The sequence below is a fragment of the Monodon monoceros genome, unplaced genomic scaffold (assembly GCF_005190385.1).
Source record: "Monodon monoceros isolate NGI ecotype Baffin Bay Population unplaced genomic scaffold, NGI_Narwhal_1 Super_Scaffold_11, whole genome shotgun sequence".
NCBI classification, from domain to species: Eukaryota; Metazoa; Chordata; class Mammalia; order Artiodactyla; family Monodontidae; genus Monodon; species Monodon monoceros.
The window spans coordinates 111,976,514-112,264,871 of NW_021703767.1; the positions used below are offsets into that span (position 1 = coordinate 111,976,514).

The 288,358-nt window shown below is 37.4% G+C and overlaps 1 protein-coding gene, 1 non-coding gene and 3 pseudogenes across 2 annotated transcripts; 3 read left to right on the forward strand and 2 right to left on the reverse strand.

Annotated features, from left to right (window-relative positions):
- Positions 1-48,739: 48,739 nt before the first annotated feature.
- Positions 48,740-49,380, reverse strand: LOC114891202 (annotated as a pseudogene).
- Positions 49,381-55,423: 6,043 nt separating this feature from the next.
- Positions 55,424-55,502, forward strand: TRNAD-AUC. Its single transcript is given in 2 exon segments — positions 55,424-55,460; positions 55,466-55,502. It is a non-coding gene; the product is annotated as a tRNA-Asp (tRNA).
- A 17,562-nt stretch (positions 55,503-73,064) lies between these two features.
- SUCNR1 (succinate receptor 1) lies at positions 73,065-192,218 on the reverse strand. Its single transcript, XM_029213744.1, has 3 exons — positions 192,023-192,218; positions 120,441-120,493; positions 73,065-74,018 (listed from the first exon to the last, which is right to left on the reverse strand). Exons 1-3 carry the CDS (start codon positions 192,216-192,218, stop codon positions 73,065-73,067), a joined length of 1,203 nt encoding a protein of 400 aa, XP_029069577.1.
- A 20,578-nt stretch (positions 192,219-212,796) lies between these two features.
- LOC114891049 lies at positions 212,797-213,615 on the forward strand (annotated as a pseudogene).
- Positions 213,616-234,489: 20,874 nt separating this feature from the next.
- LOC114890345 lies at positions 234,490-257,072 on the forward strand (annotated as a pseudogene).
- The last annotated feature ends 31,286 nt before the right edge of the window (positions 257,073-288,358 follow it).

Below are 288,358 nucleotides of genomic sequence, written 5' to 3' on the forward strand. Positions count from 1 at the left end.
CATTTACAGAAGAGCTAACACCCATCCTTCTCAAATTCTTCCAAAGAATTGCAGAGGAAGGAAAACTCCCAAACTCATTCTATGAGGCCACCATCACCCTGATACCAAAACCAGACAAAGATACTACAAAAAAAGAAAATTACAGACCAATATCACTGATGAATATAGATGCAAAAATACTCAACAAATTACTAGCAAACATAATCCAACAGCATATTAAAAGGATCATACACCATGATCAAGTGGGATTTACCCCAGAGATGCAAGAATTCTTCAATATACACATATCAATCAGTGTAATACACCATATTAACAAATTGAAGAATAAAAACCATATGATCATCTCAATAGATGCAGAAAATGCTTCTGACAAAATTCAACACCCATTCTTGATAAAAGCTCTCCAGAAAGTGGGCACAGAGGGAACCTACTTCAACATAAAAAAGGACATATACAACAAACCCACAGCAAACATCATTCTCAATGGTGAAAAACTGAAAGCATTTCCTCTAAGATCAAGAACAAGACAAGGATATCCACCCTCACCACTATTATTCAACATAGTTTTGGAAGTCCTAGCCACAGCAATCAGAGAATAAAAAGAAATAAAAGTAATACAAATTGGAAAAGAAGAAGTAAAACTGTCACTGTTTGCAGATGACATGGTACTATACATAGAAAATCCTAAAGATGCCACCAGAAAACTATGAGAGCTAATCAATGAATTTGGTAAAGTTGCAGGATACAAAATTAATGCACAGAAATCTCTTGCATTCCTAAACACTAATGATGAAAAATCTGAAAGAGAAATTAAGGAAACACTCCCATTTACCATTGCAACAAAAAGAATAAAATACCTAGGAATAAACCTACATAGGGAGACAAAAGACCTGTATGCAGAAAACTGTAAGACACTGATGAAAGAAATTAAAGATGATACAAACAGATGGAGAGATATACCATGTTCTTGGATTGGAAGAATCAATATTGTGAAAATGACTATATTATCCAAAGCAATGTACAGATTCAGTGCAATCCCTATGAAATTACCAATGGCATTTTTTACAGAACTAGAACAAAAAATCTTAAAATTTGTATGGAGACACAAAAGACCCCAAAGAGCCAAAGCAGTCTTGAGGGAAAAAAACGGAGCTAGAGGAATCAGACTACCCAACTTCAGACTATACTACAATGCAACAGTAATCAAGACAGTATGGTACTGGCACAAAAACAGAAATATAGATCAATGGAACAGGATAGAAAGCCCAGAGATAAACCCACACACATATGGTCACCTTATCTTTGATAAAGGAGGCAAGAATATAAAGTGGAAAAAAGACAGCCTCTTCAATAAGTGGTGCTGGGAAAACTGGACAGCGACATGTAAAAGAAAGAAATTAGAACACTCCCTAACAGCATACACAAAAATAAACTCAAAATGGATTAGACAACTAAATGTAAGGCCAGATACCATCAAACTCGTAGAGGAAAGCATAGGCAGAACACTCTATGACATAAATCACAGCAAGATCCTTTTAGACCCACCTACTAGAGAAATGGAAATAAAAACAAAAATAAACAAATAGGACCTAATGAAACTTAAAAGCTTTTGCACAGCAAAGGAAACCATAAACAAGACAAAAAGACAACCGTCAGAAAGGGAGAAAATATTTGCAAATGAAGCAACTGACAAAGGATTAATCTCCAAACATACAAGCAACTCATACAGCTCAATATCGAAAAAACAAACAACCCCATCCAAAGATGGGCAGAAGACCTAAATAGACATTTCTCCAAAAAAGATATACAGATTGCCAACAAACACATAAAAGAATGCTCAACATCATTAATCATTAGGGAAATGCAAATCAAAACTACAATGAGATATCATCTCACACCGGTCAGAATGGCCATCATCAAAAAATCTAGAAACAATAAATGCTGGAGAGGGTGTGGAGAAAAGGGAACCCTCTTGCACTGTTGGTGAGAATGTAAATTAATACAGCCACTATGGAGAACAGTATGGAGGTTCCTTAAAAAACTAAAAATAAAACTACCATATGACCCCGCAATCCCACTACTGGACATATACCCTGAGAAAACCATAATTCAGAAAGAGTCATGTACCAAAATGTTCATTGCAGCTCTATTTACAATAGCCAGGATATGGAAGCAACCTAAGCGTCCATCAACAGATGAATGGATAAAGAAGATGTGGTATATATATATATAATGGAATATTACTCAGCCATAAAAAGGAATGAAATTGAGTCATTTGTAGAGACATGGATGCATATAGACTGTCATACACAGTGAAGTAAATCAGAAAGAGAAAATCAAATATCGTATATTAACATATATATGTGGAATCTAGAAAATGGTACAGGGCTTCCCTGCTGGCGCAGTGGTTGAGAGTCCGTCTGCCGATGCAGGGGACACGGGTTCGTGCCCCGGTCCGGGAAGATCCCACATGCCGCAGCTAGGCTCGTGAGCCATGGCCGCTGAGCCTGTGCTCCGCAGCGGGAGAGGCCACAACAGTGAGAGGCCCACGTACCGAAAAAAAAAAAAAAAGAAAAGAAAATGGTATAGATGAACCAGTTTGCAGAGCAGAAATTGAGACACAGATGTAGAGAAAAAATGTATGGACACCAAAGGGGAAAGTGGGGATATGGGGAGGTTGTGGTGTGATGAATTGGGAGATTGGGATTGACATATATACACTGATGTGTATAAAATGGATGACTTATAAGAAAATTAAATAAAGAAAGAATAAACATTTTTAAAAAGTATGAAAAACCGATCATAAATCAAACTATAAGGTAAAGAATAAATCAGGTCATACATGAATATTAATGCTTAGAGTAAGCAGTGATTTAGAAACCAGAAAGGCATTTAAAAAAAAAAAACTGTGAGGGGAAACAAAGTAAAGAAGTTGGACAAAGTTCTAACAAATATTAAATAATCCATAGAAACAAAAAGAGTAGGGTGAAGCAGCAAATACCGCAAATCTAATGCTCAAATATCAAGATGCCCTTACATTTAATAACAATGTTCTGGCCTCGCTTTTTAAGCTCTTCTAAGACAGAGCCAACTCTGAACATATAGGTGAGTGGGTGCTCTAATTAGAAAGATAAATTTGTTTAAGTGACCTCAAAGTAGCCTTAAATAAGAGCAAAGGAATCATTTCATTTTTAAAATCTTAAGACTTCACATTAAGGTAGTTCAGAAAATTCACAATTGAATAGGTGCCCTCAAACATACACCACATCAAACATGTAGTAAAAATAGATAATAATTATAGGCAGCCAAAATATCACAACTAAGCTATAGATAAAATTAAAACTTTGAGAACTTTAAAAATAGGAAAGAAGTAAGCAGGGATAAAGATGGGCCTGGCTTATCCTAGGAACATAAAACAGGTAATATACCTGGGTCAGAAACTCCTATAGGATAATCGTAACTCAATTCATCATGAGAGATGGCAAAGTGGAGTCAAGGTCAGTGTGAAAGTTAGGAGATGGAAGGTGGTATGGTAGAGATCTCTCACTCATAAAAGGAGAAGGAAAAGAAGGTACATTTGGAGCTCTGTCTTATAAGAGGGCTAAGGACCTGAGGAGGTGAAATCACTCTGACTCACCCTTATGATCAGTAACTGAACAAAGAGTGAGGGATAATTCAGCCAGGGACAGTGCCCTGAGTCATCATTTTAAGAGTTGGCTCTGGATTGAGAAACCTTGGATCTGTGCCACCACAACTCTGCTAGCCAGGAGCAGGTATGCAGAGGGATGGGGATGGAATATAAAAATAAACCCCAAATACTCAAATAACTTTCCACACAAAATGGGCCAAGTGAATATTACAAAACACAACCAGAAATCTAATCATACCATGGCATTCACGCCAATTAAGATGGCTATATTATCCAAAAACAAACCCCAGAAAATAACAGTTGTTAGCAAAGAGAGAATGGTTAGGAGAGAATGGGACACTTGTGCATTGCTGTTGGCAACATAAAATAGTGCAACCACTTTGGAAAACAGTATGGCAGTCCCTCAAAAAATTAAAACTAGAATTACTATATGATCCAGCACTTTCACTTCTGGATATATATACAGAAAATAATTGAAATTAGGGATTCAAACAGATATTTGTACACCCATGTTCATAGCAGTATTATTCACAACACCCAAGAGTGGAAGCAATCCAAGTGCCCATCGACATTTAAATGGATAAACAAAATGTAGTATATATACACAATAGAACTTTATTCAGCTTTCAAAGGGAAAGAAATTCTGACATGTACTACAACATGGATGAAACTTGAGGACATTATGCTAAGTGAAATAAGCCGGTCATAAAAGTACAAATACTGTATAATTACATTTATATGAGGTACTAGGCTAGTAAATTTACAGAGACAGAAAGTAGAATGGTGGTTGCCAGGGGCTGGAGGAAAGGGGGAATAAGGAGTTAGTATTTTATGACTACAGAGTTTTAGTTGGGGAAGAAAAAACCAAGTTCCGAAGATGAACAGTAGTGACAGTTCCACAACAATGTAAATGTACTTAATTCCACTGAACTGTACACTTAAAAATAGTTAAAATGGTAAATATTTTGTACATTTTGCCATGATAAAAAAGAAAAAAATCGCAAACAAAATTAAATAGAATAATACTGTTATTCTAGATAAAATATTTAAGCATCCGATAAAGTCTAAAGTAAGTATAATGAAAATGCTGACGCAAATGTCAGATAGGAATATACCGTATTTGGATATGTAATGATGTTGATAGGACCCAAGGTCTGTAACGTCATGCTTGGTAGATGATAGATAGATAGACAGACAGATAGATTCCCCTCTCATATATACCACCTCATTGCCACAAAATGGCTGCTGCATTTCTAGAATCATTTCCACGTTGAATGCAAGAAGTAGGCAGGAATAGATAACAGCCTTTCCTCATGAGACTTTCCATTTTAACCAGAAAGGGAAAGCCTCCTTAAATATTATCCTGATATACTTCTCTCTCCACAACTAATGCAAATACCCAATTTTACATTATTCAGCAGCCAAAGAGAATGCAATTATCCCAACTGGCTTAAATCAATCATGATTTGTAATCTGAAGATGGAAATGTGCCTAGTGTTCTTCCCTCTGCCTTCTCCTCTCTTCTGGAAAAATCAAGGCTATGTCTGCATTTAAGGAAAGGGGAAATGGCTCTTGGGTATGTAATAAAGAGAGTCTGAAACACTTAACAAGAAGAAAAATGAACCCAGAAGAAAGTTGTGGAATACAGAAAAATAGCAGTCAGCAAAGACATTGATATATTATACTGGTAAACCAAATCTTTTGTTATTAAAAAACTACTTTGTAGTATTTGTTTACAAAAATAAATGAATAGCTGAATTACTTTATAATAGAATAATAAGGGGCTTATTAATTGGTAAGTTAAAATATGATAGGGTCCTTTTCATCTTCAGGAGAAAGACTGAAATATTGAATTAAAAGGTTTGGTTAGAAAAATATGTAGTTAATATGTTGTCTAAGAATTTAAGAATGGAATCTACCAATTCCAAATGAGCAAAGGAAAACCAAACAAGGCTGTCTTTAGAAAACTTTGTCACTCCAAAGAAGCCCTAACTGCAGAAGAAAAACAAGAAACAAGAACAAAAAGGAAAAAACAGGAAGTTTACCTATTAAAAGGCAGAGATTATCAGCTTGGAAAAATTTTTTAATTCACTTATATCATCCATAAGAGAGAAAAAGTTGAAAAGAAAAAAGCCACACTTGTTTTCTACCCTCAATCTGAAAATATTAAATATTGTTGATAGAGTTGAAACCTTTTTATAGAATTTGTTCTAAAAGCATGCTCCTCAAAATCCCACCCTCTCCTTTGTTTATATTTTTGTTCAACTTTTCTTTATATTTTTATGGACTGCTATTTGTACGGATGCATCCCTGAAAAATATATTTATAATTTTTATATTTTAAATTTATTATGAATGGGAATATAACATCTAGTCTTCTGAAACATCTTGCTTCAACATTATATTCGTGAGATTTGTACCTATGGTTTTTTTTCATTGTTGCTGATGAATAGTATTCTACTGTTGAAAAAACAATTTTTCATTTTGGATATTCAGGGGCTTTTCCCCAAGCTTTCGTAATTGCAAACAATGCTGCTATAAATTTTCTTGTACAAATCTCCTTGCTCGCATATGTATAGAAGTCATTTGGGATATATACAAAAGAGTGAAATTGCTGGTTTATGACACATGTTTATACGTTCAGCTTTACTAGATTTCATCAAGTTGTGCTCCAATGTAGATGTCCCAGATTATAGTCCTACCACCAGTAATGAGAATTCCCATTAATCTGCACTCCCATTAATTTGGTATTGCGAGACTCCCTAGTGTTTACTGATCTTATTGGTGTGAAATAGTTTCTAGTTGTGATTTTAATTTGCATTTTCCTGCATTTCAATGGGTTTGAGCATCCTTTACGCTATGTTTATTGGCCAGCAGGTTTTCCTAGTTTATGAATTTCCTTTTCATACCCTTTGTCCATTTTCCCTTTGGTTTGATTCTGAGTGCATTTTCCTGATTAGTAGGAGTTCACTATATATTCTGCATAATAATCTTTGTGGAATATACACATTTTAAATAACTTCTCCCAATTATCTTTTCATTTTCCTTGTGGGGTCTTTTGAGGCGCAAAATTTCTTAGTATTAGCATCATGTAGTTTATCAATCCTTCCTTGAAAAGATATTCCTTTAGAGTCTTAACAAACTTCTTCCTTAGGCCAAGATCATGAAGACAGTTTGCCATATTTTCTTCAAAATGGTTGAAGTTTTGGTGTTTTACATTTAGGTTCTTTGATACAGCTGGAGCAATGGTCAACATGGAATCCTTACTTTGGCAGATTTTATGAGCACAGAAGCAAAGCCTTTGTCAGCAGTTCTTTTGGGGAAAAGGCTTCTCCAGCATCTTACTGATCTGAGTGGAAGGCACTGCAGCTCTTAGCAATCTGCTCTCTCCTGTCTTGTTTTGTTTTTTTAAACATCTTTATTGGAGTATAATTGCTTTACAATGGTGTGTTAGTTTCTGCTTTATAATAAAGTGAATCAGTTATACATATACATATGTTCCCATTTCTCTTCCCTCTTGCGTCTCCCTCCCTCCCACCCTCCCTAACCCATCCCTCTAGGTGGTCACAAACCACCAAACTCATCTCCCTATGCTATGCGGCTGCTTCCCACTAGCTATCTATTTTACATTTGGTAGTGTATATACGTCCATGCCACTCTCTCACTTTGTCACAGCTTACCCTTCCCCCTCCCCATATCCTCAAGTCCATTCTCTAGTAGGTCTGTGTCTTTATTCCCGTCTTACCCCTAGGTTCTTCATGACCTTTTTTTTTTTTTCCTTAGATTCCATATATACGTGTTAGCATACGGTATTTGTTTTTCTCTCTCTGACTTACTTCACTCTGTATGACAGACTCTAGGTCCATCCACCTCACTACAAATATCTCAATTTCGTTTCTTTTTATGGCTGAGTAATATTCCATTGTATATATGTGCCACATCTTCTTTATCCATTCATCCGATGATGGACACTTAGAACACTCCCTAACACCATACACAAAAATAAACTCAAAACGGATTAAAGACCTAAATGTAAGGCCAGACACTATCAAACTCTTAGAGGAAAACATAGGCAGAACACTCTATGACATAAATCACAGCAAGATTCTTTTTGACCCACCTCCTAGAGAAATGGAAATAAAAACAAAAATAAACAAATGGGACCTAATGAAACTTCAAAGCTTTTGCACAGCAAAGGAAAGCATAAACAAGACCAGAAGACAACCCTCAGATGGGAGAAAATATTTGCAAATGAAGCAACTGACAAAGGATTAATCTCCAAAGTTTGCAAGCAGCTCATGCAGCTCAATATCAAAAAAACAAACAACCCAATCCAAAAATGGGCAGAAGACCTAAACAGACATTTCTCCAAAGAAGATATACAGATTGCCAACAAACACATGAAAGGATGCTCAATATCATTAATCATTAGAGAAATGCAAATCAAAACTACAATAAGGTATCACTTCACACCAGTCAGAATGGCCATCATCAAAAAATCTACAACCAACAAATGCTGGAGAGGGTGTGGAGAAAGGGGAACCACCACTCTTGCACTGTTGGTGGGAATGTAAATTGATACAGCACTATGGAGAACAGTATGGAGGCTCCTTAAAAAACTAAAAATAGAACTACCATACGACCCAGCAATCCCACTACTGGGCATATACCCTGAGCAAACCATAATTCAAAAAGAGTCACGTACCAAAATGTTCATTGCAGCTCTATTTATAATAGCCAGGACATGGAAGCAACCTAAGTCTCCTTTCTTATGCAACGCTGTTTCCTAGGGCAAGTGTGCTTCTGGAACTCTTGGTTATTGTTCAAAATTTTGCTCGTTCATAAACCCATATCCCATCTCTCCCTTAGTCTCTGGTAACTGACCAATCTTAAGATGGCACTCTCTTTTCTCAGGGCAACCCAATGTACTAACCTTCTAGGAAAGATTTTACTCAGGGATGTCCAGGTTCTTTTCTCACTCACCAAATTTTTTTTAAAAAGAGGAAAATAAACTCACTAGTTTAAACTCTAGGTTAGAGTAATGTGCTTTACTCTACAACCATGAATGCTTTGGCCAGCCAATAAATACATATTACTTACACTCAGTCAATCCAAACTTTAATGTCTCCTATTTTCTAATTTTATCTACCAAATACATAAATATTAACATAGACAAAAATCCCTGTTAAAATGTTGCGTTCCATCTATATAACTCAATTTGGTTACAGATAGTAAAAAATAAAGCCCATAAATTGAGCTCCCTCAGACTGATGCGTTTTGTTATTCTCTCCTTCTCACCAGTAGTTCAGTACTGGGTTTCCCTCTACTCTCTCACGTAACTTCATCACCATCAGAGGAGTCCCCATATGTCGAGGGCTTCGTGTAATGAACACAGGGGTTGATATGGCTGTGGATGCCCTTTCTTAGACCATGTCTGGCCCTATTATCTCATATAATAAGTTTATATAAAATTATAGTTGTAGAAAGGAGAGCAAGAAAAAGAGAATGAATTCTTCAACTCTTGTCAATGGAAAGTCGTTACCAGAAAAAGGTGGGGAAAAAGAATTCTGAGTAGTGAAAGTGATTCCAAACTGTGCTCAAACAGGAAATCATCTCTGGTGCTTGACAGGGCCTGGAGGTAAAAGACAAGCCTAACATAGACTTTACTGATGTTCCTCCTGCTACAAGTCGAGGTCACTTCGTTCAGGGTCAAACAGGTAACTAGAAATGCTGGGGTTTGAATCTGTGGTTTTACTAAGTTAAGTCAGTTCAGTCTAACTTGTGCCTTTTATAACCAACCAGGTTGTGCACCAGGAGCAGAGTAAAAAGGGACCTGACAAGGACGATGCTGATTTGGAAGTGGAGGCTCCTGTAGGCCATGAGACAAGGCCTAGGGAAAGAGAGTTGAAAAAGTCCTCAACTCTTTTCATTCAAATGAAGAAAATATCAAGTGCTCTAGAGAGGGTGAGGAGTCAAAGATGTGGAACTCTGGGATAAATGCAGCAAGCTTATAAGTCAGAGGGTGAGGAAAATTTGTACAACTTAGGAATATCTGCTAGGAGGAGAAACACATTTTGTGTTCACTTCATATTCTCCCTAACCTTTATATCTTTTACAGTTCAATTTTAGTAATTAAATTCCAGGAAGCAAAAAAGAAACAAAAGTTGGGGGGAGATACTTGGAAGGCAATTCCATAAGGGATTCAGAAGGAATCATGTAGGAAAAAAATACTGCTCCAGAAGAGGCAGGATAGAAACTGAAACTTTTCTTAATTGGCCTGAAGAAATCTCTTAGGACCTAGAGGAACTTCCTAGACGTAGAGATAAAAGACATTTAGTTCCGTTACTGCATCTGTGAGGATAATATTTGATGAGGTGATAATAGTTAAAGGAGATAAAAGGGATGATTTTATGTAAAATAAACAAAAATGAGGCTGAACAGCAAACTAACTCTCAGGATGCAAATGCTTAGTCATATTGAAAACAATTTCTGTTGGAAGAAAATTGATAAAGATCCACCTGTCTGAATCTTCAGAAGATTTTGGATTATAAACTGACGCAGTGAATTAACATCTTGAACAATGAAGGGATCATTTACAATCTCTTGATGGAGCAAAATTTTCAATGAAGAAAAATGAAAACAGGTTAAAAAAAAAAGCTGTTTGGTGATTTGGGCACCATATTACAAATGTATATGATAACTTAAATGGAAAAAAAATAGAAAATGAAGCAGATCAAAAGTGATAAATATAAATGTTACTACCTTATAATTTATAGTTTATAATATTCAGATTATAGTATACAGTTAAGATGTAGCAATTCTCTATAGCTTGAAATTTTAAAAATCTCTCTGCAGTGTACACAATATATGGTATGAATGAAATACACATTTACTTAAATGTTTCTGCTTATGTTAGGTAGAGAGAAGCCCCCTCCCTCGGATAAGAAAAGCTGCTTATACATATGCAGCTGATTCAGACAGTAATTGCAAAACATGTTCTAAGATAGGCAGATGGGATTAATTTACTACTACAGTATTTCACCATGACAAGGGAGACACTTGCAAAGATTATCAAACCCATTTTCTCTTTTTATTGTTTGAAAATCAAAAGATTAAAAACCTATTAGATGAGTCCTTGGTTCAATTTGTGCTTCAACTGTCCCATAAGACATTTTTCAGAGATCAAATTACTGAAAATGGAGAAAATACTGTAAATGAATAACACTTTTTCTATTACCAAAAAAATCTCTCAAACATCTGGTATAATGTTCTGTACTCTCAAAGCAGATACATTGTGCTTTACACTCAAATTAAGTTTGAGTATATAAACTCTACTTTCTGATTTTTACGATAAAAATTAAACATATTACCAAGGGCATATTATCCTAGATGAAATTTGATTCTTTTAACAAAGAAGAAATTTAGAAAGTGTCTAGGCAATTAGATATAAGCTAATTACGACAACACTATGGAAAAGTTTATCACTTCCCATACATTCTCCTCAATCTTTCACAAGCATTTTATTTTTCTTGGCAAAGACTGAATTCACAGTCATTAACTAAAACATAAGTCCTTTCTTTTTTCTTTAATACTTGTATCACTTTTGGAATAAGTGGTGCAGTTAAGTAAAGGAATCATTTTAACACTCATTAGGTCAAACTCTAGTGCTTTTGACCAAAACCCTCTGTGAGTTTAAAGTCACTTTTCATAGTAAGGTCAAAAAAATGACATACATTACTAAATCCCTAAACTCTGAGGTTGTGCTACCTTTTCTTAATTATATATGCTTAAAATGTTAGACTTCTAGGGCTTGTGTCTTATTAGCTTACTCTCAAATTTCCATATTTAGCTTAAAGTAGTTCAGAAATAAGACTGATAGTATTATATAGTAAGAAAAGACAATAATATGTTACAAATAATTGTCATTAATAAACTCAGAATAACCTTACTAGTTATTCAACATTATAATCATAATTCATAACTTGCAATTGTTAATATGGTATAACTTTTATGGTAATAACCTAATATGTGTCACTAAAATTGTAAGTCCTTCTATCACAAAAATGGGACTGAAATCTTAACTTCATTAGCTTTTTCAAACTAAAGTTTCAATAAATTAATCAGCTTTCAACATCCCTTTAGCTTTTAAATCTACTGGTAGTTAAATGTTAATATATTGTTACATTTATAATATGTTAGGGCATAATATTTATATTTAATTATAATTTTAATTGAATAATTTCTATCAAATTATGGTATATTTATGAGATATATAAAATATAATATATATATTATATATTATATACAATACACATATATAATTTGAGAAATGTTGCTACTTTATATTTTATTTTATTATACATATATGTTCAATCAGTACAAATCATGTTTTATAGGATAGCTTACACCTCTAGATTTTTCAGACATTTCCACAGTTAGGTGCCTTCAAGTTATCAAAATTAGGAGATTTTTAATGAGTAATAGAAACAAAATATAAGTGAAAAGGAAGAGTGCCAATATGTTGAAAATTCTAATAAGCTATTCATAAGCATGTCGTATATTAAAACTGATTGGAGTTTTCTGGATATTTTAAGTCAGAAACTCCCTCTTTAGTCTTTCCTAATTACTAAGAAATAATTTTCTATTAATAACCAAGGAATTTAAAATGGAAAGAACATATAATGAAAACTAATAGGTTACAAATAAATCTAAGAAAATAGAGTCTAAAAGAGACATCCTTTTATTTACAACAGCTTTATAGCTGAAATAATAGCTTTACAGAGCTATGAAAAATTAATAATTCCTATTAAGAAGTATCAGGTACTTAGCATAAAATGGAAAACAAGTTTGTTCTGTACTCTTCTGCAATTCTACAAATAATATGAGCTTATAATTTAATCTGAGAAACAATAACTCAGTCTATATAGTCTCTAGCTACTAACTGGAGCATAGGCTATACTTCTTGATGGAATGAATTATTATACAATAAGATAAGCAAGATTTTTTCTTTCAAACTTTGTTCTTGACATCTAACATTAGGTTTAAAGATACTGATATGGTAAATGACTTGTGCTTTCTTATTCAACGATTGGGTGAGGATAGCATCTGACATAGTGTGGTTGTAACAGATTTTTCTGTGTATGTGTTTTTTTTCATTTTTAATAGACTTTATTTTTTAGAGCACTTTTAGGTTCACAGCAAAACTGAGCGGAAGACAGAGTTTTTCCATATACCTCCTGCCCCCACACATTCATAGCCTTGCCCCTTATCGACATCCCCTACAGAGTGGTATGTTTGTTACAACTGGTCAACCTAAACTGACACATCATTATCACCTAAAGTCCATAATTTACATTACGTCTCACTCTTCACGTTTTATATTCTATGGGTTTGGATAAATGCATAATGACATGTACCCACCGTTATAGTATCATACAGAGTCGTTTCACTGCCTTAAAAATATTCTGTGCTCTGCCTATTCATCCTTCCCTCTCACCTAACCCCTGGCAACTATTAAATTTTTTACTGTCTCTATCATTTTGCCTTTTCCAGAATTTCATATAGTTGGAATCATTCAATATGAAGCCTTTTCAGATTGTCTTCTTTCACTTAGTAATATGCAATCAAGGTTCCTCCATATCTTTTCATGACTTGGTAACACATTTCTTTGTAATGCTAAATAATATCCCATTATCTAGATATACCAGTTTATTTATCCATTCATTTACTGAAGGATATCTTGGCTGTTTCCAAGTTTTAACAATTATGAAATAAGCTCCTATAAACAGCCATTTGTGTAGATATAAATTTTCACCTCCCTTGGGTAAATACCAAGGAGTTCGAATGATGGATCATATGGTAAGAGTATGCTTAGTTTTATAAGTTATAGCAGTTTTAAAATAATAGAATTCTAAGTTAGACACTAGGATAACATTTGTGTATTAGGATTAAAAATAAATACAAGGAAAGCAATACTGTCAAAATTGTTTTCCTTGAGTGTAACTAGGCAAGAAAATTTTAAAAAGTAAAAAAAGTTCTTTACCATTTAGATGCACAAATATAACCAACTGAATATTTATTCCAGAAATATGAAACGAGATCACCATTAAAACGAACAAGTAGGGCATCCCTGGTGGCGCAGTGGTTGAGAGTCCGCCTGCCGATGCAGGGGACACGGGTTCGTGCCCCGGTCTGGGAGGATCCCACATGCCGCAGAGCGGCTGGGCCCGTGAGCCATGGCCGCTGAGCCATGGCAGCGGGAGAGGCCACAGCAGTGAGAGGCCCGCGTACCACAAAAAAAAAAAAAAGAGCATGTAGAAAGTTCCATTTCCAATTATATGGTGACTTAGTTCCTCAGATAGACTCAATGAAAACAACCAGAATACCAGATAAATTAAAACAAACATTTTAAAATATGGATATATACTTACAGGAAAGTAAGAAATACTCAACCCAAAATCCATCTGAAGGCAGGAATCTTGAGAGTTAATTACCACAGGCGACTTTTGAAGAAGTGGAAAAACTGAACTTTGCTTTCCATAGCCTCGAGGGCATCAGGGACTGGAAACTAATCTCTGGGCATCTTCATCGAGTGGAGGTGTCTGAAAGGAGACATACCCAACAAACCTCCTTCCCTCAACTTCAAGACAAATGGATTATCTTGAATCTCAGCACTGAAAAAAAGAAAAAAAAAATAGGTCTGCCTCTAAAATATTATAACCACAAGCCTAACCTTGTATCAATTTGGAGTTAGAATTCATATTACTCATATGATTTGAACAAATTCATGTCAAAATTTTAACTTTATGTGACCTCAAATTGGTAATGCACTCAACTTCTAGAAACTAAGAGAAATCCTCTGAGAAAGCATCTACTTTTAACCCAGTTCTCAAAGAATTTCTAACAAATAGAATTCCACAGAATTGAAAAACTTGACAAGTCACAACAGAGAAGCAATAGTAACAATAATAAACAGGGAAAGACTGTATGTATTGGAATTACCAGACACAGAATATGAAATAAAAATGTTTGTGATAATTATAAAATAAATATAACTGTGAGATAATATTTTCAAGGAGTATGAAATTATAAAGAATAAAATGGGGTTCTGCTTCTGTATGAAATGCAATAAGCACATTTCACCTTTTCCCATTGAATGCAACTATGAAACACAGACAGAATGCATGGATCAACTGTGGCAAGTCTCTGAAATTTTTCTGCAGTAGGCAGGTTGGAGAAGAACACCAGAATTTCTAAATAACACTGAATAGGCAGTGAGTTTACCATTTCTTTTCCTCCAGTACTCCTGCCTGAATGCAATGCAGCTGTAAACTCACAAGTGGACCCTGTGGCACAGAGCAAGAGAGAGCTTTTGGATAAGCTCTCTAGTTCTGTCTTGAAGACCAGACACAGAAATTCCTAATGCTGAGAGGAAGCAGAGAAATTCATAATTTTTGTTCTCTTTGCTTGGTTCTATTTTCTTGCCCCAGTCTGCAGGGAATTCTTTTGCAGGGAAAGAGAGAGATCTATGGAAAACTACAAAAGCCAAAACTCTGAGGGAAGGGCACCTTCCTCTCCTTTGGTTGTAGCTATAACTTCAAAAGAATAGGACAAGCCATATTACATTTTATTTCTCTCTGTCCTCATTCCAGTAAGCCCAGAGCATGACATCACAGAGGATGATGAGTGGTTTCACTAGAGATCCCCACCAAAAAATGAAGCCCCTGGGAATCAAAGTACTGGGGAGATCATGGAGAGAGAGGAGCTTATAAAAGTGATACAATAACATCATTTAGGAACTTCAGGGTTTCCCCTTAATCTGTATATGCATAGATCTGATCCTAAGAAGCATCCCAAAGATTTTGAGAACTAAACTAACAAGATAGAGTAGGGCTGAGACTGACCACTGTGGGGCACATATCCAAGAGAGAATAAAGAGCAAAACAAAGGTTTTAAAAACTGAATTAACACTAAAACCATAGCTCACAAGGGGTAGAATATCAATATTCTACATAGAATTTAAACAATACTTAAAGTCTCTTAAAGTAATTCACAGTATGTCTAAAATAACTTGGCATAGAAAGAACCACAAATATTTCAACACACGAGAAAAGGCAATCAACAGACACTGATGTTATGATAACATAAATGTTGGAAATATCTGACAAAGACTTTGAAACAGCTATTATACAAATGCTTCAAGAAGCAATCCCGAACACTCTTGCAATAAGTGTTAAAATAAAAAGTTTCAGCAAAGAAATAGAAGATATAAAGAAGAATCAAATTAAAATTTTAGCATGGGTAAATACAATAGCCACCCCCCCCCCAATCTCATTGAATGGGCTCAGTAGCTGAATGAAAATAACAGAGAGAACAGTCATTCAGTAAGTTTGGAGACTGAGCAATATAAATAATCTAATCTGAACAATGGAGAGAAAAACACTGGGAAAAATAAATAGAATCTCAGGGATCAGTGGGAAAATACCAGAAGGCCTAGCAATATGCCAATAGAGTCTCAGAAAAATAGGAGAAATAGGGTATTGATGAAAAAAAATTAAGTAATGGCTGAAAACTTCCCAAGTTTGGGGAAAAAAACAACCCCATAAACCTAGAGGTTCAAGAAGCTAAGCAAATCCCAAATAGAGTAAACTCAAAGAAATCTATGTCCAGGTACACACAGCATAATCAAACTGCTAAAAACCCAAGATAAAGAAAAAATATTGAAAGCATTCCAAGAAAAATGACATAACTATAAGGGGAATAATGATTCATATAACTGAGGATTTCTTATCAGAAACCACAGAAGGCAAGAAATGGCATGAAGTTCTTAAACTGTTGAAAGAAAAAACTGTCAACCCTGAATTTTATATCTAAATAAAATATCCTTTTAGTAGTGAAGGTAAATTAAAGATATTCTCAGATGAAGGAAAACTAAGAGAATCTGTATCTATCTGCTGTGAAATAATTTCTAAAGGAAGCTAAGGAAGCTTTTCAGAAAGAAGGGAAATGATTCCAGAAAAAAACTTGGGACTTCAGGAATGAAGGAAGAGCAACAGAAAGAGTAAATATAAGGGGAAATGTGACAGTCTTGACATCTTTAACCCAAAGGAGACTGGAAATGGGAACCAGAATAATGTAAAACAAAGGGAAAAACAGAAAACAAAAAATGATAGTTTTAAATCTAAACATATCAATAATTATATTAAATGTAAGCAATCTGAAGATACCAATTAAAAAGCAAAAATGGTCAGAAGAGATTTTAAAAATGAACTATATACTGTCTAAAAATAGCCACTTAAAATATAATGTGATAGGCAAGTTGAAATAATGATGAGAAATGATATACTATGCAAAAACTAATCAAAAGAAAGGTGGACTGACTATGGTAATATCACAAAGCATACTTCAGAGCAAAAAACATTGCCAGGAATAAAGATGGATATTACATAATGAAAAACAGTTTCAATTTACCAAAAGCCATAATAATTCCCAATGTATAGGAACCTAACAACAGATATTCAAAATACACAAAGCAAGAAGCTACAGTGCTAAAAGGAAAAATAGACACATTCAAAATTATAGCTGGAGACTTGAACAGTCCTTTCTCAGTAATAAATAAAAGTAGTTGAAAGAAAGTCAGCACAAATATAGAACAAACTAATACCATCAACTAATTTGATTTACTTGACATTTATAGAACTCCACCCAAGATCAGCAAAATACACATTCTTTCTGGGAGCACAGGGAATATTCACCAAGATGGATGATATTCTGGATTATAATTCACACTGACCAATATATAATAATGGAAATCATACAAAGTATGTTCTTTGACCATAATGGAATTATACTAAAAACAAACGACAGAAAGAAAACAAGAAAGTCCCCGAACACTTGAAAATTAAAGTTCATGATTCAAAATAATCTATGCTTCAATAGACTGTCTTAAGGGAAATTAGAAAGTATTTTAACTGAATGAAAATGAAATGCAACATAACAAACTCTATGGAATTCTGTTAATGCAGTGCACAAAGGGGAATTTATAACAGTAAATGTTTATAAGATAAAAAAGACAAAATTTAAAACTTCTACTCTGAAAGATAATGGCAAGAAAGTGAGAAGATAAACCATAGACTGGGAGAAAACATCTGCAAAAGACACATTTGATAAAGGATTGTATAAAATAATACAAAAAACTCTTAAAACTAAACAAGAAGAAAATAACCTGATTAAAAAATGGGCCAAAGACCTTAAGACATCTCACCAAAGAAGATATACAGATGCACATAAGCATATGAAAAGATGTTTCACACCATAAGACATCAGAAAAATGCAAATTAAAACAAGATACCAGTACACACCTAATAAAATGGCCACTATCTGGAACAGCTACAGCAACAAATGCTGGCGAGGAGGTGAAAATAGGAATTCTCATACATTGCTGGTGGGAATGTGAAGTGGTATAGCTACTCTGGAAGACAGTTTGACAGTTTCTTAGAAAACTAAACATGCTCTTACCATGTGATCCAGCAAATGCATTCTTTGGTATTTACCCAAAGAAGTAGGAAACTTATGTCCACACAAAAACCTGCACATGGATGTCTGTAGCAGCTTTATTCATAATTGCTAAAACTTGCAAATAAGTTTTGCAAGATGTCCTTCTGTAGGTGAATGGATAAATAAACTGAAGTACATCCAGACAATGGAATGCTATTCAGTGCTAAACAGAGATGCACTATCAAGACATGAGAAGGTACAGGGAAACCTTAAATGCATATTACTAAGTGAAAGAAGTCAATCTGAAAAGATCATGTTCTGTATAGTGACATTCTGTAAAAGGTAAAACTATGGAGACAATAAAAAATCAGTGGTTAGCCGGGTTTGGGTGGGGAGAGATATGAATAGAGCACAGAGGATTTTTAGGGCAGTGAAACTACTCTGAATGATACCATAATGATGGATACATGTCATTATACATTTTTTCAAACTCACAGAATGTACAATACTAAGAATGAACCATAATGTAAACGATGGACTTTACGATGTGTCAATGTAGATTCATCAGTTGTAACACATGTACCATTCTGGTGAGCAGTGTTGATAACAGGGAAGGTTATGGATGCATGGGGACAAGGTGACATATGAGAAATCTCTGGCCCTCCACTCAATTTTGCTGTGAAGTTAAAAGTGCTCTAAAATTCTTACTAAAACAAGCAAGCAAGCAAAAAAACTAAACAAAAACCATTTACAATGACATCAAAACAGGAAGTAACTAGGAATGAACCTAACAAAAGATGTGTAAGACCTTTGTGTGCAATATTATTAAATCTTAGTGAAACAACTTAAAGGACATCTAAATAGATATATACCATGTTCAAGGACTAGAAGATAACATATGGCAAAAATGTTAATGCTCCTCAAATTAATGAATAAATTCAAGCAATTCCAATCATACTGCCAAATGTTTCTCTATTGTACTTGACCTGCACGTTAGAAAATTTTATTTGGTAGTCTAAGAGCCAAGAATAGCTAAGAAAATCTTGAAGAAAAAGATAGAATTGAGAAGACTTTCCTAGCAGATACTAAAACGAATTACATCCTGACAGTGTGGTATGTGCATGGGATAAACCAATAGACCAATGCAACCAAATAAAAAGTCCAGAAACAGACCCTGGCATATATGAACTCTTGATATATTACAAGGATAACATATAGTTGTGTGCAGAAAGAAGTGACATTCTAATAAATGGTGCTGGAATGACTATCAGAAAAAGAAAAAAATCAAATTTCTAGCTCACTTTATACATTAAAAATCATCTTCAAATGTACTAAAGAACTAAACATGAAAGGCCAAACTATATATCTTTTAGAAGAAAATTCTTGGATATATCTTAAAGATTTGGGGTTTAAAAGTTATTTTAAATAGATTTGAAAGATGTTTTGAACACAACACAAAATGTCAAGTCCCAAAGGAGAAAGTGATATATCCATCCACATTAAAGTTTAAAACTTACCTTCATCTAGACACCATGAAGGAAGTAAAAAACAAACAAACAAAAAACTAAAGAAGATAGTTTTTACTCTCTATAACAACCAAACACTAGTATCCAGATTATATAAATTTCTCACATAAATCAGTACATTGGTGGTGTGAGGTACAAATTGACCCAAACACTTTCAAAAACAGACTGGCATTCCACAGGAAAGGTGAATGTACACAAAATGTATGATCCCCGAATTTCACTTCTGGAGTAAATACATAAGAATATTAATAAAAATTACAAGAAAACCAAAATGTCCATCAATAGTAGAATGGAAAATAGTCCTAAAATGGAATACTATTCAGCAGGGAAACTGAATGAAGGGCAGCTACACACACCAATGAATCTCCCCTAAACCTCATATTAATTGAATGAAATAAAGTTGACAGAGGAGATGTTATAGTTTATATTCATTAAGTTCAAAGATGGGAGAGATATATTCATAAGCAGTAAAATTATTTAAAATGAAAAGAAAATAGGGTGATTATTATAAAAGTCAGAATGATAAACCTCTGGGTGGAGAGTGAGAAGGTGATGCAACTGGGGAGAGGAACACAGGGGAACTTTTGAAAGAACTGGCAGCAAACACATGGATGCATAATTTAGTAAAACTTTTTAAGCCAAAATATACATCTACACACTCTTCTGTATGATAAACTTTTAATAAAACAAATGGAAAAATGCGTGGTAAATAAATTTTTATGAGATCCCAATACTGAATTACTGTGCTTGTTCAAAAAATGGCAACCTGATATAGAATTTTTTGTTATAATTTTTCTCAGTCTAACATATTCCAGTTTTCAGTTCTTGACTCTCCTTAATGCCAAAATATAACTATAATATGGTATTTTGTTTAAGCATGTGCAATTAAAAGGACAGCATTGTATACACCAGTGCATAATGTTTTCCAACTGCTAGAGGTGGAGAACATAATTCCATTTTGTGTATATATTCCTACTGAGGACTCTCTATTTCATAGATTATATAATATTAGAAAGGTCTCCTTCATGCCACCAAACTCTCTATCTCAAATTATAGATTAGAAGTGAGTTATTGTTTGGTGCACAAGTCAGGAGACTGCTTGCAGAGTACCGCTAATACATTCTACGAAATACTACCCAGGCATAAAAGGGCCACTTTTTGAAGCCAGAATTGCCAGTGCATTATTGCTCTTTTTGTGCAGTTTGGCATAAGTCAAGGACATATTTGGTGCTATGCTGAGAAGAAAGGAAACCCTGTCCAGTCGATTAGAACTGGAGCTTAAGTGGGCAAGTGGAGAAAGTTCATAGGAATCAATTATAATCCCATTTATTTTCTACCACAATGTCTTTTACAGAAGACTCTTTAACCCACTGTTTTCATATCTCAGTATTTCCTTCTTTCTTGTGATCCTTAAGATTATCCTGTCCTTTGAAACTAGAAATATAGGGTTAAGTTTTCCTTTCTATATAAGTAGATAAAATTCATAGAAGCTTCTCTGCAGATAACAGATCAAACAGTCTTTAGAAGATTTGTTTCTCTTGCTATAACCTGTAAAATATTTTTCCTTGCTAATTTATATGTACCTATAAATAGACACATTTTATCTTAAGATATAAATTAATCATTATTTTGCATAATATCGTAGAAAATGAACTTTTACTCTGATACTGGCTAGGGCTAGTGAGTTCTAGCCCCTTTCTGTGCAAGTCATGAATATATTTTAAGACTATTTTGCAGTGAGAATATAAGTAGCAGTATTTGCATCAAATAATACAATAGATACAGTGTTCCCTGAAAAGTCATGCTCTGTACATTTAACTCAACTTGGCAGAAACCACCATTCCTTCTATGGAGGATACTAATACTGTGTATAGAAATTTACATAGAAAATACGCTTGCAGACTTCTTGTAGTTAGAGTTTAAAATATGCAACCTAAATTGGATCAACTTTATGTCAATATTCTATGGGAATTAAAAAAATTTAGATCAGAACTTTGACAATTCTTACATAGACACCTATCCACATAATGAGTATATGAGTGTGTTTATTTATTTATTTATTTGATTTTTCTTCCAAATCATTCACATTGAACAATCAGTTGAGACGAAATCAGCCTGATTCTGAGAGAAATGTAGCTTTCATTAGATACAGGTAATACATGAAGGTAGATCCCCGAAAAACCTGAGTATTAAAATCTCCAAAAATTATTGGCAAACTCTAAGCCATGATAATTCAAATTAAATGACTTTATTATTACAATTTTGTTTGTTTTGAGCAAACTGTACTGAAGTAATTGAAGATACACACACACACGCAGATCACTGGTGTATAGCTTAATAAATTTTCACAAAATAAACACATCTGTGCAACCAGGACTTACATCCAGAGACAGAATATTACCATATCCCAGAAATTTCCCTCAGACCCCCTTTCAGTCACTACCCTGTCCCCAAAGGAAGTCACTATCTGACTTTTAAGACCATAGATAAAATTTGTCCAACTTTGAACTTTATGTAAGTGGAATCACATGACAGGTACTCATTTGTGTCCTTTTTTTTCGCACTCAACATTGTGTTTATAAAATTTATCCATGTTGATTTATATATTTATATTTTGCTCATTCGTATTGCTGTTCAGTATAAAATAATGATTTTAAGGCATCATGTATGACTGTATACAATGTGTTAAAGATATCATATTTAGTAAAATACTACTTTGAGGGTCAGTGGCTTAACCTAGCTGTATAACACGGCATAGAATTTGGGATCAAAGGAGCTGGAGGTAAGTTAGTAGCAGAAGCTCTTATAAACTCTTCCACCCTATATAGGAAAGGCTGACCTTACTCCTCAGTTCATATAGCAAGCCCCTATTATCAGGCTACTGTAGTTTACCTTATTCCTAATTTAGCAGACCCTGATGGTTGGCTCATCCAAGAGCCATGAAAACTATTGTCCTTCCCTCTCTTTCCTCTATAGAGGCTGAAAGAGCCTGGTATACATTTTCCCCAATCCCTCATACTACTAAGGAATGACCATGTGATACAGTCCTGCCAATGACATTTGAGGGAGTTTTTGGAGATTTCTGGGAAAACTTGGATTTTTTTGTTAAAGAGCTAAGTGTGGAGAGGAAAACAACCCAGAATAGCCAATATTGAAGCCAATATTGAAGGAGAAGAACAAAGTTGGAAGACTAACAGTATCCAACTTTAAGATTTATTAAAAAGCTACAGTACTCAAGACAGTGTGGTATTGGTGAAACAACAGACAAATAGATGTAGCAAAATAGAGAATCCAGAAATAGATCCCTGTAAACATAGTCAACTGGATCTTTGACAAAGGAGCAAGGGCAATACAATGGGGCAAAAACAGTCTCTTCAACAAATGGTGCTGGAACAACTGGACATCTACATGCAAATCAAGCAAGCAATCAATCAATCAATCCAGCTACAGACCTTACACACATCACAAAAATTAACACAAAATGGATCACAGATCTAAGTGTGAGACACAAATCTATAAAAATCCTAGAAGATAACATAGGAGAAAACCTAGATGACCTTGGGTATGGTGATGTCTGTTTAGATACAACACCAAAGTCTATCAAAAGAATTAGTTCACAATCTGGACTTCATAAAATTAAAAACTTCTGCTCTGCAAAAGACAGTGGCTTGAGGATGAGAAGACAAGCCATATACTAGGAGAAAATACTTGCAAAAGACACTTCTAATAAAAAACTGAATTTATAACATATTTTTACAAACTCATAAAACTCAACAATAAAAAACAAGTGACCAAATTAAAAAGTGGGACAGAGATCTTAAGAGACACCTTACCAAAGAAGATATAGGCATACCTCACTTTATTGCACTTCACTTTACTGCAGTTTGCAGATGCTGTGTTTTTTTACAAATTGAAGGGTTATGGCAAAGCCATGTCAAGCAAGTCTATTGATGCCATTTTTCCAACAGCATTTCCTCACTTCATGTCTCTAGATCACACTTTGGTAATTCTTGCAATATTTCAAACTTTATTATTATTATTGTATGTTATGGTGATCTGTGGTCAGTGATCTTTGATGTCACTACCATGACTTGCTGAAGGCTCAGATAATGGCTAGCACTTTTTAGCAATAAAGTATTTTTTAATTAAAGTATGTACTTTTTTAAAGACATAATAGACTTAATATCGAACACTTACTCAAAATGGACATAACTGAACACTTAATAGATTGCATTCTGCTGTAAATATAAAGTTTATGTGCATTGGGAGGCCAAAAATTCATGTGACATGCTTTATTGCCATATGCACTCTATTGTGGTGGTCTGGAACTGAAGCTGCAATATCTCTGAGGTATGCCTGTATACAGCTGGCAAATAAGCAAATTAAAACATCGTCAGATACTACTACACATCTATTAGAATAACCAAAATCTGGAACACTGACAATAAATGCTGACAAGGATGTGAAGCAATAGGAACTCTCATACATTGCTGGTGGGAATGCAAAATGGTATAGCCACTTTAGAAGACAGTCTGGTAGTTTCTTAAAAAACAACATACAGCCACCCTCACTATCTGATGGGGGATTAGTTCCAGAACCACCCCCCAAAATCCATGGATGCTCAAGTCCCTCATATAAAATGGCATAGCATTTACATATAACCTATGTGCATCCTCCCATATACTTTAAATCATCTCGAGATTACTTATAATACTTAATACAATGTAAATACCATATAATTAGTTGTAAATACAACATACATGCTATGTAAATACTTGCCGACGCAGGGCAAATTCGAGTTTTGCTTTTTGGAACTTTTCTGGAATTTCTTTTTTCAAATATTTTCGATCCACAGTTGGTTGAATCTACAGATGTGGAACCTGTGAATATGGAGGACTGACTGTGTTCATAGGTTTTACCTGTGTTTCACAGATTGTATTACCATATGACCCAACAAACTCACCCCTTAGTATTTACCCAAAGGAGCTAAAACCTTATGTCCACTCCAACACCTGCACACAGATGTCTATAACAGCTCTATGAATAACTGCCAAAATTCAGAAGCAACCAAGATGCCCTTCAGAAGGTGAATGGCTAAATAAACTGTGGTACATTGAGACAATGGAATACAGGCACACCTCAGAGAAGTTGCAGGTTTGGTTCCACACCATCAAAATAATAAAGCAAGTATTGCAATAAAGTGAGACACACAAATTATAACACACAAAAGCTATTTTTACACTACACTGTGGTCTATTAAGTGTGCAATAGCACTATGTCTGAAAAAACAATGCACACACGTTTATTTAAAATTAATGCTGTTGATTTGCTAGACACAGGGTTGCCACAAACCTTCCATTTGTAAAAAATGCAATATCTGGGAAGTGCAATAAATGAGGTATGTCTGTATTATTTGGTGCTAAGAAGAAATGAACTGTGAAGCCATGAGAAGACATGGGGAAACTCTAAATGAATATTGCTGAGTGAAAGAATCCACTCTGCAAAGGCTACACACTGTGATTCTAACTATTCTGGAAAAGACAAAACTATGGAGACAGTACAAAGGTGGGTAATTACTAGGGGTGGAGTTGGGGGAAGGGATGAATGGGTAGAGCAGAGAGGGTTTTTAAGGCAGTGAAAATATATTTTATACTTTGTATGATACCATGACAATGGGTATATATCATTACACGTTTGTTAAAACCCATAGAATGTACAACACCAGGAGTTATGATATAATGTAGTTCATCAATTGTAACAAATGTACCATTTTGCTGAGTGATGTTGATAACGGGGGAGACTATGCACGTGTGGCGACAGGGTATATGTGGGAAAATCTCTACCATCTGCTCAGTTTTGTTGTGAACCTAAAACTACTCTAAAAAAATGAAGTCTTTAAAAAAATAAATGTAACCAAAAAAAAAGAGATAAACATAAGAGGAGAGGGGATCAATGTCATTATTACCTCATCTTCCTGTCTTGCTTCTGAATATGATTCCTGGAGCTTCAGCAGTCGTTTCGAGATCATGAAATAATGAGCATGAAAATGAAATGGTAACACACTAAAGTGATCAAGCCAAAATGTGAAAATCAGAAACTCTGATAATACCATTGGTGCTGAACCAATTTTTAGACTCATGGTTCAGTAAAATAAATAATTTCTTTATGATTTAACCCCATGTTATTTCAGGTTTCAATTAGTGCAGTTAAAAGTATATCTGATACACCATTTATAGTGATAATCAAGATAGAAACATGAATTGAAGAATGTTGCTTGTAATTATAGTGTATTTTACATTTATTCTTGAAAAGCAACAATATCCTGATTAAAAATATAAAACTGCACATTCATCCAAAAGATGAACCATGCCTAGTTATCAAACACCTGAAATGTTTTCAGATGCTTTGTTTTTTTAAAACAATTATTGTGAATTTCTTGCTACTGTAGTACAACTTGTGCAAACATTCAAATATCTTACTGTTTTGACTCTTCCTGGTCCACTGGGGAATTCTGGTGGTAGACTGCTAGCTAAGCACCTAGCTAAAATCCCCAGAGGTCAGTGGATGTAAACATGATTATTATCCCATCAGTAACAGAAAATATCTTTTTACATCTTCCTTTAAACAAGTAGACTACTATAATCATAGTTCTGAAATCGTTTATTGTCTCATTAAATTAAGTTTCCCACAGACTTTTTTTTTAATCTTTTTATCTTATATTGGAGTATAGTTGATTAACAATGCTGTGTTAGTTTCGGGTGTACAACAAAGTGATTCAGTTATACATATACACGTATCTACTCTTTTTCAAATTCTTTTCCCAATTAGGTTGTTACGGAATATTGAACAGAGTTGTTAGGGAAGGAGCATTTAAAAGTCCTTTGCAAAAAAAAAAATAAAATTAAATTAAAAAAATAAAAATAAAAGTCCTTTGCTCCTCCCACTGAAAACTGAAACCTTTATTTGTACCTATTTATGTTTATTTGTAGCAAACAACACTTTATCTCTCCCTTGCTGACTTTCTATGGCAACATCTAAGTAAGAATAAATTGGACTTAAGCTAAGTTTTCTTTTGACTGAAAGCAAATCTGATATCTCAAAATAAAGATGGATATACACCCCAATGAGTATTTGGAGTCTTTCGTATAACAAGACATCTTACTAACAATTTATATTTCTTATGTTTGTGATGAGACCATAGGCTGTATTGAGTTGGCTTAAACAATGCAGTCGGAAAAGCTGTCCTCAAATTCTACTGTCAGTAATATTTTAGTAGAGAACTTGAGGAATCATAAGAAAAATGTATGTTAATGATCCTGCTTTGCTTCCTTGGAGAAGCACTATTTTTATACAATTAAGGGCCCAGTTAACGAATGTTTACATTCTTATTATATTTTATAGCAGGAAATTCAAAGAGTTTGGGGGTTTAAAGAACAACTGTATGGTGTTTGTGAAGCTGAAAAAACTTCTGCATGCTCAGACCCCCTCCATCTGATCAGTCTAGACTACTTTAATGGACCTCCTTCACTTAAACCAAAAATTACATTGTGTCATGAAAATGATGATAAACTAAAAATTACATTGTGTCATGAAAATGATGACAGATATTTCCCAGAAAAGCCAAAAATGAGTATTTATGAATACTTGTTCTTCTTATAAACCACTGATTGTAAACAGAAGGAATGCATCAAAGAGCTCTGATGAAACCATTTTATGTACATTTTGCATGGTATATTAAAATTTTAGCATTTGATAAATTCAGAAGATAAATAGGAAAATAAAATTCCATACAAAAAGCAGTAGATACAAAAATGCACATTTTCCAAATGATGAATAATAAATAATATAGCTAAGACTCATGGACACCCAGTATTATTTATCAGACTGTATTCAAGCATGGTGCAAGAAGAAAGTACTTATGCAGCATGTAAGCCAGTCTTTGACCAGCTTTGGCACCTAAACAGGAGTCAGATTTTTGGAGCCACAGATGTCTTCTGCACAGATAGGGTTTTATTTAATACCAAGTATGTCTTTTTCTACTTACATTTCCTGGAAAATAAGTATGTATTTTGTAACCAGTCTATGAATAATGAAACCTTCTCATGAATGGCAGACTTCAGAAAATTCAGGATTTCAACCTTGGTAAACAAGTATATATTTGTATGTCTGTCTAGGCTTATGTGTACCTATGCTGCATTCCATAAACCATCTCACAAAAAGGTTTCTGAAGCCCTCTCCTGACTCCCACTTCCCACATTTCATGAAGGAATGTGGGTGTGGAAAGGGGCGACTCTTCACAGAAGGATTCTAGTCAAGTGTTTCTGTCTTGAAACCAACCACAGGCTACTTTAGAAAGCAGAGCAGTTTGGAACATTCTACTGGAATGTTGGGAACATTCTACGGAAGATGGAAGAGAATAAGTGTTCTTAGTTCATCAGAGAGATTCTAGAGGCTTCTCACTAGTGGATAGAGTCAAAGACTTTGATGATGGTGAACCAGCATGAGAAAGAAGACTTCTATGTTTGAACAAAGTAAGAAGTAGAGGTGGAAGCCAGTTGTGTGTGTATGATGTGTGGTGTGTTACCGTAGGGTAAGACTTCTGACCTCCAGATGTCTATGCCTCTTGTTTCATTCAGCATCTAATTTTTTGATTCCTTCAGTTTGTACTTAGTGAAATGTTCAAACCACCCCTCACCACATCTCCCTGCCACGCTCACCCCTCTCCCCACACACATACATAACTCAGATGGATAAAGATCCCTCAGGGTTCCTTTCTTGGAGACAGAAAGTACAGTTGGCCTGCCGATGGCCACTGAGATGACCCTGGCCTCTTTCAATTACAGACTCAATGAGTTCCTTTGGTTTCTCAGAGATTGGATGAGATATAAACTACAAAGATAATCAGAACTAATAACTCAGTTAACATTTAAATTCCATTTTTTGTTTAAGGAAAATTATATAAAAGTAATAATTCATGTGTTGCTTAATATCTAGAAATTTAGATAAATATCTGTAACATTGACTACCCGTTTGATTTTTGATTTGCCAAGCAGATTTTGGGTTTTATTTTTCTCTCAGGTAATTCACTTATAATTTGATATGTCAATAGGTGGCTATGGTGCCTGACTAAGGCATTCTTATCTAAACAGAGGGTAAACCATGCAAATAAAAATCCTAACTCAAAGATAAGAGGATATTTTCTATTCAAATATACAACTGTTCAAAAAGGAAATAGATTTTTTTTCTAAGAACGTGTAATGTGGTGTCTTTTATGTGTGTTTGACTTGTATCACTTTTCATTACTATAAAATAATTTGTATTTATTCATCAATTTTAAAATAATACTAATCTTTATACCCCCAATAATATTTTGAAAATGGTAGTGAATGGTAAATTGTGTTTGTACTAATAGTGGCACCACTGTAGGTGTTAAACAGAAATAACATCTGTGCTTTGCTGAAACAAGTCTTGAATTTTTCAAGTATTTGTGATGCAGGAGTTTCAGAGATACATCCATTGCATAAAATATGACCACCCCATAATTATGTAATTGTTGTGAAATAGTCAATCAAAACATACAAAGAACAAAAAATCATCCATAAGCCTAACACTAAGAAACATAATTATGATCTTTTAAAAAAAAGGTATAACTGCTGAAATAGTTAAGCAAAATTTTAACTTATATTTTTCTTATTATACAAAATTAGAGTCAGGTTAGAAGAAACACTTAACATCAGTTAAGTACCTCAATTACTTAAATACTAATGCTGCATAACTACTGCTTACTTGGTTTATCTCCACCCCCATTTACTACTGTTAGATTTGAAGAGAACGCAACTCCTGCCTGCCTTCAGCCATGCGGTAGCCCTCCTTGGTCCCTTCATTCTTCTAAACACCAAGTTCCCTGACTCTACTTCCAAAATACACTTCAAATTCTCTCACATTCCTTCATCTTTGCTGCCACTGCCCTTGTCTAAGCTTCCATCATCTTGTACCAGACTAATGCCAAAGTCTCCCGACTAGTCTCCTTGCCCCTTTAAAACTGCCCCTCCATTCAACAGTCAAAAATGGCTGTTATCCATGGTTTGTGACCACCTAGAGGGGTGGGATAGGGAGGGTGGGAGGGAGGGAGACGCAAGAGGGAAGAGATATGGGAACATATGTATATGTATAACTGATTCACTTTGTTATACAGCAGAAACTAACACACCATTGTAAAGCAATTATACTCCAATAAAGATGTTTAAAAAATGGCTGATAATAAATGACTGGATTGATTGATTTAATCATTCATAGCTTTGAACCTACTTTGAGGCTGGTACCCTTCTAGGCACTGGGGATAAATCAGTGAACAAAAACGAAGTTCCTTTTCTCATGCCACGACTTATAGGTTCTGGAATTCCTATGCTTTCTCAGGCTCCATGTTCTAGCTCAGGGCACTCATTCTGCCTGGAATGCCTTTTTCCTCACATCCTTGCTTAGTTTACTTGCACCGGTTCTTCAAAAGTCAGCAAAATGGTCACCTCTTTGAGGAAGACTTCTGTGTCCCACACCCCACCACGCTGGGTTAGTGTACCTATTTGAACTTTCAAGGTTTTCTGTGCATTCCTGTCTCTCAGCTCATAGCTGCACTGTATTGTCATAGCTAATTACCTTGCTGCCTCCCTGCATTAGACTGTGAAATGCTCCTAAGAGGGGACTCTGTGTCTCCACTCTTGTTTATTAGATCACACCATGACCCCATGATCTAACTATGTTATTGGAAGACTGTTGAGACAAAAGACCCAGAGAATTTAATTTCAGCATCATACAGATATGAGACAGCAAATAAAAAATCTAGTGAAGGGAGGGCTTCCCTGGTGGTGCAGTGGTTGAGAGTCCGCCTGCTGATGCAGGGGACACGGGTTCGTGCCCCGGTCCGCGAGGATCCCACATGCCGCGGAGCGCCTGGGCCTGTGAGCCATGGACGCTTAGCCTGCGCGTCCGGAGCCTGTGCTCCACAACGGGAGAGGCCACAACAGTGAGAAGCCCGCGTACCGCAAAAAAAAAAAAAAAAAAAAAAAAAAATCTAGTGAAGGGTCTCAAGTTTAGAAGTCCATTCTGGGCGTTTTCTTTTATATCTTCTGCACAAGTTTTAGAATCTGGTTGGTTGGGAACGCCCCTAATTAAGGTAGAGATTGCATAAGCAGAAACGGGTTTGTGGAGTCTGAAAACAAACACAGTCAATATCAAACCCATTTTTAACCTTCCTGCTGGGTGATTCTCTGCAAATTATATGTGTGAGATTCACTTTTCTCATTTACATCCCGATAATATCTAGGTCATGAAATATCTAGCTGGTTATCCTCCAGGCAAATGAAAATGTTGAAGCTAATGGTGAGATATCCACGCAATGTGAGTTTTTATTTATTTCAATCACTGGTAATTTCCTGACTTTTCTCCTTGAAGTTTGGACCTATCTTTTAAGCCTATTTATCTCCATCTCTCTTATTTTCCCAGGCACAGGAATGTGGTAGGGTGTGTTAGACAGTGGTTTACAGTCAAACATAATTGGTCGGCTCTCTCAGAGAGTATGTTTTTCTGAGATTCTGTCTGTGGAAAGAACATTGAATCCACATGTGTTGTTTTCTCTTGTTGCCATTGACATCCAGAAGTCAACATCTGGTCTGTTTTTAGTCTTTTAAAAACTTTTCTTTCTGTTTTAATGTGGCTTTCCTATTTTTCTAAACTTACCCCAGATGCCAAGATTGTTTAAATTCTAACATTTCTCCAGCGCTTTATTTTGTATGGATAATAGATCAGTGAATGATTATTATCACTTTCCTCCATAAGATGAAGGATGATAATCCTTATTTATGTTCTCCTAGGCTTTTCTAAAGATGAATTGGCTGTTTAAAACAAACTGTTTTAAAGTTGAATTGTATGCTTTTCTAATTAAAGGAGTATTTTTAAAATAATTGAAAAAAACTGACTTAATACATCAGAACAAAACTATCTTCTTCTTCTTGGCTCAGGATGAACTGGCTTGATTTTGCAAAGGCCAAAGGACTCATTTTGTTAGTGCTGAATTTATTCACCTTCTTAATCTTAGTTTAGAGTATGTAATATTGTGTGTGGGGGGGTAGAGATTGGAGAACTAAGGGCAATTTCTTTAATAGGAAGGAATAAAGACTCATACTAAGACTTACCTTAGATTTAACAGTGATCACTCTCCAGAATAACATGGCCCTATGTTTAGAGGGAAAAAAATGATGAGAGGCTCTGACCAGCCCAAATTTCAATTCTAAAAGAATAAAAATTCTCCATTTAACCTTAACCCATGTGAATTTCTTGAATCTCAGCCGAGTTAATTTTACAACTGGAAAGTACCACGACCACCCTGAAAAAACAGATGATAATTTTGCCTTAAAAAAATCATTAAATAAATATTGATTCCTCAGGAGAAAAGCTCCAGCCGCAGACATCCACACCCAATAATTAGCTAATCTACTCTAAATGCCAAAGATGAATAGAAAAAAATCTTAAAAGAAACTAAAGCCTTTCTTCATAGTTTAACAGGTGTACGAAATACTATAACCAAGTTTCTGTTGTCTAGAGTTGGACTGCCAAATACTTCTTTGGTTTTAAATATTTAATGGATTTTTGTAATTAAAATGTTTTAATATAAACTGCTGTTTAAATAATTCTCCTAATGCTCTTATTCCCCTTTCCCTATGACTAATGCTTGAGAAATCAGTCATTTTTGCTCAAAAATTATCTGAAGCTATTTAACTTCTTTTCCTCAAATATTAGCATAAATATTGCTGACCAATCACATTTCTTACTTATTGCCTTCCATTAAGATCATTTACCATGAGAAGGTGTAAAAGGGAATATAAGGTGGTCCATAGAGTGTTCATACTTCAAGTTGATGTTATCCTTTCAAATGTTTTAATGTAAATATGTCTATTAGTTATTCTCTGCATGCATTTTCTAATTTGTCACCATATTCCAGGATTTTCTTCTAGAAAGCTGATTTGTATATGCAGTATTATGGAATTGATTATTAATACACTAATGCATGATCTTGGGCACATCATAAGAGTATGTATTGACTGCTCCAATTTGTAAATTTCACATTTGGGGAAAATAGATTCATGGTGAAATATGCTTTGATGATAAGTATGAGAGTTTTTCTCAGAAAATCAAAAGTAGAACACTGTCCAAGGATTGTTTAAAAACACATAATTTTCCAGAAGTCCTCTGGCTTCCTAATAATGAAGGACCCTGAAGTAACTTCGAGGTTGGTGGTCTAAATAAGAACTGAGTGGCAAGGACTGTCACTACAGGTTCTCACATTATTTTACCCACAGAAGTTTCCTTTTAAAGCAAACTCTACTAAGGATTTCAGAATTTGGGCAGAGATGAAATTAGAGGCCAGTCTTCCAATTCACGTTCTTTCTATAAAAATACAGTCACACGATTCTTATACCTGTGTTCTCATGTGAGTCACAGGATTCCTATTGTAAACGATGAAACATGAATAGAGATAAGATTCGAGAAAGATAAAAAGACCCCCTTCAATATTATGTCCTAACCAGGCTTCTGTTATACCTTATTACTCTGAAAGTAAATTCAGGATATTTAATACTTTCTCAAGACATTTTAACTTTGCCTCATTTTCAGAGCTTCTTGAGATTTTTTTTCTTAAAGCTTCGTTGGGCATTAGAAATCAAAGATTGTCAGTTGATGCCAATGATGATCACTGAAAACTACAACACTGAAAATGGTGATACTGATGATGCAGAAATAAATACCGTCCTGCTCTACCAAGTGCTCTTGTATCCTCTTCACTTTACCAGCACAAATTCTCACCAACAAATCTGAATTAGCTACTCCCATTGCCTTTCCAGCATATGATTTCCTGCCTCCTATCTGGTGACAGAAATATTTTACCCCTTGAGAAATTTTTAAAATCATTTCTTTATCTGAATCAGAGCATGAGTGATGAATTTTTTTTAAAAAACAATTAACTTTAGACTTCTGTCTTGTCTGTCTGCACACACCTGCTTTCAACTTCATGATTGTTTCTTCCATTTGAGATCTGGTTTACCAGGTCACAAGACTAAGCCACCCACTCTCTTCTGATACTACCAGGTTTGAGTTAGGGACTGTCACCACAAGAAGAGACCTTAAGGTTATTTTGTTGAACTCTCTCATTCAGAAGATGATGAAACAGAACCAGAGATGCGAAGGGACCTATTCAAGGTCATGCAGCTAAGTAGTGTTAGACTTGGTTTAGATTTTGGAGGTGGGGGGAGGATTCTTTGTTAAACATTCACTGGGTTATGCACCTCCTTTTCTTTATAATTGTAATTGTTTATTGTGTAGATGTTGTTGAAAATGGCCATTTTTTCCCTCTTAACTGAATAATATGCACGTGATTTGCTCTGGATATCTGTGAAGCTGATGTCTTTGGTGGTATTGGTTGCCTGTCATGTGTACGCCTTTCCTTCTTGGGTAAGGAGTGAGGTAAGGAATTACCCGTTACTCTTGATGTCCACAAAAATAAGAAATGGCAGGTGCTTGCTTTTACAGCTTTTGTAGCACCTAGGATAAAGGCATATAACCTTGACATTGTCAGACACTCTCAGCCAATAAATCCACTCTAAGGCAAATGATGTGAAGATACAGGGACAAAGATTTTGTCCTGGTGCAGGTAGCAGAGACAACAGTTCCAGGGTGAGCATTGGCAATGATGTCAGTAGCAGACAATGTCCAAGACTGGCAGGGGCAACATCTGACATCCTGCAGGTATGGCCATCATGTCCATCCTGATGTTTAGCTGTGTTCCTGGTGCTCAGGCTTTCTTGGTTCCTGCCTGTTTTCTGTGCCTAACATTCCAGCTTTTCTGGAAATTTTGTGAGTATCCAATAACCTTTTTATTTATTTATTTATTTATTTATTTGCAGTACGCGGGCCTCTCACTGTTGTGACCTCTCCCGTTGCGGAGCACAGGCTCCGGACACGCAGGCTCAGCGGCCATGGCTCACAGACCTAGCCGCTCCGCGGCATGTGGGATCTTCCCGGACCAGGGCACGAACCCGTGTCCCCTGCATCGGCAGGCGGACTCTCAACCACTGCGCCACCACAGAAGCCCTCCAATAACCTTTTTGAGAAATTCTTTTTGGATTTAGCTCATCTGGAGTTAGTTTTGTTTACTTCCAAGAGGAATTCTGATAGTTACATGGCTTGAATAGAGAAGTTTTGCTTTCTGGATCGATCTCGCAATACCGAAAGAATATGCTTGCTTTGGTATAGATTTGACTAGCAGAGAGATGTATCAAGGGCCAACTTAATTTCTCAACTGTCAATAAGTGGTGGCTGTCCATTCTAGCCTCTCCAGAATATTCAAGTAAAGTATGTTTCTCTCTCTTTTTTTTCACAGGTGGGCTCAGTTATTCCATCTTTATGTAATTTTCCAAAGGCTTTGCTATAAAAACTGTATGCATCATGCACAGATCTAAAGAAATTTACTAAATTTGTGTTATATTCATAAAAGTCTCCCTCCTACTATTGCTCTTTCTAAGTGGTAAGAACACTGGACCAGAAATCTGGAGAATGTAGATCACAGTTCTTGTCCTTTTCCCAACTGATTTCTCACCTTTGTAAGTGACTTCATCTTTCTGGGCATAAATTTCCTCTGTGTAAAATGTGGGAGAGGAAAACCTGAGGAAGGTGGGCTGTATCACTTCTTGTATTAGTTTTTGCTTCACAGACTCTGATTTTACATGAAAATGTGGGAACAGGGGAAAATTTGTCCTGTTCCTTTCTCCCCAACTCCTCCAAATAAGTATCATTATCCATCCTTCAATAAACTACAAGGAGCAATAAAAGCAGAAAAAGGGGAAAAAAAAACACCTTGTTGGGCTTCCCTGGTGGTGCAGTGGTTGAGAGTCCGCCTGCCGATGCAGGGGACACGGGTTCGTGCCCCGGTCCGGGAGGATCCCACGTGCCGCAGAACGGCTGGGCCCGTGAGCCATGGCCGCTGAGCCTGCGCATCCGGAGCCTGTGCTCCGCAATGGGAGAGGCCACAACAGTGAGAGGCCTGCGTACCGCAAAGAAAAAAAAACAAAAAAAACACACCTTGTTTTCTTTTGATAGAAGCTCATGAAATATAGCAAGTCAGTTTCAATTTTCTGGAGCTCTGTACAATAATTAATCTTAATTATTGCCTAGAGTAACCAAACACGCACAATTCCAAGCTTTTAAACAATTCCATTCATTAAAATAAAGGAGCCAGGCATAGGTAGAGTGATATTTTTTATGAAGCACTTGACTTGAAATTTTCCAACATCTGTAGAGAGTTAAAAAAACAATCACTACGATCATTACAGTTACACTGAAGCCAGCAATATATGAGTAATCCTTAGGCACTTTACGGGTCCTACAAAATCATCAAATAGATCTTCAAAAGTGTTTGCAGTAAGAACCACACCTCTTTTTTTCTGGGCACGGAAAAACCATGTAAAATAGACTCTCAATGAAGCCAGCATTGTAAGTAACAGACACAAAGTTTATTTTTAGAGACTGAATTGCTATTAGTATGTAGTTGGACACTTTTTAGTCTGACTTAAACACGCAAGAAACATCTTCCTGATCATTTATAAAGTCTTGTCTCCACCCTACACAGAATATAAAATGTAAAGTTTCCAATAATAGGGACACAGCTAAATGCATTCACGGGTGCTTTCTCTTTCAACACAATTAATTTGCCCTAAGCAGTACCTAGTTCATGAGGCCTTAAATTGTCAGGAATGAATAGGTATGTTCTCTGCCCTAACTTCAACATGAGGCAATGGCAGACACTGCTCTTTCCAGCTTATTTAAGTTGACTTTGGACCCTTTTCCTATATTCAGTGTCCCCTTAGTGAGAATGGTCATGAACTTCGAGCTGTCTGTCTCCTCCCTAAAAGACTGGCTTCGCTGCCACATGAGTCCTCCCCTTATTGGAAGCTGACACTGCACTAATAAAGAACTGCTGGCAAACAACTGTAATTAGGAAATTTAAACTTGGGAGTCTTAGGAAAAGGCAGATTAGTTCTGCATTACCCCTGAGCATTTTTAGAAGGCACAAAGTACTGTTTGCTTCTAATTAAAACCAGAGGAAATACTGAATGAAGGCCAGCTTTACATGTAATGAAGAAGGTGTGTATTTGGACAGGCTTTCTCCCTGCTATCGCTTCACTGAAAACCCAACTTCTCAAATTTCTTTAGCAGGGGAAAGCCACTTTCATTCAATTTTTCAAACTAGGAAGGAAGATGGCCATGTCCCTAAGGAGAGGTTGTACAATGATTCAAATTCATATTAAAGTACACATGGCTGACATTAGAGTATTTTCTGAAGGCTGGTTAGGATAAGAAGAAAAGAACATTAAGACAGTAAGAGTCTTTAAAAACAAAAAGATCTTGGAAATTGGACAGGAAGCATAATTCATCCACAAAGAAACATTGGGCAAGCAGGTATTTAGAAGGAAGTTGTGAGCTAGCTTTGATGCTTACTCACTAGGCTTACTGAGAGGTTGCTAGGTAAGTTCTGTCTTAATGGGGGCTCCTTGGTCAGGTGTGGCTTGATGTCCAAAGAATACATCAAGCAAATGTTGGCAATAGGAATCTTAGTAAAACTTTTTATTTCTTGCCTATCTTCACCTCTGGTATGTGAAATCCTTGGGGTAAGGAGTATTACTGTTTTATTCACCATTAGATCTCCAACACCTGATAAGGACTCAATAAATATTTGATATAGGTAGAAAGAAGGAAAGGAAGGAGGGAAGGAAGGGAGGAAGGAAGGAAGAAAGAATGGAAGGAGCAGAGGCCCACTGAGACCACCTCGTGGCAGGAAATCTGGGGCCTGTGTTTTTCGGTTGTCCAATGAGTGTGTAGCTACCTGTAAGAAGTCTTGTGTATGATGTGTGCGAATAGATTCCCAACAACCCCAAGCAAATGTGGTTATAAGACAGCTGACACAACAGCCTCTTGGCTGAGTTTGTCCCACTGTGTTCATTCTCCCCAGAGTTCCCTCTGGCTTCTGACTTACCTCCCACTACTTAGCTCCTCCCTCTTGGAGCACCTAGATGTGTCTGCATCACCCATCATGCTGCCCTTTGACTTGTATTTGACTGCTGGCCCTCAACTGAGGTCGTACTTTTTCTTGGAATTGACCACAGAGTCTGTGACTGGCTTTCTAGACACAAAGTATGCAGAACCTGTGACTATCCAGGTGTTTTAGATTGAGTAGCAATCTAAAACCGGTCTGGCCACTGCCCAACCTTGTCAAGTCCCATGTTCGCAATGTGGTCTAAATCATAGGGGTGAGATTGAGTCTTCAGAGGAGGGAACTAAAGGGTTTACCTCTGAGGAGCTAGCAACAGCAGAGACTGGGGAAAGGGGAAGAAAGAAGAAAGAAAGGAGTTCCATGGGATCAGGGAGCACAGAAAGGGGGTGGGAATGCAAGAGCTCTATGTACTTTAAAATCTGGCCTGGGATTTGCCCTGTCTCAAATGCTGACTGTACCAGCCCATAAAACGTTTAGAGAGATGCACAACTGTGCAAACAAAGCAAATTGCAAACCAGTTTCAGTAATTTCTCAATGAAGGGATTACCTTGTAATTCTCTGTGAACCTCCTATTTTGCAAGCCCAAAGGGAAAATGGTTTGTTCTAGACACGTCTATTATTGCTTGTCCCCCCTCAGCTGGTTGGAAGGGAAGCTGCCCTTGCCTTCAAGTCTCTGCTGAGCACAGACAACCATGCTCACTGGCCTCATCCATAAAATACGGTCAAAATAGCGTCTGCCTCCCAAGTTGTTATTGGGATTAAATGAATCATGTCTAGAGGGTTTAGGAGGTTGTCTGGCACATAGTAAGTATCCATTAAACGTTAGCAGTGGTATTGACTGTGATGATACAAGATGACAGTGATGATTATGATGATGTTAACATATCATTGGCTGTGACTGATTGGACAAGGCATGTTATTGGTCCAAAGCTACCAATCCAGAAGCTGCACACTGCTTTATGATTTCTGTGGTTGGTTTCAAAAGATGAGCTAGACCAATCAGAGCCCTTTCTCAGAGACCAATGGAGACTGACAAAAGGCCATGGGCTGGGGTGGACACAGTCTGGCAATGTGAAGATTAAGGTTGGGAGGGGAAACTAACTGAAATAAGGGTGGGTGAGTGGGGGAAGAAGAGGAATCGTAAGAAATGCACTCAGAAGCAGGGACACTTTGGGACTTCCCTGGTGGCGCAGTGGTTAAGAATCTGCCTGCCAATGCAGGGGACACGGGTTCAATCCCTTGTCCAGGAAGATCCCACGTGCCGTGGAGCAACGCAGCCCATGCGCCACAACTACTGAGCCTGTGCTCTAGAGCCTGCGAGCCACAACTACTGAGGCCACGTGCCACAATTACTGAAGCTTGCGCTCCCTAAAGCCTGCATGCTGCAACTACTGAGCCCGCACGCTGCAACTACTGAAGCCCGTGCACCTAGAGCCCATGTTCCGCAACAAGAGAAGCCATCGCAATAAGAAGCCAGTGCACTGCAATGAAGAGTAGTCCCCGCTCGCCACTGGAGAAAGCCCACACGCAGCAACGAAGACCCAATGCAGCCAAAAATAGAGTAAAAAACAAACAAATAAATAAATAAATAAAAGAAGCAGGGACACTTTGCAGGAGACTGAGAGAAAGAGAGCCCAGAGTGCTCAGTTCTCAGTCTGCTACTCTCATTACTATTTTCTTAAATATCTCCTACACTCCAACCTTCACTCCTGGCTTTTAGTTTTAAACCCATTGGGGTTTGAGTGTTTACGAGTCCAAAGAATCCTGACTGGATTTTAAAAATACTTTTTATAGTATAATTAATCATACTACAAAAAAATGAGTCAGATATTATCTGGCTACAAGACTTCCTTTCAACTGCAGTTTACAAATTTTAGAGCATACCAATGGTTACAAACGCTGATGGACAGATTCAGCTGCTTATGGGAATTAGAATTTCTATGGCTAGGCTCTTCTGTGTAATTTCATCCTCGTGTCCACTACAAATTTAGAGATTGCTAGATGTCTGTGAACTCACCAACGACTGACATGGCAAAGGAAAGTGTCTGGGGTGCAAACTCCAATGCCTACAGGGGCATTAATGCATAGAATGGATGTAATACAGTAGAGAATGGTAGGAACACTGCCAATCAAAGAGGCATTCCCTCCTGTGCCTTCCAGGCCCCTCCTCAAGAAGGGACTTTCTTCTCATATCAGTCTTCTGTTAATTATGGAAATATGTTCCCAATGTAAAAGCTAAAAATCCAAAATTTTTAAATTTCAGTCTTCTGTCTGTTAAATACTGGGAACTAATTTAATATTTTTTTTAAAAAAGAAATAGCCCAAAGAAATGTGTCTGCAGACCAAACTTTACCTGAGGCTAACAGTTTTCACCCTCTGACATAATATATAGGATGTGAAATATACTCTGGTAAAGAGATGGATGCTTCACAATTTACCACATTTCCTAAATCCCTAGCCAACTATGTGGTTATACTTTAGAAAGACAAGAAAGGGAAGACTTTGCGACCTTCTGCCAGAAGTAAATGGAAAATGTATATCAACACTTGTCTAAACATTTCAAAAAAGTGTTAACATAATTGTCATCAAATTATGGATCCTGGTGATTAATAATGCATACATAATAATGCATTAATGCCCTTCATATTGCAATGAAATCATGTTAAGTCTGCTAGCACCCCTGCACACCTGCATGTCATTTTGCAATTGTTTTCTCCATTATATACATTTCAGCAACATTGCAGTACATGGGTAACTTTCAAACCTTTTCCCCTATTTCTAACAGATCACTATTAAATGCTTAGCTTTAGGAGTTGTATTTAAATGTACTCTTTGGCTATGATTAGAAAGTAGTTTAAGTGATATACACACATTTTTAAATTTTCCTAGAATAATGTGCTCTGGTTTTTAAGTTTTCCAGATTAACCCAATTAATTGGAATAGAATATACATTTTTGTTGAAATGCAAAGCATATAAAAGATGATACAAGGCGTGGCTTTCAGATTATAATTCTGTGATAAGTCTCCTCCTTGTCTGCTTCAACTGTCCTCTTACTTATTTTCAAAAGACAACGTGAAAGACTACTGACTTCTGTGAAATGTAAATCTTTTATATTGTCTTTTCCTCTAAATTCCTCAAATTTAAAGCAAAGTCTTTATAATGGACAGATTAACTTCCTTCCACATCCTCTCTCTTAAAACTTGTGTGTCTAAGGCTACAGACAAAAGATGTAAGAGATTCAGTTATTGCTATGTAAGAAGTCTAGATCTAGTATGAAAAATTACTACTTCCAGTGTTAGCCCTGATAATGTAAAGAGCTTAGAAGTCATTGCTCCTGTCCTTAGAATAAGAGAAAGCTGAACAAATAAGAACAATCAGCAACTATTTTTAGACACATTAGAGAACTGAGGTTGTTGGGGAAACACCCCTGAAATCTGGAGACAAGTGGTGGTAGGTTAAACAATAGCTGCCCAAAGAAGTTCACATCCTAAGCCCTGGAATCTGTGATATGCTACTTTACACAGCAAAGGGAAATTAAGGTTGCAGATGGAATTATGGCTGCTAACCAACTAATAGGTAAATAGATTATAGATTGGGCCCAAAGTAATCACAAGGGGCCCTAAAAGTAGAAGAGGGAGGCAATGTGAAAAGTACTCTGCCCTGTGTTAATGGTTTGCAAGATGGAGGAATGGGTTTATCATCAAGGAATGCAGGTGGGCTGTAGAAGGTGGAAAAAATTAGATGCCCTGGGAGCAGAAACTGCAAGCAACCCCTCCAAGCCTGGGTTTGCAAGGGGCTGGCAGTATCTGAAAGAGCCAAGGAGAATCCAAGCCAGCAACATAGTGGACTGACCAGCCAGTTCTGCACAGACCCAGCACCCAGGGAGGGAGTAGGGAGCTTCCTGTGAGGTAGAAGGGGAAGCAAGCAAACAGTGCTTAGATGTCGAGGTATGACCTCTCTGAACATTTGTATGAAATGAGACTGCTTGCGTGTTTAACTTAGAATATAAAGTTATCCCCAAACCCTTTCCCTACCCAAAACACTAACCAGTTAACTTAGAGCTCATGAAGCAATCATAGACAAATTTTAAAAAAAAGACAAAACCAACTAATTTTGAAAATCTGTATAGAGTGGACATATTTCAACACAATTACATAAAGCTACTTAATCTATTTGATTATTTGGAAAAATATTTGAGCAGTAAAAGTCTTTATTCCAGATATCTTTTGACAAATAGTCTCTAAGATGTGAACGTGATGGAAGCACTCTTGAAACAGAGATGTTGCAATGATAAACTAAAACCACTTGAGGGCAGTAAAAGCACATTTCTTGCCTGTTTGTTGCAGATGACTTAATTACAACTTTAAAATTGAACACTTTACCAAAATGCCCTTCTTTGTATTTCTCCCTTGGTCTAGAGTTATCTCCCACCTCCGTAGTTCAGATTCCTAGAGCATTTCTCTCATGTAGGTGAAACAACAACAAAAAGTATTTTAAATGCACACTTTTTTTTTTTTGATTATCAGCTCTATTTTTGCTGCAGCTTGTAACTGATGTAATTCTGAAACATTTCTCAATTAAGTCACTACTTCAATTTCTTCACCTCGAATAATCTGTTATGTTCATGTAAGTACATCCTAAAGTCCATCTATATATGTGGGCACCCGTGTGTGTGTGTGTGTGCGTTTACCCAGAAAAGTTTGAGTAAATAAATTTAAAAAAACATCTGAAACCATTACAGTGAACCAGCAGAATTCTTTGGGGGCACATTCATAAAGTACCTTTATTCTTTCCCATCACTGTCCTGTAAACCCACTATGTCATATGTCGGCCTCTTTTTCATGACCACCTTGCATAAATCTTGGGCAAGTCTCAGATGTTAAAAAAAAAAGTTGTCAAGTTACTTTTGTTTCCTTCTCAAAATATCTTATTTCAGTAATTAAAATGTCCATCTTCTAAAATACTTAAAATTCTAAACTTCACGTAAAGCTAAGCTTCCCCCTTCGCCATTTTGTCTGCTTCTGCAGAGGGGAGAAGTGGTGAGGTGATGACAAACGTTCAGGCTGATTTCTCTGCCTAGTTTCTACTCATCTTCCTGCTTACTAGGCTGCCTCTTACTCCTGGAGGATCGGAAGAGGAAGAGAGGTAAAGAGGCGTCTTTCATTGGAATCTCTGTAATCCCCACTGATTTTCTCTGGCTGTGGCAGAAGTTTATGCTTAATTTCTGTTGAGTCAGCTTTTGCGAACTTTTGTGAGCTGTGTGATTTCACTACTGTGTCCAGGGCCAGATTCACTGGTGTGAGTCCCGTGTGGATGCTCAGGACCACAAGGTTAGAGGGGCCTCAGGCTTGGTCTAAATGCTCTGTCATCGCCATCTTGAAATTTTTAATAAATTTTGAAAAAGAGAACCCCACGTTTTCCTTTTTTACTGTGTCCCCCATGTTACAAAGCAGGTCCTGACTGAGCCTCTCCAACTTCAGCTCTGTTGCAGGACAGTGCCTCTCCTTCAGCTGTCGATTTATAATCTCCCCCTCAGCTTCTTTCTGGTCAGATTACATCTCTGGCAGAAACCCCCTTGGGCAGTATTCTGTGCATTGAGACCACAAGCCAATACCCTTACTTAGGTTCTTTTGCTCCAAAAAGGCAAGAACTTTGGGGAGTACAGCTATTGGAAAGCTCTATGCTAGTAGTGCCACAAGTCCTCTGGGGAACCAACCTCTCCCCAGAGATTTTTTTCTCAGGCAGGAGTCAGATGATTCTATTCTGTTCCTAAGCAATGGTGGTCCCACTGAAGCTCTCCATGTGCTCCTTGAAGCCCCTCCTCCTCTAGATACTCTCAACAAATCAATCCTTCCTCTAGCTCCCTGACTTCTTCACCTCAGTTCTTTTATACCCTCAAGATGGGTGAGGATCTGAGGGTCAAAACTTCAGTTTTTGGTCCCTGCTATGCAGGGTCTGTGTAGGGGGTTCAGCCTCACTCTGAAAACTGCAAGTTCTTGCCCCGTGCTATTTTGTTCTCAGCCTTTAGGAAACTCAGCAGAAACAGAGAAAGAGTCCCAGTACAGTGCTCAGCCACATCATTTATAACAACAAAATTTTACTTAAAGGTAGGGATTTTGAAATTAAAGTATTTGAGAAACATTTTAAGTAGTCCCAATTCTATAAAGACATTAATAACTTCATCAATAGGAGAGAGAAATTCCATTCAACAAATATTTTGAGCACCTCCTTTGTGTAGCAACCAGTCTTAAGTCCTACTGATACGCAAATTAATAAGACAGCCCCACAGTCTTGGGGAGCTCACAGTCAATTTTCTGAGGTAAGATGGGTGATTAAAATAAAGTTCTGTCATGGGTTTTGTGTTAGTTTCCTGAGCTTGTGGGTGAGAGCGGGGGTTGTGGAGCTTCTTTCCTGAAGCTTCCTGATTGACAGATTGCTTTTAAGAACCTGTTTAATAGAACTACCCCTCATATCTGAGTCTCTGGCTCCACCATACACACAGGATGGAATCCCAACCTATATACTTTTGGACAAGGGGTTCCATTTTACCTGTAAACCTATGTTATGCCCATTCAAAACTAAAATCCATAGCAAAGCTTTGCACAGGGCATCCTGAATTTTTTTCTATCTCATTGCTATGAGGAATCAATATTAGAGCCAATAGACAAAAACCTTTTTTAGCTTCTCCTTCAGTGTGTGAGAAACAGTCCGCAAAGAGAAATGGATGGGCATCAGACTCTGATTTGTCCATTAATGGATACAGAGGGAAGCCAACAGCAGCATTCTTTGTGACACTGGATGTTTTAACTCGGAATTTTGTTCCCCCCTTTTATTTTCCCCCATCGGAGAGTTCCTAGTATGATTAATAAAATCTTATTAAATCTTTTAGGTTATGGATCCCTTCGGCAATGAAAGGGGACATTTATATCTCCACCAAGGAAAAAAATTCCCAGGTTAATTGAGTAAAAAAATACCCCACTTGGTTGGAAAGGAAACAGGGGATGGGGTGGATTTCAGTTTGGAATTTCCTGGACATAGCAATTATAAAGTGATTCACAACTTGGAAAAGTTTGTCCAGATATTGTCTTTCTGGTACTAAAGAAAGCAAGCCAACGCATACTGATTATAGAGTTTTTCTAAATAGGCTGACTTACTGGTGATCTTTTTCTTGGGGGCAGGGAGTCACATTTTGTGTAAATATCCTTTACCATAATGGAGCCAAATTGTGCCTTCTTTCTTATCAGCTCTGGCATGTTTCTCCCCTCGAGCACTGAAGTCATCGTGTATCACGCTCAGCACGGAGGAGCAGTGTTTCTGAAGCAACATGAGTTGCTTCCATAGCCCGTGCCCTAGGCATTAGTACGTCCTATCACATACCACTCAATGATCCTTTCTCCCATTCTCAGAATACGGTTCTCACACTTTTAGGAAAGATGCCAGGAATGCTCATTTCTCACTCCACTCTCATCTGCACTTGCGAATCTTCCCAAAGGATGCTTTCTTCAGTCCTTCCTTCTACCTAGAGAGACACTAGATGTAAAGTTGTGTAATCCTCGGCTGCTATTGGTAAAACCTCTGATGGAAGCACCAGATCATCGGTCATGTCTCTGCCCACCCCAACTTTGAGAGGTCCCGCCAATTTATACCCCAGCGGAGGGTGTCGTTGCTTTGAGGGTAGAAACCGTCTTACAGAGCGTTTGCCTTCTCTGGCTGAACCCTGACCAGTAACAAATGATTAAGCATACTCTTGTGGCTAGCTAACTTTATAGTATTATCCCATTCACTTCAGGACAAGTAAGGACATATTGGGAAGTGAGGGCTGCTGTTACCAGTCTACTCTTGAAAAGACCCTCCAAATATATACCTTAAATTTAACCATGTAGCCTACTTCAGTGCTAAAAAGTCTAGTTTATGAATGGGGGATTGAGCTTTTAGCCATAGACTAGCAAATGCCAGCATTTTCTTTCTCCACATATTTAATTTTTAAAAATATAATACCACTCATAAGACTTATGAGCCAGCACCCATGTATGACATGTAATGCTTACTGAAATTCATAGAACTCAAATGGAGATGTTTTGTTTAAGAGAGAGGTTCCTGGGAGTGACAGCAGCATCATGGTGATGCGAGACACTCTCTGTCTCTCCTCTTCAATCCACCACCAGTAAAACATCTGTAACTCAACAAAAAGTTCCTCTGCCCAACACACCAGGATGTTGGAGATTTCCATACATCTGTATATGGAAAGGTGGGTGAACACACAGAAGAGGCTGAACCAGGGGAACCGCAGAGGTGGTGCCCGAAATCCTGGTCTCCCTGCTACAGCAGCTAAGCCTGAAGCCCAAGAGAACCCAGTAGCAACAAGAGAAGTAGTGCAAGGGACTCCAGCCTCCTGGCTGCAGGAATACACACTACCACAGGGAACTGGCAGCAGCAGCCGTGAGCCCTGTGACCCCATCCTCCCAGCTATGGTGGCACCTGAAACTCTGGCTCGCCCACCTACAGTGGTGGCATCCATGACCCAACAACCCCAAGCATGGGAAAGGCACCCATGACCCCAGCTCCCTGCATACCTTCCCCCTTCCCCTATCATGGTGGCACTCTCAACCCAGGCAATCCTGAACACAGTGGAGGTGCCTGCCATCCTGGTGTCCCCAGCAGCAACACCAGGGACAGCAGTGACACTGACAGCATCGAGGCATCAGCAACCCTGGAGGCACAAGCTGTGACAATAAGAGCACCAGGTGACACCTCTGACAGAAGTGTTGGAGAAGGGAAAGTTCCCATTCTCAAATAACAGCTGGGGCAGCGCAGGTAAGAGAACCAAAAACTTGTGCTATAGCGCCACCTAGTGAAAAAGAAAAGAAAGGCCTTTAATTACCGATCTATAGGATTGTTTGACTCAAATAAAAAAAGCTTTACCTAGAGAAGAAAGGTAGTCACTACTTAAAATGCACCAGCAACAGAACAACTTATCAGACACCATAAAGAACCAGAGTAGCACTGTGCCACTGAGAGAAAATGAAAATTCTTCAGAAACCAAATTTAAAGGCATGGAATATTACGATCTGAGAAAAATTCAACATAGTTGTCATGAAGCTCAATAAGCTACAAGAAAACTCAGAAAGGCAATCCAATGAGTTCATGAATAAAGTTAACAAACAGAAGGAAGGCTTTACCAAAGAGACTGAAACTCTAATAAAGAACCAAAGAGAGAGACCTTCAAGATGGTGGAGGAGTAAAATGTGGAGATCACTTTCCTCCCTACAGATACATCAGAAATACATCTACACGTGGAACAACTCCCACAGAACACCTACTGAACGCTGGCAGAAGACCTCAGACCTCCCAAAAGGCAAGAAACTCCCCACATACCTGGGTAGGGCAAAAGAAAAAAAAGAAAAAACAGAGACCAAAGAATAGGGACGGGGTCTTCCCTGGTGGCGCGGTGGTTGAGAGTCCGCCTGCCGATGCAGGGGACACGGGTTCGTGCCCCGGTCCAGGAAGATCCAACATGCCGTGGAGCGGCTGGGCCCGTGAGCCATGGCCGCTGAGCCTGCGCGTCCGGAGCCTGTGCTCCGCAACGGGAGAGGCCACAACGGTGAGGGGCCCGCGTACCGCAAAAAAAAAAAAAAAGTAGGGATGGGACCTGCACCAGTGGGAGGGAGCCGTGAAGGAGGAAATGTTTCCACACACTAGGAAGACCCTTCACAGGCGGAGACTGAGGGTGGCAGAGAGGGGGAGCTTCGGAGCCACGGAGGAGATCGCAGCCACAGGGGTGCGGAGGGCAAAGCAGAGAGATTTCTGCACAGAGGATCGGTACCGACCGGCACTCACCAGCCCGAGAGGCTTGTCTGCTCACCCGCCGGGGCAGGCGGGGCTGAGAGCTGAGGCTCCGGCTTCGGAGGTCGGATCCCAGGGAGAGGACTGGGGTTGGCAGTCACACATGAAAGGATGCTCAACATCACTAATGATGAGAGAAATGCAAATCAAAACTACAATGAGGTATCACCTCACACCAGTCAGAATGGCCATCATCAAAAAATCTACAAACAACAAATGCTGGAGAGGGTGTGGAAAAAAGGGAACCAACCCTCTTGCACTGCTGGTGGGAATGTAAATTGATACAGCCACTATGGGGAACAGTATGGAGGTTCCTTAAAAAACTAAAAGTAGAACTACTATATGACCCAGCAATCCCACTACTGGGCATATACCCTGAGAAAACCATAATTCAAAAAAAGTCATGTACCACAATGTTCATTGCAGCTCTATTTACAATAGCCAGGACATGGAAGCAACCTAAGTGTCCATCAACAGAGGAATGGATAAAGAAGATGTGGCACATATATACAATGGAATATTACTCAGCCATAAAAAGAAACGAAATTCAGTTATTTGTAATGAGGTGGATGGACCTAGAGTCTTTCATAGAGAGTGAAGTAAGTCAGAAAGAGAAAAAGAAATGCCATATGCTAACACACATATATGGAATCTAAAAAGAAAAAAAAAAGTTCTGAAGAACCTAGGGGCAGGACAGGACGAAGTGAGAGAGTGGCATGGACATGTATACACTACCAAATATAAAATACATAGCTAGTGGGAAGCAGCCACATAGCACAGGGAGATCAGCTCAATGCTTTGTGATCACCCAGAGGGGTGGGATAGGGAGGGTGGGAGGGAGACGCAAGAGGGAGGAGATATGGGGATATATGTATATGTATAGCTGATTTACTTTGTTATAAGGCAGAAACTAACACACCATTGTAAAGCTATTATACTCCAATAAAGATGTTATTTTACAAAAGTGAAAGTAGGCAAACCCCTATGTAAATTAAAAAATGCTATCTGCAAAAAAAAGGAAAAAAAAAAAAAAAGAATCTCCTGTGCCCCGCAACAGGAGAGGTCACAGCAGTGAGAGGCCCCTGTACCGCAAAAAACAAAAACAAAAAACAACAACGAAAAAAAAAAGAATTAGAACCAAGTGGCCCCATAATCATCTGGCAGCCACTCAGTGTTGTACCTATGGCTAGAAATGCACATGATAGGAACTCCAGGGATCTTCCAGATTCTTTGTTTAAGGTCCTGGTCAACTGTGGCCACAATGTAACACTTGTGCTGAGTTACTCTCTGTACTAAGCAGTCAGCTGCGTAGGTCCCGTTGTGTGCGCATGGTGATCGTTCACATCTTGGATCCTTGGCAATCCTTAGAGCCACTCAACACTTCTGCCCCAATTTCTCAATTTCAGCCATTACGTAGTCAGTTATACAAGGGATACACTTGGCATACAGCCAGTCCATCATTGACTGCACTAAGTCCAGTTTGGCTTTAATGGAAAAGTTGATAAGGTTGGTATCGACCAGGATGTGGTAAGGTGGGCCCAGCTGTGTGTTATATTGGAAGAATAAGCAGTAAGGGTGTTGGGGGACTTCTCTTTCCTTGAGTGCACTGGGATCTTTCTTTTCTTTCTTTTTCGGTTTTAATCTATCCTTTTCTTTAAGCTTCTGATCTCTGAGACTAGGCATTCGCTTCGTGGTTGCATACTTCCGTGTTTTCTTTTGCTTCCCTGTGTTCACGCCGCACTGGTGTTTCTCTACCTATGACACATTTTATACAAACCTCACGGTAACCACAAAACATAAATCTAGAGCAGAGACACAAAATATAAAAAAAGAGGAAACTGAGAAAAACGTCATAGAAACTGCCAGACTAAAATGGCAGACATAAACACAAGGAAAAAGAAACAATGGAGATATAAAAGAACCGGAAAACAAAAGACAAAAGAGCAGTACTAAGTCCTCATTTATCAGTAATCCCCCTAAATGTAAATGGGTTGAATTCACCAGTCAAAAGGAATAGAGTGGATGGATTAAAAACAAGACCCAACTATATGCTATATCTAGGCGACTCATCCAGCTCTAAAGACAAACTGAAGCTCCAAGTGAAGGGAGGGAAGATGATACTCCAAACAAATGACAGCCAAAAGAAAGTGGGTATAGCCACACCCATCCAACAAAATAAACTTCAGTCAAAAAAGGTAACAAGAGACAAAGATGGACATTATAGAGTGATAAAGAGAACAATTCATCAAGAAGATATAACAGTTATTAATATATTTGGAGCTAATATAACAGCACCAAAATATTTAAAGCAATTATTAACAGACCCAAAGGGAGAAATTGACAGCAACACAACTACTGTTAGAACTTTTAACACCCCACTTATATCAATGGAGATTCCTCAAAAAATTAAGACTAGAAGTACTAAATGATCCAGCTATTTCATTTCTGGATATTTATACAAACAATACAAAAACACTAATTGGAAAGATATATGCACCCCTATGTTCATTGCAACATTATTTACAATACTCAAGATATGGAAACAATCTAAGTGCCCATAAATGGATGAATGGATAAAGATGTGGCATATATACATACAATGGAATACTACTACTCAGCCATAAAAAGATGAAATCTTGCTATGTGCAACAACATGGATGGACCTTGAGGGCATTAATATGCTAAGTAAAATAAGTCAAGTACCTGTATGATTTCACTCATACGTGGAATGTAAAAAAAGAAAACAAAATAAATGAACAAACCAAACAGAAAATACATAGATACAGAGAACAGATTAGTGGTTATCAGAGGGGAAGGGGGTGGGGGGAGGGTGAAATGGGTAAAGGGAGTCAACCATATGGTAATGAGTGGAAACCAAACTTATAGTGATGGATATGCTGCAGTGTATATAGAAGTCAAAATATAATGTTGTATACAAGAAACACATAATGTTATAAACCAATGTTACCTTAATAAAACCAAACAGTGGTTCTCAACCCTTCCAAAATATTAAATTCACAAGGGGAGATTTTAAAAGGAGAAACAGATTACCTGAATCAGAATTGCTGAATTTTAAAAAATCTCCCCAGGTGGTTCTCATAATCAGACATGGTTCAGAATCACTGGTCTAGAGTTTAGAATACCTGCTCCAGGTTTCCCTGGAGGTGGTAGTGTCAGCCCTTTCTCTCCCACAGCTGCCATGGGCATTAGCTTACAGATGGGAGGGAGCTTGGTGCTAACCAAATGCTCACAAGTCAAATCAGTGAGAGATGCAGGATCCAGGTGGAATCTCTGACTGACAGTCTTAAACACCAGCTGAACTTCCAAAGCACTGTCACTTCTCTACATCAACTGGGAGGAGGGTAGTAGATAAGGACAACATTTCCGCTGATGAGAAACTATGCCTGCTATATAACTAACAGAGTCATGGTCACATCAGAACTAATACTTCTTAGGAAACATTTTCTATTCAGCTTCCTTGAGATAGTACAAAACTCTGAGGATTCAGATTTTTCCTCCCCAAGTCTTTCCAAATACAATTATACTATCTAAATATTCCAACCCCTTCAAATACCATCCCACACCAGTCACTGGTAGGTAAATCATATCTGGAGAAATCTTGATGCACTGTTTCAGACTGTAAAAAAATTTCCTCTGGACAAATAAATCCTAAATTTTTCTCATCTCCTTCACCCTCATAAACAATAGCCATTCTTTAAATCTAACAGTGAGAACCACTGTCTCCACCAGAAATCCTAGGGTGTATTAACATCAAGGTATATCGGTCAGATTTTGTCCATTGGCTTAGTATATGACCATCAATATCTATTTTTAACCTTTCTAGATTTCTGAAGACTCATTTGGATTCCAAAACTCAGTTCTGTAATGGTTACAAGGTCTTTAACATGGTCTGATGGCTTTTTAACCATTTTCCTTAAATGGTAATGTGTCTTATAATAATTATGTTCTATTTTGTACCCCTTTGCAAACAACCCAATCTCACTCTTAGAGAATATTGCATTCCTATCAGGTAGCTTTCCTATTCTCTCCTTCTACTGCATGCATTCTAAGGAGTCACTGAAGTCAAAATTGTCTGAACTCAGGTTTCAGGCTCCTCTCATTTAGAAACACTAGCTGGGACATGTCGGAAATTACTTCTTTGGGTCTTCTGACATCTGTCAGTCTCAAAAATCATGTGGGTAGCTATGGCCATATTCTGTTATTAGAACATATTATCACAATAATAATCACTTTTTAATATTAAAAAGTTTAGACCAATCTAAGTTAACATTTCACTAAAAATTCTAATTCAAAGCCTTTCCTGCCTTATGATTGTACACTCTTCCCTCTTCTGCTTCAGATTCCTCTAAAATCAGATTGTGGAGATATGGGATTAAAAGAAAGAAGCAATAATCTTTCGTGTAACTCATTCTGCTTCAGTCCCTTGTCTTTGATATCCTGCATGGCCACAAGTACAAATTCTTTAGAGGACCTATAGAGTTGTCTGGTGTGGGTCACGTGCTTTCTAGATGATTTTTTCCAATGATTGCACAGATCCAGCTTGCTCCTGGGTTCTTCTTACCTAGATGATAGCCTCTGGATTGGGCACTGGTAAATGGCTCAAACCTAATGTCCCTTGACTGATGGCAAACTTGCATGTCCTTGCCAGGCTAATAAAGGCTACACTGCTGTTGCTTTTTTCAATATCTTTGCCAACATGGACTAATTTAGCAAGCTTTTCATCTTTTGGGTAAGAAACAGCTTAGGTCATTACACTCACATATGCATTTGAACTTCCAGGGACACATGTCTGGTCTCCTAAGAACTCTCTTACTGCACTCTGTCCTGTAGACTGACACTCTCTTCTTTTGCTGATCACATAATAAAAAATTTTGTCATGCGATTATTGTCCTTATTCGGTCTTTACTCCAAGAACTTCCTTTGAGAAAGCAATTGATTGGGTCAGATATTAAACCCCAGTTCTATCTGCTGTGGCCAAGGATATGGGGTTATGGGGGCCTTGCCTGTTTAGAAGTTTCTCTGGGAGCAGACTCTCTAATCACAGGGCTTGAGCAGATTTATTAAGGGTGAGTGGGGTACAGAGGAAAGAAATAATTTCATGTCCACTATTTCTCCAAAGTATCATTCTCTAAGGTATAAATATCAAGGATAGGAGAGAAGAACTCAGAAATCGGGATACCTAGAAGAGAGTAGATCTTTAATAATTATACTTTGGTTTTTGTAAATTCTTTACTGGCCTCACTCACTCTCATCTGACAAGATGAGTAAAATTAGTGGAAGCACCCTGATTAGAGTTTTTAAAGAGACAGGAAAGAAAATGGAAAAATGGAAGTTTCTTACAGTAGTTAACATTTGCATAGCCAGTTACAAAACTTGGCCTGCGACTAAGTGAAAGATTTTATTTCAGATTTTAAAGATCAGTATGAAACAGACAAGTAAACCATGATATTTTGTGGCAATTTTCATGTTGTCTTATAATTACAACTCAAGTCTCAAAGCTAAAGTAAATAGATACATATCATCTCCACAATTTAAAGATCAACACTAGATTTACTCCTGCCTAACTCAGTGAAAGCTGGCAAAACGAGTCTTCTCCCAGTCTTTACAGATAAAGCACTGGACTGGTTTCTCATCGAGTCTGAATGCTCTTCCTCTGGGGTCCATGAAATAACTCTACACCCTTTCAATAAGTTTCTCAATTTTGCCTAAGGTACTTTATATGAATTTCTGTTACTTGCAACCAAATGACCCCAGACTAAAATATGAAGTACTGTGGTCTTAAGTAGCTCGTCAGGCAACCACACCATTTTCCTTTTCTAGTCAATACCTAATGGAAGTAACTAGGGAACACCTGGGGTAACGAGACCAACCTCTGCAAGTTATGGAAGGGCTTCTTAAGGTCAAAATGTGTGTGTGGGGGGACTTCCCTGGTGGCGCAGTGGTTGGGGGTCCGCCTGCCGGTGTGGGGGGCTTGGGTTCGTGCCCGGGTCCGGGAGGATCCCACGTGCCGCGGAGCGGCTGGGCCCGTGAGCCGTGGCCACTGGGCCTGCGCGTCTGGAGCCTGTGCTACGCAACGGGAAGGGCCGCGGCGGTGCCGCGTACCGCAAATAATAATAATAATAATAATAATAATAATAAAAATGTGGGGAAAACAGAAGGTTCAGGTGATAACTCAGTCATCCTGACAGCAAATAAAATAAAAACTGTAAACTCAGCTACACAGGGGAGCAGGCACACTTGAAAGACGTGGGTAATATGAGGGGCATGTCTCACATTTGTTCCTGGCAAAGCCCATTAACAATTCCCAGGAGATAATAATAGAATATGGGTAATAAAATAAAGTCTAACCTTTTTTTTTTCTTTTCCTTTGTGCCTCCTTTGGTTTCACTTGCTCATAGGGTGCTGCGCAGAGGCCTCGCCCCCCGGGACTTCATGCCAGAGTTCCTAGTGCGAAAGGGCTGCACCTGACACTTCAGCTCCTCAGGCCGTCAACCCGCAGGCAGAAGCGCCGCACAGGACGCTCAATTTAAGAGGGTGGCAGCGCGCCGTGGGCAGAGACGCTGCGCCCGGCACTGCAATCTGGAGCGTGAGCTGCGCAGGCGCGCACCCGCCTGGCGCGAGCCCCACCCCTTCCCCCTGCTGACGAGATTCCCGTGAAGCAGCCCCGCGCACAGCTGGGCCGGGAGAGCGTGGACTCTGTAGCTCCAGCTCGCGCCTCTCCGTTCTTTGATCAAAGAATAAAAGCTTTCCTTTGCTTCTGAGCCGAATTTACCTTCGTTCTATTGACGCAGGAGGACCCTTGTTGGGGACGACTCGGAAGGGTTGGTAACAATTCCTATCATGTATTATTGCTATTATATACCTTATAGACCATATGTCATTTTACACGTATTACCTTCCTTATGAGACTATGAAGCTCTGAGGACATAAGTTCCTAATTCATCTTCATATTTTCCCATCAACCAGCATGGGGTCTGTTATTTAGTATATAGTATGTGCTTAATAGGTATTTGTCAAGAGTGAAAATGATGGGGAACTGGGATTAGTCTCATTGGAACTAATGGATAGATATCCCTATCTCAGGGATAGCCTATTTGATGAAAACAAAGGGAATATACCCTAAAAGAAGAGACACTCTGAGATGTTACCTTATAGGTAGAGTAGTGGTTCTCAAGCAGGACTAGTTTGTCCCCCAGGGGATGTTTGGTGATGCCTGGAGACATTTTTGTTTGTTACAACTGGGAGTAAGGTATGCTACTAATATCTAGTGGTCAGAGGCCAGGGATGCTGTTAAACATCCTACAATGCCTAGAACGGCTCCATTCTCCACCCTCCACAATAAGGAATTACCTGCTCCAACATGTCAATAGTACCAAAGTTGAAAAATACTAAACTAGAGTTTCCTCTGATCAAAGAGTTTTTCTTGATGACTGGAGCAGAAACAACACCTTTGGGCTTCAGTTACTAATACCAACATCTGGTGCCAGAGGTACTTTTTGCCCCACTATAGCAATTCTCCCCTTATTTCTTTTGATAATAGAACATCTTGAGTTTTAGCTGGACCCTTGACTACCAACTAGAGACTACAGCTCTCATCCTCTCTTGTAGGCAAGCTTGAGGATGGGAGTAAATTCTTGCCAATGAAAAGGAGTGGAAATGATGTGTGCTTTGTGTCCTCAAAAAGGAAGATTTTTGCACTCTTCATTCTTTCCTTCCTGTAAATTATAACATGGAAGTAGAGGGTATGAAGGATATTTGTCCATGTGGATACAGATAAAATTACAGGAAAGGAATTCCTTGATGGTCCAGTGGTTAGGACTTGGCGCTATCAGTGACACGGCCCATGGCCCAGGTTCAATCCCTGGTCGGGGAACTAAGATCCCACAAGCCCTGCTGGTGTGGCCAAACAAACAAACAAACAAAAAGAACCTTACATGGAATGCAGAGTGATGCAGAGTGATGGGATAAAAGAAACCTGGTCTCGTGGAGCAAAGTCACCTACCTAATTTGTCCTGCTGGCCAGTCACATAAGAAGAAAGCAAACTACTTTTTGCTTCAAACAGCGTTGTGTGAACCCTTTGTAATAGCAACTTAGTTTTTGTCCTACCTAATACAAACCAGATGCAGTTTTTAGTGTCTGGATGATGGCTGGGAGTGAGTAGCACTATAGGAGATAGACAGCCACACGCACAGGTTTAGAATGCTGTAGACAGGACCGGTTAAAACTGATTAATACATGATGTTGGCAGACAGAAGGAAATAGACTACATCTCAAAAGAGACCATATTATTTGCATGCAGTGGTCTTTGTAGCAGTCAGCTAACCCATGGATCATACAAACTGTGAAATGTGGTAGGAGTTGAGGTTACCGTGATTTTTAAGTTGAAGAATTTAGAATATGCATTGGTTTTTTCCCCCCTGCATTGATATTGCTTTTAATTTCTTTGTTTATAAGCTTTAGAGGTGTTATTAGGATATACAGCCATCTAGTAGAAAAAAACTTCCCAGTTTCCTGGAACAATGTTCTATAAGAAGGAGATGGATATTTAACTCTTATTGTAAACATTAGCGATCTTCGGAATAATGCAAATGTCTTATTTAGTAATTTGAGGAAAAGGTGGGGAGTAGATAGAACTAAAGATTAAAACTAACACTTTTTAGCTACCAACTGCCTGATACTCTGCTTTAGTCCTCTTGTTGTGGGATATGATTTAGGGAAAATGATCATTGTTTTTTTCCTCCTACATGTTCTGGTTGCTGCTCTGATTTCTACCTGTCAAATGAGCAGCTTTCACCCTCTCAGGGGAGGATATGTGTAGCTGAGAAGGGGAAAGAGATATGTTAAAACTCCTCTGAGCCAGGCATTTTGAAATCCAAGCCTTTTACGAGCCAAGCTTTTTGAGATCACAAAGGATTTCTGAGCTACAAAAGGCTAAGCCTCTGGAGAATGTTAAACATGGAGTCTTGAGGATAAAGTTGGGGGTGAGGGAGGGGAGCTTGCTAAGAGAAGAGTATTTTCCCAGAGGAAAGGAGATGAAGTTTAACAAGTGAGTGGGAAGAGTGTTATCTGAGGGGAAGGAGCTAGAGTTTGGAATCCGAGGGTGCCTGAGACAGCATGTTGTGCCCTACTCTCGGCCTAACCAAGCTCTGGACGGCGTAAATGCAGACCACAGAGAGATTTGGTAGGAATCTTGGATCAGAGGAGGAGAGTTTTCCATGAAGCCTGAGGGAGTGCAAGCCTCGAAGATAAGTCCTGTTAGTGTACCTGTTCCCAACCAAAGTCATCATCGTCTTACAATAGAAGTGTAGAAGGGTCTGGGTCTGGGTCAGGGTCTGGGCCTGGGTCTGGGTCTGGGTCCGGGTCTGGGCCTGGGTCAGGGTCTGGGCCTGGGTCTGGTCCTGGGTCTGGGTCTGGGCCTGGGTCAGGGTCTGGGCCTGGGTCTGAGTCTGGGTCAGGGTCTGGCCCTGGGTCTGGGTCTGGGCCTGGGCCTGGGTCTGGGTCTGGGTCCGGGACTGGGTCTGGGTCTGGGCCTGAGCCTGGGTCTGGGCCTGCCTCAGGGTCTGGGCCTCGGTCTGGGTCTGGGCCTGGGACTGGATCCGGGTCTGGGCCTGGGTCAGGGTTTTGGCCTGGGTCTTGGTCTGGGTCTGGGTGTGGGCCTGGGCCTGGTCCTGGGTCTGGGTCCAGGTCTGGGTCAGGGTCCGGGCTTGGGTCTGGGTCTGGGCCTGGGACTGGGTCTGGGTCTGGGCCTGGGTCAGGGTCTGGGTCCGGGTCTGGGCCTGGGTCTGGGACTGGGTCTGGGTCTGGAACTGGGTGTGGATCTGGGCCTGGGCCTGGGTCTGGGTCTTGGCCTGGGTCAGGGTCTGGGCCTGGTCTGGGTCTGGGTCTGGGTCTGGGCCTGGGTCAGGGTCTGGGCCTGTGTCTGGGTCTGGGTCTGGGACCAGGTCTGGGTCTGGGTCCAGGTCCGGGCCTGGGTCAGGGTCCTGGACTGGATCTGGTTCTGAGCCTGGGTCTGGGTATGAGTTTGGGTCTGTGTCTAGGTCCCTAAGCCTGGGTCTGGAACTGGTTCTTAGGCTGGACTTGGTGCTGATAGAGGCTGGAACTGGGACTGGGAGCAGTGATGGGGCTGGAACAAGGCCTAACCCTGGGTCTGGGTGTGGGAATGTGCCTCGTTCTGCACTAGATCTGGGCATAGATTTAAGTTGGAGATGGGTCTGGGCCTTGAGCTGGGCTGGCGCTGAAGATAAGTTTCTGTCTATAAGAGGAAGTCAGGGCTGCTGCAGAGCTGCAGAGGCTTTGCTCTTAATTAAGTTAGTAGATATCAGGAGTCGTATCTAGACGTGCTCTGATAAGGTCACTAAACTGTCAGTGACCAAGAATTTCCTACCAGCAAAGCCATTAACCCCTTTCTCACGCAGACTTTCCTTTAAATCCAGAAATCCTGGTATCTGATTTCAAATAAGAGTTCATCAAGAGCAGAGCAAAAGTGAAAATATTGCTTTAGTTATGACAGAGTCTTAACAATTAGTTTGCAGTTAGAGCACATTTACGTTTTTTAGCTCTTTTAAATGTCAAACAATTTTCATTTTTAAAATTTTATGTTTTCATTTCATATTTTATGTTTTAAAGTAATTATTTATATTTTAATCAAACATGTTACCTTTGGTTGTTATTTATATTGGTTTTGGAATTATTATTATAAATATTACTGTAACTTTCATTTCTAAACTTCTGTGGATCTATGATTTTATACAAATGGATTATGGATTATAGTTACCCATGTTGGAGATGATACAGCATGCCTTGAGAATAACTCTTTCAATTCCAACTCTGCCTTTATCTTGACTTTGAACGTGTCGATTACTCTTAGAACCTCACTTTTGACATAACAACCTTGCCTCGTAGGATCGTGAGCGGTCCATCAGCTAGTAAAAACAACATACAGAATAGACAAGCCATACTCCGTAATATCCATTCCCTTCATAGGCATCACCCTCCACCTGGCCTTACTATCAGAATCCTTCTCCTGGGGAACACAAGCTACTTTGGGCAACTCAGTCTTTTGAGTCCCTCAAAAGTGGTTGTGAATAACCTAGATTGTGAAATTCCCACACTAAGTTGCTAAAGTGTAAGTTACTATCCCACTTTGGACTGTTTGCTTCTTCTGTTTTGATCTTAGTAAGAGAAAACAACCATTATGTGTTTCCACGATGTCTGGCACTTAGAACTCATTTACTCACTTAATTTTCACAATGACCTGCAAAGGTGTGTTATTATCCCTATTTAATTTGAGGAATATTAGCCTGAGAAAGACTTAATCACTTGCCCCTAGCTATGTAGGTATACCTGACTGAGTCAGAATTTGAAATAAATACCTTCTGACCCTGCATAGGAAGCCCCAGACCTATTCCTGCTCTCTCGTTGCTGGGGCACTTACAGAGGTGACAGTGCTCCCTGACTCATAGTCAAGTGCCTGCCTTTGGTTTCTGACCTTTTCTAGATTCCTCTGACCCTCAGCTTTCCTTCAGTATTGTGACTTAGCTTCTTCTGTCTTGAATCTGAGCCCCATGTCTATGATTCACTGTTAGGTATCCTCCTGGTGGGGTGCCTAAAGGTAGAGTTTTTGTTTTTTTGTTTTTTTATTTTGTTTTTTTGCGGTACGCGGCCCTCTCACTGTTGTGGCCTCTCCCATTGCAGAGCACAGGCTCCGGACACGCAGGCTCAGCAGCCATGGCTCACGGGCCCAGCCGCTCCGCGGCATGTGGGATCTTCCCGGACCGGGGCATGAACCCGTGTCCCCTGCATTGGCAGGCGGACTCTCAACCACTGCACCACCAGGGAAGCCCAAAGGTAGAGTTTTTAATGTATGTAAAAAACTGATTTGGTTTGGACTTATGTAATGATGTAGAAATTAAGACATATGATATAAAAACTAAGAAAAAGAAATACAGCAACTCTTGATTTTCACAAGAGGGTGTGTGTGTGTGTGTGTGTGTGTGTGTGTACTATTTAAGATAAATTACAAATTCTGGGGCAATTTTTTATCCCCATCTAGTATAATATACTGCTGCCTACACCAGTCTGTTTGTTTTTAAAGAATGCAAATTAATTTTAATATTGGAGTAAGGCATTTTAAAGGAAGGAAAATCTGTTGTTAAAACATCACATAATTCAGATTTCATTTGTATTCCACTTTGAATAGAATTGCCTGTGGCGTTACTTCATCTAGGAACACAGATGGCAGAAATATGTTTATATATTCACATTTTTTATATTCCTTATAAATTTCATTCATAATCTTTGGCACTGTCAACTGACACAGTTTTATTCACTGAGATTCTGAGATATGTGTAGAACTACCTGTTTAATTGCTCTGAATACAAGTCCAGGAAACTCAGCGTCATGAGGAAATCATTAGTCACGACCTTGAAGAGTTAATGTAGCAAAGAAAATCAGGAAGAAAGATTTTGTCGACAACCGATTATTACTCAACATCAGTTTTTGGTAAAAGACAAAAATATTAAAAGCTAAAACAGAAAAGCCTTATCAGCCCTATTCCTTGCTAATGTGCTTAGCAGGGCTGACACAGGGGTGATGGTTTTGTTGGCCACCAGTCTCTGTAAGGACTCATCAGTACCTGAGTCTCTGGAATTACCCTAGGAAAGAAATGAGAACCCTATTTTCTTTTACTGTTTTTCCTGAATTGCAACATCAGGATAGTGGACCTTTAAATTTACTTGACTAACCATTGGCTATTAAAAACAGACTGCTAAAGGTTGATGGAAAGGAAAAATGAGTAGAGAGATTTAACAAATATCATCGTCTTAAGATAGCAGTGAAAAGGAATTCTGTAGTCAGAGCCAGATTTATATATAATAAATTGTCTAAATGCTAACCTGCTATAAATTCTATGGTTTTAGGAAAATATAATAAGAAATTAACTCATGCCTAAAATCTCACACCATCTTTGTTTTCCTTTCAGGTTAGAGTTTTGAACTCTAATTAATGTGAATAACTCTCCCTGAGAGATAATGAATGTCACCCAGTAATTGGTACAAAGTTGCTTAAAAGAGAAGCAGAGGAGGGTGGTGTGAGTGATCCCATGAGGCAGAGTCACTGCTCAAGCTCATACGTGCTGATTTTCTTGGGGGTTGCCAGTTCATTACACCAGCATGAATGAACATCTGAAGCAGGTTTTCCTAGGAGAGAGAAAACAAAGCATAGTTGGACCACACCCAAAGAAAATAATGACATGGGGCAGGTAGACCATAGCTGCCCAAAATTATATGGAGAGCACAGTATTTAAGGTTTTGGAATTATGCATGCCTGGGCTCAAATCCTTCATCCGCCAACCATTTGTGGAGACAAGATACATAACTATGCTGTGAAATAGACTTCTCAGCTGTATCTGCTAGGGTTGTGGATAAGATTAAAGAAGAAAATGAGTATCATGAGCATAGTATAGGATTTAGCTCCATAAACAGAAAATATTTGGCTCTTGGTAGCTAATATTAATTCTTTTATTATCATCATCACCTCCAGTGCATGGCAGGAGTATGGATTCTGGAGTCAGACTATTAAGGTTCAAATCCTTTCTTCATCAGTTACTAACTCAGTAACCCTTGGCAGGATATTTACCCTTGATGTGCCTTAGTGTCCTCATCTGTATAATGAAGATAATAATACCTATCTTATGAGTTTGTTAAGAGGAATCAATGATTTAATACATGTGGACAATTGAACCACTAGATCCTGTAAATAGTAAGCACTCTGTTAGTTTATAGTCCATCTGTATAATTTTAAATGGTGTAGAGGAACTCTGAATAGGAGATCAGTGGCAATTTGAACATAAAATAGGATACTTTTCAGCTTTTTAGGAGAGTGATTTTTTTTTTGTATGACTGTCCAAACTAACCTCAGGTGCCTGAAGGTTAGGATTAATTTTTTTTTCTAGGACTCTGTTATGCTTGGAGCAGTACCTCCAGTCATAGAATCTCCAAGTAGGAGGAAACCCAGTGGTTTTTCTGGCCGATGTAAGACATGCACACTCTTTATAGTACCTCCGACAACACAGGGCATCGCCAGTGAAGGTGAACATATTACTTTTCAAGGCAGCCAATTTTCAGACAGTCATAGGAAAGAAAGTTGGTTCTTTTCTGGAACTGAATCTCAATTCCCTTCTAACCACTGGACAAGTCCAGCCCTAGAAAGCATCACAGACTAAATATAGTTTCTCTTCCTTATGAAAATTATTCAAATATTTGTGAATAGCATCCATGTCTATTCCTTTCCCCTGTGTTAGGCTGAGTTTCCCTTTTCTTGAAGCTAAGTTCCTTCCACTGTTGCTTGTATAAGAACAGCATGGAATCCTTTGGAGTCATATTGGGTGGACATCAAATTTCCATGTGCTTAACCTGGGAAGTTTATTAGATCCCTCTTTAATGCCTCATAGAGATGGAAGTGGTAATACCTAACTTAAAAATTGCATTAGGGATTAAATGTGTGAGTGTATGCATAATACTAGACACAACATAGGTGCTCAATGATAACAATAACTACATTGATAATTATTGTTTTACATAGAATGTTTCTCCTGTTATTCTTGGCCTTCTTTGATGAAAGTGTTCAATGTGTCAACATGTGAAGAAAGAAAAATAATTACTTTCGTTTTTCGTACTGTTCCTAGGTGTGGTTTAATCTTAGATTTTAAGACTAAAATGTCATAGAGACATTTGAAATCACTTCTAATTAATAAATTTTGTGAAAGTTGCAGAGTGCTTATTATGTGTCATTCACTGTGTCAAGTCCATTAGGTGCATCATGCACTGTCTCCTTTACAATAATTCTATGGGGCAAAAGGCATTTATTTATTTATTTATTGGCTGCGTTGAGTCTTCGTTGCTGCACACGGGCTTTCTTTAGCTGTGGTGATCAGGGGCTACTCTTCATTGCAGTGAGCAGGCTTCTCATTGCGGTGGCTTCTCTTGTTGCAGAGCACAGGCTTTAGGCATGGGAGTTTTGATGCTCCGTAGCATGTGGGATCTTCCCAGGCCAGGGATCAAACCCCTGTCCCCTGCATTGTCAGGTGGATTCTTAACCATTGCGTCATCAGGGAAGTGCCCAAAAGACCATTATTTTCCTCATTTTGTAGAAAAGCAAACAGATTTAGTGATACTAAGAAACTTGTGCAAATTCACATAGCTGTTAAGTAGCAAAACTATTATTATCCAAGTCTCTCTGATATAACATATAGCACAAGTGGTCCACAGTCAGGTGTGGGGTTGCTGGCACAATTCATGGTCCTATGAATTTTTTTTTTTAATTAATCAACTGAAGCTGTCTTCTAGGATAAAGTCCTACTCTGATGGGAAACTTCTGGACATCGAATCCAAATTGAGGACAGTGTCAATGGGAATAAAGGAAAGAGAAGATTCCTTATAAAAGGAATGGGTGGGTCGGAGGGCAAAGCCAGGAGATCTCAGGAAGTATATGACAATTTTAAAATTTACTTTACAAAAAAACAGGGAAGAACAGGCTCTAGAGCTGGGGTGCTGGAAGAGCTGGAGAGTCCAAAATGGCTCCATTCACATAATTGCTTGCCATTTGCAGGGGCCTTAGCTGAGACTCTCAGCAGAGGTCTTGACCTTCTCCAGATGGGTCTATCATCAAGACTTCTTGAACCTCCTCAAGCCTTATGGCTGAGTTACAAGAAGAAAGCAGAAAGCAGAAGCTGTCAGTTCTCTTAAGTCTGGGGCTCAGAATTTCCAGGAAATCACCTTTGCTGGTCAAAGCATCACAAGACCAACCCAGATTCAGGGTGTGGGGAAATAAATTCCACCTCTCAAGAGGAGAGTACCACATTTGTCAAGTAAGAAAAGAACTGATGGAGGCCATCTTTGGAGACTATTTACCATATATGCTTATACTAAAATGCAAAGAATGAACCTAAAAGTGTATCCAGTTGTTGATATAACTATGCTGAGAGAAACTATTCCAAAACTGACATTAAAATGTAGTAATAGATTATACATCTTTAGTAGGTATATTTTAAGGACAAAAAATAACAACAAAGTAAAATGTATATCTTAAAATGATTTTAGAAATCATACTATTTGTGGTAGTGTTGATATTGACAATCTGGGACTTGTGTATAAGCTGGAAAAAAAGAAAATTATATGATATTTAAGTTTATCATGTTATTAAGAATCAGGATTCGTGGCATGGGAGAAAGAAGACAGTATAAACTCATGAAGTATTTTATCTTAAACATTTTTTTAATATTTTACCTTAAAAATATTGTCCACTGAAAATTTCTGAAAAAATAAAAAACCTAGAAGAAATACACAATTAGCACTCAGTTGAAATATTATGTCTCACTAAAAATAATGAGAGTTCCTTGGGAAAATGGCTGATTCTAGTGGTATGAAATGTGCAAGATGGGCATACCAAATAGCAAGGAAACTATCAAAGACATAAAAAAAATCATACCAGGACTTCCCTGGTGGTCCAGTGGTTAGGACTTCACCTTCAAATGCAGGGGGTGCGGGTTCGATCCCTGGTTGAGGGGCTAAGATCCCACATGCCTCACGGCCAAAAAATTAAAACAGAAGCAATGTGGTAAAAAATTCAATAAAGACTTCCCAAAACTGGTCCACATCAAAAACAAAAAAGCTTAAAAAAAAAATCATACCAAAAGTACTCAGGAGCCCACTTGAGGAATTTCTCAGTGGTCAAATAAGGGACAATTTAGCCATAAACAAGGATATAACTATAATAAATTTAAACATATCACATAATTTAAATCTATGAGTTCCTAAAAATAGCTTAAAAAAAGCTTATAGCTCAATATTGGAGAATGCTAGGAAACCAGCTTATTATTTTTAAAACTGGTAAATAAAGGAAAAGAACAAGCATTTATCCTTTCTCTTCTATATGTATTTGGCTACTCCTGGGTAACCATATAGTAGATGTGTAATGTGCCTCTTTATAGAAGTGTTGTAGTTAATAAGTAAAGAAAGAATATTAGACTTAGATATCACCATATTTCAATTCTCCAAACGATTAGTGAATGTATTCATTCATGATCAGTGGCCTCTATCATCACAGTATAGAGAGAACCAGACCTCTTGATGAAGGAACAAAACAGCATTTATGAAGTAGTCTTGCAAAAGCATCCAAGTAAAAATGAGCAGCAAACTGATTAAGGCTCCAGATTCGAAATCCAATTTATAAGAAACTCAGTAATCAGAGGAACTCGTTAAATGGCAGTCACAGGATGTAGTCAGCAAGATGCAGACCACGGGAAAATCTACAGAATGAGCAACCTAATTTATTCAACAAATAAATTATAATAAAATAAAAGATACAGATGCCTACAGATTTTAGAGACATTAATCAATTACAATGTGTAATTTTAATTTTAAAAGTAAAAAAGAATTTGTTTTACACACATACACTATATTATATATATACATACGTGTGTATATATGTGTGTATGCACACACATATACACATTATACACTTATTGTGTATATGTATACATTATACACTTTATGATATATATCACATTTTTTGACAGAATTGGAAATTTTAAAACTGGATATTTGATATTCAATGATAGTAAAAAAAATACTGTTAAATAATTTTAGATGCAATAATTACATCTAAATCTCAAATTTCAGCACATATTTCTTTCTCTTTCCCCAATATTTGTGCATTGTCTGGACAGTTCTGCCTCAGCCTATGGGCTTGTGTTCAAATGTGTCCCATGAGTTTCTCAGTCTCCCTAGATCTCATGATTTTTTAGAGACAGATGACAGGAGCACAGAGGTCAGACTTAATCACACAGCACTATGCAGTCTTTGCTGGTGTCATGAGCACTAACATTTCAAGCTATTTTCATGGCCAAGTTCAACATCTACAGGTGAGGACACAAACTCTCCACAGAGGTGGAACTGTAAAGCCACATGGTAAAGGTCATAAATGGGTAATTCTATAATAAAGTAGGAGTGAAAACATGAAATCAGTAACCCATTCTACGATATACTTATAACTTTTAAAAATAAGTTTTTATCTTTTAGAGATAAATATTAACATTTATGGATTAAATGATATGATGCCTGGCATTTACTTCAATATGATAAAGGTGAGGGTACTTATAAAACAGGGTCTTCCATAAGTTGATAAATATTGTAGCTACGTGACAGGAACATTGGGAGTTCATTTTACTATTGTTTTTGTTCCAACATAAAGAGTTAAAAATTTCAGAATAATTAAAAAACAAATCCTCGATGTCTTTTGTCATTATTTGTAGACCATAGAATCATGAACATATATTTGCTAAGCATACTTAGGTATATAAATAGTTTTAAGTACCATCTTAGGAAAGTAGGATTTCTTAAAAATGAAGTAATTCTGAATTGTGAAAGGCCAGATAACAAACCAAGTATGTTTATTCTTTCTGAAAAACTTTTGAGTAATACATGCTAAAAATATAAATGACTGATGTTTCCCAAGAAAATCATTTCAATTCTATAAACAGGATATATCTACAATCACCTATTTAGTGATTATTCAGTGATTCAGCAAAATGAATGATCATTTGTCTTTTCAACATATCACAGTTACTGGATGCAATAAAAAATAAAGTTCTAATCCCCTTTTCTTACCCATACTCTACATAACCAAATTACTGCCAAATTTACAAACTTTTATTCTGTTTCCAAGATTGTCCTAACACTTCACACTTTTGCTTAATGATATGATGTTATTGAGGTTATTTAGCTCTTCACTTTATTTATCTAGATTTCAAGATATTTATTACTTATAATATATTTGAAGGCTACATAGGCCTTTTAGGTATCCTTTTATCAGCTTCATCTTCATTACTCTACAAAAGCTCACTATACCTTCCAATCATGTGAAAAAACAGATGAAAAAAAATTTTTAAGCACTTTTCCTAATTACTAGGCAAACATTTAGAACTGAATAGTGCTTTTCTTAATTAATAGGCAAACATTTAGAACTGATATTTCTTCCCAACTCATTGAGTCTGTATTATAAGTCCTTAAACAACAATAAAAGCAATCATAAAATAGTGCAATGTTCTAACAAATTTAAATATTTACTCAGAAGTATTTTGTGCAGTAGAAATTATTTAAGTAATGCTGATTTGAAAATAAATTAGATTTTTGACTCTTACTTGATTCCATATGTGATTTGAGTATGAAAAGTTTATACTATTGATAACTGAACACAGGTTTGGTGATATTTACAAACTGTAACTGACTAAACAGGAATGTACTGGAACCGAATTTGAAAACAACAGTCAGGGCACTCCACAACTCCTTTTCAAATCACCTAGCAGGGATTGGGAAGAAAAGATTTCAAACAGATGCCTATGATTCATTTTCTCCTGTTCTGGTAAGTGGAGAGCCACCTAGGAAAGAAAAAGGCTAGCGACGACCTGGTCTAATTTTGTAAACATGGTGATTGGGCCTCCTGGAAAATAGACTAATGCTATTCATAAGAGAGTGCTTATCTATGGAATATTTTTTAGCAGAATTCCCATGGTTTAGGATTGACATATTGATGAATAAAGCTAGAATCTGGCTTTATGAAGCATGGCTTCCTGTGAAATGTAACATATGCTATAACTATCTAGGACACACAACATCTATGTATGACAATCTAAAGTGCCTTGCAAACTTTCTTAGATACCTCATCCAATACTTTGGGTCAGAGGGCTTTTCCACTGGGAGAAGGAAGGGCCTGGGGAGGTGCTCTCAATGTTCCAGAGCATTCTCTGCTTTGCTTATGCCCCTTGCCTGCCCACAACCTTGAAAATATTAGTAAACCGTGGTACTGGGTATGGTCTTTTATTAATTCATTTTATTTAATTGATTTATTTGTGTCAGACTGATTTAACAATATTTTAAAACATTTAAACGCTGTCTAAATTAAATCATGGGGTTTCCCAATAACCGTTTTGAACTATGTGACTCAGAAATAGAGTAATGGGTACTAAAGCTCTGGGTAGTTAGTTACAAGACCAAAACAAAATTCCTCCTTTTTGTAAGTAATTATAAACAATAATTAGTAAAAAGATTAGAAACTATTTCTAAGCAATATAAATTTTACTGATAATTGCACCTAGACTGATAAATCAAAAAATGATGTGTGCTGCATACTGAATATTTTATCTGTGATCTCTATAAAGGAAACCATAGTTACAAAATGAGGTTGCTTTCTATAATTGATACTGGGGTAGATATTTCTATACTGTTGTATTAACATTTTGAGGCTGCACACTGGAGGTTCTCTGAGAATGAACAGACATTCAAAGTGATTCCTTTACCTCAGAAGGGGCATGAAATTTTTCACAAATTAAAAAAAATATATTTTGAGAGATTTGCAGGTAATGTTGATCTCAATCCTCTTTTTATGTATCTTGAGAAACATTGCTATAAACAGATAAATTGTGACACTCTATCTCATTGATTTAATTATTTGATGCCATAATTAATATGATACCAATATTTCTAAAATATGTCTCTTTATTGACAGGGTATTTATAAAATCTTGAAATAAGATTTGAAGATAAAATCAAATTTCCCTGTAGAGGTGGCACAGGAATCAATTTAAGCTCAGAGATAAGACATAAATCAATGAAATTTTCTGGAGGGAAAGAGTGAAAAAGAAGAGGGAGCTGAGAAGACCAATATTGAAGAAAGAGGAGGCTGGGGTAAGAGTGACAGAGCTGGCAGAGCAGTGAAAGAAAGAGAGCAGGAAAAAGTATGTCAAATTAATAATTTAACTGTTTAGTAAATTTTATTTTCTGTCTTTGTTTAAGCCTCCCTAAAATAACCCTTTTAGGAAAAGTCCTAGTTGGAGAACTCTTGAATGGTTCCATGTACACTGCATTGCAAGCTGAACAGCTTTGCATACATGTATGGTTTCTCTACTTCCAGAAAGACACTACTGACCGTCTCATCTAAAAATGCACACTTAGACAAGAATTGATCCCTCATGGGGTTTGCCTGCAAATGTCTACCTTCCAGGCATATGCCTTTATGCCTCACCCCTTCTGTTGCCCTCCCCACACCCACCCCCCTCCACATGGCAGCCCTCAGCAGAATTGGTGTCACCTCCAAATCATTCCCCAACCTACTGTGACAGAATGATTCCATGCACTTTTAGCACTTTGGGCACATCTCTATTTTTGCCCTGTACTTACTCCTGTCTGTTTATGTGTCTGTTTTCCTTATAAGACCAGGACCTAATTGAAGGCAAGAAATATTTGTTATTCATAGCTTAACCAACGACAAAATTTCTGGCAAACACTGGAAATATTTGTTGAATAAGTATTTTTTTATACAAGTGGCAAGCTGCCACATGATTCTACCTGTTTACATAATACATAATATGATTTTTATTTTTATTTTAAATGTGTTTAGCATCCAAGGCACATTTCAGTTTAAGTCTCATCAGTCTCCTGGTATAGACAAAGTTTAATGAGAAAATGTCTCATAGGAACTAAGTGATTGCATGATTGATGTCATGAGTTTACTTTCCTGTTACATGTATTAAATATGTATATATTTATCTCTCTATATAGAAAATTTGTATATGTGTGCCAAGACTTTCTCCAGGTCCACCAATTTGGGAGTGCAAATAGAATCATAAAATAATAATGCTTTTTCTTGATTGTACTCTACCTACTCAGTATGTCTAAAATCCTGCCCGGGTATGTATTTTTGTAAGGTCCCTGGAATATGTCTCATTTATACTCATAAATATGCTCATGTTTCCTTCTCCTCTTCTGTTGCAGATCCTTTTTCATGGCATCCTGCTTGGATTGCTGAACCCAAGAGATCTGACTAACCACTGTGCTCTTGATGAGTACTTCCACTTAGATCTGGCATCTGGGAACAGCCACTGTCACCAATGGATATTATATCACTCAAGTTTCAAAATAGCATGATATTCCAAGGTTAAGTGTGTGAAGATCTTTCTTTTTAAACAGCTTGTGGCGTGGGTGCAGGTCCTTGTCAGGCAACGCAGGGTTGTTAAAATCCAGAAAGAAACCTGTTGTGTCTATCTGGCATGAGAAAGCAAAGGACAAGTTCAGGATGAACTCAGCATCTGGAAAGTAAGTGGGGGAAGATCCTACAGATGAGTTTATATACATCCTGTGTATAAACTCTGCTCAAGTCTCTAGCTGACCTCTGAATTATGGATGTGCTGGGTAGATTCTAAACAGCTTAGTTTCTAAGCTGGCTAAAATAACTGAACTGAGATTGCAGAGTTTGGCGTTTGAGTTCAGCCATGAAACAAAATCTCAGTACTTTTCAATGAAACGTAACAGAATCCAGAGTCTCCACAAGGTGTTATTCATAGTGCTCAGAGTATAGTTAAATTTATTAGATGGGAAGAAACAGGAAATTGTCACCCATAATTAAAGAACTTAAAGAGAAGAAGCAATCAATGGAGACCAACTTCAGCATGACCCAGATTTGGAACTAGCAGGCACAGATCTTAAGCATTCATTAAAACTATGCTAAAAACTATAGAGGAAAATATAAGGGACAGGGCAATGGCGGCTGGCACATGTATTTGTGTATAGACACTCTATCCTTCATATAAAATAGCATTCATTATAAAAGTAGTGATGACAGAAAATAGCTTGATATGCACCCTCAAAAGGAGCATTGAATTCAAATTTGTTCTATAAGATCATTTAAAATGTACCTTGTTGGGTGCTATGAAGACAACAAAAATTAAATTAAAAAGTTACATATGGTTTTTCCATTAGCAGACCTAAGAGTTGACTTGAATCTGAACAACTATAATATAAGGCCCAAAATAATGTGTTTTATAAAAACAGTACTCAAAAATAGTGTGAAGCCCTAGAAGTAGGCAGATTTATTTCCAGATTTTGGGAGGAGAAGATCTAAAAGTAAGGCTTTAAGATGACGTGACAGATAAGATGGATCTTAATAAAGGCTTAGATTTTTTTTTATATGTGGGCATGAAAAAACAAGGGTGAGCATCCAGGTGTACCCAGTAAAGAAAGTTCTAAATATAATGAAATGAAGTAGCTATCTTTGGCTGGAGGGTATAATTTGTGACGAAAGCAACGAGAGAGAATGTGCAAAGAATAGGTGGGTCCAGACTGAAAAATGCTGGACCAAGTAGTTTAGACATGATTCCGAAGATACTAGGGAGCCAATAAAAGACAAGATACAAAAATCCAACATTATTTCCTTTGAAAACCACAAATGCAAAAGGATTTCCATTATTTATTGTTTGTGATTGTAATCACCTAGTACAAAAGGCAAACGGAGTGGCTCTTATAATTTCAGTGCAGGTCTCTTTAGTCTGTTAAGGATTAAGTTACCACATGACAGATTTGAGCAAAAAAAGAAAAAGATAAATGTGCTATAAAATTACTTAACATTTTGGTTAAAAGATACATGTAAGAGCTTATAGTTTCACAAACTTTTTCACTGTACTATTAAAAAGAGTCTACCCCTGCCACTTCTTGGCATAGGTGTGAGGCAAATTGAATTTCATCTTTACAAATGAAAACCAATGCATAAAATACAAATTGCAATTAAATTATATGTTGCTAAGCTTATCTGCTAATATTTTCAGGTAAGCAAATATTTCTTTCCTAAGACCCTTTCTGCAGCCTTTTCTGATGAAAAAATTCAGAAGATTAACTATCAGGCAGTTATAAAATTACATTGACATTTTAAAAATATTGATAATAAAGACAAAGCATGAAAAAATATTTTAAAGCCTAATGTTAGGTAGGAAAACAAATCCTTTGTGGGTAATGTGTTTTTACAGTATTTCAATGGGAATATTTTGGGTTTTTGGAATGTCAGAATATAATATTGCCAGAGTATCTCAAAACAGGAAGGACAATGGAATTTTATGTCTTTGCTCTCATAATGCTTATTTTATCCTTCACATTACAGCTAATGGCCTCAAGGAAAAGAGCATACACATGTAGCCATGCACACATTTTATTACATGCAATAAGTGAGTTATTATGTGATACTTTTTGACTTCAGATAGCTAATGCAGCACTCATTTTTTTCCCCTAAATTTGTTTTGTGGCATGGAATGGTGTCTAAGTAGCCCTCCTGAGATAATCTATATTGATATATACATAAATGTTCCATATATTCTGCAAGTTCATATACTGCATTTTGTTTAGAACATTCCCTCCAATGGTCTTAGGTAATGTTCTATGAAAATGTCTCATTGAAGATGTGAGTCACTTTCTCAAGATAAAGTTGTCCTTGTAAATGATCCCATTGCTTACCAAAAAAAAAAAAAAAAAAATGTGTGTGGGGAGGTGGAAAAACCGTGATTTTTTTTCTTCTGAAAGGGAAAATAACCCAACAAATTTTGGTCTTACCATTTCATTTCCTCTTACTTGCTGGTTTTATGTTATTAATATATTTTAAAGTTTACTACTTAATCAAGATCAGGAAGGCTAATGAACTTAATATCTTTCCATGCACTGACAATCAAATTGTGATCATAAAATGCCAGATGGCACACTCATTATAAAAACAGTGCACTCACTTTTGTTTTGTTTTGTTTTGTCTTGGTTTGGGTTTCCTGGTAAGTGCTTTGTTCTATGACTTTGGAATTTTTGCAGTTATCCTTGGTATCTCTCTCTAGCATTCGCATAAAATCATTTATACCCAAGTCTCCTGAGATCCAAGCTCAAATATGTCTCCCTCTTTATTAAACCATCTCATATTGCTCTCTTTATTAAACCATCTCTTTCTATTTTATAGGATTCTTTTCACTAAAAAACCATACAATAAAAAAGGGCTTAAAATTACAACTTGACCCCAATTCATGATCAATATAAAGAAATATAGGCATCCTTGAACTCGTTATATTGCTTTCTGCTCATTGTTACTGTTTGCTCTAAATATGCTCACGAGCACCTCTAGCAACAATATTTAATAGCATATGACCAATCTTCTATTATTTGGTTCTCACACAAAGTTATAGGATTGTATGAATAACATACAGAATGGTGCCAACAAAATTGTTCTTTTTACAATCTGACCAGTGATTAAACACAGACAACTTGCTGCTTCATCCATCTTCTGTTCCTTGTACACTGATTGAGAAGGTCTTATTTTGGACTTACGTGCTCAAACATTAGACGGTGCTAGTCCGACTCCTTTCAGTGCTTAGGTCAAGAAACCAATAAATACTTCCCATTTTCTCCTTTTCACACACCCTGGGTCCAACATGCCTTTAAAACAGGGTCAAATCTGTGACCCTCTCTGATTTACGTCTGTGAGTTAAATCAAACGCTAACTGGCCTACAGCTGCTTGTGTAAAACAATCTGTTACACAAGCACCTCAGTTTTCCCTGAATGAAAATGTGAGTCCGTGAGCTCATCTTCTGAAGGATGTAAGGAACTTGAAGAGGTATCTCAGTTTGTTCATCAGCATCTCCCTGAAATGATCTCCCATAAAGAAATAGAAGACAGGGTTGATGACACTGTTCAGAAAGGCCAACGGCCGAGTCACAATGTACAAGGAGTTGATGGTGGCCTTAGTGCATGGGGTCTGCTTCCAGATCCCCCAGCGTGAAGCAATCCTCACGTTTCGCATGATGTGATAGGGAGTAAAAAGCACGGAGAAGATCACAACTGCCATGATGACTAAGGTGAGAGGCTTCTCAAGGGGCAAAGCAGTAGAGAGCTGCCGGCTCCTGTGCTTCAGGAAGACACCAATCTTGAAATAAAAGAAGCACATCACAAAAAGAGGAATGAGGAACCCCAAGAAGGTTAGACACATGCTGTAAATGAGCACATTACGGGGGTCTCCAGAACTTGCATAATCAGTACAGTTGGTGCCTTTGGAAGCTATAACAGGATTTATAAGAGGAAGTATGGGCAGGAGCTCTAAGGTCACTAATCCCCAAATGGCCGAAGAGATTAAAACAGCAAACTTTTTCTTTTGTAGGAAGTGTTCCCGGAACGGATACTTCATGAGCATGTATCGATCGATGCTGATAAAAGTGAGGAAAAGAATGCTGGTGTAGAGGTTAGCATGAAGTACATATCGGTTGCTTAGGCAGAGCACATCCCCATATGTCCATTTTCCCTGGGCATAATGTCTCATCAGCATGGGGAGGGTACACAAAAAAGCCAAGTCACAGATAGAGAGATTAAAGAGATAGATGTTACTGCTGTTCCAGTTCTTCAGGCAGAAGAGGTAGCCGAAAACAACAGCAGTATTCCCAAGGATTCCCACAATAAACTCAAACCCGTAAAAAATGGAAAGGTAGTACTTTTCCAGAGCAGCCTCCACTGCCTGCCAGTTTTCACAAGTTGCATTCCATGCCTAAAGAAGAGAGAGAGAAAATATAAGGATGAATCACTAGGCTACGACTGAAGATAAAACTGCAGAACCTCAGCAGCATCAACATCATCATCATCAAATAACACTTAAAGGTTGAACTGCAGAGAGTTGGTTACGTTAGTAAGGAGCGCGTATGCATACAAACGTAATCATGTACATATATATCACTAATATATTATTTCCACAAATATTCATTGAGTTCCTTTGAACTATGTGCTAGACACGGGATGACAGCCATGAGTAAAACAAAGCTCCTCATCTCAAATAATTTATACTCTCGGGAAAAATCAGGAACTAATCAAATAAGTGCATATCAGGTAATGATAAAGAGTATCAAACATAAAGAAAAGCACATGCAAAGGCCCAGACCTGGAAACATGCATAGAGGACTTGACAAACACAAGGAGGCCAAGAGAAAGTGCAGTGAAGTAAGTGAAGAGTCGAATTCAATGTGTGTCTTCAGGATTGACTGTGGTCCCTAGCATATCACAGTTGTTCAACAAATCCTCTGAGTTAAATTTAATTGAACCATAACCTAGAAGAGGAAACAGGGATTCTTATAACTCTAGTCTTGCAATATTAATAGCTTTATGTTTTCATATTGACAAAGGATTATGCTTGTTGTTTTAAGTTTATAAAACACAACGCCAGTCTTTAAAAATTTTTTGCAACAAGACAACATATTTATTGACATGTTATATGCCCAGCACATCACAAATATTATCTCTAATTTTCAGAAGAATTCATTTAACTCAATCCCACTTCCATCCTACTAGACATGAGAACAACCTGGGTTGAAGAATTAAATTACTAATCACAGGTCACAAAATGCCAGAGCCAGAATTTGACCTTCAGCCTATTGCACCACACGCAGTGATCTTTCACTACATACTTCAGCATGCTTGTTATGGGATGGATTGTGCTCCCCACAAATTCCTATGGTGAGGCCCCAAAGCCCAGTACCTCAGAATTTAACCATATTTGGAGCTGGACCTTAAAAGAAGTAATTAAGGTTACATGAGATCATAGATATTTGTGTCCATATATGATGAGAAAGAGACGGCAGGGATGCATGCACATAGAGGAAAGGCCATGTGAGGACATAGTCAGAAGACAGCCATCTGCAAGCCAAAGAAAGAGGCCTCAAGAGAAACCAAACCTGCCGACACCTTGATCTCGGATTTCTAGCCTCTAGAACTGTGAGAAAATAAGTTTCTGTTGTTTAAGCCACCCAGTCCAAAACATTTTGTTATGGCAGACCTAGCAACAAATATAGTGCTCAAAATAGTATTCTTAACATTTAATAGAATCTGTACAACTCCAGTGTTAAAACATGATTTTAAAAATTTAAAATATGAAGCTGAAAATATTAGTAATAATAATACCAGTGGCCACTATTTACTGAAAGCTTATAGTGTACTAGGCACTGTGCTCACCACTTTCCGAGGATTATCTCATTTAATACAGTGACATAAGGGACTGGGGATTGTTATTACTTTCACTTTATACACAAAGTCACTGAGTCTTGAAAGGTCATACATTTAGTAATAGACCACAGTCATAGCCCCTTCTGAATAGGGGCCATGAAAATAAGCAATCTGATTCATTCAAACTTCAAAAGTCTTGCTCACCTGCCACTTTCTCTCTTTAAAGAGGCAAGATTATTTGTGGTCGGATAGACTATTTAAAGAATTGGATTTCTTAAAAATGTACTGGATTGCCATTTTGAAATATTAAATCCTACTTATTTCTAGTAAGAAAAAAGCAAGGTTGAAAATAAAATTTCCTATCAAATAGGCCTTGGAGTGTTAGTTGCAATCAAATGATTCTCTTAGTAAAGTATTTTGGTAAATAGAGCAAAATAAGAACAAATGCATCAGAACTGCCTCTTCTGGGAAGCATGCAAACATTGAGCAGAATTTTCTGTAATGAAGGCATCTGGAGAACTTTTATTGATTTTTGTCAAATTCAAATGTTTTATTTCAGTTGAAGATCACTGCTACTTTTTTTTTTTTTTGGCTGTGCCACGAGGCTTCCGGAATCTTAGTTCCTCAACCAGGGATTGATCCGAGCTCCCCTGAGGTGAAAGCACCGAGTCCTAGAGTCCTAACCACTGGACTGCTAGGGAGTTCCCAAGATCGCTGCTACTTTGAGAGTGTTTTATTTACAAAAATAATTCATGGAATTGTAGATATGATAAATGCAATATTTTGATGAGTTATTTTTAATTACTTACTTTAAAACATCCTAAATTCCTCTGAGATTCCTCTAAATTCCTCTCCTCAAGGCTTTCCATGGCAACCTGCCACAAAGTCCAACACTAGAAGAAGCTAGATTGGAACTTCCTCAGGCAGCAGACACATTGAACGATGCTGAAGAACCATGCAAATTGGTTTCACTCTGTGTTTGAGGTTATGTGATTCTACTGCTCTCTCACATTGCCCGCGACTTATTACATTTTTCGTTGTCATACCTTTCCAATTTTTTTAAACCTCTGTCCTACTCATCATGGATGAGTTTTGCCTACAAATCCCTGAGACAGAGCCCATCCACTGGGTGTCCACTCTCTGGTTCCTTCCTCCGTTACTGTCCTCTCCTCCTTCCTTCCTGTGACAGCAGAGAATATCTATTCCTCTGGACTTACTCCAGATCCAACTCATTCCCAAATTCTCAAGATTCCTACACGTTAACCATCTTGTCTCTTTACTGTCTCTTCAGCTTCTCCACCTCAACTGCATCCTTTTGATCAGCATTTAGACACTTTCATCTTGTCAGTCTTAAAAACAAGACATAGGAGACCTTCAAGATGGTGGAAGAGTAAGACGTAGTGATCACGTTCCTCCCCATAAATACATCAGAAATACATCTACACGTGGAACACCTCCTACAGAACACCTACTGAACGCTGGCAGAAGACTTCAGACCTCCCAAAAGGCAAGAAACTCCCCACGTACCTGGGTAGGGCAAAAGAAAAAAGAAAAAACAGAGACAAAAGGATAGGGACGGGACCTGCACCAGTGGGAGGGAGCTGTGAAGGAGGAAAGGTTTCCACACACTAGGAAGCCCCTTCACGGGCAGAGACTGCGGGTGACGGAGGCGGGAAGCTTCGGAGCCGTGGAGGAGATCACAGCAACAGTGGTGCAGAGGGCAAAGCGGAGAGATTCCCACACAGAGGATCGGTGCCAACCAGCACTCACCAGCCGGAGAGCCTTGTCTGCTCACCCACCAGGGTGGGCGGGGCCTGGGAGCTGAGGCTCGGGCTTCGGAGGCCGGATCCCAGGGATAGGACTGGGGTTGGCTGTGTGAACCCAGCCTGAAGGAGGCCAGTGCACCACGGCTAGCTGGGAGGGAGTCCGGGAAAAGGTCTGGAGCTGCCGAAGAGGCAAGAGACCATTGTTTTGGGGTGCGCAAGGAGAGGGGATTCAGAGCACTGCCTAAACAAGTTCCAAAGAAAGATGCGAGCGGCGGCTATCAGCGCAGACCCCAGAGACGGGCATGAGATGCTAAGGCTGCTGCTGCCGCCACCAAAAAGCCTGTGCGCGAGCACAGGCCACTATCCACACCTTCCCTCCGGGGAGCCTGTGCAGCCCGCCACTGCCAGGGTCCCGGGATCCAGGGACAACTTCCGCAGGAGAACGCAAGGTGAGCCTCAGGCTGCTGCAACGTCACGACGGCCTCTGCCGCCACAGGCCCGCCCCGCACTCCGTACCCCTCCCTCCCTACGGCCTGAGTGGGCCAGAGCCCCCGAATCAGCTGCTCCTTTAACCCTGTGAGTGAAGAACAGACGCCTTCAGGCGACCTACACATAGAGGCGGGGCCAAATCCAAAGCTGAACCCTGGGAGCTGTGAGAACAAAGGAGAGAAAGGGAAATCTCTCCCAACAGCTTCAGGAGCAGCAGATTAAATCTCCACAATCAACTTGATATACCTTGCATCTGTGGAATGCCTGAATAGACAACGAATCATCCCAAATTGAGGTGGTGGAATTTGGGAGCAAAGATATATATTTTTTTTTCCTTTTTCTCTTTTGTGAGTATGTATTTTATGGTTCTTTGTGTGATTTTGTCTGTATAGCTTTGCTTTTACCATTTGTCCCAGGGTTCTCTCTGTCTGTTTTTGTTTTTTTAGTATAGTTTTTAGCACCTGTTATCATTGCTGGATTTGTTTTTTGCTTTGGTGCTCTCTTATATCTGTCTTTCGTTTTTTTGTTTTTAATTTTTAATAATTATTTTTTATTTTAAAAACTTTATTTTATTCTTTCTTTCTTTCTTTTGTTCTCCCTTTACTTCTGAGCCATGTGGCTGATAGGGTCTTGGTGCTCCAGCCAGTTGTGATGAATGTGCCTCTGAGGTGGGAGAGCTGAGACATTGGTCCACCAGACACCTCCTGGCTCCACATAATATCAAACGGCGAAAGCTCTCCCAGAGATCTCCATCTCAATGCTGAGACCCAGCTCAACTCAACAACCAGCAAGCTACAGGGCTGGACACCCTATGCCAAACAATTAGCAAGACAGGAACACAACACCACCCAGTAGCAGAGAGGCTGCCTAAAATCATAATAAGGTCACAGACACCCCAAAACACACCACTGGATGTGGTCCTGCCCACCAGAAAGAAAAGGTCCAGACCCACCTACGAAAATACAGGCACCAGTCCCCTCCACCAGGGAGCCTACACAACCCACTGAACCAACCTTAGCCACTGGGGGCAGACACCAAAAACAATGGGAACTACGAACTTGCACACTGCAAAAAGGAGACCCCAAATGCAGTAAATTAAGCAAAATGAGAAGACAGAGAAACACACAGCAGATGAAGGAACAAGGTAAAAACCGACCAGACCAAACAAGGAAGATGAAATAGGCAGTCTACATGAAACAGAATTCAGAGTAATGATAGAAAAGATTATCTAAAATCTTGGAAATAGAATGGAGAAAATACAAGAAACATTTAACAAGGACTTAGAAGAACTAAAGAGCAAACAAACAACAATGGACAACACAACAAATGAAATTAAAAATTCTCTAGAAGGAACCAACAGCAGAAAAACTGCGGCAGAAGAATGGATAAGTGACCTGGAAGATAAAATAGTGGGAATAACTACCACAGAGCAGAATAAAGAAAAAAGAATGACAAGAATTGAGGACACTCCCAGAGACCTCTGGGACAACATTAAATGCACCAACATTCGAATTATAGGGGTCCCAGAAGAAGAGGAGAAAAAGAAAGGGACTGAGAAAATATTTGAAGAGATTGTAGTTGAAAACTTCCCTAGTATGGGAAAGGAAATAAGTCCAGGAAGCACCGAGAGTCTCATACAGGATAAATCCAAGGAGAAATACGCCAAGACACATATTAATCAAACTGTCAAAAATTAAATACAAAGAAAACATATTAAAAGCAGCAAGGGAAAAACAACAAATAACACACAAGGGAATCCCCATAAGGTTAACAGCTGATCTTTCAGCAGAAACTCTGCAAGCCAGAAGGGAGTGGCAGGACATATTTAAAGTGATGAGAGGGAAAAACATACAACCAAAATTACTCTAACTAGCAAGGATCTCATTCAGATTTGATGGAGAAATTAAAACTTTTACAGACAAACAAAAGCTAAGAGAATTCAGAACCACCAAACCAGCTTCACAACAAATGCTAAAGGAACACAAGAGAAGGAAAAGACCTACAATAACAAACCCAAAACAATTAAGAAAATGGTAATTGGAACATACATACTGATAATTACCTAAATGTAAATGGATGAAGCTCTACAACCTAAAGACATAGACTGGCTGAATGGATACAAAACCTAGACCCATATATATGCTGTCTACAAGAGACCCACTTCAGACCTAGGGCCACATACAGACTGAAAGTGAAGGGCTTTTAAAAGATATTCCATGCAAATGGACATCAAAAGAAAGCTGGAGTAGCAATTCTCATATCAGGCTAAATAGACTTTAAAATAAAGACTATTACAAGAGACAGAGAAGGACACTACATAATGATCAAGGAATCAATCCAAGAAGAAGATATAACAATGGTAAATATTTAGGCACTCAATAGGAGCACCTCAATACATAAGGCAAATGCTAACAGCCATAAAAGGGGAAATCGACAGTAACACAATCATAGTAGGTGACTTTAACACCCCACATTCACCAGTGGACAGATCATCCAAAGTGAAAATAAATATGGAAACACAAGCTTTAAATGATACATTAAACAAGGTGGAGTTAATTGATATTTATAGGACATTCCATCCAAAACAACAGAATACACTTTCTTCTCAAGTGTTCATGGACCATTTTCCAGGATAGATCATATCTTGGGTCACAAATCAAGCCTTGGTAAATTTGATAAAATTGAAATCATATCAAGTATCTTTTCCGACCACAACACTATGAGACTAGATTTCAATTACAGGAAAAAATCTGTAAAACATACAAACACATGGAGGCTAAACAATACACTATTTAATAACCAAGAGATCACTGGAGAAATCAAAAAATACCTAGAAACAAATGACAGTGAAAACAGGACAACCTAAAACCTATGGGATGCAGCAAAAGAAGTTCTAAGGGGGAAGTTTATAGCAGTACAATCCCACCTCAAGAAACAAGAAACATCTCAAATAAACAAACTAACTTTACACCTAAAGCAATTAGAGAAAGAAGAACAAAAAACCCCAAAGTTAGCAGAAGGAAAGAAATCATAAAGACCACATCAGAAATAAATGAAAAAGAAATGAAGGAAAAAATAGCAATGATTAATAAAACTAAAAGCTGGTTTTTTGAGAAGATAAACAAAATTGATAAACCATTAGCGAGACTCATCAAGAAAAAAAGGGAGAAGACTCAAATCAATAAAATTAGAAATGAAAAGGAGAAGTAACAACTGACACTGCAGAAATACAAAGGATCATGAGAGATTACTACAAGCAACTATATGCCAATACAATCAACAACCTGGAATAAATGGACAAATTCTTAGAAAAGCACAACCATTTGAGACTGAAGCAGAAAGAAATAGAAAATATAAACAGACCAATCACAAGCACTGAAATTGCGACAGTGACTAAAAATCTTCCAACAAAAAAAAGCTCAGGACCAGATGGCTTCACAGGCAAATTCTATCAAACATTTAGAGATGAGCTAACACCTATACTTCTCAAACTCTTCCAAAATATAGTAGAGGGAGGGACACTCCCAAACTCATTCTACGAGACCACCATCACCCTGATACCAAAACCAGACAAAGATGTCACAAAGAAAGAAAACTACAGGCCAATATCACTGATGAATATAGATGCAAGAATCCTCAATAAAATACTAGCAAACAGAATCCAGCAGCACATTAAAAGGATCATACACCATGATCAAGTGGGGTATATCCCAGCAATGCAAGGATTCTTCAATATAGGCAAATCAATCAGTGTGACACACCATATTAATAAATTGAAAGAGAAAAACCATATGATCGTCTCAATAGATGCAGAAAAATCTTCCAACAAATTTCAACACCATTTATGATTAAAAACCCTCCAGAAAGTAGGCATAGAGGGAACTTACCTCAACATAATAAAGGGCATATATGACAAACCCACAGCCAACATCATTCTCAATGGGAAAAACTGATACCATTTCCACTAAGATCAGGAACAAGACAAGGTTGCAGGACAGGAATAAAGATTCAGACGTAGAGAATGGACTTGAGGACACGGAGAGGAGAAAGGGTAAGCTGGGACGAAGTGAGAGAGTTGCACAGAATTCTATATACTACCAAATGTAAAATAGATAGCTAGTGGGAAGCAGCTGCATAGCACAGGGAGATCAGCTCAGTGCTTTGTGACCACCTCGGGTGGGATAGGGAGGGTGGGAGGGAGACGCAAGAGGGAGGAGATATGGGGATATATGTATATGTATAGCTGATTCTCGTTGTTATATAGCAGAAACTAACACACCATTGTAAAGCAATTATACTCCAATAAAGATATTAATAAATAAATAAATATATAAATAAATAAGAAGACCATAAAAAGTGAAGCCAATTGTTTAGACTTGCTGAGACAGGCAACAGGGAACCACTAGGTGGTGATGAAAGCGGTACTTTAAGATTAGTCTGATAGCAGAATGGATTAGTGGGGAGAGACCTCAGTCAGAGGCCATGTGGTGGCCACAGGGACTTTCTAGAAATGAGCTAGCAAGCCATGAAAAGATCTGGAGGAACCTTAAATGCATATTACCAAGCGAAAGAAGCCAATCTGAAAAGGCTACATTCTGTGATTCCAACTCTTTGACATTCTGGAAAACACAAAACTATAAGGATAATAAAAAGATCAGGGGTTTAGGGGGAGGGAGGGAAGGATGATTAGGTGGAGCACAAAGGATTTTTAGGGCAGTGAAGCTATTTTGTATGATGCTGGAATGGTGGATACTTGTCATTATGCATCATCCAAACCCAGAGAATGTACAACACAAAAAGTGATCTCTAATGTGTATCTCTAATGGATCAGTATTGAACTCCTTCTTTATCTAGGCTCTGCCCGGATGATCTCATCCACTTTCTATCTTTAATGACCATCCACATATTAACCTCTCAATGTTTATCCCAGCACAGATCTGTCTTATAAGCTCTACTGGTTTATACTTATTACCACGGATTGATCTCTCAGAGGTACCTCTACCTCCAGAAATCCTATACAAGCTCTCCAACTTCCTTCTCAGTCTTGCTGTACCTCAACCTAACTCAGTGAATGGCCACACCATTTACCCAGGTGGTCACCTCAGACATCCAAGCAACATCCTTGAAGTCATCTGTTGCTCACCTCCAATAACAACTAAACTATCCATGTCTCATTGACTATAATGTCTGGATATTTCTCCAATTCACCACTATTGCTCCATCTCCTTCATCACCATTCTAATCCAGGCTACTATCATCTTGGACTATACCATATCCTTCCATGGTCTCCTCACATCTTCTCTGGCCCCCTTTTAATCTACCTTCAACATGATAGCTAACAATCTTAAAAAAAAACTACAATCAAAATTCCAATCATATTACTCTACTCAACCAAAACGTTTCAATAATTTTTTACTGTCTAAGGAATAAAGTCCAAAATTTTTAATGAGACTTCAAGGCCTGCATGGTCTGGCTCCTGGACTCCACTTCAGCCTCACCTGGTATTATTCTCCTCCTTTCTCATCTTTCTTCCTGCTCTTTGAATGCACAGACAACTTTCCTAATGTTCAGTTCATTGAAATTTTCTCTGACATTTTCCCCCTATGATCCTTGCTCCATCACATACTCTGTCTTACATCTACAATTCTTTCAGACCTCAGTGTAAGTGTGGGTTTCCCAAGATAGGATCTCTGACTCCCTAGTCTAATTAGCAGCCCCTCGCCCGCCACACTGTATACTTATCTTGCTCTTAGCATTTCTCACAACTTTATCTTACTCACAGTTTACATTTTACACCTGGTACAGTGACTACCAGGTAAGTAGATGGTCTGTAAATGCTTGCTCAGTGGAAAGAGGAATATAAACACTTGACTGTTTACAAAACATCTTTATAAATATTTCCTCCAAGGTCAGATAAGTAGTAAATCCACCAAATTAAGCTCCTTGCTCTATTTCCCTATAAAAGATGATGCTGCATATAGTATGACAAATATTCAAAACTGGCAACTGGAGTAGTGATAGCTGTGATTTAGACATATTGTTGTAGAAGGTAAAATTTGATATACATATCTTCTAAGATCAATTTTTTAATTAAAATTAACAAAAAAATTAGAAATTTACATCTGAAATTAATAAACCTTAGAAAGCTTAGGACATGTACCAAAGTATTAATACTTTTATCCCTAGTGATGAGATTCCAGATAATTTTTATTGTGTCCTTTCTCCTTTTGGTTTATCTGGACTTCCTATTTTTTTCTGCAGATCAGCATGTATAATATTAAAAATTCTTAGGAATACAGCTGAAGGTCAATGGTCTTTTAAAAAATAATAATAGGCTTTAGTTTCTAGCTCACTGGTAATTTTTCAATATTATTTTTTACTCTATTCCCAGCAACTTCCCATTCCACAATTTCTGGAAGTTCTCCCTTCCTTGCCTTCTATGACATGGCAATCTCCTTGTCCTCCTTCCTCTCTCTGTAGACTCTTTTATGGTCTAATCCTTCTTTGCCCAAGTTGTAAATATTGGAGTTTCTCAAGGCTCAGCTCTAGGCAACTCTTGGGAATACTCAAAACTCTGATGCACACACTCAAATGAATATTAAGACAATAGGAAGTCTCATTATGACAAGAAACTTACTTGTTTTATTTTCGTATTTCCTCCTTTTCTAGTCATAATTCTTATCTTTCTGCCTAGTCAGTTCTTAAATGTACTGACTTATGTCAGTAACTTATGTGTAGCCTAAAGCTTTGTCTGCCATAAAAGAAAAATACACCCATGAAGACTTGTATAACTAGAAGCCAGATTACCAATAGCTACCACTCGGGCAGGTAGGGACCATGTTGATGCCACAGAGAATTCTTCTGCTTTTGAGCCATCCACTGAGATTGAGAGATTAAGGGAGGTAGCAGGGATAAAGAACACCACAACTAGAATAAGGGAAGTGAATGACTAACCATTGTCCTGCTTAGAGTGGTTGCTTCGTTCATTTTTTAAAGAATAACTGTTAAAAACACCTGTTATTATGTAACACTCACTCAGAAAAGGCAGATAGGCAAAAAAAAAAAAAAAAAAATCAAAAATTTCTATAACCAACCATTCCTAATATTTGGATACCCTCCTACACTTTGATATATACTTGAATTTATCTTTACAAAAATGATATTATACTCTTTATGATGTTTTATAATCTGCTTTTTTGATATATTTATTTCATTCTTAAAATAATTTTTCTAAGTCCAATATTAGTAATTTGTGGTTTTATAAAGGTAAGGTTGTCTAATATTTGCAAACCAATTTAACCTCACCAGGACCCACAGTTTTTAGATTTCAAATTGGATGATATTTGTAGCTGCATGTGTTTTTAGTGTGGCCATCACAATTCTACAAATTGATGAAGTAAGCTAGTCCTTTAAACAAAATTCCTGTAGAAGAGGAACTTCTTTCGTGAAAAATTAATATTTCTCTCCTGCTTTGTAGTGGTTATATTTTTAATTTTTAGGAAATAGAAATCATAATAAATAGGTTATAGCTGATTTGGATTAATTATTTTTAACAGTTTTTTTTCCTTTAGATATTGGCAATTAAAGTGAATTCTTTAATTATATTTATAAAAATATATCCAAACCTGTTAGAGGTATTAAACTATAAATAATATTCAACTTACTTACATAAGCAGATCAGTAGTTCTCATTTTTAATTTGGGAATAATGTTTCTTTCACTTTAATTGTATTCAGCCTTTTAAAACTGAACATTTTTAAAACTTAAATTTAAAAATATGTTTGATAGTCTGTTAGCTTTTAAACTGCTTTTTCTTACAATCATCACAATTAAACAAAGAACATTTATAAAATTTTAATTCTTAACTACAAGTTTATATAGCAACGAGTAATTTATAAACAAATTAATTTTTCATTGATAAACTGAGTGAAAATATTTACACTAAAAATATACAATCATTTAATATTGATGACTTCATTTTTAATATATTTTTATATATTCCAAAAATTACACCAGAAATCAAGATATTAAAAAGTGATAGTATGGTATCAACTTGTGTGTTAATGAAGTTCTTTAAAAGTACTTCACCAATTATTAAAAGTTCTGAAAGGTGTAATAGCAATAGTTTCTGCAATTTTCTTTTTTTCCTTGGTGAACTATATATATTCTTGAATAATGTAATTTTTACAAACATAAATGCTAAATTTCATTTCTGGAATGCCTTAAAATTTCCTCTAACACATTATTTTCTGAACTTGCAAATATTATAGACTAGATTTTTTCATCTGATTTAGAAACTTTAAATTACATTCTATAAGTAGTTATATGTATTTAAGTAAATCCAATTACTCTTTTTGTTGAAATATCAGTTACCAAGACATTAGTAAATAAAATAAATTTAATAAAATAAATTTAATAAAATTTATAAAATAAATTATAAAATAAATTTAGTACTTAATAAAATAAATTTAGTATTTGGTAATAAAATAAATTTAGTATTAAATTTAATACAATAAATTTAATATTTATTAATAAAATAAAATTAATAAAATAAATTATTTTATTAAAATAATAATAAAATAAATTTAGTATTTGGCAGTTAAAACAAGACAAAATTTGGTAAAAAATAAATGAGGAAACAACTATGACTTCCTTTCTTTTGCTGTTCTACATGTACTTACAAATGACAGTTCAGACAGTTCATTTAAACATTACTTAAAACCTTAATTGTTCACAGGCCACTTTTAAAAGAAACCCTTAACTATTGGGAGGTCTAGCATTACTTTATATACCTGACAACATGAGTTGCATTAGAGCTTACCATTGTGTCAGAAGGCCCTGATCCCTTGACAGAAATTCTTTACCAGCCACTTGACACAGCTTCTGACCCAGTGCTGTGCTGCTGGCCGTAGTTAGTGCAGACTGATTTGCATATCATGCAGCCAACATTAATAATTCAAAAGTCCAGGAGAAATTTCTTCAGTCAAGCCTCCAAGTCAGATGTTCATGTAAGCGAACTTCCTGAGAAGTTCAGACACAAAACAAATGACTCATTTCATAGGAAACACATTTCACATATAGGTTTTAAAACGACTGCTGTTGAAATTATTCCATTCACTAGCAAAACAACAGAGAAGCACTCATTATTTCCATGTTCATTTGCATATTTAAATAATAAGAAAAGGTAAAGCACTGTTTGTGTTGGGTTTACAATTGCTTCTGTTTTTTCTTCATTTTTCAAATTCGCAAATTTTGGCAAATTCTGTATTGGGCATGTAATAACTAAACAGCTGTTTTCAACAAATTTGAGGGAACTATAAAACTGAAATTTTGGAGGCAAAGCTGGATATATGCTGTCAGTGTACTATCAAAAGGGGTACTAGAGCTTCAGGTATTTCCCATTTTATTTTCAGTGATTAAAAACAAGAGACATATAAAAAATACATCAGGTAGCCAGGGATTAGGGAGAGAGGTGGCAGTTAAGTAAGATAACCTCAATAGAAGGCAATTTATGCATCCCAATCAATGCTCTGCATAACACCTGGAAACACATAACCATCATTTCAAACAGGAAACACACCTGGCTTTTTCTGAGGATTATATTAGATTTATACTCAAGTAAACACTCAGTCTGCTTGATTTGAAGCATAGGGATGATGCTGAAAAAGTTCCTAATTGTGCAGGCAGTAGTAATTTAATATGAATGCCATAAAAGTTGAATGTTCAATTGGCAGTGACAGACAGAAGCCCCAAAAGAAATTATTGCAGCCAGTCCTCCTAGCCAAGTATTTCCCTTTCTCTGATATACAAGAACTCAAAACTCAGAAACCTAAAAAATATATTTTATAAGTATACACACATATGTATTTATTTACCTATGTTATATACTTAAAAGTATATATATACATGAAATACAAGTGTACTCATATATGCATATTTATATGAAATAATGTCTCTATAATTTGTTGAATTCTTGTGATGTGCCAGGTATTGCACTAAGCACCTTTATGTATTGAATACTTATAAAGATCCTCTGAGGTTGTTTACTATTTCTAAAATTTTCTCACTTTACAGATTAAAAAACACTGAGGCTCAGAGAGGTTAATTAACTTTCTCAAGATCACAGAATCAGTAAGGAGAGGGACCTGAGCTAAACCTAGGTATTTTGATTCAAACCTGCTCTAATTCTTGATTGCCTCCAATACAGAATGACAATACTTTTGATGTACACCACAGATTGAATCAAAGATCAAAAATTAATGACAACTGGGACTTCCCTGGTGGCACAGTGGTTCAGAATCCACCTGCCAATGCAGGGGACACAGGTTCGGGCCCTGGTCCTGGAAGATCCCACATGCCCGTGGAGCAATTAAGCCCGTGCACCACAACTACTGAGCCTGAGCTCTAGAGCCCTTGAGCCACAACTACTGAGCCCGCGTGCCACAACTACTGAAGCCTGCGCACCTAGAACCCATGCTCTGCAACAAGAGAAGCCACCACAATGAGAAGCTTGTGCACCACAACAAAGGGTAGCCCCTGCTCGCCACAACTAGAAAAAGCCCACACACAGAAACGAAGTCCCGATGCAGCCAAAAATAAATAAATAAATTTATTTTTAAAAAAATTAATGACAACTATTTTTCAGAAATGCAACTCTTTTCTACCTTTAGAAGGAAGACTAAAACCTATTCTTTGTCTACAATTTTAAAAGTGCAAAAAGCAAAGCATTTGAATGACCAGTGCCAGCCTTACCAATTTGAAACAAATTAACATGGACCCCCATCCAAATGACCAAAATAAATGGATATAGTTTACAGGTTTCTGCCACCATTCTGATGGGAGGCAAGGGTGATTCCCTCTTTGTGGGATAGTGGGAGTTCCCCAGAACTTCCTCTTTCTTCTCCCCACATCCGGACCACTATCTCAGTTCTGGACTGCTAAGATGAAATCTGGTCTCTGCTTCTCCTTTCTCACAGCAGATCTGGTAGCCTTGCTTCCCTCCCAAGTCTTACTTCACCAATGTTCCCATTGCTTCAGGGGGCTCTCACTGGAAAAACTAGAGTAATTCTGAGACAGACTCAATAAGAGGTCTCCAGTGCTTCTGTTCCATTACAAGGCCTTATTGGAGCCTACAATAGGATAGATGTGCTGGGCCAAGGCCAGGTACAGGGTTATGGGCCCTGCTTGGGCCCATATCATGGATGTACTACCTTTTAGTCACACAGGGTCTCATGCTCCACAGGACAACATACTTGATTTAATGCTCTACTGTCACATTCTAATTGGAATTCTTAATAACATTTTAAAATAGGGTCCTCTAATTTTATTTTGCACTGGACTCTGCAAATTATGTAGCAGTCTTGCCTGTGAGAGTACAAACCTCCTAGGAAATATTTCTATTCAGCACTCAAAATTTCAATGGGGACAGTGTTTTGGGATTTTCTTTTTTTTTTTTGGTTTTGGTCTTATTTTGTTTTGTTTTAGAAACAATGTGACATGTTGAAATTTACTGGTTGAGGAGAAATGAAACTTTGAAAGCAGTAAGTTTGCAGTATAATTTACTAAGAGGTAATACAGTGTACTGGTTAAGAACACCAGCTCTAGAGACAAACTGTTTCCTTTCAGACCTTGGCTTTACCACTTACTAGCTCTCAGTTTTCTTATCTGTAAATCAGGGACTATAAGAGTGCCAGTCTCATGGAGTTGTTATGTAGATAGTAGAAGCACATAGTTTATACATATGTAGTATGGGGTATATACCAAGTGCTAAATAAATTCTGGCTATTACAGATGTTTGTAATAAATGAGAAGACTTCCTCAGAATGACCATGTCAATCCAATGCCATCAATGTTAGAATATTTGCTGCCCAGGAATATCCATTCCAAATGACCTTATAAAAGGAAGCTTGGTGAAAAAACGTTAGTGAATTCTCACATGGTTTTGCCTTTTACTCACTGTGCACTCTGTGAAAAGATAACAAAACTTGATTTCCTTGTTTCGAAAAGGGGGATAATAATTCCTACCCCATAAAACTCATAATGTCCATAATATCAAATGAGATAATATATGAAAATGCAATGAGCTATGAATGCAAGAGCATATAAATATAATATAAACCAGGGACACCAATCAGGAAATTCAATAAAAAAAGAAAACAGTGGGAAAGACAATCAAAATATTAATTAAATCCAATGTTAATAACTTTCACTAACGTTTTTTGAGCACTCACTCTGTAACAACACTGTGCTTATTAATTCCTTTAATATACAAAAGAATTTAATGCAGGGGGGATTGGATCAAGATGGCAGAGTAGAAGGACGTGTGCTCACTCCCTCTTGAGAGAGCACCAGAATCACAACTAACTGATGAACAATCATCAACAGGAAGACACTGGAACTCACCAAAAAAGATACCCCATAACCAAAGACAAAGGAGAAGCCGCAATGAGACGGTAGGAGGGGTGGAATCACAATAAAATCAAATCCCATAACGACTGGGTGGGTGACTCACAAACTGGAGAACAATTAAACCACAGAAGTCCACCCACTGCAGTGAAGGTTCTGAGCCCCATGTCAGGCTTCCCAAGCTGGGGGTCCAGCAACGGGAGGAGGAATTCCTAGAGAATAGGACTTTGAAGTCTAGCAGGATTAGGTTGCAGGACTTCGACAGGACTGGGGGAAACAGAGACTCCACTCTTGGAGGGCACACACAAAGTAGTGTCCACCTCAGGACCCAGGGGAAGGAGCAGTAACCCCATACGAGACTGAACCAGACCTACCTGCTAGTGTTGGAGGGTCTCCTGCAGAGGCAGGGGTGGCTGTGGCTCACCATGGGGACAAGGACACTGGTAGCAGAAGTTCTGGGAAGTAGTCCTTGGTGTGAGCCCTCCCAGAGTGTGTCATTAGCCCCACCAAAGAGCCAGGTAGGCTCCAGTGCTGGGTTGTCTCAGGCCAAACAACCAACAGGGAGGGAACCCAGCCCCACGCAGCAGCAGACAAGCAGATTAGACTTTTACTGATCTCTGCCCACCAGAGCAAAACTCAGTTCTACCCACCTGCAGTCCCTCCCTTCAGGAAGCTTGCACAAACCTCTTAGATAGACTCATCCCCCAGAGGGCAGAGAATAGAAGCAAAAAGAACTACAGTCCTGCAGCCTGTGGAAGGAAAACCACATTCACAGAAAGATAGACAAAATGAAAAGGCAAAAGACTTTGTACCAGATGAAGGAACAAGATAAAACCCCAGAAAAACAACAAAATGAAGTGGAGATAGGCAACCTTCCAGAAAAAGAATTCAGAATAATGATACTGAAGATAATCCAGGACCTCGGAAAAAGAATGGAGGCAAAGATCCAGAAGATGCAAGAAACGTTTAACAAAGACCTAGAAGAATTAAAGAAAAAACACCTAGAAGATTTAAACAACAAACAAACAGAGATGAACAATACAATAACTGAAATGAAAAATACACTAGAAGGAATCAGTAGCAGAATAACTGAGTCAGAAGAATGGATAAGAGACCTGGAAGACAGAATGGTGGAATTCAATGCCATGGAACAGAATAAAGAAAAAGAATGAAAAGAAATGAAGATAGCTTAAGAGACCTCTGGGACAACATTAAATGCAAGAAAGTTCTCGTTATAGGGGTTCCAGAAGGAAAAGAGAGAGAAAAAGGACCCGAGAAAATATTTGAAGAGATTATAGTCGAAAACTTCCTTAACATGGGAAAGGAAATAGCCACCCAAGTCCAGGAAGAGCATAGAGCCCTAGGCAGGATAAACCCAAGGAGAAACATGCCAAGACACACAGTAATCAAACTGACAAAAAAAGACAAAGAAAAATTATTGAAAGCAGCAAGGGAAAAATGACAAATAACATACAAGGGAATTCCCATAAAGTTAACAGCTGATTTCTCAGAAGAAACTCTACAAGCCAGAAGGGAGTGGCACAATATATTTAGAGTGATGAAAGGGAAGAACCTACAACCAAGATTACACTACCCTGCAAGGATCTCATTCAGATTCAATGGAGAAATCAAAAACTTTACAGAGAAGCAAAAGCTAAGAGAATTCAGCATCACCAAACCAGCTCTACAACAAATGCTAAAGGAACTTCTCTAAGTGGGACACACAATAGAAGAAAAGGACCTAGAAAAACAAACCCATAACAATTAAGAAAATGGTAATAGAAACATACATATCAATAATGACCTTCAACGTGAATGGATTAAATGCTCCAACCAAAAGGCACAGGCTTGTTGAATGGATACAAAAACAAGACCCGTATATATGCTGTCTACAAGAGACCCACTTCAGACCTAGGGACACATACAGACTGAAAGTGAGGGGATGCAAAAAGATATTCCATGCAAATGGAAATCAAAAGAAAGCTGGAGTAGCAATACTCATATCACATAAAATATACTTTTAAATAAAGAATGTTACAAGAGACAAGGAAGGACACTATATAATGAACAAGGGATCAGTCCAAGAAGAAGATATAACAATTATAAATATATATGCACCCAACATAGGAGCACCTCAATACATAAGGCAAATGCTCACAGCTATAAAAGAGGAAATCAACAATAACACAATAATAGTGGGGGACTTTAACATCTCACTTAAAACCGATGGACAGATCATCCAGACAGAGAATTAATAAGGAAACACAAGCTTTAAATGACACAATAGATCAGATACATTTAATTGGTATTTATAGGACATTCCATCCAAAAACAGCAGATTAAACTTTCTTCTCAAGTGTGCATGGAACATTCTCCAGGATAGATTATATCTTGGGTCACAAATCAAGCCTTGGTAAATCTAAGAAAATTAAAATCATAGCAAGCATCTTTTCCAAGCACAATGCTATGAGATTAGAAATCAATTACAGGGAAAATAATGTAAAAAACACAAACACATGGAGTCTAAACAATACGTTACTAAATAACCAAGAGATAACTGAAGAAATCAAAGGGGAAATAAAAAAATACCTAGAGACATATGGCAATGAAAACAAGACAACCCAAAACCTATGGGATGCAGGAAAAGCAGTTCTAAGAGGGAAGTTTATAGCAATACAATCCTACCTCAAGAAACAAGAAACATCTCAAATAAGCAACCTAAACTTACACCTAAAGCAATTAGAGAAAGAAGAAAACAGCAAAAAACAACAACAACAAAAACAAAAACAAAGTGCGCAGAAGAAAAGAAATCCTAAAGATCAGATCAGAAATAAATGAAAAAGAAATGAAGGAAACAATAGCAATGATTAATAAAACTAAAAGCTGTTTCTTTGAGAAGATAAACAAAATTGATAAACCTTTAGTCAGACTCATCAAGAAAAAGAGGGAGAGGACTCAAATCAATAAAATTAGAGATGAAAAAGGAGAAGTTACAACAGACACTGCAGAAATACAAAGCATCATAAGCGACTACTACAAGCAACTCTATGCCAATAAAATGGACAACCTGGAAGAAATGCACAAATTCTTAGAAAGGCATAACCTTCCAAGGCTGAACCAAGTAGAAATAGAAAATATGAACAGACCAATCACAAGCACTGAAATTGAAACTGTGATTAAAAATCTTCTGACAACCAAAAGTCCAGGACCAGATGGCTTCACAGGTGAATTCTAGCAAACATTTAGGGAAGAGCTAACACACATCCTTCTCAAACTCTTCCAAGAAATTGCAGAGGAAGGAACACTCCCAAACTCATTCTATGAGGCTACAATCACCCTGATAGCAAACCAGACAAAGATACTACAAAAAAAGAAAATTACAGACCAATATCACTGATGAATATAGATACAAAAATCCTCAACAAAATACTAGCAAACCAAATCCAACAACACATTGAAAGGATCATATACCATGATCAAGTGAGATTTATCCCAGGGATGCAAGGATTCTTCAGTATATGCAAATCAGTCAATGTGATACACCATATTAACAAATTGAAGTATAAAAACAGTATAGATGCAGAAATAGATGCAGAAAAAGCTTTTGTCAAAATTCAACTCCCATTTATGAGAAAAACTCTCCAGAAAGTGGGCATAGAGGAAACCTACCTCAACATAATAAAGGTTATATACAGCAAACCAACAGCAAAGATCATTCTCAATGGTGAAAAACTGAAAGCATTTCCCCTAAGATGAGGAACAAGACAAGGATGTACACTCTCACCAATATTATTCAACATAGTTTTGGAAGTCCTAGCCACAGCAATCAGAGAAGAAAAAGGAATAAAGGGAATACAAATTGGAAAAGAAGAAGTAAAACTGTCACTGTTTACAGATGATATGATACTATACATAGAGTCCTAAAGATGCCACCAGAAAACTACTAGAGCTAATCAATGAATTTGATAAAGTTGCAGGATACAAAATTAATGCACAGAAATCTCTTGCATTCCTATACACTAACAACAAAAGATCAGAAAGAGAATTTAAGGAAACAATCCCATGCACCATTGCAACAAAAAGAATAAAATACCTAGGGATAAACCTACTTAAGGAGGTAAAAGACCTTTATGCACAAAACTATAAGACACTGATGAAAGAAATCAGAGGTGACACAAACAGATGGAGAGATATACAATGTTCTTGGATTGGAAGAATCAATATTATGAAAATGACTATACTACCCAAAGCAATCTACAGATTCAGTGCAATCCCTATCAAATCACCAGTGGCATTTTTTAGAGAACTAGACCAAAAATCTTAAAATGTGTATGGAGACAAAAAAGACCCCAAATAGCAAAAGCAGTCTTGAGGGAAAAAAATGGAGATGGAGGAATCAGACTCCCTGACTTCATACTATACTACAAAGCTACAGTAATCAAGACAATATGGTACTGGCACAAAAACAAATATAAATCAATGGAACAGTATAGAAAGCCCAGAGATAAACCCACGCACATATGGTCACCTTATTTTTGATAAAGGAGGCAAGAATATACAATGGAGAAAAGACAGCCTCTTCAATAAGTGGTGCTAGGAAAACTGGACAGCTACATGTAAAAGAATGAAATTAGAACACTCCCTAACACCATACACAAAAATAAACTCAAAATGGATTAGAGCCCTAAATGTAAGACCAGGCACTATAAAACTCTTAGAGGAAAACATAGGAAGGACACTCTTTGACATAAATCACAGCAAGATCTTTTTTGATCCACCTCCTAGAGTAATGGAAATAAAAGCAAAAATAAACAAATAGGACCTAATGAAACTTAAAAGCTTTTGCAAAACAAAGGAAACTACAAACAAGACGACAAGACAACCCTCAGAATGGCAGAAAATATTTGCAAACCAACCAATGGACAAAGGATTTATCTCCAAAATATATAAACAGCTCATGCAGATCAATATTAAAAAAAAAAACAGCCCAATCAGAGAATGGGCAGAAGACGTAAACAGACATTTCTCCAAAGAAGACATACAGATGCCCAAGATGCACATGTAAAGCTGCTCAACATCACTAATCATTAGAGAAATGCAAATCAAAACTACAATGCGGTATCACCTCACACCAGTTAGAATGGGCATCATCAGAAAATCTACAAACAAATGCTGGAGAGGGTGTGGAGAAAAGGGAATCCTCTTGCATTGTTGGTGGGAATGTAAATCGATACAGCCACTATGCAGAACAGTGTGGAGGTTCCTTAAAAAACCAAAAATAGAATTACCATATGACCCAGCAACCCCACTACTGGGTATATACCCAGAGAAAACCATAATTCAAAAAGACGCATGCACCCCAATGTTCATTGCAGCACTATTTACAATAGCCAGGACATGGAAGCAACCTAAATGCCCATCGACAGATGAATGGATAAAGAAGATGTGGTACATATATACAATGGAATATTACTCAGCCATAAAAAGAAATGAAATTGGGTCATTTGTAGAGACGTGGATGGATCTAGAGACTGTCGTACAGGGTCGAGTACGTCAGAAAGAGAAAAACAAATATTGTTTATTAACACATATATGTGGAACCCAGGAAAATGGTACAGATGAACTGGTTTGCAAGGCAGAAATAGAGACACCGATAGAGAACTAACGTATGGACATCAAGGGGGGAAAGTGACAGGGGTGGTGGTGGTGTGATGAATTGGGTGATTGGGATTGACATATATACACTAATATATATAAAATAGGTAACTAATAAAAACCTGCTGTATAAAAAATAAATAAAATAAATTTCAAAACTTCAAAGAAAAACAAGAATTTAATGCAGTGCATATGATTATATTCCTAATTTTCTGATGAAGAGACTGAGGCCAAATAAAGGTTAAATAATTGTCCACAATCACACAGCTAGTAAATGACTGGATTATAATTTGAAGGCTTGTCTGATTCCTGAACCCAAGCCTTTGACTCTTATTCTGTCCCTCTCATGGTAAAGGAGAAAATATCAGGTCAAAACATAAAGTGACTGACATTGGGTAATTTTTACTTTATATATGGCAATTTCATGTGTTTAACCTAATAAAAATAAGTTTAAAACTAACACTGTTTAATTACTAATTTTCAGATTTATTGGTTATCAAATTTAAGTTTTTAAATCTGACAACTAAAGAGAATAGGACATTTTACATAAGAAATCAGACAACTAGACACATTTAAAATAAATAAGGTGTTGGGCTTCCCTGGTGGCGCAGTGGTTAAGAATCCGCCTGCCAATGCAGGGGACATGGGTTTGAGCCCTGGTCTGGGAAAATCCCACATGCCGTGGAGTAACTAAGCCCATGCGCCACAACTACTGGGGCTGAGCTCTGGAGCCCGCGTGCCACAACTGCTGAGCCCGCGTACCTAGAGCCCGTGCTGCTCAACAAGAGAAGCCACCGCAATGAGAAGCCCGTGCACCGCAACGAATAGTAGCCCCCACTCGCTGTCCACGGGCAGCAAATAAGATCCAGTGCAGCCAAAAATAAATTAAAATAAATAAATAAATGTATTAATAAAAATTTAAAAAATAAGTAAGGTGTTTATGGGACGATTCTACTAGCAATAGCCCTAGTCATGTTTATAAGACATTTCTTTTAACAGTGTGAACAAATCTGAGTGGAAAACAAGCTTGTCTAAGGGTCACACTGATCATCAAGAAATCACAAGCAGGGAAAGAGGAGGACAATTAATTCAACTCAATTTTTCTACCAAACCTTTATAGGTAATAATAATAACATTATGACCCCAAAGGGGTTGAAATGAATCAAGAAGATTATTGAGGAAGATATTATTTTGGTGTTGCTGTGCTAGATGGATTTACCAAAGGCTATTTCTCTATTCATACAATGGGATTTTTTTTGTTGTTGTTCTGTTTTAATTTTTATTGGAGTATAGTTGATTTACAATGTTGTGTCAGTTTCAGGTGTACAACAGTCAAAGAATGGGTTTGGATAGGAAAAGAGAAATTAAGAGAACAGAAAAACAGAAAACATAATAGAGGGTATATGTAGATTGTCTCTAAACTCTTGCAGATTCTAAAATTCAGACAAACCTTCTATTGACCAAATTTACTTTACGATGGAAAGTAGTCCATCCAGGATGGGCATTCCAGCTGAGGCAAAGCAATTTGTTTCCACTTAATATAAAAATCCTTGTCATGTAAGAGTCACATGAATAATGTGATTTTGTACAACATTGCTGCTTCTTTGTTTTTTATCCCACTGAATAAAATGTGTTGTGTTTATTTCTGAGCATAAATCAAAAGAATTGTTTTCTGCTGAATTAAATATGTTACTTGTTAAAATATCTGGCTATAGCTGAAAAGATTCTAAGTGTTTTGAACTAGTAATAGTCTAGAAACACAAGAAACTCACTTTTTATTTTTCAGTTTATACTCAAATTTCAACAGTCAATTTTTTTTGATATATGGTAAGCATTAATCACCAGTGTCTCCCTACATAAATAATGTTGTCTTGTTTTCCTGATATGAAATTCAAACATTTATGTAAAATCCTGGAGACAATTTTCATTCTTAACTATCACTGACCAAGGCACAGCCTTTTTGATTAAAAAAGGAGAGTTTGCCTGAAATATTGAAATAATTTATTCATCTAATTGGCTATACAACTACTCAGTCTTTTCCAGTCACATTTATTGTATTTTGTACAAATTTGCTTGATTCTTGGAATATTTTGCATTATTTATGAAAACAAAACAAAACAAAAAACAGCTAGTTCATTGTTTTGATGTACCTATAAGCACTTTGAATTGGATGCTAATTAACCACTCCCCATCTTGCACCTCTTGCTTGTTCTAATATATTATTTACCCTTGGAATATAGAACAAGAAATCAGTATGGTTGAATCTCACTGAGCATTTTGTAATTGAATTGAGAGATTTTTAAAATTCCCTGGAGTATGAGAAGTATGTTCATTAAGAGAGCTAAGTGCTCTGATTGTGTTATGAATTAAATTTTTAAAATTACCTGTCTCCACTAATAAAACATTTAGTGATATGATTCTCTTGTATTAGTTTCTTTGTCTCTACGACATACTCACTGATGCAATTATTAATTTTAAAGTGTGTTTTATGCTGGCTTATTACACTGCAAAACTAATAAAATTTGACTTCACTACTAGGTCAATATTTGTAACATAGTAAATGAAAAACTTTCAGATTATAGCAATTTTGACAATTACAATTATATAATGTAAAAGGTTAAGAAACCTTTTACATTACAAATATTGCCTTTTAAAATATCCTTCTACCCTGTATGTATCATTTATGTGTCTATAAGTAGCATTTTTTTTTTTCACGTTAACCTAAATTTTTTTTTTTTTGGCCACTGCGTGTGGCTTGCAGGATCTTAGTTCCCCGACCAGGGATCAAACCTGGCCCCAGCAGTGAAAGTGCTGAGTCCTAACCACTGGACTGCCAGGGAAATTCCCAACCTAACTTTAAAACCCAACATCACGTGTATTATTTAAAAGAATTGTTGCTGGTCAAAACTCCTAGCATAGGCTGTCAGATCTGGAGAAATGCTTAGAAGTCATCGCATAGAGCTCCCTCATCCTAAGCACAAGGACAAAAGGCTCAGAGTGGTTAAGAGGGATGCACATGGATTGGAAGGCTGACTTCAGGGACAATGAGGGATGTTCTGTGCACAGTGGAGATGCCAGGCTCCATGCTGGGGAGGAGAGAGTACTAGGGAATCCTCCCTGAGAGCCATATATGCACATTGTTTCCTGCTGGAAGAGGATAAAACCACTATTTGATCCATCCCTGGACTGGCGCCTAACATTATTTATTTTAATTAACAAAAAAGAAGGAAAGAAAAATAACAACAATCTTGAGAAAGAGGGTCCAGCCATTTGACCCTCCATGATGTCTCCACGGTCAGGGGAGGGATATGACAAATGTGAGCTGGCCAGAAACTTCTCACCTGCCAAAGGACTGCAAAACACAAAAGCTTATGCCAAAAGACCATTCACTCTAAACAAAATTCTGCGTGTCTGTACACTGTGACCATAATGAAATGCACCAGCTGCATCAATTTGTTTTGCCACTGATAGGACCTTAATCCCCAAAGTCCAAGCAAATGTTTTGAATAAAAATGGCCCATTTCCTGTATCCTGCCATTCTTTCTCCTTCACTCAACATCTTTTAAAGGCCTCCATATATATCTATCAGGAACTGGAAATGGTGAAATGTTAATTTGTAGCCGAGATTAGAATATGAAAATGAAATAAATATTTCCAATGACACTAGATTCTTGAATGTTAAATACCAAGCATCGTGACAGGAGGAAAATTAGCAGAGATTAGAAAAGCTCTTCACAAAACAGTACCTGCTATTTCTCTTCTCTCCTGATTTTTTTTCTGTCCTCGTAACTTATACACTAGTATTTCATTACTTCAATAATTAATTCAACAAACATGTATTGATCACCTACTATGTTCAGGGCCATATGGGAAATAAGGGATAAATAAGTATAAGGAAATTGTGACTTTTTTACACACAAATCCGGTTAAAATTTTCAACAAAGTCTCATCCCATATGAAGCTTTCCTTTTTTGTCTTCAGCTAGTCTACAATGTGATACTTGTTATTGTTTGAATTCTTAAACAAGAGAATTTCTATAATACTCTGTTAAATATCTAGATTTTCCATAATCTCCTCTTTTGTTGGTGTGCAAAGTTAAATATTTAATATGTGACCTTGAAAATTTTACATCATTATCTGAGCCTTGATTTTCTCAAAAAAATGAAGCAAATTGGTGGACTGAGTTATGAATGGCAAATAATAAGGGCTACCTGTCCCCATGCTTGAGTCCACGGTAGACATCAGTCACTCTGTTGTTTCTGCTGTGCCCAAACTTAACCTCAGAATATTTCTTAATGGAGTGCTCCAGGACATCCCTACCAATTAAAGATATCACTCTTGGGCTTCCCTGGTGGCGCAGTGGTTGAGAGTCCGCTTGCCGATGCAGGGGACACGGGTTCGTGCCCCGGTCTGGGAAGATCCCACATGCCGCGGAGCGGCTGGGCCCGTGAGCCATGGCCGCTGAGCCTGCGCATCCGGAGCCTGTGCCCCGCAACGGGAGAGGCCACAACAGTGAGAGGCCCGCGTACCGCGAAAAAAAAAAAAAAAATCACTCTTGCTGTGTCTTGTCTTGAATATAGTAGCTCTTATTTAAATATAATTATCTGATTCTATCATATGATAATGTCCTCTTAAAATGTGGTACCAACTGAGAATTTAAAAAATTTTTTTTCTGCCATTTCATATTTCTACATTGTCCTGGGCTCCTAGAAAATTCCTGGTTGTGAGTTTGACTATTGTTTATATATTAGCTAGACTTTTTACTCTAGTTTTAATGGTTTTATTATATCTGGAAATTATTATAAACTGCTTCAAATACTGTCTGCAAAATGTGAGCTTCTAAATAGTAAGTGAATTAATGTTTCAGTGGTTTGTATGGTCTTTATAATCTTATTCAAGACTCATAGGGTATCAATTTCAACTTAAATTAATTCAGAGTATTAGCATGCTGACTGATTTAGAATCCAACATGTAGTGCTTGAAATTTTCACAATTTGTTTTTGTAATATGTAGATTTGTGACTAACGCAAGGGTCTTGTCCATCTTTGGTTACTAGTCAAGTCTCCTTTTAAATAGCAGGAAGAATTGTGCATACAGGACAAAGGGCAAGAACAAGTTTCCACATATTATTCCCTAGAGAAATGAAAACCCAGCCTCTTAGAAAATCTGTGGGGGGGGATGCAAAAAAAATTCTATCCCATAGTACCATGCTTTGTGAACTCAAGAAGAGAATGAAGAAGAAAATAAATCATAGAAATGGGGAGAAAATCCTCTTAGAATTCAAGACATCAAAGAGTGGTACTGACTTGGGGAATGTTTGGAAACACAGATACATGCATGTCCAGGTCAAAGAACAAGAATTAATGAGAAGACCAAGTACTTCACTAATAGCAAGCAATAAATTCACTGCTGATGGTAAAAATTAACAAAATTCAAGAAATCTGTCTTACCTTTCTCTTAATTAGGTCTGTTGCATATTTATTTTAATTAAGACAATCTTCTGCCTCTATTAACCTTATAAATGTTTAGTATACACAGATGGGAAGATTTTGCCAGAAATGATGTTTTTGTTAATTTTAGTTTGCATACTCTATCTTTACAAAATTGGAAATATTTGCAGGTCATAATTTTTAAAGTTTATTTATAGGTATTCTACTAGACAAAGTTCTAAATTTACAGATAAAATTTTATTATTTTTAATTTTAGGTAAATTAAAAAATAATAAAATTATACTTTCTAGGCAGAAAGTCAGTAATGTAACAGCTACTATTAAACTGAGCAGTAAAGGGAAAAGAACAAAGATTTAATTGTGTGGCATGAAAGAGGCAGCAGGAAAATAGTATGTGTGAAGAGAGAAGGTTAATGTGAATCAATAAAAGAGATTCCAGCTCAGTCAGGACACTGAAGCAAGTAATAAGAATACTGCCCACTGGGCCTCCTCTGACCCCATCCCAGCAAGCAGTGGGGGTAGGGGAAGTGCCTTGATACTGTCCCGCGGGGATGAGAGTTCTGGCTCCCTAAAGGAGCGTTTGAGGTGTCTTTACAGCCTGGAAAGGGTGGGAGTCTGGGATCCTCACTCAGCCTTTTCTGGTATGGTGGGAGTGGTCTAGTTTTTTCTGCTCTAGTGTTTGATTCAATTAGAGTGGTTTTAAAAGGTTTGTATCTTGCTAGACTGTCTCTTTCCTGTCCCTTGGGCTAGAAAGAACGGGCTTTTATTGTGGCTCTTTTTTTTTTTTTTTTTTTTTTCTGTCTATGCCTGTTGCCATTTCTAGGTTGTGCTTCTTTAGCTCCAAGTCTGGTCTACCTGAAGCAAATAACAACAAATTAACAAAAAAACAACCAAGGGATATCACCACTGTGTCATTCCTTGGGTACAAAAGTCTTGGCTGGTCTGCCTTCTCTCCCACTTTCAGAATCTTCTCATGTTTTTAGTTGCACTTAACAGAAAGAATAGGAAAAACTATATCTGTTTCATCTTCCCAGAAGCAGGGGTCTCCCAACACAGGAATTTAAATCAAACATTATAAATTAATAATTGTTTCTTTAAAATAAGAGAAATAAATCACACTGTTAATGCATATGTTCTTATATTTCCATATCCTAGTTATGTGTAGTGGCTCCTTCAAAATTAGAAATAAAAGAGTATTGCCTTGTTTTTGCTCAAAGATTAGCAGGAAGGTAAGTTATATTAGAAATGAGTGAAATTACTGGGAGGAGCTTCAATGCTTAGATTAATTTTTAGCTTGACATTATCTTTGTCCCCACATTGTGTTTTAAATCTGTCTAGAAAGTACTTTTAAAAGTTTCAAAGATGTACCAAGTATAATCAGAGAATTATTCTGGAGATGAGAAAGTTCAAGCATATTAAACTGAGGGGTTTTTTTTATGTTTAATTACAAAGTATATCCTTGACAAAAGTCATTTGAAGGAAAAATAGAATTCGAAGGTGAGTTTTTGAAGATAATGCTAAGAAAAAATGAGAATAATAGTTGTAGTTTAAGTAGCAAAACTTCTTGTGTCAGTAAAACAATAATTTCTTTCATAGAATGAAATGACATTAAATTTCTTTCATTGTCCATGTATCACAGGATTTTCAGAACCAAATATGTATGCATGCTGTAAATGTACACCAGTTAAATTTTTAAAAATAATTTATGGGGACTTCCCTGGTGGTCCAGTGGTTAAGACTCCATGCTTCCAATGCAGGGAACTCGGGTTCCATCCCTGGTCAGGGAAGTAAGATCCCACATGCCACAGAGTGTGGCCTAAATTAATTAATTAATTAATTAATTTTAAAAATGGTTAAGGTGATAAATTTAAAAAATAAATAAATAAAAGTAATTTATGCATTGTTGTCTGAAGATTAACTTTGCCCAGCAAGTTGTATCCAACTTCTAAAGAACACTGATAAACTGCTCATTGTTGATACAATTATAATCTGATTTATTATATTGTGACACAGGTCACAGAAAGCCACTGGCTATTTAGAATAGTCATGTCTAGAGTCATGTGAAACAAAGAAGCAATTTCCTCTGATATTCAGAAAACATTTTCACATAAGCAGATACCTTATATTCTACCTACTTACATGTATAAGCAAGTGCATACATATATAGCCAATGGTGTGCTGGATCTCACTCATACCAGCTCATAAGAACCTATTGTTAAATTTTCAGGAATTTTTCAAGCTAGTTGAGGTCAAGGAAATAGTTTGAACTTTGCCATAGTGAGAATATTTACACCCTGGAAATCGGCAAATCCTTTAAATCAGCACCATCTTCCCCCCAACTCTTACTTTTCACAGAGAGATGGTTGTTAAACATTTACAAACACACCACTCCATAAACCCTTGTATTTGTCATCATTACTGTCACTTACATACGTATATTGAATAAGTGTATATATTAAATATATATATTTAATAAATGTATATGGCAAATTGTATAGCAAATATGTATATGGCAAGTATATATACATTTGCTATAGAAATACTTTTTAATTATATATCAGTATATATAGTTTATACACACACACATACACACACACATCTACAGTCCAAGATTACTTTTCCCACCAGTGTGTGTCTTAACACTGCCCTTTGGCAGAACCCATGCTAGGTGTATTAGGGAACACAAGAGTGAGTAAAAGGAGTTCCCTGCCTTTTTTTCATTAGAGTACCTAATTTGAAACAAAAATGAAAACAACATTGTGACATTTTCTCCCTCACCTTTGCCTCATTTTCTCCTTGGAGTCATGAAATAAATATTTCATGGAAATATTTCATGGAAATATTTCATGGAAACAAATATTTACAGAAATGACTGCTTGAAAATCCCTTAGTTCTTTTGGTGAGCACATGCAGGTTTTCTCCCCGCAGGAAGTTACAAACAAGTAGTAGTGATATAAAGCACTACATGGTATGTTCCAAAAATGTGTAGGAATCCTCCCTTTCTTGCAGGTATCCACCCTCCAGCAAAGGATAACGAATCTCTCCTGCTTGAATGCAGCAGGTGGGCAGGTGGACTTGTGTGATTAGGCTGTGGAGATCAAGAAGAATCACCCTAAGGATTCAGGGATCTGAACTCTGCTTCTTTCTCTTCCCTCTAGTATGCCAGCTCAGCACTCCCAATCTTTCTTCATGGCTTCACTTTTTTTTTTTTTTTAACATCTTTATTGGAGTATAATTGCTTTACATTGCTGTGTTAGTTTCTGCTGTATAACAAAGTAAATCAGCTATACCTATACATATATCCCCATATCACCTCCCTCTTGCATCTCCCTCCCACCCTCCCTATCCCACCCCTCTAGGTGGTCACAAAGCACAGAGCTGATCTCCCTGTGCTATGCGGCTGCTTCCCACTAGCTATCTGTTTTACATTTGGTAGCGTATATATGTTCGTGCCACTCTCTCACTTTGTCCAGCTTGCCCTTCCCCCTCCCCGTGTCCTCAAGTCCATTCTCTACGTCTGCGTCTTTATTCCTGTTCAGCCCCTAGGTTCTTCTGAACCTTTTTTTTGTTTTTTTAGATTCCATATATATGTGTTGGCATACGGTAATTATTTTTCTCTTTCTGACTTGCTTCACTCTGTATGACAGGCTCTAGGTCCATCCACCTCACTGCAAATAACTCAATTTCATTTCTTTTTATGGCTGAGTAATATTCCACTGTTATACGTGCCACATCTTCTTTATCCATCCATCTGTCGATGGACACTTAGGTTGCTTCCATGTCCTGGCTATTGTAAATAGGGCTGTCGTGAACATTGTGGTACATGACACTTTTTGAATTATGGTTTTCTCAGGGTATATGCCCAGTAGTGGGATTGCTGGGTCATACGGTAGTTCTATTTTTCTCATGGTTTCACTTTTGAGAGAGAAGGAAATCATGGTGTTTACCTCATTCAGCTCATTAAATAAGAAGACAGCCTTCCTCTCACTCCCGACTACAATCAATTCATTTTTAAATTTCTTAATATGAAAAGATTTAAACTGGTTGTGTAGGCCTGAAGGGAGAGAAAAGCTATAGGAAATAAATGTTGGGTGCCGATTTATTGTATTCCTCATTTTCTTCAGGCACTTATCAGTTAAATATAGAATAATAAAATATCTGTACAATAAAAAAACATGACTCATGATTAGGATCATTAAGTTTGAACTAATAATGATTCTGTTTCAAATGTATTATTATTGTCTTTAAGGAGCTAAATGATAAATGACTTGAAATTGTGGAGCCTGTTTGAATCATGAAATTTAAGCCTGTTATTCATGTCATCAAATAAATAATTGCTGCATAATCCTCAGAGGGAGAAGTTTGTACATCTAGATTTGCACCTGTCTTAGTTCAGTTTAAAGTTACACATTGCTGCTAGATGCAATCATAATAGCAAATAAAATATTCTCTTGATAGTGCTTATTGTATTGACTATCATTTATATGGTTGTGTTCTTAAATTTCTGCCAGTTTAATATATCTCATTTCAGACTGTGCAAGTTTCATAAAGAGAAAGAAATGAAATATGAAATGAGTTGTCTTAACTTTGGCAATAAATGCTTTATAACTTCCACGTAGGACTGACCAAAATAAACTAGAAAAAGGATGTTACACTGCTGTTCTTACAAAATTGACCACCTGAGAAAGAAATGTCCCATAAAAATCCTTTTTGTCCCTGTATATCTAGGAACCTAACCTGGTACGATCTCAGGGAGTCAGAATGATGGGGACCTTATCAGCGCCAAGAGATATGAGTGTTCTGTGTTGAGGAATTGGTACTCTTTGTCTAGAAAGGAGAAATTAAGTCCATGCTTAATTCCAAAAATGTTCCTAGACTAGAGCAATTCCACCTTCCTACATCCTCTGTTGCAGACATTCTTTGATAAGTAAAGGGGATAAATGCTTGGAATTTTCTAATCCCAACGAATGACTCTTCCTACCCCCAAGATGGCTCAGGCTGGTCCTGTGGTGACAGATGTTAAGAACACGAATCACATTCCCACTCCACCTCCCAATGGCCTTTTCCCTTACAAAAATGACATTAGGTCATATTTAGTTGCATAACTGAAGAACTTGCATACAAATAATAAGTCAACAAGATATTTCAAAATAGCTAACTAATATTTCTCTAAAACAATATCTACTCATCCATGCACAGATGTTGTTGCATAGTTCCCATGTACTAGAGGTCAAGTCTTGAGAAAGGAGCCCCATGGGCATAGAGCTTTCCAAATTCTGGATTAGAGGTAATTATACGAAACAGAATGGACTTAATTACAACGTTTCTTTTTGGACCTGTATTTTCCTCTGAGATTTAAAAATCCCTGAGATATGATATTTACAGGCTAAAACTTGCAGCTCTTGAAAATGCATGATAAAGACCCATTGAGGACTATAATTTTGAATGGGCAACATTTTATTGTTACTGGCAGAACATCTATTTTCTTAATACTAGCATTCACATAGTAATATTACTCGTCAATAGTTGAAATTTTGCATGATTGTTTCAAATATCTTTTAGTTACTTGTCTTTTTATGTTCTCTATATTTTTTTCTTCCACAAAGTTTACTTTCTTGTGTTTCATAGTTGCTATGTCCTCATGACCTATGAGAGCTGGTTCCCTGACCTCTTGTATCTTTAAATTCCCATAAGTCACAACTCAATGATATTCTCTTTCCATGGTCATGAACTCTGGGGCTCCCATTACCCTCTTGAATCTGAATTCCATGGAATGGAATGGAATAGCACGTAATGGAATGGCTTGTTTGAATCAGTGAACCAATGATGTATATTGTAGGATACTTGGATTTTGATTGGCAAGTATGATTTAAAAAACAAATTAACTTTTCTATAATAAATTACAGCATATTATCCACAACCTTCCATGAATAGAAAGATGCCACTTTCCATATATATATTTGGTAATAAATAAATTAATGATGTTTAAATTATCCCTGTTATGGCTAAGTACTCTGCCATTTGTCCTGAGGTAGAGATAGATAATAAAATAAAACCCCTGCCTTAAAAACTTACTTAATAATGTATTTGAAACTATCAGTTACCACCCAGGAACCACAGAGGTATGGGCTCAAACCCGTGCCCCCCTGCAGTGGAAGCGCAGAGTCCTAACCCAGGACTCTTAATAGGAAGCTTCACGTCTTCCACCTTTCCTCAAAGACTAATTGACATGTGGAATACTAAATATGGAATGTTGAAAAATGTAAAATTATTATGTGACTCTTGGTTTCTTAGTATACTACATTTTATATCCCTTGATATATTATATATATATATATCTTTATTAAATCTTATATGACATTATGTTAGAAGGGCTTGCAGCAGAGAAGCAAAAATGGCTGCTTAGTGATGCATTTTCTTCGTTTCTGGAAGGAGGATTAGACTAAATGACATATAATTCCATAACCCATGAAATAATCATGGCCCTTCATGTCAGGCCAACTCTGAAATGAGGAGCATATACATTTGAGTTCATAGTGCATGATTGTGATATGAACTTTTCTGCAATATCATCACGCTAAACTTGCTAATATAGGATGTCTGTGATTTTTTACTGACCATGTCCGTAGTTTAATGACTGTTTTAGAGTCCTTTGGGGATTACAGAAAACAGAAAACACTAACTAGGTATATGGTTTCACCCACAGTATCCTAGTCAGTGCATATCTGGTTGCAAAGGAGGCTTATTTTAAGTAGGCTTATTTTAAGTATTCTTATTCACAAAAAAAGGCTTATTTTAAGTATTCTTATTCACAAATAAGAATACAAACATAAGTACAGTTAGGCCTCGTTAAGAACCTGGAAATTTAGAAGTCAGCAATGAATAAATGGAAGCTAATCTGTCTATCTGCTCTTCTCTCTATTTACCTATATCTACCTGTCCATATGTCTGTCTATCTATCATCTATCTATCTATCACCACTATCACCTATTGTCTCTCATTATTTACCCCATCATCTTCTCTTTCTGTATGGCTTCAAACGGTCATCTTAGCCACTAAGGCTGCATATTCCTTCAGCAGAACTTCCTTAACCTAATGACCTCATTCCCAATTCTAACTTTCTAAGTTCACCTTCTTCAGCTGGGTCTATGGGTCATGAGTAAGGAATAGGCAAGGCATGGGGTCAAGTGGTACATGTTGAATGTAGTTTTCTTTAGAAAGGGATATGGATAGAGTAAGTGGTGAAAAGCACCTCTTATAAACAGGCATCTTAATCATAACATGCCTGAAACTAGAATCATCTTTGTCTTCTCCACATCCTTCCTAAGCTATATCCACACCATACTCATCTTCTTTGTATCCCTATCTTCATGAATGGTTCATCTAGTTATCCAATCTAGTTATCCAGTCAAAAAGGATGGAAGACACGATTGATTTTTCTTCCTTATCCCCACATATCCAATCAGCTCTTGAAGGCTGATGATTCACTGATTTTATGACATTAATGCCATTCACTTACTGGAACTTTATATATACTATTTCATTTCAATTTCAAAAAAAAAAGTACAAATTTAAAACAGTACCCATATTTTATAGGTGAGGAAACAAATACTTAGAGCAATTAACTAACTTACTCAAAGTGACCTGCATAGCAACAGGCAGAACGGAGTTTTTAATCCTAGCACTCTGACTCTAGAAATATCGCTGCAGTAAGTAGTCCCTTGCCTAGCCTGACAGGAGACTGGAGTACTTGTAAACAGGAGAGTCAGGAAAACTTGAACTTGTTGCAATTATTTTACTTCTAATGTTAACCTTATATTGGGCAAGTTACTGATTAATTCCTACCTTAATCAACTGCGAGGAAACCAGATGTTCAGTGACAAAATTATGACTACTTGGTGCTCATGTCTGTATCATTTCCTGCCTCCATTTCTTTTTCCGGCCAGAATTCCTTACCATCCTGGTACCCGGAATGCCTGGCTCGGTTCAGTGCTTGGATCTGCACTTTGTGAAGTGTTGAAAGGACAACTTTAAATACGATCTAATCTTACTTAAGCAAACTCATGAGTACTTCTGCCTAAAAATAAAATACGAAGAGAAAGGCACCGTTTATTACTCTTTCCCATCGTTTAAAGAAATTTCAGATTGGGGCAGGGAATTGAATCTATTATATTATTATTTCTATAATATTACTTTTATTATTTCAGTTTGGTTTTTTTCTTTATCCAACTTGGTCCCTATTTCAGATTTGATTAAACATTGCCATCTTTGCCTAAATATTTAGAATAGAACAGTCTTAATTCTTTACAAATAATTGTTTATGATAATTGTGTGCCCCAAGTCTTCATGCATGTTCGTGTAATTGAGTGTGTGGTGGCAAAGAGTGTAAATTGTGTAACTAGAGTAGGGTTCCTGCTAACTTCACTTGAATAATAAGCATCTAATTGTTGCATATTTGTTCCTATGACATTGATAGCCAAAGCTATGATTTACTTGGTGTTAATTCTTAGAGTCATACGGAAATCTATAAGCCATTTTATAATGTTCCGCTTTCTGATTGATTTTACAGCAATATATTTACAGAGACAGTTGGGATTGTATATACAAAATGTTTTCCCTTCAACATTACAGGACCTTGATTTATGATCTGTTATTTATTTTCTAGAGAAAATGTACTTTGCCTTGCTGACCACTATTTTGTACTGTGCTTTTAACTTCCTTCCCTCTAGCCAATTGAAAACTCAGCTTTCCCTTATCATTTTTTAATAACTTTGTTAGGGCATACAACACATTTTGCTGTATAAAGTTACTTTATTATTTCCATTGTTGGAGTTCTAGAGACCTCTCAGAGAACATAATTGTATGCTCTCTCTATCGTCAATAAATATCACCTGAAATAAAAGGAAGCTCTATTAAACTGATTGAATCATGCTTCTTTTGCTGTTTCATATTTATTAAAGTATTTTCCTTTTTTCTCTAAGTTTTAGTATTAAACTCTTGGATATATTCATTAGGAGTTCCAAGGGACATATGTTGATAAGATGAGAAAATATGGTTGATTGAGAATTAACTATTACATTTAGCAGTGTGGAGTCATTGGTGCTGTTTCCAAGAGTATTTTGGTGGATTTATGAGGTAAAACAGAGATTGCAGTGATATAAGAGAGGATAAATGGAGAGGAATTGGAGCCTAGCATTAACACTTTGGAGAATTTCTCTATGTTTTAATCCCTCGTCTAACCACTGACTTTCAAAACACCTTGTGTCTCAAACTCCAAGCTTACCTCATTTTCTATGGCCAGAATCAGCTTGCTTCTCGTGAGATCTGCTACTGAAACCCAGCAGGACCCTGTGGGGCTCCTAGGCGTGGAAGCCTTTCTGTGTCCCCCATTTCTTATTTAGGCTTCAGCGTCTATGACTTTCCCTGAGCTCCAAAGGGCAGGTTCAAACAGCTGTTAATCAGGGAAGGGAGGGGATGCAGAGACAAGGCAGGAGCCTTCAAGAAACAATAGGACAGCCTTGGGGCAGGGTTCTGGTTCCACCTCAAGGTATACACATAACAGTATCTCTGAGCACTTCTACAGAAGTAAAAAGCCCCACCAAAAGGAAGGTGTTAACTACTTGATAAAGCGTTCTTCATCCCAGAGACAGTCACAGTTTGATAACTTCGAGAACCACCTGAGGCCAGATTAAAGGAGTACAGGCCTTGCATACACCCTGATCCTTATCAGCAATCCCACCCTTGAACCATTGCTATAAAACTTCTCACCAAATCCCCCTGGGTTGGGACACATAGTTTTGAGGCCATTAGCTCACTGTGTCCCCCTTTGCCTGGCAAAGCAATAAAGCTATTCTTTTCTACTTTACCCAAAACCCTGTCTCCGAGATTCAATTTGGCACCAGTGTACAGAGGTCAAGTTTTTGGCATCACTACTTTAGCTTTTTCTTTTCTTTTTGGCTGCACTGTGCAGCCTGCAGGATCCTAGTTTCCCAACCAGGGATCAAACCCGTGCCCTCAGCAGTGAAAGACCAGAGTCCTAACCCCTGGGCTGCCAGGGAATTCCCTACTTCAGCTTTTTCAACTCTTTTTATCTTCCAAAAATTTATAGAGCTCTGTTTTCTCCATTTCATTGATCTTTTTCTTATGAATTTACATGATGCAATTCCCTCTTCTCATTTTAGTGGTGTTTCATGAGCAGGCAGAGGAATTGTATTTGTTCAATACTCTGTTTAAGGAGAAACAACACAGATTCTTAGGGAAAGTTTGTCACCTCATCCAAATCCTGTATTGAATGAAAATCAGTTTACTAAATTTACTTTTAGGATAAATTTAGCATTTATTTTCACTCTAATTTTTAGTTTTCTGGACCTAAATAAATAAAAAATTTTAAATTGAAATTATATTCTCATTCACTGCATTTAGAATTTCTCTTTAATACCATATTTGGTCTATAATCTGAAGAAGGAATCATTCAGTTTCAGAAAGGTAACATTAAAGATCATAAAGCCTACCTCAAAGCCAAACTTTCAGAAAAATAAAGAATAATACAAATTGTGAATTGATTACTTATAAAATATTTGAATAAAGTTCATTTAAAAACTCTTAAAGATACACACCAGAAACCAAAGGATACACACATATCATTTAATAAGCTTAAATGTCTGTGGTTACAGAAAAACTCAGTATAGTAATTTAATTTATGAGAACTGATAAGGAATAGACTGAATGATACAGTGGGGTTTATGATACACAGGAGCCAAATTTCCCATGCTAAAATATGCCTCTCTGGCATATTAATTGTTTTAAGTTGTTTTTTCTACTTTCTTTTCTGAGAAACAGCAGACAAGGGAATGACTCTGAAAAACCAAATGGGAGTTGCTATTTTGTAAGAAAAATTTACATTTGTAAAGGAAATCTCCATTTGTAAGGGTGTCTCCCTCTCTGTATCTGGAAGAGAAAGATGACAAAGTCTAGAAATTCTTATCAACGGAGAAGGCAAGGACGTCAACCTGCATGAGAATCCCCCGTTTACTGTGCTTTTCTTGGTAACCGCCCATAACTGACGCTCTCCACCCTCAACATCCTCTTTTGTCTGTAGCTGAGGATAATATTTAAGGTGAGGGCTTTGGACAGTTGGGCTAATGACTCAGTGTTTCTGGGTCTCTCCCATGAATACGTGTTATTAAACTTTTGTTTGATTTTCACCTGTTAATCCGTCTCGTGTCAATTTAATTCATAGACCAGCCAGAAGAACCAATAAGTGTAGAGGAAAATTTCTTTTCTCCCGGTATGATCAGGCCACTCACGATTGCTGTTCGCTTGCTCTCAGTACATCGCCTTGCTCGATCAGTCCCTGCTTCACCTACACCCTACTCAGCCTGACTGACCTTCCCTCTTCATCATGGAGTCTAACCAGTCAACGCCTGCATACCTACATACTTGCTTCCAGCCCCAACTAGTAATTGTTCTAATCCTTAGCTCAGAACATCTCCACCATGATAGCTTATCAAAGGGGCAGTGATGGTTGTGCTCCTCTGCTGGCTTCCCTGGTAGCCGATGAGCCAACCTGACGTCAATTCCCCCTAGAACCAGTAACCTCCCCTCCCCTTGCCCCCGTAGTGAAGACTGCTGCCACATCCTGCCCACCTGTCCACCTGCCACACAAAGCAGGGTGTCACTCCATGGACCTTGCTTCAGACATGTAAGATCCCACTATCTACTAAACCATTGATGCCTCTGCCACTGACTCCAGGCTCTTTCTTCCATCTCAGGGCTGGCTAAGTACAGGGCTTGCAGGCCTGTGGGGTGCAGCCCAAACCCCCCCAACATAAAAATGGTGAAAATGGTAAAATTATAACTTTACGACTTGATACTATAGTTTTGTTTAAACACCATAGAAATCAAGTATACAATGAGATAACTAAAAGACAGGAAAATAGAAATATAATAGTTTGTTTAGCATTCCACTTCCAGAATACTGAAGGTCATGTAAACAATAGATCAAAATATTACTCTGATCAGTTAATAAATTGAATGGACCGACACAGGAAAACAGCTTGATGCTAGTAAAGCACAATCATTTTCTTTTCATTCATTAAAATCATTACTAAACATTATTCATATTCTAGCAAGAAACGTTTCCTTTTGTATACTCTTAATAGGCAGAATTCTAAATGCTACAGAGCTTCTATGAAATTTGGAAACAAATGCAAAGATACATTAAAAATTATTGATATCGCATTGCAGTGTTCAGTGACATCACATGGTACATTCAATGTGTTGTTATTATTAGCAATACAGAGTTCAAGGTGCTCTGCAAAATTATAGTGAACACAAAGCATTTCCCTAAACCATACAGGTGCATCTGTGATGTGCTACCTCATATGATGTGTCTCCCATTTTCACCGAATAAAACTTCATTTTTAGCATATTCCAGAGACAAAGTAAGTAGTTTCATTCTGTTTAAAACAATTAAACATTATCTATGTTTCCAGACTTTATGGCCAATCTGTGTATTCTCATTCCACAGTACAATGAAATCAGAACAACCACACATTATGATGGGAAAAAGCATTGGCTCTGGACTTTGTAAATCTGGGACTGAGTCTTTACTGCACTAAAGTGGGTTTTTCACCTCTAACAGCCTAAGATTCTTAATCTGTAAAATAAGGTTGCTAGAGTGTCAAATCAGATGTCATAGTATAGTTGAAATACTTTTAGACAATAAGATACTATAACATTCTTCTTGTAACTGAATTTTTTTTTTTTTTTTGTGTGTGTGTGTGTGTGTGTGTTACGCGGGCCTCTCACTGCTGTGGCCTCTCCCGCTGCAGAGCACGGGCTCCGGACGCGCAGGCCCAGCAGCCATGGCCCACAGGCCCAGCCGCTCCGCGGCATGCGGGATCCTCCCGGACTGGGGCATGAACCTGTGTCCCCTGCATCGGCGGGAGGACTCCCAACCACTGCGCCACCAGGGAAGCCCATACCTGAAATTTTTTAGCATCTTATCAAATAATGTTTTGATTGATAAAAGTAAAGCATGTTAGAAGATTTCTTATAACCACAAGTACAAGTCTACTGTGGAAAAAAAATCATAACGAAGTTTACGTCTGTGGCTATGGGCTAGGAATCACTGAAGAAGGAGCATAAGGAAACTTTCTGAGGGGTGCTAGCAATGCTCTCTATCCTGTTAGCATAAGATTTGTCTAGATATACACATTTGTCAGGACTCAGTGGATGATATGTTTAAGATTTGTGCATTTCATTTTATATATATATATATATATATATATCTCAAAGAAAGCAAAAACAAAAATAACTACTGTACTCTGGTTAGTGAAATGTATGCTAAAATGTTTAGGGGTGGAATGTACTAACGTCTGCAACTTTCACATGCATTAAAAAAAATTGGATTGATGGAGTTGATAGAGAATGGATAGATGAATAGGGAGATAATGAAGCAGATGTAATGAGATATTTATTGTCAAATCTAGGGGGTAGGTATATAATTATTCACTATAAAAGTTTTTCACCTTTTCTGTACATGTGAAAATTTTTACATTAAACGTTGTAAAAGAAAGGACAAAAAGCTAAAAATAAAAACATACCATTTCACAGAAGGTATGCCTTGTCTCCAGCTCTTCCTTAAGGGGTAATGTATTGACCTAAATGTCTATATTTGTAAAGCATATACAATGTAACTACTACCACTCAGTCTCCCACTAAAGAAACCCAGAAAGAGGAAGTATATTAAAAGAGCAAAACTAGACAAAATTGAAAGCAAAGGAAATCAAGTTATTTGAATTTTCAAATAGACAAGGTATAGCCTAATTAATGAAAGACAAGATATGATTTGTCATTAATAGAGAAGGGTTGCTTATACATTCTCAGCTGAAATAATATATTATATTTCAATAATACAAATTTTTAAAATTTCCAATTGGAAATACAAAACTTTTATACTTAAAAATACAAAATGGCAAAAATGATAATATAAAATATCTCTTTGATAATATCAAATAGAGACTATGATAGGAACAATAAAAGAGGAATTAATGAGGAAAAAAGGAAATAACTTCAAAACTAAGCTACATGGAATTTTTCAAAATTTTCTAGTGATGAATAATTTTTATGCTACTGATATTTCTTCAAATATAAAAAGCATGGTTTATTGTCTTGTTTCTTATATCAAGAACTTAAAAATATGGTTTTTCTTCCCAGCTTTGACAAGAGCAAAACTGAAAGGAAAATATTAGCACTAGTGTATTATGAAGATAGATAGAGCTGAAATTAAATCTTAGGGAACAGTTTGAAATTAAAAAATAATAAAGTACTGAAAAATATCTTAGAAAATAGAATTTAGTTTATAACCTGTTAAAAATTTCACTTGGAAAGTGACTTAGGAAAAAATATATTAAGTCAACATATTATCTGAAAAAAAGAAAAAAAGTAGTAAGTAAAATTAGGTTCTACCTCTGAACATGCAAAGAAGGCTTTGGATAATGTGCTATCTACCTCAACAAAATTGTCAACTTTTGGAGGGCAATGTGTGAAAAAGCCCACTCACACACTTAAGAAATTCTGCTCACCTCCAGGCCCTGCTGAGCAAGTAAGTCCTTATTCTGAAGTTTCGTTAAGGAGCAGCTGTTCGTGGTTTGACCTTTGGTTTAAATGGCCTGGTTTCAAAAGTAAGCACAACAGTCAGAAAATGAGGCAGCCTCAAGAGCAGAAGCCAACACATATATCAAGATTTTCTATGAAGTTAAGGCCGTTGCTGTGTTATTTATTCAATTTTAAATCAGTCCAGAACAAGAAGAGGACCCCTCTCTGGGAGAGAGAGACTGTGTCCCCGGTTGCTGTTACCTTCATATTTCCATGATTTCTTGCTCTGTACATTTCTTGCCCTTGGCTTTCTATGAGACATTCTTTGTACTTTCTCTCCCCCATTTCTTCTCCACTTACTGCTCTATTATTTAGCAGGCTTGAGTGTGTTTCTTTTACTTTAAACCAAAGGAGCCCCAACTAAACAGAATGTATAAGAATTAGGGAATTCCTGGTGGTCCAGTGGTTAGGACTCCACGCTTCCACTGCAGGGGCACGGGTTCGATCCCTGGTAGGGGAAGTAAGATCCTGCAAGCCACGTGCACCTCAGATTGGGACTTGAACCCACATGCCGGGACTCAAACCGGGCCAAAACCCACAATCTTCCAACTGAGATCACACACCTGCTTTCAGGACTTAATGAAGCTCAGGTTCTTGATGTCTCATTGCAGAAAGAATTCAGTGAGACACAAAGTGATAGGCAAGAAGTGGATTTATTTAGAGAGAAACACACTCCACAGAGTGTGGGCCATCTCAGAAAGTGAGAAAGCACCAGGGTATGGGATTGTCAGTTTATATAGGAGTGGGTAATTTCACAGGCTAATGAGTGGGGGGAGTATTCCAGTTATTTTGGGAAGGGGCGGGGATTTCCAAGAATTGGGCCACTGCCTACTTCCCCCCCCCCGCCCCCTCCCCGCCCCCTCCCCGCCCCCCGGTATGCGGGCCTCTCAGTGTTGTGGCCTCTCCCGTTGCGGAGCACAGGCTCCGGACGCGCAAGCTCAGCGGCTATGGCTCACGGGCCCAGCCGCTCCGCGGCACGTGGGATCCTCCCGGACCAGAGCACGAACCCGTGTCCCCTGCATCAGCAGGCGGACTCTCAACCACTGCGCCACCAGGGAAGCCCAAATAGGTGCGTTTTTGTTTTTGTTTTTGTTTTTGCGGTACACGGGCCTCTCACTGTTGTGGCCTCTCCCGTTGCGGAGCACAGGCTCTGGACGCGCAGGCTCAGTGGCCATGGCTCACGGGCCCAGCCGCTCCGCGGCATGTGGGATCTTCCCCGACCGGGGCACGAACCTGTGTCCCCTGCATCGGCAGGCGGCCTCTTAACCACTGAGCCACCAGGGAAACCCCACCACCTACTTTTTGATGCTTATGGTCCGTCTTGGAACTGTCATGGCGCCTGTGGGTGTGTCATTTAGCTTGATGATGTGTTACAGTAAGCGTATACTGAGGCTCAAGGTCTAGTGGAAGTCGACTTGTTCGCCATCTTGGACCCATTTGGTTCCAATCAGTTTATGTCATGTCCTTGGGCTATGTCATTCTTTCAAAGGTTGTGCCCTGCCTCCTTCCCTCCTGTTTCAGCATGGCCAAAAAGAAAGAATGAAAGAAAGAAAGAGTACAATTCAATGGTTCAAAAAAAAAGAATGAACAAAATTTAATTAATTATTATATACTTGAAGTGCCTGACACATAAGAGCAGATTAAATATTTGCTGAGTAAATAAATAAATTATAAGATAGAACATCTGTAATTGATTAAAATTCCAATGATGAAATAATCCACCATTTCAGACATGTTTTTAAAATGATAAAGATATGGAGAATGATTAACTTTGATTTATATTTTATTCAGTAATAAGTTATAGCTAGGCCCAAATAAATAAATATTTTTTTAAAAGTTTGTTAATTCTGCTTTTATGAAACAACTCTAAAAGTTTTAGACTCTACATCTGAATACAAGCTGCAATTATATGACATAGTTATGGCAGTTTCAATTTATAAAAAATAAAATATTTGGTGAAATAAATTATCTGAGGGCAGATATATACTCTATTAAATGAAATAAGGATAAAATTATGACTTTTTCCATTCTTAACAGTAGGGGGAGAACCTTTGTATACACAACTCTGTACCTATATAAAAATTCTGTACATTAGATTTTAAAATACAAAGTTAACCTCCTAAATATCATATTTTCAGAGCTCATTTTTATTACAGATTTAGTATATTGTTATGCAAAAAACAATGGATATTCTCCTCATAAAAATCGACATGTTGGGCTTCCCTGGTGGCGCAGTGGTTGAGAGTCCGCCTGCCGATGCAGGGGACACGGGTTCGTGCCCCGGTCCGGGAAGATCCCACACACCGCGGAGTGGTTGGGCCCGTGAGCCATGGCCGCTGGGCCTAAGTGTCCAGAGCCTGTGCTCCACAACGGGAGAGGCCACAACAGTGAGAGGCCCGCGTACCGCAAAAAAAAAAAAAAAAATCGACATATTATTTGTGAAGACTGTAATATAGACTTGTTTGAATATAATCACTTCATATTTTCTCATTCCATGAACTGATTCAGGAAGTATTTATTTAGTTTTTAAGTACAAAACCCTGTGATGGCACCAGAGAGGAATACAGAAATGAAAACTGGGTGAACTACTACTAAGGAAAAGGAGGATGAAATTGTCACTGCAAATAAGTAAGTAAAGTTCTTATTGGAGAATTAAAGGAAGAGGATACAATTTTGAATTGAGCCTTGGAAAATGAAATGGATTACGTTCAGCCAAGTGGTGTTAATTGACCAAAGATTTTGGGCATAACTTACTTTATCAAGTTTTATCATTTGTTTCTGGAAATGGAATTATATATTGATCAGCGGTAGACTTTGGAGGCAAACAAAAAATGGATCTTGAACACTCAATGATTGATAAAACTGAAGATAAAACAAGCAAACTAAACACGGCTCTGACTTCAGGCTATTACTGTTAGATTTTAGTAAACTTGGAAACAACAGGAAATTCCAAACTGCACATTTTTGCCAAATCTTATTGTGTTTAACTTATATCCGTAAGTTGCTCTGAGTCTTATATAATAGCTTCTGTACATTAACAGCCAATTGACTTGGAGCGAACATGGTGAGACAACAGTATATCAGGAAAAAGGAATGATAAGGACAGGTGCAGAGCACAGAGTCTTTGGAGAATCAGATCTGTTGTGCCTCATGCAGTAAGTACTGAATACACTCCACTCTAATCTTGGGAGGCCTAATGGTCTAGGCTGAGTCATCTCGGAGCTTGATATGAAATTCACATTTTTCTGTATGAAGGGTCTGAACTATCACCATTCTTGGCCTTATACTCAGTTCTCATCCTTTGTTTCCCAAGTATGGTCCTCTTACTGATGGCAAGACACCACATGATTGTAGGGGTTACCGTGACATCTGCTCACATACGAGAAAGATTCAGTCCCTTTTCAACCTTTGGGAATACATCAAGAAGAAAGCCTGATTTTGATATTTTAAAGAATATTAAGTTTTTTAACAATTCTTTAACACTATTGCCCTTTTTACAGGGGGGGGCTATGAGGTGTCAGGCTCAGAGCATTGACAGGCAAGAGTATTCAGATAGTATTTATTGGTATTCTATGTTCATTACATTCATGAAAGGTGATATTGGTTTACTAGTTATGATGTAATATGAAGTTTACTTTTTAAAAAAATTAATTTATTTATCTGTTTTTGGCTGCGTTGGGTCTTCGTTGCTGCACGCGGGCTTTCTCTAGTTGCGGTGAGCAGGGGCTACGCTTTGTTGTAGTGCACGGGCTTCTCATTGCGGTGGCTTCTCTTGTTGCAGAGCACAGGCTCTAGGTACACGGGCTTCAGTAGTTGCAGCATGCAGGCACAGTAGTTGTGGCTCGCAGGCTTAGTTACTCTGCAGCATGTGGGTTCTTCCCAGACCAGGGCTCAAACCCATGTCCCCTGCATCGGCAGGTGGATTCTTAACCACTGCACCACCCGGGAAGTCCCGAAGTTTACTTTTTAAAAATAAATTTATTTATTTATTTAACTGTTGGCTTCCTTGGGTCTTCGTTGCTGCACACGGGCTTTCTCTAGTTGCGGTGAGTGGGGGCTACTCTTTGTTGCGTTGCACGGGCTTCTCATTGTGGTGGCTTCTCTTGTGAAGCACAAGCTCTAGGCACACAGGCTTAAGTAGTTGTGGCACATGGGCTCAATAGTTGTGGCTCACGGGCTCTAGAGTGCAGGCTCAGTAGTCGTGGCGCACGGGCTTAGTTGCTCTGCGGCATGTAGGGATCTTCCCGGACCAGGAATCGAACCCATGTCCTCTACATTGGCAGGTGGATTCTTAACCACTGCGCCACCAGGGAAGTCCCTGAAGTTTACTTTTTAAAAATCAATGTAATTTAATTTACAAACAGTTAATTATTAAGAAACATTAAGAAAATTAACAGTATAGTTTTCACCTAGATATGGCAAAATTGCGAGGATTTTACACAAATTAATGACGTGTTGAGCCATTGTTCTGAGCTGAGGGAGAAGCTGTGAGAGGGTGTGCTGTCAGCTAGAAGTCCCAGAACAGAAATTAGAGGCCCCTTCTCTCCATGTACCTTTGTCGGGGAGGAAGAATTCTCCTCTACCCTTCCAGGTTCTTCTGTCTGGTCTAAAAATTAAATTGACATGAGACTGATTAACAGGAGAAAATCAAACAAATTTTAATAACGTGTATATATGGGAGAGACCCAGAAGAACTGAGTAAGTCACCAAAATGGCTAAAAGCCTCACCTTAAATATCATCTTCAGCTAAAGACAAAAGAGGGTGTTGGTCATTGTAATTTGGGACTTCAAAGGGGAGAATGGCAATTCACATGGAGATGGAAAAGCAAATGTTTGGTAAATAAATGTTTGCTGGGCCCTGCAGAGACAGTGGGACAGTGAGTGGACTCTAATCACTAGGCCCAGCTGAGTTTCCCTCACCCCATCTAACCCCATATTCTTTGCAGAGATCTCTGGTGATAGCTCTGTCCCAGGAACAGGCCCTCTATCTAAATTGTTTCAAGGCAGTTAGGGGGAAAGTCACAGTTTCTTCCTAACTCTTTTGGGCCTTGATTGTTTTCAGCCTGAAATTATTGGCATGTGAGACACATTTTGGGGTGGCAAGTTGGCACGTTTTGTTTGTCTACACCTTCAACTCAGTTTATGAAATAGCGATCTCTCTAAGTTGATGTTCGGCAATCGTGTTCGTGATAGATGGCTTCAGGAAGCCAGCTGTTGCTTTTAATCCTGTGTACTATGAAAGCAGGGACAGAGATGTTTGCTTTCTCTTCTATTTGTGTTAGCGCCATAATAAAATATGACCTTTTCTGCTGTTTGTCTTTGACCTTGAGGTCACGTGCATCTTTTCTACAAAGTTGCTCAAGCTGGTTATTTTTCCATTATTGGTAAGAGAAAAGAGGCAGATCCAATTTAGATGTGCAGTTTTTGTTTTTATCTGAATTTTTGTTTTTATTTTAACTGTATTTGATAAGGAATGAATATATAGGGCTATAAAGATTCTTTTTTTAGGACTAAAAAAATTCTCTTTATGAAAAAAAATGCATCGCTTTTAAAATTTAAATGATGAATTATAAGGTTTGTGTTTATTATTTCCTTTATTCACTTAATTTAATAATCCACTCATTCATTAAAACATGGAAAGCTAAAAACCAATTTCTCCACCAAAAAAGAAAACAAAACAAAAACAAATCCCCTAAGTCACAGAAGGACTGTGTGTAATGTAAAAGATAAAATGAAAGATATGGAATAAGTAATAAAAAAATGAAATCAAGTGTAATATTAATAATATTGTAGTTTAGATATTACCTCTTTAAATATTCAAAATTTAAGAACTTATAATACAACATCGACCTATTAGTTACCAAAATATGCCAGGAGATAGTTATCACTGGATACCTTTTAAAATCTACAAAACATTGGCATTTAAAGTTTAGGCAAACCAAGGAAAGATGACAGAATCAGCAATAAAATCCTCATCTGGTTTGCCATGTCTCCACCAGAGCAATTTCTAAGGACAACCAGCTACAATACTATTGAATGTGCCTGATCCTCTCTCAGACAATAAAAACCCAATTTATTTTGTAAGGAAGTGATAAATGCTTTCAAAATTTATTGACGTGTTGACTTAAAAAGAATATATGCACAACGTGAGAGTTGTGAGTTAAGTTTTATTTGGGGCAAAATGAAGACTGCAGCCGGGAGACAGCGTTTCAGATAACTCTGAGAAACTGCTCCCAGGAGGCGAAGCGGGGAGCCAGGATATATAGGAGTTTTGCAACAAAGAGGAGGTAATTGGGAACGTCAAAAGATTATTGTTAAATAAAGAGAACCAGATATCTCAAGTTAAGGAATTTCGAGCTTTTCTATATATGGGAAGATGTAAGAGTCTGGGCTCACTGAAGTCATTCCTTTGATATACACCTTAGCTATCTGGGGCCTGTATTTTCACATGCTGGGTTTCCTCAGGGCTCACCGCAGGGAGTGGCTGCAGTCTGATGGCTGCTAGATGGCAGATACTCTTTTTTTCAACCCTGAGTTTCCTCAGGGCTCACCAGCTCACGTTGGAGGGCTGCAATCTTTGGTGACTGTGACGTCCTTTGTTTATTAATATGGCAGGAAATATTCCATTTATAAATATTCCATTCCATTTATAAATATTCCATTTATCACACGGGACAGTGAATGAGCACAAAAAGAGCCCTCAGCCAAATTGTTTCATATAGTATTTTTTGACAATTGCTTCAAAGATCCAATTTCTATAGTTTGTAAAAATAAAAATCTTAAAATTATTGATTATATATAGTTTATATACTATTTTCATTCTTAAAAATAATATTAAGAATAAAGGAAATATCTTCAATTTATTCAAAGATGTAGGTTTTGAGGCATGTATTTCTTTTTTTTTTAAATAAATGTATTTATTTTATTTATCTATTCTTGGCTGCATTGGGTCTTCGTGGCTGAGCGTGGGCTTTCTCTAGTTGCGGCGAGCGGGGGCTACTCTTCGTTGTGGTGCGCCGGCTTCTCACTGCGGTGGTGTCTCTTGATGCGGAGCACGGGCTCTAGGCGCGCGGGCTTCAGTAGTTGTGGCACGTGGGCTCAGTAGCTGTGGCTGGCGGGCTCTAGAGCGCAGGCTCAGTAGTTGTGGCTCACGGGCTTAGTCGCTCCGCGGCATGTGGGATCTTCCCGGACCAGGGCTCGAACCCATGTCCCCTGCATTGGCAGGCGGATTCTTAACCACTGAGCCGCCAGGGAAGCCCCGAGGCATGTATTTCTAATTTTAAATATTGTTTTGTATGCTAAACTAAAGCAGGATGAGACATTTTTCTAAACCACTTTAAGGGATATTAAAACTTGATCTTATTGGATATATATAATAAGACTTTTATAACTTTGCCATTTTAACTTGTGCTGGGTAACAGCTTTCTGGAGACCACTAGGGGGCAGACTAAGAACAAATGAAAGAAAATAATCACTCTGTAGCCTCTTTTTCTGGTTAAAAGTTACTTTCAGGCTGAACAGATCTGGTTTTAATTTCTTTTTACTGAATTTTATATTGTTGTCTTCTGACCGTGAAAACAATTTCACAGTCTCTTTGCAAATATTGAAAAACTGATTGAGCACTAAAAATCTCAATTCATTTGATTGACCATACCCAGTTTATCTCTTATTTTCTTCTAAGAGATAGATAGAAGAACTGTGTTGAAGTCACAAATTATGCTGGAGGAATAAATTTTCATTCCATTATTTTCCACTAATTAATTTTCTTTTTGATATTTTATTTTAAAATATGGAAAAATGTTCATAACTAATGTCTTATTTGTTTTTATACCAATTATACAGATTAATATTTTTAAAAGAAATGGCTTGGGTACTCTTGTATTCATTTTATTCTTATTTCGACTTCATAGGTTGACTGAAACTTTTATTTATTTATTTATTTTGGCCATGCTGCACAGCTTAGTGGTATCTTAGCTCCCCCTCCAGGGACTGAGCCCTGGGCAACAGCAATGAAAGCACCAGGTCCTAATCACTGGACCATGAGGGAAGTCCCTTGATTGAAACTTTTAACCACCCTTCTATATTTACTTGAAGTTAATTTGATTAGTTGGGAAAAATATTTTCTAACAGAATCAATTTTTTTTTTCAGGGAAGTATATTTGTGTGCTCGTCTATCTAAAAATGATAACTACTGTGTAACAATTATAAGGCTAACATATTGAAAACCATTCTTTGGCGCAAGAAGGAAAAGTTCATGTCTGCATTAATCTTGAATAATTAACTGAATGTTCATGAAGAATGAATGCATGGTTAGAATGAAGAAAAGATCTTCACTGCAGTCAATGTTTTGATCCATTATAAATAAGTGAGATTTAGCTAATATGTTCAGCTACATTACTTCTAAATTCAGCTAGATTTAAACATGGAAGTTATCCAACAGCCTACATACTTAAATATATCCAAGTGAAGTATTTCATTTAAATTATTATAGATAAAATATGAAGTTTCCTATTCACTTAGCCCCAGTCTCTAATTCCAAATTACTGCCTGAGATCTAGCCCGGGTGTAATGCGTCCTACACTCCAAATAGTCACAATTTACTCTCACTGCCTATTCTTTTGTTTGAGATTTTAAAAATACACACGTTTAAATTTGGTATTTAATTCATAGAATAAAGATTTTAAAAGTTGAAAAATAGTGGTTAGATCTCTAAACAGACACCATGCATCTCAGCCTAAGGATAAAGAGAATGAAAGAGCAACTGAAATTAGAACTGTTCATAGCTGAAAAGCCAGCCCACATATCAACCCCTGCTGAACTGATCCCCATTCCTCATAAGCATTTGAAAATGAGGAAATATGTATTCTAAACTTCAGGCCTTTTACCGGCATAGAATTTTAAAGCCCACGACAAAAGTTGATCAAGATCATTGCATAGACTCAGCCACTTTTTAGGGAGGAGATTTCATTTCCAGACAGCATAATTTGCTAGGATCAGAAGGACAGAGCTTTTAGCTTTAGTAACACTAAGTTTTTGGATGTCATGATCTCAACTCGTATGCCTGGCTTATCCTGACAGTAGTGAGAACATGTCTCTCCAAGACTGCAGGCTTGCTGGGTTATACCACAGGCATAATACTGGGGCTCCCTCCGGAGTGAGTCAGCTCCTGAGAACTTATGGGAGTCGAGGCCTTTTGATAATCTGAGACCTCAGCTTGAAAAAGAAGAGTGACATCATATCGCTAGGAGATAAAATGGAGTGTATGCTTCTCTGACAGTCATTTAGGGTTTTTCTTGCAAGAGAGATCTCTCACTCAGATACACCCTCTGAATGGTGTCAACAGATGTTCTCTGAGGGAAAACAGCTCCACAATGAAACATTCATTCTTCTTATGCAGGCACCTCATCTTCTTCAGAGCCTCAAATGTACTAAAAAATAAAACAAAACAAAAAAACACTACTGTTTTCTAGAAACTGACAAATGAGATGCTTCCCTAACCCACCCTCAGCCTCCTGTCAGAATTCTACAATCTTTTATAAGAGATTTAAGTTTTAAGGGCTCTTAGGCTTTCCAAAAAGAGTTATGATTTTATTTTATAATGATACCCTAGCCTAGAGCCTAGGGAAAAGGGAGAGCTGAGAATTTTTTAAATACAATTAGAAATAATTGTATCAAGAGAATGAAGTGAATACCAGTCCTGGGAGAACATTCCTATCTAGAGTAATGCCTACCAAGATTAGACTCCACTTTAAAAAATGATATTAAAAAAGAAACTTGAAAGAGGCATGCCAAAATATGTAAAGTTTTAAAGACTAGAAGGGTAGTTATAAATTATATGGCACAATCAATAATATTGGGTGATTTCCTAGCATTTGGAAACAAAGATTTGCCATGTTTGAGCTAAAATGTTCTAAATCCACCAACCACAGCAGCTTGGCTTTTCCCCCACTGCTTCCTTTTGATAGGTTGCTGGGCAGATTCTCCTCAAGTCCAGGTTAAAATGCTCGGAGCACAGAGGAAATCTAAGTCCTTTTTTTCTGGTTCCTGGCTCCTGTGTCTCATGCCCCCTCTGGAGTCTGATGAGTATCTAAATACCTGGGTATTTGTGCAGCTCAAACACTCTTCTCCTCCTCCCCCGAGCACATCCACTTGGGACAAGAACCAACCTGAGCCCGGTCCGCTAGGAAGAATACATGTTATTATTTGTAGTGATTATTTTGCAGAGTGTTAAATGTTGTTTGCACTATTGAGGTACATCAGAAATATGTGCTGAATGAAGGTGTTGATGGGTTTATATGGTAAACAACTATGCATAATTAATTCTTGGTGATTTACATGATACACTATCCCCAGTGGAGCTGTGGAGCTTTGGGGCAGACCCAGGAACCTTGAGACTTGCCTAAGGTGACCTAGGTGACCTAGGTAGTTAACAGTTTTATACTTATCCCTCCTCTCCCAACCATCCTCCCTAAGGAAGGGAAGAGTAGCCTCCAATATCATTAAGTAAATGATAGGACAGGCTTTGAAGCTGGGCTGTCTGGGGTTGATTTCTAGCCTTGCCACTTACTAGCCATGTGATCTTGGGATTTCTGTCTCCTAAAGCAAGATCTGACGTATTTAAAATGATACCCATTATCACTGAGAAATGAAATCATTTACTTTTAGGTCTTCCTTTCTGCCTGAATAACATACACACGTATACATTTTTTTTTTTCTTGACTCTGATCAGCGTAGCCTAGCCTTCACTTTCTGTCACCTACTCAGTCTTATCTAAGAAACATTTATTTTTGGCATAATCACGCATCAGCCCATAAAGCCGAGAGAATCTTGGTATGTAAAGCAACTGGTCAGAAAACAAGTCCACACAGCTCTTGGTTGGTTGATATGACATTAGCATCAAGTCTGTCTGCTGTCCATCTTGACAGCTGGTCATAATTTTGTGAGGCTGAAATGAAAGGAATAGAAGCAGGATATTAGTGAGAATGAACAAATGAAGAGAAGGGTGTTTCCTTCACAAAAATCCTACTGTACGTTTTTTTTTTAAAATATACATACTTTTATTTTATTTTTGGCTGAGTTGGGTCTTCACTGCTGTGCACGGGTTTTCTCCAGTTGTGGCGAGCAGCGTTGTGGTGGGCGGGCTTCTCACTGCGGGGGCTTCTCTTGTTGCAGAGCACGGGCTCTAGGTGTGCGGGCTTCAGTAGTTGTGGCACGCAGGCTCCAGAGCGCAGGCTCAGTAGTTGTGGCGCCGGGGCTTAAGTTGCTCCGCGGCACGTGGGATCTTCCCAGACCAGGAATCGAAACCATGTCCCCTGCATTGGCAGGCAGATTCTTAACCACTGCACCACCAGGGAAGTCCCTGCACTTACTTTATATTCTGGTGGTTCTCCATCTATTCCACACTGAAATACTAGGGAGAAAAATTTAATCCTGGACTTACCTGTAAGAAAGAACTCTTCCAAATTCAGTAGAACTGGAGTTTCTCAGCAAACTTCCTAATTGCTCTGTCTCTTTTATCTTTGGTCCTGCATTGGTCATAGGCTGTTCTAAACCAGCCTCATTCTCCAAAAGACTATCCCAACTCCCTTATAGGAAGAGATATTGATTTGGCTCTGTGTTAGGTGATGGATATTTAAACATGAAAACACAAGTCACTGAATTGACCAATCTCCTGTTAGGCATGTAAGCCAAGGAAATATAAGCAGAATTGTGGTAATATAGAAGGACCACCTAAATCTGCATGGACAATAGCAAAATGTCTGAAAGTAAGTGGGATAGAACTACGTTCCCTTAAAACACAAAGCTGGAATGCCCTCATTTACTGCTTACATATCTAGCTAAGCCTTGACTTTGCTTCTTTTTCTCTTGTCTAGGAGGAAGCCTCAGTGCTCTCTGTAAGCACTTCTAGTCCTTTTATCCGCATGTAACACTTTTGCCAATGCTCTGAATCTTCTTCCCTCTTATTTCCTCTGGGATGTTCCTCCATTGGTCAACTCTTACAGTCCATCTATTTCTCTAACATACTGCTATTAATTAACTTTATTTTTTTCAGTTTATGAAGTTTGTCAGGTCTCTTGATCTCACTTTACTCTCCCTTCAGTCTATCATCCTCTTGCTTGTCCCTTTCACAACTAAATCCCTTTAAGGCCAATGTTTAAAAAGTAATTAATTGCAGGACTCAAAGAAAAAATAATGAAGGACTTTGTAAATTGTAGAGCAAAAAGCAAATATGAGAAAAAACATGTTCTGCTTCTTGAAACTCTTTGGTAGCTCTGCATTGCACATAGAATGAAAGCAAAACTTGCTGCCATTGCCTACAGACCACTGTTAATCTAACATCTTCGAACTAAATTACAGCTTCCCCATCAATCCCAGATGTCTCATATGCTTTCTTGGACTTGTTGATATTTTGCAGCAGGGAATTTTGCTCTTGTTACTGGCTCTGCTGGAAAACTTTTTCCTCAACACTCAGGGCGGCTATTTCCTTTTCATTATTTTGGTCTCTAAGCAGATGTTTCCTCTTCAGAGAGCCTCTCTGTGACCATACAGCCCTGCCCCTGCCATCTGCCCAAATCACTCTCTTTTCCTCCTGTTTATCTCCCTCAAAGCACTTCTCATGTTCTTAAATTATTCATTTATTCATTAGTTTGATACTAATTTGTTATTTTACTCCACCACTAGAATGTAAGCTCTGTGGGGGCAGACTCCTTATTTGCCGGTAGAATTTAACAAAAAGTTCAATTATCGAATCAAAGAGAGATAATAGATCATCTCTAGAAAGAGTTTTTTTTAATGAAGGAATAAAATAATCAAAGAAGTAATAGGAAAACATCCCCAAGGAGCCAGACAGAGCCACACCTTTTTTGCAGGCCAGCATCAGAGCTGCTTTGGCAGGCAGTCAGTTGCCATGATATCCTAAGGTCCTCCCCTCCTTCCATTTCTGAATATCATGTCTCTCATGGTTAACCCTGGGTACATGCCAACCAGCCTGCTTATAGAGCATTTCCTTGAGACCTTCCTTACATGTCCTTGGTCTGTACTCTGGATCCCCAAATGATGGCATAACAGTCTATAACTAACTCAGAGTCATATGATCTCTGATTTGTTGATGAAGTTAAATACCAGACAACGTCTAGGATAAGAATTTCAAACAGCTGCCACTCTCTTGACATTAATGCTACCTAAACAAAGCATTTTTTAGTAAAACCTGCTCAAATGCCTCCTTGCTTGTTTTTCTTGAGTTTTAAAAACATGATTCTGATATATAAACTAGGAAGCAAACAAACAAGGAAAAATTTCTAAACATTATATAGACAAAAGATGCAGCACTTAGTTTTAAAAAGTGAATCAATCAATCAATCCATCAAACAAACAAAAGAGCTGAACCCTGGAACTTACTTCTCCAGATCAAATGGTTGCATACACACATCTGAATTCATAAAATTCTAAACTTACCACATGTGCTATAGTTTCCACCTGCGTTCACATTATTCTCTATGGCTCCTCAAAATTATCTGGGAGAGGTATATAAACATAATATGCTAAAAGGTTCGAAGATAACAATGATTTTCTCCTCATGATGTAGTTTCTATGCTCCTCTGTCACTACCTTTTCCCTTTTGTTCACCTGGTCCTAGGAATGCTAGTTGCTTCACGTAGTTACAAATCTCTGGGATTCGTTGTTTTTGTTTTTTTAAACTTCTGATGCCTGTATAATCAACTATCCAAGTCAAATTCTTTCTGTTTGGTATACTTAGCATCATTTCAATTTCCTATCTGGACCCTGATAATACAAGCATTTGTATGCCCATTTGTCAAAATTATATCAGCCTTTTTTCCACACATTCCTCTTTTTAAATTTTTATTTTGTGTTAGAGTACAGTTGATTAAAAATGTTGTGTTACTTTCAGGTGTACAGCAAAGTGATTCAGTTATACATATACATGTATCTATTCTTTTTCAAATTCTTTTCCCATTTAGGTTATTACAGAATATTGAGCAGAGCTCCCTGTGCTATATGGTAGGTCCTTGCTGGTTATCTATTTTAAATATAGCAGTGTGCACATGTCAGTCCTAAACTCCCAGTCTACCCCTCCCACCCACCCTTCCCTTTAATCGATTCTTTTAAAGCAGAACAAAAGGAGAAGCCAAAAAACGTGAACGTCATAATGTTGCTTTTGCAAAATTTACTCAAAAAATCTGCTGATGTAATATGAAGTACAAATTCTCCAGATAACCATTGGTCTCCAAGTAAGTCAGAAGCAATTGGTCAGAGACAGATTTTGCTGCCCCTTGGTCTATAGCTACAATGAATCTAAATGTTAGATTTTTTTTTCTCCAGGGCATTTCAGTGAAGAGCAAGGCTTTAGTTAAGGGAATATAAAAACATAACTGTAGGGTTTATTACTGTAAATTTTCCATTCTATGGAAATATAAAAACATTATTGTAGGGTTTCTGCTCAAGAAAATAACCATCAATTTATTTGTTAATTTTAACTAGTATACTAATTTTCTTTTCGGTTTTTTATAGTCATAATCTATGGAAACAGATGTCTGTTAGACTTGCTGGATTCTGTTGTCATGCCAGCCAAGTAAGAGCTCTATGTCAGTTTCATTTTAAGCTAAAGGCCTTATATATAATAATACTCTTAGTTTCCATGGTGATTAGTTATGGTTATAACTCTAGTTATAAATCTGTGGTTCTAATGAAGTTATGTGTAATAGAGGATAGAGAAAGCATGTTAGGGTCTTTTCAGTACAGAGTTAGAGAGAAAAGCTGATATAGTGATGTACATGGAAACCAATGCAGAGCGCCAATGTGTTTTAATAAAATTAAAATATGACAGCCCAAGGACACAAAGGCTACCACTGGATTTCTAGTCAGTCATGAATTATCAGAGTGAATAAGAAAAGGGTTCCAGAGATGTAAGATAAGGTTTAAGTCCTGTCTTTAAGGTTAATTGACTTTGTGTAAGTTAAATAGTATTTCTCTACCTTGTTTCTTCATCTGTGTACTGGGATCACTATAAAAATTTTTACATCATAGGATTTTTTTGAGGAGGAAGTGATAAAATATATTTAAAATTCATCGTAGTTTATGTCATTTAGTACTCCCTCAAAAGAAAAAAGCAATTAGTCACCTAATTACACATGAGACTCAAACAAAATCTGTTCTCGAGGACACTGCTGACTTTTCATCAAAAACAATGGAGCCTAGGGAATTCCCTGGCAGTCCAGTGGTTAGGCATGAGTTAGGCACGTGGTTAGGCATGAGTTCAATCCCTGGTGGGGGAACTAAGATCTTGCAAGCTGCATGGCGTGGCCAAAAAAATGAAAACAATGGAGTCCAGAGGGCATGAGAAGGACATACAAAGTGCTGGGGGCGGGGGCTGGGGAAATATACTGTCAGGCAAGGATTCTATATCCAGAAAAACTATCCTTCAATGTTAAGTGAAAGTATCAATAAAGTCATCACTAGATAAATGGAAACTGACAGACTTTGTTGCTTGCAAAACCTTGCCCTTCAAATAATACTAAAGGAAATCCATCATGTTGAATGGAAATGATACAACATGATCACATACATCCACAAGAAGGAATGAAGAGCGCTGGAAATTGTAAACATATTGGTAAATATAAAAGACTCTGTGTGGATATCTATGTCTCTAACAATGTTTGTTTTAAAGTTCATTTTGTCTGATATTATTAGATCCACTCAGTATGTTTATGGTTATAGTTTTCATGGTTTATCTTTTTCCATCCTTTTACTTTCAACTTATTTGTGTGTGCGTACTTATATATTTCTCTTCTAGCTTCTGTTTATTACATATACAGATATAAAATATATAACACTGACAGCTAGAAAGAAGAGAAAAAAATTGAGCTATATTGCAGCAAAGGCAGTAAAGTTGCCATATTTTACTGTAATTTAGTCAGTATTAAACAGAGTAGGTTGTGATAAAATAAGGGTGCATATTCATAGAGCAACCACCACGAAAAGAACACAAGCATATTTAAATCATCAGTAAAGGATTTAACTGGTACATAAAGATTCATAAAAATAAGGCATTCAAAAGTAATTGAAGAAAAAATTACTCAAGCCGTATAGAAAACAAATAGCAAAATGGCAATGATATCAAACAGCAAAATTCCAATGACATCAATAACTCCACTGAATGTGAATAGACCAAGTCTCCAATAAAAAACAGATGTTGTCAGACCAGATGAAAAAGCAGGAACTAATGATATGGTATCTCCAGGGAGAAATATCTTAGATTCACAGACACAATAGCACTTCAGTGTGGCAGCCAACTGAGGCTACTGCTTCCTTTCATCCCCAAACCATATGAAAGGTGCTGTACACCTAATTTTCTATCCTTTATCCATTTATATAGAGATACATAGATACATAAATACATAGATAGATACATAGCAGAAAAACTGCTATTTTTCTTACAGAACTATGATGGATACAGAAATGCCTATTTGGGAGATTAAATCACAGTGACAATGAAATATTTTGGTGAAAATAAGGAGTTTAAGTAAGGATTGCAATGGAAAATTTAAAGAAAGAAAACAATATAAATTTAAGCCATTAGATATCCAGCTCATGGCACCATTAGAAATTCAGAAATTCTGTCTGCCCTGACAGAACAACATCTCTTACAGGTGTAGGCCCAATGTATTTAAAATTAAACCCAAACTTTGCCAGTTAAATTCACTGTCCTTCCAGGCCTTCTATGTGCAACTAAGAACTTGAGAAAGAAGAGTGAGATCAGAGTATTGTGTTGATAACATTGGTATGGATTCTCTGATTCCTTAAATAATACTTAAACGTCAAAGGTCCACAAAACCTGCCTTGCCTGCAGCAGTCACCCTTCTCCTTCATCCTCTGGCTGAAGAATTTATCTTCCAATTCTTGAAGATCATGTAATAACCTCACTTAAGTCAGTTTTCTTCCAAGATTCACTCCCATCACCTTGTTTGGCTTCACAACCAGATAAAATTCACAGATAAAGATTCACAACCAGAATAAAATCCTGGTGACCTAGAATGATGAATACAGTGTCTGAGCCTGGAAGATATGTAAATTGACTGAAAAAAATAAGGCCCCTCAGGCCTTATTACCAAGCAGATCCAATGATGCTCAAAGTCTGAGGCATAAGTTTATGAATAAAATGTGTGGAAGATGGAGAGTCCTCAAAAAATTAAAAATAAAACTACCATAGGACCCAGCTATTCTATTTCTGAGTATTTATCTGAAAAATACAAAAACATTAATTCAAAAAGATATATGCACCCTTATCTTCATTGTGGCATTATTTAGAATAGCCAAGATATGGAAACAATCTAAGTGTATATCAGTGGATGAATGGATAAAGAATATGTGGTAAATATACACATATACCACTCAGCCATAAAAATAAAGCCACAAAAAAAGAATGAGATCCTGCCATTTGTGACAACATGGATGGATCTGGAAGGTATTATGTTAACTGAGATGACTCAGATAGAGAAAGACAAATACCATATGATTCCAATCCTATGTTGAATCCAAAAAACAAAATAAACGAACAAGCAGTGAGATACTCTGTGTTGAGAGATTGGTTCAAGATGGCATAGTAGAAGGACATGAGCTCACTCCCTCTTGCAAGAACACCAGAATCACAACTAACTGCTGAAAAATCATTGAAAGGAAGACACTAGAACTAACCAAAAAAGATACCCCACATCCAAAGACAAAGGAGAAGCCACAATGAGACGGTAGTAGGGGCACAATCACAGTAAAATCAAATCCCATAACTGCTGGGTGGGTGACTCACAGACTGGAGAGCACTTATACCACAGAAATCCACCCACTGGAGTGAAGGTTCTGAGCCCCACGTCAGGCTTCCCAACCTGGGGGTCCAGCAACAGGAGGAGGAATTCCCAGAGAATCAGACTTTGAAGGGTAGCAGGATTTGATTGTAAGACTTTGACAGGACTGGGGGAAAGAGAGGCTCCACTCTTGGAGGGCACACACAAAGTAGTGTGCACATCAGGACCCGGGGGAAGGAGCAATGACCCCATAGGAGACTGAACCAGACCTACCTGCTAGTGTTGGAGGGTCTCCTGCAGAGGGGGGGCCGATGTGGCTCACTGTGGGGACAAGGACACTGGCAACAGAAGTTCTGGGAAGTACACCTTGGTGTGAGCTTCCCTAGAGTCCTCCATTAGCCCCACCAAAGAGCCCATAGGCTCCAGTGCTGGGTCACCTCAGCATTTCCTCTAAGATCAGGAACAAGACAAGGATGTCCACTCTTGCCACTATTATCCAACATAGTTTTGGAAGTTCTAACCATGGCGATCAGAGAAGAGAAAGAAATAAAAGGAATCCAAATTGGAAAAGAAGAAGTAAAACTGTCACCATTTGCAGATGACATGATACTGTACATAGAAAATCCTAAAGATGCCACCAGAAAACTACTAGAGCTAGTCAATGAATTTGGTAAAGTTGCAGGATACAAAATTAATGCACAGAAATCTCTTGCATTCCTATACACTAATGATGAAAAATCCGAAATAGAAATTAAGGAAACACTCCCATTTACCATTGCAACAAAAAGAATAAAATACCTAGGAATAAACCTACCTAAGGAGACAAAGGACCTCTACACAGAAAACTATAAGACACTGATGAAAGAAATTAAAGATGATACAAACAGATGGAGAGATATACCATGTTCTTGGATTGGAAGAATCAACATTGTGAAAATGACTCTACTACCCAAAGCAATCCATGGATTCAATGCAAACCCTATCAATCTACCAATAGCATTTTTCACAGAACTAGAACAAAAAATTTCACAATTTGTATGGAAACACAAAAGACCCCGAAGAGCCAAAGCAGTCTTGAGAAAGAAAAATGGAGCTGGAGGAATCAGGTTCCCTGACTTCAGACTATACTACAAAGCTACAGTAATCAAGACAGTATGGTACTGGCACAAAAACAGAAATATAGATCAATGGAACAGGATAGAAAGCCCAGAGATAAACCCACGCACGTATGGTCACCTTATTTTTGATAAAGGAGGCAAGAATATACAATGGAGAAAAGACAGCCTCTTCAATAAGTGGTGCTAGGAAAACTGGACAGCTACATGTAAAAGAATGAAATTACAACACTCCATAACACCATATACAAAAATAAACTCAAAATGGATTAAAGACCTAAATGTAAGGCCAGACACTATCAAACTCTTAGAGGAAAACATAGGCAGAACACTCTATGACATACATTACAGCAAGATCCTTTTTGACCCACCTCCTAGAGAAATGGAAATAAAAACAAAAATAAAGAAATGGGACCTAATGAAACTTAAAAGCTTTTGCACAACAAAAGAAAACATAAACAAGACGAAAAGACAACTCTCAGAATGGGAGAAAATATTTGCAAATGAAGCAACTGACAAAGGATTAACCTTCAAGATTTATAAGCAGCTCATGCAGCTCAATATCAAAAAATCAAACAACCCAATCCAAAAATGGGGAGAAGACCTAAATAGACATTTCTCCAAAGAAGATATACAGATTGCCAACAAACCCATGAAAGGATGCTCAACATCACTAATCATCAGAGAAATGCAAATCAAAACTATAATGAGGTATCACCTCACACGAGTCAGAATGGCCATCATCCTAAAATCTACAAACAATAAATGCTGGAAAGGTGTGGAGAAAAGGGAACCCTCTTGCACTGTTGGTGGGAATGTAAACGCATATAGCCACTATGGAGAACAGTATGGAGGTTCCTTAAAAAACTAAAAATAGAACTACCATACGACTCAGCAATCCCACTACTGGGCATATACCCTGAGAAAACCATAATTCAAAAAGAGTCATGTACCACAATGTTCACTGCAGCACTATTTACAATAGCCAGGACATGGAACAACCTACATGTCCATCAACAGATGAATGGATAAAGAAGATGCGGCACATATATACAATGGAATATTACTCAGCCATAAAAAGAAACGAAACTGAGTTATTTATAGTGAGGTGGATGGACCTAGAGTCTGTCATACAGAGTGAAGTAAGTCAGAAAGAGAAAAATAAATACCGTATGCTAACACATATATATGGAATCTTAAAAAAAAGAAAAAAAGGCTCTGAAGAACCTAGGAGCCAGACAGGAGCAAATGTAGAGAATGGACTTGGGGACATGGGGAGGGAGAAGGGTAAGCTGGGAAGAAGTGAGAGAGTGGCATGGACATATATACACTACCAAATGCAAAATAGATGTACAGTGGGAAGCAGCTGCATAGCACAGGGAAATCAGCTCGGTGCTCTGTGACCACCTAGAGGGGTGGGATAGGGAGGGTGGGAGGGAGACACAAGAGGGAGGAGATATGGGGATATATGTATACGTATAGCTGATTCACTTTGTTATATAGCAGCAACTAACACACCATTGTAAAGCAATTATACTCCAATAAAGATGTTAAAAAAAAAAAAGAGATAAGGTGCCCACTCTTGAGGTCAAGGAAAACTTCTCTGTCTGCACATGCGCAGGAAGGTTCCTTGGGGGTCAGAAAGGGAGGGGGCACCACCCCATAATATGTGTGGACATGCACCCACAGGCCTCTGCAGTAGGATCAATCTTAACAAAGAGTGCGTACACATGTTGGGGAGGGTCCTAGGACCAGTCAGTTGTGAAAAAAGAAAGAATATAATTGGCCAAAGGTAAACAAAGACGGGGAAGGACTGTCCTCTATAAGTAATTTAAATCATCTCTTTACTGCGCTCCTCATTTAGGACGCCTGCACTCCTCTCCGGGTGTGTATTTCTGCCTAGCTTCTGACTTACTGCGCTCTTCCTCATTAGAGAGGACGCCCATACCCTTTCTCTCTGGGTGCGTTTTTCTGCCTTACTCTGTCTTAAATAAACAAACTGTTTCTCTGTGTGCTCTCCCACATGTTATGCTGTGTCTCTAATAATAAACTATGCACCTGTTTTTACAGTTTTTGACTCCATGAAACATTCTTGCTTTTAAACGGGGAAAAGAGCTAGGGCCACTTTACTTCTAGCCTCTAGCCCCTGGTGGACTAGCGGTTAGGGTTCCTGGTTTTCATCCAGGTTACCCAGGTTCAGTTCCTGGGCAGGGAAGTAAGAAATCTCTTCAGGACCACTCACTGCTGTCTCTCTGAGATCAGCTGCATATCATGGTCACTTGCAAAAGGCAAATGAACAAGGTGTTAAGCTGATGAATGTCAACACAGGAAGGAAACAAAAGTGTCATCTAATTTACATGTTTCTAATCTTAATAGGAAAACCAGACCTTCCTATTTGGATCACCAGCATTGGAAGCTACCCAGGTAGTTCTCATGACTTTGTCGCCAGCTGATATTACTTATTTAAAGACCTCTTTTCCCAGTGCCCTAGATGTTTGCAGACGTACTCTGCAGCTTGTGTCCAGTTTACAACCTCACAGGTGGAGATGTGCACTGGCCAAAGCATGGAATTCTGCCACCAGCTGACTTTGTTCTTTGATGGCACAAGCTCATCCCGAAGATCACCACATCAAAGTATGGTGGCCAAGGGAAGCCAGCTATCTACTGCCCCCACCGACCCACACTACTCTGGAAGATCTAAGGACTTTAGAGACCCAGAGGAGGGGTCACTAATGAGTGACCTTTGAAGGCTTTCTGCTACAGGTGAGCTCAGAGAAGTTGCAGTGGTGTATCCAGAAGATGGGTACATTCCCCCATTGACTTCCATCAGTGCTTTATTGAGGTTTTCTCAGAAATTATTGGCATGGATGCAAGGATGGATCAAAAATCATCCTCTGGCCCTAACCACTTTTGTCTTGCCTTTCTTACTGATTATCCAAACTCGAATTAGGGAAAAGGTGGGAGGATGGACAGTACAGACTACTGCTTAAATCTTAACCGTGACTACTTAGCTTGGGGGACAACCTAGAGAAGGATAAAGAAGAAAGGAATAAATTAAAAACTGCTATGTCAGCTGCTCAGAACTCTTTACTAAAAGAAATAATCCCTGCTCTGGACAACCTATGAAGGGAATGAAAGCAAAGAGATAATATGTAATTATTGCAAGAAAACGGGATGTTGGAAGAAGGGCTGTAAAAAGTTACTTTGGAGGATGCAAGAATTTCATGAACAAGGGAAGCAAGAAAGGCCAGAGGCTAGGAAATAATCGACAAATGGCTTAAAATTGACAAATTCAGGGATCTCAGAGACAGAAACTGGTGAAATGGTCATGCTGGTGCTACTTACTCTGCAATTTCCTTGAGAATTTCTCATTTCCATTTGGTGATAGATCAATATAAGATATTGGTGTATTGGATCCACCATGTTCCTTTTCCTCCAAGGTTCCCATACAAATCGGTCCTCTGATTGAAGTGCAAATTTCCTTACTTCCTGTATCCCCTGGGAAGAGATCTGCTGTGCAACTTAAAAGCCAGCATATTCTGTACTCTGGCAGAATGTCTGTGGATTTCTATGGGGAAAAAGCCACCTGATTTGTTTACTGTGTGTCGTCTGAAAGAAAAGGGATACTGCGGAAAGTAGCACCCTGAAACAGGTTGATGCATTACTTTTGGCCCTAGAACCAGATCTAACAGAATCAGAAAAATAAGGGGTAGTTTAAAAAGAATGCTCATTCTGTAATACTCCCATGCCTCCAATAAAGAAGGAAGGTTAATTTTATATGGATGGTCAATGACTATATGGCTTTGTACAAAATTTCGGAGAAGTAAATAAATTTGTTGTTCCATTATCAGTGTGGTTCCTAACCCTGCAACTGTTCTGACTTCAATACCATTGTTTGCAAGGTTTTTCTTTGCATTGAATAGTTGATCTATGTTCTGCATTTCTCACTTTCTGTCCCTCTCGCAGATAAATCTAAATTATTATTGCTTTTGCTTATAAAGGAATCCAGTATCCAGTATTTACAGCAAAGGATTCCTAAAGGCTTTTGGGACTCTATTTTTAAAAAATTATTTACAAAACAAAAAGTGAGCAAGAGATTTGTCCCACCCCCAGAGGGATCTGTAATTACTCAATATGTAGATGATTTGCTGGTAGTGTCAACAGCTAGAGAGCAATGCAAGATTGATAATTTGGCTTTGCTGCAATTCTTTCCTTCACAGGGGCATAAGGCCTCCCAGACAAATTGCAATCTTGCTAAATGTTTGAGGCATCTGTTGTCAGCTATAAGTCACAGAGTATTACAATCTAGTAGTCAGTGATAACAGCTTACCATCAAAAAAAAAAAAAAAAAAAGCGACTCGTGGGGCTAGTACAGAATTTTACACAACAGACTCCAACATTTGCAGAGTAGACAAAATATCTGACGAAAAACTTGCGTGATAATTCTCCATGATAATTCGTCTTCTGGCTTGGTAAGAAGAGGCTTTGAACAACTGAAATAGGCTTTGATGCTATGCTATGGTGATTTCTTATTAAACTTGGAAGTTTGGAGGATTTTTTTTGGGGTGGGGTGGATTTTTTTTTTTTTTTTGGTCTGTAATTAAGTCGTCACAAGCAGCTAAGTTAATAGCAGTAGGAGAGCTTTAATTCTTGGTTCTGCATTTACAATGAATATGTCTACTATTAATAAATATATGTTTGGTGTTTGCCATGAAACAGGGGAAATTTTTTTTTTAAAGGGCCTCCGGGTGTCCCAGCCCCATAGGAGTAGTAGAAGGCCGGGAGGAAGCCGGTGGAGCGTAGCCTGGTCCGTCCCGCGGCGGGGCACCAGTCCGGAGCCGCCTGGGCCCCTCACGGGCAACTTGGTAGCCGCCGCCCGCGCGTCGCGGACAGCGCTGCCGCCATCTTGCTCCGAGGTTCGCGGTAAGTTTTTTGTTTGTTTGTTTTTTGCGGTACGCGGGCCTTTCGCTGTTGTGGCCCCTCCCGTTGCGGAGCACAGGCTCCGGACGCGCAGGCTCAGCAGCCATGGCTCACGGGCCCAGCCGCTCCGCGGCATGTGGGATCTTCCCGGACCGGGGCATGAACCTGCGTCCCCTGCACCGTCAGGCGGACTCTCAACCACTGCGCCACCAGGGAAGCCCCGCGGTAAGTTTTTTGAAGAGAGAATTTTTTTTTTTTTTCTTTGCGGTACGCGGGCCTCTCACTGTTGAGGCCACTCCCGTTGCGGAGCACAGGCTCCGGACGCGCAGGCTCAGCGGCCATGGCTCACGGGCCCAGCCGCTCCGCGGCATGTGGGATCCTCCCGGACCGAGGCACGAACCCGTGTCCCCTGCCTCGGCAGGCGGACTCTCAACCACTGCGCTACCAGGGAAGCCCCAAGAGAGAATTTTTTATATCAATGGGAACTTAGATATCCCATAGGAAACTGATAGCTGCTTTATCAGAGGCTTTACAACTGCCTACTCAGATGTCAGTGATTTATTGTAGGACTCACAGGGCAGAAGGGCAAAATTTCTAAAGGCAATAAATGTGCTGACAGAGTTTCAAAAGCGACTATTAACCTATGGCCGTCTCCAAATTTAGGAGTCCCACTTTTAATGCTATAAGAAACTTTTGTTCATAAAATGGACAAATGGACTGTAAAAGGGGCCCAAAGAAATGTGGCTGCACTATGGGAATTACCTAACAAAGTAATTCCTATATCATAGTCCCTATTAGTTTGGTTAATACTGCTGTGTCAAAAAAGTCATCTGAATAAAAGAAGGATTTTATTTTAGTTTAAAAATTTTTTTGGTTTGTTTTTGTTTTGACATTTAAGAATGTTACGAATTCACAGTTTTCTCACTTTTTATTCATTTTAGTGAGCTGTAATTTGAGGAAACTAGGAAAGTCTTATAAAATTCTTCATATCTAAGAAGTTTTTACACATATATGTAAGACTTGCTTTGTTGTTTTTGTGGTTAAGTTGAATACCTGAAGGTAGATTTAGTATATTGAGTAACAGTGTACACTCAGTACTAACAGGCAGAAAAAGCTGGCAAACAGAATTATTGGGATGCCAAGAAATGTTCTAAAAGAAGGATTTTAAAGGAGCTAGACTGATACTACTAATAAAAAGATGAAATTATTTAAAATATTAAAGAATTGTGCTACTTCTCAGTAGAATTCTTTGAGGACACTTCCAAAATAAATGCAAAGAGTTTTCCTTAATCAACTTTCCAGAAACCTGGTGTCAGTTGAATTTCATAGAATTAAGGCCTGCAAAAGGAAAAAGATTCTGTCTAGTTATGGTGGATATGATGTTTGAATGGCCCAGGCAGCAGTAAAGCCTTTCTTAATACACATAATTCCTACTTTGGGCACATCAGAGCATATTAGATATAGAAGTCATTTATTTCTACTGTTGTCTGGGAATTATACAAACGTTTGCAGATTCCTATAAGCCTCACTCCTCTGCACAAGTAGAATGAATGAATAAAACTCTAAAAAAAACTCATTGGGAAAGATTTTGCAACCTATGTTAAAAAGGCCTAGAGCTTTACTTCTAGCTTTGTTAAAAATTAGAGGGACCCCTACAGGCAAGAACAGAATCTCTCCCTCTGAACTTATAATTGTCATGCCTATGAATTTGGGTCTGAGACTACATCCTGTGCCTGATTTAACGGAATCCTGTCATAATCATTGTCCAAAACTTAAAAGAGCTTTTCTGTTTCCTAGAAACCCTGAGACATAAAGTCATAAGGACCTGGAAGGACCCACTGGAAAAGGTCTGCCACCTGTATGGACCAGGATAGCTCACCTGCATGAAGGTATTCCAGAGGAAAGATAAGCTGTCACTGCTCTGAGAAGGACCCACTCAGGTTGATGCTGATCACCGTGGCTATCAAAGTAAGAGAAAAACTCAGTTGGATCTGTGCTTCCCATGGGAAGCATTCCCATAAATAACTTCAAACTTAAATTTTTTAGACTGATATTGGTACTGAACTCAACTAAAAGGAGGTATTCTAGCAAACTTCTTACTATTCTCATAGACTACCTTGCTGACCTATTCACAATAGGGTTATTTCAGATACTTTAAAATCACATTTCCTAGAAAACAAACATGCTGTTTATTACATTACTTTTTCTTTGGTATTCCCAGTAATGATGCCTATAATCTCAATCAATTCTAAATTATATTCCCAGTGTAAACAAAGTCTGGACTTATAAATTCAACAATCTGATTATTGAAAGAGTAAAAGTAGAATAATCTTTCTTATTAATTTTTTTATAATAACAAAGTAAAAATAACTAATATGCGCCCAGATACTCAAGCCCTAAATTTGACACGAAAATGTTTTGGTAACTGGTTTGATTGGAAAGATGATGTAAAAAAGAACATCATTGAATTAATAGACACATCTGGCGTTTACAGATAGGAACTTGAAGTCAACCTCATTCTGTTAACTTTGGGATGCAAGTTGCCTCTAGCTCCAGTATATCCAGATAAGCTAAAGTAAATGCCTGTCATTAATGCATATGTAGTTGACTATTATAAGAGTATAATTATGGATTTAGACCCAGTGCAGAAAAAAAAAAGTGACCTATAGGGTGAGTTTTTCATATACATTAAACATTGGAAGTTCAAATCTGTACCTTTCAGTGGGCATCTCATAGTGAGATTTTCATATTTGATGATGACCATGGGTGTCTTTGTGTTTCACATCCAGGTAAAATTATTTGGGAACATACCAATTGGTAAATAGTTAAATCAGATTCCTGATTAGCAATGAACACAATTTTTTCTTGGTCATACATAAATTTTACAAGCTGTGATGTGTTTAATGCTTGTACTTTCAAATTATCAACTATGTATTTGGCAATTCCTTATGAAGTCTTACCCAATACAAGCCTACAGAGTAGCTTAACTCTGGAGACCAATAAGCTAAATTTGTAATTAAGTGGTTTCTTTGCAAAGCCCAGTAAATTTCTCCTGAGTTTCAGTCAATCACATACATAGCGTCACACTGATATAACAATTTAGGCTTTTTAGTCATTGTACTATGTTCCCAAATAATTAAGCTTCTAGGGCTGATAAATTGTGGGGAAATGACTAGACATGATATTGGAGGGGAAATAATGGAGGGTAAGGTTTATTTTAGTAAGGTAGTTTATGCAAACTCATCTCCATGTAGACTCATCTCCAATGCTAAGAATGCTCTCCTCTTCCTGGTGCAGGGAAGACACCTTTCTCATGGGACATGTTTTCCTTGATTGTGGCAGATGGGGGAGGGCAGAGAGCCCTTTCTGTATCTGCTGTTTCTCAATTACCTGCAGCTCAAAATAATCCTTATACCAAAGTGTCTTATTTTGGGGTGGCACATCCTAATTCCCTTCATTTGGAGCCCCAAGATTCTGCTTCCTGTTCAGTTGTCTTCTACTTTGAACTTTCTGTATGATGTCATCTAGCTCTTTGTTCTTACTGATGAGTTATATGCTAAATTCCTCTTCCAAAAATCCAGATATTTCATGGCAGAAGTAAATTTATTGTCACAAGGCTCAAATATTAAAAAATGTAACTCTGCTTGCTATAATAAAACTTCACTTAGCTCTTATTCTTGCATAATTGCCCATACGGGGAAATTTTACTTTTGTTAATTCAGGGTAAACTCAGTTATTTACAGTTTAAAATTCATTTTCTTTTGGGTAGATGCTCAGTCAAATTAGGATTCTCCGTCTCTGATTTTTCCTTTCCTCATCACCATGTGGTATTCCTTGTTCTGTGTTAGATGACAGGGGCAGAAATAATTGGTCACTGGCTGCCTTTTGCCAATACTTATCTATTTCTAATCTACTGACTCTCGATACCAAAAAGCGTCCCTGGTAAATAATTACTCAATGCATTTCCTTTTTCCTAGTCCTTTTTCACAACACCTTGTTTCTTCAAATTCTAGAACTTTTATGATAGTGAAATTGTAAAGACTTGGGTAAGATTATCCTTTCAACATGTTGCTTGCTTCCAGTTCACTTAAATCTATTTTGGAACTTCTAAACATTGTCAGTCTTGAATAAATTATGCCTCTAATATCATAAATCAATATAAGACATTTCTCCAAAACCTCAATCAGGCATCACACCATGGGTCCTCACCCAATATAGGAGCAACCCCATAGATTTTTGAAGCCTGTTTTTTCCACTTTATCACTATTTTCAGCAAATTATAAAATTGCACTATAAAAAGGAGAAATAGTTGGACTTCCCGGGTGGTGCAGTGGTTAAGAAACCTCCTGCCAATGCAGGGGACACGGGTTTGAGCCCTGGTCCAGGAACATCCCACATGCCGCAGAGCAGCTAAGCCCGTGCATCACAACTACTGAGCCCGCGCTCCTAGAGCCGGTGCTCTGCAACAATGCAAGCCACCACAGTGAGAAGCGCGCTCACCGCAACGAAGAGTAGCCCCTGCTTGCCGCAACTAGAGAAAACCTGCGTGCAGCAATGAAGACCCAACGCAGCCAATAAATAAAATAAATTTATCAAAAAAAGGAGAAATAGTTGATAGTTTTGATTATTCAGTCCATCAACAAATGCTAGGTAATGTTAAGGGGAAAAAGTAAAGTATTCCCTTTGTTATAATGAACGATAAATTCCTTGATGACTGAAACCAAATTTTATTTGTCTCTTTCCTTCTAGAAGTTCCTGGCTTCTAGAAATACACACATACTTTCAAAGTTGAATTAAGCCAACTTAACAGGCAGGGCTCTCAAAGTGAACTTTTAGCTCTCTAATTTATAGGATTTATTGTTAGGATACCAAAATATATATCAAAAACCAACTTAGTAATGCCTGGATTCAGAACGATGAATGTTCAGAGAGGTGAGATTTTCCAAGCTAACCATGCCCTCTACTCAGCCTGGCTTGACCATCTCCTTCATAGTAAATCAATGCCTCTTTGGCATGTAGCCTCCTTCATTCCTGCCTCAGGGAAAGGAGACTATGAAACTCTTTTTATAAGATATCGTGGCTTCTGGGTGTTCAATCAGTGAGGATATATACACATGTAACACAAGATAATTTACATTACCATTACTCTCAGGAGCTCACTGAAGTAAAAATATTGAAAAATCTGTTACTGTAAATTTTAGGTTTTTTATTTTATAAAACATTTTGTAATTGAAGTAAATATTAAATGAACCACTGAGAGGCAGTGTAGTTCCCCAAATTATCCCTTCTTCCCATAAAAAGATGGTTTTAGTTTTTCTTTTGAATCCAGAGCATACTAATACTACTTTCAAAGATTTTGGTGTACGTTAGGGATGAAGACTCATTGGCAATATCTCATTCTTCTTACTGGCTCTTTTTCTATACAACCGAAAATCAAGCTATTTTGGAAACATGTCCTGGAAAATTGAAAACTGTCCTAAAAAAATGGTTTCCCAGCAAGATCATAAGGTGAATATTTATCATCATTGGAACAGGGGTGGATTTAACATTTGTTAAGGATCTTATTTGAGCCAAGCATCTATTTTTAGCAAGAAATTTTACTGAAACAAATTCAGTGGAAAATCCCAGAAATAAGGATTAAATGGTCCGCTGTGAAGGTATCAAGCAGATTTATGAAACTAAACAAAAACTCACAGTAAAACATTTCAGTTGAACGGATAGAACTTTTTTTGGTTCCTGCTCCACCTGCAGGTGATACTGTGCTACTCACCACATCGTCTCTGGGAAAGGAAAACTCAGAGGGACACAAGCGTTTAAAAAAATAATTTTGTTTCACTTGCAATGTTTTGCAAAAATGACTTCAGAATAACTAGCTATCCAAAAAAAAAAAAAAAGCCAACACACAAGTACTTAGAGTAAAACCCAAAAAAACCCCCATAAATATTACCATAGTTATAGGTAGTCTGTTCAAGGTGGGGAGATAGCAGTTTGCTTACTTGATTTTCATATCTGCAAGAGTCAAAGGTCATCGTATGTCTCCAGTCATCAGTATTTCAAAAGTAGGGGAGATAGCAACTTAGAGAAAGGGCTCAAGGCTTTACTTACTCAGAAACCAGTGCTCTAAAAGAATGCTTTTGCTTTAAGTTTATCTGAGGATACAAATTGCTTTTTTTCTCACTGTTTATGTGAGGTGCTTAGTAAAAAAGGCAACAGAGCAAGGAGTCCATTTTGCCCTCTGAGTCCCTGTTTCTGGTTAAATATCATTCCCACTTAAGTAGGGATTTGACCACATATGTTTGTATAGCTATTTCTAATTCAGTATCAATAATTTGATGTTTATTTGGCTGGTTTTATTTTATTTTATTGTCATGAATAAATAAAAATGTTCTTGTTAATATGATTACCATAACTAGAACCATGTGAAACTAGAGCATGATATTTAATTTCTCTCTGGAGGCTTTGTAAAAGTCTGAGGGCCATAAGTTAATCACTTTTTTTCAGAAGTACTTTTATTGCCCTTATAACTATAAATTGCAAGGCTTGGGTTCAGAAAACAACCAATGTACCCCTACTAAGTTTTGCCTGCAATACTATAAATGTAAAAATATTTCTCTTTCTCTAAGATCTCCAAGATTCCTGTCCTGCAAGAAGGTAGCATTCTTTCCTATCTGTAAGTTTAGGAATCTATAAATCATAGAGCAGGAACCAAAGAGTATATTGTGGCATCATTTCCATATGAAAAAATATATTCTTTTTTCCTCAATAGACTTATCATGCCTTACTAAATAAGATTTTTATTGAAACTATGCAAATAATTATAATAAAAAGCCACAAGACATATTAAAGGCATTTTGCCCAATATTTAACCATTGTTCTGAGCAGTTCTGTCAACAGGAGCCAATAATGTACCTTTGATTTAAACAAAACCATCTTCCTTAAATTTTTCCAATTATGTTTATTTTGTATATTGAGGGTTTTATTTTCAGGACTCTTACTGAACTCTAAGAAATCAATTAAATATATGTCATTTAAAGAATTTTTGCAGTTTGTAATAAGATAGGCTGTTCAAATGGACAGATCAAGAAGAAAAGTATTCTCATACTTAGTAAAAAATAAAACAAAACATTAAGTACAATTAAATTTTCTCTTTAGAGTCATTCAGTCTGAAGTAATTACTTCTTACTCATTTGATCTGAAGTTTTTGGGGAGTCTACTATCACAAAGTCATCTGCATCTATACCAAGAATGCTAGAAATCCTGTCTGATAGATACCTGCTCCTGAGAGCTGTATGCTGAAGGCTGTTCCTTACAGAATCAGTAGTTAAGAGTGTGTGGTCAAGTCCTTTACTGAAGTCATCATTCTTTTGATGTTTCTTCCAGTACACTCGAAGCTTGTAGTAAGGACCTTTAGATAAATGTGAATGAAAAGCAGAAACCACTTTTTGTTTATAGGATTGAAAGACTCTGGTTTTTTTATTATAAGAATGAACAAAATAAGAATGGAGAAATCCGCTACTGAAGTTTCAGACAAATCAATTTTTTAACAGTTCAGTAAATGATTACCCTGAGAATAAGAACATATTAATGACAATGATGTCACTGACAAGTCTCCAGGGTCTTTTAATTTATCCCCCAAAATGTGTGCTATAATTGTCACCAATTGGCAAGCTATTTTAAGCCGAGAAACTAACTCTTTATAATCAACCTATTGATAGTTGTTGTAGCCGTCTTTGCACACTATGGTTGTCTTTGTACATTAACTTGACTGTTTCTAGTCATCCTAAAAAGTACAAATGTACTAAACTATTTATTTTGCATATAATTATTGTAGGAAAAATATGCTCTTTTTGATTTGTCAGCTCTTCTTATATCTCGGGCTTGGCAAACAAGACAGGTTTCACAGTAGTGTCGAGCCAATTAAAATTATGGTATGATTTTATATACATACACAATTATTTTTAGCATCCCTTCTTTTATAAAGTAAAAGAGAAGTTTACTGATGTATGATTATTGATTGATCTATTAGTCTTCTGGGTATAAAAGACACCTTGATAGTTTTATTACTCTGGTTTTGAGGGCTGAATCTGTTGCTCTCAAAAGGAGATAATATATGTTATGAGAGTTTAAAGATAAATGCTTATAGGAAACAGTTACAATCTTGATTTTGACAAAGTAAACACAGCAGTGAGTAACAAGATATATGAGGAAATCTAGCTTTTCAGAAGTGAAATCTTGTTAAAAATATATTCAAAAGCATGAAAAAAGTACACACACAAACATCAGTAGGCTCTTGAGTGAGACTGTTTTGATGATTATAAGAAACTTTTGCCATCTAAGAAGAGAAAAGTGTAGTGCTACTTGTCAAGTGGCCAGTAGATTCAAAGATCAATTTTCCTTTGAACTATTTCGTTGTTTTTATTATTTCTCTTTATTATAAGCTTCCTTTAACAATTTTAATATCTTCATATTTATCTTTAGACATATAGCAATGCACATTTAGTTAAAGGCTATTGTTTAGATTATCTCAGGATGCAAATTGCCTTCTCCCCCCTCTCCGTGGCAAGTAAATAGGCTTGTTCAAAATGGCAAAGAATAACAAGTCAACATTTCTTCTCATCTGGTACACAGGAAAGAAAGGGCTTGACAGGAGAAGTCCAGTATACTTTCTTGTCCAGGAGAGACATCACACATGTAAGCTCCTGAGTAAAATGTACCTTCTCTTTCCAAAACGAACACAGCAGGCTTGTATTTCTGTTAACTTGGCAGAGGAAGAAACCATGAGCTAAAAAAGATAAGTTCTACGTAGGCCAAATTTCTTAACTATTCATCCTGTTTTAAAATGGTGAGGATAGAGGTTCAACGTAACTGTCTCATTGCATTCTGTTGTTTAATAAGCTAACAGTTAAGGAAAACGCTCTGCCTTAATCCTTAGGGAAAGATCAAGAACACTCATTTGGTACAAGCTTTATGCATCTAAATCACATAAGGGTGTGTCCTTTGAAATCATAACGGGAAATACACTGAAATTGGCAAATATATTTAAGAAGGGTTAAAAGAACCTTGGAAGTGGAAGTTTCAAATTTGCTCTTTGCACACTCTGTATTTTGTTAGCTAGCCATAATTTATCTTTAAATCATCCCGTAATACTGTTAGGGTTTTAAAAAAAAAGATGGGAGGGAAGGGAGTATATAATTAATTTGATACAGTTGGGTATGACCTATACATTTTGATTCCTGTCCATCTCACAACACCACAAGTACATATTTTACTATAAAAATATGCCTGGGTAGTTCATTCAAGGTAGCCCAAGTTGTATCAGAAATTAAAGTATACACATCACCAGTTTATGGTAATTTTTAGGATCTTAACATTCCTTGGGGGAAAAAAATGAGGGAGTGGGGGCTTAACCATAGATTTTTTTTTTTGCAAGGGTGATTATTCTGTAGAGGAGCCCACTTAATGTGACTTGTTTCAATAAGGAATCTTTAAGTATGATTAAAATATTTTAAAAAACGGTTAAAACATTTTTAATGCAAAAGAGAATGGTTTTCTTTCTCATCTGTTATTAATTACCAGATTAGGACTTGCACAAATGGAAACAAATAGCTTTGTTTCATGAATCATCTTCTGAATAAACATACAACTCCAAAAACAAAAAAAGAATTCAGATTAAATACCTCATGTATTTGAGGCAGGCCTGGGCCAAAGTGTCTTTCACCAAAAGAAGTACCAGAAAAAATGCTGAGTAACATCAAGAAGATGGGGGAATAGGAAGTTCTAGCCTAATACAGAAACACCAATTTTATAACTGTCCACAGAAGAAAATACCTTCATGAGATTTCTGGAATCCATGTGAGCGGTAACAGCACCAAGGTGGAGCACAGAAATAAAAAAAGATGAATTGAAAAGGGTATGAGTAGTTTCACTTTATGTGCATCACCCATCAAAGTACAATGCTAAGAGAGATCCCCTTGGCCCACAAGTCTCTCATGGAGGAAGGGAGACTGAAGTGAGCAAGGGACTTTGCTGCAGACCCTTGAACACTGGTGGACCCCATCAGCCAGCCCACCCAGAATCTTTGGCTGGGCTGACTGTTGAAGGCCTTTCCCTGCAAAGACTGGAAGAAGTGTTCCTTCTTCAAATGCATGGACACCAACACAAGGCCACAAGTATCACAAAGAATCAGGGGAAACTTGACACCACCAAAGGAACTAAAATAGAACCCTAGTAACTGCACTAAAGAAATGGAGATCTTACTACCTGACAAAGAATTCAAAATAATTGTCTTAAATAAGTTCAATGAGCTATGAGAGAACATAGACAGACAACCAAATGAAATCAGAAAAACAAAATACATGAGTAGAACTTTATGTAAAAAAGCAAAAAATCATGTACCGTATAGATGAGAATCATCTATGCTGCTCAAAAAATGGTTTCTTTTTATCTTCCATCATTGTACGTTTATAAAGTCATGTTTTCAAAGACTGTATAGCTCTTTTTGAGGCCCCTAAATTAGAGGCCCTATATAGGAAATACATTTCAACTTCTTTGAATAAAGCAATTAAATATTCAATAGTAAAATAAACACACAAAGTATCTGGACTCCAAGCAATATTAATTTGTAATGTTTTAAATTCTAATTGAAGTGAAAAGAGTTTTGCTTTTGTACAGATGGGAAACTTCCTGAAAATATCTTTCCTCATGTTTTCATTCTTTCACGTTAAGCTAGTTGGGAGCTTGAGAAAAACAATATGAGACTTTGAGGAGCATGAATAAAAACATGAGGTCAGAGAGATGAGAACAGAGATTCATCATGGGAAATAAACTGTTCTACTCTTGGGGGGAAAAACACTTATAAAATCATACTAAGTGGAACTGTCATTGTAAAGCCACAATGTATTTCATTTTAAAATATATATATAATGATTCTATGTGTGCATTCACATGTAACATTTTCTAGCTTTGTCAACTAAAAAAGCCTAAAAATGATTGACAATAACCAACCCATGAGCAATAAGCATTTTAAGTATCCAGACTGTGATCTTGAAATAACAATTTAAAGGGAAAGAAACCAGAACATCTTGAAAAATGACATGATTCTGGTGCAAGAAATATACTAGTTGAGCCAAGAACACCTTGTCCTACCAGATAGTAAGGAAGCTATCAAATATCACAAGGGTCATGTTAAAAGGATGCAGGAGCCAACTTGAAGGGGCTCCCACTGACCAAATATGGAACAATTTAAGTTTTAATATGGAGAAGAAATGCAGTGGATTGAATTCCATCAAAAATGTTTAAATATGTAAGTTCATAATAATATTTAAAAAGTAAACCAATAAACTAGGTATCTTCTGAGAATGACAGTGAAGCCAGTTTTTCATCTTGAAAACTGTATGTTTTCAAGAATCAAGAATTTATCCTGACTTTCCCATATAAACTGTACTACTGGTCAACCTAGGAGTAGGTAAGAGTAAAAGGCTTTTTATTAAAATCATTACAGCTAATAAGTGAAAAAGAAGTGATACAACTAGAATATCACCTTTTTTCAAACTCAATTGAGGTTAACAGGTCTAGGTACTAAGCATCAATGATTACCCCACCAAAAAAGAGCAAAAACCGACAGCATGTGTCTTCTGATGGAAGAACACAGCCTTACCTACAGAATGGCCAAAGAGATGGAACCTGAGTCTGATCAGGACTTCTAAACCAGCTGCCAATTTGCATGAAATACAGAAGACAGAGAACCATGTTGACCTACATCATAAGTGTGCAAGATGAATATATAGAAATTAATTGTATTTCTATACACTAGCAATGAAGAATTCAAAAATAAAATTAAGAAAACAGTTCTATGTACAACAACATAAAAAATAATGAAATACTTAGTAATAAATTACCAAAAGAAGTACAAAACATGTTCTCTGAAAACTACAAAACATTACTGAAAAAAATTAAATACCAAGTAAATAGAAAGACATCTTTTCTCTCTCACAGCTTAGTCAAGAAAGTTCAAAATCCTGTTCTTTATCTTTGAGAATGTCTTCTAACATAAGAGATTAAATAGAAAATAACAAAGAGTTAATTCCTCATAATGGCTCCTACAAATAAAAATGAAAGCTCTAAGATCAATAGATTTATAAGAAAATAGATAAAAATTTAAATGAGGTAAAACATATTGCTTGATATTTACTTATCCCCGGGAACTGGCCAGATTTCCAAGGCTCAGGAAGCTTCGTGATTACTCCCTTCTTTATCTGTTAGTTCCCAAGACTTGCTAGCACCGTTTCTGCTGACCTGCATGTAGTCTAGCAGTTCGGCATGTAGCTCTTTCAGGGTCTTTGTTTAGTCAGAGGCCTACTGTTGCCTCTGAAGCCTGAACAAGACTATTTTACTAGCTTCCCCAATGCCTTCCAATACCAGTGGAGCTCCAGGAAATGCCAAAAGATGACTCAACACATGAAGGCCTGGTCAGGGTTCCATAAATTTATTTAGATAAAAGATGAAAGCATCAGGAGATACAGGAGGATTTTGTGGACTTCTCACATCTCAGCTCAGATGTTACCCCTGCAAGGTCTTCCTTTACAGAAAACATTAGAGAGGTACAAAGATAACAGAAGCATCATTTGAAACCAAATAAACAATACAAGTGACAATTTCAATTGCATGAGAGAAGCCTGAAGCATACAGCATCAATACTTTGCTACTCAAAGTGTGGTTTTCAGACCAGGATGGGCATCACCTGGGAGCTTACAGAATTCCAGATTATAGGCCATGCCAGACCTACTGAATCAGATTATGCATTTTAACAAGATCACCAGTTAATTCATAAACACATTAATGTTTGAGAAACTGTGCTAGACAGATACTCCTTCACCTTATTTAATGGGTAGATGAATGGAATCATATAGATAAAAGCTAAGGAATATTTTAGTCTCAGCACTTCAGAGCCAGGTGATCAATATTTTCCTTGCTTCCTTAAGCTATAGTTTGCAAGAGTCTAATTGAACATTTTCATAGGAAATAATCATTCGAGTTACTAAATCTATAGATATAAAACTATAGAAAAGTTATATTTATTGAAATTCTAGGCTAAGCATAACATATGCTAAATGTTGTAGAAAATATAAAAACAGAAGTTTGATAGCCTCAAAAACATGATTACCATGATCAGAAGGCTACAGACACCCAGAAAAAAGCATTCTATATAAATAAAGATAGAGATAGATAGAAAAGTAAATATACACAAACATTTGTGTATAATAAAACTACCTTGAATCAGAAATGGAAACAGATATGGGGAAAAAACAGGGAGAAATAAAAAAAGAGTTGCTTGAACTCAGGAAAGAAATGGCAGAAAAGACAAAATTATCTCAGAAATGAAAAATATAAGATGCTGAAGGCAGAATCGTGTCAAATAAAAATGTAACAAAGGCGTTGAAGAAAGGCAGGAAAATGACCAAGAGAATGAAAATGACATAAAGAAGTAAAAAGGGTGGAAATAGAAGACAGGTAAAGTAGGAATAATATTTATATTATCAGAGTCACTGGAAAAGAAAAAGAAAGCAATGGAACAGAGATAATATGTAAAACTATAGCCCAAGAAAATGTTCCAGAAATTTTTAAAAAATCACCTAAATCTACACATTGAAAAGGTTTACTGAGTAGCTGGCAAAAATGATGAAGGCGTTTTCTTAGTAAAATAACTAGATTTTAAAGATAAATTTAAAATCTTTAAGACCTCCAAGCAAAAATTCAAATAATTTACAAAGTCAAAATAATTAGATTGACAGATTTTTCAAAATGAAATACAAGACAACTATGAATCAATCTTTATAAAAATATTCAGTAAAAGAAAATGTGAAAAAAGGATTTTATGTTCAATCAAGCTGTCCTTTAAATATCAAACTTAGTAAATTCATTTCTAACATACAAGAACACAGGAGATTCTGCACTTAGCAGCCCTTCTTGAGGAATTAACTAGCGAAAGAATTTCAACCAAGCAATGATGAGGAAACCTTCATCAAAAGGATCAATAATAAGTGTAATAAAATATATAAATATACATGTAAGACTAAAACAATATGGGATAAAAGTGGAAGACTAAAATACAAATGTTACATGCTGTGACATAGTAGAAATTAAACTACTAAAAAAATGGAGTAGAACAAAGAAGGAAATAGTGAAACAGAAAAGGCTCACTGCTATATAGGCAATAGGTGAGCATTAAAGAATGCTGAAAAAATAGTATAAACCAGATAGTAAAACGTTAGATAAGAAAACATGGAACTAAATATATTTTTAAAAGGAATAAATACAAAGGTAATTACAAGAATAAAAATACAAATCTTCCTAAACACAAATAATAAATGAACAAAGAAGAACATAAAGAATATACATCTCATAGATGAAGACACAGAGCAAATACAACAAAATATCCATAATTACAAAATATCGTGACAATTGAAACGAAATATATCAGTCATATCAATAAATGTGAATGTATTTAACTCATTTAATAAAAAAACAATTTCCAATTTGGCTTAGAAAACAAGGCCCAAATATATGCTGTAAACAAGAGACAACCCTAAATCAAAGTAATTCAGAGATGCTAAAAAATAAAGAAATGGATTTCCACTTACAGGAAGATAGAATAGACACATTTTCCCTATTTCTCCCACTAAGTACAACTAAAAGTCCTGAATATTATACATAAAAGAAACATGAAAAGTCTCTGAAAGGTGGAAAGAAGGCAGACCAGCTAGGGCTCTCTGGACCTAAGGAACAAATCATAGTGAGTTTCTTGGGTTTACTCTTTCGGCTCATGAGTCCTACACTTTGAGCTGAAAAAGCAGCTACCTCGAAAAGCCAAGGTACACAGACAAAAACAAACAAAAAACCCCTGCTCTCTTTAAAAAAGGACTAAGAAAGGGGCAGCTTAGCACAACATAAATATATAGATAATAACCACGCTACTCCAGTCAAACAACACAGAAAAAAACTGTGGCTCACCCCAACCTATGCCAGAAAAGGCAAAGTAGGCAGCCACCACTTCCACCATCATGCTTGCCTTCCACATAGCAAAGACTGTAAAAGAAGAGCAATTAGCCTGTCATATATAATAAAACTCACTCTTGTCTCTTTTGTCAATATGGTTTGCTGTTGGGCCTCCAATATTCTGGACCTCTCAGCTATGTGTACCTCTGCCTGCCTCATGATGTTGGCCTTTGCACTAGATCTGTGAGATGTAACAGCTAGTTTTGGTCTCTGCTCTTCAGACTGACCTCGATGCCCTCCACATTCCAAAATCACACACAAAATTATGTAAAGTCTCTAAACGGCTTTAGCTTTTTATTTCCCAATTGTTTTAAAATTTGTTGAAACAATACCACTTTCACTAGATTACTTGTTGAAAGGACAAAAATATTAAAAAACATGGAAAAGAAATAAAAGCTAATATTCAACACATGTTAAAAACCACTACCACTAAATATTTGAGAGTTATTTGCTTATGTAAGGGGAAACTTCACCCAAGCCACTGCAAATAATTTTCAAATGATGTTGCATAATATTACCAAATATTGGGCATTAGAATAAAATGCTTATTTTCTGATTGTGTGAGATTTCTCAAACAGATCCAGACATAGTGTAACGTCTCTTCAGGACAGATTGTATTAGAAGATATTTTTAAAGTTCTCAAAAAGAATGAAAGTCATGTTTTACATCTAATAAAGTATTTCTTGAATTTGAAAGGTAATGTTATATTTGTATTATCTGCTCAACTATGAGATGACTTTGGGACAATATCTTTATGAAAAGATAAAAACCATTGTTTTATCATCTCTCCAATAGGACACCAAAGGCACAGGCCATGAGAGAAAAAAACAAACAAATTGGACTTCATGAAAAATTTAAAATTTGTGCACCAAAAGACAATATCAACAGAGTAAAAAGGCAACCCATAGAATGGGAGAAAATATTTGCAAATTATATATTTGATAAGGGATTAATGTCCAGAATACATAGAGAATTCCTATAATTCAAAAATTAACAAAAGATCCTTATTCAAAAATAGTCAGTGGATTGAATAGATGTTTCTTCAGAGAAGATATACAAATGGCCAATAAGCACATGAAAAAATGCTCAACATCAAAACTTTAACAAGATACCATCTTGAGATACCATCTCGCGCCCATTAGGCTGGCTACTAAAAACAAACAACTACAACAACAACAGAAAATATAAAGGGTTGAAAAGGAGGCAAAGAAATTGGAACCCTGTGAACTGTTGATGGGAATGTAAAATGCTGTTAAGATGCTGCAGCTGCTGTGGAAAACAGTATAGCATCTCCTCAAAAATTAAAAATAGAATTATCGTATGATCCAGCAATTCCACCTCTGGATATAAACTCAAAAGAATTGAAAGTAGGGTCTCAAAGAGATATGTAAAACCATAGTCATAGCAGCATTATTCACAATAGCTAATAGCTATTCACATGAAAGCATCCAAGAGTCTATGGATATATGAATGGATAAGCAAAATGTGCATATGCATACCATGGACTGTTATTTGGCCCTCAAAAGGAAGGAAATTCTGACATATGCTACAACATGGATGAAACTTGGGGTTATTATACTAAGTAAAATAAGCCAGTCACACACGCACACACATGCACACACTGTATATGAGATACTTAGAGTACTCAAAATTATAGAAAGTATAAAGTATCTGTGGGACATCCAGAAAGCAGTTAGATGTCAGATTGTCAGAGGAGTCGACTGGGATAGAAATAAACTTTAAACTCAAATAGGTCCACAAATAATCAATTTATCTCCCAATTTATTCTTACACCTATTTTCTCTATCTTGATTTTAATATCTCATCCATTCCATTTTCCAAAACCAAAACTGTTTCTCTTTCCCTTCCCCAAACCAGATTGATTCCACATTTAGTTGTAAGTCAATAACTTCTCTTCATTCTAACTCTCACTCAGCCTGAATTATCTGTCCTGGGTTCCTGAAATGCTTTCTCAGGGGGCTTCATGCCTTTCATTTCTCCTCCCTCCTCCTAATCTATCCTCCAAACTGCTCCCAGGATTATCTTTAAAATATATTGTTCTGTTCTGGTTTCTCACCTAGTAGCTGGTATCATCAGTGATTCTTCATCACTATCAGGATAAAGATCTGTATTTCTTAGCATGATCCTGTTTACTTTTCTAGACTTATCTGTTGCTACCTTCCCCCCTAACGACAGGAACGTTTTAAATTATCTTTGTTTCTCCTAACACAAAGTGTGGTAAGAGCAGGCACTTAATGTTTTTCAAGTAAAAGAATAAAGAAGGATCATTTTCCTTAACAAACAATATTATTTTGTGCTCCTCAGTCTTTTACACAAGTCTAGAAAACCTTTACATCCCACACCACACTGCTGCTCTCCACTGTCTCTAACATTCATTTATTTGTCCTTCAATATTCAGTTCAGGTGTCACTTTCTTCAATGTATCTTCACTCACTCCTCCCTACCAAATAGAGTAAATCAATTTCTCTTCTCTGACGTACTTTATCATGGTGATACTATTCTACATAGCAACAAGCAATTATAATTAGTTTACATATATTCTTTCTTAACAGACTTGAGGGTAGTATTTCAATCAACTCATACATTCCCAAAGTTTGGCATAGAAATTAGCAAGTAGTAACATAGAAAGGGTACAACAAATGATTTTTCAGAGAATAAAGCAATAAAAGTATAAATCAAAACATAAGAAATTTGGTAAGGGAGATTTACAACATATATCATTATGGTAGAGCTACTGTCTATTAGAGTAAATATTTTCAAATATTCTAACTATTAACCTAGGTGTATTCTTGACATGGTATGCTGTACTTTCAAGAAATAATGATTCATGATCAATAAACTTCCAAGCCTAGGAGTTTTGAAAAATATTCCAAAAAACTAGAACTAATCACAACAAAGAGAGTGAAAAGGAGACATTTCTCTGACAAAAACAAAAAGACTAATTTTATCCAAAATAGAATTAAAACACACATTTTCAAATTCAAAAATCTTTGTTTTGACTTCTATTGCTTATTTTTCTAAATTTCTTCTCTTCTTATCTTAGAACAGAAGTCTCAGTGTACCGTTTCGTGGTCCAATAACCTGACCAATTTCAAGACCAAACACACTTTGCTAAGCTTTAGATCAGGATGCAAATTCTTGCCCCAAAGTAACTTGTAGCTGCTCATCCATCACAAATCAGTGGGTAATAAGAAGTATTTGGGATCTGGGTATGCATAAGCTTTGCTCTGCGGAGGCCAGAATTTGATTTTAAACAGGACACATTCCTTCAATGGAATTAGAATGTTCTTACAAAAAAGGAGAGAGGGATATTTGTAGGGTTAAAAACCAAAGGATATAATAGTGGCTGGCATATAGTAGATGGTGGATAAGTGTTTGTTAAATAGGATTGATTATTTGTGATTGAATAAAATAGAATATGTTTGTTAATTCCTAATTACTATCACTTACATAACAGAGAGGATTTGAGAAGCAATCCTTACCTTAAAGTGTCTTTTCCTTATAGAAAGACTCAGCAGTAACTCCTTCTCTGACAGATGACCACTATGAAATTATTCTTATGAGACAAATTGTTGCATGTGAAAGCTATAAAGTTAAATGTTACTTGAGTTATTAATAACATTACCCCCCCCACACACACACACTATTCCATATATAACTAATAAGTTTACCCCTCAAATGTTAAGGAGAAAATGAGAGTTGAGATAGTGCCTACAAGAGGGTAAAAAAAGTAGATCCAGAGATGAAGAAAATGTTTTTTGAGGAGACTCCATGGATAAGTTAGGGAAGAGAGGACTCCTCTGCTGTGGAGGCTACTATAGCTGGAACAAATATCTGAGACAACTTTCACTGTATCTCATAATTTTGCCTAATTTAGAATATAAGACATTGATCACCACCCCCAACTCTCAACCATGCCTGCCTTAAGATGAAGCAGCTTTATATGGACCCCTTTCATTTCACAGTTCTCTGAAGACCATACCTTATGAAGCTCCAGGAAGTCCTTTAGACTTGTCTAGTCACCCTAGGGCATTCATTTCTTAGTTACCTCTCTAAGAACCTAACTCCAAAAGGGTGTAATTCATCCATACCACTCTTCTGCCTTCTGTTTTCTTTGTTCCCATCCTGGGGAGAATGAGAAATCTAAAACATCACTTAGAGCCCCTGCTGTAATTTTTACTTTATCTGTAAATATCCTTAGAACAAAATGATCTGCTAGAAAGAAAATCTAAGGAAACTTCAATAGGTATTTGACATCCAACTCAGAGAGTCTGCTTATAGCTTTCCAGAGCTTAGGAGCCAAGCTCCAAGAAGAGTCAAGAATGGCTTTTCCAAAATCCACATAACGGACGAATAACTTCCCTTCAGCCTGCACCTGATCACCATTCAATGTGGAGGCCTTTCTTTTGTTCCTTAAGCTGTTGAGTGCTCTTATTCTATGATTTATTGAAAGCTTTTGTTTCATAATTTGTTGAGAGTTTACTGAGTAAAGACCAGATGCCAAGATACAAGCTTTACATATGTCACTTCTCCTGTTTTGATGGAAAAAAAAATTTTTTTTACATTTTTATTGGAGTGTAATTGCTTTACAATGGTGTGTTAGTTTCGATGGAAAAATTTTAAATGAAGTTCTTCCATACCTAAGCCAAAGTTTTTTTTTGGTATTTATATTGCTACTATTCAGTGAAACTGGACAAAGCATTTTAGATGTATTTATCCACCTTTTTCTTTTGACCACTGTACTAGTTTAACCCGTCTTTGGAACATCCACAAACAGATCATAAAAATTATCATCAGCAGAAAAGAAGGCTAAAAATTTAAAACTAGAAAACAACCAAGGCTTGATCTAAAGTTTATTTTGGTTATTAACAAGTTTATATTTCAGTGCCAAGATGACTGTGGAGGGTATGGAGGGAAAAAAAGAGTAAATGATGGTGTATGTATTCTTTTTGTTTTTGATAATTTTAATTCCATTCCTCAAATTGCTCCAAAAGCACATTCCCCCTTTATCTTCAAAATACCTTTCTTTTACATTCTGTTTATTGTCCCTCCTTGTAGCCTTCATTTTTCATTTCCACCTACAAATGTTTGAGTTGATAGGGAAAGGAGAAAAATGAGGCGTAGGAAAAATTAATGATGAGAAGTAAAAATGATTTCAGAGCTATTAAATCAATTTAGTTTTGTCCATGCAAAGGCCAACTGCAAATGTTATTTGGGTTTCTATGAAGCCAATTGTATTTAGTCATGAGAAAACTTTTATTGAATAAAAATAAGGTGAAATCATCAAAATGGCTGTATAGGAGTTTTCTACCATTTTCCTCCCCAGAGAAAATAGACTTTTGGCTATCATCCATGAATGACAGAGCCTCTGTGGATTTCCGAAGTTCAGCAGAGAAGATACACATACCAATGGAGCAAAAAAAGTCTGAGATTGGATTCGTTGAAGAGGGTAGGAGGAGCAGTTTTACTTTACCTGTGTCACTTCCCCCAGGGTGCACAAAGTGCCAAGAGAGACCTTCTTGGCCCATGATTTCTGCCACAGGGGAAACTGAGAACATGTGAGTGAGCACCTGATTTCCCCAGCTGTGCGGGTCACTGCCATTTCTTTCTTGCTCCACCCACAATACTGCATCATGAACTGCACAGCTGGGAGGCAGCGAATGGCTGGGAGAACAGCAGCCTGGGCTATGAATGAAACATATCAAAGAAATGCAGATCCTACTAACTGCTTTGCAGACTCCATCAGGAAGACCACCCATGAGCCTCTGGGGCTGCCTCACCTGAAGATCATCCCAACTGGCCCATGGGTTCCTCCAACACTCCACATGCCTCATTCTCCCTCCCCCACCATGCACCCCAGGCCAGCTCCCTATGTGTGCCCCTAACTGCAGACAGTTAGTGAATGTGTGCAGAAAGAGACTCAACTCTGCAGGTTTGGGAAAAAGTACACAAACCTGAACATTCAATACCACACTAGGGGAAGCAAACAAGACACAGTGAGCACCTGGCCTGGCTTGGCAGGAACCAGAGAAGGCATATAATCTTGAGAATTCTTCCTCAGGAGGACACAAGAAATGTAGAGCAGGCATATCCATATAAAAGGTCTGAGAAAGCCTCAGAATCCTTAATAAGGAAGTACAAGAGTTTTTGTATGAGATCAAAGTTAAGTTGCTATCATCTTAAAATAGACTTTTTTATCTATAAGGGTTTTATGTGAGCCTCATGGTAACCACAAAGTAAAAACCTACAGCAGATACACAGAAGATAAAAAGAAGGGAATCAAAGTATACCATTACAGAAAATCATTGTTACAAAAGACAGCAAGAGAGGAAGAAAGAAACAAGGGAACTACTTAACAGTCAAAAAACAATAAAATGCCATTAGTAAGTTCTTAACTATCAAGAATTTCTTCAAATGTAAATGGATTAAATTGTCCAATCAAAAGGCACAGAGTGACTAAATGGATTAAAAAAAATAACACACAACTATATGCTACCTACAGTAGACTCATTTCAGCTTTAAGAACATACATAGTTTCCAACCGGGAGAAGGGAAAATAGTATTTAATGCAAATGGAAACCAAAGAGAACAGGGGTAGCTAATTTTTTTTTTCTTTTAGATATTTATTTATTTGGCCACACCAGGTCTTAGTTGTGTCATGCAGGTTCTTTATTTGTGGCATGTGGAATCTTTTAGTTGTGGCATATGAGCTCTTTTAGTTGTGGCATGAGGAATCTAGTTCCCTGATCAGGGACTGAACCCAGGCCCCCTGCATTGAGAGCACGAGTCTTAACCCTGGACCACCAGGGAAGTCCCACAGGGGTAGCTAATCTTACATCAGATGAAATAGACTTTAAGTAACAAGGGACAAAAAAGGGTCATTATATAATGATAAAGAGGTCAATTTATCAAGAGAATATAACAATTCTAAATATATATGCAACCAACATCAGAACACTTACATATACTAAATATAGTAAGCAAATACTGACAGATCCGAAGGTAGAAATAGACAACAATACAGTAATAGTAGGGGCCTTCAGTACTCCACTTCCAACAATGGATAGATTATCCATACAGAAAATTAATAAGGAAACATTGAACTTTAACTGTACTTTAGACCAAATAAGCCTAACAGGTATATACAGAATATTCCATCCAACAGCAGCAGAATACACATTCTTCTCAAGCACACAAGGACTATTCTCCAGGATAGATCATATGTTAGGACACAAAACAAGTCTTAGCAAATTTAAGAAGATTGAAACCATAGTAAGTATCTTTTCTGACCACAGTGTTATGAAATTAGAAATCAATAACAGAAAGAAAACTGGAAAAATTCTCAAATATGTGGAGATTAAACAATAGGCTATTGATCAACCAATGTATCAAAGAACTCAAAAGGGAAATCAAAAAATATCTTGAAACAAATGAAAATAACATACCAACAGTTATGGGATACAGGAAAAAAAGCAGTTCTAAGAGGGAAGTTTATAGTGATAAACATCCACATTAAGAAAAAAGAGAGATCTCAAGTAAATTACTTAAATTTATACCTCAAGAAACCAGAAAAAGAAAAACATACTAAGTCCCAAGTTAAGAGGAGGAAGGAAATAACAAAGATTAGAGCAGAAGTAAATGAACTAGAGAAAAAAAAAATAACAGAAAAGATCAACAAAACTTAAGAGCTGTTTTTTTTTTTTTGAAAGGTAAATAAAAGTGAACATTTAGCTAGACTAAGAAAAAAAAGAGGGCTTCCCTGGTGGCACAGTGGTTAAGAATTCACCTGCCAATGCAGGGGACACAGGTTTGAGCCCTGGTCCGGGAAGATCCCACATGCTGCAGAGCAACTAAGCCCATGTGCCACAACTACTGAGCCTGAGCTCTAGAGCCCGTGAGTCACAACTACTGAGCCCGCGTGCCACAACTACTGAGCCCATGCACCTAAAGCCCATGCTCCACAACAAGAGAAGCCACTGCAATGAGAAGCCCGTGCACTGCAACGAAGATTAGCCCCCGCTTGCTGCAACTAGAGAAAGCCTGTGCAGCAATGAAGACCGAATGAAGCCAAAAATTTAAAAAAATTAATTAATTAATCTAAAAAAAAAAAGAAAAAAATTTTCCTCTAGGATCAGGAATAAGCCAAAGATGCCTATTCTTGCCACTCTTATTCAACACAGTGTTGGAAGTCCTAGCCAGAGGATTTAGGCAAGAAAAATAAAAGTTATCCAAATTGGAAAGGAAAAAAATTCAAATTGTCTCTGTTTGCAGATGACATGATATTATAAACAGAAAACCATCTCATTTACAGTAGCATTAAAACAATTTTTAAAAACATTTGGAATAAATTTAATCAGGAGGAGAAAAATCTGTGCCCTGAAACATGAAGACACAGATGAAAGAAATTGAAGACACAAATACATGGAAAGATATTTCATTTTATGAACTGGAAGAATTAATATTGTTAAACTGTCCATACTACTCAAAGCCATCTATAGATTAAATACAATGCCTATAAAAATTCTAATGTTATTTTTCACAGAACTAGAACAAACAATCCTAAAATCTGTATGAAACCACAAAAGACCCCGAATAACTGAAGCAATTCTGAAAAAGAAAAACAAAGCTATGGGCATCACACTTCCTGATTACAAGCTATATTACAAAGCTACAGTAACCAAAACTTTATGGTACTAGCATAGAGACAGACTCACAGATAAATGGAACAGAATTGAAAACCCAGAAATAAGCTTATGCATTTACAGTCAACTAATACTTGATAAAGGAGCCAAGAATACTCAGTAGAGAAAGGATAATTCAATAAATGGTGTGGAGAAAACTGGATATTCACATGCAAAAGAGTGAGACTGGACCCTTATCTTACACCCCTCACAAAAATTAACTCTAAATGGATTAAAGGCTCAAATGTAACATCGGAAACTCTAAAACTCCTAGAAGAAAACATATTGAAAAACTCCTTGACATTGGTCTTGGCAACAATTTTTTGGATATGACACCAAAAACATAAGCAAAAAAAGCAAAAATCAACAAGTTGGCCTATATCAAATTAAAAGGCTTCTACACAGCAAAAGAAACAGTCAACAAAATGAAAAGGCAACCTATGGATTGGGAGGATGTCCTGATAAGGGGTTAATATGCCAAATATATAAGAAACTCATATGACCCAATAGTAAAAAAAAAAAAAAAAAAAAAAAAAATCCAATTAGAAAATGAGCAGAGGAACTAAATACACATTTTTCTAAAGAAAATATACAAATGACCAACAGGTACATGAAAAGGTGCTCAACTTCACTAATCATCAGGGAAATGCAAATCAAAAGCAATGAGATATCACTTACACATGTTAGGATGGCTATTATCAAAAAGGCAAGTGACAGCATGTTGGCAAGGATGTGACAGCATGTTGGCAAGGATGTGACAACATGGAAACCCTGTGTCTTGTTGGTGGCAATGTAAATTGGCAGAGCCACTATAGAAAACAGGATCGAGATTCCTCAAAAAGTTAAAAACAGAATTACCATATGATCCAGCAATCCCACTTCTGGGTATATATCCAAAGAATGAAAACACTAACTTGAAAAGATGATCTGCACGCCCGTATTCATTGTAGCATTATTCACAATAGCTACGACATGGAAACAACCTGTGTCTGTCAACAGATGAATGGATAAAAAAAAGTGAGATTTATATAAATATTATTCAGCCATAAAAAAAAGGAAATCCTGCCATTTGTGACAATATGGATTGACCTTGAGAGCACTATGCTGAGTGAAATAAGTCAGAGAAAGACAAATACTGTATTGATATCCCTTATACATGGAATCTAAAAAAACCAACTCACACAGAAAGTAGAATGGTGGTTTCCAGAAGCTGGGGTGGGGGAAATGGTGAAACGTTAGTCATAGGGTACAAACTTCCACTTACAAGATGAATAAATTCTGAGGATCTAATATACAGCATGGTGACTAAAGTTAATAATATTGTATTATAGACTTGACAGTTGCTAAGAGAGTATATCTTAATTGTTTTCACCACACACACACACACACACACACACACGCACAAAGGTAATTATGGGAGGTTATGGATGTGTTAACCAAGATTATCGTGGTAATCACAGTATATACATGTATCAAATCATCACATTGTATACCTTAAACTTACACAATGTTATGTATCAATTATATCTCAATAAAGTTGGGGAAAAAATAAGTACATTTATATTTTCTTCTCATCAAAAGACTCAGTTACTTGTTAGAAAGTTTTGCCCTTTCAAATAATTAAAGGCAAATATATTAGGATTTTAAAAATAATAGTTGCTATTAGGTGAAGGGCACACTAGACCTCTCTGTACAATCTTTGCAATTTCCTGTGAATCTATTTCAAAATAAAAAGTTAAAAAAACAATAAAGATAGAGAAAGTAGTATGCAAAATATTAATTCTCCTTGAATTTAATAATGGGTATATAGGTGTTCACTGTGTTATTCTTTTTACCTGTCTATGTGTTTGGAAATTTTCATAACAAAATTTGGAAAATAAAAAGAAAAATTTATTTAAAAGAAGTAAAAATTATTACTCAACCCTGGAATTCATTCATTTTAATTGTGTGTACATATATATTCTGTTATAAATTGATTGCAGCCATTTAACTTCTGCATATATACCATGTTTCTCCAAATGGATGAATACAGACAAGTAATACTCAGAAAAAAAAGTGAAAGGAAAATTATGAGAGAAAAGAAGAACACATAAGAAGTCAATTTAATTCTTCAAAATTCACTTGAAAATGGCTTTCTCAGGGCCATTTTATGAAATGAGTTTTCTACTTATCCCCTTACAGTGTGTAATTTTCAGTTTTTTAACCTGATCTTTTCCATTTTCAGGGCTTCAGAACACTAAATCCAAGTGGATTTAGTTTGGCTTTAGTTAGAAATTTCAGGCTAAAGTGGTTTTCATCCTGCTGAGCTTTTTTTTTTTTGTCTATCTTTCATCTTTTCTTTCCTCCCGCTCCTTCTAAGAATGACATTTGACTCTAATCCCTAACAACTAGAAAAAGACTTGACTTTCATTTGTATCTTAAAATGATACTTTGGAGATAATGACAGAACAACCTAGGACTAGTTAATTTTAGAGAAAGGCGGTATATGAATGTTAAGTTATTAAGTTACTCAGCAAAATATACCAAGATTATATCAATACATTTATTGGGGGCCTGACATAGAGGCTTTCTAGGACTTCTAAATGATGCCAAAGTGCTTTAAAAACCTAAAGCACCTGAGCTATGTGCACCAATCTCACTCATCACACAGTAGACTGATAAGCCCTTGAGATTGGAAATCAAAAAACAAAGATAAAAAATACACTCAAAGAGACTGGAAATAATGTTTTCTGGTATCTTTGTAAATAAGACATTCCTGAAAGAAACCCAGATTAACTTCAGCTCCCCCTGGTCTAACCACTTCTCAACCTCTCTCAACATTCATGAAAAATTCATTCATTCCATAACAAAAAAGACCTACTTGATGTTGACAAAATTGCTCATTTCCCATATGCAAATAATATTTTCCAAAACATCACTGTAAAAGGATAACACATGTCAAGGAAGATGAAAACCTTTAATTAACATTTAGAGACAGGGACTTCCCTGGTGGCACAGTGGTTAAGAATCTGCCTGCCAATGCAAGCGACACGGGTTTGAACCCTTGCCCGGGAAGATCCCACATGCTGTGGAGCAACTAAGCCCGTGTGCCACAACTACTAAGCCTGAGCTCTAGAGCCCGCAAGCCACAACTACTGAGCCCACGTGCCACAATTTCTGAAGCCTGAGTGCCTAGAGTCCGTGCTCCACAACAAGAGAAGCCACAACAATGAGAAGCCTGCGCACGGCAACGAAGAGTAGCCCCTGCTCAGTGCAACTAGAGAAAGCCCACATACAGCAACGAAGACCCAAGGCAGCCAAAAATAAATAAATAAATAAATAAATAAATAAATTAAAAAAATTTAGAGTCAGTGCAACAGGGTGGTCCCAGGAATGCAAAATACTTATATGTTTATTTTCTGTGGGCCCTGTTAGTTTTGCCTTGCTGTTTTCAATAGTTCTCTGAGAGATTTAACTAAGGGTTCAAGAATATATTTGTGATTTCTCTTCTGGTCTGAGTTAAAAACCCTGAATGCCCTGCAGTTACTCTTTTTATAGCATTTTATCTGTACAATTGCAAATGTGTTTGTCAGTCTCTCCTCTTGAAGGCAGGAATAATAATTTTTTAAGGGCTTTTAGAATAGGGAAAATAGGTGCACATATCAGAACATTTATTGCTGAATAGGAAATTGTGCGTTGACTAACAAAACTATGTTTAAAAGAAGTTAAAACAAAAAAACTGTTTTAATACAGCAGAACCTGTACCAAAGCCAGCTGAGTGACCTGGATTGCCTTTTCTTTTTCACATAAAATTTGTCAATTAATTTAAAAAATACCATAATCATTATTATAAAGGAGTGAAAACAAATTCTCAGAACATAAAACCAACACAATTATTAATGAAAAATAAACTCTGGGGAAGAGAAGGTTAACAGAACCTGCGCCCTAGCCCTCATTTATATCCATACCTCGAGGTTGCATTATTAGTTTCCCTTTTATGAGAAGGAGGGAGAGTGGGAAGGAGGGAGGAAGCAAGGGATTAAGAAAGAAAGAAGGAAATAACGAACTGTTATGATTGTAAGCCAGAATTTTGTGCATACATTTAATGTTCAGAAAACAATGGATTCCCTATTTTACAGCTATCTTTAATATCAACTAGCCAGGACTTAGTATTTTTAGCTCATCTTTTCTTACTTTAAAATAATAGTTCTTGTCCTAGTTAGGGCTCAGAATTACCTACAAAGTTATACAAAATGCAGATACTAAGAACCCATCCCAAGATTACTGAATCTCCAACTCCTAATTTATCCATCCCTCCCTGCCTTTCCCCTTTGGTAGCCATAAGTTTCTTTTATATGTCTATTGTATATATTTTTAAAAAGAAAAGGTAAAGGCACAAGGGATTCAGATATGCATCTCGGTTAAAAACCCAGTGCTACTAAAAATCCAGAGAACCAAATGAAAAGGGTAACACATAAGTAAGCAAAGTAAGAGAATATAAAATTAATGTGTAAAAATATTTTAAATTCATGTATCTTTAAGATATAATGTTACAAATAAAATAACAGCAAAAATATAAAACATCTAGGAATAAAATTAAATAGAAGCCTTTAAGATCACTCCAGAAGAAACTTTAAAATTCTCCTGCAGGACACAGAAGAAGACAGAAACAAATAGAAAGTCCATGTCCTCAGGAAGGAAGATTCAACAACATGAAATCACCCAGCAGGATGTTGTAAAAATAGGGGGAGACCTTCAAGATGGTGGTGGAGTAAGACGTGGAGATCACCTTCCTCCCCATAAAAACATCAAAAATACACCTACATGTGGAACAACTCGTACAGAACACCTACTGAATGCTGGCAGAAGACCTCAGATTCCCAAAAGGCAAGAAAAGTCCCATGTACCTGAATAGGGCAAAAGAAAAAACAGAGACAAAAGAATAGAGATGGGACCCACACCTCTGGGAGGGAGCTGTGAAGGAGGAAAAGTTTCCACACACTAGGAAGCCCCTGCACTGCTGGGGATGGGGGGGTTGGCAGGAGTGAAGCTTCGGAGCCATGAAGGAGACTGCAGCAACAGGAGTGCAGAGGGCAAAGTGGAGAGATTCCTGCACAAAGAATTGGTGCCAACCAGCACTCACCACCCTGCCAGGGCGGGTGGGGGCTGGAAGCTGAAGCTCAGGCTTTGGAGCTCAGACCCCAGGGAGAGGACTGGGGTTGGCTGCATGAAGACAGCCTGAAGGGGGCTATTTCATCACAGCTAGCTGGGAGGGAGTCCAGAAAAAAGTCTGGACCTGCCAGAGAGGCAAGAGACCTTTGTTTTGGGGTACATGAGGAGAGGGGATTCCTTCCCAGTGTGTGCACAGAAGGCAGAGCACCACCTAAGTGAGTTCCAGAGATGGGTGAGAGCCACAGCTATCAGCTCAAACCCCAGAGATGGGCAAGAATTGCTAATGCTGCTGTGACTGCCACCAAGAATCCTGTGTGCCAGCACAGGTCACTATCCACACCCCCTGGGAGCCTATGCAGCATGCCACTGCGAGGGTCCCGTGATCCAGGAAAAAGTTCCCCAGGAGAATACATGGTGTGCCTCAGGCTGTCGCAATGTCACGCCAGCCTCTGCTGCCTCAGTCTCACCCGGCATTCCAATTATGACTACCGTACCCCTCCCTCCCCCTGGCCTGTGTGAGCAAGAGAGCCCTGATCAGCTGCTGCTTTAGCCCCCACACCCATCTGGGCAGGGAACAGACGCCTGAGGGCGACCTACAAGCAGAGATGAGGCCAAAACAAAAGCTGAGCCCCAGGAGCTGTGCCAACAAAGAAGAGGAAGGGAAATCTCTCCATGCAGCTTCAGGAGCAGCACATTAAATCCCCACAATTAACTTGATAAACCCTGCCTCAAGAATACCTGAATAGACAACGAATGTTCCCAAAATTGAGGCAGTGGACTTTGGGAGCAACTGTAGACTTCGGGTTTGCTTTCTGCCTCTAATTTGTTTCTGGTTTTATGTTTATCTTAGTTTAGTATTTAGTGTTTAATTATCACTGGTGGATTTGTTTATTGGTTTGGTTGCTCCTTTCCTTTATATATATATATATTTTTTTCCATTTTCTCTTTTTGTGAGTGTGTATGTGTATGTTTCTTTGTGTGATTTTGTCTGTGTAGGTTTGCTTTTACCATTTTTCCTAGGGTTCTCTCTGTTCATTTTTTGTTTTTTTTTTCTCTTTCCTTTTCTTCTGAACTATGTGGCTGCCAGGGTCTTGGTGCTCTGGCTGGGTGTCAGGCCTGAGCCTGTGAGGTGGGAGGGCCGAGTCCAGGAGTTTGGACCACCAGAAACCTCCCTGCCCCAGGTAATATCAACTGGCGAGAGCTCTCCCAGAGATCTTCATCTCAACACTAAGACCTAGCTCCACCCACTGCCAGCAAGATCCAATGCTGGACGTCCCATGCCAAACAACCAGCAAGATAGGAACACAACCCCACCCATTAACAGAGAAGCTGTCAAAAGTCATACTAAGTTCACAAACACTCCAAAACACACCACCAGATGCAGTCCTGCCCACCAGAAGGAAAAGATACAGCTCCACCCACAAGAACACAGGCACCAGTCCCCTCCACCAGAAAGCCTACACAAGCCACTGAACCAACCTCACCCACTGGGGGAAGACACCAACAATAATGGGAACTATGAAAGTGCAGCCTGTGAAAGGAGACCCCCAACACAGTTAAACAAAATGAGAAAACAGAGAAACATGCAACAGATGAAGGAGCAAGGTAGAAATACACCAGACCAAACAAATGAAGAGGAAATAGGCAGTCTACCTAAAAAAGAATTCAGAGTAATGATAGTAAAGATGATCCAAAATCTCAGAAAGAGAATGGAGGAAACACAAGAAACATTTAACAAGGACCTAGAAGAACTAAAGAGCAAGCAAACAATGATGAACAACACATTAAATGAAATTTAAAATACTCTAGAAGGAATCAGTAGCAGAATAACTGAGGCAGAAGGACGGAGAAGTGACCTGGATGATAAAATAGTGGAAATAACTGCCATAGAGCATAATAAAGAAAAAGGAATGAAAAGAACAGAGGACAGTCCCATGGACCTCTGGGACAACATTAAATGCAACAACATTTGAATTTTAGGTGTGCCACAAGAAGAAAAAAAGAAAGGGACTGAGAAAATATTTGAAGAGATTATAGTTGAAAACTTCCCTAATATGGGAAAGGAAAGAGTCAATCAAGTCCAGGAAGCACAGAGAGTCCCATACAGGATAAATCCAAGGAGAAACATGCCAAGACACACAATATTCAACCTATCAAAATTAAAGTCAGCAAGGGAAAAGCAACAAATGATATACAAGGGAAACCCCATTAGGTTAATAGCTGATCTTTCAGCAGAAACTCTGCAAGCTAGAAGGGAGTGGCAGAATATACGTAAAGTGATGAAAGGGAAAAACTTACAACCAAGATTACTCTACCAAGCAAGGATCTCATTCAGATTCGATGGAGAAATTAAAACCTTTACAGACAAGCAAAAGCTAAGAGAATTCAGCACCACCAAACCAGCTTTACGACAAATGCTAAAGGAAATTCTCTAGGCAGGAAACACAACAGAAGGTAAACACCTACAAAAGCAAACCCAAAACAATTAAGAAAATGGTAATAGGAACATATCAATAATTACCTTAAATATAAATGGATTAAATGCTCCAACCAAAAGACACAGACTGGCTGAATGGATACAAAAACAAGACCTGTATATATGCTGTCTACAAAAGACTGACTTCAGACCTAGGGACACATAAAGACTGAAAGTGAAGGGATGGAAAAAGATACTCAATGCAAATGGAAATCAAAAGAAAGCTGCAGTAGCCATTCTCATATCAGACAAAATAGACTTTAAAATAAAGACTATTACAAGACACAAAGAAGGACACTACATAATGATCAAGGGATCAATCCAAGAAGAAGATTTAACAATTGTAAATATTTATGCACCCAACATAGGGGCACCTCAATACATAAGGCAAATGCTAACAGCCATAAAAGGGGAAATGGACAGTAACACAATCATAGTAAGGGATTTTAACACCCTACTTTCACCAATGGACAGATCATCCAAAATGAAAATAAATAAGGGAACACAACCTTTAGAAGACACATTAGACTAGATAGACTTAATTGATATTTATAGGACATACAATAAAAAAATGACAGAATACACTTTCTTCTCAAGTTCTCATGGAACATTCTTCGGGACAGATCATCAAGCCTCTGTAAATTTAAGAATATTGAAATCATATAAAGTATCTTTTCCAAGCATAGCGCTATGAGACTAAATATCAATTACAGGGAAAAAAACTGTAACAAATACAGGGAGGCTAAACAATATGCTACTAAACAACCAAGAGACCACTGAGGAAATCAAAAAATACGTAGAAACAAATGACAGTGAAAACACAATGACCCAAAACCTATGGGATGCAACAAAAGCAGTTCTAAGAGGGAAATTTATAGCAATACAATCAAGAAACAAGAAAAATCTCAAATAAACAACCTAACCTTACACCTAAAACACTTAAAGAAAGGAGAACAAAAAAACCCCAAAGTTAGCAGAAGGAAAGAAATCATAAAGATCAGAGCAGTAATAAATGAAAAAGAAATGAAGGAAACAGTAGCAAAGATCAATAAAACTAAAAGCTGGTTCTTTGAGAAGATAAACAAAATTGATAAACAATTAGCCAGACTCATCAAGAAAAAAAGGGAGAAGACTCAAATCAATAGAATTAAAAATGAAAAAGGAGAAGTAACAACTGACACCACAGAAATCCAAAGGAACATGAGATACTACTACAAGGAACTATATGCCAGTAAAATGGACAACCTGGAAGAAATGGACAAATTCTTAGAAAACTACAATCTTCCAAGACTGAACCAGGAAGAAATAGAAAATATGAACAGACCAATTACAGGCACAGAAATTGAAACTGTGATTAAAATCTTCCAACAAACAAAAGCCCAGGACCAGTTGGTTTCACAGGTGAATTCCATCAAACATTTAGAGAAGAGCTAACACCTATCCTTCTCATCTCTTCCAAAAAATAGCAGAGGCAGGAACATTTGCAAACTCATTCTTCGAGGCCACCATCACCCTGGCACCAAAACCAGACAGATATGTCACAAAGAAAGAAATCTACAGACCAATATCACTGATGAATATAGATGCAAAAATCCTCAACAAAATACTAGCAAACAGAATCCAGCAGCAAGTAAAAGGATCATACACCATGATCAAGTGGGGTTTACCCCAGGAATGCAAGGATTCTTCAATATACGCAAATCAATCAATGTGATACATCATATTAACAAACTGAATGATAAAAACTGTATGATCATCTTAATAGATGCAGAAAAAGCTTTCAACAAAATTCAATACCCATTTATGATAAACACTCTCCAGAAAGTAGGCATAGAGGGAACTTACCTCAACATAATAAAGGCCATATATGACAAATCCACAGCCAACACTGTTCTCAGTGGTGAAAAACTGAAAACTTCCTCTAATATCAGGAACAGGATAAGGTTGCCTACTCTCACCGTGCTTATTCAACATAGTTTTGGAAGTTTTAGACACAGCAAAAGGAATCCAAATTGGAAAAGAAGTAAAACTGTAACTGTTTACAGATGAGATGATACTAAACATAGAGAATCCTAAAGATGCTACCAGAAAACTAATAGAGCTAATCAATGACTTTGGTAAAGTAGCAGGATATGAAATTAATGCACAGAAATCTCTTGCATTCCTATACACTAATGACGAAAAATCTGAAAGAGAATTTAAGGAAACAATCCCATTTACCATTGCAACAAAAATAATGAAATATCTAGGAATAAACCTACCTAAGGAGACAAAAGTCCTGTATGCAGAAAACTATAAGACACTGATGAAAGAAATTAAAGATGACACAAACAGATGGAGAGATATACCATGTTCTTGGATTGGAAGAATAAACATTGTGAAAATGAGTGTGCTACCCAAAGCAATCTACAGATTCAATGCAAACCCTCTCAATGTACCAATAGCATTTTTCACAGAACTAGAACAAAATTTTACAATTTGTATGGAAACACAAAAGAGCCCGAATAGCCAAACCAGTCTCGAGAAAGTAAAATGGAGCTGGAGGAATCAGGCTCCCTGACTTCAGACTATACTACAAAGCTACAGTAGTCAAGACAATATGGTATTGGCACAAAAACAGAAATATAGATCAATGGAAGAGGATAGAAAGCCCAGAGATAAACCCATGCACATATGATCACCTTATCCTTGCAAAGGAGGCAAGAATGTACAATGGAGGAAAGACATTCTCTTCAATAATTGGTGCTGGGAAAACTGGACAGCTGCATATAAAAATGAAATTAGAACAGTTCCTAACAGCATACACAAAAATAAAGTCAAAATGGATTAAAGACCTAAATGTAAGGCCAGACACTATAAAACTCTTAGAAGAAAACATAGGCAGAACACTCTATGACAGAAATCATAGCAAGATCGTTTTTGACTCACCTCCTAGAGAAATGGAAATAAAAACAAAAATAAACAAATGGGACCTAGTGAAACTTAAAAGCTTTTACACAGCAAAGGAAACCATAAACAAGATGAAAAGACAGCCCTCAGAAATGGAGAAAATATTTGCAAACATAACAACTGACAAAGGAAAATATACAAGCAGCTCATGCAGTTCAATATCAAAAAACAAACAACCCAATCCAAAAATTGGTGGAAAACCTAAACAAACATTTCTCCAAAGAAGATATACAGATTGCCAGCAAACACATGAAATGATGCTCAACATCACTAATCATCATAGAAGTGAAAATGAAAACTACAATGAGGTATCACCTCACACTGGTCAGAATGGGCATCATCAAAAAATCTACAAACAATAAATGCTGGAGAAGGTGTGGAGAAAAGGGAACCCTCTTGCACTGCTGGTGGAAATATAAATTGATATAGCCACTATGGAGAACAGTGTGGAAGTTCTTTAAAAAGCTAAAAATAGAACTACCATATGACCCAGCAATCCCACTACTGGGCGTATACCCTGAGAAAACCATAATTCAAAAAGAGACATACCACAATGTACATTGCAGCACTATTTACAATAGCCAGTGCATGGAAGCAACTTAAGTGTCCATCGACAGATGAATGGATAAAGAAGATGTAGCACATATATACAATGGAATATTACTCGGCCATAAAAAGAAATGAAATTGAGTTATCTGTAGTGAGTTGGATGGATCTAGAGTCTGTCATACAGAGTGAAGTAAGTCAGAGAGAGAAAAACAAATACTGTATGCTAACACATATATATGGAATCGAAAAAAAAAAGTTCTGATGAACCTAGGGGCAGGACAAGAATAAAGACGTAGAGGTACAGAATGGACTTGAGGACATGGGGAGGGGGAAGGGTAAACTGGGACAAACTGAAAGAGTAGCATGGACCTATATACACCATCAAATGTAAAATAGATAGCTAGTGGGAAGTAGGTGCATAGCACAGGGATATCATCTCGGTGCTTTGTGTGCACCTAGAGGGGTGGGTTAAGGAGGGTAGGAGGGAGATTCAAGAGGGAGGGGATATGGTGATATATGTATACATATAACTGATTCATTTTGTTATACAGCAGAAACTAACACAACAATTGTGAAGCAATTATACTCCAATAAATATGTTAAAAAATAAGCTGATTCTAAAGTTCATATACAAAACTAACAAGGAAAAGTCACTAGGGAAATTCTGAAGATTACTGATGGATTATCAGTTTTTCAGAAGTCAAAGCATATTATAAAACTCTAATAATTAATCCAGCACATGAATGTCGTAAAGCTACAATAAAAAGCATATGATTAGCTATAATAATGGAAAACTGATAGTGGGAAAAGGAAATCCAATAGTAGATGAAACACACAAAGAGATATGGTATACAATAAAAGTGGCATTTCAAATCAATGAAGAAAATCAGTTTATTCAGTAAATGCTGTCATCATCAACAGTAAAAAAATGTAAATCTACTAGATGAAAATATGAGAGTAGCGTGTAAAATAAACTTGGAGTAAAAGTTTTCTTTCTAAGTGTAGCATAAAACTCAGAAGCCAAATAAAAGATTGATAAATTCAACTACCAAAAATTTTATCAAGGCCAAGAAAAAAGCCTATAGAAGGAAAATAAGGAAAAATATCAACAACATATCACAATGTGTTAACTTCATTAACTGATAATAAACTTTTACAAAATTTAAAAGGGTCAGCAATCCAACTAAAATTTCAGCAAAGGCTATGAACAAAATGCAGAAGAAGAAAACTTAATAAACTAAAACTTCAAGTAGGTCTTAACCATGTGCAGCTACAGATATTTTCCTCTTGTCAGTTTGGCAAAGATCACAAAGTGTTACTTTCAGAAAAACAAAAATTGCTGCCAAAGGTGTGGAAAAACAGGCATTTTCATACATTACCAATGGGAGTGCCACTGAGAAGGGTGATTTAACAATGGCAGTTCAAATAAAAAATGTGTGTATTCTTTGACCCAGAAAAGCCACTTCTATTAATATAACCTGATTTATATTTGGAACTGATGTATGCAGAACTTATTCATTTTAGCATTGTTTATAAGATCAGAAGGTTGAAAACAGCTTAAATCTCTATTACTAAGGGTCTAGCTAAATAAATTGTGGGTACACATCTATGCAATGGAATAGTCAGCAACTGTTTAAAAGAATAAGGTGTATCTATGTAGATTTACAGTGAAAAACCGAGGTGCCAAGTATTGTGTTTATTCTGCTAAGTTATTTTCACATAGCATATATACTTTTTTGTGAAATGGAGTATCTCCAAAATATACATGAAATTGATACTAGTGATTTCCTCTTGGGAGGAGGATTAAGTGGTTACAGAGAAAGAGTGGCAGGAAGGTTTACTGTTCATCATATATGGTTTTGAATATTTTTATAACATTTATTCAATGAAAAATATGAATTGGAACTCCAAAAACCAACACCCTACTCCTGCCTGAGGTTTTACCAGTTTGTTTTTCAGACACAGCCCCTTTAAAAAGAAGAGAGACAACACCCAAGGCAGAGTTTCCCCGGAAATGCCAAATTGGCCTGTTAAGACAGTGATCTTGAATTACATACTTTCAGCTACTGTGCCTGACTGGCTCCATTATTGTCTGACCCTCTTTCAGCTCTCCTGGCTGAAATGACTTCCATTGTTCCTTGCTTCTTGATTGCTTTAACATGTGTGGGATCGCTAAGTCAGCTTGTTTACTCCCTCCAAGAATAGCTTCATTCTCATCTACATCCACTAAGGACACAAGCAGTACTTTATCCCACCATCTGCCTTGGATTTCTCATCACAGTCCCTTTGACCTAGCCCCAGCTCAGTTTCCCAACTTCTATTCCTACATCTACAGATTAGTTAGGCATGCCTGGCAGGCAATCCCCTCCTCACCCCACCTCCCAATTTAGTTACTAGCCTTGCATCAGATTCCTTTTCCCTAGGGATTTATGTCCACTTCTCAATTCAAAGGAGAAGAATTTCATGCAGAGCAATGATATGTGTACTGGTAGGTACATTATGGACAATGGATCAAAAAGGTCAGGAGTGGGAGGTACAAGAGGAGGTGGTAAAGTCAGAATTATTCTACTAAGGTCCAGAGAACAACAAACAAGAGTTTGGTTAGAGAGTTGAGGGTGAAAATGAAAAGAAGTGAGTGAATTTAAAAAATTTTCAAGACTAAGAGAATTCACTGAGATCTAGAATACCAGGGGCAAGGATGAAGGAGAACAATGATCCTTGGCTTCTCGCTTGATAACTACATGGAAGTTGGTGCTTTCCTAATATGGGAAAAAGCAAGACACAAAAGGGTAGAGGGACAAAAAGAGTTTAAGATGCTTTGATACAACCTGGCAGAGAAGCAGGGTAGCTATCTGGGTATAATAGCCAATAGTTATTGATGACTTAACTGCACTCTAGTTCTAAGAGATTTATATATTGTTATGGACTGAATTTTTATGCCCCCCCACAAATTCATATGCTTAAGTCCTAACCCCTAGTATAATGGTATTAGGAGGCAAACCACTTGTGAGATGATTAGAGCATGAGGGTGGAGTTCTCATGAATGGAATTAGTGCCCTTATAAGAGACACAAGAGCATGCCTTCCCTTTCTGGTCTGGAAGATATAGGAAGAAGACAGCCATCTGTAAACAAGGAAGGGGTCCTTCATCAGACAATGGATTTGCTGGTATCTTGATCTTGGAATTTCCAACCTCCAGAAAACTTACTTTTCACCAATACTGTAAGAAAGAAATGTTTAAGCTACTCATTCTATGGTATTGTATTATAGCAGCCCAATCTGACCAAGACATAAGTAATTCAAGCCACATAACAACTCCTAGTGATTTTTTTGTTTTTCATTTTTTTTCATACAGAACCATCACTGTTCTTTTTTTTTTTTAACATCTTTATTGGAGTATAATTGCTTTTCAATGCTGTGTTAGTTTCTGCTTTATAACAAAGTGAATCAGCTATACATATACATATATCCCTATATCTCCTCTCTCTTGCGTCTCCCTCCCACCCTCTCTATCCCACCCCTCTAGGTGGTCACAAAGCACCGAGCTGATCTCCCTGTGCTATGGGGCTGCTTCCCACTAGCTATCTATTTTACATTTGGTAGTATATATAAGTCCATGCCACTCTCTCACTTCGTCCCAGCTTACCCTTCCCACTCCCTGTGTCCTAAAGTCCATTCTCTACTTCTGCCTCTTTATTCCTGTCCTGCTTCTAGGTTCATCAGAACCTTTTTTTTTTCTTTTAGATTCCATAAAGATGTGTTAGTACATGGTATTTGTTTTTCTCTTTCTGACTTACTTCACTCTGTATGACAGACTCTCGGTCCATCCAACTCACTACAAATAACTCAATTTCATTTCTTTTTATGGCCAAGTAATATTCCATTATATATATGTGACACATCTTCTTTATCCATTCATCTGTCAATGGACACTTAGGTTGCTTCCACATCCTGGCTATTGTAAATAGAGCTGCAATGAACACTGTGGTACATGACTTTCTTTGAATAATGGTTTTCTCAAGGTATATGCCCAGTAGTGGGATTGCTGAGTCATATGGTAGTTCTATTTTTAGTTTTTTAAGGAACCTGCATACTGTTCTCCATAGTGGCTGTATCAATTTACACTCCGACCAACAGTGCAAGATGATTCCCTTTTCTCCAACATTTATTGTTTGTAGAATTTTTGACGATGGCCATTCTGACTGGTGTGAGGTGATACCTCATTGTAGTTTTGATTTGCATTTCTCTAATGATTAGGGATGCTGAGCATTCTTTCATGGGTTTGTTGGAAATCTGTATATCTTCTTTGGAGAAATGTCTATTTAGGTCTTCTCCCCATTTTTGGATTGCGTTGTTTGGTTTTTTTTTTTTTTTTTTGATATTGAGCTGCATGAGCTGCTTGTAAATATTGGAGGTTAATCCTTTGTCAGTTGCTTCATTTGCAAATATTTTCTCCCATTCTGAGGGTTCTCTTTTTGTCTTGTTTATGTTTTCCTTTGCTGTGCAAAAGATTTTAAGTTTCATTAGGTCCCATTTGTTTATTTTTGTTTTTATTTCCATTTCTCTAGGAGGTGGGTCAAAAAGGATCTTGCTGTGATTTATGTCATAGAGTGTTCTGCCTATGTTTTCCTCTAAAAGTTTTATAGTGTCTGGCCTTACATTTAGGTCATTAACCCATTTGAGTTTATTGTTTTGTATGGTGTTAGGGAGTGTTCTAATTTCATTCTTTTACATGTAGCTGTCCAGTTTTCCCAGCACCACTTATTGAAGAGGCTGTCTTTTCTCCATTGTATATTCTTGCCTCCTTTATCAAAAATAAGGTGACCATATGTGCGTAGGTTTACCTCTGGGTTTTCTGTCCTGTTCCATTGTTCTATATTTCTGTTTTTGTGCCAGTACCATACTATCTTGATTACTGCAACTTTGTAGCATAGTCTGAAGTCAGGAAGCCTGATTCCTCCATCTCTGTTTGTCTTTCTCAAGATTGCTTTGGCTATTCGGGCTTTTTTGTGTTTCCATACAGATTGTGAGATTTTTTGTTCTAGTTCTGTGAAAAATGCCATTGGTAGTTTTGTAGTGATTGCATTGAATCTTTAGATTGCTTTGGGTAGTAGAGTCATTTTCACAATGTTGATTCTTCCAATAAGAGCATGGTATATCTCTCCATCTGTTTGTATCCTCTTTAATTTCTTTCATCAGTGTCTTATAATTTTCTGCATACAGGTCTTTTGTCTCCTTAGGTAGGTTTGTTCCTAGGTATTTTATTCTTTTTGTTGCAATGGTAAATGGGAGTGTTTCCTTAATTTCACTTTCAGATTGTTCATCATCAGTGTATAGGAATGCAAGAGATTTCTGTGCATTAATTTTGTATTGTGCTACTTTACCAAATTCATTGATGAGGTCTACCAGTTTTCTAGTAGCATCTTTAGGATTCTCTATGTATAGTATCATGTCATCTGCAAACAGTGACATCTTTACTTCTTTTCTGATTTGGATCCCTTTTATTTCTTTTTCTTCTCTGATTGATGTGTCTAAAACTTCAAAAGCTATGTTGAATAATAGTGGTGACAATGGACCTCCTTGTCTTGTAACTGATCTTAGTGGAAATGGTTTCAGTTTTTCACCATTGAGAACGATGTTGGCTGTGTGTCATATATGGCCTTTATTATGTTGAGGTAAGTTCCCTCTATGCCTACTCTCTGGAGGGTTTTATCATAAATGGGTGTTGAATTTTGTCAAAAGCTTTTTGTGCATCTATTGAGATGATCATATGGTTTTTCTCCTTCAGTTTGTTAATATGGTGTATCACATTGATTGATTTGCGTATATTGAAGAATCCTTGCATTCCTGGGATATACCCCACTTGATCATGTTGTATGATCCTTTTAATCTGCTGTTGGATTCTATTTGCTAGTATTTTGTTAAGAATTTTTGTATCTATGTTCATCAGTGATATTGGCCTGTAGTTTTCTTTCTTTGTGACATGTTTGTGTGGTTTTGGTATCAGGGTGACGGTGGTCTTATAGAATGAGTTTGGGAGTGTTCCTCCCTCTACTGTATTTTGGAAGAGTTTGGGATAGGTGTTAGCTCTTCTCTATATGTTTGAAAGAATTTGCCTGTGAAGCCATCTGGTCCTGAGCTTTTGTTTGTTGGAGGATCTTTAATTGGTTTCAATTCCAGTGCTTGTGATTGGTCTGTTTCTATTTTCTGTCTCTTCCTGCTTCAGTCTCAGATGGTTGTGCTTTTCTAAGAATTTGTCCATTTCTTCCAGGTTTTCGATTGTATTGACATATAGTTGCTTGTACTAATCTCTCATGATCCTTTGTATTTCTACAGTGCCAGTTTTTACTTCTCCTTTTTCATTTCTAATTCTATTGATTTGAGTCTTCTCCCTTTTTTCCTTGATGAGTCTGGTTAGTGGTCTATCTATTTTGTTTATCTTCTCAAAGAACCAGCTTTTAGTTTTATTGATCTTTGCTATTGTTTCCTTCATTTCTTTTTCATTTATTTCTGCTCTGATCTTTATGATTTCTTTCCTTCTGCTAACTTTGGGGTTTTTTTTGTTCATCTTTCTCTAATTGCTTTAGGTGTAAGGTTAGGTTGTTTATTTGGGATGTTTCTTGTTTCTTCAGGTAGGATCATATTGCTATAAACTTCGTTCTTAGAACTGCTTTTGCTGCATCCCATAGGTTTTGGGTCATTGTGTTTTCATTTTCATTTGTTTCTAGGTATTTTTTGACTTCCTCTTTGATTTCTTCAGTGATCTTTTGGTTATTAAGTAGTGTATTGTTTAGCCTCCATGTGTTCATATTTTTTACAGATTTTTTCCTGTAATTGCTATATAGTCTCATAGCATTGTGGTCAGAAAAGATACTTGATACATTTTCAATTTTTTAAAATTTACTAAGGCTTGATTTGTGACCCAAGATATCATCTATGCTGGAGAATGTTCCATGAGCACTTGAGAAGAAAATGTATTCTGTTTTTTTGGGGGTGAAATGTCCTATAAATATCAATTAAGTCCATCTTGTTTAATGTATCATTTAACGCTTTTGTTTCCTTATTAATTCTCTGTCTGGATGATCTGTCTGTTGGTGTAAGTGAGATGTTAAAGTTCCCCAGTATTGTGGTGTTACTGTTAATTTCCTCTTTTATAGCTGTTAGCAGTTGCCTTATGTATTGAGGTGCCCCTATATTGGGTGCATATATATTTACAATTGTTATATCTTCTTCTTGGATTGATCCCTTGATCATTATGTAGTGTCCTTCTCTGTCTCTGGTAATAGTCTTTATTTTAAAGTCTATTTTGTCTGATATGAGAATTGCTATTCCAGCTTTCTTTTGATTTCCATTTGCGTGGACTATAGTTTTCCATCCCCTCATTTTCAGTCTGTATGTGTCCCTGGTCTGAAGTGGATCTCTTGTAAACAGCATATATACAGGTCTTGTTTTTGTATCCATTCAGCCAGTCTGTGTCTTTTGGTTGGAGCATTTAATCCATTTACAGTTAAGGTAATTTTCGATATGTATGTTCCCTTTACCATTTTCTTAATTGTTTTGGGTGTGTTATTGTATGCCTTTACCTTTTGTTGTGTTTCCTGCCTAGAGAAGATCCTCTAGCATTTGTTGTAAATCTCATTTGGTGGTGCCGAATTCTCTTAGCTTTTGCTTGTCTGTAAAGGTTTTAATTTCTCCATCAAACCTGAATGAGGTCCTTTCTGGGTAGAGTAATCTTAGTTGTAGATTTTTCCCTTTCAACACTTTAAATATGTCCTGCCACTCCCTTCTGACTTGCAGAGTTTCTGCTGAAAGATTAGCTGTTGACCTTATGGGGATTCCCTTGTATGTTTTTTGTTGCTTTGCCCTTGCTGCTTTTAATATATTTTCATGGTATTAAATTTTGATAGTTTGATTAATATGTGTCTTGGCGTGTTTCTCCTTGGATTTATGCTGTATGGGACTCTCTGTGCTTCCTGGACTTGATTGACTATTTCCTTTCCCATATTAGGGAAGTTTTCAACTATAATCTCTTCAAATATTTTCTCAGTACCTTTCTTTTTCTCTTCTTTTTCTGGGACCCCTATAATTTGAATGTTGGTGCGTTTAATGTTGTCCCAGAGTTCTGTAGGACTGTCCTCAATTCTTGTCATTCTTTTTGCTTTATTCTGCTATGCGGTAGTTATTTCCACTATTTTATCTTCCTGGTCACTTACCCATTCTTCTGCCTCAGTTATTCTGCTATTGATTGCTTCTAGAGAATTTTAAGTTTCATTTATTGTGTTGTTTATCATTGTTTGTTTGCTCTTTAGTTCTTCTAGGTCCTTGTTAAATGTTTCTTGTATTTTCTCCATTCTATTTCCAAGATTTTGGATCATGTTTACTATCATTACTCTGAATTCTTTTTCAGGTAGACTGCCTATTTCCTCTTCAATTCTTTCATCTGGTGGGTTTTTACCTTGCTCCTTCATCTGCTTTGTGTTTATTTGTCTTTTCATTTTGCTTAAGTTACTGTGTTTGTGGTCTCCTTTCCACAGGCTGCACGTTCATAGTTCCCATTGTTTTTGGTGTCTGTCCCCAGTGGGTAACGTTGGTTTGGTGGGTTGTGTAGGCTTCCTGGTGGAGGGGACTAGTCCCTGTGTTCTGGTGGATGACGCTGGATCTCGTCTTTCTGTTTGGCAGGACCGCATCTGGTGGTGTGTTTTTGGTGTCTGTGCTCTTATTATGATTTTAGGCAGGCTCTCTGCTAATGGGTGGGGTTGTGTTCCTGTCTTGCTAGTTTTCTGGTATGTGGTGTACAGCACTGTAGCTTGCTGGTTGTTGAATGGAGCCGGTCTTAACATTGAGATGGAGATCTCTTGGAGACCTTTTGCTGTTTGATATTACGTGGAGCCAGGAGGTCTCTGCTGGACCAATTTCCTGAACTCAGCTCTCCCACCCCAGAAGCACAGGCCTGACACCCGGCCTGAGCACCAAGACCCTGTAAGCCACACAGCTCAGAAGAAAAGGGAGAATAGAAGAAAGAAAGGAAGAAAAAAATAAATTTATCAAAATAAAAAATAATTATTAAAATTAAAAAGTAATTGAAAAAAGAAAGAAGAGGAGAGCGACCAAACCAAAAAACAAATCCACCAATGATAACAAGCACTAAAAACTATACTAAAAAAAAAAAAAAGGACCGACAGAACCATAGGACAAATGGTAAAAGCAAGCCTATACAGACAAAATCACACAAAGAAGAATACACATACACACTCACAAAAAGAGAAAAAGGAAAAAAAATATGAAAAAAAAAGGAGAAAGAGAGCAACCAAATCAATAAAGAAATCTACCAATGATAGTAAACTCTAAATACTGAACTAAGATAAACATATAACTGGGAACAAATTAGATGCAGAAAGTAAACCCCTAGTCTACAGTTGCTCCCCAAGTGCACTGCCTAAATTTTTGGATGATGCGTTGTCTATTCAGGTATTCCACAGATGCAGGGTACATCAACTTGATTGTGGATATATAATCCGCTGCTCCTGAGGCTGCTGGGAGAGGTTTCCCTTTCTCTTCTTTGTTCGCACAGCTCCTGGGGTTCAGCTTTGGATTTGGCCCTGCCTCTGCGTGTAGGTTGCCCTCTGGCATCTGTTCTTCACTCAGACAGGACGGGCTTAAAGTAACAGCTGATTTGGGGGCTCTGGCTCACTCAGGCCGGGGGGAGGGAGGGGTGCAGATGCGGGGCAAGCCTGCAACGGCAGCGGCCGCCATGACATTGCACCAGCCTGAGGCACACCGTGTGTTCTCCTGGGGAAGTTGTCCCTGGATCACGGGACCCTGGCAGTGGTGGGCTGCACAGGCTCCCGGGAGGGGAGGTGTGGATAGTGACCTGTGCTTGCACACAGGCTTCCTGGTGGCTGCAGCAGCAGCCTTAGCATCTCATGCCCTTCTCTGGGGTCTGCGCTGATAGCCACGGCTCGCGCCCGTCTCTGGAGCTCGTTTAGGTGGTGCTCTGAATCCCCTCTCTTCACGCACCCCAAAACAACGGTCCCTTGCCTCTTACGCAGGTCCAGACTTTTTCCTGCACTCCCTCCTGGCTAGCTGTGGCGCACTAGCTCCCTTCAGGCTGTGTTCATGCCGCCAACCCCAGTCCTCTCCCTGCGATCTGAACTCCGAAGCCGGAACCTCAGCTCCCAGCCCTCGCCCATCCCAGTGGGTAAGCAGACAAGCCTCTCAGGCTGGTGAGTGCTGGTTGGCACCCATCCTCTCTGTGGGAATCTCTCTGCTTTGCCCCCCGCACCCCTGTTGCTGCGCTCTCCTCCGTGGCTCCGAAGCTCCCCCTTCCGCCACCTGCAGTCTCTGCCTGCGAAGGGCCTTCCTAGTGTGTGGAAACCTTTCCTCCTTCACAGCTCCCTCCCACTCGTGCAGGTCCCATCCCCATTCTTTTGTCTCTGTTTTTTCTTTTCTTTTTTGCCCTACCCAGGTACGTGGGGAGTTTCTTACCTTTTGGGAAGTCTGAGGTCTTCTGCCAGCGTTCACAGGAGTTGTTCCACATGTAGATGTATTTCTGGGGAGGAAGGTGATCACCACGTCTTACTCCTCTGCCATCTTGAAGGTCCCCCCAACTCCTAGTGTTTTATATCATTATTAAACCCATTTTTGTGCATTAACTCATTTAATCCTCATAACAAACTTACAAGTTTTGTACTAGTATTAAACACTTTTCACATGAAAAAACTGAAGCATATAGAGGTTAAGAGATTTGCCCAAGTCCAGATAGACTGATGAGGGGCAGAGCCAGTATTTAAATTTGGGCAGTTCCTAAATTGAGCTCAGAGAGGAGCTCTGAGACAGAGAAATCCATGGTGGAGTCAGTCAATAAGCTGTGTTTATAGCCATGAAAATAGATTGACACAGTTTAAGGAGAGCATGTTTTAAAGGAGAATGCAAGTCCTGTGGAAAGCTAATGTTTTGAGGTTAATTAGAGAAGGGAGATTCAGAAAAGGTGACTAAGGAGGAAAGACCAAAAAGGTGGGAAGAAAACTCAGAGATCTGATGCCCTGCCACTCTCTCCAATGTCATTGTGTATTCAGAATGGTCAGCTTTGTTTAAAGTTTCTAGGAGAAGGAAAAAGAAGAGGAAAGGCAAAGGAAAGAAATGCATAAAAATGTAATCAAGTCAAATATGCTTGTCATAATATGGGGAGGGGGCAAAAGATGGAATCTTAAGTCTCAAGTAACTCATCAGAGTCTTATTTTCCAGATGAAAAGCTGTATGTCTAGCATAGATCTAGTAACCATAGTTTCCAAAATATGGTTGAATTTATGGGACAATTGAATTGAAGGATATTCCAAAAACTCCAAAGCATAGAGTGGCCATTATCACATAGGGAATAATGAGTATAGGATCCTTCAAGGAAGGAGTTTCCCTTTTATTCCCCAAACCTGGACCATAGGAGACGCTCAAAAAGGGCTTGATAACATCGGACATAGCACAGAAAGATTCATTTAGAAGATAAGTAATTTTGAGGAAAAAAAATACTGCTTTCCTTTTATTTTTAATGTCACTAGATTTGCAAAGTTTGCAGTCTCAGAATTAGACTAGTTTTACAAAGTTTTCCTCATTTGCTTTTGCCCAATGCCATGCCAGTCAAGTAAAATAAATCTTCAGTTCTGCTAACATAGCTTGAACTATGGATTTAGGTCTTATTTACAGAGCAGAGTTCAACCTTTGAAAGAGTTTTACCACTACATCATGAAGTAATAAATGTGCAGTAATGTTTGACATTTAGAAAGTTATTACATGGAACTGTAAATTTCAGATTTATAAGGGGAACGGTAGGTTTTTAATTATAACGGTTTCATTAAATTCAAGATGTGTATCTACACAGAAAGAAATATGTCTTTCTTATAGTTATTTAGAAACCAAAGAAATACGTATAAATTACCACAATCCTCTCTAAATGGAAATTTCATGTCTCTCAGAGAGAGAATGCCATCTCTTACGTTTTTTAAGTACAGAAACATTTCACTGATTTTCCACAAAAATCAGGGGAAGCTTGGCTTTTCAACCTGTCCTCTTCTAAAAAGAGATGGCAAAAATGTTTAATGCAAGACTATTGAGAATTTTGCAAAAGACTTTCACCACCGATATTTAAAGAATTCCCAAATGTGATTTATATTTTGATAAAAGTTGACACTTTTCTTCAACATGGGGAAAAAGGAAGTAGCAGAATGGAAAAGACTAATGAAAACAAATAGCTTGAACCTATGCTTAGCCCATCTCCAGGTGGTCAGGTTGAGATGAGAGCCCCAACGGAGCCCCCGAGAACCCCGTGTCTGGGCTCTCAGTACACCACATGTGTCCAAGAGAAGAGAAGGAAACTTTATGAAGAAATAGAAAAATGTGTACTTGGTATTTTTTTTTCTTCTAATGAAGACAGCAAATAGAGGTATTTTCTTCCACTCCTCTCCTTGAGGCCCAGTGAATGGGTCAAAACCGTGAAAAATAGGGAAGGAAACATCATCCTCAGTAAGTCAAGGAAATGACCATGTTTTCAATGATGATTCAGGACACATATCTGTTAAACTGTGAAGGATAATAAAAGAAAATGTGTGCTACATCAGCCTTGGAGAAGGATACAATTCTCTCTCAAAATGAGTGTCATGACCCGGTAGGGCTTATCCAGTAATTGTCATAGGAAAATGAGTGATAAAGGCATGATCAGGCCATGGGGACTAAAAGAGTCACAGGTTGATACTACAGAACATGGAGCAGAGCTGAAGGAGAAACCATGATGACACACCGTTTTTGTTCTTTATAGATGGGCCTCTCAGCTGAGGAAGATGGGTAGAGGGAAAGCAGGGTGGAATGGAGTAGGGTAAGAGGACATACAAAGAGCATGCAACTTTGTTGTGAGAATACCAACCTCTTAAATGAGGAGCGGTACTCAGCAGAAAGGAAGTAAAATATTTGATGAAAGGGTGTTTGCTACTACACATCTAAGTAGTAACTAAGACCTAGTTTTATAAGTTTTTACCAAAGTTTAAGCAGATTTAGTTTTAAAATTAACTGCTCCATAGGAGAACAGGCTAGCTTGTGATATGCACCTGGAGAGGGCTGCTGCTTAAGGCTGAGAGAATAGTTTTCTGATATAAGTGAATTTGGGGTAACTGGGAGGAACAAGACATAAATAGGGGGCCAACACAGCCAGGTTTCACTAGGACTATCCAGGTTTCAGCACAGAGAGTCCTGCATCTTGAGAAACCTCTCATTCCTGGGCAAATGAGGATGGTTGGTCAGCCGAGGCAGGAACCACAATTCCTCCAAGATTCCTCAGCAAAGGGGATCCTAAAGGTAGAATTCTGGCTTTAGTTTGGGAATTACATTAGGAAAGAGGAATCAATCAAGAATATGAGTTGGGAAGAGATGGGTCTCAGGTAAATGACTGGAAACATCAAGGTTGCAGAAATCTGTCACCACACTGGGCCCTTCAGTTTACCCACTGGTAGGCAGTTCAGGCCCTGAGAAGCCTCATGCTTGTAGTAAAATGATTAGTTGATTTCTAAGCAGTTTTCAAAATATCATCCTGTTGCTGAAAAGTAGTAAGAAAGACATGAGGAAGCAAAGACTAAAGTTCAGTTTCCAGAAAGGCGGCTGCCACGTCCCTGTGTGGCGGCAGAGGCAATTTTGGCAGTGAAAGCAGTGAGTTTTATTAAAATGTTCCAAAATATTGTGCCTTGTGTGTGACTAATTTTATTGTTCCATTAGCTGCCTCCCTAGAGCTCTCCTCTGGAGAAGTATTAGTCATTATTAAATAAAAAAAAGCCAAAGCCCTGCTGCTCCTCCCCTGTAGCACACAACATGGAGCAGCTCACATGACTGACACCCCGTGCCTGCATTTATGCACTGTTAGGGGTTCAGCCAAAATTGTAAACCACAAATTTGTGGTGACACCAGTTAAACCCATATATGTGCTTTCTTCAACACATGTCAATCCAAGGAGAAAGAATTGTTTGATGGGCACAGTGGTGGTGAGAATGGGCTTGAGGAGTTACTGGGAAGGAAGTTAAAATAATTGACTACTGTGTCCAGGCTACGGAGGAAAGGACGTGAGGGAGCTGAGAAAATGGGAGTGCAGGTAACAATCAAGATCACCATGCAATGGAAGAGCAAGTTAAGTGGGTCGAAAGTTTTGTTCAAAGGATGGAATTTCCAAGTTCAAGGTTTCAAAGATTAAAACAATCAAAATTAATTAAAGGTCCAGAGTATTGGCATGAAAGTGCCTTGCTAAAATTGAGTGAAGATAAATGTCCTTGAAGTATGACTGAAGGAATTCTTAAGGGATTGGATGGGTCAGTGTGGGCACTGAATTTTTCCAGATTTATGTCAAAAGGCACACTGAGCCATGAAGAACTCCATGGAATTTGGAGAACCATCAAGACCATTCTATCTCTGTCCCAAATTCTCAATGTGGTTCGCATTGCAATCCTTATTAGTGCAACTCTTAATTTTGTGTTGGGGGAAAAAAGATGATATATACTGGGAATCTAAATTTGGGGGCTATTTTAACCTACCTATTACTATACACAGTGCTCAGAAAACTGCATTAAATATCAAATGCTGAAATAATTACTGACACTCTGTGTGCAAGATTTCCTGGCTTTGGGATGGTTGAACAGAGGCCTCAAGGATAGGACAGCCAAAGAATTACTTAACTGCTTAAGTATCAACAAACCTGATCTTGAAGTGAAGCCAATCACTTCAACCACAGGATAAAAGGAAGGTTATGGAAATAATGACTAAATGATCACCATACAAAGAGCTTGGAGGCAAAAGGCAGAAGTATCATCTTGTGTGTGTGTGTGTGTGTGTGTGTGTGTGTGTGTGCGTGCGCGCGCACGCGTACTCACAAATGTTGTGGTTGTTGTTATTCTAAAGTTGTCAGCATGAGTTAGAGAAGCTAATTCACTTCATTTAGACTTAGATCTTTCAACTTTTCTGCTTACTCATGCCTGGATGTCCTTGTAGCTGATGTCTTCGAGTCTTGTACCTTTTACTTTGTTTCATGTAATTTGTTCATATCTTTCATTATGCCCTGAGTGTAAACATTAACCAAAAATTGCACACATTAAAATAGGACTTTTCCCAGAAACTGAGAATCGATGTAACTTTTTCAAGAAGGTTGTCTTAACAAAGAATAGTAAACATATTTACTGTGCCAACCTCTAAGTATTTCATATTTATCAATCTATCTAATTCTGACAGTGAACTTATGAAGTAGATACAATCATTACCCTCATTATGTCAATATGGAAACCAGGCATGGAGAGATAAGTAACTTTCCCAAGATGAAGCCTTGATTTGAACCTTGGTGTCTGGCTCCAGGGTACCTGTCCTTAATCACAAAAACAATGGTCTTCATAGGGTGGTCCCCACATCAGCAATAGCAGCATCCTCTTGTAACTTGTTAGAAATTTCAATTCCTGGGCACCACATCAGAGCTACTGAAATTTTGGAGGTGAGTCCTAGGAATTTGTGTTTTAACAAGGTCTTCAGGAGACCCTGATGCAGGCTCAGTTTGAGAAACACAGCAACACACCACCCTGCTCAGAAGCAACAAAGTGGTAACAAACATGCATAGATTGAAAAGGCTGCGCTGATAAATTTCCACCCATGGCATGGGGGGCGGGGTGGGGGTGCTCAGAATAACTGTTGTTTCAAAATTTCTGGATTAAATACCCTCAGGCCCTGAATTCTACTGAAAGGAATTCACTGAAAAACCCACAACAGGGTAATGTTCATGGCACAAGCTGTCAGTATGTAGCTTAGAGTAGAAAAATACACTTCCTTCTTGTCCAGCATGGTTTCCACAACTGCCCATTTTCCATTTCAGTTGGAGTGGTTTTGGTCAAGCAGTGTGTTTTGAATCACAGAGTGTGGTCAAGGTAAAAAGTCATCCAACTTTTTCAGAGTGGCAACTATAGACACAGCTAAAGCCATCTGGCAAACATCTGCATTGTAAGCCCAGGCAACACTCTGCCAAATCATTGCAAATTTTGCATTTCTATCACTATGAAAAAGTGACTCTGTGTCATTTTCAGAGTTTCAACAATGTGTTTCCAAATCATATTAAGAGATGAAATGTCATTACCTCTGGCTAAGGTCCTATATATTTTTAAAATATTCTTTTTGCTCAAATAATATATCTACATCAAAAGACTGAGAAGTAAACCAGCAGTTAACAGTGTCTGCTTCTGGCAAGTGGAATTATGGGAGTATTTTTCTTCTTACATTTTTATGTCTCATGTCTTGACCTCTGTCCTGAACTCCAGACTCAAATATCTAACTATCCACTCAACATCTATTTATATGTCTGATAAGCAACTCAAATGTAATGTGTAAAAAAACAACCACTTAATTTCTAGGCCCTCTCAACCAAATCCTTGCCCTTTCCTTACCATTTTAGTTAGAAAAACAAAACAAAAAACCATCTTACAAATGGCAAATTCTTGGACCAAATCTTGTTCTTCATTTTTATTCTCTTTCTCTCACAAACTGTATCCAATCTGGCTGAAATCCTGTTTGGCCAAATATACCCAGAATAGGATAACTTTTCATTAACATTGTAAAACTACCCTGATCCAGCTTACCACATTTTCTCACCTGGATTACTATGGTTGTTTCCTTGGTGCTCTCCATTTTTACCCTGGCCCTATAAGTCTATAGTCCATAGAGTAGTCAGAGTGACACCTTTAAAACATGAGTCAGATCATGTCATTTTTATTGATCAAAACTTTGCAGTGGCTACCAAGAACTGTGAAGAGTCTGAGATCTGATTTTATCTTACTCACAAGTTGATAAATTAGCCTATTATTATTTCATGGATGCTGACAGAAGACACAAGACTCCTGGGTCCAAAACAAGGATTTTATTACTCACAGCCTGGCAAGCAGCATGAGCATCAGCATATTTGTAGCAGTTCCTCATATCCTCCAAGTTCCAAGAGGGCAACACAATGGACCTAAATGATAATGTGCATAGACAATGGGTCTCATTGTAGGAGAGGAAACACTGAGGTCAAGAAGCCCATCATTTTGTAGGAAGTACTGAGCAAACCTGATCTTTGTCCTGGAGGAAGATGTCACATCATCCCTCAAGGTTGCTTATTACAAACACAACCCTGAGAAATGGCCTGGGTAAAGAGTGGTCAGGACCTTGCATTCTTGGCATACTTGGCAAGACATGTAGGAGAGCAAGAAATTCATGGAAGACAGTTTCTCCCAACAGTAGCTCCCCATGTTCATCAGAATAAAAACCAAGGTCTTTGTAATGGTCTACAAGGCCCTACACTCTCTGCATTCCTCCACCCCCATGTCTTTCTGTCTCTGCAAACTCTCTCTCTACTAATCATTCACCTTACCTTCGTCATACCGGCTTCCATGCTGCTCCTCACACAGGTCAGGTGCGATCCTGCTTGGGACTCTTGGACTTACTGTTCTCCTGCCTTGAATGCTTTTCCTCCAGATGTTTTCAGGAGCTTGCTCAAGTGTTACCTTCTCTGTGAAGCCTTTCCTGACCACCGTATTTATAACTGCTACTTCCGAACCTCTTGGCATTCCCTATCCCCCTATCCAGCTTTATTTTTTACTTTGCACTTATCACCATCTGACATATTATGACATACTATGTATGATTTATGTGTATGTGTGTACATATATGTATATATATAACTTGTATATGTCCATTTTATTGTATATCTCTCATATAAGAGGAGAGGGACTTCATTTTGTTCACTGCCGGATCAGCAGTGTCCAAAACCAGCACTACATCTCACAGTAGATGCTGAGTACATATTTGTTGAATAAACTACTGATTTTGTATATTTTTCACATTTTCTAAAATAATCATTTTATAATAAGAAAAGAAGATTAATTTCTATATACAAGAAATTCCTAAATACAGCAAGTTGTTTCTATACCCAAACAACTCAGTCTGACCCCAGTCATGTCCCTGTTTGAGACAAGAATTGCTAGTAATTCTTCACCAAGAATTCTAGTTGACTAGAATTGCTAGTCAACTTCACCAAGCGTTTTCCACATTTGGGGCACTTTATAAATTAGTTCATATAGTTTTCACAACACCTTTGTAAGGCATTACAAATGCCTTTTACCTATGAGAAAACTGAGGTTCAACTGAGTAACTTGTCTAAGATCACAGAGTTTGTAAGAATTGGGGCTATGAACCTGGGAAGATCTGGGAAAGGAGGGCCACTGCTTGAGGCCCTGTGCTTTGGCATGCCTACCTCAAAATGTTTTAACTTCCACTCAGGTGACTAGGACCAACTGGGTCCTGCAGTGCTGTCTGGGCAAAATGCCCTGGGCCTGGATGGAGAACTACATGGATCCTGAACTTATTTCTTCTCTTCCAAATGTTCTCCAACTCTCTTCCCTGCATTGGGATCAACTGGATCCTGAGGAGCTGCAAAACTCACACTTATGGGTAACAAGAGACTGGCCCAGATGTGGGTTCCAGGACAGGGGCTAGACAAGTGGATCACTCCCACTGGCTTTTGTTGGATCTCATGAGATTGGGCCACAAGAATGGAAGACTCAGGTGACTCTTACCCCACTCACAGGCCATGTCCCAGGCTCAGAGATACTGGGTCCACTGCTAACACTTGGCCTTGAGCCACATGTTCGAGTCCTTGCATCATGACTTGCCTGTTTGTTTCAACCATGGTGTCCCTTAACTCTTTACAGCACCTGAGGATGGTAGGGGCAGTGGTCTTTTACCCCCCAACCCTGTGTACCCACACCCTTTCCTCAATATCTACATCCTGCTTCCAGCTGCATCAAAAAAGCCACCACAACTATCCAGTGTTGCTTCAGTTGATGGAACAAAATCAGCTGCGACCTACAACTCTGCTAAATACAGTTGCGTGCATTTGCTGTGATGTTACAACATGAAGTCTGTGCACATGTTGCCCTGCAGCCTGAATATCTTTCATACTCTTGTCTAATTTCCATTTCCTTTCATCAGACTCCTCAGGAAAGCCTTCCCTGGTTCCTCCTGCATTTCCCTCCAGAGGCCTGGTCTTCTTTGGAGTCACCCTTTGTTTATACCTCTTTTGATAGTAATGATGATACTGTATTTCTAATTATTACTTCATGAGACTGTCTTGCCCTCCAAACTATGAAATTCTTCAGAGCTATCTTTATATCTCCAACAATTTATCACCATACTTGGTCCATATTAAGTACATAATAAATATTTGTTGAGTTAATGAATGAAGAAGAAAACCAAGAAGCACAGACCCAAGTGATTTTGCAAAGTTTTAAAATGAATAACTTCAAATCATCTAAACAATGCTTCAGAAAGAAAAATGTTACTTGAATCTACCACCAAATTTTATTGATTTCCTTATGGAAAACATGTGCTGTGTTCAAAGTCAAAGGAGCTTTAATGCAGGGTCAGATCCTCCTTCATAATACTTTGGAAGCAACATTGACAATGAGGAGATGGTGAAATGTTGTTACATTATAAATAAGGCTAAAAATATGTGCCTGATGTCATGTAGCATTTGGGTCCTCCAAGAACCAAAAGTAGCCATGTGTGGCATTTAAACGTAACATCTGCTCTTTCACCCTGTTCATTGGGCTATTTGTGAAACATTCTAGTTTATTTCTTCAAAGTAAAGTGAGCAGGAGTAGGATTCCTTTGTTGAGAGTACCTTTGTTAGGCCGTAGAGGTGCTGTTGTCTGTGGAAATCAGATGACTGATGGTGGCACTGGAGGAGCCACAGGTAGGTGGAGAGAATAATTTTGTTCCCCCTGTGACTTTTCCTCATGCTGACCTTCCTTCTCCTGAACTGGGAACTCTTGGCATATTTTCTGGTTCCCCTTCACCAGGTAGCTCATTCTTACCCTCTAGTCCATTCCCTTCCCAAGCCCTACTACAGCAGCTATCTTTAACTGAAGAGACGTTTGGTTTTAGACATCCTAAAAATGAAGATGCTCTTCTAAATAAAACATCCTCCAAGTAACCGTCAAAGAAAAAATACTAAATCAAAAGAAACACCAAAAACTTAAAGCAACTGGAATTTTTCCCATGTAGATTTACTGGTTTCTGAATTTTCTTCTAAATTATACATTTTCTTCAGAGAAGCTCAGATCATCATCTTCCAGGGTCAAGGCAAACTTTGATGGGAAGCCTAATACTGTCTAAAGAAATTCTCCTTCAACTTTCTCCTTCATGGCCTACATTCCACAATTAGATGTTCATTTGTTGGCTTAAAATTTTGGAGACTTCTTTGTCTATTTAAAAATATGTAAGAATGTTTATGTATCACGACCTAACAGAGATACCTCAGAGTGAAGAGATCTGTCATATCTATTTCTGAGACCAAAAGACACTGGTGGTGATTGCAAGGGGTTGAGTAGAGGATGGGGGATACAAAAGAGTAGGGGGGGGGTATGCTATCTGGGCCTGCTGGGAGTGAGGGAATTAAGAGAAGTCTTCAGGTCAATTTCTTTTATCTCACAATTTCCCCCAGCCCAGTATTACTCAGAATTTGTGCAAAAAATTTTCACCATATGTTCTTTGATTCCTTTTGCTAGCAATAGCCTCCAAATATCAAAATGTTTTGGTATTCTTTAAGATCTTAATGCTCTTTAAAGATATTTTTTATTAACTGTAGCACATGAATCCAAGTTGAGACAGAGACCAAAGGTCATGATGGGCATTCTCAGTGAATGCAGAATAGGACTGACAAACAGTAGAAATGGGAGAAAGAAAAAGATGCAGCAATCATGTCACAAGCTGTACACAGCTACATGCTTTCTGACAGAAATAAATTCTACCAGCCATTGTGTGTCCACAAGCAGAGAAGGGAGGCATGAGTCAGAGATTCATTTTTATCAAATTGCTAATAGTTCGGCCAAAAACTCCAGTGTGATTCAATTATCTACACTTCCCTATTCCTAATATCAGAAATGCATTCAGCAAATTAAGGCCTTGAAAATGTATTTGCTGCCCCTCTAAAGTCTTTCCATTCTTCCTCTTCTCTCTTCCAACCCTCTAGCCCTGCCCTAAATTCCTTCCTTCTGTTTATTTATTAGTAGGGCTAGTGCTTTAATATTCTTTATTATCCATGAATTATCTGACAAAAAAACTGGGTATGGTTAAAATTAAGTTCCTCTGAAACAGTTCTAAAATACTGCACATAGAATTTAAGTAGGCTAATAAATACTTGGAATATCTACCATCTTTAAGATATTACAAATGAAGGATACAGGAACTTATGGTCTAGTGAAGAATTTACAATCTAGAAGGAAATGATAGCCTAGTGAGAGAGGAAGACAAAGCAATGTGGGTTTGCAATGGAAGAGGAACAAAGCACGGTAGGAGCACCAAGGAGAGAGGTGCTATTTCTGTCAAAAAGGAGAAGGGAAATCCTCCTAAAGAAGGGAGATGATGGCTAATTGAAATAACCACTGGTTTTGAATAGTAATTTTAAAAAGTACTTATGAACTAGATCCTTCACTACATATAAGTTTTAGCAAAACATTAAATGTCAGGGAGGGAGGTTACATAAACTACTAAATGAAGACTAATTTATTTTTGCTATGACATCTATTAATAACAACACTTTTCTGAAAGGCCATGTCCAAGTTAAATGCTTGTAGAGGGTGAGTTAAAAGGTAATATACAAGTAAACCTTGTAGACTTATACAACTTCAGCATCTTTGAAAACTGTTCCAATGTCAAATTTAAGTGCCAAGACTAAGAGAGGCAGCAGGTTTCCTGGCTTTGCCAATGGAGGGACTTGAGTTCAAATTCCAGCTCTGCCACTCGTTAGTCCTATGACCTTTGATTCAGGTACTTTTTTGTTTTCTCAAAAGTTTTAGTTCTTTTCTCCTAGTAGAGAAATGTTATATAGATCTTACTATTGTACACACCTAAATGAAGTTTCTGGGGAAAAAAATCACTGTTTAGTCACAAATAACTTTGTTAATTTCTTTCATTATAAAAATCAATCCCCCTCCCCTCACTGTATAAGTTACAATTATATGCACAGGAAGATTGGCTTGTAATCCTACTAAGTGAAAATTTTACTAATAAATTTCTCACGTAATTCATAGATAATAAAGAACATTAGAGCACTACCCTTGGAAAAGAAGAGTCAGAAGGAAGGAATTGATTCAGGGTCTGAGGGTTAGAGGAGAGAAGAGGAAGTCTGGAAAGCCTTGAGAGAGTCAGAAGAAGAAACTATTCATAGGTCCTTTAAGGTTTTTTTAAATTCCCATATTTTTCCTAAAGATTTTCTATACATACCTGCCAAATATGAATTTCAAATTGCTCTCTGTATGCTAGTATTCTTGATTTGTGTGCCTGTTTGACTCTTCAAGGGCTTTCATATTTATAATCATACTCATGACACCACAATGAATCTGGGCAGTGATTATTACCACCTACCTAACACTCCACCAGCAAACTAAGCCCAACGCTAACTGAGTTTCCCTAGCACTGAGCTCACTAATAGAAGAGCCCAGTCTTAACTCAGATTTCATAATTCTAATGGCTAGGCACTCTTATCTTCAAGCTTGTGAGGTTCCCCTCCTCACCTTTTCTAATGGCGATATCATCCGTTTTGTTCTGGACATAATGCCAAGTGCTTTGCATGCAGTCTTGAATACCTAGAACCTCATTGCAACTTAGGAAGGAGTATGCGTACTTTACAAATGAGGAACTAATGAGGCTCAGAGAGACTAAAAAACTTGTCCGAAATCACACAGTTAGTGAACGCCAGAGCCAAGATGCAAACCCACATTATTTAATATGCATTTCAAACGTCTTTTCCAAACAAATCTTGCTGCAGTTTTGTTCTCCATTAAAACTCCATAGCTTTCTGTGTCTCCTCTTTGGAATGAAGTCTACAAACACCCTCTCTTCCCTACCCACCATTCCACTATAAAGTCCTAAAGACCAGTGGTTGGCTTACTCTACTTTTAGTACCATGCCTAGCACTGTAACAGCTCAGATATATTTTTAAGTGAGCAGCACTACCCTTCAGAAAACCATTCCAAATAAACCAAAGCCAAGCCTGTGGCTCCAGCACTTAACTCCCATTGAAAATTAGTAAATGACAGGTTGCATCTGAATTAGTAGGATGTTCACTTCCATAGGAAGCAAATAGGTAGCCTCCTTTTACTTGCCAGTGAAATGAGAAAAAGTGATGACTTATAGTTCCTTTGATGCTCATTCTTATCAGTCTTTGAAGTTGACTTTCCACTTAAGGAGGCAAGACCTAGTATGACTAGGCAACAGCAGAAACTTCTAGATGGTGATATTTTTAAATCCTAATTATTTGATAAAGAAGATTAAAGTAACTCATGGTTTCAAAACTTGTTTATGGCCTTGAGGTCCTCTCAACTTTCATCAGATCAGTTCACTCTCTTCTGTAGATCTAAGGGAAATTCTGGTTAGGGCAGATCTCTCTCTGGATTTAATCTCCATATGCTTTTCTTCCATTAATGTTCATAGGTGTCTACTGTTTTTCCTGGAAGCTCAGAGCAAGAGTACCAAAGCCTCAGAGATGGCAAAAGTTCATCGTTTGAACATCGTTTTTCAAGGGGAGGAAATAAACTCATGCTAACAGAGTATCCTCTGTCATAAAGTTTCAAATGGTAAGTTTCAAAACAAAATGAAAAGTTTTCATTGTTTCCTGAGGAAATAAATAAGGTCACAGAAGAGACAGCTTAATCTTTTGTTGGTCAGATGTATTTGAGGATATATATAAATTTGTCTCAAATGCTTAATAACCCTTAGACACCAGAAACTTAGGATAAGCTGTTTTGATGGGCTGACATTTGGGATGTGATTCACTAAGACAAGCAGACCATCAAGATGAATTTCTGATGTATGCTAAATAAAGATGATGGAGTCTGAAAATCTGGAGAAGCATTTAGCACTACTATTCCTTAAATGTCAGTATGTGCCCAAGTCCCTTCTCTGGAAATACTACAGGTGAATATTCCTTCAATGACTGTTCATGTCTGCCTCAGTGCCAAGAATATATAAGCTCTCATTCATGTGGACAACATCTCTTGAAGAGAAGGAAACTAACTTCGAATGGTTTAGTAATCACCTCAAAAGCACATCTGTCAAAGTGAATCAGGCTGAAGGTTTAGAGAAATATCTCTTGTTGTTGTTGCTTTGTTCAACTGAGCAGAACCCTTTCCCCCCAGAAATCTGAAAAGCTGGCTCCCTCACATCCTTCAAGCCTCTCCTAAAAGTCACCTTCCCAATGACACCTCACCCCACCACCCTATTTAAAGCTGTAACCCTTCCCCAACCACCATCCACCTTCTTTCCCTGCTTGCTTTTATCAAAAACACTTATTACCAGCTGACAAACTACATATTTCACCATTTTATAGCATCCCTGATTCCCTCAACCAAAATGCAAACTCCATGAGGGCAGGATTTTTTTTTCCTGCTGTATCCCCCATGCCTAGAATATAGTTGCTTTGGCAGATATAGGCACTCAGTAAGTATTTGAGTAAATGTGTTAGTGAATAAATAATCTAGGCTTGGAATCTTATTAAAAGCGAAGCCATAAATTCAGAGATGTCAAGCAATAGTAGCTTTTCCTGTAATTTTTATAGGCCAGAATTTATCTTTAGTAAAACCACAGATTGCTTTTTTTTAATGTATATGCGTGCAGTTCACACAGTTGGAGAGCTGTATACAAAACAGGATGTTTCAGGAGCGAACACATGGCTTGTGAAATTTATCCTTTCTTTTTTTATTATTAACTCTCAAGCAGTTGCTGATGGTGGCAACTTGAGTATTCAAATACGTGGTGCTTTCTATGCTGGAGCTTAGGAAGAACAGCTTTTTTGTGGAAATGTAGGAAAAACACTGTAGGATGGAGAGAAAAGTCACTCTAAAATTCTGTGCCTGAGTTTCTCAGGTTGTAAAACCCTTTCTCTGGAAAGGGGATGCTGTGAGAGTAAAAGTAAAGAGTAAAAGAAAATCCATTTGAAAAATATAAATACTAGATATTATTGCTGTGAAGTTTTACACTTATTATTAATAAAGTTATGTACTTTGGTAACATGTTAACATTTAACACTTAATTTAGGAAAATGTTGGACCATAGTGAAAACTATGCAATGTTTGAAAACATTTGGATAAATATGCTTCCAGTGACTTTGTCTTGAAGAGAAGATTGAGAAAGGCAATTCTGACTTTCCTATGGTTGGATTTTCTGAAAACAACTTATCCAATCTACAAATATAAAAAGAGTTTAACATGTCTTAAGTTCGATCAAAATGAATGGTAAATAAAGTTAGCTGTCAATTTAAGATTTAGTCCACTATTTTAAATAATCAAATTATACAGTTCAGGTTTTTCTGTGAAAGCTCTAAAATAATAGGGACCTATCTATCTATACATCCATCCCTGAATAAAAATGACCCTAGAATTATAAACTGTAGTATATCTATATCAAGAAATATGAGAACTGACAATTCTAATAAATACATTCACTGTTGCCATGCCATGGTGGAAACTTTAGCCGATTCTGGTACACAAATATTTGGTGTTTCCTGTCTTTGGTAGAATGGCTGACTCTGAGAAACCTCAAAATGTGTTGGGGCCTTAAGATCCCCACCCCCTTCCAGATTGGTTCTGCTACAAAAAAAACTACTGCATGTGGTCTTGGCCACCCTGTTATTCCCTGGGACTCAGTTTCCATTTATGTAAAAGGAAACAGATGAATTATATTATCACAGAAGCATCAGAGAATGTTAGAACTAAAGGAGATTTGGGGACCATTTAGCCTAACATGTCTGCGTTATAGAAGAAACAAATTCTGAAGTGCCTGTATCTGTTGGATGTGCTAATTCTATTACTAATCTTTCCAGTCAGATTTTTACAGTAACTTCTCACTCCCTCCCCCAAAATGAAATGAAACTAAGCTCTCTATTTAAAAAACATCACAAAAGATATTATCTAAAATAAGAAAGATTATAGGGAGTAAATTTATGACCTATGACTAGCAATGTTTTTTTTTGAATTTTATTTAATTTTTTTTTATACAGTAGGTTCTTATTAGTGATCCATTTTATACATATTAGTGTATACACGTCAATCCCAATCTCCCAAATCATCACACCACAACCCCTACTCACTGCCACATTGCCCTGTTGGTGTCCATACATTTGTTCTCTACATCTGTGTCTCAATTTCTGCACTGCAAACCAGTTCATCTATACCATTCTAGGTTCCACATATATCCGTTAATATGCGGTATATGTTTTTCTCTTTCTGACTTACTTCACTCTGTATGACAGTCTCTAGATACATCCACGTCTCTACAAATGACCCAATTTCGTCCCTTTTTATGGCTGAGTAATATTCCATTGTATATATGTACCACATCATCTTTATCCATTAATTGGTTGATGGGCATTTAGGTTGCTTCCATGGTGTGGCTATTGTAAATAGTGCCGCAATGAACATGGGGGTGCATGTGTCTTTTTGAATTATGTCTTTTTCTGGATATATTCCCAGTAGTGGGATTGCTGGGTCATATGGTTATTCTATTTTTAGTTTTAAGGAACCTCCATACTGTTCTCCATAGTGACTGTATCAAGTTACATTCCCACCAACAGTGCAAGAGGGTTCCCTTTTCTCCGCACGTCCCCAACATTTATTTTTTGTAGATTTTTTGATGATGGCCATTCTAACTGGTGTGAGGTGATACCTCATTGTAGTTTTGATTTGCATTTCTCTAATAATTAGTGATGTTGAGCAGCTTTTCATGTGCTTCTTGGCCATCTGTATGTCTTCTTGGGAGAAATATCTATTTAAATCTTCTGCCCAATTATAGACTGGGTTGTTTGGTTTTTTATTATTGAGTTGCATGACCTGTTTATATATTTTGGAGCTTAATCCTTTGTCCATTGATTGGTTTGCAAATATGTTCTGCCATTCTGAGGGTTGTTTTCTCATCTTGTTTGTAGTTTCCTTTGCTTTGCAAAAGCTTTTAAATTTCATTAGGTCCCATTTGTTTCTTTTTGTTTTTATTTCCATTACTCTAGGAGGTGGATCAAAAAAGATCTTGCTGTGATTTATGTCAAAGAGTGTTCTTCCTATGTTTTCCTCTAAGAGTTTTATAGTGTCCAGTGTTACATTTAGGTCTCTAACCCATTTTGAGTTTATTTTTGTGTATGTTCTTAAGGAGTGTTCTAATTTCATTCTTTTACATGTAGCTGTCCAGTTTTCCCAGCACCACTTATTGAAGAGACTATCTTTTCTCCATTGTATATTCTTGCCTCCTTTGTCATCGATTAGTTGACCATAGGTGCATGGATTTATCTCTGGGCTTTCTATCCTGTTCCATTGATCTATATTTCTATTTTTGTGCCAGAACCATATTGTCTTGATTACTGTAGCTTTGTAGTACAGTCTGAAGTCAGGGAGCCTGATTCCTCTGGCTGTGTTTTATTCCCTCAAGGCTGCTTTGGCTATTCAGGGTCTTTTGTGTCTCCATACAAATTTTAAGATTTTTATTTCTAGTTCTGTAAAAAATGCCATTGGTAATTTAATAGGGATTGTACTGAATCTGTAGATTGCTTTGGTTAGTATAGTCATTTTCACAATGTGGATTCTTCCAATCCAAGAACATGGTATATCTCTCCATCTGTTGGTATCATCTTTAATTTCTTTCATCAGTGTCTTACAGTTTTCTGCATACAGGTCATTTGTCTCCCTAGGTAGGTTTATACCTAGGTATTTTATTCTTTTTGTTGCAATGGTAAATGGGAGTGTTTCCTTAATTTCTATTTCAGATTTTTCATCATTACTGTATAGGAATGCAAGAGACTTCTGTGCATTAATTTTGTATCCTGCAACTTTACTAAATTCATTGATAAGGTCTACTAGTTTTCTGGTGACATCTTTAGGATTATCTATGTATAGTATCATGTCATCTGCAAACAGTGACAGTTTTACTCCTTCTTTTCCAGTTTGTATTCCTTTTATTTCTTTTTCTTCTCTGATTGCCATGGCTAGGACTTCCAAAACTATGCTGAATAATAGTGGTGACAGTGTACATCCTTGTGTTGTTCCTGATCTTAGAGGAAATGCTTTCAGTTTTCCACGATTGAGAATGATGCTTGCTGTGGGTTTGTCATATATGGCCTTCATTATGTTGAGGTAGGTTCCCTCTAGGCCCACTTTCTGGATAGCTTTTATCATAAATGGGTGTTGAATTTTGTCAAAAGCTTTTTCTGCATCTATTGAGATGATCATATGGTTTTTATTCTTCAGTTTGTTAATATGGTGTATCACATTGATTGATTTGCATATATTGATGAATCCTTGCAACTCTGGGATAAATCCCACTTGATCATGGTGTATGATCCTTTTAATGTGCTGTTGGATTCTGTTTGCTAGTATTTTGTTGAGGATTTTTGCATCTATATTCATCAGTGATTTTGGTCTGTAATTTTCTTTTTTTGTAGTATCTTTGTCTGGTTTTGGTATCAGCGTGATGGTGGCCTCATAGAATGAGTTTGGGAGTGTTCCTTCCTCTGCAATATTTTGGAAGAGTTTGAGAAGGATGGGTGTTAGTTCTTCTGTAAATGTTTGCTAGAATTCACCTGTGAAGCCATCTGGTCCTGGACTTTTGTTTGTTGGAAGATTTTAAATCACAGTTTCAATTTCATTACTTGTGATTGGTCTGTTCATATTTTCTATTTCTTCCTGATTCAGTCTTATAAGGTTATACCTTTCTAAGAATTTGTCCATTTCTTCCAGGGTGTCCATTTTATTGGCATAGAGTTGCTTGCAGTAGTCTCTTATGATGCTTTGTATTTCTGTGGTGTCCTTTGTAACTTCTCCTTTTTTATTTCTAATTTTATTGATTTGAGTCCTCTCCCTCTTTTTCTTGATGAGTCTGGCTAATGGTTTATCAATTATTTTTTATCTTCTCAAAGAACCAGCTTTTAGTTTTATTGATCTTTGCTATTGTTTTCTTTGTTTCTATTTCACTTATTTCTGCTCTGATCTTTATGATTTCCTTCTTTCTACCAACTTTGGGTTTTGTTTGTTCTTCTTTCTCTAGTTCCTTTAGGTGTAAGGTTAGATTGTTTATTTGAGATTTTTCTTGTTTCTTGAGGTAGGCTTGTATTGCTATAAACTTCCCTCTTAGAACTGCTTTTGCTGCATCCCATAGGTTTTGGATAGTCATGTTTTCGTTGTAATTTGTCTCTAGGTATTTTTTGCTTTCCTCTTTGATTTCTTCAGTGATCTATTGGTTATTTAATGACGTATTGTTTAGCCTCCATGTGTTTGTGTTTTTTATGTTTTTTTCCCTGTAATTGATTTCTCATCTCGTAGCATTGTGGTCAGAAAAGATGCTTGATATGATTTCAATTTTCTTAAAAGTTACTGACGCTCATCTGTGACCCAAGATGTGATCTATCCTGGAGAATGTTCCATGTGCACTTGAGAAGAAAGTGTAATCTGCTCTTTTTGGATCCAGAGTCCTATAAATATCAGTTAAATCTATCTCGTCTATTGTGTCATTAAAGCTTGTGTTTCCTTATTAATTTTCTGTTTGGATGATCTGTCCATTGGTGTAAGTGAGGTGTTAAAGTCCCCCACTATTATTGTGTTACTGTCGATTTCCTCTTTTAGAGCTGTTAGCAGTTGCCTTATGTATTGAGGTGCTCCTATGTTGGGTGCATATATATTTATAATTGTTATATCTTTTCTTGGATTGATCCCTTGATCATTATGTAGTGTCCTTCCTTGTCTCTTGTAACAGTCTTTATTTTAAAGTCTATGTTATCTAATATGAGTATTGCTACTCAAGCTTTCTTTTGATTTCCATTTGCATGGTATATCTTTTTCCATCCCCTCACTTTCAGTCTGTATGTGTCCCTAGGTCTGAAGTGGGTCTCTTGTAGACAGCATATATATGGGTCTTCTTTTTGTATCCATTCAGGCAGTCTGTGTCTTTTGGTTGGAGCATTTAATCCATTCACAGTTAAGGGAAGTATCGATATGTATGTGCCTATTATCAATTTCTTAATTGTTTTGGGTTTGTTTTTGTAGGTCCTTTTCTTCTCTTGTGTTTCCCACTTAAAGATGTTCCTTTAGCATTTGTTGTAGAGCTGGTTTGGTGGTGCTGAATTCTCTTAACTTTTGCTTGTCTGTAAAGCTTTTGATTTCTCTGTCAAATCTGAATGAGATCCTTGCAGGGTAGAGTTGTCTTGGCTGTAGGTTTTTCCCTTTCATCACTTTAAATATGTCATGACACTCCCTTCTGGCTTGTGGAGTTTCTGCTGAGAAATCAGCTGTTAACCTTATGGGAGTTCCCTTGTATATTATTTGTCATTTTTCCCTTGTTGCTTTCAATAATTTTCCTTTGTCTTTAATTTTTGTCAGTTTGATTACTATGTGTCTAGGTGTGTTTCTCCTTGGGTTTATATTGCCTGGGACTCTCTGTGCTTCCTGGACTTGGGTGGCTATTTCCTTTCCCATGTTAGGGAAGTTTTCGACCGTAATCTCTTCAAATATTTTCTCGGGTCCTTTCTCTCTCTCTTCTCCTTCTGCAACCCCTATAATGTGAATGTTGTTGCATTTAATGTTGTCCCAGAGGTCTCTTAGGCTGTCTTCATTTCTTTTCATTTTTTTTTCTCTGTTTTGCAGCAGTGAATTCCACCATTCTGTCCTCCAGGTCACTTATCCGTTCTTCTGCCTCAGTTATTCTGCTATTGATTCCTTCTAGTGTATTTTTCATTTCAGTTATTGTATTGTTCATCTCTGTTTGTTTGTTGTTTAATTCTTCTAGGTGTTTGTTCTTTAATTCTTCTAGGCCTTTGTTAATCATTTCTTGCACCTTCTTGATCTTTGCCTCCATTCTTTTCCCGAGGTCCTGGATCATCTTCACTATCATTATTCTGAATTCTTTTTCTGAAAGGTTGCCTATCTCCCCTTCATTTAGCTGTTTTTCTGTGGTTTTATCTTGTTCCTTCATCTGGTACATAGCCCTCTGCATTTTCATCTTGTTTATCTTTCTGTGAATGTGGTTTCTGTTCCACAGACTGCAGGATATAGTTCTTCTTGCTTCTGCTGTCTGCCTTCTGGTGGATGAGGCTATCTAAGAGGCTTGTGCAATTTTCTTGATGGGAGGGATTGGTGGTGGGTAGAGCTGGTGTTGCTCTGGTGGGCAGAGCTCAGTAAAACTTTAATCTGCTTGACTGCTGATGGGTGGGGCTGGGTTCCCTCCCTGTTTGTTGTTTGGCCTGAGGTGACCCAGCACTGGAGCCTGCCCTTTGGTTGGGCTAATGGCGGACTCTGGGAGGGCTCACACCAATGAGTACTTCCCAGAACCTCTGTTGCCAATGTCCTTGTCCTTATGGTGAGCCACAGCCACCTCCTGCCTCTGCAGGAGACCCTCCAACACTAGCAGGTAGGTCTGGTTCAATCTCCTATGGGGTCATTGCTCCTTCCCCTGGGTCCTGATGCTCACACTACTTTGTGTGTGCCTTCCAGTAGTGGAGTCTCTGTTTCCCCCAGTCCTGTTGAAGTCCTGCAATCAAATCCTGCTCTACTTCAAAGTCTGATTCTCTAGGATTTCTTCCTCCCATTGCTGACCCCCATGTTGAGAAGCCTGATGTGTGGCTCAGAACCTTCTCTCCAGTGGTTGGACTTCTGTGGTATAAGTGTTCTCTAGTTTGTGAGTCACCCACCCAGCAGTTATGGGATTTGATTTTATTGTGATTGTGCCCCTCCTACTATCTCATGGTGGCTTCTCCTTTGTCTTTGAATGTGGGGTATCTTTTTTGGTGAGTTCCAGTGTCTTCCTGTTGATGATTGCTAAGCAGTTAGTTGTGATTCTGGTGCTCTCACAAGAGGGAATGAGTGCACGTCCTTCTGCTCTGCCATCTTGAACCAATCTCCAGCAATGTTATTCTTAATCATTCCCTCAATTTGAAATATTTTTCACTTGCCTAAGAATGAGAAATGGGTACACATTAAAATGTAACTATATATCATATATACTCCAATTAATACTTCTTGGGGAGCAAGAGTTGATGACAAAATTTATTGAACCTCTACTATTTGGGAAGCATTTTACATTCATTATTTTATTCAGTTCTTTAATCAGTGGTAACTGTCATCATTTCCATTTTGTAAATTCAGTATCATGGCAGTTAAATAATTTGTCCTAAAATAGATTACCAAGCAAGTGAATTGCAAAGCTGGGATTCAATATCTAGTCTTACTGGCCTCAAAGCTTAGGGACTTTTCACTATTCTACATGGTCTGACTAAAGAGAAAATTTTGTTTCATAATTTTGGGGTAGACTAGAGTTATCTACTTTTGGATAAAAGCCTCTTAATAACTCAGTGATTTGACAGTGCACAGAGAGAGCAGAATGTCTGGGTCAACATGGAGCAGTTCCTCATTTGGATCTCTCTTTCCCACCAAAATAGAAATAAAGGATAGAATATTTAAGTGTTAAAAGGCATAGGACCACACTCAAAAATAGAAAGGGAAAATCTTCATGTTACAGAAGCAGAGGGAGCCCAGAGCAATAGCAGAGATTACAGTATTATAACCCAGATGGAGTCATAACCATATATATGTTACTAGAGATGGTACTTTAGGGACTGTAGGTATGGAAGTCAAATCGGCCACACACATAGCAGGGAACAGGAAACGGCTCCCCATGTGAGCCCAGGAAGTAGGACCATACTGCCTGCCTATTTAAAAGAGCTGAAATAGCTCTACCCACTTACACAGTTACAATTAGAGACATTCCATTTGAGTACAGAAAGACTGCATGATATCTGCACCCATACTGATGCATAACTGCCATAGTTGCTGAAACAACATTTGATAAAATTTAATATCTATGCTGGGTTAAAACCATTCATAAAATGACAACAGATGGATATTTTCTAGTTATTTCTAAATACAAAATCCGTTAGCAAGCTTAATAGGAAACAACTAGAAGATGAAAACTGGCTTCTAGCTAACACACTTAGACAAAGAAGAAAGAGAGAAAGACAGAAAAGAAAGAAATATATGCTGTAAAACTTGGAGGAAAAAGGCAAAATTAACATTATTTGCACATGATAGCATTGTAGTACTTGAAAAGCCACGAGATTCAAAATCAAAACTATTACAAACTATACGAAGTTTTAGGCACAAATATAAACAGCCTTCAATAAAAAAACACAACCATTAAAAAACATAATATATACAATATGTTTAGCCAAAGATAATATAGCTACATAATAATTAGCAAAAAAAAAAAAATATTCTAAGAAGAAAACTTTAGAATGCTCCTGAGAGACAGAAAAATACTTGATCAAAAGAAAAACTTACCTTTCCTTACACAAGGTTTATAGCATAAGGTTACTAATTTTCCCAAAATTAGTCTGCAGGTCTAAAGCATCCCAACAAAATAAGAACTTATTTTCTTTGGAAATAAACAAGCTGATTCTAAAGTTCATATGAAGAAATAAACAAGCAGTAATAGACACTAAATCATAATGTTTATGTTATGGAATTAACTGTGTCCTCCCTAATTCATGTTCATAGGGTTGAAGCCCTAACCTGCAATACCTTAGAATGTGACTATATTTGGAGATAGAGCCTTTAAAGTGGTAATTAAGTTAAAATGTGTCCTCTAGGGTGGGCCCTAATCCAATCTGACTAGTGTCCTTATAAGAACAGATCAGGATACACAGAGAGACACCAAGGATATTCATGTATAGATGAAAGGACATATAAGGCCAATGCAAGAAGGTGACCATCTACAAGGCAAGGAAAGGAGCCTCAGGAGAAAGCAAACCTGTCCACACCTTGATCTTTGACTTCTGGCCTCCAGAATTGTTAGAAAATGAATTTGTTGTTTAAGCCAGCCACTCTGTGATCTTTTGTTATGGCAGTCCTAGCAGACTAACACAATTTAACCCACAAGCCCCTCTGAGTTCAGTAACACCCCTTACACAAATATTCATTGAAAATCTAGTAAGAGGCATATACTGGGATTGTTTCAGTAAGGAAAGCTTATACCTGCAAGATTTTTAGGACCTGACAAACAGTTCTTTAAGCAATTTAATAATCTTCCATAAGGAGAAGTCTGGAGCTAGGAAGCCCAGGATTGGTTCCTCAACTCAAAGTCATCAAAAAGCCAGCCTATTCATAACCTCTTGCTCAGCCATCTTCAGCTTTTGGGCTTTTTGGTGTTTATGCTATTGTAACCTCGATGAAACAACTCAGCTACCAGAGCTTCAGGCATGACTGTATCACATCAGCATCACAGACTATAAGAAAGAAGGAGAGCAAACCTCACAGGGCTATCTTTTTTTTTTTTTTTATGGTCAATCAATTTTTTTTCCCACATCTTCATTGGAGTATAATTGCTTTACAATGGTGTGTTAGTTTCTGCCTTACAACAAAATTAATCAGCCATACATATACATATGTTCCCATATCTCTTCCCTCTTGTGTTTCCCTCCCTCCCTCCCACCCTCCCTATCCCACCCCTCCAGGCGGTCACAAAGCACTGAGCTGATCTCCCTGTGCTATGCGGCTGCTTCCCACTAGCTGTCTACCTTACGTTTGGTAGTGTATATATGTCCATGCCTCTCTCTCGCTTTGTCACAGCTATCTTTTTAATACATAAAGAAAAGCTTTTCCCCAACCCCCTAGCTGACTTTCTTTCATGCTTGGTAATATTAATGTGATATACACATGCATCCATTCTTTCCACGCAAAATTACTGCACATAAGTATCAGGCAAATACCCTTTCTTATGAGTTATTAATAATCTGGCCCTGAATATTGGGCACAATCATTAATTATAGAGCTGAGGAGAGCTTCTTGCTTGAATTACTATAGGAATCACCCATGTGTCTTCTACCCACTGAAAACCCTGTTAAAATATCAGTAATTTGCTAAACTGGTTAGAGTAAATAATCCAACTCACAGTATTTTTCCTCCTGGTCTTCTCAGTTACCATATATAAATAAATCAGAGTATTTACAGCACATTCTCTAGATACAGATTTAGGTGACATGAGGGATATAAAAAGATTTTCCATGCACAAGATCCTTTCAGATTTCTTAGGGAAATAAGACCTATGTTCAAAAGAAAATGTGAGCAAGAATGAAATATTCCTATATAAGTAATACTTCTATTTTAAATTGTCATTCTGTTTAGTTGGCAGTTTCCCAAACTTACACACCTGTTCCTTTAACCTACAATTCTCTTCCTTTCTCTCGCTCTTCCTCCATATGCTTTGAAACTCAGATCGAGCATTAGCTCCAGTATAAAACTTTGTCCAGCCATCCACACCTTCTTTGTGTACCCTCTGCAAAATGTTTGAACAGCACAAGCTATCAATTCTTGCATGTATTTGTTTGCAGGCTTGTCTCATGCAAGATTACACTCATTCAACTTTGTGTACCTGACAACTAGCACAACACTGGAAACAGAGGAGATCAACCAAATATGTGAATAAAACAATGGGAGTTTGACTATTTAAAAAGGAGACAAGAATACAATACTGTAAGGACCAAAAGAACTAAAGAAGCACAGGAGTCATTTGAGATCCCTTCATGGTGAAGGAATTAACTAGAACTAGAAGCATGCTTACCCTAAAAGAAAAATATCTGGTCTTTGAATTAATTTTAAGTTATTTGCAGTGAGAAATAAGATCATACTTTACTGTTCCTGGGCTACAAACTTTGAAGACTAAATACATTTTCCTGCTTCTGTGCTAAACAAAACTGGGACTGGGCAAAAGCAACTTAGCAGCTTGCTATAGGAAATACTTGCTTTGGAAGATAAGTCTATGAACCAACCAAAATAGCTTACTTATAAAGACTAATAGCTCACTTCAAGACCTTCTCCTTATCATGCCCACCAAACCAAAGCTACTTTGTTATAAATTTTGCCAATCCCAGTTTCCTCCCTTGCAATATCAGCCTTAAAAATCACTTAGGGCCCTATATACTTGCTCCTGGAAATTCTCCCTTCACAGACCTGGCTAACAATCTATCATACTGGTGTTCTTTCTTACTGTAAGTCTAACAAACTCAGATTTGCATGATCAACATGTGTTTCTGATGGTCTTTTGGTGGAGCTAAAGGCCAATAGTAGGCTTAAAATGAATTTGACATATACCCAGCTTTGAATAAAGTATATCTGATGTAGGAAAGCAACTTTTGTGTTATTTACCTTAGATTTTATTCTTCTCCCCAAATATGAGGAGGCATGAGTAATTTACAAAAACACGAAGTATTTTTGTTCATTTTTAAAGTGACAGCTAAAGTTATCAATTTTTTCCCTTGCTTCCTCTGTTAAGAATTATTTCCTCATATTTTCATACTCAAATTTATTGACTGGTATTACCTTAAAAATAACCATTTATTTCATTTATTTTTAACAGCTTTATTAGGGCCCAAGTATTTATTATAGGAAATGTACATTTCCTCTAAAAGAATTCCCAAGACATAAAACCACTGTCTCCTTTTCAAAATGTTTTAACCTAATGAATATCCATGAGAAAGAAAATATACTGTCACCATTCTATTACAAGATGTTATTTATAGAAATTTTATATATTTCAGTTGCTTTACTATATCAAGTTACAACTGGTTGTCATCATCTCTGAAACCTGAAATCTATAATCTATGTTGGATGAATGAAACAAAAATGAAAAAAAAGTAAAATAAATGCTTGGTAAATAAATAAATGGATAAATGAATTGTTATAAATTGACATAATTCCAGGAAGAAACAGGTGCCTAAGTATTTCAATGAATATGTTGTCATTTTAAGAATTACTGACTGCCAATATTTCTTTATCTGTTATCCTTCAAAAGGCTCATATCCATCTACCTTTGTGTGCTATTTTAATCATTATTTTTTATAGCCCATATGTTTTGTTTTCCATTTTCCTTTATTGTTTCCTTTTAGCATTACTTACTTGTTTCCTTTTGTAGTTTATTTGATCCATAAGGATCTTATAAAGAAAGTATTTTTTAAATTAATTCAACATTGCTAGGTTCTCATTAACTTCATTTCATATGCTTAGCATAACTTCGACCTCTTATTTACACCTTAGTGCAAATTTCTTCACTTTCTTGGAGTTTAAGTAAAAAATGGTATACAACATTGTAAATCAACTATACTCCAATAAAAATCAATTTAAAAAAGGTAGAATTAAAACACAGCATGGAACAATAAGGGAAAAACTACTGTTTTTAGATACTAGTTGTAATAAGTGATAAAGAAATTTTTAAAAGGAAATTCTATATTTACATAGATGAGATAAATATAAAAATTCTAAAGGAAAAACACTAAATAAGAAGAAAGTAATGCATACATTAAAGACATATGAAAAAGTACATTTAGGTGAATTAATTTTCATTGCTTTAAATCACAAGACAAAGTTTGGCATTCAGTCTTCTAAATAAAATGGTTTTTAGCTATGTCTTGATCAAATGTCACATTAGAGACTAGAACACCGTATGGCTCATAGTAGAGGCTCAATACATATGTTTCTTCGAATATATCTAACAAACTTACCAAAAATTGTAATGTTAAAATTTTCTGTCCTCAGCAAATGTTAACAGATTGCAGAAGGCCACAGGCTTCTGGATTAATGTATCATTAAGGGAACAGCTGCCACTATTTTTAATGAGGTTCCTTTTCCAATGACGTAAGCAAAATTATTAGGTTATAGGTTTTCTAATACCCAATATCAAATATCAGCCTGATCATTTTCACTGGTAAGAGCAAAGTTTTTACAAGTCCCCTTTCTCTGAAACCATCAAAGATTACAATGACTACCCCTAACTGTTAAGGCTATTTGAAAAGCTGATATGTCTCAAAACCTCAGAAGGGATACTCCTATAGGTAATGGACTTTATTCAAAGAAGTCTGATTTCAACTCAATCCAAAAATCATTTCTTAGTTCTCATTGTGTGCAAGCAAAGCTTTGGACCAGGCACTGAGGGGCTATGGAGACCAGAAGACACAGAGGATGATCTTAAGGAACTTGCCCTCAGGGAGCTGGCCTTCAAGTAAAAGAATAATAAACACAAATAGGCAGTGCACTCAGCAGTCCCACAGATCTCTCTCTTGCTCCAACGATGTTTGGACGGAACAGACCGCAGGGACATCCCTTGCTCCAGACTCTGACCACTCTCCAACCTTTCTTCCAGTCACAACCTTTGGAATCAGCCACTCAGCTATCCTTCGTCACCAGGACTAGCCAACACCATTTTTTGAGCTTAACTTCTTATTACCGATCAACCATGAGCTCCCAGATCTGTCAGAATTATTCCACCGAGGGGGAGGTCGCTATCAACCGCCTGGTCAACATGCATCTGCAGGCCTCCTACACCTACCTCTCTTTGGACTTCTATTTCGACTGTGACTATTTGGCTCTGAAGGGCATGGGCTACTTTTTCCGTGAACTGACTGAGGAGAAGTGCGAGGGTGCCAAGAGTCTCTTGAAAATGCAAAAGCAGCACAGTGGTCATGCCCTCTTCCAGGATGTGCAGAAGCCATCTCAAAATGAGTGGGGTAAAACCCAGGACACTATGGAAGCTGCCATTCTCATGGAGAAGAACCTGAACCAGGCCCTTTTGGATCTGCATGCCCTGGGTTCTGCCTGTGCAGGCCCCCACCTCTGTGACTTCCTAGAGAGCCACCTCCCAGATGAGGAGGTGAAACTCATCAAGATGGGTGACCACCTGACCAACCTCTGCAGGCTGGATGATCTCTAGGTTTGCCTGAGCAAGAATCCCTTTGAAAGGCTCACGCTCAAGCATGACTAGGAGCCTCCGGAGCCCAGTGGTCTTTGAGGAGCCCTCTCTGGTGTCAGGGCTTCTGCCTGAAGCCCCTCTCTGCAGAAACTAGGCAACTTTTTAACCACTCTGGAGCACTCTCACCCAAGCCTTGGACCAAATGGAAACAGTGAAGCTTTTTGAAGCAAAAAAAAAAAAAAAAAAAGAAGAAAGAAAGAAAGAAAAGAAACACAAATAACTGTAATTCAAAGTAAAGTGACATATTTGTACAAATGGGGATAAAAGAAATATGATTGGGAGACACAGGGAGAGAGGTTATGATCTCCAAAAGTGAAACTAGAAAAGCTTTCAGGATTTTCTAGTTACTGATTAAGTATTATGTCAAATACAATTGTGAGGAAGAGAGAGAAGATATTTTAGGTGAAACAGAGACAAAGATGTCTGCATATGCATGGCCTGGACAGAGACAGTGAAGATTATGGAATATGGGAGGATATACTGCAAAGAAAAATTGGAAATGTGTCAGGGACAAGATTGTGAAGACCTTGAATATCATGCTAAGGAATTTGTATTTATACCCTCTGCCCCACATACATGTTCCAACAGTAGCCAAGATCTTAGCTATACTAGAATTGCTTCAGGAAGATCATACTCTCTAAGACTCATTTACCCCTTGTTGCATTTTCAGAATATTGATTCTTGGTTGCTTATTCATACTTTCAGGTTAAAAACAAACAAACCAATAAAAAGCCTTGTATTGAGCTAATCTTTAATACAATGAATTTTTTTGTTAACTTGTAACCAACCCTTTCTCCCACTTATTGAGCCACTGGCAATACAATGTCTGGTTGACAGTTTCCCCATCTCAGCTCTGTGCAGGAAATCTGCATGTTTCTCATGAAAGTCATGTGGCAAGAGCACCTCACATTTATATAGTGCTTTACTGTTTGCCACCTATTTTCAAATACATTGTGACTCTGTCACATAGTGTAACACTTTACTGTGCCCTGTAATTTGACAAACATTATACCAACCTCTTTATATTCAGCCCTATTTAGAAATGAGAATATTAAGAGCTATAGACATTAAGGGACTTCACAATGTCACAGAGCTAATAACTAGAAATAAGATCAGGGCTGACTCTAGAATTTCTACATTAACCATCATGCTATATTATTTCCTTTATAAACACACATACCCCAAAACTAGTTATGACATTTTCATCAAGCCAACAACACATTTTTGTAAGTCAATGACTTTCTAGACTTTGTTCTTCTAAATTCTTAATTCAATTCAGACTACTATTAAATTGATCTTACTGCTTCAATGCATCCAAAACTATCAAAAATGTATCATTTAATCATTACATATCTGGACTATGCCAGCCAAGAGAACAATGCATTTGAAGTTATATGCCACAGCTTATGCATTAAAGGATATTATTAAAGGATAAATGGAGAAGGCAGACAGCAGAAGCAAGAAGAACTACAATCCTGCAGCCTGTGGAAAGAAAACCACATTCACAGAAAGATCGACAAAATGAAAAGGCAGAGGACTATGTACCAGATGAAGGAACAAGATAAAACCACAGAAAAACAACTAAATGAAGTGGAGATAGGCAACCTTCCAGAAAAAGAACTCAGAATAATGATAGTGAAGATGATCCAGGACCTCAGAAAAAGGATGGAGGCAAAGGTCGAGAAGATGCAAGAAATGTTTAACAAAGACCTAGAAGAATTAAAGAACAAACAGATGAACAATACAATAACTGAAATGAAAAATACACTAGAAGAAATCAATAGCAGAATAACTGAGGCAGAAGAATGAGTAAGTGACCTGGAAGACAGAATGGTGTAATTCACTGCTGCAGAACAGAATAAAGAAAAAAAAATGAAAAGAAATGAAGACAGCCTAAGAGACCTGTGGGACAACATTAAATGCAACAACACTCACATTATAGGGGTCACAGAAGGAGAAGAGAGAGAGAAAGGACCCAAGAAAATATTTGAAGAGATTATACTCGAAAACTTCCCTAACAGGAAAAGGAAAAGGAAATAGGCACCCAAGTCCAGGAAGCACAGAGAGTCCCAGGCAGGATAAACCCAAGGAGAAACACATCTAGACACATAGTAATCAAACTGACAAAAATTAAAGACAAAGGAAAATTATTGAAAGCAACAAGGGAAAAATGACAAATAACATACAAGAGAACTCCCATAAAGTTAACAGCTGATTTCTCAGCAGAAACTCTACAAGCCAGAAGGGAGTGGCAGGATATATTTAAAGGGATGAAAGGGAAGAACCTACAATGAAGATTACTCTACCTGGCAAGGATCTCATTCAGATTCAATGGAGAAATCAAAAGCTTTACAGACAAGCAAAAGTTAAGAGAATTCAGCACCACCAAACCAGCTCTACAACAAATGCTAAAGGAACTTTTCTAAGTGGGAAACACAAGAGAAGAAAAGGACCTAGAAAAACAAACCCAAAACAACTAAGAAAATGGTAATAGGAACATACATATTGATAATTACCTTAAATGTGAATGGATTAAATGCTCCAACCAAAAGACACAGGCTGGCTGAATGGATACAAAAAGAAGACCCGCATATATGCTGTCTACAAGAGACAGCAGACCCACTTCAGACCTAGGGACACATACAGAATGAAAGTGAGGGGATGGAAAAAAGATATTCCATGCAAATGGAAATCAAAAGAAAGCTGGAGTAGCAATACTCATATCAGATAACATAGACTTTAAAATAAAGAATGTTACAAGAGACAGGGAAGGACACTACATAATGATCAAGGGATCAATCCTAGAAGAAGATATAACAATTATAAATATATATGCACCCAACATAGGAGCACCTCAATACATAAGGCAAATGCTCACAGCTATAAAAGAGGAAATTGACAGCAACACAGTAATAGTGGGGGACTTTAACACCTCACTTACACCAATGGACAGATCATCCAGACAGAAAATTAATAAGGAAACACAAGCTTTAAATGACACAATAGACCAGATAGACTTAATTGATATTTGTAGGACATTCCATCCAAAAACAGCAGATTACACTTTCTTCTCAAATGCACATGGAACATTCTCCAGGAGAGATCACATCCTGGGTCATAAATCAAGCCTTGGTAAATTTAAGAAAATTGAAATCATATCAAGCATCTTTTCTGACCACAATGCTATGAGATGAGAAATCAATTACGGGGAAAAAGGTGTAAAAAACACAAACACATGGAGGCTAAACAATACATTACTAAATAACGAAGAGATCACTGAAGAAATCAAAGAGGAAATCAAAAAATACCTAGAGACAAATTACAATGAAAACACAAGTATCCAAAACCTATGGGATGCAGCAAAAGCAGTTCTAAGAGGGAAGTTTATAGCAATACAAGCCTACCTCAAGAAACAAGAAAAATCTCAAATAAACAATCTAACCTTACACCTAAAGGAACTAGAGAAAGAAAAACAAACAAAACCCAAAGTTAGCAGAAGGAAAGAAATCATAAAGATCAGAGCAGAAATAAATGAAATAGAAACAAAGGAAACAGTAGCAAAGATCAATAAAACTAAAAGCTGTTTCTTTGAGAAGATTAAAAAAAAAAAGGATAAACCATTAGCCAGACTCATCAAGAAAAAGAGGGAGAGGACTCAAATCAATAAAATTAGAAATAAAAAAGGAGAAGTTACAAAGGACACCACAGAAATACAAAGCATCATAAGAGACTACTGCAAGCAACTCTATGCCAATAAAATGGACACCCTGGAAGAAATGGACAAATTCTTAGTAAGGTATAACCTTATAAGACTGAATCAGGAAGAAATAGAAAATATGAACAGACCAATCACAAGTAATGAAATTGAAACTGTGATTTAAAATCTTCCAACAAACAAAAGTCCAGGACCAGATGGTTTCACAGGTGAATTCTAGCAAACATTTACAGAAGAACTAACACCCATCCTTCTCAAACTCTTCCCAAAAATTGCAGAAGAAGGAACACTCCCAAACTCATTCTATGAGGCCACCATCACGCTGATACCAAAACCAGACAAAGATACTACAAAAAGGAAAATTACAGACCAAAATCACTGATGAATATAGATGCAAAAATCCTCAACAAAATACCAGCAAACAGAATCTAACAACACATTAAAAGGATCATACACCACAATCAAGTGGGATTTATCCCAGAGATGCAAGGATTCATCAATACATGCAAATCAATCAATGTGATACACCATATTAACAAACTGAAGAATAAAAACCATATGATCATCTCCATAGATGCAAAGGAAGCTTTTGACAAAATTCAACACCCATTTATGATAAAAACTCTCCAGAAAGTGGGCCTAGAGGGAACCTACCTCAACATAATGAAGGCCATATATGACAAACCCACAGCAAGCATCATTCTCAATGGTGGAAAACTGAAAGCATTTCTTCTAAGTTCAGAAACAACACAAGGATATCCACTGTCACCACTATTATTCAACATAGTTTTGGAAGTCCTAGCCATGGCAATCAGAGAAGAATAAGAAATAAAAGGAATCCAAATCGGAAAAGAAGAAGTAAAACTGTCACTGTTTGCAGATGACATGATACTATACATAGGGAATCCTAAAGATGCCACCAGAAAACTACTAGAGCTAATCAATGAACCTGGTAAAGTTGCAGGATACAGAATTAATGCACAGAAATCTCTTGCATTCCTATACCCTAACAACAAAAGATCAGAAAGAGAAATTAAGGAAACAATCCCATTCACCACTGCAACAAAAGGAATAAAATACCTAGGAATAAGCCTACCTAAGGCAGTAAAAATCCTGTACTCAGAAAAGTATAAGACACTGATGAAAGAAATAAAAAATGACACAAACAGATGGAGAGACATACCATGTTCTTAAATTGGAAGAATCAATATGGTGAAAATGACTATACTATCCAAAGCAATCTACAGATTCAGTGCAATCCCTATCAAATTACCAATGGCATATTTTACAGAACTAGAACAAAAAATCTTAAAATTTGTATGGAGACACAAAAGACCCCGAATAACCAAAGCAATCTTGGGGGAAAAAAACAGAGTTGGAGGAATCAGACACCCTGACTTCAGACTATACTGCAAAGCTACAGTAATCAAGACAATATGGTACTGGCACAAAAACAGAAATATAGATCAATGGAACAGGATAGAAAGCCCAAAAATAAACCCATGCACCTGTGGTCAACTAATCTATGACAAAGGAGGCAAGGACATACAGTGGAGAAAAGATAGTCTCTTCAGTAAGTGGTGCTGGGAAAACTGGACAGCTACATTTAAAGAATGAAATTAGAACAGTCCCTAACACCATACACAAAAATAAACTCAAGATGGGTTAAAGACCTAAATGTAAGGCCAGAGACTATAAAACTCTTAGAGGAAAACATAGGCAGAACACTCTATGACATAAACCACAGCAAGATCTTTTATGACCCATCTCCTAGAGTAATGGAAATAAAGACAAAAATGAACAAATGGGACCTAATGAAACTTAAAAGCTTTTGCACAGCAAAGGAAACTATAAACAAGGTGAAAAGACAACCCTCAGAATGGGAGAAAATATTTGCAATCAAATCAACGGACAAAGGATTAATCTCCAAAATATATAAACAGCTCATGCACCTCAATATTAAAAAAACAAACAACCCAATCCAAAAATGGACAGAAGACCTAAATAGACATTTCTCCAAAGAAGACATACAGATGGCCAAGAGGCACAAAAAAGCTGCTCAACATCACTATTTATTAGAGAAATGCAAATCAAAACTTCAATGAGGTATCACCCCACACCAGTTAGAATGGGCATCGTCAGAAAATCTACAAACAACAAATGCAGGAGAGGGTGTGGAGAAAAGGGAACCCTCTTGCACTGTTGTTGGGAATGTAAATTGATACAGCCACTATCGAGAACAGTATGGAGTTTCCTTAAGAAACTAAAAATAGAGCTACCGTATGACCCAGCAATCCCACTACTGGGCATATACCCAGAGAAAACCATAATTCAAAAAGACACATGCACCCCAGTGTTCTTTGCAGCACTATTTCCAATAGCCAGGACATGGCAGCAACCTGAATGCCCATCGAGAGACGAATGGATAAAGTAGATGTGGTACATATATACAATGGAATATTACTCAGCCATAAATAGGAACAAAATTGGGTCATTTGTAGAGACGTGGATGGATCTAGAGACTGTCATACAGAATGAAGTTAAGTCAGAAAGAGAAAAACAAATATCGTATATTAATGCATGTATGTGGAATATAGAAAAATGGTACGGATGAACCGGTGTGCAAGGCAGAAATAGACACAGATATACAGAACAAACGTATGGACACCAGGGGCGGAAAGCAGGGTTGTGGGGATGGGGTGGGATGAATTGGGAGATTGGGATTGACGTGTATACACTAATATGTATAAAATGGATAACTAATAAGAACCTGCTGTATAAAAATTTTTTAAATTAAAATAACAAGACATTTGGGAGGATGCTTTCTTTTAAAAAAATGTGCAATTAGGCATTTGTTTAGCATTTCACCTATTTTATAGAGGAGGAGATTGAAGCTTGGAGACTGAGGAGCCTGCCTGAGGTCACACAACCTCTAAGGGGGCATTGTTTGGTCTGCTCAGCTCAGCTCAGCTCAGCGCTTGCCCTCATTCTGGCTGCACAGGCAGAGCTAGGCAAAGAGAAGGTCAGGGAACAAGAAAAAAAAAAAAAGATAGATGGTTGTAAAATGCACCAATGGTAAGTCAACCATTTTGAAACCTAAACATATTTCACTATTTTAGATTTTAGAATTCTGAATATATTTCATTACTTTAATACAAAACAAAATTCTTAAGAGGAAAGTTAAACAAGTAAGTTTTCTGAGGTGAAGGTCAGAATGAAATCTGTAGTCTCTCAAGAATTACACTTTTTCAAAACTGCATCTCCTGGGTATTATAGATGTGGCCTTGGGGAAGTTGGGTGTTTTATTCACAGGTGAGTAGGAAGGTTTTTGGGGCATGCCCTCTGAACTCTGTCATTAGTGTACTTCCATTCCCATTCAACTAGCAGCATCAGCTATGTTTCCCATCCCTCTACCCTCCCAAATGTAACAGCACTTTCCTGCAATGTTGCTAGTTGGATTCATTCTTGCCTCTCCTTAAGAAGGTCATTGCCCGGTGAAGAAAAAATGAAGCCTAATAAAAACTACAGGAGTACAATTAAATTGAATTTAAATGAACATTTTATTAGAGGAAGATAAAAGTTCTCTTCCTATTTGTTAATGAAATACCATTTTGATGCTATACATAATAGAACTAAGCAAGAAATTTTAGCCCTAGAAGGAAATTGCTAGCCTGGTAATGTTCTACCAGAGAAAAGAGCAGAATGCCTTTTAAAAGAAGTTTTACCATCAAGTTAATTCTAAAAATCTCACAGCTATGAGATGTTCAATAACAGCTGAAAATTTGAAAAACTATCCAGGAAGGAAAACCAAGTAATAATAGTTTGTAATTGAGTGAAAATCATTTGTTCAAGACAAGTGCCCAGCTCCTCCTTAGCAGAAATCCCAAGGGAACAAATACGTGGAGCCACTGAATGATCAAAGAGAAGTGAAGAAGAGAAAAATATATTACAGGTAAACTATTATTATTCTGGAGACAGATAAAAATGGTTTCCCTCTCGAAAGATGACATGAGCCAAAATAACTTCAATGGCCATTTGGGGAAACATGATTGACCAAGTAGCAGAGTGAACATGCTCTCCAGGGAACTGAACAGGCCTTAGAAACCCCACAAATAAAAATGGGTAATGATCACGATGACAACTTATCTACATTTTTTATTACCTTAAGAATCCATTAAAGAAAATAAATGTGTTCTCTCATAAGAAAGACTTTGTTCCAAAAAAATTATTTGGTATGCTTTAAAAAAACATATTTATAATTCACAGGCATGTGTGTTCCAGTAAATCTTAGTATGAAAACCCAAGCAAGATAATTTGAGAAATCTATTCACTTTATTTATAGTTAGCACTAGGGAAATCAAATGGCTATGTTTCTGGTAAAAATGACTGATTTACATTTCACTGATATAAAAAAGATAAATAACAGTTTTATTGACTCTATTTTGAAATATTAACTTGTAAAAAAGTAAAACTAGGCATTCCTTATCTTTCATTATTTAGCACACTTTCAGTGTTCTCCTCTTCTAAATGTTCTTTTTCTGCTTTTTTTTCTTCCTTCCCTTTCTTTACTCTTATTCATGCAGTTTCATAGGATGATGACAGTCACAAGCATATGAATATCAATAGTAGACCCACAGCACTGAAGTCTTATTATGAGCCAGGCACTTTATATTTTAATCCTTATTTATTTGTCCTTTCAGTACCTGAGGAAAAATCTCGCACTTCATTGTGTTTTACAGAACTTCCTTCCTAGGGTATAAACCATTTTGCTGAACTTATTTTATATCTTTTTCTCTATTGGTCTAAGCTCCTTGAGGGCAGGACCCTCTAAGCACCTTTGTGTCTCCAGAAACCAGCTCAATACCCAGGACTGAACAAGTGGTGTTAACCTCATACTAACAAGCTTTTTCTTAAAGGGCCAGTAGTAAATATTTTAGACTTGAGGGCTCTCCAGTCTCTGTCACAACTACTCAACTCTGCCACTGTAGTACTAAATCAGCCACAGATAGAACTTTTTTTAAAAATGAGCATGGCATAGCACAGGGAGATCAGCTCGGTGCTTTGTGACCACCTAGAGGGGTGGGATAGGGAGGGTGGGATAGGGAGGGTGGGAGGGAGACACAAGAGGGAGGGGACAGGGGATATATGTATCTGTATAGCTGATTCACTTTGTTATACAGCAGAAACTAACACAACATTGTAAAGCAATTATACTCTAATAAAGATGTTTAAAAAAAATAGTCCAATAAAACTTTATTTACAAAAAGGTAGGCAGCCTGTATTTCAATAAAACTTTATTCACAAAAAAGGTGGGCTGCCCACAGCACCATAATTTACCAACGCCTGCCATAGAAGGGTGGGCATAAGCACAAAATTGAAGGCTAAAGTGTGAGTCTAAAAACATTGTAGCCTAGGTGAGAATTACTTACACCTCATGCAGTGTGTCCATAAATAAAATATGGTTGTCTTCAGGTTTTAAAACTTTATATAAATGGTTTCATAGAATAAATGGCTTCCTACAACATTTTGTTATTGAGAAGTGTCTGTGTTGACACCTGTGGCCTCTAGTTCATTATTTTTGACTATTGTATAATATTCTGTTGTACCAGTAGACCACAATTTTCCCTTGCTCTTGATGATAGACATTTAGGTTATACTACCAAAAATGCTGCAACTATCTTATATAAATTCCCTTAAAATGTGCTATATTTTCTGAAGGGACTATACCTAGAAATGAAATTGCAAAGTCATCAGACATAAAAAACATTCAAGTTGAATAGATAGTTCCTATTGTAGGCAGAATAATAGTTCCTCAAAGAAGTCCATGTCCTAATCCCCAGAACTTGTGAATATGTTTGTTTACATGGCAAAGGGAAATAAAGGTTGCTGACTGACTGACCATGGGATGAGATTATCCTGGATTATCCAGGTGGGCCCAATGTCATCACAAGGGTCCTTATAAGTGCAAGAAGGAGGAAAAGGGTGAGAGGAAGAACCAGAGAGATGGTAGTATGAAAAGGACTCAGCTCAGTGTTTCTGACTTGGAAGATAGAGGGAATGTAGACTGCCTCTAGAAGCTAGAAAAAAACAAGGAAGCAGACTCTCTCCTAGAATTTCCAGAAAGGAACACAACCATCCTGACACCTTAATTTTAATCCAGAGAGACCCAATTCAGACTTCTGACCTCCAGAACTGTGAGATAATAGATTTGTGTTGTTTTAAGCTACTTAATTTATTACAGCACCAAGAGAAAATTAATACATATCCAGATTGCTCTACAAATGTGAGCTCATGTTAATTTATACACTTACTAGCAGTATATAATACCTGGAGTTATTGTTTGTATATGGTTTTAGGAAAGGCTGTAACTATGTTTTTCAATATGCATAGCTACTCAGTACAATTTATTGCATCACTTCCCTACTGATATGCAATACCAATTTCATTATTATATCAAATTTTTATATATAGGTGGATCTGTTTCTTAGTTTTTTTTATTCTGTACGACTGGTCCCTTTACCTAGCCTGTTTGAATACCATGTTATGTTGATTACCATTTTTTAAAATAACTTTTGTCATTTATAATTTCACCTTATTTTTCTTCAAAGTTTTAGCAACTTTTGTTCATCCATATAAAGAATTCTCAGAAATTCTCTCTTAATATATTACTTCTCTGATGTTCTATTATTTTTTTCTCTGGTATCTCTTCTAGAAGCCTCTCTATTTTCCATCTCTTACAACTGCTCTATTATTTCTTCTTCTTTTATTTAACTGATTTCTCTTTGCTTTGCTCTGGCATTTAGCACTCTTCTACTTAATTAATTTGTTTTCTTTACAGAGTTTCTCTCATTGCATGACTTGCAGAAGGTAAGGGGAAGCTAATGTTCCAGAATCCCCAGTTGACACTCAAGCTCACTTTTCCAGAGAACAGCATTGTTCATGATAGCTATTTCCTTAATGGTATTAGTATCCATGGACATTTCAGGAACCCTGTGAGTTAAAGAGGCTTTTGATAGCTGGTGTAGGAACCTAGCCACTATACAGAACAGTTGGTTCTAAGGAAAAATGTATTCTAGGTTCCAAACAATGAACTTTAAAATGAATTTTTAAAATACAATCCGTTTGTACGGTGGAAACTGCCATTATAAACACAAACTCACATAAACACCAGATGGATTTTGTTTGTATGTGCTGCACAATCCCAACTCCCTCCACTTGTAAATAGACTTTATAGTGGCCTCCAAAATTATCTATCAACTTAATGACATCAAGAAAAATGTTTAGCTCTCTAAGAGCCTTGTCCGAGGTCTAGAAGGTATTTTATTCAGCATTGAAAATTATAATACACTGTGCTAAAGAATGCAAATAGCCAGAAGCCATACTGAAGAGAACTACCTAAACAATTTTATAAGGATTTCTCTGGATATTCCCTTAATCACTGGCCAATGAACACCAAACCAAATGCACGCCACTTCCATAACCATTAGCTTTTTCATATGCCAAACTTTGAACACTATATCATTGGCTTTTAAAGCATATTTTAAGAAACATATTAAGGATATACTCAGAAATACTATGGTAAGCTCTTTCCCACAGGGATGCTCATGACAAAAATTATAAATTAAATAAAGATTGTCTTTGGAGTCTATTCATCTTGGCATTTTTGATACTCCTTTCCATCTAGATAATCTTTTTCCAATTCAAATATCAACTACTTTTTAAGAAGTATTTTGCCCTTCTATATCCCAATAGAATTTCTCCTTCAATGCTCTGAATCGGTGCATTCATACTTATATAAAATTCACATATCCACAGTAATTTCATTGCAAAGTAGTTACTATTTGAGAAACTAATTCTGAAAGGACATGACCTTGCATTATTGAAAACAAAATGAGCCACTTTTCTTAGGAGTATATGCATTATAGAAGACATTTTTGAGAAAATGCCTCAACACAAAGGGATATATTTCTAACAATGGATTATCTAACATTATTATAGATGATGGATGATAAACTTATTTTCCCCCCACATTAAGGATCACGTATACAAAATTTAACCTTGCGTCCATGAGCACTTCAATGAAAAATATTCTGTGCTTTTATGAGTTTGCCTAATTTAGATACCCCATAAGAGAAACCATGCCATATTTGTTCTACTATGACTCTTATTTCACTTAGCAAAATGTTCTCCAAGTTCATCTATGTTGTAACAAATGGCAGGATTTCCTTCTTTTATAAGGCTGAATAATATTCTATTGTACATGTATACATTTTCTGTATCTATTCATCTGTGATGACATTTGGATTGTTTCCCTATCTCGGCTATTGTTGAATAATACTGCAATGAACATGGGAGTGTAGATATCTCTTCAGGATTGATTTCACTTCTTTTGGATACACACCCAGAAGTAGGATTGCTGAATCATATGGTAGCTCTATTCTTAATTTTTTAAGGAACCTCCATATTTTTTCTATAGTTGCTGCATTATTTTACATTCCCATCAACAGTGTATAAGAGTTTCAATTTCTCCACAGCCTTGCAAACACTTGTTATCTTTTGGGGTTTTTTTGATAATAGCCATCCTAACCAGTGTGAGGTGATATCTCATATTTTTAATTTGCATTTCCCTGATAATTAATGATGCTGACCATCTTTACACACACACACACACACACACACACACACACACAAAGAGCAGGGGACACAAGGAAACTTTGGGAGGTATTGGATATGCCTGTTACTTTGATTGTCATGATGGTATCACAGGTGTTTGCATATGTTCAAACTCAAATTGTACACATTAAATATATGCAGTTCTTTGTGTAATAATTATACCACAGTAAATCTGCTTTTAACTGCAAATTAAACAGTTTTATGGAGAGAAACATCCTAAATTGAATACATACGCATATAATCTGAAATTACAGAAGAAACAGTAAATCAAGTATGGAATATATTTTCTTTATGTCAGCAAACTGGAACAATTGTGGCTCTTATTTTATAACACTTTTGAGCCACTCATGTCATGTGTAATTCACTCAAACACGAGTAATTGCTAGACCCTTTCTGTAAGGGGTGCTGTCTCCTGAGACTGCTCAACTTAAATACCAAAATGTACTAGCAAATTCAATTGAGATATAGCTGGTACAAGTAATTATCTCTAGCAATATATAATTGGATAATAGAATTTAGAATTTAGAGAATAAAAAAAGATTAGCTGAGAATGTCTGAACTCAAAACTCAGGAATGGACTATATATATACATGTAACCCCAAGTTTCACCAAGACCCAAAGATTGCAATAGTATCAACCCAAATTACACTGGCTCTTTCCTGCATTTTCCACAATAATATCCATGTTCTGCTGAGTAACTTGCACGCATTTCTGTGAGAACCCAGAGGATGATTTGCATGTACTTAAACTCCTTTGACAATCTCTACAACCACCTCTATTCACTCTCCTTGTTCTCCAATAATTCCATGACAGGCACTGACATAGCCACCTCTCAGCAGACACTGCAGTCACTATGCTGAAACTATGGAATAAAATGAAGGAGGAGAGTCACTAAAAACCTCTAAAAGCTGGAAAAGTTAAACAGATTTTCCTCTAGAGTCTCCCAAAGGAATGAAGCCCTGAATTCCTTCCAACACCTGATTTTAGCCAAGTAAGACCCATTTCCAACTTCTGACCTCCAGAACTGTAAGATAAATTTGTACTGTATTAAGCCACAGGATTTGTGATAATTTTTCATACCAGCAATAGGAAACTAATATAGAAGGAAACTTATCTTCCCTGGTTCAATTCAAATTTTCCTTCACTTTTGTTGGTTGGGTGTGACTTCCTAATCCTGTTATATTCTGCACTGGTCTTGATCCACAAGCATCTATTCCAGAATTTCTGTTTCTTTATATCAGGTCTTTAACACTAATTGCAGAGAATTTTAGGTCTTTCCCTTAGAGTTTATATACCCATATCTCTAACTGTTGTTTTTCTGTTTGCATCTGTATCTCCTTCAGTTGAATTCTCAGCCAAGTGTTGGGTGCAGATAACTGTTATTTGGGAATGGCTTATTTTGGGGGTGGGGGAATCTTTCTTTTCTACTTTTTATACTCTTTTGTTGCTCTTTCTCTCTGGGTCATTTTGGAAGAGAAAAACTTGAAGGTTAACCACCACCTGAAAAAGCATTTCCCAAGATGCTGAAATCACTGTTTTTGTGGTATGTGGGTATCACACAATCAGACACCTTTTTTTTTATTGGGGTATAGTTGCTTTACAATGTTGTGTTAGTTTCTGCTGTATAACGAAGTCAATCAGCTATATGTATACATATATCTCTTCCCTCTTGGACCTCCATCCCACCCCCCCACCCCCCATCCCACCCCTCTAGGTCATCACAGAGCACCGAGCTGAGCTCCCTGTGCTATACAGCAGGTTCCCACTAGCTATCAATTTTACACATGGTAGTGTATATATGTCAGTCCCAATCTCCCAATTCATACCCCCCCATGTCCACATGTCGGTTCTCTACGTCTGCGTCTTTATTCCTGCCCTGCAAATAGGTCCTCTGTACCATTTTTCTAGATAACACATTTTTTGTGAATAGAACAGCCTAGGATTGTGCTATGAAATCATCTTACACTGTGTGTGGGTCACACCAGGGGAATTAAATGAGAAAGAAAATGTTTATCAATTCATTTCCAGGGTTTCTCTTGGGGTGCTGAGACTTCAGCAAGTTTCTGAAAGAGAAGGAAAATGCTTTGAGAACTTGATAGGAATTACATACTAGGTACAGGAGCAAACGATAAGAAAATGGAAGATGGAGCTAGGAACAAAAGAACCACAAGACATTCATTTGGAGATAGGGAAAGAAGTCTAAAGGAGTGGAGGATAAGGAAGGAAACAGTCCTATGATCAATGCTGTTGATTTCCCTGCTGTATCAACATTTATTCAAAACATCTGAGCTTCCATAACTTCTCACATCCAACCAATGTTCCTATTCACTAGTAGAATTATCTTAAAGCTGAAGGTTAGTCAGTGGCTCAGCCTAGAAGGGAATTCCTACAGTTTTTTGTTAACTACTTTATATTCCTTCTCCAGTCTAGTACCTAGTATAGCTATTCAAGTAATAAATCTTAATTCTTAAAAAAAGAAGGAATGCAGAATTCAGGTTAAAATACAAGTGGCAAAATGTACATGTAATTTAAGCTGTTTTCTACATGCAGCTAAAATTTTAGAGGTAGAGTTTGTTATTATTGGACTAGCATACATCATGTCAGGAGGTCTTAATAATTTTGGCAAGCAAGAAAGCTCATGGAAAGTTTCTCTGGCTAACAAAAATCCTTTTTAAGGACTCATGGAAGGTGTCCATTACAGAGAACGGAGAAATCCATGAGGAAAAGGCAACATTAAAAAATACTGTTTTTGTTCTGGCTCTCATGTTTTCTCTTTCCCTTTTTATAGAAACAAAATCAAGACATTCTTTATAGGTCAATAAATCAAGATATTGGATCTGTGCAGGCTCAAAATGTATGTTTTGCCCATTTGGTCACAGGCAAAAGTAACAGACCTTTACATTCAAAATGTATAAATAATAAATGCCCAAAGACTTAATACTTAAAGTTTGGGGAACTTAAACATTTGGTGAATTTTCATTGAAAACATTAAAGTACTTTTTCCAGGTGTACTTTCACTAGAAATTTGAAGACTGTTTATAACATTTTTAGGGAGATATTCTCATTTACAAGATTTCTTTGAACTATGTGAATTTTTGCATATGACAAGCTACATTAGAAAATTCATATTCTTAGTTGTTTTTCTCAAACTTGATTTATGACAGCCTAACAAAAATCACAACATTTTTTTCCTTCTTTATAACCAAACTACTATGTGCTTTTTTTAAAGACAAAATCAGTTTAGCTGGACAGCCTGAGGCCAGCAGAATGGAAACCCAATTAAAAAAAAAAAACCAAAAAACTTGGCCTTGAAAATATGCATGTCTTACCCGAGTTTAATTAAAACACATTTACACACACCTTTGTGTGAGAAGTTTGCAGTTTTCATAATTTATATATTTGATCATTATGTCATTCACTAAAGATAAATCTTATTTTAAAAATGATCATTAAAGGGGAATCTAAGAAAGCCTGAGTAACTGTTATACCTGTTATACCTCTTCCTTCTGTATGCGTTAACTTGCTTTGTCCCACATGAGCTGCATCATGGGCCATGATTCGTTTGAGCTCCAGATACTAAGACAATCATCCATCGATTGACACAAGGAAAACTAGTAGCCGGTAAAATGGCATGGTGTTCTGCAATGGGAATGGAGTGGGTCTATTAACTAAGTTACTGACTCAATACTCAGATTTTCTTTCTTAGCGAGTGAGGTAATAGCTACATAGCAAGTCCTACCAGTTTGTCTTCAAAAATATTCTCCATGTCCATGCATTCCTTTTACCCCACTGCCACCACGCTATCCAAGACACCATCTTCTCTATCGGGCTGAGGCCGTAGTTTCCTTATCTGGTCTCTCCACTGGGACCACTGACCCGTTAAAATCCATCTTCCATGAAGCAGAAAGTGTGTTCTTTTAAAAAATACTTAAGATCATGTCACTTACCTGGTTACAATTCTCCAGTGACTTCTCATTTCATTTAAACTTCAAACATATAAAACACATAAAATTCCAACTCTGGCATGAACTGCTCTCTACCTGCCTTTTTAAATCTCCATTCTCTCTAATCTACCGTGCTCCAGCTCTGCTGCCCTCCAGTGTCTTCCTCGGGCACACCGAAGTCTCTAGCACCTCAGGGCCTTGGCAACTGCCCTCTCCTCTCTCTGGGGCAATCTCCTCCCCCCTCCAGCAAGCTGGCTTCCTCTTCTTTTTCCTTCAGGTCTCAGTTCAAATATCTTCTTCAAGAGATCTTCCTCTAAAACAGTAATTCTCAATCCTCACCATGTATCAGAATCGCCTAGGAAGCTTATAAAAACTTCAGCTGACCGCATCCCACTCCTACTAATTAATCTGAATAGGACCATGGCATCAGAATTAAAACAAAATAAACCAAACCTCTACAGGTGATTTTAACTGCAGCCAACTTGTGAATCAGCAATCTAAAGAAAATTACTATCTCCTCATGTCCACCAGTTAGTGTGCCTCTTAGTATAATATGTATCCTACTCAGTAATTACCTCGTTTACTTGTTTTCCTGTTAATTGTCTCTTTCTTCCACTAAAATGCTGATTCTATGAGGGCAGGGAAGTTTCCTACCTATTCACTGCGTATGCCCAATGCCCAACATAAAGTAGGTAAATGAAGAAAGGACTGAAGATCCTTCAGGTCAATAGACAGAAGTTTTAAGCATATGAAAGACAGTATGGAGAATCTGCCAACTAGAGAGGATATAGAATGAGAGAGTAAGTGGTGAAAACAGATGAAGAAACAAACTGAGCGATGAGAATGAAGCAGAGTGTAAACCATGGAAGCTCTCTTGGGCCACTGTCTTTTCCAATGAAACCTGAAAATTCAAATGCTAAGATTGAATCCTTTTTTGTGAGCCCTTAACATACCCTAAATTGTCTCAGTTCCATACAAACTCAGTTCCGTGCAAACAATGCCTACTTTGTTAACACACTGAGATTAAGGCTATCTCGTTATTGATTTTCAGCACAGAGAAGTCTTACCTTAGATCCTGAAGGTTTCTCCTTTTATTCAAACTATTTTGTTAGAAGCCTTCTTAAAAATATATATTACATTTACTTACCTTCTTTAAAAATACGTGAAGGAAATTTAACATTATCTTGATAACGCCAAGATTTTCAAAGTCAGATATTTTGCTATCTATATTACCTTGATATTCTTAAGAAATCTTTAAACATATAGACCATATTATAAAAGTCTTTGGAACAGGGAACTTTTATGGATCATAAAAACATTTTAAGTTTTCTTTTTTCAGTTTACAGGAGCTCTCCTTATACCTGCATGCCCCCACTGCTTATCTTGCTTATATTCAGCTGTGACCTTTTAAAGTTAATCACATCCTTTTTAAACAAATGCAAATACAAAGGCTCAGTAGTTCCCAAACTTGGCCATGATTGTAATCACCTGGAGAGCTTTAACATCCAGGAATGCCTGCCTGCCTCCCTCTTCAGACTGTAGAATTCATGATTTAATTGGCCAAGAGTGTGACCAGAACATTAGTTGTTTTTTGGCTTTGATTTTGAATTTTTGGTTCCCAGGTGATTCTAACCCTAACCCTCATGTTGAAAACCTTGCACAAAGGCTTAATAAAGAAGTTTGGAATGACCAGATTTTCTCCCTATTTTTAGGGGTAATTGTTTAAGCCGTCTTGACTCTTCCTCTTAGTTTGGTTCTCTCTTTAAGGTCTTTCAGGTGAACGCTGCTGTCCCCACACAGACTCAGCCCCAAGGCTCCCATTTAAAATTCCAGATCAAGAATGGGCAACGTGGGCTTCCCTGGTGGCGCAGTGGTTGAGAATCTGCCTGCCAACGCAGGAGACACGGGTTTGTAGCCCTGGTCTGGGAAGATCCCACATGCCGCGGAGCAACTGGGCCCGTGAGCCACAGCTACTGAGCTTGCGCGTCTGGAGCCTGTGCTCCCCAACAAGAGAGGCCGCGATAGTGAGAGGCCCGCGCACCGCGATGAAGAGTGGCCCCCGCTCGCCGCAACTGGAGAAAGGCCACGCACAGAAACGAAGACCCAACACAGCCAAAAATAAATTAATTAATTAAAAAAAAAAAAGAATGGGCAACCTCCATTTTCCTTGTTTTCCTTTAGCATAAATATTAGAGCTGGAAGGGCTCTTTAAAAATAATCTAAATGAACTCTTCTATTTACAGGTGACAGATCTGAGGTAGGAAAGTAATGTCCCTGAGGCCCTGTAACTAGTTCCTCACAGAGGCGGCACTGCTGATTCTCCATTCCTCGCCAATTACACTGTCCCTGAAGAAAGGTGGTTCTATAGGAAGAGTATGTCTGTAGCAAACTCTCTTAGGCTATTCTGGAGGGCAAAAACAAAAACCCACTCAAAAAATCACAGAGTCTCAGAAAGAATCAGGAGCATCTTACAAACCTCTGGTCAGGTCTCCTTAGGAACTGGAACCTGCAACTGGAAAAGCAGAAGGAACCCAGTTATTCTCTGCCCCTCTATGTGGGTGTGTATATGTGTCTCCAGGCTACTTTCTCTGCTTCATTTTGCACATGAAGGTAAGTAATTGACCCCCCTGCTCCTGCATATAAATGTCCTTCAGTTTCTAGAACTAAATGAATCTATAACAAATACCTCTGTTTCAAAGTCTCAGGAGAAGGATCTGCTCAGCCCTTTTGGTCAGGCATCCATCCATTCCCCTTCCAGGAATGAGCAGGGAGCAAAGGCAGGTTGTAGGAACAAACATAGGTACAGGGTTACCTTACAGCTGGTCAGAGTTCTGGGGAGAAATTCTCAGAAATGGGACACGTGGGATCTACTTACACAATCTTAAACAGCAATCTTAGCCATACATAGTAGGACAACTTCCAAAATTTGCATAACAAAATCTTGACTGTTTTTCTTTGACTCATATTATGAGATTAATAGCAGTAGTTCCTGCGCAGTCCCATATTGAAAGCTCTATTCCAGAAACATTGAGTTTTTTTACTTTCAAAAGATTTTTTTTTTTTTTGCGGTACGCGGGCCTCTCACTGTTGTGGCCTCTCCCGTTGCGGAGCACAGGCTCCCGACGCGCAGGCCCAGCGGCCACGGCCCACGGGCCCAGCCGCTCCGTGGCACGCGGGACCCTCCTAGACCGGGGCACGAACCCGTGTCCCCCGCATCGGCAGGCGGACCCTCAACCACTGCGCCACCAGGGAAACCCCAAAAGATTTTAAAAAATTAAATAAATAGCTGAAAGCTGAACTGCACCAAGGATACAATCATAGAGAAAATAGTTCCACATGCATGCTTAGACAGGTGGCAGAACTTAGTAAAAACACAGTAGAGTAGCAAGCCCAACCTGTCTTCTTTCACCCGCCTCACCGAGAAAGATTAGCCAGTAAAACTGGTTCAAGTAGCAAAGTGAAAATGGCCTTCAATCAGCAGCGTCGGCATCACCTGGGAACTTACAGACAGAAATTCTCAGGTCTAACCTAGACCTACAGAATCAGAAACTCTGTGTGTGAGGAAGGGGGGACCAGAAATCTGTGTTTTAAACAGCCCTCTAGTTGATTCTGACCATTTTGAACTTTGGAAACACTAGAACAGAAAGCTATTGAGGCCATGGCCATTAATCTGACCTGGCATAAGCTGGTCATCTTTCCATACAGAGGTGAGGTGGAGAAATGAGCATGGGCTATGTCATGGGAACCTAGCTATGTCCTGGTGTCATCTTTACTAGAAGTATTATGGCCTTGAACAAGTCACCTAGCTTGTCTAACCCTTAGTTTCTTTCATCTTTAAAATAGAAAATAACGTTTCTGAAAATCAAATTTGGAGCAATTCACGATTTTTTTTTTTTCTTTTTTCTGCGGTACGTGGGCCTTTCACTGTTGTGGCCTCTCCCACTCTCCCATTGCGGAGCACAAGCTCCGGATGCGCAGGCTCAGCGGCCATGGCTCACGGGCCCAGCTGCTCCGCGGCATGTGGGATCTTCCCGGACCGGAGCACAAACCCGTGTCCCCTGCATCGGCAGGCGGACTCTCAACCACTGCGCCACCAGGGAAGCCCCATGATATCTTTCTGATTAAAAATTTTAAAATAATTGTACCACAATTTTCATAGCCATAGACTGTACCCAGTGCTGAAGAATAAAATCCAGAAATACAGAGTGAATAGCTCTCCTGGTTCTTAGGCCTCTGAACTCAGACTAGAACTAAACATCAGCTCTTCAGGGCCTCCAGTTTGCTGACTCATCCTGCAGCTCTTGGGACTTACCAGCCTCCAATAATCAGGTGAGCCAATCAATACATATATACTGGTTCTGTTTCTCTTGTGAACTCAGACTAATAAAAAGGAGTGAAAATTATACAAATAATGATAAAAATTAAAGAGAGAAAGTTCTAGGAAGAAAGAAAAGCAGTACAGAGATCTGGAAGCAGAGGGTATAGCATCTTAAAATAATTGAAATAAAAATTACAATAGCAAATATTTACTTACAGTATGTCAGGCCTTGTTTTAAGTTCCTTTCACATGTTACCTCATTTAATCCTCACAACCTCATGAAGTAGGTTCAGTTATTATCTCAAAGTGCAAATGAGAAAATTGAGGCACAGAGAATTTAAGTAACTTGCTCAAGGTCACAGAAGATGGAACGAGAAGAACCAGGTACCACAGCCAAGTGTTCTATCTCCAGAGTCCATGCTCTTAACCATGACTCCTTCACTTCTCTACGGGGCTGGTGAGGAGAATAAGGAAGTGGTAAAGAGAAACGCCAGATCATAGGGAACCTTGGAAGCCCTGTTAAGGCATTTGAGCTTTTCCCTAAAAGCAGTGGGAACCACAGAAAGGAAGGTTTAAAGCAGAAGAATGACAAATCAGATTTTAACAGATATGAAAAAATTGCAGGGAGGAAAATGGAATGGGGATAGCAAGACAGGTGATTTTTGCTTTGATACAAGATTTTCTCTTTCAACCACTTTAATTGAACATTTAAGAATAGTTTAAATCACTCCAGAAAATCCATACTATGGGATTAAATGAAACCATGTGTGTAAAATTCTGTAAATTGTAAAGCAGTATAGAATTTAAAGAATTTTTCATTCAATAAAAGAAGTACTCCAGAGAATATCAAAAGCAAAAATTCAAACAATATAAACGTGTATGTTAATATAATTTAAGTTTTTCTTTTTTTTTTTAACATCTTTATTGGGGTATAATTGCTTTACAATGGTGTGTTAGTTTCTGCTTTATAACAAAGTGAATCAGTTATACATATACATATGTTCCCATATCTCTTCCCTCTTGCGTCTCCCTCCTTCCCACCCTCCCTATCCCACCCCTCTAGGTGGTCACAAAGCACCGAGCTGATCTTCCTGTGCTATGCGGCTGCTTCCCACTAGCTATCTATTTTACATTTGGTAGTGTATATATGTCCATGCCTGTCTCTTGCTTTGTCACAGCTCACCCTTCCCCCTCCCCATATCCTCAAGTCCATTCTCTAGTAGGTCTGTGTCTTTATTCCTGTCTTACCCCTAGGTTCTTCATGACATTTTTTTCCCCTTAAATTCCATATATACGTGTTAGCATACGGTATTTGTCTTTCTGACTTACTTCACTCTGTATGACAGACTCTAGGTCTATCCACCTCATTACAATGGAATATTACCAGTCCTATTCTTAACTGAAAACATCAGAAGGTGTCCACAACAAAGCCTGCCTTAGCAGAGAAAGTCTCAGAGAAAGTCACAATAAATATGCCCCTAGGCTGCCTCTAGTTTTGTTTTCATTCTTAAGGGTTGCTAGTTAAATACCACTGATAAAAATAGGAAATTCTTGCCAAGGCTTTAACTTGATTTATAGCAATGCTCCTTGAGTGATGACATGTGTTTGACATCCACGATCCCTCAAGAAAGATACCTGAGAGTGTACTTAGCTGCCTTTTTCTGTAGGAAGAAAGTTTTTGAAGACTGTGGCTAACTGCCCTGAGGGGACACATGGCAGAGCTTGGACTGAGCTTTCCTTAAGGGTCCTCCTCATTGTAAGCACAGACTCCTGAGGTCTTTTAGTTCAACGCCCTCGTGTTCCTGGGTGTCCGTTACTGGTTCTGTGTCTATGGGAGTACACGTATAGATCTCTGTAATTTTCAACAACTTATTGACAGAAAGAAGCACGAGGGTGCTGAGCTCAAACCCGCACCTCTGAGGAACTTTACTTTGGATTTTAGCCTATGTGTTAAACCTCATGAAATTTTATACATGGGCAGAGAATACAAGTCCCAAGAAAAGCAGTCTGATCATTAAGCCTCTGTCTCATTTAAAACAGGTTTTTTTGAGCCAAAGCAACAGCTTTTTGTTTGGTAAGCATCTTTTTCCTAGGCAATATGAGAGTTGACTTTAAAATTTACTCAAAAGTGTGTGTGTATTTTAATTCCAAATTCCATTCTTCTTTCAAATGTATTTTTTGCGTAATTTTCAGCTATTCTGCATGAATTAAAATTGCTAGTTGTTCCTTCTCTTCTGATTACTATTCCAGTCCTCTTGGGATTGGCTCTGTTACATTAAAAGGATTTTACTTTATTTTTTCTTTACCCTGGATCTGCGTCCCTGAACTTGTTCATTTAGACTTTGGGCCAGTAACTGATTATTCAATAGGGAGATATGGTCACAAAAAATATCGATTATAGATCACATGGATTTGTGTGGCTCTCTCACAGGATGTGGTGTAAAAGTAAGCTAAGTTGGGCAATTCTTGTTTTCTGGTAAAGTAATTGAAATCTTTGAATAATAAGGGTTTTTTTTTCCATCTATAAAATTTGGCTTGAATAGGATTTCTTTCCCTAACAAAGTACTTTCAAGAATTATTTTTAAAACAGAACATGATCCCAATAGAAGAATAAGCCAAGAACATGAACAGACAATTCAAAGAAAAGGAAATGACCTTTAAACACATGAAAAGATGTTCAACTTCATGATCATATGAGAAATGTACTTAAAGATTATAAGGGAATGACTTGTTTTTTCATCTATCAGTCTGGAAAAGATTTAAGAATTGGCTATTACCCTATTTTGACAAAGAGATAAGAAAACATACACTATGATATATAGTTGAGATGGTGTAAATTAGTTCAACTTTTGAAAGTCAATTTGACAATATTTGTCAGTTTAAATTATAAATACCCCCTGCTCTGAAATTCTACTTCTAGAAATTTTTCTTATAGAAACCCTGTAGTACATGCATGGAGATGTTTGTACACAGTTATTTGTTATAGCATCCATGTGTCAGAATACTATGGAGCTCTTAATAAGGGAGAGCTATAAAGATTGATATGAAATGATATGAAATCAACTCCAGGTTATATTAACCGGCAAAAGGAAGATACAGTACAGTATGTAGAGTGCGTTACTGTGTGAATAAAAGAAAATGGCACTATATGCATATACACATTACATATGTATGGGTATGAAGTATAAGAAACTGGCAAAGTAAATTGCCTCTGGAGAGGACTGCCAAACTGAGGAACTAGCAGACTAAAGTGAAATGGAAATTCACTTTTTACTGTGTATCTTTTTCTCCTGTTGGGATTTTTTTTAAAGCATCAGCACTCTCTTGTATTTTTTTTTAATAGCATTAAAAAAAAATAAGAAATTATGCACTTATCTACATGATGGTATGTAAAAAAAAATGCCAATATGTATAGAGGAGTTCTATTTACCTGATTTAACTTGATAAAGATGATATAAAGCCCTTTTTAAAATGCACATTAATGATCTTAAGTCTTAATGATACCACAGCTGATTGAAAATGATCAATTTAGACAACTTATTGTTTTGTCTACATGGCAAAAACATATTTGTTACACCCCTGTGTTTTCCAAATCAATGCATAGTCAGAAAATTAACATCCTCTTACAGGGACTCACACCCGAATGGGCCTCACTATGAGGTCCGTTTCCTCACTGTCCTTCTCATACTATCCTCATTATTTCTCATTTAGACCGGGAGCTGGTCAACTCGTTCTGTAAAGAACCAGAAAGTAAACATTCTAGGCTTTGTGGGCCAAGAGGAAAAGCTGAGGATATTATCTATGTGCTTATAAAACAAAAGAGAAAACAAGTTTCTCCAATTTTTTACTGAATAAATTAAAAATATAATAATTATCGAGAAAAAAATGTAATGTAGATCTACTAATGAGAAAAATAGAATTCAGGGAGATACCTTTTGCTTAATTGGGGTTCAAGGTTAGTGTTCCTTATCATCAAGTCGATTGAAAATGTTTATTTGTAAAAACCTTTCTTATATCCTGGGCCCATTAAAAAGAGGTGGTGAGTCAGTTTGGGCCCAAGCACTGTAGTTTTCCACCCCTAATTTTAAGGGCAATGTCCTCACCAACCAATCTACCTTCTTTTGTCTAGTGTTTTGACAAGTGGACCCAATCTGCCTCAGAGATACTGCTAACCTCTAGTGTGACCACCCACTCTTCTGCTTAAATCTTGCAGTAATTTCCCACCACTCAGACTACAGAACAAAGCCTGAGCCCCCTGGCCCACACGCCAGGTCCTCCCAGCACGCTCCTTGCTGGGTCTCAGCCTCATCTCCTTCCTTTCCAGCCCTCAACCCGCCTCCCATCCCAGACACACAGGCACTTTTTGCTGTAACAACTCTGAACTACTTTCTGGCACACCGCATGCCGTTGTACCACCTCATACCTGCTGCTTCCCTGTCTGGAGTACTTCCCTTCCTTTTCTGTTTGATGGGCTCCCAGCCGCAAAGTGCTCACCACTCCACCCCTCTGGGAAGCCTGGCTGCCCCTCCCCCACCCCATCCCCATCAGAATAACAATTTCACCACCTCCGTAGTTTGCCTGCACTTCCATTCTTGAATGGACATTTATTGTATTTATTAGTAGCAGATTTCTATTGCCTTTCCTATGTCTGATTTATCTATCTCTAGCCTCTAGAATATGCCTGAACACGATAGTTACTCAATAGTTTTTGTTAAACTGAGCTTTTATCAATTACAAAGCAATTATGATGGTGAATACAGCTGAGTCCATTATCCACCCACTTAGCAGGTATGATGTTAATAACGTCCCAAACTTGTATTTTTTGGGTTAAATAACTAGGCGAACCCTTCAGCACGAGCGTCATCAGTCATGTTCAAACATCTGAGAGCTTTCCCTTTTGACTGAGATGCCTAGGCTTTTGCAAGCACTATTGTACTTAAAGGCTAAAACATGTTCACAGACATAGTCCCAAAGGCCAGCTCTCCAGATGAGAATTCGCTCATAAAAATATATAATACTTGCAGGAGGCGTTTAAGCTTAAGTACTCCAGCGCTGCTATATTTACTCCAAACCCAGAGCAGATATGGAGGATGGGGGTGGGAAGAAGAGGTCAAGAATAAATCTTTTTAGAAAAATTTTATTGAGGTATATATAATTGGCATATAACATTATATTGGTTTCAGGTGTACAACATAATGGTTCAGTATTTGGATATACAGCAAAATGATCACCACAAAAAGTCTAGTTCCCATCTGTCACCATACAAATTTAAGTTTTAGGATTTACTTTCTTGGCAACTTTCTTTTTTTTTTTTTGCGGTACGCGGACCTTTCACTGTTGTGGCCTCTCCCGTTGCGGAGCACAGGCTCCGGACGCGCAGGCTCAACGGCCATGGCTCACGGGCCCAGCCCCTCCGCGGTATATGGGATCCTCCCGGACCGGGGCACGAACCCGTGACCCCTGCTTCGGCAGGCGGACCCTCAACCACTGCGCCACCAGGGAAGCCCTTGGCAACTTTCTTGGTATGCTCTATGATATTACTGACTATAGTGGCCATGCTGTACATTACATCCCCATGACATTTATTTTATAACACTTGACCCCCTTCACCTGTTTTGCCCACCCCCAAACAACCCTCTCCTCTGGCAACTACCAGTTTGTTCTCTGTCCCTATGATTTTGATTTTGTTTTGGTTTGTTTTTTAGATTCCACATATAAGTGAAATGATGCAGTATTTGTCTTTGTCTGACTTATTCCATTTAGTGTAATTCCCCCAAGTTCCATCCATGTTGTTGCAAATGGCATGATTTTATTCTTTTTTATGGCTGATTAGCATTCATATATATATATTCATATATATATATATATATAATATGTAGATATATGTGACATCTTATTTACCCATTCACCCATTGATGGACACTTAGGTTCTTTCCTTATCTTGGTTACTGTAGATAATACTGCAATGAACATAGGAGTGCATATATATTTTTAAATTAGTGTTTTAGTTTTCTTCAGATAACCAGAAATGGAATTGCTGGGTCGTATGGTAGTTCTATTTTTAATTTTTTGAGGAATCTCCGTACTGTTTTCCATAGTGGCTGCACCAATTTACATTCCCACCAACAGTGTGCAAGTGTCCCCTTTTCTCCACATCCTTGCCAACACTCGTTATTTCTTATCTTTTGATAACAGCGCTTCTAACAGGTATGAGATAATAGCTCATTGTGGTTTTAATATGCATTTCCCTATTAATTAGCAATGTTGAACATATTTACATATGCCTCTCGGCCATCTGTACGTCTTCTTTGCAAAAATGTCTTTTTAGATCCTCTGCCCATTTTTCCATCAGGTGTTTGTTTTGTGGTTGTTGAGTTGTATGAGTTCTTTATATATTTGGGATATTAACCCCTTAACAGATATATGATTTGCAAATATTTTCTCCCATTCAGTAGATTGTCTTTTCATTTTGTTGATAGTTCTCTTTGCTGTACAGAAGCTTTTTAGTTTGATATAGTCCCACCTGTTTATTTTTGCTTTTGTTACCATTGCTTTTGGAGTCAGATCCAAAACTTCATCACTGAGACTGATATCAAGTGGCTTACCACCTATGGTTTCTTCTAGGAGTTTTATAGCTTTAGGTCTTACATTCAACACTTCAATCCATTAGGAGTTAATTTTGTGTGTATGGTGTAAGACAGTGGTCTAGTTTCATTCTTTTGTGAATAAATCTTTTTAATGTGCTAAAGAATTCATCCACACTCAAAAAAAGAATCACTACTCATTTGCACAGGTAAAATTTTCTGTTATTACTGTTGTTCTCTTCATGGGTTCCAGGAAGAACTCTTCACCAAAATATTTTAGTTTGTGCCTCCATATAGATACAGTCACTATTGTGTATAATTTGGGGGACTGTGGAATGCCAAAGTATTTCCCATCAGTTGTGGGTTTCTTTGTGCCAGGCCACAATAAAATAGCATGCAATAAAATTCCCCAAGTGATCATATTTTCTGATAATGACTGTTTAGGAGTTCCATGGCCTTTGCCAAAGCTGGACCTTGTGCCTTGGATGTTCTTAGTCTTAATCTTCATGGTTTCAAATCCTATTCATGGTTTCAAATTCTCCAACTGCTCTGGCTTGCATGTCATGGAATCTACACCAGCCCTCACTCTAATATGTCCATTTGGTTTACATGCTTAACGTTATCTCACTATCAGCTTCTTAGTGACCCAGTTCACTTCTTGAAAGGAAGAGAAAAACCGATTGGCATAAATTGGGTCTATTGTCCAATTCTGATCTAGACAGCTGTGGCCTGAGGGATGAATACAACACAAGGTACCCTAAAAGTTGTGAATATATGCCTTCTAAGATGCTAATGTGAGAGAGGATACAAATGCATGAGAAATGCCTAGGCAATTGTGGTTAGGCATAAGGGCATGCACAGAAACCATGTGCCCCTCCACACACACACAGTCACACACGCACAGACCCCATAATTTCTCTGTTTTGAATTAATTTAGTCTGGGGCTCCTTATATGAGAAACCTTTTTTGTTCATCATTTTGCGTTTTGTTTATCCTTCAGACTATTGAGAGTGCAAATAAAATTTTTTAAAATACATAGCCCCATCTTGTCCAATGCATCCAAAAATAAGTAAACAAACATAATAAGAAGTATCTCACACAGGGACTACCAGGCACCTAGTAAATGGGCATTCAATGGCATGCCCACTCTCATAAAAACATTTTTTTGGTCTATTGATTCATGATACTGTTTTTAAAAACCGACTATACCAAGCTCATTGTCACTCATGGCTCAGCTAATTCAAACAGAATGGCACTAAAAAGAAAACTGGAAGAAAGTACAAGTACTGAGTAAAACCTCACTGAACCATGGATGTAACCCCATGATTTGCATGTTCAGTTCTCTAGTTTGGTGCTTAGAATACCTCCCAAGTGTACATGGAAACAGTAAATAGAGTTTTTTACTTAGTTACATAATGGAACCTTAGAAACCCAACTCAGAGTTCCTCAAAAAAAACAACCTCTGTGACATTACACTCATGGACTGTCTCCTATAGCTCAGCCAGCAGGACAAACTCAATCTGGGCATGTTTCTCAGGATTCTGAGTTCCAGTACAAGCCTTCCAAATAGTGTTAATGATGAGTCAGTTGAAAATGTAGTGTGGTACAGACCACATAGAAGCCACTTAAATTTAACAGCAAGAAAGCACTGAAACCAGAGAGCAGACTAGAGGCAAACTGTAGTTGACCCCGTTGAAGGTAGCCTGCAGTACTTATAGTCTCTTCTGGCCTGACAAATTAATTCCTTCAACCTATTCCTCAATCTTTTTTTCTTTTTCTGAGATGAAATCTATCCAGAGTTTCTACTTGTTGTTAATATTATCAATTTTTTCATCAAAGTTTGTACAAATAGACTTTCCCTTTCTTTTCCACTTCAAATTTTCTTTTAAAAAAATCAGGGTCCCCCTAAGAAGCATTTTAATATTCTTTTTTACTTACAGTTTTTAACTTTGAGTTGTCTTTTCTTTTAACATCTCCCTATATCATCCCTTTCTGGCATTTAATAGCTGTAACACTCAACATTTCAAAAGTACTCCTCTACCAATATTATATATACTTGCTATTTTTTTCCTGTCTTTCCTCTTTCCTGAATGATCCTTGACTTTCTTTTTCTTTCCAAATATTTGTTCGAAATATGTCTTTGTCCTATTGTAGTAAAAAAAAATTGTTTTAATTTTTCCCTGATGATTTTCCATATCTACATATGTACAAACATTTGTGAAATGGTCCAAAAATCTAAAGCCCTAAGCATCATAATAATCAAAAGAAAAAGCCCCAGACATAATTTGTTGTGCATAAAAGGTGGTAACAGCCTCTGGCTCCCTCACAGAAAGCTATCGTAACATTAATTAGGATCATTTTTACATTGTAATTGTTATACTTTGGGTTAATTAATAAAATATTGACAGAGTGTTTAAACTTCTGTCCAAATGACTAATGGACCCAAAGCAGTTAAGGGCTACTGATCCAAAACAAAATTTCAAATTTCTCCAAGTATATCTCTGAGAAATATCTGTTAATATAAACACGTTTCTCTGTAATTCTTTTTTTTTATTGGAGTATAGTTACTTTACAATGTTGTGTTAGTTTCTGCTGTTCAGCAAAGTGAATCAGTTATACGTATATGTATATCCACTGTATTTTAGATTTCCTTCGCATTTAGGTCACCACAGGTCACTGAGTAGAGTCTCTGTAATTCTTTTTACCTGAATATATAGTAAATATTGCAATACTCAAACCTTAAGTTAAAGTTTATTTCACAATAGTTGGGCTTTCAAAGAACTACATTTTAGACCACATAGACTATTCTGCAGTAAAGATAATAGTGTATATTCACTGAGTCCTTTTTAATTTATTTTTTTAATTGAAGTAGTTGACTTACAATGTTGTGTTAGTTTCAGGTGTACAGAAAAATGATTCATATATATATATATATATAGACATAGGTATATAGATATAGATATATATAGATATAGATCCCTGTGCTTTACGGTAGGTCCTCGTTCTTTATCAAGAGTCTTTAATATGTGCACAGCACTGTTCTTAAGTGTTTACACAGTTGAGGGAGATGGTCCTTCATGAGTATCTCATGCCCCTATATGCCTTGCTAGGTATGCCAGTAACACAAGGCCTTAATAGCCCATTACCCAAGCCATTTCTCAGCAAGTAACACTGAGGAATGAGATAATGTCTCCCATTAGGACCAAGAGCAGGCTCACTTACTAGCTGCTATGAAACAGGTGGATTTCCCAAGCTTAGTGTTCCCTGGCTACAACATAAACCCACTGTGTGCATAATGTCTACCTGGATCCTCTACATACAAACCTGATACTCGTGCTGCTTGCTGACCATCAGTAGTGAAGTCCTTTGTCTCTGACCCAGGAGTTTGATATGTTTTGCCAACATCCATGAAAAAAATAACAGTGTAATTTATTAGCTTTTAAGTAGGGTAAAATAAAATTCCAGCCCCTTATATAATCAAATCCCAGCCCCTTATATATATGTGTGTGTGTGTGTGTGTGTGTGTGTAATTTAATCTCAAAATATTTTACAAGGTAAACATTACTCTAGCCCCCTTTTTATAGATAGGGAAACTAAGACAGACATAAGAAGTTCAATCATTTACTCAAAGTCACACAGCTGGTAAGGGTTAGAGCTAGGATTTGAACCCCGGCCATTTGCCTCCAGGGTTCATGATTTTAACCTCTATGCTTTGTTACCACTTTAGGAGACATATTATTTCATTTGTCTTTTATATTTTAAAAGACCTTTAATTCCTTTTCTTAGCAGTACAAACTATACTAAAATTTTTATCTTAAAGCAATATTCCCGATGTAATGAAACAGAATGACATATTTGTACAGCCAAAAAAGGTTTTTTTTTCCCCTGCCAATATTCCCAGGATTTTTGTATCTTTCAGCAAACAGTAAATAAAAAGAATAATGCAAAGCAATATTCTTCCTCTCTCCAGACCTTCATGGCCAGTCTCACACATTTCCCCAGGCCAAGCTCAAGGGCCATTTCCCCAACAAATCTTCGCTAAATAGCTTCATATGATCTCTCCTGCCTGTTTAGCATTTTCTTTCTAGCTGGAACTCAGCACCTTAGCTCATGCATTCTCCTTAGCTGGTGTCGGTCACCTCCGCTTTTAGACAGTCAGTTCCCTAAAGGCAATTTCTAATTATGTTTCACCTTTTCTCCTTCACAGCTTTGAGCATGATGCCTTGCAACTGTTAATAAGTACTAGTTAAGAAACCATCTTTAGTATTTGATAAAAAATAATAAAGTGCAATGTGAAATTTTTAATGTTTTTTTTTACAAAGAATATTTGGAGCATACCAAGATTTTTAAAATCTCTGCTGTGATTGCCTGACAGCAGAATTAAGGTATTCCCACTATAAATTATAGGAAAATTTACTGAATTTATATTTCCTGATGCATTATTCTAAAATACATGCTTCAGTTGAATGTTCTGACATTTTGCGGGTGAGAAATGTGTATTTTCATCATGTTTTCCCACTTAACAGCACATGCTAGCCATCACAAGGGAGATTTTTATCACATCACATCTTTTCTGCCATTAAAGTCCACACCTGGCCTCCTCCTCTCCAGTCTCCTCCTCCAATCCATTCCACTACCAGATGGATCTTCTTAATATCCTACTTTCTCTACACTGTGATTCTACTCAAAAATCTTTAGTGACTCTCCATTGACCATAATATCAATCAGAACTCCTTGAGAGCCTGGCACCCAAGTCCAAATTTAACACAATATACCTAATGACACTTTTTGCCTGCTTCTTTTCTACATGAAAACATTACTTCAGTCAAATTGACCTACTCCCTATTTAAGACATGTCCCTTGCATTTCTCTGCTTCTTTTTCCATCCATGGGATGGAATACACGTCCTTTTCTGTACATCTAAATCTTACACATTCTTCAAGGGCAAAATCTAAGGCATGCTTTTCTTAACACTCTGGTCAGGAATATTGCCTCTATTCTCACCTTTTTCCCCATGGTGCCATGCTAAATTTACTTTATTCCACGTTATCCTTTTTACCTGAGGGGTGATTATGATGTATATTGAAATGTTTGCACTCTACTAAATGTCATCTTTCAAAGATTTCCCTCAGGGACTCTTCTAATAATGCTCACATTGTTTGAAATACTGCGGCAGCTCTTTCCTGGTAACAGCAGCCCCAGCTACACTAGAGAATTAGCCTCTTTATTTTACAATCTCTTCTGGTTTTTATAAAAGAAAAAAAGTGGCCCAACCTGATCATCCATCCTCCTTCACAAAATCAGCTAGCTGCCAATGATTTTTTTTTTTTTTTTTTTTTTTTGCGGTACGCGGGCCTCTCACTGTTGTGGCCTCTCCCGTTGCGGAGCACAGGCTCCGGACGCACAGGCTCAGCGGCCATGGCTCACGGGCCCAGCCGCTCCGCGGCATGTGGGATCTTCCCGGACCTGGGCACGAACCCGTGTCCCCTGCATCGGCAGGTGGACTCTCAACCACTGTGCCACCAGGGAAGCCCTGCCCATGATTTTTTATTGTCTCTTTAAAAAAAAAAAAAAGTGTGTTCTTTCAAAGGGAAAAAGTTGACCACCATTGAGGACATCCTAAATAAATGCACCATGGGTTCTAAAAGCATATACTCCTTGCCATGAATAAAAAAGAAAATCCTTCCCTTAGATTAATTGATAAAGTAAAACTAGGGTCAGGTCTATCTCCATTTACTTTAGTAACCAGAAGTTCCAGTCACCCTGCAGAATCCTTTAGAGTTCATTTGCATCACTTTTGGCAATGACTTAGGCGGTGGTTTTCCCATTAAAAAAACTTTTTTCCAACTGGCATGGCATGAAAAGGTGAGATATTTTGTCGCATTTCAGACTGTGCAATAATAAGAGAGCATATTCCACTGCCTGAAATTGCAGACAAGTGTGCTTGCAAATCCTTCCTCTGTGGCCAAAAGAGCAATGGAGATTTTTTTTTACTATGGAAGAATTGACTATGAATTTCCTCAGTATTTCTGCCACTTCTAAAGGCTACACAAGTGTTCTGTGGTCAGCTGGGTTAAATATGTTAATGTTATACGTCTGTGTATATGTGGATGTAAGACCACTGTCAAGTACGTCTTCAGACAGAAAATTAGTGATAGTACATCTGCATTAAATAAAACCTAACTTCATTGCCTTTCTCAGAAGGTCTGTGGGAGGATAATATGCTTCTACCACCATTTCCATTTGGTTTCATTTGTGGAAACCGAGCGTCTTCCAGCTTTTAGATGATCTCTAACTTTACAGAAGGCAGAAGTACAGTAAGCTAAGAAGATTTTAGCAAGAGCTCACTGAATTTTCCATGAAGTTTTACTGAATAAAATCTAGCAAAAATTCTTTTTTGGTTACTTCTGATTTTCCAAAGAAGGCATATTAATTTTACCCATCGTTTCTTTCTTTTAAATCAATTTATTTAAGTAACCATAGAAAGAACTTTAATGAAAGATTTTATGATTCCTACATCTTATATTCCCAATATTATTGATATAAAGAAATTATAACAAAGGTTTAGAAAAAATAGTTTAAAAATCATTAAAGAAATGCAAATTTTTGCATTTGTTTTATTTTGATGTAGTTTTCTTCATAGCATGCTGTCACTCTTTACCCTCTTACCATACTTTGTTATTTCTTCATTACACTTACCTAATTTTATATTATACATTCTTTTGTTTTATCTGCTTATAGTTATCTGTCTCTCTTCTCACTAGGATATAAGCCCTATGAGGGCAGGGAGTTTTTCTTCCTCATCATGATATTTCTAGCACCAAGAGCAGTATATGTAGGTCCTCACTAAATATTTACTAAATGCATAGATGATTTATTTAATTTACAGTAAGTTCTAATTGACATAAATTTGTACATCATATCAGAAACTGGGCTATAGTCTTGTAATAGGGGCTTATAACTGGGTGTCTCTGAATTTATACAGCAAGATTTTTGTATATGCATCTCATGATTTTCATAAGATTCCCTCAATAGATCATAAACCCCCAAGGGACAGAGGGTTGTTGCTATAGGGGGAAAAAAATGAGGAGAAAGTATCAGCTATGCCAGGAAATATCTGGAACTGAGACAATGGGGAGAACTAGACACAGGGGCTACAGGACGTAGGAAGGGGCACCCTTGCACCCCATTCTGAATTTTCTCCAGTGACATTTTTCTGGAGATTCAGGACCAGAACAGAAAACACCATCATGATGGAGACACATAGAAGTGAATTATAAAATCCTAGAACATAGTTTTATATGCTCAGAGGAGTTCCCTTTATTTATCTGTCTTTGACACATGCATCTAACTGAAACACTGACAGTAGCTGATACATTATGATCTGGAGCCCCAAATTCTCAACTTTTAGAATCTCAAAAATTAGTGTATATTAACTATTTATTTCATACCACACTATAATTCATTTAGTGTTTTCTGGGAGTTTTGACCCTATGTCTTTAAAGGTTGAAATTTTTTGGGCCAATATGCTACTGGAGGAGATTTGGCAAACGTTAACAAGAAAACGAATTCATAAAGTATCAATTTGAAAACAAATCTGTAATCCTATACAAGCAATAAAAACTGGAGAAAAAATAATCTGATTCAACGCCCAGAAAACAAAGTACCATTCAAGCGCTGCAGGTAGTAAAAGATAGCTATTCTTTTTAAGCAAATTAAAGCATCACCTTAGTTCAAATCAAACCAGAAATTACACATTCTCAACGAGAATCCAAACTTACATATTAGTTCACAAGGCAAGATGATGTTAATCCAGTGCAATCACAAAAACAGTATGGCTTTCAGCACGAACTGTAAATTACCTCAGTGCACACTGAACCCTTGCTGAGGGAAGAGTAGGGCCTGATTTCTTCAAGTGTTGTCTCATTTCCTTTGCCAATAGTTTCACTGGGTTTACTCCTTTTTGTTTATTTGTTTTTTCTTTTTCCCTTATGATGTCATTTCATTGGATATTTGGGCTGGTAACAGAAGCCCCTTAAGTCAGCTTTAAAGAATAAGGGCATCTTTTTTTTCACCTTTTGTTTACTTGATAAGTAGGACAGCCTTCATGCTTGGTTGATTAAGCACTTCAACAGTGTTATCAAGGACCCAGGTATTTTGCACCTTTCCACAAGGAAATCATCAGTGTCAGCTTAGCAAGATATCCAGGGTAGTTACAAATGCTATATGCAAACATGACAATTTTAAGAGGAGATAAGAATACTCTGAAGAGAAACTTTTCCCAGATTACTGACAGAAGGCTTATCCCCATGTTTCACTGGCCCTGATTACGTCATATTTCTGATCTAATTACATGCTCCATCTTCTCCTGGTTATGATAGTTGTTTTCCCTTTCCTTATTGTCAGTTTTTGTTTCCTCAGGTTAGCTTTGATATCTTAGTGCTAATTAGTAAAATGAGAGCACTTAGCCTTGAAACTGCAGACCTTTAGACCTTTCTAATGTTTGTGAAGAAATACCAGAAAGGTTTAAAAAGAAAGATGTATCCTCTCTCACTGCAGCTATAGAAAAGCAGTTATTATTTTGCATCATAATGTCCATGTTAAATTTAATTCTAATAAAGAAACTTTTTACAATAGATGAACTTCAGCAATGGTTATATATTATAAAAAGTAACCTTTAACCTCTAAAGTGTTTGTAATTCTGATTGGCTTATTTCATAACTTGTTGTCCAGGGAATGGTATTAAACTGACATCACCGTATTCTAAAATGTATAAAAGTTCATGAGCCTGTTAGGCCACAAGAGGTTAATTGACACTTTCTTCTTCTCCCAAATGCATGGAGGTAAAAAGAAATAAAAGATACGAGTTTTTCGATATCTGATTTAAGAGAGAGAGAGAAAAACTATTTCCAAACAAACCAAAACTGAGTTTGTCAACAACAAAACCGAAATAAAGTAAATACTAAAGAGAATTCTTCAGGCAGAAGAAAAATCATCCTAGAAGGAATAAGGAAATGCAGAAGGAATGGAGACCAATGGAAAGATAAATAAAAATGAGGGCAAATATGAATGAATATTGACCATATAAAAAATAGCAATGAGGGAATTCCCTTGCAGTCCAGTGGTTAGGACTCCACGCTTTCACTGCCAAGGGCCAGGATTCCATCCCTGGTTGGGGAACTAAGATCCCACAAGCTGTGTGACACAGCTTAAAAAGATAATTAATTAAAAAATAAAGTTCCTCCATATCTTTAAAAAAAATAGCAATGATATGTATAAGAGTTAGAATATGTATAAAATTTAAAATGTACGCAACAGGGCTTCCCTGGTGGCACAGTGGTTGAGAGTCCACCTGCCGATGCAGGTGACACGGGTTCATGCCCCGGTACAGGAAGATCCCACATGCCGCAGAGCGGCTGGGCCCGTGAGCCATGGCCGCTAAGCCTGCGCATCCAGAGCCTGTGCTCCGCAATGGGAGAGGCCACAACAGTGAGAGGCCCGCATACCACACACACACACAAAAAATTGTATGCAACAATAACAAATGTGAGAATGAGTAAAAAGGATTTTAACGTTGTAGTATTGCTTGGGAAGTAGGAAAAGCACTAATTTATATCAAACAGAGTAGTCCCATTGAAATATAATGCAAGCCACTTACATAATTTAAAATTTTCTAGTAGTCACATTAGAAAAAGTAAAATGAAATTGTTAACATCAATTTTGATGTATTTTATCTCACCAAAATTATGAAAATTTCAACATATAATCAATTTTTAAAATATTAATGAGATATTTTACATTCTTTTTTGTACTAAATCTTCAATATTCAGTATTGTATACTTACAGCAAATCTCAACTCAAACTAACCACACTACAAGTGCTCAGTAGCCACATGTAGTGGCTACTATGTTGGACAAAACAATATTAGACCTGAATAAGTCAAGGAACTATCTTGCAATCTTTACAGGAATCACTAAAAGTACTAAAAGTAGAAGAATATATAGCCCTCAGGTGTAAAAATGGAAAAAAGTGGAATATTAAGTAAAATTAGTAAACAATACTGATGGTGCCCTGCCCAGATCCCCTCTAGCTGGCCAGCGTACCTGCACTCCAGCTGTTCTGAGTGTTTGCTGCTAATGGCTCACAGCTTCCCTTATCTGAAGAATTGTCCTTAACCAAAAGGGAACCAGCTTCCCCTGGAGGTTTTGCTCCTGACCCCAAGAGGAAGTCAAAGGCAATGACTGACTGACACAGGGCAAAAAGGCCTGGCATCTTGGCAAAGATTGGACCAAAGGAACATAAAACAAGTGAGACAAATAAAACAACTATTAATAATATAGTGGATATAAACCCAAATGTATCAGCAGCTAAATTAAAATATAAACGGTCTGAATATTCTAGTTAAAAGGTAAAGATTGTCAAATGATTAGAATATTTTTAAGAAAACCTAATTATATGCTTCTTATGAGAAAGAAACACATCTTATATATAAAAGGACTCAGAAAGATATACTATACAAACACATACCAAGAGAAAACTGATTTTGCTATACTAACGTCACATAAGATCTACTTTAAGGCAAGAAACATTCCTAGAAATGAAAGAAATCTTTAATAATAATAAAAGGGTCCATCCACTAGAAAGATATAAAAATTCTTTTTTATAGACCTACTAATACAGCTTCACAATACGTAAAGTAAAACTGACAGGTTTAAAATGAGGAATATACAAATCCACAATCAGAGAGGCAGAATTTCACATGCCTTTTGGATAATTGATAAAACAAGCATCCAGAAAATTAGTAAGGCTACAGATAATCTGAACAGCACCATTAGCAAAGTAGAAACATTGTTTTGTTAAAATGCACCAAAAAATGACAGCATACACAGTTTTGGCTAGTATATATGGAACATTTACAAAAATAGACCATATCTGTGGCCAAAAAGCCAAACTCAACAAATTTAAAAGGACTCCAACAATTTAAATGTATTATTTGATCTTAGTGGAATAAAGGTAGAAATCAATAACTAAAAGATAAAAAAAATCCTCAAACATCTAGAAATTAAGCAACATGCTTCTACATAACTAATGAGTTGAAGATGAGATTATAATGTATAGTAAAATACTTGAACTGAATAATAACTGAAATATAATATTTTGAGACATGTAATTTAGCTATCACTGTGCTTAGAGGGAAATCTATAACTTAAATTCATATCTTAGGAAAACAAAAAGTCTGAATATCAATTGTTTAGGTATTCATCTCAAGAAATAAGAAAAGATACCAAATTAAACTCAAGAAAGAGTAAAGAAGAAAAAATAAAGATAAGAGTAAAATTAGTAGTAATAAAAATAATAAACAATAAAAGGTCAAAGATAAATAAGAAACATACATGCAAGAGAAAAATCAATAAGTTGATTACTTGAAAGACCAATGAATTGATATTGGTCTCCTAGTAAGACTAAACAATGAAAAGCAGAGAAGTCACAAATAACATATATCAAGAATGAAACAGGGAACATCACTATAGGTCTCAATAGATGTAAAAATTTTTTGATAAAATGTAAGACCACAGCAGGAAAAAAATAACCCCCTATGCATACTGGGAATAAAAGGATTTTCTGTAACAAAAAAATATTTACTGAAAAATGCAAACCAATAAAAGAAGGGAATTACCTTAAACTGACAAAGAATATTTATTTAAAAAAAACTATCACAAAAATGATACTTAAGTGTGAAATATTGAAAACGTACCCCTAACTTTGGGAATGGATGAGCAAAGATTGCCCACTATCAGCATTTGTATTTGACATTGCACTTCAAATCCTATCCAGGATGGTAAGAATAGATTATTGATTGATTGATAGCATCAATAGTTGAATGGATGAATAAATGGTGAAATATTCATACAATGGAATACTATGCTGCAATGAAAAATAAACTGTTTCTACACAAAAGTGTATGAATCAATCTCATAAACAAGGTGATGGACTAAAGAAGCCAGGCACAGAAAGGTATATACTGTATGATTCCATTTATAGAAAGGTCAAACATTTGTAAAAATAAATTGGTGGTAATAGAAATAAGGATAATAGTTAACTTGGTGGCAATAATCACTAAGACGGAGAAAAGTGGGACTTCTGGGACACTTGATTAGTGCTCTATTTCTTGATCTGAGTATTGATTACATGGGTTTACACTTATAATTTGTGATTCTTCTCTCTCTCTCTCTCTCTGATATTTTCAATAAAAGATTTATTTAGAAACAAAAATGTATAATACCTATTAGGTGTCCTTGGGTCTTTCCTGAGACTCATGAAAATATCTGTTTGTTACGGAAGGCAGATTAAATTTTGTGAGACAATCTACTAAATTATTATTTGTTCTACTTACCTTTTAGAAATATATTTTAGAAAGAACATTTGATGTTTATTAAAATAAATAATGGCTATATTGTACAAATACAGCCACCATTTAATAACAACTGAAATGTAGAGAATAGAGAAACTGTAAACTTGGTCACAAATGACTTTAGATAACCTTTTAAGTTTTCATTATTACTTCTCACACTAGGAGTCTGGTCTTCAAAATGTGCTGGAAAGGATTTTTTCTAGTAGTGAGAAGGAAAGATGTAAGGTTTAGATCCATTACCTGGTGGAGGCAACAGAAATCTTTGGAGTGTGAATGAGGTGAGCTAAGTCATTCGCCTAATGAGAACCCCAGCACTGTTTCAGTAATCTCATTATATCTTTTTTATTTTATGCAGCTCCCTCTATAGTGTGTGTGTGTGTACATATATACATATGTGTATATGTGATGTATAATATTATATAAATTATAGGTGTACAATAATTCACAATTTTTAAAGGTTATATACCAAAAAGCACAATGAACAACAGTCCTCCAGACACTGTTTAGTTGTGACAGTGGGCACTCTATTTCTCTAAAAGAAATAGTTTTTAAAACATCTTCTCTCTATTTTTCTATTTTGATGGAGATCATTGTAGGTTACAAGAAGTCTGTGGAGGCTTGTGGGATGAGTAGAAGGTGTGAGAAGTGCTGACTTCTGTTGAAGCAGTTGGGGTCTTAAGATGAATGGGGTTTCTGACCTACCACATTACATCACTCCTGGCTGTATCAAATTTATATTTACTAAGCACCACAAAATTTTTGCGGCAGACTTCTTTTGCCCACAGCCTAACACAGAAACATATGAAAACTGAGTTAAATGTTTGCTTTAACCTCAAAGCATAATAGTCCATTTATACACACAGAAAAAAGATGGATGAACATGCATATAAAAATATGAACTTTTTTTACAAATCAGTTTCTACCCAAAACAAGAAAAATTATATAATAAAATAGTTTTTTCTGCTGTAATAAAAGACTTTTCCTCTCCTCTCTCTAGTCTTTTCTCTCTCTCCTCCAATTTCCCTCCCTCTTTCACTCTCTCTCTTTCTCCCTCCCTGTCTCTCACACACACACACAACACACACAAAATCTGATTTTACAAAAAGCAGAACTGCAATTTAGATGCCATGGGAAGACAGTAGACAAATGATATCATAAATTTAGAGAATGCTGTTGGAAAAATGTCTGGTATAAACAAATGGGGGAAGCTACAATGTATCAAACTGGGCAATTCAGCTCTTTCTTCTCTAAAGCACAAAGGATATCAGAGTGGGAAAAGCAGTAAATCCTCCTTGGAAATTGAACCACAATGAAAATCATACATAAATGTTCACACAATAAGTTCCCTTTTAGACAAAAATTTTAGATAGAATTTAAACTGAATTTTAGAGATAATCTGTTTTTAATGTTAAAACCTCTGGAGTTTTTTTGTTGGATGATTGGTGGGTAGTTGAATAAGAGATATGATAAATAGCAGTCTTGAGTCACAGCAAACCTTGACAGGCTTACTCAATAATCAAATATTAAAATGATTTCGGCCTGCCCCTCCCCCCGGCGCGCCGGCCCTGACGAGCCGGGGGGGCCCAGCTCCCCTCCCCAGCCTAAGGGGTTGGCTGGCTGCCCTAAGCACGGGGGGAGGGGAGGGCTGTGCCGGCCGGCGGGCAGACGGCGGTGCCGAACCTCTGCGCGGATCCCCAGCTGCACGCGGAAGAGCACGCAGTCGGACCTGGCTTTTTCAGGTTCCCGCGTGATCCAGCCAGATGCCAGAAGTGGAGAAGTGCAGGAGAGCAGACTTAGAAGATAAAATACCTGATCAACTAAATAAACATTATCGATTGTGTGCCATACACTTTGAGACTTCTTTGATCTGTAGAACTAGCCCTTAAAGGACAGTTCTTCTAGATAATGCAATACCAACAATATTTGATCTTACCAGCCATTTGAATAATCCACACAGTAGACACAGAAAACGAATAAAAGCATGAGTGAGGGTGAAATCAGGACACTGAAACAGAGAAAAAACCTGATGAAACTTCTGAACAGGAACCAAAACATAAGGAAATAAACAACAGCAATGCTCAGAACCCCAGTGCAGAAGAAGGGGGTGAAGAGAAGGATGAAGACATTGTACCTTTAACCCTTGAAGAGAAGGAAAACAAAGAATACTTAAAATCTTTATTTGAAATATTGATTCTTATGGGAAAACATGTCTTCATGTCTGGATGGACATGAAGCTTATGAAATCCCAGAAGGTCTATTCACTCCTGATAACTTTCAAGCACTGCTGGAGTGCGGGATCCGTTCTGGTGAAGAGGTTCTGATAAAGCGCTTTGAGACAACAGCAGCTAACACACTGTTCTGTTCGAAAACACAGCAGAAACGGATGCTAGAGATCAGGGAGGGCTGCACTCATGAAGAAACCCTCAGGGAAGTGAGAGGCTCTCACTTCTTTTCCATCATCACTGACGATGTGGTGGACATAGCAGGGGAAGAGCACCTGCCTGTGTTGGTGAGGTTTGTTGACGAAGCTCACAACCTGAGAGAGGAATTTGTGGGCTTCCTGCCTTATGCAGCTGATGCAGAAAATTTGGCTGTGAAATTTCACACTACGATAACTGAGAAGTGGGGATTAAACATGGAGTACTGGCGTGGCCAGGCTTACATTGTGTCCAGTGGATTTGTTTCCAAAGATAGTTGTTGCTTCTAGACTTTTAGAGAAATACCCCCGAGCTATCTACACACTGTGCTCTTCCTGTACCTTAAATATGTGGTTGGCAAAATCAGTGCCTGTTATGGGAGTATCTGTCACATTAGGAACAATTGGGGAAGTTTGTTCTTTCTTCCATCGATCACCACAATTGCTTTTAGAACTTGACAATGTAATTTCTGTCCTCTTTCAGAACAATGCAGAAAGGGACAGAGAACTGAAGGAAATTTGCCATTCTCAGTGGACAGGCAAGCATGATGCTTTTGAAATCTTAGTGGACCTCGTACAAGCACTGGTTTTATGTTTAGATGGTATAAAGAGTGACACAAATGTTAAATGGAATAACTGTATAGCTGGCCGAGCATTTGTACTCTGTAGTGCGGTAACAGATTTTGATTTCATCATTACCATTGTTGTTCTTAAAAATGTTCTATCTTTCACAAGAGCCTTGGGGAAAAATCTTCAGGGGCAAACCTCTGATGCCTTCTTTGCAGCCAGTAGTTTGACTGCAGTGCTGCATTCACTAAATGAAGTGATGGAAAATATCGAAGTTTATCATGAGTTTTGGTTTGAGGAAGCCACAAATTTGGCAACCAAACTTGATATTCAGATGAAACTCCCAGGGAAATTTCGCAGAGCTCAGCACAGTAACCTGGAATCTCAGCTAACCTCTGAGAGTTACTATAAAGAAACTCTAAGTGTTCCAACAGTGGAACACATTATTCAGGAACTGAAAGAAATATTCTCAGAACAACACCTCAAAGCTCTTAAATGCTTATCTCTCGTACCCTCTGTCATGGGACAGCTCAGATTCAATACATCAGAGGAGCATCATGCTGACATGTACAGAAGTGATTTACATAATCCTGACACGCTGTCTGCTGAGCTGCATTGTTGGAGAATCAAGTGGAAACACAAAGGGAAAGATATAGAACTTCCATCCACTATTTATGAAGCCCTTCATCTGCCAGACATCAAGTTTTTTCCTAATGTTTATGCATTGCTGAAGGTCCTATGCATTCTTCCTGTGATGAAGGTTGAGAATGAATGCTATGAAAATGGGTGAAAACGTTTCAAAGCATACCCGAGGAACACTTTGACAGACCAAAGTTCAAGTAACTTGGCTTTGCTTAACATAAATTTTGATATAAAACACGATTTGGATTTAGTGGTGGATACATACATCAAACTCTATACAAGTCAGAGCTTCCTACAGATAATTCAGAAACCATTGAAAATACCTAAGAGACTTTTAAAATAGGCTTTCTCTTACATTTGATATTTGAAAAAATCTGTAAGAAATTTGAAAATATCTTACAGAAAACTTGCAAGGTGTACGTAGGCCACTTAGTCACTGAATATCTTGACCTGTAGGCCTCCCATTGAGTACATTAGTCATTGATAATCTGCCTGTTTAAATGGCCTGTTTGAAGTCCCATGCTTTGGAGACCTAACTGTTCTTCCAGAAGATAGCATTGGAAGTACCATGTTACATTCTGTGTGATCTCTGCTAATGGCACTTTGGAACTGTATTAGTTAAGTCACTTTAGACATAAGTTATATCACGGTGGATCTAATTGTCAGGTATTGAGTTATCAGTTCTTTGAAGAAATACATTTTGAGGAGGTATGGGAGGAAGGAATACATTTTATAAAACATTACAATGAAGCTCATGACTGACCTTTGCATAGTAGAAGTTTTAAGTATGCTGTTAAAAATCTGTAAGGGACAGTTAAGAAAATTATCAGACTGTAATAGAAACATGTGAGCTCGCCAAACAAGGATTTCAGTGTAGATTTTATCTTTACCAAATGAGGTTAAAGGAGCAAGTTATAGTCAAAGTTTGAATGGAAGACCCTGCCATTGTTGTTCCACATGTGGTTGTTGCTGTTTACATTCCTTTATTGAGCCTACATCTTCATAAGCTTTTTGACAGGTATATGTTGAACACTTCTATCTTATGGTCAAGACAGGATCAGAGGCCATGGATACTGACAACTGATTTCTCTGTTTTCTTCTGTCATTTTCCATGACCGTATCTACTGCCTCATCTTGATTTACAAGCAAAACCTAGAAAACCTGCAAATATAAGTGTTTTGTGGTTTATCTAGGAATAATACATAAAATATTGCTGTTATTTTTGGTGAAGAAAATCAATTTTTTATAGCTTATTTCAACCTAAATAAAATGTGAATTTTGTTTAAATAAATAAATAAATAAAATGATTTCAATAAACATTTATACATTGTATACACATAACACATTACTTCTTCTTTAGTCAATTATCTTTTAGTGTTATCAAAATAAGAAAAGTAAACTGTATATTTACTGTCATTTTTACCATTTCCAACATTCTTTTTCTTGTATAGATCCAAGTTTCTGTCTAATAACATTCCTTCTACCTAAAATACTCTTCTAACATTTCTTGTCGTGAAAGTTTGCTGATAATGAATTCTTTTTTTTCCTTGTCCATAAATTCTTTATTTCTCTTTCATTTTTCAGTGATAGATTAACTGGGCCCTGATTTCTGAGGTGACCATTTTTTTCTCTTTCAGTGCTATAAAGATGCCCCTCTATCATCTTCAGACTTAGATAGCTTCTAATAAGAAGTCTGTTGTAACTCTCACCTTTGTTCCTCCATGTGTATCTTTTTTTCCACTGGGCTGCCTTCTAGATTTTATCTCGATTGTTGGTATTGATGTGTCTAGGTGTTTTCTTCCTCCCTCCTACATACTTCCCTCCCTCCCTCATCTTCCCTCCTTTCTTCCTTCCTTTCTTTTTAGTATTTATCCTACTGGGTCTTCTATGAGCTTTCCAAATCTATGGTTTAAAATCTTTCATTGTTTGAGGGGAATGCTCTGCCATTATATTTTCAAATATATCTTCTCCCCATTCTCTTTTTTCATTTTGGAATTCCAATTGCTCATATATTAGACTATTTGACATTGTCCCACAGCTCTTGGATGTATTGGCTTTTTTCCCCTCTTTCTTTGTGTTTCGTTTGAATCATTTATTTTGAGTGATCTTTATCTTATGACTATATCTTTATTTCTGGCATTTCCATTTCATACTTTCTTACGGTTTCCATTTCTCTGCTAAAATTTCCCATGTGTTCTTGTATGTTATTCTTCTTTTACACTAGAACCTTTAACACATAACTCATAGTTTTCTCTTTTTAATACCATGCCTATTAGCTCCAACATCTGGGTTCTGCAGATTGCATTGTCTCTTGGTAGAAAGTTGTTTTCTCTTGAATTTTTGTGAATCTCATCATTTATGGTTAAAAGCTGGATATCACGTGTAGGACAGTAAAGACTGAGATAGATATAGGTATAGGTATAGATATAGATATAGACATATATATATAGATATAGATATATGCCTGGATTGGGCATGCCTCTTTTTCTACTATACATTTAATATGGGGAATTGTGTCAATCTAGTCAAAAGTTGAGTAGGGTTTGGGTTTTGCTAGCTTAATGTTTTTACCTTCTGCACACTATTGACTACAGATTCCTCTAGAATTACCTGTACTTAAGGTAGGGGTTGAGTTTCCAAAGAATATTTTTCAATGTTCCATTTTCAGTCTCAAGTTTAATCTTCTTCTGTGAATGTAACCTCAAAGGAGGTCTCTCTTTATCTTCTTGCCCTGCGCCCAGTGGTAGACTGCTGTTACTTGTTATTCAGTGCTAGCAAGCCTGGTGGTGGAGGGTGGGAATATTCTCTATTTCTTCCTTTATCTTCAGTCTTAGGCAAGACCTCTCTCTTGTGTCTCACAGAAAGAGATTTTTCAGTGATTTTGCCCCTTGGCCAGCTGTAGTTGACCTCTAATGGTCTGGGCCAAGGGAAATTCCTTTCCTTCCCTCAGGCGTTGAAGGGTTTTTTTTTCTGTTCCCTTCCCTTCCCTTCCAATGGGTCTTCAGTTATGTCTGAGAAAGACAGTATTTGCTGCCAGTTCCCCAGAGGCTTAAAGTTTTTGTACCATAGAAAAGATAGAAAAAAGGATCCAGGGATCCCCCACTGCTGTTCCCCTACCTCAGTCCTGCATTGCCAGGAGCCTCTTTCTGGTCTACTGCCCTGCTCTCAGTCTATCTCATGAGAAACCAGAGAGGTCCATGGAAAAGAGTCTGGAAGTGGATACAAACTGCCTTGTGTCTGTCATTTTCAGGTATTCTACATTAGGGCACAGAAAACTATGGTTTGTGGGCTAGTCATCTGTTTTTTTAAATAAAGTTTCAATGGAATGCAGCCACACCCAATCATTTGCATAATGTCTACGGTTGCTTTTGCACTATAAACACAGTGTTCAGTAGTTGCAAGAGTTACCTTATGGCCCACAAAGCCTAAAATATTTACTATTTGACCTATTAAAATAAGTTTTCCAACCCCTGTTCTATACTCTTACACTAGCCCACAGTTAGCCTTTAGCAATTCATTAAAAATTTAGGTAATTTCTTCTTACCCGCTTGTTTGGTAGTCCCATTTTCCTCCCTTGCTCTATCCCAGGTAAACTCACTTTCCCATGTTTTAACAGAGCCACCTATATTTTCTTAGTTTTCAGGTTGTTGGTTACCCTATGAAACTCAGTTCTCTGGTTGGTTGAAGAAAAGGTATAACTTTGTCAAAGTGCTGGCAATTTTATGAATTTTGGGGGGTTTTCTTATTGTTATATTGGAAGCGATGCTTTTTCCAGTTTTTAACATTATAGCAGAAGCCCCTCAATGAACTTTTAGTTTAGTATGATATGTAGTTTTTAACTCCAGTCATCAGAAAGTTGGTAATCAATATGTAGTATAGATGCTACAGAAAGGACTTAAGGAGTATCTTTAAAATTTGAGGACAAGTTTAGAAACTGACACAATCTGAAAGTCATGTAAAAATGGAAAAGATTAGCTGCTGGAGAAGGTTTGTATGGCATTGTAAGCATGGTAACTGTAACCAAAGCATGGAATTCTTAAAATGCTACAGGATGTGTATTACAGTTCCAAATCCTAGTTCTTGACCTTGTTGTATAGCTTCTCCATTCTCAAGAGAAATTTTAAAATATTTTGAACTAAATTAAAAGGAAAACACAACTTATGAAATTTGTGGGATGCAGCAAAATCATTACATACAGGGAAATTTATAGCATTGAATGTACTTATTAGAAAAGAAGAAAGATGTAAAATCAATAATCTAAGTTTCCACCTGAGAAAACTAGAAAGAGAAGAGTAAATTAAATCCAAAGTATGCAGAACAAAATAAATAATAAGAATTAGAGCAGAAGTCAATTAAGTTGGAAGTAGGAAATCAGTAGAAAAATCAACAAAACAAAAATCTGGTTCTTTAAGATAAATAACATCAATACATCTCTAGGAAGGCTAACTAAGGAAAAAAGAGAGAACACAAATTATTAGCATCAGAAATGAAAGAGGGCCATCACTTTGGACCCCATGAACATTAAAAAGATAATGAAAGAATAGTACCAACAACTCTATGACCACAGATTTGATAATCTAGATGAATTAAACCAAATCCTTGAAAGACCTAATCTGCTAAAACTCATACAAAAAGAAATAAGCAATCAAAATAGGGCTATATATTTCAAAGAAATTAAAATACGTATTGTTAGTAATCTTCCAGTAGAGAAAGCATCAGTACCAGATGGGTTCACTGGTGAATTCTATCAAATATTTAAGGAACAAATTATAACAGTTCTCTAAAATCTCTTTTAGAGGATAGAAGCATAAGGAATACTTCCTAACTCATGCTACAAGCTAGCATTATCCAAATGACAAAACAGACAAAAAATTACAAGGAAAGAAAACTACAGACTAATAGCTCTCATGAACATAGTTGCAAAAATCATCAACAAATTTTAGGCAAATGAATTCAACAAGTATAAAAAAAATTATATACCATAATCAAGTAAGACTTATTCCAGGTATGCAAAGTTGGTTCATCATTCAAAAATCAAATAATGTAATCCATCACAATAACAGACTAAAAAATAAAAATAGCATGATCATATTGATACAGAAAAACATCTGACAAAATCGAGCACCGATTCATGATAAAAACTCTCAGTAAACTAGAATATAGAGGAATTTCCTCAACTTGATAAAACATAGCTACAAAAAAAACTACAGCTAATATTCCACTTAAAGGTGAGAAATGGAAAGCTTTCCCACTAAGATCAGGTACAAAACAAGGATGTGCCCTCTCACCACTGCTTTTCAACATGCTGCTGAAACTTCTATCCAAAGCAATGAGATAAGAAAAGGAAAATATATGTATACAGATTTGGAAGGAAGAAATAAAACTCTTCGTTCACAGACGACATGCTCGTCTATGGAGAAAATCCAAAAGAACTGACCAAAAAAAAAAAAATCTTGGAACTAATAAGCAGTTTTAGCAAGGTTGCAGGATACAAGGTTAATACACATAAGTCAATTGCTTCCCTATATACTAGCAATGAATGAGTGGAATTTAACATTGAATGTATGGTATCATTTACATTAGCACCCAAAATATTAAATACTTAGGTATAGGTCCAACAAAATATGTACAAAATCTATATGAGGAAAACTACAAAACTGATTAACAAAATCAAAGAACTAAATAAACAGAAAGATATTTCATGTTTATGGATAGGAAGACTCAATATTGTCAAGATGTTTTTCTTCCAATTTGATCTGTAGATTCAGTGCAACCCCAATCAAACTCCCAGCAAGTTTGTAGGTATCAATAAACAGATTCTAAAGTTTATAGAAGAGGCAAAAGATCCAGGATAGCCTACACAATATTGAAGAGGAACAAGGTTGGAGGACTAACATTACCCAACTGCAAGACTTACTATAAAGCTGCAAAAATGAAAAACAGTGTGATATTAATGAAAGAATAGACAAATAGATCAATATAAGCCTAGAAATAGACCCACACAAATATAGTCAACTAATTTTTGATAAAGGAGCAAATGGTGCTGAACAACTAGACATCCACATGCAAAAAAAACCAGAATCTAGACACAGATATTACACCCTTCACAAAAATTCACTCAAAATGAATCACAGACCAAAATGTAAAATGCAAAATTATAAAACTCCTAGGAGATAATGTAGAAGAAAACATAGATGACCTTGGGTATGGTGTTGACTTTTTAAATATAACACCAAGCACAATCTATGAAAGAAACAATGGATAAGATGGACTTATTAAAACTTCAAACTTCTGTTCTTTAAAGACAATGTCAGAGAATGAGAAGACAATCACAGATTGCGAGAAAATAGTTGCAAAAGACATAGCTGATAAAGAACCATTATACAAAATATACAAAACTCTTAAAGCTCAGCAGTAAGAAAACAACCTGATTAAATAATGGCCCAAAGAGCTTAAGAAACACATCACCAAAGGAGATACACAGATGACAAATAAGCATATGAAAAGATGTTCCACACCATAAGGGAAATGCAACTTAAAATAACAATGAGATATCACTACACACCTATTAGAGTGGCTTTTTTTGTTGTTGTTTGTTTGTTTTTTTCCACAACATAGACCAGCATTCATTGAATTGGCAATACATGTTCTGTGTAACTGTTGGAAAATACTCTGGGTAACTGACAGGTCAAATTTTCTTGGCATCGTCAGGTATTGCGCTCTTGTGCAGCATTTCTTTTTTCCCTCACTTTTAAAAAATAAACTTTTAAACCAAGGTACAGTACTTTTTATATACATATATATTTATATAGGAAAAATACAAATATATAACTAGGTGAGTGATCACAAAGTGAACATATCCATGTAACTAGCACCCAGATCAAGAAATAAAATACTACCAACACCCCCAGAAGCCTTCCTTCTCCCCCATTACTACCTTTTTTTCCTACCGAAAGGTAGTCACTGTCCTAATTTCTAATAACATGTTACTTTTGCCCATAAAAAATTTTTTTTTAATTTTTATTGGAATATAGTTGCTTTACAATATTGTGTTAGTTTATACTGTACCACAAAGTGAATCAGTTATTTGTATACATATATCCCCTCTTTTTTGGATATCCTTCTCATTTAGGTCACCACAGAGCACTGGGTAGAGTTCCCTGTGTTATACAGTAAGTTCTCATTAGTTATCTATTTTATACATAGTATCAATAGTATATATATATGTCAATCCCAGTCTCCCAATTCATCCACCCACCCCTTCCCCCTTGGTATCCATACGTTTGTTCTATACGTCTGTCTATTTCTGTTTTGTAAATAAAATCATCTATACCAATTTTATCAGATTCCACATATATACATTAATATACAATATTTGTTTTTCTCTTTCTGACTTACTTCACTCTGTATGAAAGTCTCCAGGTCCATCCACGTCTCTACAAATGATCTAATTTCATTCCTTTTTATGGCTGAGTAATATTCCATTGTATATGTGTGCCACATCTTCTTTATCCATTCCTCTGTTGATGGACATTCAGGTTGCTTCCATGTCCTGACTATTGTGAATAGTGCTGCAGTGAACATTGGGGTGCATGTGTCTTTTTGAATTATGGTTTTCTCTGGGTATATGCCCAGTAGTGGGATTGCTGGGTCATATGGTAGTTCTATTTTTATGTTTTTAAGGAATCTCCATATTGTCCTCCACAGTGGCTGTATCCATTTACATTCTCACCAACAGTGGGTTGGTGCGAGAGGGTTCCCTTTTCTCCACACCCTCTCCAACATTTATTGTTTGTAGATTTTTTGATGATGGCCATTCTGACCAGTGTGAGGTGATACCTCATTGTAGTTTTGATTTGCATTTATCCAATAATTAGTGATGTTGAGCAGCTTTTCATGTGCCTCTTGGCCATCTGTGTGTCTTCTTTGGAGAAATGCCTATTTAGATCTTCTGCCTATTCTTTGATTGGGTTTTTTGTTTTTTTGATACTGGGCTGCATGAGCTGTCTGTATATTTTGGAGATTAATCATTTGTCAATTGCTTTGTTTGCAAATATTTTCTCCCATTTTAAGGTTGTCTTTTCATCTTGTTTATGTTTTCCTTTGCTGCACAAAAGCTTTTAAGTTTCATTGTCCCATTTGTTTATTTTTGTTTTTATTCTTATTACTCTAGGAGGTGGGTCAAAAAAGATCTTGCTGAAATTAATGTCAAAGAGTGTTCTGCTTATGTTTTCCTCTAAGAGTTTTATAGTGTCTGGCCTTACACTTAGGTCTTTAACCCATTTTGAGTTTATTTTTGTGTATGGTGTTAGGGAGTGTTCTAATTTCATTCTCTTCCATGTAGCTGTCCAGTTTTCCCAGCATCACTTACTGAAGAGGCTATCTTTGCTCCATTGTATATTCTGGCCTCCTTTGTCATAGATTAGGTGACCATAGGTGTGTGGGTTTATCTCTGGGCTTTCTATCCTGTTCCATTTGTCTATATTTCTGTATTAGAGTGGCTTTGGACAACACCAATGCTGGCCAGGAAGTGGAGCAACAGGAACTCTTATTCATTGCTGATGGGAACATAAAATGCTACAACTACTTTGAAAGACAATTTGGTGGTTTCTTACAAAACTAAACATATTCTTACCATACCAAACAGTAATCTCACTCCATGGTATTTACCAAAAGGAGTTAAAAACTTACTGTATTTCCACACAAAATCCTGCACACAGATGTTTATAACAGCTTTATTCAAAACTGCCAAAACTTGGAAGGAACCAAGATATCTTTCAATAGGTGCATGGATAAATAAACTGTTGTACATTCAGACAATGGACTACTAAAAAAAAAAAAAAAGAGCTATCAAGCCATGAAGCGACATTGAGGAAACTTAAATGCCTTTTACCAAGTGAAAGAAGTCAATCTGGAAAAGCAACATACTATATGAGTCCAACTATATGACATTCTTGAAAAGGCAGAACTATGGATTCAGTAAAAAGGATCAGTGGTTGGAGGAGGGGGGAGGAGAATGATGAATAGGTAGAGCAGAGAAGATTTTTAGAGCAGTGAAAATATTCTGCATGATACTGTGATAGTGGATACACATGATTATACATTTGTCCAGACCCGTAGAATGTACAACACCAAGGGTGAACCATAAGGTAATCTATGGACTTTGGGTAGTAATGATGTGCCACTGTAGGTCTATCAGTAGTAACAAATGTACCATTCTGGTGGGGGATGTTCATAATGGGGGAGTCTATGCATGTATGGCAGCAAGGAGTATATGAGAAATCTCTATCTTCCCAATTTTTTTATGAACCTACAACTGCTGTAAAAAAATTTTCTTTTAAAGTCTTTTAAAAATCTTCCTGAATACCAAAAGAAATGCCAAAAAACCCACCACCCCAACAATTCTACCTACTGCAAGTATGTGTGTCCATACATATACTTCTATATACAGAAACATAGGCACAGAACAAATATAGCATAAAATAACATGATTGAACTGGGGCAAAGATACTGGTAGTTTAATTAAATGTAAATAAGATAGCACACCTATGAAAAATTTCAGATTGTCTACCAAAACAAAGTGCAATTCTAATCTGTGTTTATGGAAACATCCAAAAAAGGGAGATTCAGAAACATGATGATGCAGATCAGATGATGGCAAACAAAAATGTAAATAAATAAATAAAAGGAATCACAATCTTGATTTCAAACAAGGCATAATTTAGCCCCCCAAATATAAAATGAGACCAAGAAAAGTATGCTTCATAATGCTAAGGACCAAAATGCATAATGAAAAATGTTATTAATATCTATACATAAAATAGCATGGCAGCTACTTTATAGAGCAGAAACAGGAGGAGATGAATAAAGAAGGAGACACAAACAAATAAACTAACATACCCCTCTTAAATCTAGTAAAATCAAGTGGGAAAAATTAGGAAAGTGGGAAAAATGAGAAAAGTTATCACAGTTCTAAATCACACGATAAAGTAGAACATATAGGAAAATCCATAGTAAACTGTGCCACAGTAAAAGAGAACATGCTCTTTACTCAGATGGACATGGAACCTTTTGTGAAAATTGCCTGTACCTGAGTCTACAACAAAGCCTACTTTAAATGTTTAAAAATAGATATAGTATCATGATCATTTGAAAGCATATTCACAAGTTCTTTCATATTCCTAAAATTCAGAGATGGAGTCTATATTCCCTACCCTTGAAACAGGGCAGGCCTTTGTGATTGCATTTGAAATTGTTAGGCCTTTAGAAACAGCTTTTGTGTCTGGGTGATAAGGCACTATAATGTCCTGATGAAATGGTGGGACAGATTGTTTTAGCAATCAGGATCACTTCTGCGCCTTTTATACTCTCCTCTGGTGTCATAGGGCTGGAAGCTTGGGAGCTACATTTCGCATGGTGCCTTCCCATCAGAGTTTAGTACAGCTAACAAATGAGAGGCAATGGTGACACTCAATAGGTGTATTCTTGCTACAGAAATGCTGTGGTAGACTAGTTGCCGTGGCTTGTTGAAGCTACCTCAGACTGCACACGCGTCTCTTACCTTTCAGTGTGAGGATTATGAGGTGGCTGTAGCTTCAGTATTAACTTCCTGCACTTCCCTGTAACCTCTTAAGTCCCACTATTGAATTCTTTTCTCCTTGAAATATTTAAAGTAGTTTTGTTTTTACGACTAAACCCTGACAAATACACCTGAGGGCAATCATGGGGTTTCCTTACCTGGCGTATCAAGCTTGAATAGCCCATTCTTCCTGAGCCAGAAAGAGCTAATTCAGTGTGTGGGAACCCAAGACTGCTAGGTTACACTTTTCTATTTTACACTAGCACTAAGTGGGGAAATAAATAAAATCCTGCTGTCCTAAACTCTCCCCTGTCTTGAGGTTCTGGGCCTAAAGGGAGGTAAATATTCTCAATAAACTCTATAGTGATTGAATGTCAGGTTATTACAAACAGAAGCAAAGCTATGAGTTTATAGAGAGAGGAAAATTGTGCCTTGAGTCTCCCCTAGAGAGATATATCAAAATCATTATTCAAGCATTTTCGTGTCCCCTAGCCAAACACTGTCTAGGAGTGTCCCAGACTCCACTTAAAACCCTAACAAGAGGATTTTAGTATCAGTAATTTAATTCTGATGGAACTGAGGTCATTGTCTTGCTGTCATAATAAAGAATGGTAGTTTTCACAGTGTTTGGAATAAAAGAGGAAGAATGTATCCGTGTGCTTCTAAGTTCTGTCCAAGACAGAGCATGCCTGTGACAATTAGAACTGATTTTCTACATAAAAATATGCTTAGGGAGAAGGATGATTCATTGTAATGATAATATAAATTTAAGGGAGGAAAAGTACTTCCTTTACTCTATTTTTTCTGTGTACCTAAACAGCTTACAATTTGAATATCTAAGAGGACCGCCTACCAGAACAGAGGGTCCTAACTCTTCAGACAGATAAATCAATACGTAACCTAAGGTGGAGGCCCAGAAGAAAACAGAGAGAGGTTTTATTTTAATATGTACCTGGGATTTCTTTTAATCATGTATGGTAAGACAAGCAGACACAGAAATGACTGTTGTGAAGGATGAAGTTTTATATTCACAGCTCCCTAGAAACAGGAGATGTGGCACACAATTCAGGGGGGCCACATGGGGAAGCACCAGGGTCAATCTGGGATGCAAGGACATGAGAGGAAAGCAGGTGCAAGAACCTTTGTTGTGGTTTTTGTGGGAAGGAATAGACAAAGCAGGGGAAGCCAGGATAAGCAGGTTTAAGATTGCCCTGCTTTGAATAATTTCAGCAGGCTCTGGGGTGTAGCGGCTGTCCCAAGCTGCCTGGTGCCTTACCCCGGGGTGATTAAGGCAGGGGAGCATTGGCCTGGAGTGTAAGAATCTAACCAAGGAGGGGTTGGGCTGGGGTGGGGTGGGGGGAGGCCTCTGGATTGGTTGTTTGCATACAAAAGGTGTACTCCCAGGCAAGGTGTTTGCTAGCTCTAGGAACTAGGTAACCTGGGAGCAGTAATCTCTTCAAAGTCAGTGAGGTCCCAGATGCCAGAGCGTCAAGAATACAGAAAATAAGAAAATTAAGTTAATAAAGGTTTACAGTGAGATTCTTTTCTATTAGTCCCCAACTGTACACCCCAGCATGAGTTCCAAAATTTCTACATAGATCTGGCATAGACCAGGGGTGACAATCTAGGTAGAGACAGAGTAACTAGGATTCTCCATTCATATAGATAATCAAATGGCTCAAACAAGGATTTATTAAAAGGCTGTGAAGCTACCTCACAGAAATGAGGCACAGAATAAGACCTTATTCATGGGAATAGGAGCTGGGATCTAGGAACCACTGAAGATGCAAGAAGTTTCTCATGCACTCTAGCTCCTTCTCTCTCTCTCTCTCTCTCTCTCTCCAGAACCACATATAATCCTGTATCCCATTTATTCCACTCATCTTCCCTTGTCATTGGCTACTCTGCCCAATCTCTGATTGATTAATTTAGGATTATGATCATGGCTGAAAATGCCTGCCCTAGGCCCAATTCTATAGAACCATTTAATTCATAGGCCCCACACCCATTTGATTATAGACTCTGTGACTCAGAAAATATGTTTGGTTACAGGCTAGCCAACAGATTGGCATCCACTGGGATAGGTGTCAGTCCCTAGTTCAGTCTGTCGTGGGGAAACATGATGACATGTACAAACATGACCAGAGAGACTCATCTCTTCAGCAAGGGGTGGGTGTGGAGCACAGTGCCCAGAGAAGTGGAGAGGGGGGAATAGGCACCCTGAAACTGCCAACCACAATCGTATGTCCTACTGCCGTGAGAGTTTTTCAATCATCTCCATTTTCTAAGTGCGTTCATTTTTTTTTTTAAGTGAGTTACTTTTAGCAAGAAATTGCTAAAACTCTGACAGGACTTCTGGCTATTTATTCAGGGAGAAAGATGGTAGCAATGACTACTGCTCATTGAATATTTCCATCATTCTGCCTTCCAGGCCCATGTCATAACAGCTCTTTCTGGCTCCCATTGGTTGGCTGAGGGCATGTAACCATTCTGGCCTAAAAGTACAGACTTTCTGGCTGAACATTAATTTCTTGCTGTGATATCCTCTGAGCTCTCTTTTGTCCCTTTTATGACAGCATGTTCCTGATGGTGGCTATTCTATCAGTCTGGGTGTCAAAGAAAGGACAACACATAATAGAAACGGGCTGTCGCAAGAGCAAGAATGAAATTCACTCCAACACTTTAAAATAGAGCGAACTGGGATTCCCTGGGGGGTCCAGTGGGTAGGACTCTGTGCTTCCACTGCAGGGGTCGCAGGTAGTTAGCATAGCGCTAACTACCCAAGTGAATTTTACTGCTGTTGGCGATGACTCCACAGCATGTGGATGTATTCTAGCAGAAAAGCAGGTTGTCGTTGAGGACGTGTATGTACCTGAGTAGGATTCGACTTGATGACTGCAGAGGTCTCTTTCAGGTTTAAAAGTGTACTTCATCTTACTTGGCAATGAAGCTCATAGAGAAAACTGAGCTCTCTCCCCAGAGTTCTTAGCTCTTACTTAGACACAGGATTTTCTGAAACCTATACAGGCAGACCTCCAGTTAAGAAGGCCTGAGTTTTATGGTTTTGTTATTCTAGTTAACTGATGCCTAAAAGCTAAGCAGTGTGTCCTGGGACACAAGAGGCAGAGTCTTGAACCTTCGCGAGAAGCACCAGGGAGAAGGAATGGAGGGGAAGGTCATCCTTAAGGCTAAAGCTGTTTATTCTCCCTCCTAAAGGAACACAGGATGAGAAGAGCAATTCCCTGGCATTAAGAAGCCTAGGGCTCTAGTCTGGACTTTGGTACTAACAAATAGTTTAACCCTGGGCAAGTATCTTCCGCTCTGTTCTGCACCTCAGCCATGAAACGGGGCAGTTTGACCAGATGATCCTCAAGGTCCCTTGAATAGTCTGAGTATGAGGACAGGACAGGGCTTAAAGGCATGTGTTCGGAGCAGAGGAAGGTCAAAGCTGCACATGTGGGTTACATTTTCAATGATTTATTTGTTTACTTTAAATGAGAAATATCGTCATGTGCTTAAATATTTAAACAGTACAATGGATGGCATAATAAATAATAAAAACATTATTCCTCCTACTCTGCCTTCCCCATACCCTGGATTCCTTTCCAGAGACCACTAGAGATATGCACACATTATGACACCTCCCCTTTTTTTAACTGCAAATGGTAGCAAGATATAGGCATTCATGTGCTCCTTGTTTAAACAAAGAGTGTCTTCGAATAAATTCCACATCAGTACACATGCATGTTCTTCATTCTCTTTAAAGGCCACATAGTATTCCATTACATAGATATAAACAAGTAATAAAACTATTCCCCTGGGCTTCCCTGGTGGCGCAGTGGTTGAGAGTCCGCCTGCCGATACAGGGGACGTGGGTTCGTGTCCCGGTCCGGGAGGGTCCCACATGCCGCGGAGCGGCTGGGCCCGTGAGCCATGGCCGCTGAGCCTGCGCGTCCGGAGCCTGTGCTCCGCAATGGGAGAGGCCACGACAGTGAGAGGCCCGTGTAACGCAAAAACAAACAAACAAACAAACAATTCCCCTATTAATAGATATTTGTATTTATTTAAAAAGTAATCTTCTGTAACTAAAATCAATGCTTTGTACTGATGAGCTTTGTGGAGGGAACAAAATACTTGGTTTCCTAGGGATTCTTAGACTCTTCATAAAAGAAGTAAAAAGAAGATGCTTTTGTCTGAGAGAATAGACTAAGTTCTCATTTAGAAAACTACTTAATCTGTGTGCCTCAATTAGATCTTTCTTGCTTTACTTTAGCAATAAAATCCAACAATCTTTCGTTTTCTTTTTGTAGGATAAAATTTATCAAAAGTCTTTAAGGGTCATAAGATGTTTCCAGAACTCTCTTTGGGAAGCTGCTTATTGCTCTGATTCCAGTCTGTCACTGGTGGGCTGTTGTCAGCAAAATTGTACTAACTTGTTTGACAGGAAACAAATAACAGACAGATTCTTCCAGAAATGTTAACCAGACTTTATAAAAGAATGTATATCCTCAGGATATCTCGGCCTGAACGATGTTGGCTCATTTTATATGGAAAACAAGGATTTCATCATCTTCTTCCTTGGAACGACTACAACAAATAGTTTTGTTACTTCTAAACATTTGCCAACAAATAAACTAAGATTCAGAGCCTATCTAAATTTAAAGTGTGTTGGGCCAAAAAGCCAATGTGGTTAACAGCCCATGTGGGTCTTTTTTTTCTCTGATTACTTTGTTCATAACATCTTGTAGCTTAAACAAACAACATACCACAGAGGCTAAAATTCCAAGAGATGGTGTCAATACAAAGAAATACACAGCATAGCTTATTCCCTTTGCTTAAGAGACTGTGGGAGGGAACAGAAGGTGGGGCATTACATTATTTGTTATAGATCTTTAACTTGACTAGTCCCAGACCTTACCAGCTTGTGTTTATAAGTGGGATCAAATTTACATAATGACTTACATTTCATTGGCTCTAGCCCTTCTTGAATAAGACATGTATTTCATGTAACATGTCCACCCCCAGTAAGACACCTGCCCCCAACTCAGAAAGATTTCCTTGAATTCTCAGAGAATGCCTCGCATATATTCAGATGTGCCCTTCTCTAGCCTGTTATCATTGATTATACTGCCTGAGAAGAACTGGTCCCACTGCCACAAAATAAACAGACCCTTCAGGAATCCAAGAAGCTCTCAGATATCCTGAGCATGCCTCATTCACACAGTATTTACTGCAAAACTCTTACTCAGCTCTGGGTTAGACTTGGTCATCTGAGCATCACACCATCTCCTCATAAACACTGATTTGACAACCTTCACCTGGAGCTCTGTTTTCCATAACTCAGATGACCCGAAGACCAACCGGGGTATCCAATACAGACAGATACTAAGCTGTCTTCACCCCACCACCACCTTGCTGGAACCGCTCTATCTACTAATCACACATGAAATCTTTTCCTTCGGCCACATGCCTTCTTGGTGACAACAGTTCATCAAACCTATTCAAAGTAGTCTGAATCCTAGTTTAGAATAGGCTGAGATCACCTCCACTCCACCTCTACCACACACACATTTCTCTAACCCACCCCTCAAAATCTTTTCAACCATCATTTTATATATCAGATTACTTTATTTCACGCTTATAATTACCTTGATCCTATAAAGCATTTTACCATGTTTCTGCAATAAATTAAGGAATTTTTCTAAATGTCCGAAGTTATCTATACAACCAAAATAATTATCTTCTAGAATCTCCAGGTTTTTAAAAGATTCATATGTCAATTATTCTCCCAACAGTTGTTTTCTAGCACACCAATCCATTTATAGTGTTTGTTCATGGTTTTCCAATAGTCATGTACTCCAGATTCTTATAGCATTTTTATTCTAAACTCTCAGTGATCAAATCTTTTATTTGGTGGATTCTCAATGTGTATGTGATGCCACAGTCTGAAGGAACATTGATGTGGGATTGTCAGTCATCATTGACTAAAAACATTCTGCCTTCAGATACATGTTTACAGTTTCACAGAGATTGGCAAATACTTTGATTAGTAGTTTTATTTTGTTTTTCCTTCTTTGCATCATTCTTCTAGTCTGCCTAGAAGGCTCCTTCTATCTTGTGACTGGGATTAGCCTGAAGAACCTAGAAGTTGAATTGTTTAAATGACTTGAATTATTCCCCTCAGTGCAACGGAATCTATTTTTTTCCATTGGGTTGGGTTCCTGTAACTGAAGCCTTAAGGCCTTTCTCTTACCTCATATCATTTAAATGAAGCTGGGCCAACACTGACTTCAGCATTACATTCCTAAAATTCAGGAGGTAAGAAACATGTGACCATATATAAAGACTACATGAAAAATAGAACCTGTCCACTGGAATTCTCCAAAACTCCTCCTAACATTAGACTCATTCTGTCTCAAGAATGACATGACATGGGTCATGGGTCACAAGGACAGTCCACGAGAGATGACACATCTTCTGGGTTCTGCCAGAGCATGCCAAACATTTTCACTGGCAAGCTCTAGGATTTCGTGACCTGCCCAGGCCATCTTCTGCATCAAGTGGCAGGAAAAATATTTATTCATGTGGCCTATTTCTAAGGTAATGTGACAGCAATTATTAAACCCCAGTAGTATAGAAAGAGTATGTGGTTGGCAGCCTCTTGAGTGGACATTACCTACATTTGTGGCCTTTCATTCTACTTTTTTTTCCTGTCAAGGCTGGGTAATTCCTATAGAAGCCATCCTGAAGCAAGATTATAAAATCACTGAAGACGCTCTCTCTCTCTCTCTCTCTCTCTCTCTCTCTTACTCTCTCTCTCTCTCTGTCTTTGGTACCTTCTTTTAATCTATTAAAATTGAGTGAAAGGAAATCATGGAGTATAGCTCATGGAAATCTCTAATTAAGGAAGGAAGGAAGGAAGGAATGAAGGAAAGAAAGAGAGAAAGAAAGAAAGAAAGAAGAAAGAAAAGGAAGAAAGAAAGAGAGCAAAAAGGAAGAAAGAGAGAGAGAGAGGGAGGGAGGAAGAAGGAAGGAAGGAAAAAAGGTGGAGAAAGAAAAGCTATACTCCAGCTGGTAAATAGGTCTCTAAAATGCAAATAATATACTGAAGAGGAATTAATTTTAAACTCGGGGGAAATGTTTAAACTTAGTAATAAAGAGATCAGTTTTAGCAAGTAAAGATCTCAAACTAGGGAAGTGTCACTATTTTCACACAGGGAAACTAAGCAATCCATTCAACCTTCTCGGATTAGAATTCCTTCAAAAACAGGATAAATCTAGTCTTTAGACGAATTCTTTCCAGAGAGATCTGAGTCTGTCCAGAAAGAGATTAATGAAACACTTAAAGCCAGCTAGCTAATGCTTCTTTATCTTACATGTTAAGGAACCTGAGTCCCTCCCAAGAACTTAAGACCCTCTCTTCATCCTCCCTCTCCCCTCATCCCACCATTTTATTGGTCTCATTCATTTACACATTAAACAAATATGTGTTTTCTCCCCAAATCCTTGCTCTTCCCCTCTCTCTAAAAGCATTTCCAAGTGCCATTTGTGTAAGACGACCATAGAATTTATTGTCCAAACTGAGATATTTTAGCCAGGACAAATGGCAAACCATATGGGATCCTGGGGCATTAAGTGTAAACCATGACTAGTCCATGAAAATGCTAGATATTTTGAGAGACAGAGAGAGACCACATTCATATAACTTTTATTACAGTATATTGTCGTAATTGTTTTATTTTATTATTGTTAATCTCTTACTATGCCTAATTTATAAATTAAACTTTATCACAGGTATGTATGTATGTATAAGGAAAAACATAGTATATACAGGGTTTGGTACTATCAGCAGTTCCAGGCATTCACTGGGGGTCTTGGAACATATCCCCTGTGGATAAGGAGAGACTACTGTAGTTTTAAAGTACCTGTGATAGTGATTTGTCATCATTGACAACATAATAATGTTTTAATGTGATGTGGAAAATTCTTAGTTCAATTTTTTAATTGTCAAGAGAAAACTTTACAGTTCATGCAACATGATACAGGCATGGTTTTATATAGAGAGATAAACAGAGCAGCAAAATATATTAGGTAAAACAGAAGAAACATAATGAAAACAAAATAAAAAAATAACATCTCTCTGTCATTGACTTTTTAGAAAACACTGAAATAAGATAAAGTAAAATGGCCAAGGATAATTTCCAAAATAAAATAGTTAATGCAAATTTTATGTAAATATAAGACTATACACTAGAAAATGTAGCTTCCTTCCTCCCATCTTAATCCAATTTACCAAAGCTGATCCTACCTTTGTAGGAAAGCATCAGAGTCACAAAGACAGAAAAACAATGGACCCTCTGACCCATAGTGCAGTGTCCTCTGACAGAAATGCCACATGACCTTGCAGTGCCTCCTGCAGTGTTGTGAAGTGTAGACATGGAGATGGGGAAAGAGTTGGTTGGATTGATACAGGGCAAGAATCCACAGAGAAGGTGCATTATAGAAACAAGTTTCATCTCTCTCTAAATCAAACTTACTTCACCCATGATTTATCATTATTCCTTTCCCCGCCCCCCAAAATAATCTTTGAAAAGAGCTCCAAGAGAATGTTAGAATTGTAAAACAACAAGATGACAAAGAATATTGGAGAGGAGAATAATAGTGGGAGGGAGATATCAAAATATTCCAAACAATTGAAAGAGATAAACAGTGCCCTTATTGCTAATTGACTTAGCAGAGTGGAAATTCTAAAATCTTTGTGCCTGCAGAGGAAGCTGCTCATGAGTTGTGAGTCAGTTCTCACTTACAGCATCCCAGGAAAGAACAGGATTATGTTCCAAGGGACAGTGTGCAAAACAAAGAAAACAGGGGCCCTGGTCAAGTCTTAGTAAGGAGAGTTGGACACACAGATTTCCTGTCTCAGGTAATATATTCTAATGACTGCATCTCACACACCCTATGTGGTAGACATAGATATATGCTACCCAGATCCTCCTTCAAAGAAGCACTTTTTACCCCTACTATTGGGAGGACTTAGTGGACAGCTTCAAGCTCTCAGCAACTTAAGGGTTAGCCTCAGCTGCAGAGAGAGGCTTCAAACAAGGCACGCCTCCCCCAGAAAAGACCACATTCAATGATAAACATGAGGGTATAAATTTCAGGTGAGTTGTAAGTGCATCAGAGGTACTCGCCCCAAGATACCATGCAGGGATGAGGAACCATATTGAAACTGCACATATACCCTAAAGCATGATTTAGGGTACATGATTCTATGTCATGAATTTAAAAATTATGGATTCTAGTACTACAGGCTACAAATAGGAGTGTCTCTCTTTCCATCACACCCAGTGATCCACTTGGATAATGTGTGTGTTTGTTCCCTACAACACTGGGCTTTGTGGGTTTGGAGCCTGTGATTCCTACAGGAGAGTGTACACACAAGAGGACACAGCAAAAGTCCCAATAAACTTCAAGTTCAGCTCCATTGGGTCACTTGACATGACGAGAGAGCAACAAGAAAAGAGAGAAGCCACCAAGCTGGCAGGAACAATTCCATCTGATGAGATAAACATGATTTTGCATTCTAGAGACAGGAAATTTTGTGGCTGATCTCCATGAGATCTAGTGGCACACCTCCTCTTGCCTAATTTGGATAATAAGGGGACAGATCAAACCACACAGCTATGAGAAAGACTTTGTGACTGAGCTCAGACACCCCAGGGGTAGGTAAACCACTTGGACCAGCCCAGGTGCTCACCAGAGTTGAGGCAAATCTAGAATGGTTGGTGCAGGAGGAGAATGATTAACCTTGGTTACATCCTTGAGACTGACCTGCTCCAGGAATGGACTATGCTCTCCCAAGGAACGAGCGTAATCAGCCAGCAGACCTCAGCTGAGTCCCATTATGAGGCTAGCCCTTGGATATGGGATGGTCCAAGCTCAGTAACTCTTGTACAAGCAGCCCATATTAAATAACTGACTTAACAGAGTTATGAAGTACCATGCCATTTACCTTCTCGGTAAAGGACTTCTTTAACATTTCATCCAGAGTTCCCATAATTATTGTTTATCTTACAAGTCTTTATTTCCCCTTCACTTTTGAAGGATAATTTCACAAGAGACAGAATTCTAGGTTCGTGTACTTTTTTTCTCAACATTTTCAATATTTCATTCCACTCTCTTCTTGTTTGCATGGCTTCTGAAGAGAAGTCTGATGTAATTCTTATCTTTGCTCCACTACAGAGAAGGTGGGGTTTTTTTCCTCTAGTTTCTTTCAGGATTATCTTCTTTATTTGATTTCTTGTACTTTGAAAATTACATACCTAGCTGTTGTTTTTCTGTGGAATTTATCCTGCTCGATGTTCTTTGAACTTCCTGCATCAGTGGTTTAGTGTCTGACATTAATTTAGGGAAATTCTGCTATTATTTTTTCAAATATTTCTTCTGTACCTTTCTCTCTTTCTTCTCCTTCTAGTATTCCCATTACACTTATGTTACACTTTTTTGAAGTTGTCCTGTAGGCCTTGGATATTCTGTTTGGATTTTTTTTTTCTTTTTTTTCAATCTTTGTTCTGGTTGCTTTTCAGTTTTGGAGGTTTCTATTGAGATATCTTCAAACTCAGAAATTCTTTCCTCAGCCATGTCCAGTCTACTAATAAGCCCATCAAAGGAATTCTTTATTTCTGTTACAGTATTTTTTTTTATCTCTAGCCTTTGTTTTTTTCTTAGAATTTTCTTCTCTTTGTTTACATTGCCCTCATCTGTCCTTGAATACTATCTACTTTATCCATTAGAACTCTTAGCATAGTAATCATAGTTGTTTTAAATTTCTGGTCTGATAATTCCAGCATCCCTGCCATATTTAACTATGATTATGATGCTTACTCTTTGTCTTTAAGTTGTGTCTTTCACCTTTTGGTATGTCTTGTAATTTTATCTTGGTAGCTAGGCATAATGTGCTGGATAAAAGAAACTGCTGTAAGTAGGCCTTTAGTAATGTGGTGATAAGGTGAAGGAGAGCATTCTGTAGACCTATAATTATGTCTCAGTCTTTTAAGGAACCTGTACCTCTGGACTGTGAACTTCACATTTGTTTATCAGTTTCTCCTGAGCTCTTAGGTGGGACAGGATGGCTATAGTAGGCTGGAGTTTGGTATTTCCTTTCCTGTGCATGGAAGGCTAGAGCCAGCTGGAGTTGCATATTTCCCTTCCCCTAGGTCAATTAGGCTCTGATAAAACCCCAGCAGATTAGGCTCTGGTTAATTAGTTTCTCTTGGGGACAGACCTTGTTAAGAAACACAGAATTTGCCAGTGTATTTTAAAATGGTTTCTTTTTCCCTCCACCTGTCAGAAGCAAAGGGGGATTTTTTTCCAGTATTTATTATGAGAACCTGCTTGAGCTCATGGAGGAAAACTCACAAAAGTGTGAGTGGCTCCTGATGACTGAGTTCCCTTGGAATTTTTCTCTCTCAGTTTTTTCCACGATGAGCCTCAAACAACTTGTCAATTACAGAATTACAGTTCAGGTTTTTTTTTTTTTTTTTACTCCAACACCATTTCCAAAGACATTTCAGCTCATGAGTTTCTGCTCCAGGAAATTGTAATTCTCTATATTTTCCTGTCAGTCCCTCCAGTTTGGGAGTCAGTGGTTTGCCCTATGACCTCACTTCTTTCTCATATCTGAGAGTTGTTGATTTTTCAGGTTGCTTACGTTTTAACTTGTCATTAGAATGGAGTGGCAACTTCCAAGCTTCTTATATATAGGACTGGGCACTGCCTCAGTTCAGTTGTTTTTTTTTGTTTTTGCTTTTGTTTTGCGGTACGCAGGCCTCTCACTGTTGTGGCCTTTCCCGTTGTGGAGCACAGGCTCTGGACGCGCAGGCTCAGCGGCCATGGCTCACGGGCCCAGCCACTCCACGGCATGTGGGATCTTCCCGGACCGGGGCATGAACCCGTGTCCCCTGCATTGGCAGGCACTCTCAACCACTGCACCACCAGGGAAGTCCCAGTTTTTAATTTAAGTAACGCTTAAGAATTTTCTGACAATTTTAACAGCTACTGCCTCAGCAGCATAAGGTTTACCTAATTTAAAATTAATAACAGTTTTATAATAAAAACTCAAGAAAGGTTGTCTACTTTAGCATTAATTTTGTTAGAATTTAAATTATATGAGTTTTGATTATAAAAACATTCAGTGAACTTGCTGAAGTAAAGACAAGTAAATTTCATGGAATAAATAGCACTTAATTTTTATACTTGTCTTTATTTTATCATTAGTAAAATTTCTGAATCTTCAACAGAATACTCAGACATGTAACCATAATAGTTATGGTCATCTTTTTAAAATTTTATTTAATTTTTTGGTTTTTTTAATTGAAGTATAGTTGATTTATAATGTTGTGTTAGTTTCAGGTGTACAGCAAAGTGATTCAGTCATATATTTTATATATATATATATATATTTTCAGATTATTTTCCCTTATAGGCTATTACAAAACATTTAATATAGTTCCCTGTGCTATACAGTAGGTAAGTCAACCCCAAAATCCTAATCTATCCTCCCTCTCCCCTCTGGTAACCTTAAGTTTGTCTTCTATGTCTATGGGTCTATCTCTGTTCTGTATACAAGTTCATCTGCATCATTTTTCCTTTTTTTTAGATTCCACATATAAGTGATGTCATATAATGTTTGTTTTTCTCTGTCTGGCTTACTTCACTCAGTATGATAATCTCTAGGTCCATCCTTGTTGCTGCAAATGGCATTATTTCATTCCTTTTGATGGCTGAGTAATATTCCATTGTATAAGTATACCACATCTTCTTTATCCATGTATCTGTTGATGGACATTTTAGTTCCTTCCATGTTTTGGCTAATGTAAATAGTGCTGCAATGAACATTAGGGTGCATGTATCTTTTCGAATTATAGTTTTACCAGATATATGCCCAGGAGTGGGATTACAGGATCAGATGGTATCTCTATTTTTAGTTTCTTAAGGAATCACTATAGTGTTCTCCATAGAGACTGTACCAATTTACATTCCCACCAACAGTGTAGAAGGGTTCCTTTTTCTCTACACCCTCTCCAGCATTTATTATATGTAGACTTGATGATAATGGCCATTCTGACCAGTGTGAGGTGAGACCTCATTGTAGTTTTGATTTGCATTTCTCTAATAATTAGAGATGTTGAGCATCTTTTCATGTGCATTTTGGCCATCTGTATGTCTTCTTTGCAGAAACATCTATTTAGATCTTCTGCTCATTTTTTAATTGGGTTGTTTTTTTTGACATTGAGCTGCATGAGCTGTTTATACAATATACTTTGGAGATTAATCCCTTGTCAATTGTATCATTTGCAAATATTTTCTCCCATTCTGTAGGTTTTCTTTTCATTTTGTTCATGGTTTCCTTTGCTGTGCAAAAGCTTTTAAGTTTAATTAGGTCCATTTATTTATTTTTATTTCCATTACTGTAGGAGATGGATCCAACAATATACTGCTGCAATTTATGTCAGAGTGTTCTGCCTATGTTTTCCTCTAAGAGGTTTATAGTATCTGCTCTTACATTTAGGTGGGTAATCCATTTTGAATTTATTTTTGTGTATGGTGTTAGAGAATGTTCTAATTTCATTCTTTTACATGTAGCTGTCCAGTTTTCCCAGCACCACTTATTGAAGAGACTCTCTTTTCTCCACTGTACATTCTGGCCCACTTTGTAATAGATTAATTGACCATAGGTGTGGGGGATTATTTCTGGGCTTTCTATCCTGTTCCATTGATCTAAATGTCTGTTTTTGTGCCAGTACCATACTGTTTTGATTACTATAGCTTTGTAGTATAGTCTGAAGTCAGGGAGCCAGATTTCCTCCAGCTCCATTTTTCTTTCTCAAGATTGCTTTGGCTAGGTGATCTTTAATATGTTGCTAATTTCAGTTATATAAAAACTATAGATTTATACATAATTTTTTACTTTGTGTGATGAAGGTATATTTATATTATGATGGTACTTTCATTATATTTTCAGTTACATGAGAATCATAGCTTTGCACATATTTTATAAGATTATTGCTATGAAGGTATACTTATTTCTCAAAAGTTAGGGCTGGGGTAGGAGCTGGAGATAAAGCTTAAGAAGTCATCAGTGGGATTCATAGATATGGATGAATCATAAACTAAGGGACTGCTTAGAAAATACACAGTTTCCATTTCCCATTAGACATTATGCCAGATGGAATTATAGCCTTGTCCAAAGAAATCACAACTTGTTTGAATCACAGCTAAGACTAAAATTCCCAGTATTTTTCACATAATGATATGTTTGAATATAGACTCTAGTTTAATAACTTAAATATCCTTAAATTACAAGAAGGAAGCTCAATAAATATTTAAGTAGTAAATATAAAATTTCTTAGATTAATTATACAAACACTTTTTCCATGAAAAATGGATATCTCGTCAACAAATACACCTTCAGATTTCATCTAAAAAGGCAAATTTTAGAGAAACAACAAGATGGCAAAAGAGCAGGCAAACCCTGTAATAATTTTCTTTCTACTGTCCAGCTTCATTTAAATTCTGTATCTGTGTGTGTGTGTGTGTGTGTGTGTGTGTGTGTGTGTATAGGTGGCCCTGTTCTCATAATTTTCAGGTTGAAAATTAGTTATTTTGCTTGATATATGATTAATGTTTCCTCAAGTTAAAATAATTCATTCCCAAAGAAAACATAGTATAGTAAGGTGCCTCTGAAGGGTGTGGCCAAGATGGCAGAGTAGGAAGACCCTGAGCTCACCTCCTTCTACAAGCACACCAAAATTGCCACTATTTACAGAGCAACTATCTTTGAGAACAACCTAAAGACTAGCAGAAAAGATTTTCCACAGGTAAAGATATAAAGAAGAAGCCACAACAAAATGGGTAGGAAGGATAGAGACATGGTATGGTCAGGACCCATACCTCTGGGTCAGCAATCAACAAACAGGAGGAATATCACAACTGTAGACGTCCTCCCCAAGGAGCAAGGGGTCTGAGCCCCACATCAGGCTCCCCAGCCTTAGAGTTCTACACCAGGAAGATGAATCCCAGTATATCTGGCTTTGAAAATGAGCAAGGCCTTATGTTTGAGAGAGCTGAAGGGCAATAAGAAACAGACTCCATTTTTAAAAGCCATGCACAAAATCTCACATGTTCCAAGTCCCAGCACAGAGGCAGTAGTTTGACAGAAAACTGGGTCAGACCTGCTTCATGATCTTGGAAAGAAGAAGGCATTTGGGACTCCCCCTGGATATGGAGATGCTGGCCGCAGTTTGGGAAGCTCAATACCTCAACAATACTGTCACCTGAGAAGTACCGTTTTGTAATCCTCCCTCTAGCATCGGAGGTTTGCCCCACCCACCAGCAAGCCTGAAGCAGCCACACATCCCCAGCCCACACAGCCAGCCACATGGGGACCTAACCCCACTCACCAGTGGGGCCCACAGCCACCAGAGGCAGGACTTCACATCCAAGTGGGTTAGGGTGCAGCCTTACCTATGCCCACAGTAGTCACCCCCACCACAACAGAAGGGAAAATGTAACCCACATAGGGGATACCTCTAAAGCATATAGCTCTGGTGACCATAGGGAAGTGTGCTGCTGGGCCCCATAGGATGCCTACTATAAAAGACCACTTCTCCAATATTGGAGATGTAACTGACCTTCCTAATACATAGAAATAAATACAGAGAATTAGGCAAAATGAGGAGACAGAGGAATAGTTTCCAAAAAAAAAAAGGACAAGACAAAAATCTCAAGAAAAGAACTAAATGAAGTGGAGATAAGCAATCTATCTAATAAAGATTTCAAAGTAATGGTCATAAAGATACTCACCAAACTGGGAAGTAGAATGGATGAACTCAATGAGAATTTCTACAGTTAGAAAATATAAGAAGAACCAAACCAAACTAAAAAATAAAGTAACAGATTAAAAAATACAGACACAGGGGCTTCCCTGGTGGCGCAGTGGTTGAGAGTCCGCCTGCTGATGCAGGGGACGTGGGTTCGTGCCCCGGTCCAGGAGGATCCCACATGCCACGGAGCAGCTAGGCCTGTGAGCCATGGCCGCTGAGCCTGCGTGTCCAGAGCCTGTGCTCTGCAATGGGAGAGGCCACAACAGTGAGAGGCCCGCGTAACGAAAAAAAAAAAAAAAATACAGACAGAATCAGCAGTAGGTTAGATGATACAGAGGAATGAATCAGCAGTCAGGAAGACAAAGTAATGGAAATTACCCAAACTGAACCCCCTGAATTTTTTTTTTTTTTTTTTTTGCGGTACATGGGCCTCTCACTGCTGTGGCCTCTCCCACCATGGAGCACAGGCTCCGGACATGCAGGCTCAGCAGCCATGGCTCACAGGCCTAGCTGCTCTGCGGCATGTGTGATCTTCCCGGACCAGGGCACGAACCCACGTCCCCTGCATTGGCAGGCAGACTCTCAACCACTGCACCACCAGGGAAGCCCCCCAATTTTTTTTTAATGAGGATAGTTTAAGAGACCACTGGGACAACATCATTTCTATATTAGGGGGTCCCAGAAGGAGAACAGACAGGAAAATGGGCAGAGAAATTATTTGAAGAAATAATAGCTGAAAACTTCCCTAACCTGGGGAAGGAAACAGACATTCAGGCCTAGAAAACATAGAGAGTCCAAAACAAGATCAAACCAAAGAGGTCTACACTAAGACACATTGTAATTAAAGTTGTAAAAATTAAAGATAAAGGGTGAATCTTAAAAGCAGCAAGGAAAAAACAACTAGTTATGTACAAGGGAATTCTCATAAGGCTATCATCTGACTTTGCAGTCTAGGAGGGAGGGGCATAATATACACAAAGTGATGAAAGGAGAAAAAAAAAACCTAAAACCAAGAATATCCTATTCAACAAAGCTATCATTCACATTGGATGTGCAGATAAAGAGTTTCCCAGAAAAGCAAAAGCTAAAAGAGTTCAGCACTGAACTGGCATTACAAGAAATATTAAAGGGACTTTTTTAAATGGAAAAGTAAAGGCCACAACTAGAAATACAAAATTAACAAAAGGAAAAATCTCATTAGTAAATGCAAACATACAGTAATGATAGTGGATCAACCACTTTTAAGGCAGTAGGAAGGTTAAAAGACAAAAGTAGGAAAATCATCTGTATCTACAATAAGTAAAGAGATACACAAAATACAAAGATGTAAAATATGACATTAAAAACATTAAATGTGGTGAGGGGATTAAAATGTAAAATGGTTAGAATGTGTTTGAACATAAGAGATTATCAAGTTAAAATCATCACAAATATTGATATATAAAGCTTGTTATATATGAACCTCATGGTGACCACAAAGCAAAAATAGATACAGAAAATAAGAAAGGAATCTAAACATAACACTAAAGATAGCAAGCAAATCATAAGGGAAGAAAGCAAAAGAAAAAGAAAGAAACAAAAAGAGCAACAAAAATAACCAGAAAACAAGTAACAAAATGGCAATAAATACATATCTATCAATAATTACTTTAAGTGTAAATGGACTAAATGCTCCAGTTAAAAGACAAAGAGTAGCTGAATGGATTAAAAGACAGTAAGACTCATGTATATGCTGCCTACAAGAGACTCACTTCAGATCTAAAGACACACGCAGACTGAAAGTAAAGGGATAGAAAAGGGCATTTCAGGTAAGTGGAAATAAAAAGAAAGCCAAAGGAGCATACTTAGACAAAGTTGACTTCAAAACAAAGACTGTACAAGAGACAAAGAAAGACATTAAATAATGATAAATAGATCCATTTAACAAGAAAATATAACAATTGTAAAAATATAGGCACCCACTATAGGAACACCTAAATATATAAAGCAAACATTAACAAACATACAGGAAGAAATTGATAGTAATATAATAATAGTAGGAGACTTTAATACCCCACTTATGTCAATGGACAGATCATCCAGAGAGAAAATCAATAAGGAAACCCTGGCCTTAAATGACACATTAGATCAGATTGAATTAATAAATATATACAGAACATTCCATCCAAAACCAGCAGAACCCATATTCTTTTCAAGTGCAAATAAGATATTCTCTAGGATGGATCAGATGCTAGGCCACAAAAAATTTATCAACAAATTTAAGAAGTTTGAAATTGTATCAAGCATCACTTCCAACCACAAAAGCAAGAGATTAGAAACAACTACAAGAAAAAATCTGCAAAAGAACAAAAACATGTGGAGGCTAAACAATATGCTACTAAACAACAAATGGGTCATTGAAGAAATCAAAGAGGAAATGAAAAATACCTGGAGACAAATGAAAACAAAAACACAACAATCCAACATGTATGGGATATGGCAAAAGCAGTTCTAAGAAGGAAGTTTACAGCTATACAAGGCTACCTCAGGAAACAAACAAAGAAAAAAACCTCAAATAAACCATCTAACCTTACACTTAAGGAACCAGAAAAAGAAGAAACAACACCGAAACATAGTAGAAGGAAGAAAATAATAAAGGTCAGAGTGGAGATAAATAGAAACTAAAAAACAATAGAAAATATCAATGAAACTAAGATCTGGTTTTTGAAGATATAAACAAAATTAATAAACCTTTAGCCAGACTCATCAAGAATTATCATGCTAAGTGAAGTAAGCCAGAAAAAGACAAATATGATATGATGTTGCTTATATGCAGAATTTTTAAAAAGTGATACTATGAATTTATTTACAAAACAGAAACTGTCTCACAGACTTAGAGAATGAACTTATGGTTACCGGGGGGTGGGAGGAAGGGATAGACTGGGAGTTTGAGGTTGACATGTATACACTGCTATATTTAAAGTAGATAACCAACAAGGACCTACTGAACAGCACAGGGAATGCTGCTCAATATTCTGTAATAACCTAAATGGGAAAAGAATTTGAAAAAGGATAGATATATGTATATGTATAAATGAATCACTTTGCTGTACACCTGAAACTAACACAACATTGTTAATCACCTATGCTCCAACGTAAAATAAAAATTAAAAAAAAGAATAAAAGTAAGCAGCCTCCAAAAACTGAGAAATGAAAGAGAAGTTACAACCAACACCACAGAAATACAAAGGATCATAAGATATTACTATAATTATGACAAAAAATTAAACAACCTAGAATAAATGGATAAATTCCTAGAAACATACCATCTCTCAAAAATGAATCAGGAAGAAGTAGAAAATATGGACAAACCAATTACCAATAATGAAATTGAATCCATATTTTAAAAATTCCCAGTAAACAAAAGTCCATGACCAGATGGCTTCAAAAGTATTCTACCAAACATTTAACAAAGAGTTAACACCAATTCGTGTCAAACTATTCCAAAAAATTGAAGAGGATGAAATGCTTCCAAACTCATTCTACAAGACCAGCATCACCCTGATTACAAAACGAGATGAAGACACCACAAAAAATAAAATAAAATCACAGGCCAATATCACTGATGAACATAGATGCAAAAATACTCAACAAAGTATAAGCAAATTATATTCAATAATACATTAAAAGGATCATACACATGATCAAGTGGGATTTATCCCAGGGATGCAAGGATGATTCAATATCCATAAATCAACCAATGTTATATATCACATTAACAAACTGAAAAACAAAAAACCTATGATTATCTCAATAGATGCAGAAAAAGCTTTTCACAGAAATCAACATCCATGTATGATAAGAGCTCTCAACAAAGTGGGTATAAAGAGAATTTATCTCAACATAGTAAAGGCCATATATGACAAACCGAAAGCCAACATCACACTCAACAGTGAAATACTGAAAACATATCTTTTAAGATCAGGAACAAGACAAGGATGCCATTCTTGCCCTTTTATTCAACATAGCATTGGAAGTCCTAGCCACAGCAATCAGAGAAGAAAAAGAAATGCACATTAGAAAGGAAGAAGAGGTAAAACTGTCACTTTGCATATGACATGATACTCTATATAGAAAATCCTAAAGATGCCACGAAAAACCTATTAGAACTAATACATGAATTCGGCAGGATACAAAGTTAATATACAGAAGTCTGTTGTGTTTCTGTGCACTAATAACAAACTATCAGAAAGAGAAATTAAAGTAACCACTCCATTTACAATTGCATCAAAAAGAATAAAATACCTAGGAATAAATCTAACCCAGGAGGTAAAAGAGTTGTACTCTGAAAATGATAAGACATTGATGAAATAAATTGAAGATGACACAAACAAATGGATAGATATACCATGCTCAAGGATTGGAAGAATTAATATTGTTGAAATGACCATTATCCACAAGGAGTGTGCAATCCTTATCAAAATACCCATGGCATTTTTCATAGAACTAGAACAAATAATTCTAAATTTTGTATGTAACACAAAAGTCCCTGAATAGCCAAAGCAATCTTTAGAAATAAAAACAAAGCTGGAAGTATCATGCTCCCTGATTTCAAACTATACTACAAAATTCCAGTAATCAAAACAGGAAGGTACTGGCATAAAAACAGACACACAGATCAATGGAACAGAATAGAGAGCCCAGAAGTGAATCTATACTTAACCGATCAGTTAATTTACCACAAATGTGGCAAGAATATACAATGGGGAGAAGACAGCCTCTTCAATAAATGGTGTTGGGAAAACTGGACAGTTACATGCAAAAGAATGAAACTGGACTACTTTCTCACCCCATATACAAAAATAAACTCAAAATAGATTAAAGACATAAATGTAAGACCTGAAACCATAAAACTCCTAGAAGAAAACATAGTCAGTAGGCTCTTTAACATTGGTCTTAGCAATATATTTTTGAATATGTCCCCTCAGGCAAGAGAAACAAAAGCAAAAATAAACAAATGGGACTATATACATCTAAAAAGTTTTCTCACAGCAAAAGAAACTATCAAAAAAAGGAATAGGTAGCCTACTGAATGGGAGATATTTTCAAGGGGTTAGTATTCAAAATATACCAAGAACTCATGCAACTCAATGGCAGTGAAAAGCAAACCA

What these genes read in the sequence shown, in the direction of transcription:
- SUCNR1 (XM_029213744.1), bottom strand. Translation starts at nt 192,218, where the DNA reads ATGCCAAGAGGTTCGGAAGTAGCAGTTATAAATACGGTGGTCAGGAAA. An exon ending in TGGAAGCCGGTATGACGAAG is followed by an intron (nt 120,494 to 192,022) that starts GTAAGGTGAATG and finishes TTTAATTTTTAG; the next exon opens with ACCAGACAGAAGAACCTGGA. An exon ending in ATTCTTCCTCCCCGACAAAG is followed by an intron (nt 74,019 to 120,440) that starts GTACATGGAGAG and finishes TCTCTTCTTTAG; the next exon opens with GCATGGAATGCAACTTGTGA.